Consider the following 288,358-nt stretch of genomic DNA (forward strand, 5'->3'; position numbering starts at 1 on the left):
AACCACTAAATCATTCAGATATGACCTAAATCAAATCCCCTATGACTATACAGTGGAAGTGAGAAATAGAATTAAAGGACTAGATCTGATAGACAGAGTGCCTGATGAACTATGGATGGAGGTTCATGACATTGTACAGGAGACAGAGATCAAGACCATCCCCAAGAAAAAGAAATGCAAAACAGCAAAATGGCTGTCTGAGGAGGCCTTACACATAGCTGTGAAAAGAAGACAAGTGAAAAGCAAAGGAGAAAAGGAAAGATATAAGCATCTGAATGCAAAGTTGTAAAGAATAGCAAGAGAGATAAGAAAGCCTTCCTCAGTGATCAATGCAAAGAAATAGAGGAAAACAATAGAATGGGAAAGACTAGAGATCTCTTCAAGAAAATTACAGATACCAAGGGAACATTTCATGCAAAGATGGGCTCAATAAAGGACAGAAATGTTATGGACCTAACAGAAGCAGAAGATATTAAGAAGAGGTGGCAAGAATACATAGAAGAACTGTACAAAAAATATCTTCATGACCCAGATAATCATGAAGGTGTGATCACTCCCAATCACCTAGAGGAGGACATCCTGGAATGTGAAGTCAGGTGGGCCTTAGGAAGCATCACTACGAACAAAGCTAGTGGAGGCGATGGAATTCCAGTTGAGCTATCTCAAAACCTAAAAGATGTAGGTGTGAAAGTGCTGCATGCAATATGCCAGCAAATTTGAAAAACTCAGCAGTGCTCACAGGACTGGAAAAGGTCAGTTTTCATTCCAATCCCAAAGAAAGGCAATGCCAAAGAATGCTCAAACTACTGCACAACTGCACTCATCTCACATGCTAGTAAAGCATTGCTCAAAATTCTCCAAGCTAGGCTTCAGCAATATGTGGACCATGAACTTCCAGATATTCACACTGGTTTTAGAAAAGGCAGAGGAACCAGAAGTCAAATTGCCAACATCCGCTGGATCATTGAAAAAATAAGAGTTCTAGAAAAACATTTATTTCTGCTTTATTGACTATGCCAAAGCCTTTGACTGTTTGGATCACAATAAACTGTAGAAAATTCTGAAAGAGATGGGAATACCAGACCACCTGACCTGCCTCTTGAGAAACCTGTATACAGGTCAGGAAACAACAGTTAGAAATGGACATGGAACAACAGACTGGTTACAAAAAAGAAAAGGAGTCAAGGCTGCATATTGTCACCCTGCTTATTTAACTTATATGCAGAGTACATCATGAGAAATACTGGGCTGGAAGAAGCACAAGCTGGAATGAAGATTGCCGGGAGAAATATCAATGACCTCAGATATGCAGATGACACCACACTTATGGCAGAAACTGAAGAAGAACTAAAGAGCCTCTTGATGAAAGTGAAAGAAGAGAGTGAAAAAGTTGGCTTAAAGCTCAACATTCAGAAAACTAAGATCATGGCATCCAGTCCTATCACTTCATGGCAAAGGGGAAACAGTGGAAACAGTGCTGACTTTATTTTTCTGAGCTCCAAAATCACTGCAGATGGAGATTGTAGTCATGAAATTAAAAGAAGCTTACTCCTTGGAAGGAAAGTTATAACCAACCTAGATAGCATATTCAAAAGCAGAGACATTACTTTTCCAACAAAGATCCGTCTATTCAAGGCTATGGTTTTTCCAGTAGTCATGTATGGATGTGAGAGTTGGACTATAAAGAAAGCTGAGCACTGAAGAATTGATGCTTTTGAACTGTGGTGTTGGAGAACTCTTTAGAGTCCCTTGGACTGCAAGGAGATCCAATCAGTCCATCCTAAAGGAGATCAGTCCTGGGTGTTCATTGGAAACACTGATATTCAAGCTGAAACTCCAATACTTTGGCCACCTCTTATGAAGAGTTGACTCATTTGAAAAGACCCTGATGCTGGGAAAGATTGAGGGCAGGAGGAGAAGGGGACAACAGAGGATAAGATGGTTGGATGGCATCACCGACACAATGAACATGGGTTTAGGTGGACTCTGGGATTTGGTGATGGACAGGGAGGCCTGGTGTACTGCGGTTCATGGGGTCACAAAGAGTCAGACATGACTGAGTGACTGAACTGAACTGAATATGTTTTCACTTCCCCCCCTCCAAACAACAAGACTGCACGATCAACATTTGTTAAGCTGTGTCAGATTCTTTCTTCTCTCTCTGATTCTTTATTCTGTGTATCTCTAAATGCATAAAGGAAAATATAGTAAATTTAAATGATTCTTCTTTAATTTCACCCATACATGAAAGATATGGAGAAGGATCAACTCATATCTACAACAGACACTTTATCAACTTCAAATAGTGAATCATCAAAGGCTGCCATCTATACTGAGGGGCCACCCAATACTCCACATTTGCCTGCACATTCCTGAGCGATCTTTGCCTTCCCAGAGTAACTTTTATCTCAGTGACTGGCTCAAGGAACTCTCAAAGGACATGTCTTGAGAATATAAATGAATATCATGTTGATAGTTTTTTAACTGACAGTTATATGAATATTTAATTATTCAAATTATGCTAATTACTATTAATAAATGTCATTTGGCTATTCAAAACGTGTAGTCTATTAAAAAATTATAGGGACCACATGTATTGGCAGTTAGGCCTAGAAGAATATAATTTTATTTTATGGCAGAAATTCACGCAATCTCTGGTGAATGTAGTCAATGGAGTCATCATTTCTTTATCTTTCCTTTTACCTCCATGTTTCATAATTTCTATTTTTCAACATTTGATAAACTTTCTATTTTGAACCATTTTTCTATACTTTGAATGTTTACTTTTATTTTCATGTCCATCTGTTGTTTGTAATATGAAATATGTATATACAAAATTTTAGGAATTCACCTATCCAATGAGAAAATGCATGTAATCACAAACCATGGATATGACATACCTGAGGAGAAAAATCTGTAATTCCTTTAGAAAAATAACTATCAGTTGCTTATACTGGTCCATTTCGTCACAGAGGGAATCACACTTTTATGGCTGTCACTGAAGCAGGCTATCATGTATAAGATACACAAGAACCTGCTACACAGGTTTTGGCTCAGTAGACAGTAGCATTGTGAATGGAATTACACTTTTTTCTTTTTGAAAGTAAAAATGTCAAGAATGTGCATTTTCAAATAAGTATTCATTGGTTGTTTCCAAAGTGTAGATCGAGGACCAGCAGCATCAGCATCACATGGGAACCATTGCAAATACAAATTATCGGACTCTATTCTAGACCTGCTGAATTAGAAACTCGGACAAAACTCATTAATCTGTGTTTCAATAAGCACTTGAGGTGCTTCTGATGCACACTAAGTCTGAGAACCACTGGTATAAAAACCAGCACCTGTATTTGGCTTAATAGGTAGGCAGATTTTTCCTTTGTTACCCTCAATTTTATATATTTAAAGATTTCATTTTTGACAAAGGAAGCACGAATATACAATGGAGAAAAGACAGTCTCATCAGCTAGTGGTATTGGGAAAGTTTGATAGTCACGTGTACATCAGTGAAGTTGATGTCCCTCACACCATACACAAAAATAAACTCAAAACATCTTAAGGACTTAAGTACAAGTCATGACACCATAAAGTTCTTAGAAGAGAACACAGGCAAAATATTCTCTGATATAAATCACACCAATGTTTTCTTTGGTAAATTTACCAAGGCAATAGAAATAAAAGCACAAATAAACAAATTGAACAACTCAAATCTATAAGCTTTTGCACATCAAAGAAAACATAGATAAAATGAAAGACAACCTATGGACTAGGAGAAAATAATGCAAATGATGTGGCCAACATGGTCTTAATTTCCAAAATATACAAACAATTCATACAACTTAATAACAACAACAACAAAAATCAAATAATTCAATCAAAAAATGACAGAAGACTTAAATAGACATTTCTCCAGATAAGACATGGATGGCCAGCAGACACATGAAAAGATGGTCAACATCATTATTAGAGAAATGCAAATCAAAACTACAATGAAGTTTCACCTCACATGAGTCAGAATGACCATCAATAAAAGACTACAATTAATAAATTCCAGAAAAGATGTGAAGAAAGAGAATGTTCCTATAATGTTGGTGAGAATGTAAAATGGTTTAGCCACTATACTTAACAGTATGAAAGTTCCTTAAAAATCTAAGAGTTAACATATGATCCAGCAATCCCACTCCTGGGCATAATATTTAGAGAAAACCATAATTTTAAGATATACATGCTCCCCAAATTTCATAACAGTACTGTTTACAATAGTTGAGACATAGAAGAAATCTAAATGTCACTCAACATGTATGGATAAAGAAAATATGGTATACATGAAAGTGAAAGTCACTGAGTCATGTCCAACTCTTTGCAAACCCATGGTCTATACCATCCAAGGAATTCTCCAAGCCAGAATACTGGAGTGGGTGGACTTTCCATTGACAGGGGATCTTCCCAACCTAGGGATCGAACCCAGGTCTCCTGCATTGCAGCAGATTCCTTACCAGCTGAGTCACTCTCTGTATACATGTTGTGTATGTATATGTCTGACACAAAGAGTCAGACATGACGACATGACTGAACAACTAAGCACAGCACAACATATTTCAGTCATGTCTCTTTGTCACCACATGTAATGTATATACATATATACATTACTGAATCACTTTATGTACACCGGAAACTAACACAATGTTGTAAATCAACAACAACAGTTCAATGAAAAAAATTTTTAATTTTTTTTAAAAGATCTTTTGTTGCCTATTAATTACTTTGTTGCTGTTTTTCAGTCCCTCAGTCATGTCCAACTCTTTGCAACCCCATGGACTGCAGCATACCAGGCTTCCCTGTCCTTCATCATCTTCCAGAGTTTGCTCAAACTCATGTCCATTGAGCTGGTGATGCCATCCAGCTTGTATATTCTTGCTTCCTTTGTCAAAATTAAAATCTTTAAATATATAAAATTGAAGATAACAAAGGAAAAATATGCCATCTCATCCTCTGTCATCCCCTTCTCCTCTTGCCTTCTATCTTTCCCAGCATGAAGGTATTTTCCAATAATTCTGTTCTTCACATCAGTGGCCAAGTATTGGAGTTTCAGCTTCAGCATCAGTCCTTCCAATGAATATTTAGGACTGATTTCATTTAGGCTTGACAGGTTGGATATCCCCATGGTCCAAGGGACTCTCAAGAGTCTTCTCTAACACCACAGTTCAAAAGCATCAGTTCTTCAGTCTCAGTCTTCTTTATGGTCCAGCTCTCACATCCATACATGACTACTGAAAAATACATAGCTTTGACTATACTGATCTTTGTTGGTGACATACTATCTCTGCTTTTTAATACACTGTCTAGGTTTGTCATAGCTTTTCTTCCAAGGAACAAGCATCTTTTCATTTCATGCTTCAGTCTTTATCCACAGTGATTTTGGAGCCCAAGAAAATAGTCTTTCAATGTTTCAATTGTTTCCCTATTTGCCATGAAATGATGGGACCAGATGCCATGATCTTTGTTTTTTGAATGTTGACTTTTAAGCCAGCTCTTTCACTCTCCTCTTTGACTTTCATCAAGAGTCACTTAAGTTCCTCTTCCTTTTCTGCCATAAGGGTGGTGTCATTTGTATATCTGAGGTTATTGATATTTGTCCCAGCAATCTTGATTCTAGCTTGTGATTCATGCAGCCTCACATTTCGGATGAAGTACTCTGCATAGAAATTAAATAATCAGGGTGATAATAAACAGCCTTGACCTTCTTCTTGCTCATGTTTTACCAGTCTGTTGTTCCATACCTAGTTCTAAGTGTTGTTTCTTGATTGTGTACAGGTTTCTCAGGAGGCAGGTAAGGTGGTCTGGTATTCCCATCTCTTTCAGAATTTTCCACAGTTTGCTGTGATCCACACAGTCAAAGACTTTAGTGTAGTCCATGAATCAGAAGTAGATATTTTTTTGGAATTTTATTGCTTGTTCTATGATCTAACTGATGTTGTCTATTTGATCTCTGTTTCTTCTACCTTTTCGAAACACAGCTTGCACATCTGGAAGTTCTCAGTTCACGTACTGTTGGCTTGGAGGATTTTGAGGATTACTTTGCTAGCATGTGAAATTAGTGAAAATGTGCAGTAGTTTCAGTAGTTTGAACATTCTTTTGCATTGCTGTTCTTTGGGATTGGAATGAAAACTGGTATTTTCCTTCTTGTGGCCACTGCTGAGTTTTCCAAATTTGCTGGCATATTGAGTACAGCACTTTAACAGCATCATCTTTTATGATCTGAAATAGCTTAGCTGGAATTCCATCACCTCCACTAACTTTGTTGTTGTGATATTTCCTAAGGCCCACTTGACTTCACATTCCAAGATATCTTGCTCTAGGTGAGTGATTACACCATCATGGCTTTCTGGGTCATTAATATCTTTTTTATATGGTTCTTCTGTGTGCTCTTGCCACCTCTTCTTAATATCTTCTGCATCTGATGGGTACTTTGTTGTACCCATCTTTGCATGAAATGTTCCCATGGTATCTCCCATTTTCTTAAAGAGATCTCTAGTCTTTCCCATTCTATTGTTTCCCTCTATGTCCTTTATTAATTGCTAGGTGTATTTTTAATTTTGAGGAAACACCATACTGTTTTCCATAAAAGCTATATCAATTAAAATTCTTACCAACAGTGTACAACATTTCCCTTTATATTCTTGTCAACACTTGATTCTTTTGTCTTCCTGATAATAACTATCCTAGAAGATGTGAGGTAATATCTTATTATATTTTTTAATTTGCTTTTCACTGATGATTAGTGATGTTGAGCACTTTTCATGTTAAGCACTTGTAAGTCTTTTTTTGAAAATAATGTGTTCTCAAGTCCTTTACTCATTTGTAACTGATTATTTGAGGTTTTTAGCTATTGGGTTTTATGAGTTCTTTATATATTTTGTATATTACCCTTTTATCAGATATATGGTTTGCAAATATTTATTTCCATTATGTAGATTACTTTTTCAATTTATTGTCATTACCTTCATTATGCAAAGTTGTCTTGTTTGATGTAGTCCCTTGTGCTTATTTTAGCTTATGATTCCTGTTCTTTGGTTGGTATCTTATCAAAGAGATCATTGATAAGACCAATGTCAAAGCGTTTTGACTCTATGTTTTCTTCTAAACGTTTTATGGTCACAGACTTTAAACTTAAATCTCTATTATTAATTTCAAGTTGATTTTGAGAGTGGTGTAAGAAGGCCAACTTCATTCTTTTGCTGATAGATATCCAGTTTTCCCATCACGATTTATTGAAAAGACTATCCTTTAATCATTATGTGTTCTTGGTGCTCTTATCAAAAATGTGTTGGTCTTATACTTGCAGTTTTCTTTCTGGAGTAGTCTAGTCCCCTGTTGTATGTGCTTGTTATTATTATAGTACCATACTTTTTGATTACTGGTGTTTTGTAATATAGTTTGAAATCAGGGAGTGTGATGCTTCCACTTTGTTCTTCTTTCTGAAGATTGCTTTGGATATTTGGGGCATGTTGTGGTTTTATAAAAAAAAATTCAGGGTTGTTTCTTTTATTTCTATTAGAAATATCACTGAAATTGTGATAAGGATTGCATTGAGTCTGTAGAACTCTAAATAGTATGGGTATTTAAAATGGTTAATTCTGTTCACCACAAATACTGTATATCTTTTCATTTATTCATGTCTTCTTCACTTTCTTTTATTAGTATCTTCTAGTTTACAGGTCTTTATCTCCTTAAAGCTATTCTTATGTCCTTTACTGATTTTAATGCTATTATCAATGGGATTTCATTCTTATTATTTCTTTCAGATAGTTTGTTATTAATGTATGAAAAAACCACTAATTTCCTACCTTACAAATAAGTTCATCAGTACCATTTTTCTAGATTCTATATGTGTGTTAACATAGGATATTTGTTTTTCTTTCTCTAACTTCATTCTGCATGACAGGAGAATAGCATTAACATATATACACTACCATGAGTAAAATAACTAGCTTAGCAGGGAGCTGGTGCATAGCACAGGGTGCTCAGCTCACTGCTCTATGATGACCTAGATGGGTGAAATGGGAGGGTGGGAGGGAGGCTTGAGAAGGAGGGAATATGTGTATAGATATGCCTGATTTATGATGTTGCACAGCAGATACTAAGACAACATTGTAAAACAATTATAATCCAATAGCTTAAAAAAAAGTGATTATTATATCTTAATTTTTGTATCCTGTAACTTTACAGAAGACATTTTTTAAGTCTAACAGTTTTTAGATAGAGTCTTTCAGGTTTTCTATATATCAGATCATATTCACAAATAGAGAAATTTTACTTTTTCTTTGTGATTTAAATGCCTTTTATTTATTTTTACCTTAGTGTTGTTGCTTGGACTTTCAGTACTATGTTGGCAAAAAGTGGTATTGAGTGGACAGCCTTATCTTGTTCCTGATATTAGAAGAAAAGTTTTAACGTTTTACCTTTGAGTTTCTCATATATGACCTTTATTCTGCTCTGGTACTTCGGGAGTATTCTTTATATATTGTTTATTAATCTGTCATCAAATATATGATTAGCAAATATTTTCTCTTATTCCACAGGATGCTCTTTTACTCTGTTAATTATGTTCTTTGATTTACAGAAGTTTTCAATTTTGATGTAATTCAATTACCTGCCTTTCCTTTTACTTTTTTCCTCCTGTGCTTTCAATGTCATATTTTAAAAATCTTTGTAAAATCCAGTGCCATGAATATTTTCCCCTATGTTTTTATTTAAAAGTCTTATAATTTGGGGTCTTATTTTTAGGTCTTAATCCATTTGGAGTTAAATTTGTATATATTAGGTAAGCTTCCAAATTCTTTCTTTTGCATGTGGCCATTCAGTTTCTCAACAAAGACTCCTGGAAACTCTTCTATCCTTTTCACATGGAACAGTTTTGGTGTCCTTGTCAAAGATAACTTGACCATATATGTGTGTTTTCATTTCTGCTTTCAACATTTTATTTCAGTGGTTTATATAGTATATTTTCTATGGATATATATGGAATAGTTATTTGATAATTATTGTTAAAACCTTAAGAATCATAGACTCTATATAACTTTGTTGTGTTAGTTAATAATTTTCTTGCAGTAAATACCTAGAATGGAAATGCTGCATGGAAAAGAATGTATGTCTATACATATTTTCAGATATTCTGAAATAATTACACTCAGGATTTAAGTTTATTATTTTTTTCTAAACTCCTGTTATCACTAGATATTAACTATACAACTTTTTAATCTTTGTCAAGTAGCTATGCTGTTTTCCTTTTGCCTAATATGTGTATAGCTATAAATGTTATACATTAATCTTATTACATTTAAATGTTTCTATATGTTTGAGATATGGAACATGTATTTTAAATGTTCTTTTAAGAAATATTCATGAAAATTAATGATGGGAAAAAAATCATACAAGCATTCATGCAAAAAAGACATACTAGCTATTAAGTGGGAAAAAAAAGAACCTAGTTGGACTCAAATATCTCTACATGAAGGAAAGTTATGAAAGTAGGATTTAGAATTTAATGTTAAAAGATTGTGACTAAAGAAATTTGAATCAGTTAAACCATGATTCTTTTACCATCACCTCACAAATTCATTGCCATGCAAAGACTCATTTAATATACCAACCACATAAAAATTCTGGAAAAGTATTTATGAATGTGAAATAAAATAACAATAAAAAGGATAACTGATTAAAAAAAGAAAGGACTATAAACAATGGTGTTAATAAAGCATGCTGTTGCTTAATCACATATTAAGGTATGGAAAAAAAATTGTAATGAGATGAAATATTTCACAGAAAGTAACCTCTGCCTGTGGAATATCAGATTATCATGATAAATATTTTGAAATTTTGTTTAAGCAGAGTTTACACAAGTTATCTCGTCTTCAAGAATGTCAGACAGCAAAAAGAAAACATAACTTCTAAATGATTTGAACCCAAGTGAAGATTTGAAATATGTGCTTAATCATGTCAGGGGAGTGTAATCTCCTCGGTTCTGTCTTGTCTTAACAAAAATTGGAAGCAATGGACATTAAAGCCTTCAGTGCATCACAGCTCTCGGACAGTGTTATAGTTCCCTTAGTTTTATCTAGAAAATAACAGGAAAATACATCCTCGAGGTGTGAGGGCATGCTGACCCAAAAGATGGGAAGAGAAGAGAGAGAGAGAGAAAGAGCGAGAGACCTTGAGCCCGGGGAGGAGAGAGAGCTCCGCCCTTTGGCTCCTCTTTTTATATGTTTTTTTCTCCTCCCCTGAGCCTGCCCTATTTATTAGGCTAGCCAGGAGTGCTGTTTGTTCTACCTGAGGTCCTCATTCTGGTCCTCTGACCTTTCTTTGTTCTATTTTCATGGGCTTTTCCCTTGTCTTTTCACCACCGCCATTCTGGACTCCTGTTTCCTATTCTAACTAACAATCAAAAAAAGAATAAGTATGGAAAACATAAAGTAAGGTAATCAAAGTCTCAAGGTCAGAAAAATCAATATGCTTTACTCTATCCCAAATTGTATGGAATATTGTGTAATTTAAGATAAACTTAAAGTTTAAACTTGAAGTTTTATTAGCATAATTATTTTATTAACACAACTTCATAAATATTATAGTAAATTAAAATATAATAGTGTGTAAACAAAAGAACAAAAGGTTTCTCATCATCCAGTTATAGAAAGAGTCATGTAGCAACCCGTAGCAGTCACACACAACATGTCTTGAGGGAAATTCAGGATGGTGAATAATAAGATGAAGCATTCTGTACTTTGGATAAATTTCCCTAGTCAAGATACAGATTTAAGGAAGAATTCCAGTGACCCCAGAATTCAGTTCAGTTCAGTCAGTTCAGTTCAGTTGCTCAGTCGTATCCAACTCTTTGCAACCTCATGGACTGCAGCACGACAGGACTCCCTATCCATCACCAGCTCCCGGAGTTTACTCAAACTCATGTCCATTGAGTAGGTGCTGCCATCCAACCATCTCATCTTCTGTCATCCCCTTCTCTTCCTGCCTTCAATCTTTCCCAGCATCAGGATCTTTTCCAAGGAGTCAGTTCTTTGCATCAGGAGGCCAAAGTATTAGAGTTTCAGCTTCAGCATCAGTCCTTCCAACGAATCTTCAGGGCTGATTTCCTTTAGAATGGGCTGGTTGGATCTCCTTCCAGTCCAAGGGACTCTCAAGATTCTTCTCCAACACCACAGTTCAAAAGTATCAATTCTTCAGTGCTCAACTTTCTTCGTAGTCCAGCTTTCACAATTAAACCCCAGAATTAGGAAACACTAAAATCATAAAATTGAGATATCTGTTTTCTGTGATTAGCAATCATCTTTTACTAAGACATATGCTTACCTACATATATTTCCCTGCAAAACAATTCATATATGTGCAAGTTCCTCCCTTACCTCTTTGGAGCAGTTCCTGTGAGCTACAGAGAGGCTGTCTCCTACGCTACAGTCATCAGTAAAGTGCATGAATAAAATCGAAACTCACTGCTCTTTCATTATGTGTTTTCTTTTTAATCACTATGATTTTTAAAATATCACTATCACTTTTGACAGCAAAAATTAGCAAGTCATTGTTGTTCAGTTGTTTAGTCATATCCAACTTTTTGCGACCCCATGGACTGCATCACACCAGCCTTCCCTGTCCTTCACTATTTCCCAAACCTTGCTCAAACTCATGTCCATTGAGTCAGTTTGTAAGTATAATAAAGGACAGGGCTTCCCAGGTGGCTCAGTGGCAAAGAAACTGCCTGCCAAGCAGGAGATGTGGGTTCAATTCCTTGGTGGGGAAGATCACCTGGAGGAGGAAATAGCAACCCACTCCAGTAGTTTTGCCTGAAGAATTGCACGAACAGAGGAGTCTGGCAGTCTATAGTCCATGGGGTCGAAAAGAGTCAGACACAACAGAATATACAGGCACTGCAGAGAGAGAGACATGATGAAGGACAGCATATTATAAAATGTTAATGTGATATACACATATGTGTGTGTATATATGTTTATATATATTTTTTATTTTTTGATAAAATAGTATGTCTTATATTTTATATATTAGAGGCCAAAGAAATCTCTAAACTGTTTCCTAAAGTTAAATATGTCCACAAGTTTTCATCATAATCAAAGAAAACTATCAAATAATAATAAAAGCAAATGTTAAATTTCTTGGGGAAAATTGAAATATAACAAGTAATGCCTTAGCAAGGAGGCAGTTTAAACTATAGTGATGTGTGTGTCAGTTACTCAGTCCTGTCTGACTCCTTGCAACACCATGGACTGCAGCCAGCCAGGATCCTCTGTTCATGGAATTCCCTACGAAAGAACACTGGAGTGGAGTGCCATTCCCTTCTCCAGGAGATCTTTCCATATCAGCAATAGAATTCAAGTCTCCTGCATTGCAGGTGGATTCTTTACCATCTGAGCCACCAAGGAAGACTTTATATTGACATAACTAAAACTAAAAAGGTAAAATAAAAAAATATTTAATTTCAAATAATTAAGATGTTTTAAGTTTATGTTATGAGGAAAATTGATTCTTTTAAATTTTTATTTAATAGAAAAAGAAAAACTTCAAAAAAGTACAAGAAAGAAAATAATAGATAAGCAACTTTAATAATATATGCCACAATTGAAGTGATCAATATGTTAAGAGACAACACAACATTCAATAGTATAGCTCATTCCACTGGTGTAAATATAGTTTAACATTTCATACCTATAAATATAATCCACTGTGTAAAATTTCATATAAGAAAAACATCATTTGACCATTTCTATTGAAGCAAAAAATAATTTAAAAATACCAATTCGCAGAAATTCTTTAGCAATGCATAAACAGTTCAATGACTAAACATTGTTAACTAAAGCTGTTAACGCTCCAAAGGTAAAGAATCCACCTGTAATGCAGGAGTCACAGGATACACTGGTTTGATCCCTGGGTCAGAAAGAGCCCCTGGAGAGGGAAATGGCAACCCACTCCAGTATTCTTGCTCGAAAATTCCCATGGACAGAGGAGCCTGGTGGTCTACAGTCCATAGGGTTGCAAAGTCAGACGCGATGGAGCAACTGAGCACACAACCAATATAAAAATTTACGCAGAGAGATAGATGCAGTTTTTGTATGCTTACTCACAATTGTTCTTATCATTCTTTAATTTTTGATTATTAAAGTGAAGAAAATCAGAGGTAGAATAGAGGTATTGGAAAGCATGATGTTTTCCCAAAACACAAAAATTTAAAGCTAGATGATTTAATTCATTTATATAGATTTTGCTATTTTATGTTAAAGAAACACTTCAGAAAAATACTTGTTGACTTTTATATGTATACATTTCTCAGTAAAATTATGCCATTGGGGCAAATTTATAATTTGGCATTTTTGAAAATTATATAGGCATGAGTATTTACTTAGGTTTAATCATAATATGATTTGGATTTCTACTAAAGACATGAACAGTAGTTATCTCTAGGAGAAAGTATTATACAAAATATATATTTAAAAACTTTTAAAGCCATATTTATTATCTATTACTCGAAATTAATTTAAATGCTGTAAAAATAAAAGAAGCAGTTTCATTAAAAGATGCAAAGAGAATTGATAATCACTCTAGAGAAAGGTGTCTGATTTAATAAGATTTATGGCACCCCACTCCAGTACTCTTGCCTGGAAAATCCCATGGACGGAGAAGCCTCGTGGGCTGCAGTCCATTGGGGTGTGAAGAGTCGGACACAACTGAGCGACTTCACTTTCACTTTTCACTTTCCTACATTGGAGAAGGAAATGGCAACCCACTCCAGTGTTCTTTCCTGGAGAATCCCAGGGACGGCGGAGCCTGGTGGGCTGCTGTCTATGGGGTCACACAGAGCCAGACACGACTGAAGTGACTTAGCAGCAGCAATATATAATATTGGCAAAACTTTGTAAATGAGCTTTAAATATAAAAACCACCACCATACAGAAACCAGCTCACCTCAGTAACTGAGAGTAACTTCCATCACAGTAGCTGTCCACTCTCCAAGTCCAGCCACCTACTCCCCTAAAGTCCTTGCCTCTGTTTTCCATTATCTGCAATAGTTGCTGAATGTCTTGAGCCTGAGACTTTGAGGACAATCTGAAAGTCTTACAAAAATAATTGTCAGAAAATGACAATCCCTATCAGGCCAGGTCCAAATACTCAGTTATTCAGTTTGAAATACTGCATGGGAAGTATCTGCAAAATGATCCAGGTTGATCTCTGCCTCTCTCTACATTTTACCCTTTAGAGTTGCTCTGTCAATGAGAAATTAAGATATTCTTCCTGGAGCCTCTAGACTCTGGATCAAATTCCCTCTGGTTAGCCACATGGAAGAGTTCCTCCCAAAACAAGTAATAATTTTCAGAAGTAGAGCAGTCCAAATCCAATATTGGTGAAAGAAACAGTATATGTATATATTTTAGCCATAACTACAACCATAATATTCACAAAGAAAAGGCTGATAGAGCCTCAATAGTAGTACTATTAGACACATTGGAGTTTTCCATTTTCCTAGAAACAACTTGTCTTTAAATCACTTGTACGTAGAATCTAGAACAAAGCTTTCAAGAACATAGAAAGCACGGATACAAAATGTTTTAGCAGGCAGCATTTTCCTGTAGAAATCTAGCCAACATATTATATTAATTATTTTCACCTGCCAATGTCAACTTGGGTTTGTCTATTTACAGGCAGCCTCAGGGTTAGTTTCACACAGAGTGAATGAGACAATTAGTCAGAGCCTCACAACTTCCCTGGTGGTAAAACAATCTGCCTGTAATGCAAGAGACCTGAGTTTGATCCCTGGGGCAGGAAGATCCCCTGGAGAAGGGAATGGCTACCCACATCAGTATTCTTACTTAGAGAATCCCATGGGCAAAGGAGTCTGGCAGGCTACATATAGTCCATGGGGTCACAAAGAGCTGGACATGGCTGAGTGACTAACACTTTCACAAAAGAAAACTCATCAGCTGTGTGTGAATAGTTTGTCTCTGAAATCCTTTGAATTGTTTGATGTGGTTGTAATATCCATTGTTTTTCAAAGTAGCTTTATTTACAGAAATTAAGGCACCACCACCGCAGGAAAACAGTGTGAAGCTTGCAAGAGGGTCTGTGATACATTACAGACACGTTTATTAATCTTGTCTTGATTTAAAAATTGAGACATCTTGGCTTGCAACAATGCCAGAAGTTTAATTTTCTAATCCAAAGTATAAATGAACACATGTTAATGTAGTCATTGAATATTGCATATCTGGTAAGTTTCTTTCTTAATAGCATTAAGAATGAGGACAGTGACTTCTTAGTCTGTTGAATTGTTCTGAGGCTGACACAAATTATAGACTCTAAATTTATTAAGAATTGCCAAGTTTGAATTATTTTTATGGCACCCCAGCACAATTAACTAACTCTAGGCTGATCTTTAATATAAATGATAATTTTTACTGTCTAAGGAAAGATTTGGAGCTGGTGCTAGTAAATTCAGGTCTTATTAATATCATTATTACTTGAGGATAATGTTAATTAAAAGGTATATTAACAAAACTACTATAATTATAATTTGTCATATTTGTGTTTTCCAAATATCAGGAAAAAAGGATAGACTGTTCTAACAACTTAGTGTCCACCCATCTTTTAAATTATATTTACACATATTTGAGATAGTCAAACAATGTCTCTCAAGATACATATTTTCCTTATTCTTATGTTTAAAATGATTAATAATAATTGGAGACTGTTATCATTGCTCAGGGCTTCCCTAGTGGCTTAGATGATAAAGAATCTGCCTGGATGCAGGATACCTCAGTATAGTCCCTGGGTTGGGAAGGTCATGTAAGAAATACCTCATTTTGAAAATGTCAGTCATTTTCAAAAATAAAATTAGTCTTCCACTTTGAAGATTCTAGAAGATAGACTTTTAAGGTCTAATATTTTCAGACCAAAAGAATCTGTCAAAGACTGCAGTGTCTTGGAACTTTCGTGGTCCAGTGGTTAAGACTCTGCACTTCCACAGCAGGGGGCCTGGGTTTGATCCCTGGTTGGGGATCTAAAATCCCACATGCCTCACAGTGCAGCCAAAAAAAATTGAAAAAGAGACAGCAGTGCCTTCAAATACTATATTTTCTTAAACTGGAAATTCAGATAATATTAAATGGAGTAGGTAGTATATTAATTTGGTCCTGAAGCTAATTGACTTTCAAAAATACATGCATTAATAATCAATTTATCTGTAATAATTTTAACATAAAATATATTGATTTTAATTCTTCAATTAAATTTATACTAAATCATGCTTTCTGTACCTCAAAGACCTTTCTAGAAAAATTCCTCTGCTTATATTCTGCCCTTGATTTGTGATCTCTGGATTGCCTTCACCTTTCTCTTCTACTTAAAAAGTATTTCTCAAAGGCAGAGAGAGTATATTTTGGTCCAGGGGCCATTTAGTAATATCTGATGACATTTGAGACCATAACAACTGAAGGTGGGAATTTGTTACTGAAATCTAATGAATAGAGAACAAGGATGTTGCTAACTACCGTACAATGCACAGAACAGCTCCCAGAAAAAGAATTATCCCATCCAAAACACCAAAAAAGCTGTCCTTGAAAAATCTTGTACAAAAATATTAATCACTATGCAAAAATCATACCCTTAAACACTGAACCAAGCATTTCCTTAGAAAGTAACTCCAGCACCATTGACATCATTGGTAAAGACTATTTCAAGAGAGTGTTTAAGTGTTGTATTTAGTCAAGTCACTTATTAAGTTAAGAAGTCAATCAACCACAAGTCACAAGTCAATAATAAAATAAGCTTCATTAGCTCCAACATTTTCTCCAAGGAACAGTTTGCTAAAGTTTGCAAGTAAAGAAATAATGCATGTATGTGCAAGTATTAAAAAGTAAAAACTGAATCCTGATAATATGCAATTTTGTGATGTAATGGACATATTGAACACAGTGTTTCTTTATTATTAAGAACTCCTTTATTCTAAAATTTATACATGGGTTTTACATGTTGGTTACATCTATGAAAAACAGCTATGACATTAAGACACCAAATATTGCTTAATTCATCAAGCTTCTCATAGTTGTGGAGTTTTGAAAATTACAGTCAGTGCATAGTATGAATTTTTAAATAACACTCATGCTTTTGTAGAGTTATAATGGTATACATCTCTTTTTGTATCATGTAATAAACAGTCACATATGACTATATATGTCTATACTGAAATGAAAAGCAGTGTGATGCAATAACCTCATAACTCAAATTACAGGTTATTATTGGATAAAAATTTAACAAAGCTCATAGATGTTCTCAGTGCCATGATGAACTCACAGACAGTTTGACCTAAAAGGATAGTATAAGTAAGGACTGAATTGTTATACAGCCTAAGAAGACTTGGATTACAAGAGTTTTTGCTGACACTCCTGTTAGCAGACAAATGGCTTCCAGCCTTACAAAATTGTTCTCTGTCAAAAGCTGCAAGAGTCATGGGAGTAATTCACCACATTCATATTCTACACTTCCAGTGCTTAGTTTTATCATACTTCTTTGTCATGTACTGTGTTAAAAAATAAACTGAGGTACATTAACATTTTCAGGAGTTTATTTGAACATATGTCAGTTCCAATCAGGCAACAGCAAACCAGGAGTGGTTAGGGGTACTCTGGGCTTCCCTTGTGGCTCAGCTGGTAAAGAATCCGCGTGCAATGCGGGAAACCTAGGTTTGATCCCTGGTTTGGGAAGATCCCCTGGAGAAGAGAAGGGCTACCCACTCCAGTGTTCTGGCCTGGAGATTTCCATAGACTGTATACTCCATGTGGTCGCAGAGTCAGACACAACTGAGCACTTTCACTCACTCAGTGGTACTCTACTTGCTGGAGCGAGGGGAGAGATTTTTACAGAGAAGACATGGAAGAAAAACAGGGAAATTATTTGATTGACTGAAGTCTAAGGCCACCTTACTTGGGAAAGCTGGCTCGCTGTTTGTGATTGGTTCTTCTTAAGTTTCATATTCTTGAATTTGACTGCATTTGATTCTGGCTTAGTTTCAGTTTGCTTTCCCAGGCTGCTAAGGCACCAGAGCCACCTCCTTGTCTAATTACTTTAACATCTATAAACTTTAAGCATTATTTAAGTATTCTTATAATCTATCTTTTAAAATATGAGCATTATTTCCTTTAGAAAGTCAGAAAATACCTTTAAATTGGATATATATCATATTTATTTGTACTCTAATTTCTAATACCACCAGGCTAAGCAAGTCATACTAAATAATGCATCATGGAATAACATATTATAATCAGTGAATTGCATTTATAAAATATGTGGCCTCAGAGGGAATTATAAAACTTGAGAACAACAACAACAAAAAAGCAATTTCTTCCAGGTGTTCTAATTTTTCCTTTAGGCTAATTGGTTGATTAAAAGTAAATGTATGATTCTAGTTGTCCTTACCCCATCAGCTTTCCATTAGTATGACCACCATCACTCAGTTCAGTTTGGGTATGTGAACAATACCATTCTCTGAATGACCTGGAAATGCAGTCAGCCATTCTTTGAAACAGTTCTGTGTTCTCCATCATCCACTTGTAGGAGATCTTAGCCCACACAAATGTGTTATCACAGGGGAGATGCCCAGAGGTTACAGCTCTCACACTTTTCTTAACTCAAAGTGAGTTTGTTGCCCAAGTTAGCTCTACAGATTAATCATTGTCCATACAAATTTAGAGTAAAACTCAGATCTGGTTACAACTAAGACTACCACCAGGACTGTGGGGATTTACAAGTCTTGATTTTGTTCCTGACATTCTCAGGAGCAATTGTCTAGAACAGCTTGCAGTGGGGCCAGCCCAGAGGCTGAGCATGTGGGTACAACTCCAAGCATTAAAGAGATATTAATTATTGTTATCATTATGATGATTGCTATAAACTCTGATATATGACTATGGAGTTTATCACAAGGAGTTGAAGGCTGCCCTTCTATATCCTTCCTCTGCCAGCCGCACTTCAACTGAGTCCTAGGGTCACATATCTGAATGGATGGAGCAAGGCATCTTTGGGGTTCCAGCATCTGTGTTGAGGTATAGAGCATGTTATGTCTCCCCAGTCCATTTGTCCTTTGAAACAAGCTCTTATATCTTACATGTCTCATTTCTCTTGTCTCATGCTGAAGTTCGGTACTTGTCTCCTTACAGTGGGCAGTCTACTTTGTTTCCACTATAATTAAGAAACACCATCACATGAAATAAAACCTCTCTTCTAAATTTAAATTCAGTTTATGATCCCCTGGAAATATGCTTTAGTTATCTTGTGGATGTTTTCAGGTCTACATTTTTAACCTATGAATACCTATTTATTGTTGCCATTATCTGTATTAAATATATTCAATTTTATAAGACTGTATACAGATATGAAAATTAAGGTCCTGAATTTTGAAATAACTAAGCCAAGTCATATTTTCATAACTAGTATCTGGATAACACTATAACCCTAGAGTCCTGCCAAACTGGCAGACTCTTGCATTTTCCTCTGTTAATTTCTAGTGACATTCAGTTTTCTTTGGGGTTTTTCATTACTGTAACTGCTGCCGCTGCTGCTAAGTCACTTCAATCATGTCCGACTCTGTGTGACCCCATAGACGGCAGCCCACCAGGCTCCGCCGTCCCTGGGATTCTCCAGGCAAGAACACTGGAGTGGGTTTCCATTTCCTTCTCCAATGCATGAAAGTGAAAAGTGAAAGTGAAGTCGCTCAATCATGTCTGACTCTTTGGGACCCCATGGACTGCAGCCTACCAAGCTCCTCCGTCCATGGGATTTTCCAAGCAAGAGTACTGGAGTGGGGTGCCATTGCCTTCTCCCATTACTGCAATGGCCAGTTATAAATTAGACATGAGAATTTTCTATTGGAAAATTGTTTTAAATACAACTATATCTTCATGAGAGGTAATTTAAAGGGAAAGCCATGCATAGAACAGTGTGTGTGTTCTCATATATATATATATATGAGCTATATATATGTCTGTGAAGTCGCTCAATCATGTCTGACTCTTTGTGACCCCACGGACTGTAGCCTGACAGTCTCCTCCATCCATGGGATTCTCCAGGCAAGAATTTTGGAGTGGGTTGTGATTTCCTTCTCCAGGGGATCTTCCTGACCCAGGGATCGAACCCGGATTTCCCACACTGCAGGCAGACTCTTTACGGTCTGAGCCATCAGGGGCTCCTGTATATATGTATATAAGAAATCAGTGTTCCTACTCAGAGTGTTTTCTGATGGATGTGTATTTCAGAGTACTATTTAGATACTTCTTAATTACATTCTAATTATACTCAGAGGGTATAGGAATTGCAATAATAAACATTTAAGTTCCTGTTGCCTCCTTACTTAGGCTCCTACAGAATGGAGTGAAATCTATTCTAAGTTGCTGAAGCATGTTCATTCTGTTCAATTGATATTGTCACTATTTTTCAAACCTCCTGCTTCAGATGTGAATGACTCAGGATCATTTGGGGTCCTTGAGCATAAACATGTATCTCACTTTCCTATATATATGCAATTCTAACTCTGAACTTGCTATAAACTGTTACATATAAACTAAACTTTTTGCATTTTCCCCCCAATTGGGCTCTCTACAGCTACAGATAAGGAGAGTTTAAGTGTATGAAATACTTCAGATATTTTTTTCAGTTACAAAATTTCCTATTTAGAAATGAAGGGCTTACTTGTGAAGTCAGAAATTGATTTATAGAAGACTTTAATCTGGGCAGGTGGCAGTTTAATGTCTTCTCACCCAATTCTAGGGCATTTTCTTCTTATTTTATATAATACATGATGTGGATGAAGGGAATGTTAGTGACTATAGAATAGTCCAGAATAGCTCTAATGTTAGGGTTTACAAACAAGCAAGATGATCAAATAGTGTCTTGTATGTTCTTCATATTTATAATTTACTGTTTGTTTGCTTTAATTCAGTTAGTATGAAATTAATCAGAGACTGTTAGCACCTGAAGCACTCTGATACTTTTCTTTAGAGATTATGGGGGAAAAGATTTAGCCAGATTGTAATAGTACTAAGGTTATTTTGCTGTTTTGTAGTTGAATCTATGCCAAAACACAAGCTCCCTTAGTGTTAGTGCAGTGCAGTCAAATATGTTTGAGTGAAGACTTGAGCAGTCTGTTAATGTACTGACAATGACAGCTAGTAAAAAACAATAGTTTAAAGCCTATTTTCTCTTTCAAGAGAAAAGTTGGTAGTGAAAAACACAAAATGCGTAGACAGGCTGAGCTGAATATTATTAAATCTATCTATGAAAACACCAAACATGCATTAATTAAATACAAATGTATTGCTATGCCTATCAATATATGGAGATTGATATAGATATGTGTATACTTAATGCCCAAAACATCCTTAGCAGTTATGTACTATTATCATATTATTTCCATTTGAAAGATAAGTAGCTAGAGTAGGAATGGTTAATTTATTAATTTATTAACTTACTTTTTCTCTTTAATCCAGTACATAGAGACAGAGTTCTCTTTTTGCTCACTGATACAGTGCATGCTCTACTTGATAAATGGAGAAACAGTTAATAGTGCTGCACTGGAATGCAAATCATTTTTACTTCAATAATCATGATCTTCCTAATGCAGTGTTTGCTTTCAATTGAAAAAAAAAAAATGTACCAGTGTGGCAGAAAGAAAAATAATGTTGACTGGTGGTATCATTTAAAGCTTCATGAAATAGTTGATACAAAATATGTGCATGCATGTTCAGTCACTTCAGTTGTGTCTGACTCTTTGCAACTTTATGCACTGTAGTCCACCAGGCTCCTCTATCCATGGGATTCTCCAGGCAAGGATACTGGAGTGGGTTGCGTACCCTCCTCCAGGGGATCTTCCTGACCCAGGGATCAAACCCGTGTCTCATGTCTTCTGCATTGGCAGATGGGTTCTTTACTACTATCACCTGGGAAGCCCCAATATAAAATATAGTTCAGGTCAGTTGCTCAATCGTGTCTGACTCTTTGTGACCCCATGGGATGCACCCTGCCAGGCTTCCCTGTCCATCATCAACTCTTGGAACTTGCTCAAACTCATGTACATTGGGTCAGTGATGCTATCCAACCATCTCATCCGCTGTTGTCTCCCTTTCCTGCCTTCAATCTTTCCTAGCATCATTGTCTTTACCAATGAATCAGTTCTTCATATCAGGTGGCCAAAGCCTTCTGATTGGAGCTTCAGCTTCAGCATCAGTTCTTCCAATGAATATTCAGTACTGAATTCCTTTAGGATTGACTGGTTTGATCTTCTTGCAGTCCAAGGGACTCTCAATAGTTTTCTCCAACACCACAATTCAAAAGCATCAATTCTTTGACACTCAGCTTTCTTTATGGTCCAACTCTCACATCCATACATAACTACTGAAAAAAACATAGCTTTGACTAGATGGACCTTTGTTGGAAAAGTAATGTCTCTGCTTTTTAATATACTGTCTAGGTCGTCATAGCTTTTCTTCCAAGAAGCAAGCATCTTTTAATTTCATGGCTTCAGTCACCATCTGTAGTGATTTTGGAGCCTAAGAAAATAAAGTCTGTCACTGTTTCCATTGTTTTCCCATCTATGTGCCATGAAGTGATAGAAGCAGATGCCATGATCTTAGTTTCTTGAATGCTGAGTTTTAAGCCAAATTTTTCATTCTCCTCTTTCACTCTCATCAAGAGGCTCTTTAGTTCTTCTTCACTCTCTGCTATAAGGGTGTTATCCTCTGTGTATCTGAAGTTATTGACATTTCTCCCAACAATCTTGATTCCAGCTGTTCTTCATCGAGCCGGGCATTTCACATGATATACTTTGCATATAAGTTAAATAAGCAGGGTGATACTATATATCCTTGATGTACTCCTTTCCCAATTTGGAATCAGTCCATTGTTTCATGACTGGTTCTAACTGTTGCTTCTTGACCTGCATATAGATTTCTCAGGAGGCAGCTAAGGTAGTCTGGTATTCCTATCTTTTTAAGAATTTTCTACAGTTTGTGGTTATCCATACAGTCAAAGGCTTTTGTGTAGTCAATAAAGCAGAAGTAGTTTTCTGGAACTCTCTTGCTTTTTCTATGATCCAACAACTCAGCAGCTCTATGGTGGGGCTAATGGTGACCTCCTCTAAGAGGGCTTATGCTACATGCTGCATGTCTGAAGTCTGCTGCAGCCAGAGCCCCATCCCTGTGGCAGGCCACTGCTGACTGTGCTTCTGCAGGAGACATTCAAACACTCAAAGGCAGGTCTGGCTCAGTCTCTGTGTGATCTCTGGGTCCTGGTGCACACAAAGTTTTGATTGAACCCTCCAAGCATCTCTGGCAGGTATGGGGTTTGATTCTAAAAGCAATTTTGCCCCCAATATCTTGTTGGGGCTTCTCCTTTGCCCTTGGATGTGAGGAATCTTTTTTTGGTGGGATCCAACATTCTCCTGTGGATGGTTGTTCAGCAGCAAGTTGCAATTTTGTTGTTCTCACAGGAGAAGATGAGTGCATGTCCTTCTAAACCCGGCCTGCACAGCACCAGAGTGCCGAGGACCAGCCCCGGCTGATCCAGGGTATTCGAAGGGGAGACGGTGTCGGCGACCTATTCAAATGGTAATTAGAGATATAAAGAGTAGTAGAATGAGGATAGCTCAGTAGGAAAATTCAGTGGAGAAAAGAGGCTGAGTAGCTTGGTTTACGTGGAAAATCAATATAACCCGTGACACCAGGTTAGCTCTGACCACGGAGGCCGCAGGCGCCCTCTCGAATAGCGGAAGGTGCCCCACCTTAGACACCTTCTCGAGTGGGTCTTAGAAGCCCAGGCAAATAAGTGGTCACAGAGGATATCCACGCTCCAGATGGAGACTTCAGCCAGAAGTTAAAGCAAAGAATGACATGGGGAGACCAAGCATTGGTGAGCAAGGCCCGTAGCTTTATTTTTAACAGGGGCTTTTATACCCTAAGTTACACATAGAGGATAATAGGGGATGCAAAGTCAGCAGTCTTTGATTCTTATCAAAAACCAGGGTTTCTTTCCTGCAAATTTATCGTATACAAATGGTTTAGGTGATTTACATCATCTTCTGGCCAGAAGGCCTACTAACATTTTATGACTCTTGACAAAGACTTATCAACAAAGACTTATTTTCTCTAAGAGTAATTATTTTAAGGTTTGGTGCCATCTTCCAAAGATAAAATTGCATTCCTATAGGGCGGATGTGTAATGGGTTTACAACAAAGGAAAGAATTTATTACCTTAAGGGTCTAAAGTTACTAACACCAAGGCCACTACTTATTTTTTCTACATACCCACTATTAATTAATACATATTCAAAGATACAATTCAGGGGATGTGAAAACTTGGCAACAAACATTGACTCATCAATGAAATCCTTTACTAGTTTATTCTGACAGTTTCTAACTCTCTGAGAGGCTCTAAGCTATTTGAATATCTTAAGCTTCCCATGCCTCTCGAGGCTGGGAGACTGTAAACAATCGTATGCATAGCTGCAGGAGTCCGGGTAAACTTGTCAGGCGAGTTAGAGAGCCATCAGAGGGGTTTGGATTTAAACACTCCTAATTGCCCAGGAACTTTATTAATTGGAGCTGTAAGTTAACTCTTTGACAGAGAGAGCGAGATGGTGGTAGGGGACAGCCCCCAGTAAAGTCAGAGGTGAGAGCACAAAGCAATAAAGTAGGCAGACTCTGGTTTTTGGGGGGGTAGATGCTCGAGAATATCCGGGCGGACTCCTGAGGCTCGATTCCGCCTTTGCGTATGCCGAGCCTCCTTCCTCATGACCTTTGTCACGAGTGGAATGCCTCACCGGCTCCCGGCACCAGAGTTTTCTCTATCTCCTGGAGTTTGCTTATGTCCATTTAGTTGGTGATGCCATCTGATGATCTCATTCTCTGTTGCCCTCTTCTGCCTTCAATCTTTCCTAGCATCAATTTATCCTAGGAAGGATAAATCACACTTTGTAGAAGGCTAAGACCATATCAACAACAGCAATACCATGACAAATACCAAAATATAATTGATAGATATGTCAGGACAATGGGCAGAAACAAATAAACACTGCTGCTACTGCTGCTGCTAAGTCTCTTCAGTCGTGTCCGACCCTGTGCGACCCCATAGACGGCAGCCCACCAGGCTCCAGCCGTCCCTGGGATTCTCTAGGCAAGAACACTGGAGTGGGTTGCCATTTCCTTCTCCAATGCATGAAAGTGAAAAGTGAAAGTGAAGTCGCTCAGTCATGTCCGACTCTTAGTGACCCCATGGACTGCAGCCCACCAGGCTCCTCCGTCCACAGGATTTTCCAGGCAAGAGTACTGGAGTGGGGTGCCATTGCCTTCTCTGAAATAAACACTAGTACTTGTAAATACAATTTTTACCATGCATATAGGAATGAATTCTACCTGCAATACTATAGCAGAACTAAACATTTTATAGGTATTTAAATGTTTTCTATCATCAGTTATTTAACTTTCAAAATACCTCTGCTTTCCAAATTTGTGTTATCATCCTCTTCCTTACAGAAGATAAACTCAAAATGCAAAGGGTGAAGAGATTTATCAGCATGGTTCAGATAGAAAGGTTATTACGGTGTAAAATACCTACTCTAATCAATCAATATCCTGTAATGGATGTCTGATTGCATGTGTTATTGTAGACAGGAAAGACAGAGCAAAATCATTTACAAAGTATCCCAGGTCTTTCAGTAATAAATTCAGAAACTTGACTGCTACCTGAAATTAATGTGGCATAGTTTAGGATGAATTCATCACATGTTTGAAATCATCTTCTATCTTTTGATTCATATGTATTGCAAAAAGAGAATTATAGGCATAAAGAAATTATCAAAAAGTTATATATTCATCAATTCATTCTTATCTGTATTACTTTCATTCTTTTCTGAGCATTAGTGTAGTTTTATGCATGACTGTTATCAATAAGATGAACACAGTTTCACTTTAATAATAAAAATTTCTTTCATACTTATTGAGTGCAAATATTTTATTGATTAATGTGACACATTCAGTAAAAATTATCTCTTTTATAAAGTTTATTTTCTGACTTTTTCCCCTTTTCTTTCTAAGAATATTACAATGTATATGTTTGACTACTGGGTTCTATTATCTAAAGACATCTTAGAATGGAAACACTAGTTAAAGGCTTAGAACATTTTTTTCTATATATCTTGATACTTACTGCTAAATACATAAAAATTATTTTAATTTATAGATCTACTATATGGGCTTCGCTGGTGATTCAGTTGTAAAGAATTCACCTGCCAATGCAGGAGACATGTATTTGATCTCTGGGTGGGGAAGATCCCCTGCAGAAAGAAATGGCAACACACTCCAGTATTCTTGCCTGGTAATACCATGGACAGAGGAGCCTATAGTCCATGGGGTCACAAAAGAGGCAGATGTGACACAATAACTAAACAACAACTATAGATACAGGTTTGACGATAAATATAAAATATGTACAAATATATTTAAAATATAATATCTGATAATATATTTGATGTGTGGTTTAATTTACATTTTTTTTCGTAGTAGGGCTATATATTTTACATTTTTTCATTTGATTTACTGAATTTCTGATATCATATTATATCATCTATAATATCAATTCAGTTGAGCTCAGTTCAGTCTTTCAGTCGTGTCTGACTCTTTGCGACCCCATGAATTGCACATGCCAGGCCTTCCTGTCCATCGCCAACTTCTGGAGTTCACTTAAACTCATGTCCGTTGAGTCGGTGATGCCAGCCAGCCATCTCATCCTCTGTCGTCCCCTTCTCTCCTTCCCCCAATCCCTCCCAGCATCAGAGTCTTTTCCAATAAGTCAACTCTTCACATGAGGTGGCCAAAGTATTGGAGTTTCAGCTTTAGCATCATTCCTTCCAAAGAACACCCAGGGCTGATCTCCTTCAGAATGGACTGGTTGGATCTCCTTGCAGTCCAAGGGACTCTCAAGAGTATTGTCCAACACCACAGTTCAAAAGCATTAATTCTTCAGCACTCAGCTTTTTTTCACAATCCAACTCTCATGTCCATACATGACCACTGGAAAAACCATAGCCTTGACTAGACGGACCTGTGTTGGCAAAGTAATGTCTCTGCTTTTGAATATGCTGTCTAGGTTGGTCATAACTTTCCTTCCAAGGAATAAGCATCTTTTAATTTCATGGCTGCAATCACCATCTGCAGTGATTTTTTGGAGCGCAAAATAAAATAAAGTCTGACACTGTTTCCTCATCTATTTCCCATGACGCGATGGAACCAGATGCTATGATCTTAGTTTTCTGAATGTTGAGCTTTAAGCCAACTTTTTCACTCTCCACTTTCACTCTCATTAAGAGGCTTTTTAGTTCCTCTTCACTTTCTGCCATAAGGGTGGTGTCATCTGCATATCTGAGGTCATTGATATTTTCCTAGCAATCTTCATTCCAGCCCAGCGTTTCTCATGATGTACTCTGCATATAAGTTAAATAAGCAGAGTGACAATATACAGCCTTGAGGAACTCCTTTTCCTATTTGGAACCAGTCTGTTGTTCCATGTCCAGTTCTAACTGTTGCTTCCTGACCTGCATACAGGTTTCTCAAGAGGCAGGTCAGGTGGTCTGGTATTCCCATCTCTTTCAGAGTTTTCCACAGTTTATTGTGATCCACACAGTCAAAGACTTAGGCATGGTCAATAATGTGAAGAGTTGACTCATTGGAAAAGACTCTGATGCTGGTAGGGATTGGGGGCAAGAGGAGAAGGGGATGACAGAGGATGAGATGGATGGATGGCATCACTGACTTAATGGGCGTGAGTCTTAGTGAACTCGGGGAGTTGGAGATGGACAGGGAGGCCTGGCGTGCTGCAATTCATGGGGTTGCAAAGAGTCAGACACGAATGAGTGACTGAACTGTACTGAACTGACTGATGGTCAATAAAGCAGAAATAGATGTTTTTCTGGAACTCTCTTTCTTTTTCGATGATTCAGCAGATGTTGGCAATTTGATCTCTGATTCCTCTGCCTTTCCTAAAACCAGCTTGAACATCAGGAGGTTCACAGTTCACGTATTGCTGAAGCCTGGCTTGGAGAATTTTGAGCATTACTAGCATGTGGGATGAGTGCAATTGTGCGGGAGTTTGAGCATTCTTTGGCATTGCCTTTCTTTGGGATTGGAATGAAAACTGACCTTTTCCAGTCTGTGGCCACTGCTGAGTTTTCCAAATTTACTGGCATACTGAGTGCAGCACTTTCACAGCATCATATAAGTAGTTTTAAATATCTTATGGGAAAAGTCTTGATGTATTGTGCCGGGAGCCGGCATATTGCATATTGAGTGCATATTGCATATTGCATATTGAGTGCAGCACTTTCCACAGCATCATCTTTCAGGATCTGGAATGGCTCAACTGGAATTCTTTCACTGCCGGGAGCCAGCGTGAGGAACTCCGCCCATGACAAAGGTCATGAGGAAGGAGGCTCAGCATATGCAAAGGCGGGATCGAGCCTCAGGAGTCCCCCTGGAAATTCTCGAGTATCTACCCCCAAAACCAGAGTCTGCCTACTTTCTGCTTTGTGCTTTCACCTACACCTCTGACTTTTCGGGGGGCTGTCCCCCACTACCTCTCTCTGAAAAAAGAGTTAGCTTACAGCTCCAGTTAATAATTCCTGGGTGTGACAGTGTTTAACCTACAAACTCCTTTGGAAATCCTCTAGCCTGCCTGAATAGGTTTTTCCGGCCACGTGTGATTGTTCAGAGCCTCCCAACTGTGAGAGGCAGGAGATGTTCTAAACTGTCTAAACAGATTCCTTTGAGCAGTTAAAAGATTGATTAGAAATTGTATTGGTGAAGGGATTTTCACTTGTTGGGCCAATGTTCGCTGCTAAGTTTCCATATCCCTTACCTGCTGTGTCCCTGGCAGTGTATTGATTAATATAATTGGTATAAGTAGTAGCTTTAATGTTTGTAACCTGGGACCCTTGAGTTAATTCTTTTTCTTGTTATAGCCCACCACACCTTTGCTCTGTAGGAATGCAACTTTATCTAAAGCTTTTGGAGGGTGGCTCCTGACCAATCACCTTTAGAGAAAAATAAGTTTTCTGAAGAAAAGGTCTTAAAATGTTAACAGGCCTCCGGGCCAGAAGATGATGCAAATCACCTAAGCTTTTGCATATGATAAGTTTGCAGGAAGAAAGCCTGGCTGGCTGCCTGACTCTACCCCTTCCCCCATTATCCTCTATGCATAACTTAAGGTATAAAAACTACTTTGAAAAATAAAGTGCGGGCCTTGTTCACCGAAACTTGGTCTCACCATGTCATTCTTTCTCTTACCTTCTGGCTGAATTATTCAGCTTCTTTTCTCCACTAAATTTCCTCACTGAGCTATCCTCATTCTATTACTCTTTATATCCTTAATTAACGTTTAATTAAGCAATTGTTTCCTGATCCTCCCTGACGCTGTCCCCGCTTCGAATTCCCTGGATCCACCGGGGCTGGACCCTGGCAGTATTGTTTATATTTTTTTCTTAAAATTATCACTGAAGCTAAAATTGTGAGTTGAGCCAGCAAATTTGGAAAACTCAGCAGTGGCCACAGGACTGGAAAAGGTCAGTTTTCATTTCAATTCCAAAGAAAGGCAATGCCAAAGAATGCTCAAACTACCACACAATTGCACTCATCTCACATGCTAGTAAAGTAATGCTCAAAATTCTCCAAGCCAGGCTTTAGCAATATGTGAACCGTGAACTTCCTGATGTTCAAGCTGGTTTTAGGAAAGGCAGAGGAATCAGAGATCAAATTGCCAACATCCGCTGGATCATGGAAAAAGCAACAGAGTTCCAAAAAAACATATATTTCTGCTTTATTGACTATGCCAAAGCCTTTGACTGTGTGGATCACAATAAACTGTGGAACATTCTGAAAGAGATGGAAATACCAGACCACTTGACCTGCCTCTTGAGAAATCTGTGTGCAGGTCAGGAAGCAACAGTTAGAACTGGACATGGAACAACAGACTGGTTCCAAATAAGAAAAGGAGTATGTCAAGGCTGTATATTGTCACCCTGCTTATTTAACTTATATGCAGAGTACATCATGAGAAACGCTGGACTGGAAGAAACACAAGCTGGAATCAAGATTGCCGGGAGAAATATCAATCACCTCAGATATGCAGATGACACCACCCTTATGGCAGAAAGTGAAGAGGAACTCAAATGCCTCTTGATGAAAGTGAGAGTGAAAAAGTTGGCTTAAAGCTCAACATTCAGAAAATGAAGATCATGGCATCTAGTCCCCTCACTTCATGGGAAATAGATGGGGAAACAGTGAAAACAGTGTCAGACTTTATTTTTCTGGGCTCCAAAATCACTGCAAATGGTGACTGCAGCCATGAAATTAAAAGACGCTTACTCCTTGGAAGGAAAGTTATGACCAACCTAGATAGCATATTCAAAAGCAGAGATATTACTTTGCCAACAAAGGTCCATCTAGTCAAAGCTATGGTTTTTCCTGTGGTCATGTATGGATGTGAGAGTTGGACTGTGAAGAAGGCTGAGCGCTGAAGAATTGATGCTTTTGAATTGTGGTGTTGGAGAAGACTCTTGAGAGTCCCTTGGACTGCAAGGAGATCCAACCAGTCCATTCTGAAGGAGATCAGCCCTGGGTGTTCTTTGGAAGGCATGATGCTAAAGCCGAAACTCCAGTACTTTGGCCACCTCATGCGAAGAGTTGACTCACTGGAAAAGACCCTGATGCTGGGAGGTATTGGGGGCAGGAGGAGAAGGGGACGACAGAGATTGAGATGGCTGGATGGCATCACTGACTCGATGGATGTGAGTCTGAGTGAACTCCAGGAGTTGGTGATGGACAGGGAGGCCTGGTGTGCTGCGATTTATGGGGTGGCAAAGAGTCGGACACGACTGAGCGACTGAACTGAACTGAAATAAGAATCTGTCAGCAATTTTTGTGTGATTTATTTTATCACCTCAAATTTTATTAAAAAAGCAGAACTTGGAGGCAAATTGAGCCATAGTTACAACTTTGAGGTGCAACTCCAATGAATTTTGCTGCTAATCCTATAACACTACTACTGTAACTGATGAAGTGCTCATGTTAGGTTAAAAAGAAAAAAAATGATGTTATTTCACTTGCATTGAGCTCTATTCAGAGCTCTAATGTTAACTATTTGTGAAATTTTGAAAAGGCTACAAAGCTTAACTTTAGTTTATATAGCAATAGATTCAAATTAGTGTTGTTTAAACTGTAAATGGAGAAGTCAATTAAGTACAGTATCATTATATTGTAGAACAAAATTTTTAAAAATCAGAAAAATTGTTTTATAAAAGGTATTTTTAATTCTGTAAAATGTATCATTTTCTATGGGTGATGGTGAAAAAAAAATTCATATATATTTGAAACTCCCTAAACTAAATATCCCATTCCATTGTTTAAAGTAGTTGTCTACCTAATCTTCCATTTTGCTCTGCACAATTTCCATTTAAATAGTTATTAATTTCAATTATTTTCAGATATTCTGTTTTTAGTTTTAAAATTTTTGATTTGAGTCTTATTTACAAATTTCATTTAGCTGCTGAAATCCTCCATCTTGTGATTTATTTTTTCAGATTGTAGCAACAATTATTTTTAAGTCTGTGTCTGATAACTACTATTGAATTATCCCTAGTCTGTTTCTGTTGTTTGCTTGTTTTTTCTTATTATTTATTCAAACAATGCAAAGCATTTCTCTCCCCAAACTATTTTCTTATTGTTTTCTCTGCTATCCTCAATTTTTTTACTTAGTTCAGTCCTCTCATTCGTTTAGTCCTACAAATCAATTTATCCTCTAAAATATATGAAAGTATTTTACTTGAAAGTCCATTAAAATTTTTAAAGATTCCTTTCCCAGTTTTTCCACTATTATGCTTCATAACTTCTTTTTTCATTTGTTGCTTAGTTGCTAAGTCATGTCTGACTCTTTTGTGACCCCAGGGACTGTAGTCTGTCAGGCTTTCCTGTCCATCAGGTTTCCCAGGCAAGAATATTGGAATGGTTGCCATTTCCTTCTCCAGGGGATCTTCCTGACCTGGGGATCGAACCAGCTTCTCTTGCATTGCAAGCAGATCCTTTACCACTTTTTTCATTTACTAACATGTATCATAATCTATAATCACCTAGGATTGAACCTGGGTCTCCTGCATTGCATGCAGATTCTTTACCATCTGAGCCACCAGGGAAGCCCATAAATTATATACTCACTTTAGCTTTTATTGACTTCAAATCCAATTTCCATGCACCTCAAACCTCATTTTATTGTTTATCATTATCTACCTAATCATATCCTATCGTAGATTATCAACTTATTTTTCTCTTTTAATAAGTTAGCTTACTGGTTAATAAAATAAGACATAGAAAGTAGTCTGTTTTATGTATCTATATTTTAGTACAATTTTTGCTGTGACTATATTAACAATGTGAACATTATCTTAATTTACACACTGAGATTAAAGGCTTTGAGTATGGACATTAAGATTCCCAAATTCAGCTAAACACATGTAATAAGATGTTATTTTTCTTAAAATTTTTAACAAGTAATTATCACTACTATTAAGAAAGAGATACTATTAAATTAGGATGAGTAAATTGAAAAAGGAGAAAAGGTCATTCAGTTTGAAAAAGATGACTCAAGGTTCTTCTTCAGGTTGAAATTGAATTATATACATAATAAAATTGTGACTTGACGAGTAAATTATTTCTAAATATTTTCAATATGTGTGTGCATTGTGTGTGTGTAAGAAATGTGTCCAACATGTATACTGTCTGATACATTAATGAGTAAGACAAAAGTGAAATAACATATATTGGAATTATTGGACATATATTGGAATTTCACTTGTCAATGGCATGAGTAATTTCTTTGCTCAAGTATTGGAAAAATGTGTCTCAATCTGTGTGCTATTTGTAATTAAATGGCTATAGATACAGTGTGCTTTTAAGTTTAACCTGTAATACTAATATTTTTTCCATTACTTTCTAGACATTCAACAAAACAGAAGATCATGCCTTAAATTTAGTTTTTGCTGATTTCCTTTGTGCAAATGTCAATTTCAAATTATAAAATGAAGTGACTAAATTCTCTACACAGTAACAAAATTTCCTATTATATGCTGAGTTCATAATGTCTCAATTCAGTAAATTAAAACATTGTCCATCATACTAATTAATACCTCATAGTTCACATAAAGCTTAAGCATTTTTTTTCCTGTTCCCCTGGAGGCCCACTTGCAGATGAGCCATCTGCTACCCAAAAGAAAAGAGGAAGTGAAGTCAGCTTCGCTCATTCTTGCTTACCTCTTTCCACTTCTGTCTTACTGCTGTTTCTACTCATCCCGGGGAACTTTCTAGTTGACTGGTACAATTGTGAAAAAGTTGTTTGATCTTTGGGCCTAGCAGAGGTCAAAAGTACTAATCTTTTTCATGGACACATTGATAGATCTTTAATAGCCTCATTAAGAATAATTGGTAAAATTTCCCATGATAAGGATGACATTTTTCTTCATGTGTTTGGTGCCTTTTCTAACTTGATTGATTTCTTTTCCTTTTTTATTTGCCTGTTATTTGGATAATGTGGGCTTCCCTGGTAGCTCAGCTGATAAAGAATCCCTGGCTGTTCTGGTAAAGAATCTGCCTGTAGTTCAGGAGACCTGGGTTCAATCCCTGAGTTGGAAAGATCACCTGGAGAATGGAACAGCTACCCACTTCAGTATTCTGGCCTGAAGAATTCCATGGACTATATAGTCCATGGGGTCGCAAGGAGTCTTGCACATGACTGAGTGACTTTCACTTTCACTTTTGGATAATGCACTTACACACTTTCATTCTGTTGGGGTTATTACCATGATTTAAAATGGCTTGTAATAGTCTTTCTCCTCTCTCTCATAACCCCTCTCTCTTCCATGGAAAGTATTTGTACACATTTTTATCCAAACTCTGAAAGTGAACGTCAATCCCAACACTAATTTAGCTCTTCTTTGCTTTGGAAAACCCGTTTCTTATCTTCTGGATTTCTCAGACCAGAGTGAGATTCCATTTTATAGTGCTGGATTCACTGAGAGAAAGACATATCAAGCTCTCCAAATAGCCTGGAGAAGTCCCTTGCCCTACAGTAAAGCTGAGGGCAACTGACAGCCCTCCCACCTTCTTTTGGGTGAGGGATGTGTGTTTGTATGTGTGTGTGTGTGTGTGTTTGTGTCTTGTGAACATGTAGAGGTGGTAATACAGAGAAGCTCTTTCCAAAGAAATCTTCTATGTAATATCCTTTCTTTACTCTCATCTCTCTCTGCCCTTTAATGTCCTCACAGTGTGTTCAAGAGAACTGCAACTGAATTTGATGACATTGTTTATAAATTCTGCCTATGGTCTAGTATCTCCTTTGGAAAATACACATCTTAGTACTTCAAACAAAACTTACATTTTGGTTGATTATTACATCATAAATGTGGGTAACATCGTGAGGTTTTTTCTGGTCTACTATCAAAACTGTTCTCATATCTTTCATTCAAACAAAGAAAAATTTATACACACATACACATATATACACATCTCAGGTAAAACATATTCATTATATTAAAAAAACAGAAAATACAAATAGATGAAAAATCATAAACAATAAAACAAAGTAAAAATTAGTTTCCCAGGAAAATCTGCTTTATTTTGTGCCTATGCAAATAAAAAATGGGTACAGAAATAAAATCCCTAACATTATCCTACAGTGCTTGTGGTCTCTGCCCCTCCTCTTCTTATTTCATACATTGTGGTCATCATTTCCTCTTAGCAAATACAAACTGTTTCAATTTCAATGGCAGCATGTGTTCTAATTCATGAATATGTTAACTTTTCTGAACTAATCCTCTATCATTGAGTATTTAGGTGAAATTTGGATTCCTATGTAAACCACACAAATTATATGTGCATCATCTATGTTGATTTTCTTAGAAACATATATAATTTTTATTAATCTCCCTTTCAGTGTTCATTTGCATTTTAATAAGTATTAAGCCTTAAACCAAAGGTATACCTTTCTAAAATAGGAATTTAAGTTTTAATTAATGAAAAAAGGATTTATTTGTTCCTTGAGAAATCTTTGTAATTAGGCAATGGCCTGATATTCCTTGCTCATAAATCTGAATTAAATAATATATACTATTCATATAATAAGCATCCCTTACTAATATTTTGGCAAACAACTTAAAATCAAAGACTATTTCTAAAGCTATCCATTTTCAATGATCTATAGCAATTCTAGATACTTATGTAAAATTCAGTTAAACCTCTCATACCTGCTAAATTAATTTAGCAATGTTATCTAGCAGTCTCTATTTTGTGTTGGGTCAATATTCTAGATTCTTCCTAAAATTATTATCTGCCATAAGATTTTGGAATAAACAAGAATAGAAACAAAATGGAAATGATGAGTTACACTATTTTTTTTTCAAAGTTTAGTATAAGTTAAGGAAAGTGTGTAGTTTAAAAAATACATATTTCAGGTATTATATTATTTATCCCCATAATTCTGAGAATATTCTGCAAATTTTAGAGAACTACACCAATGATCTCACATGGTTTGGTTTTTCTGGCATTGTCCATTATAACTGATTCTTAGGGAAACTTGCATTATAGATATAGATAAGTTTAAAAAAAAAAGTGATTGCAGTAACAATGTCAAACTGGAATTCTTCTCTTTTCTAAAATTTAGTCTCTCTTAGCTATCTGCACATTTGGTAATATAGTTTTTAAAAAAGACTGTTTTAAGGCTAAAAATTTACACTTTTGAAAGTAATGATCTAGCCCCTTTAATAAACGTGCAAAATTAAGAATATATTTTATTATCAAAAATTGGAAATTTAAAAGTTAGGTCTAATTTTTTTAATGTAACTATCTTTGAAAGTGATAGTTTTCCTTGAGTATGAATGATTCTTAAGGGAAAAGTCTCTATTAATTTCAGGCCTTATGCATTAGAATTCTACATATATGGCTGATGAGATTCAGTTTAGGCTGTTTTTTCTGTTGAACTCTTTGTCCATATGAACAATCAAGAAAGTGATGGATATATGGATAATGAACAACAGTCTGAATGAAGTTATTGAATAAAAATAAATGTAATTCAGCTAAAAAGAGACTATTTCTTTTTGTGTTTTGCTCAAAAAAGATGTGTATTTAAAACAAACCAACATCAACAAAAATAAAAAAATAAATTATTTCTACTGTTAAAAAATATATATCCCCTGTGATGCATACAGGAAAAATATCAGGTCAAAGTAACTAAAAACTACTAATTGTTTAATATTTACAGAGGCAGTATTTTACTTAATATTTGATATCACTGAATAAACTCTTTGGCATAAACCTTTCATAATATATATTATCAGAGGGGAAAAAAAAAGTGATCCTGTGCCTTTAATTTCCCTTTCTGAGAGAGGGAAGGCTGCACACCACTGACAGGCTCACTTGTTCCCGTCTTTAATGTGCAATCTGTTTTCTCCAGCGGAGGGCACTCAGTGTATCACAAACTCAAGCATTAGCACCAACAAGCTCTGAGCATCATCAGTCTCTGGAAAGCCTTCTGAATTAGACAAGGGCTGCCTCTCAGCACAGCTACAAAACACTTTAAACCTGACCAGCTAAATGGATAAACCTAGCCTGCATAGCTTTTAAACTGGGGTCTCATACAGCACAGGAGGCCTACTTGCTGGAAGAACTGAAAATCCAGAGGATGAATTGCTTTATCTGGGAATGGCAAAAGCCAGCACAATAAGGAATGCCAGGTATTCTGAAGATTTTCTTTTTTTTTTTTTTTCCTCCTCTCTTTTTACAGAGAAGTTGGTTACCTTCGAGATGGGCTGTAGCTCTTTTGCACAGATTGCCAGTTACTGCTGATGGATCTCTGGTGAATTACACAATGATGCTCAGAGCCTAGAGGCCCTCCCCCACCCCCCTACTGCTTCCACCTCCCTGCCCCCCATCCCACCCCATGCTGAATTTTTTTTCATGTACATATATATATATTTTTTTTGTCTGTCCTCTCCGGGGAAGTTTGTGTGGGGCTACTAGCTCACATGCGGGATCAGAATTGTGTGAATGACAGCCGCACTGTGTCATGAAGGTGGTGGTGGTTTCAGCACGAGAGACCAAATAAGAAGAACGCTGAGAGAGGGGGGATCCGTTTTGGATGACAAAGGATGGGTAAGTGAACTTTTGTTGTTTCCTTCTTAGCAAAGCTGATCCTCTTGGCTTCCTATTCTCAGTCGTGGCATTAGCTGATAAAAAAACATCAAAACAGGCAAAAAGCGGCAGCCTTGGAGTTTGCCAGTTGACTCACTATAGTTGCTATTATATTTTTAGATCATTTTCCTTTATTTTTTTAAACTGTAAATGCATAACACGGACTTAAACAGACTCTGGAGAAATATCTTTATGACTGTTTCTTCCGTATGCATATCCTTGCTTGGGAATTGAGCATGAGATAAATGATATATTTGCTTCTATTTCTTGATAATATTAACCACGCTTGTATTTCTGGTTGCTGTCAGGAAGATTGTCAACACTTTACTGCGTGTGTGTAGGGGTGGGGTCATTACTTTATCAGAGGTCGCACAAGGGCTTGTTTTATCTTTGAGGATGAATACTCAACACAGCTTCCAAATATCCAGCAGTCATTTGCCAGTCTTATTTTTTCAAGTGTGGCTGGCTTCCCCCGCCCCCCCACCCCTTTCTCCTGTCTGGGAGAGCTGGAATGTATTTCAATGAGTCTGTAGCTGGCAAGAGGACAGAGAGCAAGATGGGGTTTCAGATTAAAAAAAATAAATTAATTCGTTGAGTAAAAGAGTTTCTTTTCTTAAATTAAGAATTTGGCTGATTGCCTGTAGTTTAAAAACATGAATATTTAAGATTAATACTGCAGCACAAGGTACTTTTTTTTTCTCACCACTAAAAAATAATAAATCTACTGTTGACAGAGGAAAGAAGTCCCTTAACATGCTATGACTTGGAAATGCAGCATCAGTGCCAATAGATTTCAACTTTGCAGATTTTCTGAAGTTAATGAAGGTAGGGGAGAAAAAAAGTCAGTGAGAAATTTGAGCAGTTTGGGATGGGAGAGGTTAGTAGTCTGCTGTTCTCTCTTTTGGAAAAGCATCTGTGTTAAGCATATAATAAAAACAACAAGTACTTCACAAGATTATTTTGTATTTTGTGCAAATATTTAATAGAAATTTGATAATCATAACTTTGGAGCATTCTGTGCTATCAGTAGTTAGGACTCTCAGCTGGTGATCACTGGGTAGGAGAACCTTAATAGGAATCTCTTCCTGAATGTTGAGAGCTTATATGCTTATTAATACATTGACAGTACTCCCCACTGTTACTAGTCTGCATACCACACTTCATTGGTTGTGTATACTGGTCCCAGTCAGAGCTCCTATATGGTTACCTCATTATGCAATAGGGATGCAATTTCAAGCTGGGCAAACTTGGGTTACCTTGACAATTTACCGAAGCTCCTTTGCCAAAACACAGCCTCTTTGCTCAACTAAGAAAGATGTTCAAATATAGGGTTTAGTAAGTCACATTTTTCCCATTACCAGAAGACTTAATATTCTTCCTTTTGGTACTGGTGTTTAACAGAGTGACTAGCCAAACGTAGATGTCATTAAATGTTGTCATTATATGATAAGATAGGATGGATGTTTTCCAGTGTTGATGTGCATATGAACTCCTGAAACTCAGGAAGCTGTTCTTAGTTCTATGACACTGTGGCAATTTGGAAATCAAGGAAGAAAGAATGAAACCTAAATAGTAAGCATGCAATACTGAAGAAAATAAGGCTTTAAGTGTCAAATACATTGTTCTTAAATCAACTGTTCCATTACTACACTAGATGAGATGCCCCTGATATTGGTAAGCTGGTAGTGATTTACATTAATAGCTTTACAATGTGCATTTGTCTTCTTTTTAATATTGTAGGTTTCCATTTAATTACGCAGCTGAGAGGCATGCGTGTGGTGCTAGTGCTACTTCCTACACTGCTGCTTGTTATGCTCACGGGGGCTCAGAGAGCTTGCCCAAAGAACTGCAGATGTGATGGCAAAATTGTGTACTGTGAGTCTCATGCTTTTGCAGATATTCCTGAGAACATTTCTGGAGGGTCACAAGGCTTATCATTAAGGTTCAACAGCATTCAGAAACTCAAATCCAATCAGTTTGCCAGCCTTAACCAGCTTATATGGCTTTATCTTGACCATAATTACATTAGCTCAGTGGATGAAGATGCATTTCAAGGCATCCGTAGACTGAAAGAATTAATTCTAAGCTCCAACAAAATTACCTATCTGCACAATAAAACATTTCACCCGGTTCCCAATCTGCGCAGTCTGGACCTCTCCTACAATAAGCTTCAGTCATTGCAATCTGAACAATTTAAAGGCCTTCGGAAACTTATCATTTTGCACTTGAGATCTAACTCATTAAAGACTGTACCAATCAGAGTTTTTCAAGACTGTCGAAATCTTGACTTTTTGGATTTGGGCTATAATCGTCTTCGAAGCTTGTCGCGAAATGCTTTTGCTGGCCTTTTGAAGTTAAAAGAGCTCCACTTGGAGCACAATCAGTTTTCCAAGATCAACTTTGCTCATTTTCCACGTCTCTTCAACCTCCGTTCAATTTACTTACAATGGAACAGAATTCGCTCCATTAGCCAAGGCTTGACATGGACCTGGAGTTCCTTACACAACTTGGATTTATCAGGGAATGATATCCAAGGAATTGAGCCAGGCACATTTAAATGTTTGCCCAATTTGCAAAAATTGAATTTGGATTCCAACAAGCTTACCAACATCTCACAGGAAACTGTCAATGCATGGATATCATTAATATCCATCACTTTGTCTGGGAATATGTGGGAATGCAGTCGGAGCATTTGTCCTCTATTTTATTGGCTTAAGAATTTCAAAGGAAATAAGGAAAGCACCATGATATGTGCAGGACCTAAGCACATGCAAGGTGAAAAGGTTAGTGATGCAGTGGAAACATATAATATCTGCTCTGAAGTCCAAGTGGTCAACACAGAAAAATCACACGTGGTACCCCAAACTCCCCAGAAGCCTCTGATTATCCCTAAACCTACAACCTTGAAATCTGACCCTAGCCGGTCCACCCTTGAAACACCAAGCCCTTCCCCGGGGTTTCAGATTCCTGGCACAGAGCAAGAGTATGAGCATGTTTCATTCCACAAAATTATTGCAGGGAGCGTGGCTCTCTTTCTTTCAGTGGCTATGATCCTCTTGGTAATCTATGTGTCTTGGAAACGCTACCCAGCCAGCATGAAACAACTTCAGCAACACTCTCTTATGAAGAGGCGGCGGAAAAAGACCAGAGAGTCTGAGAGACAAATGAATTCCCCTTTACAGGAGTATTATGTGGACTACAAGCCTACGAACTCTGAGACCATGGATATATCGGTTAATGGATCTGGGCCCTGCACATATACCATCTCTGGCTCCAGGGAATGTGAGGTATGAACCATGATCCTCCTAAAAGCATTTCCACTGCGGGGAAGGAGAGGTAAATGTTTGAAGCTCTAGAGGTGTCTCTAATCACTAGAAAGATTAATGACCCTTTTGCTTTTGGGTTTTGCTCAGTGTGCAAGGTTACTTAATTAAATTACAACCACGAGGAAATTGACTGCTCTTTTTCTTTTTCCTTAAATGGTTGAAACTTGAAGGAAGTTCATTCAAGGATGAGATTAAGTTGGAATAAAGCACTATGTTAAAGCATCTGTTTTTTTTTTTTTTTTTAAACAGGTTGTGTATAGGGGTTGGACTTACAGACACACATACACACAAACAAAACTCTTTTCATCCTAAAATTTATGTCTGGTTTTTGTTGTTTGACTTTGTAATCTAGTAAAGGAGGGGCTGGCTTAATTTAAAAACAAAGTGATTTTACCAAAATTCCAGGAGGTAATGAAGATTTAAACCAAAGAGCAATTTACCCAAGGGTTGATTTTGTTGTATATTTTTTACTTTTAATTAAAGCATGCAACAGGGATCTCACAGGGATAACTGTTTCTATGTTACTTGCCACTTGTTTATTATACCAGCATAGAGAATGTCAGGCCTATTGTGTAATTGTATTAAGGCATTAAAAGATGTCTTTTTTCCCTTCTTTCCTTCCTTCCTGCCTTTCTTCCCTCCTTTCTCCTTTCCTTCCTTTCTTTTCTTCCTTACTTCCTCCTTTCCTTTCTTTTTTTTTTTTAATTACTGGACATAGATCATTTTCAAAGGTTTTTTAAGTGCTGGCTATATGTATGTAATCAGAATGAAACTTAAATTCCACGTTTTAGCTTTTCCCTGGTAACTAAAATCAGGTCATGATATTGTGGGTGATTTAGCAATAACATGATGACAAGCATAACAGAGACTGTTTGTCAGTGTTGTTGTCACCCCCAAAGACATAATGTGGATTCTTGTTACACTAATCCAAAACTAAGTGATGCAAATATTTATAAATAAAAAGAGGAGATTTGGGTTCTGAGAATTTTCCCTTTCTGTAACAATCATCTCAAATGAAGGTGTTTCGTGTTATACTATTTTCATGAGAGTAAGTTTGGAGTCAGTGTATTTTAAAGATCACAGATAGGAATGTATTTAGAGAAGAAAAATAGTCACAAATTTCCAACTTGTTAATAAGTAATGGTGGATGCCAATTATTCTTTATTTGGTAAAATTAATTAAAAAGTACAAAGATTGTGAGACTGCCAAAGCCTTGTTACTAGAATAAATTAGTAAAGAGAGGTAAAGTTCTGGCTCTGTGTCATCTTAATATCCAATTTTACATGATTACTTTCTCAAAAGAAAGTTTTAACAAGCATTTGAAGACTTTGCCCTTTTTACTACCAGTTATGAAGTGACTTAGCAGCAGCAGCATGAGTGTTGAAAAATATAATTTGCTCTTTTATGATATATATTCCAAATCTTTCCACAACCCAAACTTAAGAGCTAATGAAAATGTTTTCAGACAAAGTACTGAGTTTGAAATTATCTCCAACTCAGTGTAATTTGAAATATTGAGCTATTCTTCACAAAGTTTATTTTCTCCTCTTACATATGATTGTAAATAAGAAAAGTAATCCCTGATAATAAATCCCTAAGAGAAACCTGTACAAGAAATTGTCCTTAAAAATTAAAGAGAATACAACATTTTATATAAAAATCTAGCAAGTCTTGATGTTTTTATTGCAAGGTAGTATTTATACAATATTTGTGAATATTAGTAAAGAAAGTTCATTCTGTTTTATTCTAGATTTGGCTTGTATTTTGAGATCCTCCTAAAAGCTAGTAATGTAAAAAGAAAATTAAAATCCAGTTCCATTCTTTCATTTTCTCTTTGAGTTTGTATTAGCATGGTGATTTTTATTTAAAAGAATCACCAGGAAAGATTCTTAAAGAGCTAGCATTTCAAAACAGTGGTTCTAAAACTTTTCCAGAGGTCTTAAATCCCAGAGACCATCCTTTAAAGACCACAAGCATTACCATGATTGAAACGAAATAAAAACATATTTCACTCCGTAGAAATGTGTTTTAAAATGCATTTTGATATTATATATGTTCCGTAGAGTTGTGTTTATGGTCATGAAATCGCGGTGACATTGTTGGGGATGGGTGTGGTGTTACAGCAGTAAGTAATGAAAAATTTAACTAAACATTGTAATGAAGATGTTCAATTTAAATGGTAGCCCTACTGAAACAGATCAAACTCTTAAAGTAGAAAATGGTAAGCTATACATCTGAGATCATTAACTGCACTTTTGAGTGTATGGGGTTCAACAAAGCTACATTGAAATGAATATTAATTTATTTTGAAACACAAATACACAGAAACAAACAGAGCAACTGCCACTCCTCCTTGCCCAGTTTATTATAGTTACAGATGGAAATAAGAACTGAGGAAAAGTAGATTCTTAGAAAGTGTTATGAAAACAATAATTTTCAATGTACTTCTATATCAACCCAGAGTAAAATTTCTTTTGTTGAGAAAACTCTACAAAATGAAGCCAAGAGAGGGATGTGATTTGCCCAAGTTTATGGCATTTTAGGACAGTAGATGTACCTTGAGTTTAGGTCTGGTGGTGTTTTGACAAACCTCACATATCAATAACTTTGAAAAATAGAGAACCTTAACATTTATGGTATATTTTTTGAGGTAGGCTTTGTTATTCAAACATTAAATTACCTAATAAAGCCATAAATATTTAACTAGAGAACTTAGCACTAATGCTAATTTCTAAGATAGTGCCTTGAAAAAATTGCATTAAATTGAAAATTTTACTTACATAGTTGATGTTACCATCGATTATCATGGTCTAAATATGGTTAAAATATTCATTTTGTCTATTCTCTTTAAGAAGAAAATAAAAATATTAACATTCCTCCTTAGAATAATATCTATGACCCACCACACATATATGGCATATGATCTATAAAGTAGATAATTAAATAATTTTGGTTCTGTTCTTTATGAATTTTAAAGGTCCAAGTGCACATTACATGATAAGAATCTGAAGAATATTATAATAATTTAAACAGTTAAACTTTATTCTATCTATAAAAGAATAGAGTAGATAGAAATGAATAATTAAAGATACATGGCAAAACTCTGATAGATTCATCTCAATCATACCTTGAGTGGATCAGTGTGCTTGGTTGCACTGAATCATTCAACTTGTTCTCAACATGTGTTCAAAGAAGGGAACTTAAAACCAAAAGGATACAGCTTTGTCTAAAGATTAGTGTCTTTGACAGAGAAAATTGCAAATACTTACTTTTGAAAATAGCTTGTGAAACTTTGGATAGCTTTATTGCATAAAAAGATTACAAAATTATAAAGTTACTTCATTCCACATACCAAAATTTTACTTACAGGTTATACAAAACAAAATTTTGAATACCTGGTTCTTCCAAGATATGTTTTATCAACAGAAAATAGTAAAAACTTTTATACAATTAATCATCGTGAATATAAACCAAGAGAGTTTGTCTTTTGAATTAAAATAGCTGAAATTAGTAAAACCTTAACATGAATAAATGTGGTCTCTAGAGAGATCCTGCATTTTAGAATGTTTTAAAGGAGAAGTAATTGAAATATAAAGTTTAATGATCCCATAATGCTAACAGTGCTGCCATTAGAAAAGTGGCAATATAGATGACATTAGGTATATATTTTCCAAATATTTAATATTTTGGTTATACTCTTTAAAATAAAACTGTATTGACTGTCATTTGGGCTTATATTATTTCTTTCACTGCTGTGCAGTGGGTAGTGTAGACCATTTCTAATAATTTATATTTATTGAATGTATTAAGTCAGGTCCAAACTACTGATTTAAAAGGGCATATTAACTTCTTTCTTCACTGTAGAAATTGATCTTTTGAAGTATATTGAATGAATTTCCAGGAGCTAAAATTCATAATATATTCAAACAGGATTCTAAGTGAAGCAGGCTCAGAATCACTAAGTTTAATACCCTTTCCATGAAGCTATGGAAAACAAAGTTAATTTTGTTGGCTGACTACTGCTGTGTCATATTAAAAAGTTCCAATTGAAACTATACTTTGTATATTTAAAGAGTCTATTTATGCTTGTGTGTGTGCGTGTATGTATGTGTTTGTATTATGTAATTAAGTATATGTGCTTAGAGACAGAAAAAGTATATCTTGTCCATTCTGAACACGTGAAATACTAATAACAAAAATTTGGGTCATAATTACTGGAATTTGTTAGAAAAATACTTCTTAAGATAAATGTTTCATCCTCTCTAAAATTATACGTGTCTTATGTCCAGATATTCTAATGTTCTTTTTTGAAAAAGCAGAATTTAAACTATACACTATCAATTTTGCTGTGACTTTGGGCTAGTCATTTCATTTCTCTGTGAACCATCACTGAATGAGTGTATTCACCTAGTCGAGTATATCTCAATTCAGATTATTCCTAAGAATAGTCAACTTTGTAAAATCTTTGTGATCATTCCCAGGCTTACAAGAGCAAGATGGGATGTGGAAGAAAAACTGAGCTATTTGTAATCATCATCAATGAGAAAAGAGAGAACATCTTGAGTTAACTAAAAACTGGCATGCTCAGGTGAGCAGCCATACAATTTCTTTATGCTTGAAGCGAGCGTATATACATGTGAGCACACACACACAAATTTATATGTATTTTAATTTCTTCCAAGTAACCAGTTATTTTGAAAGCATTTAAATATGACTTTAAAAAATATACTCTCTAAATTTGATCCAACTAAATTTCATTCATGAATATGTTTTTTATTAAAGTCTGCAAATAGTACTGGTGAAGAGTGACAGCTGCCAGGAAGGCCTGATATGGCTAATTTAGGAATGATTTTTAAGCTGACAATAAAAGGTTCAATTCTTTTTGCTAGAATTAGCTTATATTAGCATCTCATGAACAAGGTTTTAGTAAATGGTTTCTCTTTAAGAATCCAAGTTGAGAAGTCTGACTCTGGTCTTAGGAATGTATAGCTTTTCATACACCCAAGTATTTATTAGATGACTCCAGACTTTTTCTTCTTGTGACTTTCCTATATCAGCAAAATCTCGTCATCCTAGTTCTCAAGAATTACATTTATAGATAGCTTTATGCTTTGGAAGTTGTTCAGAAATATTAGCATTGGGTACGTGGTGACTCATCAGAACTTGCATGTCTCTAGAGTTTCATGAATCACTAAATCAAAATGAGACCAGGCACTCACCAGTATATATCACCAGACACTGATATACACTTTTGAAAGTTTTGAAAAATCACTCTGTCTTTTGATCAGTGGAGAGCATAAAAGAGATGTTGAATATGTTTTAAAAATTAAAAGTGCTTTTTATAGTACCAAAAGAACCATTATTCATTGGGTCAGCTTAATAAAATCTCAATATTCTTAAAATGAAAGAGAAATTGTGAGGGTATTTTTCTCATGCACTCCATAAGCCAATTAAAATTTTAACAGTTAATGAAGATTGATAAAAAGCACAGTATTTCCTCGATATCAGAATCATTGACTTTTTAATAAACTGCTTTAATATACATGAAACTGCTCGATATGTACAAAGGATATGCTTTATACTCCTGAGTAGTTTAAAAGTAATGGTTAAACCACCAAGAGAAATTAAGGTCCTTTAAAAGTAAGATATTTGATTTTAAGACAGAGCTTACATATTTTAATACTTGTAAGGTTTGAAAATGAAATGATGGCAAAAATAATAAACATTAATAAAAGGTTTAAGTAAGAGTGAGAATATAAAAAATTCTGAAAAAAATCCATCTCCAAAAATTATGAACAAGCTTGACGAAAGGCAAAAGCTAAACAAAACTGATGCCTGGATATCAGATAATGAACATGTGTATAACTAAATAAGATTATGACATTTAGCATTATTGTTTGTATATGAAAATAATATATTTTAATATTATATACATAATCTTATTAAACATAAAGAAAAATAACTTTGAAGTATAATTGCTTTTAAACAACCATATGACATTAAAAACCCATATGTCCCACATACATATATTTTTAAAATACTGAAATGTATATTGCAAACAGATTGTAGATTAATTTATATTATACTTTTGAATGAGCCCTGTTCTTTACTAACATGTCCAGTATACCTGAATTGCCTCAAAAATAATTATTTGGAGGAGATATTAAAAAAATATAATGGCATCAAAATAATTTTGTTTCTTTTCTCATTGCCTTAATGCATCATGATGGTTTTCTGAATTTTTGGATATCCATAGAGCATGTCTCTCCTTTGCCTCAGTCATTTATATATTCATTGAATTCTCAGACTTTAGAATTAGGGATAAAGATGTAAAAACTGAACTTAGGGTAATTTCTTTGGTTTTCTTTTCTTTTTTTTTAAGTCTTCTAGTATATAAAAAGTAAGGTACAGTAAACATGTTTGAAACTTTGATTTTAAAAGAGCATTTTAAGATAAAGTATAGCTTCAAAATGAAACTTCCTAAACAAATTTATGATTACCATTTTACCTACTATTTTAGTGGTTAGGATCTTCAAATTTCATTGAATTATAAAAAATAAAAATTGTATTAGTTTTTTACAATATATTTGAATATTTGAAACAGACAAACTAAAATGAGTAGAGATGAATTTGTTTAAGAAAACTCACTCTTTTTCTAGAAAATTGGTAACCAAGCAGGGCTTCCCTGGTGGTTCAGCTGGTAAAGAATCTGCCTGCAATGTGGGAGACCTGGGGTTCGAGACCTGGGTTGGGAAGATCCCCTGGAGAAGGGAACAGCTACCCACTCCAGTATTCTGGTCTGGAGAATTCCTTGGACTATATAATCCATGGGGTTGTAAAGAGTCAGACACAACTGAGTGACTTTCACTTTCAGTAACCAAATGTATTCCAAAATAGAAATATATAATATTACGAATTGATGCCATTTTTGAGTTCACTTTTACAGTTAGAGCAAAACCATATAGACCTTAATCTTGGCACACCAAACGATTCCAGACAAATAGGGAAAATTCCTGAAATTGTTTTATTTTGGAAAATCAATGGTACTTAATTAATTTATTGTTGTTCAGTGGCCCAGGTGTGTCCAACTCTTTGCGACCCCATGGACTGCATCACACCAGGTTTCCTGATCCTTCACCATCTCCTGGAGTTTGCTTAATTCATATTCACTGTATATTTTCTTTTGAAAAGATGACAATTGCTGTTTTCTGCCTTCTTTTAAACATCATCAGATAAATCTTTGAAATTATATTGATTTTATTAAAATAAACAAGAAAACATCTTTGGATATAAATTATATGCTTGCTTTTCAATTTCTCCTTCTTCCCTTAAGTCATGTTTACTGAAACATTTCTTTTTTCATTTTCTGCTGGCTATCTAATATGCTGTTCTAGGAATTATTAAAAGTTGATTTCTTGTTTCCTTTAACTGACTCCTATTAAATACATTTACGTGCAAATGAAGCCCTGAAAATATTGCTTGTTTATTTCAGCATAAATTTGATCATGATGCATTTCACTATTATTAAGTATTGGATATTTATTATTTTAAATTAATGCCAACCATTGTTAAATATTCCTAATAAGACTAAAAAAAGAAAATACTAGAAATATAAAGTAATTATGTTTTTCTTTTTTGGTATGGTAGCTGTAGATGAAAAATTGTTATTTTCTTCTGTGTTTATAGTTCTGTAAAAGTAATAGCAGAGAGGTCAGGCTTAAATACTTTAGGTTGATGGTCAAACCACAACATGGACCAAAATTACATTGATTCAGTAGTTAGATAAAGGGGTGAAAAAGAGGTCTCAGAAATTTGGTTTACTTCTATAATATTGGACAATCAAATATATATCTGACCTTTCTGTGATATAATTTTTCCATCTATTGAATTGGGATGATAACTTTCCAACTAACTTGTTGAAGTGATTAATGACCTTCTATTCGAAAACCACTCTGAAGTATTCCATAAAAAATTTTTCAGTGTAAATATAAATGATTATTAGCCATAAGCCCTATTGTCTACTGAAAAATTTAAACTACAATGTGGCTATATTATTTTCATTGTTATTATTAATTATAATGATGGCTATAATATAGCCTTATGTAGAAACAAGTGTTGTGGTTTAATAAAGTGTGGTTTTAATAAAGTGAATAATAAACCTGAATTTTCAGTCCCTTGTCTAAGCTGTAATTTAGTTTGGGTACCAAACATGCTAATATTTAAATAATACTCAGGATTTGTAAATACTCTCTTGACTGAACGTTTTTTCACCTTTCAAAGAAAGCAGCATTCACAATTCACTTTTTAGTAATGGAGAAGTCAATGGCACCCCAACTCCAGTACTCTTGCCTGGAAAATCCCATGGACGGAGGAGCCTGATGGGCCACAGTCCATGGGGTCGCTAAGAGTCGGAAACGACTGAGCGACTTCACTTTCACTTTTCACTTTCATGCATTGGAGAAGGAAATGGCAACCCACTCCAGTGTTCTTGCCTGGAGAATCCCAGGGACGGGGGAGCCTGGTGGGCTTCCGTCTATGGGGTCGCACAGAGTCAGACATGACTGAAGCAACTTAGAAGCAGCAGCAGCTAAAGAAGAAATGGATTATAGAAACAACTTATAAATTTTCAATCTAATCAGCTATTGCCCGTCAATTAATTTTCATAACAGAGGTAAATTTAATTTCCCCAAAGTTTTTATCGATGACAAGTGAGACTCTTCAAATAATATGTAGGGTATTTCTTTTGAATAAGTTAATATGTGATTTTATGAACCATATATTTCTCTAGTTGTATACATGTATGTACATATACACACATACATGTTTAGTGCTTTGATGTGAATAGTAAGTCTTTATTTTGGTTGAATGAAGTATGAGCTCTTATTTTTGCATAAATATATGGTTACATATTTCCCATGATTTATGATATATTTTAAAATGAAAAACATTTAAGTTTTCACATGAAATATTATTGTGTGCTATAAAATAAAGGGTACCACTTAGCAAAAACTGGCAACCTGCAGACAAAAGAAAAATGCTAGCATTACTAGAAAAGACAATAAGTTGTTTTCTCTGTGATTGAGAAGGTGAAATTATTACAAGTTGGAGATTCTTCCAGTTAACGAATGTTTCTTCCAGTTATATATTCTAGAATGAGGGAAGTAACTACATAATGGGGTTGCAGACCCACTGATTCAATTCTGAAATGTCTTGAGCTACAAATCCGTTGCTTTCATGACCCCTACTTTGACTGGAGGACCACAGTGATGTTTGGGATCTCCAGGTTAGTGTCACTTTGGAGTTGACATTCCCAGTAATGACCAAAAGTCTGTTTACTTCACTTTCCCAAAAGTACCGTCACCTTGGTAAATAGCTGTATGTACACATATGTTGATTCACATTAGACTTCTGTTCACCGGACCTAGTATTCTTCTACTTATACAGATCAAGTAAGAATTTAGTAGACTGTTGGTGTACTGTTTTTTTTTTCTGAGGACATCATGATTAAATTGACAATATCATAAGTCTCTTTTGAATCAGACTATATTGATTACTTCTTTGACTCTACAGTTCCATATGGTACAGCTGCCCATCATGTCTTTGGCACTAGGCCTGTGCCAAATAAGGATCTCATTTTTCACATAGCATTTAAGAATGTCAGTTCAGTGGTAGCTGTCCCCACTGTAATTTCTGTCCTGGAGTGTAGAGTGACAACAGAGGCATTAATCCTGAATTACTTTCTCAATCTCTTTCCCCACTACAGTCACCAGATTGTCAATCAGTTTTATCATCCTGGAATATGGTCCACAGTATTCTAACCAGATTTTCTTTGTTTGAAGAATTACTGCTTAGACTCTAATCTATAAACTTAAAAGAAAGATGATATAAAATATAAATATAAAATTCTAGCTTTTTGCAGTTCATAATTATCTGAGCTTTCTATCTCCTCATAGTGTACCTTTTCTCAAATGATTAGAGGATAACTGATGACTTTAAATCAAGATTCCAACGGTTTTCCCTTTAATTTTGGCATAACACCTTCCTTCAGAATGTGCATAGGTTTCCTCCAAAACATGAAGATTGGCAAGGATGATTGGCCAAGAAAGAAGATAGCATCTACTCTCTTTCTCATTTCATTTCTTAATGAAAGTTTATTGCAATATAATGATCAAGTGTGTAAATAAATATACATTTTTATTAATGTTGTCCAACTATTGCTATTCTATTGATAGTGAACAAAGATAATCCTATTCTGAAATATGAACAAGTATAATTTTGTGGATTAACCTGAAGTATTTTTATTTTTTATTTTCTAATTATAAATGGATATTTTGTTTAGAAAATGTTGAAAATATGAGATTAGTTATAAAAATAAGCAGAAAGATGATAAAAAATACCACTATGCAGAGATTCTGCTACATTTATATCTAAAAATATACACAAATATGTGTATGTGAGTGTTTATAAAATTAATTTAGCATTGAAAACTGTTGTATAGATTTATATACATACTGTTACTTTAAAGTTAACTTTCTGTGATGAATAGAGTCACTTTTTAAAATACTAGTTTTTGAAGTTACATTAATAACATGTCATATTCTATTTGCTCCTTCCTTTTAGTTGAACTTTCATGATGCTTTGTTTTACTGTTACTAATATTTCTTCAGTGACTTCATTATCTAGATAGATTCCTAGAAGATAAAGCACATAGCCAAAACAATGAAAATGTTAAACTTAGCTCATGTGACCAAATTACTCTCAAAAATATGTACTTATTTGTATTACCAGATGAATTGCATGAGCTTTTTTCCCACATATATGCCAGCGTTATTTATCTTTTTTTTCCAACAAGTTGACAGTTTTCTGGTGTTTAATATACATGTTTTTGGCTTTAGGCTGTAGAATTATTTTTTTCTGTGCATTTTGTGTTATTGGATTTATTATTTTGAAATATGGTATATAAATAGTCCATGGTATCGACAGCAATACTAGTTTTTGCTATCTTTTGTACATTGCTTGTATTTTTAGAAAGGCCTTTCCATCTTGCAAGGAAACATTTGCTATGTTTTGATCACTCCCTCAATAATTTAATTTTTATATTTTTTCTTTAGTATAGCTAAAATATCCTTTGGTATATCATGTGAAACATGGACCTAATTTTTATTTTTTCACTAAAGAATTATATTTTTTTCAGTGTGTTTTACCATTTTAATGTAGAATTTTCATATTCCACACAAGTTTTTGTTTTATATACTTTTCCCATTGGTTTATTCTCTATTTTATATCAAAATAATATTTTTATAGTTTTTAAATATTTCTTTAATAAATGTGTCCTTATTTCTAATACTAAGTTCCACATATATTTTTTGCTTTGTTTATTCATCAATACCTTCATTTTAAATAAAATTTTGCATCTTTGTCTCTCTGTTTCTTTTTTTTTTCTAGAACACACACACACACTGTTTTCACTGAGATTTTGTGGCTCAATTAATTCATTTGTAAATAACTGAAATATCTAAAGCTGTCAAAAAGAAATGTTATGGAGTAAAAATGGCAGAGAGCTCCATTTATATTTTTTATTTCTTATATTCTCAATAAACACAAGATGACTTGTTTTTTATTATGATTTAAGTATGTGTATAAAAACATATATGTATATATATAATATTATTTTATTTTGACCAAATCCTTAATTTGTTAATTTTTTTGACATTTCTAGTTCAAAAATAATTTTGTAAAGAAAAAACATGTTATCTTTATAATAGTTACATTTCTCTGACTTATATTTCTATATTGTATTTCCTAAATTTCTAGAATAATGTTACATGATTATGGTTATCTGTAACAAAGTTCTTCTGTTTCTAATTTTAATACAGACTACCTCCTGTATTTTTATACATTTTATCATTCTATTTATTCATTTACTTATTTATTCAACAAAAATGTATTATATACCTTCATTGTGTCTGTTAACACTGGGTTCAGTGCTGTGTTTACAATAGTGGATAACATACTTTATTTTAGGTAAAATTTTATTTATCACATTTTTACACCTTAAGCTCCATTTATAAAATACACATTTATTAGAATGGACATTAAGTATTACTTAATGACATTTGAGAACATCATTTTTCTCTTTTTGTGAGTCCTGTATTTTTCCCACCTTTTAGTTATTGATTATATGAATTATATATTTTTATTTCTTAATGTTAAAATATATTTGCCTTTCTGGAATATATTATGATTGTTTTTCACAATATTTTTCCTAGATCAGCCCTCACTGTGTTTACTTTTATTTTGTCTGTGATTTTTAAACCTCTCTTAATAAGGGAACTCAAAATTATACTCTCTTTATCAGATGTTACATTTATTATTTATCTTTTTCTGTTTCTGAAATGGTAAAATAATATGGACATGATCTTTTCCTTTAAATTTACAAAATATTTATCATAAACTGCCTTTGTGGTGTCTTTTTTGGGCATAGTATTGACAAAATGGTTTAAATTTTATCCAGATATTTTTTGCCTTTTAGTGTCCTTGAATCACAATGTTGAAATAGATTTCCTAGAAAACACCCATTTCATTGAAAATGTAGCATATATAATGATTTATGTGATAATTACATTTTCTTAAACATCTTCTCTAGCCATGTAGTTGTTCATTCAATCTCTGTGGACCACTATACTAGAAATTGTAAATGAGGCAGATGAATTTCTTTGATCTATATTCTGATAATCCAGAATAAAAGTCATTAAAGTATTAGATGTACTTTTTCCTTAAGGTTTAAAATTCCTTCATGATGTATAAAATTTCTCTAGTTGTACTTTTTTTGCATTTTAGTTTTGTTAATTTATTCTTGTTCATAATTCCTGAAAATTTGCAGATTTATTATTTTTTGAAAGAATTTGAGAAGAATTACCTTCAAACTACAGGAAATTATATCAGTGTGCCACTTCCCATGGTATAATATCATCTATGTCTGAATGAATTCTTCCACCAATACTCTCAGACATTCTAAGTTATTTTATCTTACCGTTATCTTACATTTCACTGCCTTATATAGCCAAACTATTTCTTTGATCTATAAGAGATTGGCAAAATATTTCTGGAAAGGACCAGATAGTAAATATTTTAGACTTTATGAACTATATGGTGTGTTACAACTACCTAACCTTGCCATTATAGCATGAAAGCAACCATAGGAAATATGTAGAAGAAGAACACATCTGTGTCCCAGTAAAACCTTATTTGCAAAAGCAGGCAGTGGGTGGATTTGGTTCAGGTTTTATAGTTTGCTGACTCCTAACCTAGGTCATTTTAAACATGCGTTGGTCTTACCACTCAGGAGTGAACAACATAGAATTTTCTCCTAACCTGATACTTTCTTCTACTACTGTCCTATATTAGTCTTCCCCTTAATAGAGACTCTGGTTATAAGATTCTACCCCATAATTTCTACAATCTGTAATTAGAGCTTATTAAACCATCAAAAGAGGTCTTGCTAAATTTGCCCCTGACTTCATTGTCACTAAATGCTTTGCCCTTATTTAAAATTCTTTGCTTCACTGTGACATCTCCATAATATTCAAAACTGTCTTTTCCTCCTTCTTTAAATGTTTTCCTTTCCAGAATTCCATAGTCAAACTATTTCCTCTTCATTCCAACATATTTCTTTTTCATATCCTTTATAAGTTCAACTTTCTCTACTTGAATTGTATGTTTTCCTTAAGGGTCTTACCTTGCACCTCCTTGTATCACTATATTCTCCCTCCCTCTCTCTCAGTGGTAGCATTTACACACACAGCGTGCATTATCATTTATTTACTAACAGTAAATGTTAATTCTCTATTACTTGAACTCTTCCCTGAGTTCTCCATATGTATACCAATTTCCTATTCGACATCTCAATGCAAATATCCAAGAGTGCCTTAAGCCCATTTCCAAAGCAAATCACGGCCTTTCTTTCTAAGACTATTTTCCTCCTGGCAGTTCATGTCTTGTCAATGAAGCTATCCATTTCTGTAAGTCAGAATCAGGAATCTTCCTTGACTCTCTGTACACACTCTCACATCCCGTAAACAAATCACTTTTGGAGTATGTCTCAAATCCATCCGTTCTTCTCTATCTTTACTATTCTCACCTTTGTCCTATGTAGTTCTCCCAGGCTTAACTCTTGCTTCATTGGATTTATTCTCTGTATTTACACTGCATATAAAGTGAATCTTTCAACACAAGAGCTGATCATGATACCGTTCTCCTTTATTTAGGGAATTTAGTGGAGTCCTGTTGTTTTTGGATAAAAACTAAGACCCTTAGCATAACCTTAAAAACCCTGAATAATCTGATTCTTTCTTCACAGATCCTTCTCACCCATACTCCTCTTGCTCTCAAATCTCCAACCAAAGAAGCCTCTACATTCTGTACTGACTTCCTTTTCTTTTCCTCTTACTGGTCATGCTCTATCCTTTGACAACATTACTGTGTAAGCCAGCCTTAGAATGCTACTCACTCAATTTATTCCAGCTCATCATCTCCTCAGGAAGCCATTGTTAAAATTCTTATATTGTCAAGCCACAAGATTTAATTCTTCATCCCCACCAGTTCTTTTTAATTGTGATTTGATTAACATCTTCAAGTTCTATTTGAATCTCCCGTATCCATGCAAAGGTACCATATGACTGTTTCTGTTTGACCTTATATCTCAATGCCTTATTCCATACTTTGTATAGAAAAGGAATGTCATAAAAGTTTATTGCAAGAATAAATAAGTGCATTCCCAAATTTTACTACTATTTTCTGCCTTCAAAAATTGGCTCTCTTCTTCGAAAAGTCTCTATAAATTTTTGTCTAAAATTTAGTCAGTTTCTTTCATTATTTAAAGGTCAAACTATATAATATAGATCTGATGTAGCTCATTTGTAATAATTTTTCTGATTGACTTTTTATTAATATATCATCTTATTATGTCTATGTTCAAAATGACAAAATACATAAGGGCAAACAACAAGAAAAATACCTATGTATAACTTGGTTTACTATTTTCCTAGAATTTTTGTATATTTTTGTAACAAACATAAAGTTAATAAAAGCAAGGTGTTTATAATCTGCCAGTTTTATTTACTCTATTGTGAGCATATTAAACATCCACCTACAGCGTAGTTTTAGTTAGTACATAGTACTATATATTGATTTACTATATATGTGGGTTATAGTTTTATTCCAGTGGCTTTTTCAAAATGTTTGGAATAAACAAACTTAAGATGACCACTTTTGAACTTATATCTTTCTAAATATTTATAATTTTATATTAATATTCCAATCCATCTTATCCAAAATTAAAAAAAAATTGATGGTGATCTGTTACAATTTAAATCAAAGACATTTGATTGCTTTTTAAGACTCATCATTTACATTACTAATGATACACTGTAATACCTTACATTTGTTTGACATTTCTATATTTTACTTTCTGTATTTTCTGTTCACTTGCTTTGCCAATTTTTATTGACTTCTATAGGTTTTAAATTAATTTATTCATCTTGTAGCTTTTATAAATATCACAGATGTTTTCCTCAGCAATTTTTATTCATCTTTTAATTATTTTATGTGGGATTTTGGTTATATAATTAGACAATTAATTTCATATAATTAAGTTATTGTATGTTTTATTTTATGGTTTCTGCCTTTATTGTATGGTACAAAATTATCTCCAGAAATATTAAATAAATATTCATTTGTGATCCTCTAATTGTTTCATGGTTTTATTTTTTGCATGCAAATCATTAATTCAACTAACTTTTTGTTGTCAAAATTTTGCCTAGTTCCGCAGTCTTATTAGTTATTTACTCACAGTTATTAATATTTGATTTGTTAATCTCATAGCATTACTTACATATATTAAAGTATGCATATATGTTTATATGTTATATGTATGGATTATGTTTTCACATATATGTTTCTATATTATATAAATACATATTAATACACATGCTCTTCTATTAAACTTTTAATTTTCCTCCTACTTTTTATTTAATATAATCAGTAGAATTACATTTCATTGTTCATATTTATAAAATATTTTGGGTATAATTTTGAGTTTCTAACTTAATTATAAAAGGCACTATATATAGTATTTCATACATTTACATATATAATATACTTTATATATGCATATATATTATTTATAATATACATTATATTAAGTGTGTATGTAGTTCTTTCAACTATCTTGCTTTCTATTGCCTTTTAACCTCTCCAAAATCATATTCTAGAAATAAATCACTGTTAACATTTTACTCTGTAATTTTCTGGATATTTTCTGTGCATTTATAAATGAATATGTTTTCTTCTTATATAATATTATACTACCTGTACTGATCTAAATTCTATTTGTATGCTTTTGGTTTTGCATCTTGTAATATATCTTGGACTTATATCCATGATGGCAAATAAAGATCTACCTCTTTGTTTTCAGTTTACTAAAATGATTCTCTAGTGGTAGACAAGTGAGATGTTTGAAAATATAGAGACAAACTTTAGAATTATTATATCAATACCCTAATAAAATTTTTTGATACTTTTATTGGAATTGTGTTATTTTTAAAGAATAATTTGGAATGATTAATAACAAATTATAAATCTTTCATCTTAAATATGATAAAGCTCTACTTTTTAAACACTAAAATATTCTGCATGTGAGAAAAATTTATATTACATATGTTACAATTACAGTTGACCTTTGAAGGCAATTTGAACTGCTTGGGTCCACTTATACATGGATTTTTTCAATAGTAAATAATACATGTAATACAGTATTACATGGTCCATCATTGGTTGAATCTGAGGATACTGAGGAACTGCAAATACAGAAAGCCAACTATAAATTATAAGCAGATTAATCTCTGCATTGTTCAAAGTCAACTGTATTTTAACTTTGTTCCTAATATGTACATGATGAATTTTTCTTTTTTGGTATTTTCTACCTGTTTTTTGCTATCATCCACCTAATCTTTATTTGTGTGTGTATGTGGGAGTGGGGAAGTTATATTTTTATGTGCCTTTTGCAACTAAAAACAACACTATTTGAATTGTTAATTATAATTGTGTTTAAGTATATTTTCTTTGATTTAATAAATAGGACATTCTTCATTTATCCATTATCTCTTAACTCTCCCAGCTGTTAAAATTTGCATCTTTTATTTTAGTTAAATGTCTAAAATGATATTGGCCAATTAGGTTGGTCAACAACTTCCCTCTCTCTCATTTTCACAATAGTTTTGAGGAGGAAAATCATTACTGTGTATGATTTGGGACAAAGCCTACAATGTTCAAGTGATAGAGCAGTGTTTATAGTGGATATTAAAACTCTTCTGCATGAAAAGGATGCACTGGGTGGCCTGGAAGCAATTCTCAAATGGGAATGTTTCCACTTGGATGAAGTAGACTTAAACAGGTTGCTGAGTGATACCACTTTCTTTCTTAGTATCTTCTATTATGCTTCTTTTAGCACTTGTAGACTTTTGATTTGATTGTAGCTGCCATGGGAGCCAAAAGAAGCCTGCAAGTTTGGTCCAAAATATTAGGAATCTTCTCTGTTTAAATTTTCATTAAATGAGTTGCAGTTAATGAAACCTAGGCAAACTCCAATGTCTTCCACGGCAAGAGAGATGATATGAAGCAATAGTATAAAATATAAGAATTAAGAATCAGTGCAACTTTGGAAACTTACAGTGACATCAGCAGACCTTGCAGCCTATGTCAACTTCTTTTCTTATCTATAAAATAATGAAACACAGTTAACAACCAGGCAATTTCAGGTAAGTGTGCAGAGAACTAGAAATAGAAAAGCTTTCCTCAAGGCCTTGTATTTGCTGAAGTATGGATATTTTCATACTCCTACTCCAGAAAACTCCTAAAGTAGGAAATGATCTAGTAGAAGGTTTTCCAACCTCAGCACTATTGACATTTGGGATCACATATTTGGTGGTGGGGGATGTGGTTGATCTGACTTGGGCGTCATGGAAAATACGCCTGACCTGATCCATTAGAAACTAGCAACAATACCCACTCTTCCATTATGACAATTGACTGTGTTTCAAGATAGTGCTAAATGATCCCCTGGGAAAACGGAAGTAATATTGGCCGTGATTGAAAACCACTGAGGTAGCACATAGAATTTGATCTTGGAGAGATAAGAATACATGGCTATAGCCAAGAAAAGGTCACTAGTGATCCTCAGACTTCAAAATCTTGATGTCATATGTACGGAACAAGAGGTATTTGAAGCAGAGATGAATAGGTAACTCTAAACTCAGACTCACATCAAAATTTAGAGACTTCTATGTCAAGCTTTTAACATCAGGTTATTGTTGATGACAGGAATGAGATGCTTTGTTTTACTATAACTGTTATCCAAGGTTAAAGGACTTACAAGGGCGTACAGATAAAATGGTCAGTCCTGTTCCAGGAAAGAATAAGAAGAAATGAATGATTTTGCTGCCCCCATGGTAGTAGTGCAGGTCTAGAGAATTTTGCATAAAGAGAGGCAATGCTGGGAAAATCACGCACATGGTAGTTCAAATACGTCTTTCCACAAAGCTCCTGAATAATTGGGTTTGGGAAACATGAATAGCACCAATCAGGCCTAACAATATTTAATGCATTAATCAGTGAATTTAAAACTATGACTTCGTTTGACTATTATATATATAGAAAGGGGAAAAACCATAATGAAAGACTTCCTATTCTCACTTCAAAGTTGGAAGGCCTGCAAAGCAAGAATCAAGGGGGGAACTGAAAAGCAAATAAAAGATTTTGGAACACACCAAATGAAAATGTGTGGAAGAAACTGGCCTCAGGAAAAACCTGGGGCTGGCAGAGGCATTTCTGTAATTTTCTACAATCTCTAAGAAGATAGTTTTTCAGAAGACTTGCTGTATTAGAGGAAGCAATCTTCACGGATGGTAGAATTTCCCACTATTAAATGGGAGGGGTATGGTTAAACTCTTGATGAAAGGTTTCTTCCAGTTGAGTTTGAGGATCAGAAGTTTTGAAGTCTGAACACATGTCACAGACTTATTGGTACCATGGACAGGCTGAAATTAAAAAGACTGCTTTTTTTTTTTTTTCTCCTATAGGAGCACTTTGGAGTCAAAAGTACCTAGGATCTAACACTAACCCAGCCATGTTATTAGCTCTGGAATCATGGGCAGACTTTGAAGCCCATGTCAACCTGTTTTCTTATCTATAAAATACTGATGCCTTTTGTACTTTAAAGCTTATATAAAGATGTCATATAGTAAAAGACATAACATAGTCTGACACAGAGTATCCTTAACAAATGGTAGCTATTATGATATTAGTATTATGCATGCAATATCCTCTCTCTTTATTAAGATGTCATTAACTTTGGGTTATGTTTATTACTGTTATCAACTAGTTAAGCATATTAAGGAATATGTGATGGCACTTTGGAATAAGCCATTACATAAGACAAAATATTATATATATATATTTTCTCTATATTCATATTTATATAATTCCATGTAAATCCATATTTATACACATATACATGCATATATATATATATATATACACACATATGTATACACAGGGAGATAAACAGAGAGAGGAATAGAGTATGTGTGTGCGTGTGTGTGTGTGTGAGTACATTAATGTGGATATAGTTCTGGGATTAAAATATTTTGTCTTCCTGACTTTTTGAAGCTGTATGAAAGTGTGACATAAGGGATATTTGGAGGAAGATCCTGAGTATAGGCTCTGAAAAAAATTTTCAAAACTTCTGTCATTACTTATGGGAATCTGCAGTGATAAATGCCTATATTATAAAAGAAGAAAGGTCTCATGTGAATGTCCTCAACTTCTACTTTAATAAACTAGAAAAAAAGAGTAAATCAAACTTAAAGTAAACAGAAATAATAATTAGTGAAGATAGAAGTTGAAATCTATCAAATAAAAAATATAAAATAATAAGGGAAATTATTCTTTAAAAAAAACAATACAGTTGATTAAACTCTGATCTGCAAAAAAAAAAAAAAAACATGAATATCAGTATCAGGAATGAGAAAGGTTGGATCATACCAGTTTCCAAATATATTAAAAGCAAAGTAAAAAATATTACAAGCTTATTTTTGTAAATTAACTTGATATCTTAGACATAACTAAAAAATTCATCAAAAGACAAAAAGATACTAAGGTTTACTGAAGGAGATAACCTGAATATCCTTATGTCTATTAACTAAATAAAATAAGCACCACAAATGAAACTCCAGGGGTCAGTGGCATTACTGATAAATTCTATCATTAATTGAATAAAGAAATATACAAACTGAAGAGGATTGAAGAGAAAATTAAAGAGGAGGAAACATTCCAACTCATCAGTAAAATCGTCACTACACTGGTACCAGAAGCAGGCAAACAAATTACAAAAAAAGAAAACTACAGGCAAATGCACTTAATAAACATAAATCTAAAAGTTCTACACATACCTCAAAATTTATAATCGTGACCAAGCAGAGTTTATCCCAGGAATTCAGGAAAACTTTTGGTATAGTGCATGCATGCTCAGTTGCTCAATCACGTCTGATTCTTTGTGATCCCGTGAACTCTAGCCTGCCAGGCTCCTCTGTCCATGAAATTTTTCAAGCAAGAATACTACAGTGGGTTGACATTTCCTTCTCCAGCGGATCTTCCCGACTCAGAGATCGAACACATGCCTCCTGTGTCTCCTGATTTGGCAGGTGGATATTTACCACTGTGCCATCTGGTATAGTATTCTAATATCAATCATTATAATTTATGATGTGGTATAATTAGCATATACTTGGCTAAGTACATACGGATAAAGCATTTGACAATATGCAACATACATTTCTAGTAAAACTCAGCGAACTAGGAATAGAAGGGAACTTCCTCAACCAGATAAGGATCATTAGAAAATAATAATATGGCTTTCACCATAATATCAGGAACAAGACAAAAGTGTTTGTTTTCACTTTCTATTTTCATGATGTGAAAATTTTAGCCAATAGGCAGAAATTAGAGACCAAATCCATCCAGATGGGAGAGAAAGATATAAAACTATATTCAGAAAACAGACCATCTAAATAGAAAATCAAAGGGGATCTATTAAACAGCAACACAAAACTCACAGAATAAGTAAATTTATCATGATTACAGTATGCCATATTATTATATGAGATCAATTTCCATCCATATTAATAATAAATAAATATTTAAATAAAAACAATGCTATTTATGATAATATCAAAATATGAATTACTTAAGAAATAAATCTGAAATAAAATACCCAAGATTTGATCTGTACTCTGTAAACTACAAAATATTGATACATAAATAATACATAAATACATAATACATAAATACATAAATAATCAGTGAGGTAGATTTTTCTTCATGAATCAGAAGACTGTATACTATTATAATGTCAGTTGTCCCCAGACTGATCTAAAGATCCAATATAATTACAAACAATATCACAGCAGACTTATTTTTGTGGAAAATGCCATGTTAACATTGAAGCCTGGAGAATCCCATGGACAAAAGAGACTGGTGGGCCATAGTCTATGGAGTTGCAGAGTCAGATATGACTGAGCAACTAACTAAATTTCATGCTAAAATGTGAAAGACCTAAAATAATCAAATCAAATTTATAAAGGAAGAGCAAGTTGGAGGGAAAATTACTTTATTTTAGGACTTATAAAGCATTAATATTCAATACAGTGTGGACTGATATAAAGATAGACAGTCAATGCAACAGAATAAAATTCAGAAGGTAAACCCATACTTATATTGACAACTGATTTTTGGTAAAGATGCAAAGCCAGTACAAGGGAGAAAGCATTGTCTTTTCAACAAATGGTGTTTAATATCCATATGCAGAAAATAAAATAACAAAATGCATCATACCTCATATCAATTTAACAATATGGATCATAGACCTACATGTGAAACCTAAAACTATAAAATTCCTAAATAGTATAGTAGATAAAATTTTGTGTTTTTTTAAGATATGATAACAAAAGTATGATCCATAAAAGAACAAAATAAACTTTAAAAATTTGCTCTTGGAAAAATATGGTTAAAGGGATAAAAATATGAGCCACAGACTGAGAGAAATAGCTAAAATACAAATGATAGGTCATACCAAATGGTGACAAAGATTTAGAAGAACTAGAACATTCATTAAATTCTGGTGAGAATGTAAAATGGTAAAATCATTTGGGAAAACCATTTTAGCAGATTCTTAAAATGTTAAATATGATCATAGCCATGTGACCTAATACTTCTATTTCTGCATATTTAATCAGAGATATGAAAGCTCATGTTTATACAAAGACTTGTACATAAATAAACATAGCAGCTATATTTGTAATATCCAATCACTAGAAATCACCCTTATGCTCATCAACAGATTAACAGGTGAGCAGATTGTGTTTTATCCATACAAAGGGACACTATCCAGAAATAAAAATGGACACAGCAATGATATGCACCATAGAAGAATCTCAGTATTTATGGTGAGTGCTAGAAGCCAAGCAAAAGAGAGAATGTTATACATGATTCCATTTGTGTAGCTCTCCAGGGAACACAAACTAATGAATAGTGATAAAAGATCAATGGTTTCCTGGAGATGGAGAGAATTATTGGTAGGAAGGCTAAAAAAGGGCACACAGAAATTTCTGGAAGTGGTGGATACACTCATGGTCTTGAGCTGATGGTCTCACCAGTGTATACAAATTCCAAAACTCATTAAATTGTGTAGTCTATATATGTGCATTCTCTCTCTATATATATATGTATATATATATATATATGGCATGTTATATATATATGGCATGTTAATTTTACTTTGTATATATATATATATATATGGCATATATATATATATATATATGGCATGTTAATTTTACTTTGTAAAGCTGTTAAAAAAACAATGCAAACACTGTCTTGAAGGAGAATAGCCTGGACCATGCAAAATAAAAAGAAGTGGGAAAAAAACAGTGCACAGGTTTGGGGATTTTTCTATGAAAAATTCTTAAGAGTAGAGAAGCAGTAATGGGGAAAGGAAGCTTCACTTTTAACTATCTGCTGATCTCCTTCCCTGATGTTTCCTAGAACTTGGCCAAGAGCATAACTATAAGTATCTAAATGTTGGGAAACTGGGGATCTAGGGAACACTGTCACTGGGGATCTAGGGCACAAGTCACTGTTCATCACCTCCCACTGTGTAGAAGAACCACTGACAGCCATGAGAAAGATCAAGAAAGGTTTTGTAATAGAGATCTAGGGAGGGATTGCCTGGTGACAAATCAAAACCAAACCAAATTCAAACAAATAAATTTGTTAAATGAACTTCTGTCCCCAAATTTGTTGTTTATTTTTCCTTTTATAGATTCTCTACACTCATAGACAAAACTTGGCAGGTCTTTTGTAGTAGCACTTGCTTTTAGTTATAAATTCTTTAACATGTTAAGAAAATGTTATGCTTTCAGTTTATAATGGGTTTATAGGAAACGTATATTGAAGTTTAATATAGAAGTAAGCCATATCTATGGAAATAGTTGCTATTAACTTATTACTAAAGTTAATTTATGTTGTGAGACTTCGTAATTTTCAACCATCATCACTTTACTACTTGAAACTCTATCATAGAATAGCATGGTAATATATGGCTGAAATAAATTCATTATAAAATATTAAGTATTTGGTATCTATACCTGTAAAAATTTAATTAGTACTTTTTCCAATTTGACTTGTATTAGCAGAATTAAACTCAGTTTGTTAAAAAATTGTGAAGCTTTCAGTAGTTTCATAATTCTGCAGTAAAGTACATAAAAATGGATGTGTATTTCATTTATGTTATATTTTAAAGTCTTGGGATCCTGGATTCTGGGTCTTTTACAGAACATATATTTCTTAACTCATTTTTGTATATCTTTATTTTTAAGAATTTATTTAAAGTGTTCATGAAATAGCTTCAAAAATTTATACTTTTTAGAAGGTAATTTCTAAGAGATACTCAAGTTTGTTTGCAAAGTAATAGAAATAGATACTTTAAATATAAAATTTAAAAAGTCTCTCAATTTGTAGTTTTATAAGTGACTTATTGTTTTGGTCTTCACCCCTTTCTTAAATACACGTATTTAATGCATATATCTCTGATCTTGATTTCAAGATATTTGCATATATATTATTTTTCTTAAAAATGGTCCTCTGATTTTTATTATTGATACACTGAATATCTTTGTTTAATTGTTACTAATTTATACCTTTCCTTAAATACATTTTTATCATTTGTATTACTAAGTGTGGTTTAGTTTTTTAAATTTTGTTTTTTATTTCATAATGAAAGAATTTAACCCATGATATTTGATCAGAGTAGAGTTTTGGTTTCCTTCCATGAGCCATGATGGGCATGGTTCTGATTGTCCATAATTTTTAAACAGATGTTAATTACTTTTTTGTTGTCTATTTTCAACCTAGTTTAGTTTAAAAGAAGGTTTATATTTTGGGTTTTGAATTGCTTTTTTTTTTGAGACATTTGAATTAATTCTAATTTTTTTTTAACTTTATTGCATTACTTTTACTTTGTAAAACAAATTGAGATGTTTCCATGTTGACCAGTGCATACAATATTTTAAGTATTTTAGTCCCTGGGTACAAAAATATATTGTTTCTTTCTGTGGCATAACAGTAAATATATAAACTATCTTAATGATTTTAAGCTGTTTAATTTCTTGCCTATCTATTGATCTCTCAAAACTGAGAGCTACATGTAAATTTCATGAAGTTTTCCACACTGAGTTTTATAGTGGCTCCTTAAATCTCAATTATTTTATTTTTTAGTAGAAATAGGTTGGTGTTTATATATTGTTATTCTCTACTATTTCCACATAGAATGATTCAGGAGTTTTTATATCCTTTAGGAATAGTACAATTAGAAATATATACCAATGTTTTTGTTCAGAAAAATTATTTTCACCTAAGTTCTCTAAAATTTTGTATTAATTTTGTAATCTTGCATTTAAAATTTTTTTTCTATATACTTTTCTACATATTAATGTATAGGTTTTTTTTTTAAACTTTACAATATTTTATTGGTTTTGCCATATATTAAAATGAATCCACCACAAGTATACATGTTCCCCATCCTGAACCCTCCTCCCTCCTCCCTCCCGGTACCATCCCTCTGGGTCGTCCCAGTGCACCAGCCCCAAGCATCCAGTATCGTGCATCGAACCTGGAATGGCAACTCGTTTCATATATGATATTATACATGTTTCAATGCCATTCTTCCAAATCATGCCACCCTCTCCCTCTCCCACAGAGTCCAAAAGACCATTCTATACATCAGTGTCTCTTTTGCTGTCTCGTATACAGGGTTATTGTTACCATCTTTCTAAATTCCATATATATGCGTTAGATTACTGTATTGGTGTTTTTCTTTCTGGCTTACTTCATTCTGTATAATAGGCTCCAGTTTCATCCACCTCATTAGAACTGATTCAAATGTATTCTTTTTAATGGCTGAGTAATACTCCATTGTGTATAAGTACCACAGCTTTCTTATCCATTCATCTGCTGATGGACATCTAGGTTGCTTCCATGTCCTGACTATTATAAACAGTCCTGCGATGAACATTGGGGTACACGTGTCTCTTTCAATTCTGGTTTCCTCAGTGTGTAGCCCAGCAGTGGGATTGCTGGATCATAAGGTAGTTCTATTTCCAGTTTTTTAAGGAATCTCCACACTGTTCTCCATAGTGGCTGTACTAGTTTGCATTCCCACCAACAGTGTAAGAGGGTTCCCTTTTCTCCACACCCTCTCCAGCATTTATTGCTTGTAGACTTTTGGGTCATAGCCATTCTGACTGGCGTGAAATGGTACCTGATAGTGGTTTTGATTTGCATTTCTCTGATAATGAGTGATGTTGAGCATCTTTTCATGTGTGTGTTAGCCATCTTTATGTCTTCTTTGGAGAAATGTCTATTTAGTTCTTTGGCCCATTTTTTGATTGGGTCATTTATTTTTCTGGAATTGAGCTGTAGGAGTTGCTTGTGTATTTTTGAGATTAGTTGTTTGTCAGTTGCTTCATTTGCTATTATTTTCTCCCATTCTGAAGGCTGTCTTTTCACCTTACTTATAGTTTCCTTTGTTGTGCAGAGGCTTTTAAGTTTAATTAGGTCCCATTTATTTATTTTTGCTTTTATTTCCGATATTCTGGGAGGTGGGTCATCGAGGATCCTGCTGTGATTTATGTCAGAGAGTGTTTTGCCTATGTTCTCCTCTAGGAGTTTTATAGTTTCTGGTCTTCCATTTAGATCTTTAATCCATTTTGAGTTTATTTCTGTGTATGGTGTTAGAAAGTGTTCTAGTTTCATTCTTTTACAAGTGGTTGACCAGTTTTCCCAGCACCGCTTGTTAAAGAGATTGTTTTTAATTCATTGTATATTCTTGCTTCCTTTGTCAAAGATAAGGTTTTATACATGTCATATGTTATTTTTAACTATGAATTTTGTTTTTTCAACTTTGGAAATGACTCATAAAATAGTTTTAGATGAAATTTAAATTTTTCCTTAAGTCCACTTGAAATAATTCTTATGTGTAACAGACACATTCTTCACATTTTACAATATGATTGCACGCCTTTTAACTTTATACTTTCTTATCTTTATTATCTTCAAATGGTATGTACCTTTCTTCATAATTCAAATAGGTGTCTTCATTTTTTTCATTCTTTAAAGTTTTTAAATTTCTGGTTCCACTAATTATCTGAAAAATGAAGAAATGTATAAAATTTTATGCCTACTTCTGAGACAAAGAATTTAGCATTCTTTTTCTCTTTCCCTTTTCTTCAACAATATATTCTTATCATTATTTTAGATCTAACTTTATTACTATTATATAATATATAATTATAATATTACACAATTATAATCTATTATATAATTTACACATATATATTTGCATAAATACTTAATGTTTTAAAATTTATTTAGTTTGTATGCATTGAACAATGGTGTTTTGGATTTTTTCGACTTCTTTTTTATATCATTGGATCCTTATGTTGCAGCATTAAAACCTGCTTGGCAAGGTGGAACTTTGCACATTATTCTTGCATTTATCTAGAATGTACTAAGCTGTTGGAATGAAATTGTTTGAGATGTGATAAGCCATTTAAATATGTATATGGCATTTTTCATCTCAGCAACATTGCTAATTTCCATCCAATCATTTTTCTGTTTTACTTCCTTTATCTCTTGTTTACTTCTGTATTTATCAATAATTGGCTTCTCTTTCACTTTCCTCTTTATCTATTTTGTAATCTCTCAGTATTTCCTAGCTTTTTAATTCCCTTTCACATTCAGAGTATTATTTTCAAATATTTCTTCTGTAACTTTAATTTTCAACAAGCTATTTAGATCTTTATGTCCTGTAATCCAGAGTTTTTCTCTGAAATTTGCTCGTCTGCTTTTTTTTTCTCCCTTTCTTACATTCTCTCTTCTATTTTCTCATTCTGTTGCTTTTTCATACCAACACTCTTTCCAGTTTTAATACTCTATCCTCTTTGATGACTGTCAGATATCACTGTATCTTATCATGTCAAAGAAAAAGAACCATTTTGTGAACTGTTTCTCTTATCTTTTTCAAAGTTTTTAATGATATTGACTTTTCTTTCATTTCCTTTTGTTCTGTCATATATTGTTACCAATCTCATATTTTCTTCATGAATGAAAGACATATTGGTTCAGATACAGTATTGCAAAGACACAGTGGGGCAGGGCTGACTATAGTGTCCAAATGTGAGGTTGTGGAAAGTCCTTCTCAAATATACAGCAACACTAGAAGTCAACCTGAGATGCTTAAAAGCTTAATTTCAAATTCTAGCAAGTTTTTACCCAATTTTTTACTGTAATGTTACTATATTTCTCTAAGCTGCCTGATTTTAATATGTAGGTATAGTATCTTTTGTTGAGCTTTACAGATTGTGTATGTGTGTGTTTAAATTGAAGTATAGTTGATTTACTATCATTTTAGTTTTGAGTGTACAGCACAGTACATCAATATTTTTATAAATTAGGCTTCATTTAAAGCTATCATAAAATATTGATTATATTCCTTGTGCAATGCAGTATATACTTGCAGCATATTTATTTTACACATAGTACTCTATAGCTCTTAATCACCTACTCATATCTTGCCCCTTCCCTCATGCTCTCACCCCTAGTAATCACTACTTTTTCTCTATATCTGTGAGTCTATTTATGTTTTGTTATATTCATTTGTCTTAATGTTTATAGATTCCACAAGTAAGTGATAGCATACAGTATTTGTCTTTCCTGTCTGACTTATTTTACTAGAAATAATACCCTCCCGGTTCATCTATGATATTGATGCAAATGGCAATATTTCACTCTTTTTGTGGCTAAGTAACATCCCATTAAATATATACTGCTTCTTCTTTATCCATTAGTCTGTTGATGAACACTTAAGTTGCTTCCATATATTGGCTATTGTAAATAATGTTGCTATGAACATTGAAGTGAGTGTATCTTTTCAAACTAGATTTTTCATTTTCTCTGATTATGTACTCGGAGGTGGAATTGCTTGATCATATTATAGTTCTATAGTTTTTTTTCCAAGGAATCTCCACAATGTTTTCTAGTGCAGTGACTGCACCAATGTGCATTCCTACCCAAAATATGCCCTTTTCTCCACACACTCACCAAAATTTGTTGTTTGTGGTCTTTTTAATGATTGTAATTTTGATAGGTGTAAGGTGACATACCATTGTGATTTTGATTTGCAATTATCTGATGGTTAGCAATGTTGAGAATCCTTTCATGTGCCTGTTGGCCATCTGTATGTATTCTTTGCAAAATGTCTATCCAGATCTTCTATATATTTTAATCAAGTTGTTTTTTTGATATTGATTTGTATGTGCTGTTTATGTATTTTGGATCTTAACCTGTTTGTGTCATATTATTTGCAGATATTTTCTCCCATTCACTGAGGGGTCTTTTTATTTTACTAGTTGTCTCCTTTGCTATGTAAAAGTTTATAAGTTTAATTAGGTTCCATGCATTTATTCTTGCTTTCATTTCCTTTACAGTAGGAGACAGTAACAAAGAAAAATATCGCTGCACTATATGTCAAAGTATTATCTCTATGATTTCTTGCAGGAGTCTTATGGCTTATGGTCTTATATTTAGGTCTTTAACCCACTTTGAGTTTATTTTTCTGTGTGATATGAGAATATATTCTACCTTCATTCTCTTGCATGTAGCAGCAGTCCAGTTTTCCCAGCACCACTTATTGAAGAGACTGTCTTTTTCTGTTGTATATTCTTGTCATCTTTGACATAGAATAATAGACCATAAGTGTGTGAGCTTATTTCTGAGCTCTCTATTCTGTTCCATTGATCTATGTTTATGTTTTTGTGCAATACTGTTTTGATGACTGTAGCTTTGTAGTGCAGTTTGAAGTCAGGGAGTGTGATACCTCCAGTGTTTTTTTTTTCCCAAGATCACTTTGGATATTTGAGGTATTTTGTGTTTCAATATATATTTTAGGATTATTTGTTCTAGTTCAGTGAAAAAAATGGGCATTTTGGTAGGGATTGAATTAAATCAATATATTGATTTGTGTATTATGGGCATTTTAACAATATTAATTTATCCAGTCAATCAATGCTAGCTATCTTTAAATTATCTTTATTATTTCTTTGTATTATCTTCAATTTCCTTCATTATTGTTTTCTATTTTTCAGTGTATAGACCATTCACTTCCTTGTTGTTTATTCCTAGATATTTTATTCTTTCTGATGTGATTTTAAACAGGATTATTTTCTCTTTCTGATAGTTCAATATTAGTTTATATAAAAGCAACTGATTTCTGCATATTAATCTTATATCTTGCTACTTACTGAATTCATTTATTAGTATTCACAGATTTTTTTGTGGTGACTAGGGTTTCCTTAATATAGTGTCATGGCATGAAAATATTGTTTGTTTTAATTCTTTCTTTCCAATTTGGATGCCTTTTATTTTTGTCAGGTCTGACTCCTATGGTTAGGACTTCCAACACTATGTTATAGAATTGGCAAGAGTAGGGATTCTTGTCATATTCCTGATTTTAGAGGAAAAGCTTTCAGCTTTCCATTATTGATTATAAAGTAGGCTATGGGTTTGTCATAAATGACTTTTTTAATAAGAAGATGTGTTCCCTCTATACTCACTTCGATGAGGGTTTTTAACATGAATGAATGTTGAATTTTGTCAAGTACTTTTTCTGCATCTATTGAGATGATCATGTGATCTTTATCCTTCCTTTTGTTTCCTTTTATTTCCCTACTAGTGATAGGCCTGCTAATATTCCTATTCCCATGTAATTCAGTCTTGGAAGATTGGATGAGTCTAGAAATTTTCTGTAGGTTGTCTAATATGTTGGCATTTAACTTCATAATATTCTCTTATGATTTTTTCTATCTCTGATATCAGATGCTCCTCTTTCATTTTGTTTATTTATGGTCTCTCTCTCTCTTTTTCTTAATAATCTTGGTTAAAGGCTTATTAATTTTGTGCATCCTTTCAAAACACCAGTTCTTGGTTTTATTGATCTATTACTTTGTGTGTTTCTTTCTGTCTCTTTTATTCGTTTTCTGATATTTATGATTTTCTTTCTTCTGATGACTTTGGGCTTTGTTTATTCTTCTTTTTCAAATTTCCTTAGATAGGAGTTTCAGTTGTTCAGTTGATATTTTTCTTGCTTCTTAGGGTAGCCTTGTATTGCTTGTATTCCCTCTTGGATGTTTTCCTTTTGGTGAAATTGCGGCATCCCATAGATTTTTGGAAAATTGTGTTTTTGTTTTCGTTTGCCTCAGGGTAATTTATGATTTCCTTTTTGATTTCTTCATGATCTTCTGTGTTTCAGTGTCATGCTCTTTAGTCTACAAGTGTTTGCATTTGTCCCATTTTTATTCTTATTATTGAATTCTAGTTTCATGCTGTTGTGATTGCAAAAGATGCTTGATAGAATTTTTATCCTTCTAAATTCTTGAAACTTGTTTTGTGGCCTAGTGTGGAAAATATTTCACGTGCACTTGAAAAAAAAAAAAAGGTATATCACTGGTTTTGGATGGACTGTGCTGTGCTTAGTCATTCAATCATGTCTGACTCTTTGCGACCCCATGGACTGTAACCTGCTAGGCTCCTCTGTTCGTGGGGATTCTCCAGGCAAGAATACTGGAATGGATTGCCATGCCCTCCTCCAGGGGATCTTCCCAACCCAGGGATCAAACTCAGGTGTCCCGCATTCTAGGCATATTCTTTACACTCTGAGCCATCAGGGAAGCCCAGACTATCACATCTGTTAAATCCAACTGATCTAACCTGTCATATAAGAATATATCTCTCACTGATTTTCTGTCTGGATGATTTTTCTTTGATGTAAGCAGATTATTAAAATCCCCTGTTATTATTGTGTTATTGTCTATTTTTCCCTTTAAGTATGTTAACATTTGCTTTATATATTTAATTGCTACTATATTAGTTGCACATATTTTAGCAAGTGTTATATCTTTTACTTGTATGGAAATATACTCATATAAGAAGGCATACTTAATAAATGCAGTGTGTTCTGACTCCTTCACTGACTTTCCCTATCTCTCTTCCTGTGCCCTGGCACACAATAATGTTGAAATTTAGGACAATTAGTGACCTCTCAAGGGGCTCTAATTACCCAAATTAAAAAAAAAAAAAGAAAAAAAAAAGTTCCATGTCTCTACCTTTAAATCAAAGGTTAGTGAGGAAACCATCTTGAAGGTCAAGTTGGGACAAAACATAGGCCTCTTTAAATACAAAGAAAAAGTTCTTGAAGGAATTAAAAGTGCTACTCCTATAAACACACAAATGATAAGAAAAGAACGTGAAACAGCCTTATTGCTTATATGGAGAAAGTGATCTGCAGAGAAGATCAAATCAGCAACAATTACCGTTTAATCTAAAGCCTGTCTGTTCCAGAGAAAGACCCTGATTCTATTCAATTCTATGGAGGCTGAGGGAGGTAAGGAAGCTACAGTAAAAAGTCTGAAGTTAGCAGAGGTTGATTCACAAGGTTTAAGGAAAAAAGTCACCTCTATAACACGAAAGTGCAAGCGGAAGCAGTAAAGGCTGATGCAGAAACTGCAGCAAGTTTATACAGAAGATCTAGACAAAATGAAATAATAAAATTCCCCACTCTAGACAACAGATTTTCCAGCATGGATCAGACAACTTATATTGAAAGAAGATGCCATCTAGGTCTTTCAAACCTAGGGAGTAGAAGTTATTGCTTGACTTGAAAACTTCAAAGTATAGGTTGATTCTCTTATCAGGGGCTAATGCAGCTGGTGACTTTAAATTGAACCCAATGTTCACTTACCATTTCAAAAATTATAGAGCCTTTACAAAATATGCTAAATTTACTCAGCCTGTACTCTGTAAGTTAAACAACAAACTCTGGATGATAGCACATTTATTTACAACACAGTATACAAATATTTTAAACCCACTCTTCAGACCTGCTACTTAGAAAAAGATTCCTCCTGTCAAAATGTGACTATTGATTTATCAAACATCTGGGCACCTAAGACCTCTGATGGATATGTGCAATGAGAATGATGCTGTTTTTATGTCTGCTAACATAACATTCATTCTAGTTCATGGATCAAGGAGTAATTTTGACTTTCAAGTCTTTTTGTTAAATAATTATACATTTCTTAGCTGCCACAGATAAACTGAGCTGGGCTTCAGTTCAGTTCAGTTCAGTCACTTAGTCGGGTCTGAGTCTTTGCGACCCCATGGACTGCAGCACGCCAAGCTTCCCTGTCCATCACCACCTCCCAGCAGTTTGGCTTACATCTGTGCAAAGTCAGTCTACAAGCTTTTTGAAAGGATTCACTATTCTAGATGCCATGGAGACCATTTCTGATTCATGGATAGAGGTTAATATATCAACATTAAGTGAGGTTTGAAGTAGTTGATTCAAACCCCCATGAATGACGTTGAAGTGTTCACATTTTCAGTGGAGAAAGTAACTGCGGATATGATAGAAATAGTAAGAGAACTAAAATTAGAAATAGAACCTAAAAACGTAGCTGAATTGATGCAGTCTTGTGATAAAACATGAAAGGATGAGGATTTGTTTCTTATAGATGAGTAAAGAAAGTAGACTCTTGAGACAGAATCTACTGGTGAAAATGCTTTACAGATTAGTTAAATGGCAAGAAAGGACTTAGAATATGATAATAGCATAGTCAATAAAACCACAACAATTATCTTTTATTTTGAAAAGAAAAAATATGCTAGGTAAAAAATGCTACCTAAGGGCATTGCATGCTCAGATAAATCATTAGTGGAAAGAATGGTCAGTCATGTAGCAAACTTATTCCTTAATTTTAAGAAATTGCCATCATGTAGCAAACTCATTTCTTATTTTAAGAAATTACAGCAGTCACGCAGTCTTTAATGGGTAGTCTTTTACCCATTCTGTTCAGTAAGCAGCTATCAACATCCGGGGAAGATCTCCACCAGCAAAAGGATTTGTAAAACAATCATCCTCCAATTGAAAATAAATAAATTTAAGAAAATAAGAAAAAAAGAATTGCTGAAATTCCGCTGATGGTTAGCTTTGTTTAGCAAGAAAATGTTTTGCTTTTTTTTTTAATTATAGTTGTACCTTGTTTTTTTTTTTTTTCTAGATGTAATGCTATTGCACACTTAATAGGCTACTGTATAGTGTAAATATATCCTTTATATGTGCTGGAAAACCAAAGAATTTGTGTGACTCACTTTATTGCCATATTCACTTTATTAGAGTGATCTGGAACTGAATCCCCAATATCGTCTATGTTCAGTTCAGTTCAGTCACTCAGTTGTGTCTGACTCTTTGCAACCCCGTGAATCGCAGCACGCCAGGCCTCCCTGTCCATCACCAACTTGTGGAGTTCACCCAAACTCATGTCCATCGAGATGGTGATGCCATCCAGCCATCTCATCCTCTGTCATCCCCTTCTCCTCCTGTCCCCAATCCCTCCCAGCATCAGGGTCTTTTCCAGTGAGTCAACTCTTCACATGAGGAGGCCAAAGTATTGGAGTTTCAGCTTTAGCATCAGTCCTTCCAATGAACACCCAGGACTGATCTCCTTTAGGATGGACTGGTTGGATCTCCTGGCAGTCCAAGGGACTCTCAAGAGTCTTCTCCAACACCGCAGTTCAAAAGCATCAATTCTTCAGCACTCAGCTTTCTTCACAGTCCAACTCTCACATCCATACATGACCACTGGAAAAACCATAGCCTTGACTAGATGGACCTTTGTTGGCAAAGCAATGTCTCTGCTTTTCAATATGCTATCTAGGTTGGTCATAACTTTCCTTCCAAGGAATCTTTTAATTTCATGGCTGCAATCATCATCTAGGTATGCTTATATTAATACTTTGCAGCAAGACAGGATAGTAAAAGTTACAATGACAAAAATAGCCTCTTCTTGTAAGCACTTTTCTTCTGTGGACTACACCTCTCATAAACTACTTCTGCTTTTCTTACTACCAGATGTACCCTTATAATAGAGGAATATGAATCTCTGTGGAGATATTATATTTTCCCATATTAATTTTTTACACTGAGTTTTAACTTTATTCCAAATTTATGAAAAAATATACTTTAGTAATATATGTACTGTATTGTCAATATTCCCAGACATCTTTATAAGATAATCACTTTTTTTTTTTTCAGTTTGTTTTGCTTTGCTGTGCATGTGCGCTAAGTGACTTCAGTCATGTCCGATTCTGCTACCCTACAGGTTCTAGCCTACCAGGCTCCACTGTCTATTGGATTCTCCAGGCAAGAATACTGGAGAGGGTTTCCAGGCCTTCCTCCAGGGAATCTTCCTGACTCAGGGGTGGAAACTCCGCTTCTTATGTCTCCTGCAATGGTAGTTGGGTTCTTTACCACTAGCGCCACCTTGGAAGCCCTATTTTGCTTTATGTCTCATCAAATAGACTCAGTCTTCAAACAATTGCTTATAGGACAAACAGGTAAAAGTGGTATATATTCTGGGTCTTTCCATATATGGATGTGTCTTTCTGTTTTCTCCATACTTATAATCTAGCTAGCCTGAGCCTAAAGTTATTTTGGAGCACATGCTGCTATATTTCTGATATTTAGGATTAAATATAAGAAATATGTTTGGGAACTATAAATGAAACTTGGGTGGTCAATTCTCTGTGGTGCATACTGGAACCATAATGTTAAGGTCAGAGAATATGAATGAGAATCTACTGCCTGTATGTCATTTTATATTTATGAAAAAAAGTATGTGATTTTTGTATCTGAAAAATATAATAATTAACTATTATTAGTTCTCTTAAACTGAATAGGCTTAACCCACCAAATTTTAAAAGAAATTAATTAAATACATCTATTCTAATATGGGTTTCCTTGGTAGCTGAGATGGTAAAGAATCTGCCTGCAATGCAGGAGACAGGAGATGCAGGTTCAGCGCCACAGTTGGGAAGATTCTCTGGAGAAGGGAATGACTACCCACTCCAGTATTCTTGCTTGGAGAATTCCAAGGACAGAGGAACCTAGTGGGCTATAGTCCATGGGGTCCCAAAGAGTTGGACATGACTGAAGGACTAACTGTAATAGAGACAAAATATAATATATCTTTATATAGCAGTTGAGTAATTGTAATAGCAATTCTAAAAATATGAACACTTTTAGCACTCAAGGTAGTATGTCCTCTTGCAAGAGGCTTGTTACCTCCACTATACAAGTGTCTATCATACTTTAAATCTGCTTGGAGTATTATAGTGATAATAGTAAGGAAGGTAAATGATGAGAAGCATACATGAGAGTCATTAGCAGTTAGAAATCTAGTATAGGTTTTGCCATCTAGTGTAGTACAGCTACAACTCTTGCATGCTATAAGTGATAATAATTGTTTTTGTTTTGTTTTGTTTTAATACTAAATTGTTTAGGTATCTTCCAAGACTATGAAAATTATTCTTCAGGCTCTGTAGACCATGATTTTGAAATAATGAAAACTTGTAAAGATGTATGCTGTTATAAATGTTGAATGTTTCCTATAACAGGATTGTTTAAAATAGTTTATTTTTTTTATTTTTATTTTTTTAGTGGCCGGCATTATTATTCTTTTTTTTAAATTTTTTTAAATTTTATTTTATTTTTAAACTTTACATAATTGTATTAGTTTTGCCAAATATCTGTGAACTACCTATTCTTGTTTCTTTGACTTGTTGATTTGTGTAATCATAAATCAGAGTTTATGTTATAGATAGTTGCTTAAATATTTTGAGTATCATTCCCTAGTTCTCCAAATCATAGTAAAAGCAGACTTCTAAGAAAGACTGGTAAATTGTAGATTAATCTCAGTTCTGTGTAAATGTAAACCTGAAGGACCACCTGTGGCTATAACTCATGTGTTCTCTGCAGAAGGTAATATTTGCACAGGTTCAGACAGATTATAGTCTTCTGCAGTACAAGCAATTTGAAGAGATCAGAAGTAAACATCATATCAGATCAGATCAGTCGCTCAGTCGTGTCCGACTCTTTGCGACCCCATGAATTGAAGCACGCCAGGCCTCCCTGTCCATCACCAACTCCCGGAGTTCACTCAGACTCACGTCCATCGAGTCAGTGATGCCATCCAGCTGTCTCATCCTCTGTCATCCCCTTCTCTTGCCCCAATCCCTCCCAGCATCAGAGTCTTTTCTAATGAGTCAACTCTTTGCATGAGGTGGCCAAAGTACTGGAGTTTCAGCTTTAGCATCATTCCTTCCAAAGAAATCCCAGGGCTGATCTCCTTCAGAATGGACTGGTTGGATCTCCTTGCAGTCCAAGGGACTTTCAAGAGTCTTCTCCAACACCACAGTTCAAAAGCATCAATTCTTCGGCGCTCAGCCTTCTTCACAGTCCAACTATCACATCCATACATGACCACAGGAAATGACTATGCCAAAGCCTTTGACTGTGTGGATCACAATAAACTGTGGAAAACTCTGAAAGAGATGGGAATACCAGACCACCTGATATGCCTCTTGAGAAATTTGTATGCAGGTCAGGAAGCAACAGTTAGAATTGGACATGGAACAACAGACTGGTTCCAAATAGGAAAAGGAGTTCGTCAAGGCTGTATATTGTCACCCTGCTTTTTTAACTTATATGCAGAGTACATCATATGAAATGCTGGGCTGGATGAAGCACAAAGCTGGAATTAAGATTGCTGGAAGAAACATCAATAACCTCAGATATGCAGATGACACCACCCTTATGGCAGAAAGTGAAGAGGAACTAAAAGGCCTCTTGAGGAAAGTGAAAGTGGAGAGTGAAAAAGTTGGCTTAAAGCTCAACATTCAGAAAACGAAGATCATGGCATCCGGTCCCATCACTTCATGGGAAATAGATGGGGAAACAGTAGAAACAGTATCAGACTTTATTTTTCTGGGCTCCAAAATCACTACAGATGGTGACTGCAGCCATGAAATTAAAAGATGCTTACTCCTTGGAAGGAAAGTTATGACCAACCTAGATAGCATATTCAAAAGCAGAAACATCATATAGCAGTATTGAAAAATCAAGATATATAGAGACCATTTGGCCATCATTGCATTCCCTGGTGGCTCAAAGGGGAATGAGTCTGCCTGCAATGCAAGAGACTCAGACTCAGTCCTTGGGTTGGGAATACCCACTGGAGAAGGAAATGGCAACCCAGTACAATATTCTTGCCTGGAGAATTCCATGGACAGAGGAACTCAGTGGTCTACAGTCCATAGGGACTCGTAAAGAGTCGAACACAGTTGAGTGATTTTTCACTTCACTTCACATGTATTAATATTACTAATTTGTATACCTGCTATATATACCAGTATCCTTTGGGTAATATTTTATAACATTTTTTGGAGTCACAAATAGGTATGGATTATTAAAACCCTTTGTACATGTATCAAACATATAAGTGTGTTGTGTAAGACTCATTCCAGTTCAGGTTCAAACATGGCAAAGGCGATAAGTGATGGATAAGAAGAGAGGTTGCAAATAAGTTTATTAATTCCATAAATTGATTCATATTTGTTTTGTACTAAAGAGCAACTTGTTATTTTCCTTTATAGATCTGAAAATGTCATTTTAAGATTCCTTTAAATTTTCAACATTCTGCTCTTTCCACTTAATTTTTAAATTTTCATTATTTAAATGGTATTCACACAGTTCTTTGAATTGTTGTAAATTATTTGTGAGAACAGAAATATTTAGCTATTTAATTTTGCATTCTTACTGCATGCTATGTTATTTCTTATGTCTCTTTCCATTCAAATGAGAGCAGAACTTTCAGAATATAAATCTGTCATTTTTAGAGGTTTATCACAAGAGTTGGAAATAGGCATTATCATCTCTTTAGTGTTATTTATTTCTTCATCTCAGTGGACTAATTTAAAAGTATACATAGGCTAGTGATCAATCATGCCATATATCTAAACTTTAAAATAGTTTTTTAACTTGCTAAATAATATATCTTTTTTCATAAGAAGTATGCAATTGTATGTGATTATAGTGATTTTGTCCTTGTAACCTATAATATAAAGTATTACACCATGTCCTTTTTTAAGGTTAAATACAAAACAAATATAGTTTCTTACACAAATATCTGTAAAGGGTAATTTTATTGAGAGAAGATTTTATTAATTTTAAGAGAGGAAATATCCCCCCTCCTGTCCTCTTTCTCTTTCTCTAAAGAGGAAGAGAAAGGACACAATAATCAATTTTTCACTTGTTTCCAACATCCATTAGTTCATGCATTTTTAATTTCTATGAGAATAACTGGCATTACTATTTTTTAAGATGAACCTGTTCTGAGTTGGAAGGAAATGTATATTCCAATCAATGTGAAGCAATAGCTAATTAAAATAGTCTTCATGACTTAATTTTGGAAGTGGTAACTTTGTAACAGTCTCAGAATATTTATTGTGCTCCAATAAAGTGTAATAGAAGTTTAAAATTTATTTAAAAATGCAGCCTTTTCTTTGAGGAAGTACAAGGATGAATTTGACAATCCTAATTTTTGTTGAGTGCCTCCAGGGCTGTCTTCTCAAGAAATCTTGGGTCACACTCCTGCTATGAAAATCTCCTTGACTTTTTTTCTCTTCTTGATAACATCCAAATTCTTAACCTCTTTATAATCTTTATGATCTGATTTCAAACCTTCTATTTGAATTAAAATTCTGTTAATTCCCATTATACAGTTGTTTTTGTTTTTTCCCCCAGCAGAAGCACTTTGGTTCACAACTATAAAGAAACAACACGTTTTTCCTCTCGGTGTCAATTGTTATTTGCGCTATTTTATCTACTTGGAAAATCACCCTTATTTAAGATCCAGTTCAAATTTTATCTTCAACTCTCCAAGTGGCTTAGTGGTGCACTCTCAAGCTTTGCATACTCTCTCACAAATTTACATTATGTGACCCACTTTAAAAAAAACAAAGCAAAACTCCTTGTTTACATACCATACTCCACATATGAATTTGAGCTTATACATTGCATTTATCTTTAATATCTAGGAGTCTTATAAATTGTCTGACACATAAAATATTCTCAAAAATAAATTTTAAAAGTAAACATAGTCTGCAGAACACATTAAATATTGTAAATAACTGAATGAGCAGAAACCAATTGTGGAACTTATTATAATCCTACTTGAGATTCTGATTCACTGAAATTTTTTGTTTTTAACCTGAGTTTTCCTCATCTTTCTATAACAATTCCATGCCTAGATATTCCTCAGTGTTCTCCATTGATAAACATGTCATTGATTTCCATTTGTTCTTGGGTAAATTCAGGTTATAATAATGTAAACCAGTAATTTCAAGATTGATCTTAATTAACTATTAAAACACTAAAGGAAGAGTGAGTTTACCAATACAAAGAAAAAAACCCTGAGAATATGTTTTTTAACTGTGTGTGTGTGTGTTAGTCACTTAGTCATGTCTGACTCATTGCAGCCCCATGGACTATAGCTCTCCAGGCTCCTCTATCCATGGAATTCTCCAAGAAAGAATACTGGAGTGGGGCCATTCCCTTCTCCAGGGGATCTTCCCAACCCAGGGATCGAACCTGAGGCTTCTGCACTGAAGGTAGTTTCTTTACTATCTGAGCCACTAGGGAGGCCCACCATTTAACATTTTAGCATTTGCATTTAATCACTTAAACTAATTTTAAAATTAGAGTTATACTTTCTAGGATCAGGATTATTTTGAGGATGTTTAAAATGTGTTTCTACTTAGAATACTAAAATATATAAGTGTAAGAAAACTTTATTAAAATTCTAAAGTCTCTGTGCAGTGCTCTTGACCTTGAGATTATTAAAAGACAACTGTAAATTTAAGAAAAAGCCCTCATATTCTAGACCAGTCTTGAGTCCACGGCCCCTTTTCCATTTCATGTCAGATTTGAGAACAGAGACTTGAGAACAGACTTGAGAACAGGCCACCTAAATGTGCTAGAGAAAATAATATATATTGAAAATACCAGAAAAAAATTGTCATTGGACTATAAAAAATAACTCAATCTTTCTGCCCAAGGAATCTCCTGTTGGTAACTGAAGTGCTCGGTTACCCAGTAGCCAAAATACCTACCTTGGTGCCTCAGACATTGCCTACTGCCTACTTATGGATGCCACTATTTGCTTCTTAAAATGTTTGTGCCTAGGCACTTTTCAGTTACACTCAAACCAGTCAAATAAATGCAACCCAATTGTATTTCACTATGCTATGGTTTAATGGTAACATAACAACACATATTGTTTCTATTAGTATTAGACAAGCCTCCTAAGACTGACTTACAATGATGTAAAAACAAAGGAAAACCTTACTTTGAAGTATTTTTAAAAGGTCTATATAAAATAGATAAAATCTCTGACTTATAACAATCAATACATTCAAGCTATTGTTAAAGATACTTACCATCTCATCTATACAGATGGTCAGCTTGCTTCATCAACCAAAAATAATGTTACTAAAATTTTTTGGGTAGATAAACTTTTTTTTTTTTTTTTCACACCAATAACTTTCATGAGAAGAGCTGTCCCAGAAATCAACCCCCAAAGTTTTTTGCAGTTCACTCATTTAGATTTCAATTCACACTCAAGGTAATTTTTGTTCTCTAGCTGCATAGAGCTTTTCACCAAAGAGGAAATTTCACTCAAGTCTTCTTTCTCAGACTTTGACATCTCTGTTATTTATTCATCTATCACCCATTTGAATTAAAAAATATCCTTATGGAGTCTTCCAGATTTCACCCAAGACACAGAATTCACTTATCAAATATAAATGATTAGATGATAGATAGATGTGCACTATAACTTAGAATCTCATGTCATCTTAACCCAATAACTTGAAAATTTAGATTAGATAAAATATATCTTGAGAGGTGGAACAAACAGATTTTATTGTTCATGAGTTAATACTAATTCATTCTAGTAAATGAAATACATTCCAAATAAATAAATGAATAGTAAATTTTTAAAACCTGATTTTGAAAGTGATACATATAGTTACTAGCATTAAATTATAGAAGGATGAAAGATATTTTCCCATGTCATCTTACATCTAAAAATACACCAGTCAACATGTTATAAAATGATTTTAAATTTCTTTTGAATTTGTCATATAATTATTATCTTCGTCTGTGGATCAATACCTCTCTGGAATCTTTGTCAAGTTTTATTCTCTAACATTTTCAAATAGAATGAAAATTTAATGATATGTCCTATTTTGTCTTTCAGGACTATTTCTATAGGATTTTTATATTCAAAAATACATTGTTTTCCAGTAATTTATATTTCTTTTTTTTTTTTTTTTTTTTTTGCCTTTTCATTTACTTCATGAAGTCTCAAAAACCTCATGTAGGGTATTTGATTTAAAATCCAATGCCTTGTAGGACATTGAATGAAAAATAAAGGTTCCTCTCTTCCCTCACAGTTGGAATAAAGATTGGCCAAATTGTATTGGAAAAAAGCACCAGCAACTTCAAATTTGTGAAAATCAGCCATCATAGTTCATAACATGCTTCCCCCATCCATTATCATCTTTTTATTGAAGTCACTAATTCAAACTCAGGAAATGTTTAGCTACCTATTGCTTTGAAACACAATATTTCATTTGGTATTTTAGAACATTTATTCATTATTTTCATATACCTGGTTAGAAATTAGAGTTATACTCTAGTTTTATGTCCTAAAAATTGCAACCATTCAATCCAGGAATTTTGAGAGAAGCACTGTATTTCATGCTTATGGTCAGGTCCCAAAATAAATAGAAGAAATAAAATCAACCTCCACCCTCTTGTTTTGTTACACTGTAAGCTTGCTATGTGAAACAGGTTAACCTGGAGCAGTTGCCCTTATCCTTTGAATAATCATGCTGTTTTGGAAAAGGGGCTTTCAAATTTATGAATACATTTAAAGAATTTCTTACAAGTCATGCCTGAGACAAATAACACACACTTCCAAAACAAACGAAAAACAATCTTACAATCTTCAATTAAAAAGGAAAGAACATGGAGAGAGAAACTAAGGGTGACTCCTAGTGCATGAGAAGCTGGGTGGTGGGATCTCTACCCTTGACATTTGTCTCTCCCTTCATCTTGAACCTGCATGATCAATAGGCTCCACTAGCTGGAGAAACATGACTCTAGTTTAATTTCATCAGGCTTCTATAATGGGTCATCTAGGCAAAAGTGGACTCCACCTACTCTCGTCTGCCTGGTTCTCTAATGTGTAAAGAAGAGAAACCCTAATGCATTGCCTTGCTGAAGCCAGGTATTGTTCATAGTTAAGTAGGCAGGTTCAGGAACCAGATTGCTACATTTAAATCTCAGCTCTGCTTTATCCTAGGCAGGTTACTTTGCTTCTTTGAACCTCATTTTTTCTTCCGTAAAATGGAGAGAATACTAGACCCATGCACCACAGAGATGTAAACAGAATTAGGTGAGCTCACATACATATCAGTTTAAAGCAGGGCTGTCACAGAGAATGTGCTCAGTAATGTTAATTAACTTTCATGTTGCTTTTTCCTGAAGGGTGCCAGTAAGTAGGCAGTGAATTAATAGTCTTAGTGGTAAGAGTTGACATTCTCTAGTCAGAGACTGAATAGATAGATGGCTAATATTATGCTTTCATATAGATCATATCTGAAATACCAAACATCAACTCAAGGCCCTTTCAGATGTGACAGGGTGGGGTGTGTTTAGTGATTCAGTGACTCTGTGTTGCATTTGGATGTGGACTTGAACTGCGAAGAAAAAAAAAATGAGCGAAAAACCTGCACGAAGAACTCTTGCAGCCTGTCTGTTTGTCTCTGGCTCTCTCTCTTTCCCTGTGTCTCTGTCTTTCTGTCTCTGGATCTGCTCTGTCTCCACCCCCCCTTCCCCCCACACACCTAAAACAGCAAGTTTTGAGTTTCAGAATGTGGAGAGTGATGCTGAATGACTCATATGGGCTATTCTTTTTGTAAATTGTGAGCTTTTATGCCTGCACTTCCTTTTTACCCCCTGCTCCTGGCAGTGCTTAATTTGCCTGCTTTATTAATAGTGGCTGTATGGAGTAGGCAGTAAAAGATCTATCCAAGAATTGAAATGATACATTAGTTGATTTGCTTGGGCCTGTTTGCCTTCAAGTTGGTGAACTGTACAAATGTCCAGTGAGCAGTCAGACATTAACCCTGGGTGAGGTGACTATTCATTTTTCATGGCCTGTGTTCTTATTTCTTTGCATCTGCAGTTGCTAACATTAAAATATAAAGAACACACTATCTGTTGGAAAAATAGGGCAAGAATTAGCACAAGGCACCTCTAAGGAAGAGTGAGAACCTTCTGAATTATCTACTGCCAGGAAATAGGGTGGAGATCTTTTGCAAATGCTCTGCTTCCCTTCTCTTGTGTGGTTCTTTTCACTTGATAATTTCCTCTTGAAAGCAGAAATCCACTAACACAAACTTCATTAATCAGGTAAAATTTGCTAAGGTTAATATTCAGGCAATGCAGTGTAAATGAAAGAGCATGGGCCCAGGCAGACCCCATCTATCCTTTATACCATATTGCAACAATTTCTGCATGCACTCTAACTCTGGGAAGTTCGCTCTTCTTATCTGGATGGTGGTGAATCACCATTATAGGCCAAATTAAGCTAAGGGTAAAGGGTCCAATGAGATCCTAGACAAGAAAACTTTGTGTCATAAGCAAGGTATTATTTGAAATACTTTTTTTTTCCCCTAGACATTTAGCTTTTTTCTATTTCTGTATTATTTGAGTAACAGGTAGCTTACAGTCTTTATGAGAAGATGAAGTGTACACTGACTCTAAAGGGTCTGAGGATCTATGGGCATGAAAGAGAGGGGTCAGGAAATGGCATGAAGGAATGGCAAGATCCCTCCTCTAACCCTGAGACCCACTGTGCCTCCAAATGACTTATGGGGCAGTACTGCACTGTGTACTTCCTGCAGGTCACGTCACTTTCACAATCAAAGTCACCTCCTGTTACCGATCTTTGTTTATAAGTCTGGAGAGATTAGTATCCTGCTAAGGTGGCACTCTCCAGCAGCTCTGAGGACTTGCTTTTTGAAACCTTCAGTGCTTTTACAAAGTGTACTGCCTATTTGATCTTTTCTTTTTGTCAGATATGTTTTGTCATCAGAAAAATATTCATTTTGGGAGTATTTCACTTCCTCTACAGTTTTATGGTGGGTGATAGCAAGCCCATTAAAAGATTCTCACCCTCACTTTCATATTTTTAAAAATCAGACATTCACATTAATGAAAAGGTCAACAAGGAAACAAAATAGCTTAAGAGACAGAAAACTCCTTATGGAAAAATAAATGCTGAATTACATAAAAATCTTTCACCATAAGGGACCGATCAAGACTAGCTTTTTTTTTCCTTTAAGAAAATATAAAAACTGTAAACTCATATATGGCGATTATAGCAGACAGTGTCTTCACATCAAAGACTTACAGGCCTTTAGAAGTAAGTGCTTTTGAAATGACATAAACAAATACAAATGCATTTTATCTAATTGAATATCTTGAAACTCAGATTGTTTTCCAGGAAAATAATTAGTATATGCAATGAAGTATTACCTTACATCTGTCAAAATGGCCATCATTAAAAAATCTACAAACACTAAATGCTAGAGAAGCTGTGGAGAAAAGGGAACCCTCCTACACTGTTGGTGGGAATGTTAATTGCTATACCCAATGTGGGGAAGAATATGGAGGTTCCTTAAAAAACTAAAAAGAAAGGTATCATCATACCTATATGATCCAGAAATCTTAACTACTTGGCATATATCCAAAGAAAACCACAACTCAAAAAGACACATGTACCCCAGTGTTCTTTAGAACACTATTTACAATCACCAGGACAAGGAAAAACCTAAGTATCTTTTGACAGATGAATGGATAAAGATGTGCTACATATACACAATGGACTATTGCTTGCCAATAAAAAGGAACAAAATTAAGTCATTTGCAGAGATGTGGATAGACCTAGTCTTTCATGCAAAGTGAAGCAAGTCAGAAAGAATAAAATGAATATTGTATATTAACACATTTATGTGGAATCTAGAAAAAAGCTGTACAGATGAACCTATTTTCAAGGCAGAAATAAAGACACAGATGTAGAGAATGAACATGTGAACAGGGAGGTGGTGAAGAGGAGGGTGGGGTGAATTGAGAGAGTTGCATTGACAGTATACTATCAGTTCCGTTCAGTTGCTCAGTCGTGTCGGACTCTTTGCAACCCGGTGGACTGCAACACGCCAGGCATCCCTGTCCATCACCAACTCCTGAAGTTTACTCAAACTCATGTCCATTGAGTTGGTGATGCCATCCAGCCATCTCATCCTCTGTTGTCCCCTTCTCCTCATACCTTCAATCTTTCCCAGAATCAGAGTCTTCTCAAATGAGTCAGTACTTTGCATCAGGTGGCCAAAGTATTGGAGTTTCAGCTTTAGTATCAGTCCTTCCAATGAATATGCAGGACTGATTTCCTTTAGGATGGACTGGCTGGATCTCCTTGCAGTCAAGGGACTCTCAAGAGTCTTCTCCAACACCACAGTTCAAAAGCATCAATTCATCGGCACTCAGCTTTCTTTACAGTCCAACTCTCACATCCATATATGACTACTGGAAAAACAATAGCTTTAATTGCAAGTATCTTTGTTGTCATGTAATGTCAATAAACTGTCTATGTTGGTCATAGCTTTTCTTCCAATGAGCAAGTGTCTTTTAATTCCATGGGTTCAGTCACCATCTGCAGTCATTTTGAAGCCCCCCAAAATGAAGTCTGTCACTGTTTCTACCGTTTCCCCATCTATTTGCCATGAAGTAATGGGACCAAATGCCATGATCTTAATTTTCTGAATGTTGAGTTTTAAGCCAACTTTTTCACTCTCTTCTTTCACTTTCATCAAGAGGCTCTTTGGTTCTTCACTTTCTGTCATAAGCGGGGTGTCATCTGCATATCTGAGGTTATTCATATTTCTTCTGGCAATCTTGATTCTACCTTGTGCTTCAGGCAGTCCAAACTTTCTCATGATATTCTCTGCATGTAAGTTAAATAAGCAGGGTGACAATATACAGCCTTGACGTACTCCTTTCCCAATTTGGAACCAGTCTGTTGTTCCATGTCCAGTTCTAACTGTTGCTTCCTGACCTGCATACAGGTTTCTCAAGAGGCAGGTCAGGTGATTTGGTATTCCCATCTCTTTCAGAATTTTCCACAGTTTATTGTGGAATAAATAGGCTTTGGCATAGTCAATAAAGCAGAAATAGATGTTTTTTCTGGAACTCTCTTGCTTTTTCCATGATCCAACGGATATTGGCAATTTGATCTCTGGTTCTTCCGGCTTTTCTTATTCCAGCTTGAACATCTAGAAGTTCACGGTTCATGTTCTGTTGAAGCCTGGCTTGGAGAATTTTGAGCATTACCTTGCTAGCATGTGAGATGAGTGCAATTGTGCAGTAGCTGGGCATTCTTTGGCATTACCTTTCTTTGGGAGTGGAATGAAAACTTACCTTTTCCAGTCGTGTATCCCCTACTGAGTTTTCCAAATTTGCTGACGTACTGAGTGCAGCACTTCCACAGCATCATCTTTTAGGATTTGAAATAGCTCAACTGGAATTCCATCACCTCCACTAGCTTTGTTCATAGCAATGCTTCCTAAGGCCCGCTTGACTTCACATTCCAGGATGTCTGCTTCTAGGTGAATGATCATACCATCGTGATTATCTGGACCATGAAGGTCTTTTTTGAACAGTTCTTCTGTGTATTCTTGCCACCTCTTCTTAATATCTTCTGCTTCTGTTGGGTCCATACCATTTCTGTTCTTTATTGTGTCCATCTTTGCATGAAATATTCCCTTGGCAGCTCTAATTTTATTGAAGAGATCTCTGGTCTTTCCCATTCTATTGTATTCCTCTCTTTCTTTGCATTGATCACTGAGGAAGGCTTTCTTATCTCTCCTTGCTATTCTTTGAAATTCTACATTCAAATGGGTATATCTTTCCTTTTCTCCTTTGTCTTTCACTTCTCTTCTTTTCATAGCTATTTGTAAGGCATCCTCAAACAACCATTTTGCCTTTTTGCATTTCCTTTTCTTGAGATGGTCTTGATTACTGCCTTCTCTACAATGTCACAAACCTCTGTCCATAGTTCTTTAGGCACTCTATCAGATCTAATTCCGTAAATCTATTTGTCACTTCCACTGTATAATCCTAAGGGATTTGATTTAGGTCATACCTGAATGGGTTAGTGGCTTTTCCTACTTAAATTTAAGTCTGAATTTGGTAATAAGAAGTTCATGATCTGAGCCACAGTCAGCTCCTGGTCTTGTTTCTTCTGACTGTATAGAGCTTCTCCATCTTTGGCTGCAAAGAATATAATCAATCTGATTTCAGTGTTGACCATCTGGTGATGTCCATGTGTAGAGTCTTCTCCTGTGTTGTTGGAAGAGGGTGTTTGCTATGACCACTGCATTCTCTTGGCAAAACTCTATTAGCCGTTACCCTGATTCATTCTGTACTCCAAGGCCAAATTTGCCTGTATTCGAGGTATTTCTTGACTTCCTACTTTTGCATTCCAGTCCCCTATAATGAAAAGGACATCTTTCTTGGGTGTTAATTCTAGAAAGTTTTGTAGGTCTTCATAGAACTGTTCAACTTCAGCTTCTTTTGCATTATTGGTGAGGGCATAGACTTGGATTATTGTAATAGTGAATGGTTTGCCCTGGAACTAAACAGAGATCATTCTGTCATTTTTGAGATTGCATCCAAGTACTGCATTTTGGACTCTTTTGTTGAATATAATGGCTACTATATTTCTTCTAAGGGATCCTTGCCCACGTTAGTAGATACAATGGTCATCTCAGTTAAATTCACCCATTCCACTCCATTTTATTCACTGATTCCTAAAATGTTGATGTTCACTCTTGCCATCTCTTGTTTGACCACTTTCAATTTGCCTTGATTCATGGACCTAACATTCCATGTTCCTATGCAGTACTGCTCTTTACAGCATTGGACTTTACTTCCATCACCAGTCACATCAAGAGACTGACCCAGACTTGCCCTTGAGTGTTTAGGAGCCTCTGCCAGACTGCCGGAGGCGTGGGTCAGTGGTATCCTGCTGCAAACTGGGGGCACTAAGTGTGTACATGAGACCTTTTGAAGGAGGTTGCCATTATCTTCATTACCTCCACCATAGTTTGGCCTCAGGTCAAATAGCAGGGAGGGAACACAGCCCCACCCTTCAACAGAAAATTGGATTAAAGTTTTACTGAGCAAGGCCCCACCTATAAGAACAAGACTCAGTTTCCCCCTCACTCAGTCTATCCCATCAGGAAGCCTTCCATAAACCTCTTATCTTTCTCCATCGGAGGGCAGACATAATGAAAACAATAATCACAGAAAACTAACTAATCTGGTCACATGGACCACAGCCTTGTCTAACTCAATGAAACTATGAGCCATGCAGTGTAGCACCACCCAAGATGGACAGGTCATGGTGGAGAGTTCTGACAAAACGTGGTCCACTGAAGAAGAGAATGACAAACCACTTCAGTATTCTTGCCTTGAGAACCCCATGAACAATATGAAAAGGCAAAAAGATAGGACACTGAAAGATGAACTCCCCAGGTCAGTAGGTGCCCAATATACTACTGGAAATCAGTGGAGAAATAACTCCAGAAAGAATGAAGAGATGGAGTCAAAGAAAGAACAACACCCACTTGTGGATGTGACTGAATGATGGAAGTAAATTCTGACAATATACTTTCAGTTCAGTTGAGTTCAGTCGCTCAGTCGTGTCCGACTCTTTGCAACCCCATGAATCGCAGCACACCAGGCCTCCCTGTCCATCACCAACTCCCGGAGTTTACCCAAACTCATGTCTATCGAGTCAGTGATGCCATCCAGCCATCTCATCCTCTGTCGTCTCCTTCTCCTCCTGCCCCCAATCCCTCCCAGTATCAGAGTCTTTTCCAATGAGTCAACTCTTCTCACAAGGTGTCCAAAGTATTGGAGTTTCAGCTTTAGCATCAGCCCTTCCATTGAACACCCAGGACTGATCTCCCTTAGGATGGACTGGTTGGATCTCCTTGCAGTCCAAGGCGCTCTCAACACAGCTCAGTTTTCAAAATTTTCAAGATGAACTGTTATGGCTTTTATCCAGTCTTTTTTAAATTGCTAGGTATCTTAGAGGTTATTTAGAAAACTTTAGGTATGGAAATACAAAGTGTCCTATGTAAGTGGTTAGTGTTTTAAATATTTTTTTTCTGGATTCCTTAAGGAGAAGATTTTGCTTCTGCAAGCAATTAGTTCAGTACCGAGAAACTTTCACACTTTCCAAACCCCATTGATCAATAGGTATTTCTCTCTTATAAACACTGGTCACTAACTAGCTATTTTACCATGGTAAACTATGTTGGAGAAGACTCTTGAGGCCATAACAGTTCATCTTGAAAATTTTGAAAACTGAGCTGTGTTGAATGACAAAAAATATTTGCATGGATGTAAAGATAAAGTCTCACTTAAAAATAATACTTTCGTCTTTAATTACATTTTGAACTAACAATGACAAAGAGATTCCTTTCCATGAGCACCATTTGGGGTTGTATGCTTCCATTACCTTTACACAAGTCCTGATCAATTTTGTTAACATATAACATTGAAAAGAAAATACAATTTTAGAGAGGCAAGTACTAGTGGGGAGACCAGGGTTTTATAAGTCTGCTCAAAATAGATGTTAATGTAATTTATCTTGAAGTTTAGAATCTATGTTTCCTTGAAGAAGAAAATGAACATCTGTGAGCCTAATTCCCTCATTCTTAGTGTTAAAGTAACAGTACCTGCTTCATGTGTTTGTTGAACAAGCATGAAAACTATACATTTAAAACACTATATTGCATTGATATGCATCTCAAAATAAATCATTTTTTAAAAGGATGATAAAGGGAACATACTATTCCATTTGTACTTACGGAAAAGTTTGAAATAAAGTTTTAACTCTACAAAATAGGGCCATTATCATGTTAAATTCTTTCAGGGCTTCCTTTACTCAAGTTGAAAGGGGCTTCTTTTCTTTTTTTTTAGTATTTCTGTGTGTGTGTGTGTGTGTGTGTGTGTGTGTTTTCAGAAATTGTTTTTGTACTGAAGTGCCATCTATTATATCACAAGGATATTTCAGAGGTACCTGGCTAAATACTTTTATTTTCTTTAGTGCCTGCTGATTTCCTAAAGACTGTTTCCCTGAATTCTCAGTAGTCTTGAATTGTACATAATTTGGATTATTTTGGGGAAAAAATCTTCAGTCTTGTCTCGTAGAGAAAACATTTATTCCCCTATTTTTCTGGTAAAATACACTACTGTAAATTGTTTTCTTAGACTATTATTTTTTTAAAAGATCAAATTATTGATTTAAATAATGTTTGACACTGGCTTTAGTATGACAATCATTCCATACTGCTCTTTATCCTACAGTCTTTATGCTACTGCAACATTATTTTTAAATTGCACTATTTATCATTATAAAGATTTTCCAGAATAAATTTTTCTTTGAATATAGCCTTGACTACAATTCATCACTTCTACTCTTTTGATTATATTGTAAACATTTTCTTATTGGTGTAAGAGTTATTAAAAATAAAAATTGGTGCTGACTTTAATTCCTGAAATATTTTACTACTAAACTAATTTGTGGCTTTTGTTTCATTATAATCAAATAATCAGTTCAATATATTTACTGGTTTTGAATTTTTGTATTTAATTTTCATTTAGAATATGATTAAATTTTGAAAATGTCCTACAAGCACATAAGAATTGAATACCCTGTTTGATAGTTCAATTGTTGTTGCTTCCTTGCTAAGTGGTGTTTGAATCTGCAACCCATGGACTACAGCTTGCCAGATTCCTTTGTTCATGGGATTTCCTTCACAAGAATACTGGAGTGGGTTGCCATGTCCTTCTCCAGGAGATCTCAATATGTATTGATAGTTCGATACCTATGTCTAAAATAAATCCTATCAATTACATTATCCCTTTACTTGAAACCCTTATTTATGTTTTTATAAGTTTGCTATGTCAAGGACTGACTAAACTGTATTAAAAATTTCCCCCAAAATGGAAAAGTTAAAAAAAAAAAACTTTATGTATAAAAAGTAATACATTTATGAGTCTCACATATATCCATTAAGTATTTCTTATCAGTGAGAAATGGAAATTTAGTTTGATGGAGCTGGGATAACTGATTAACTATTTTAGGGGAAAAAAAGAGGGACTATAACATATAACAATAACTATAACAAGTATAACAATAAATTGACATATGTGAATAAATGGGAATATTTAAAAAACAATGACGTAACGGTGTATGTCTAGACAAGGATGACTGGGAGATGGGCATTGCAGATATGGCACAAAAAGGGCAATAAGAAAGATGGTGCTTCTTTTGTCACTAAAGGGCTCAGATAGTTCATGATTCTTTTTACATGTTTAAGCAAAGTTTTCTGTGTAATTTTTTCTCATGAGAAAAGATTCAATTGAACTCTTTATCCTGAGAAAAGCCTCCATTGTTTTCATTAAAATTTTTAGTGTGTCTGTGTTAGTAAAAGTCAGTATTGATCAACAGGGAAACACAAAAGATTATTTTTGTGTGTGTAATAAAACCTTAAATAAAATAGAAAAGAAACAAAACATATAGATTGCTATAATGGAAAATGTTATTTCATTAAATAGGAAGAATAGGTCTACAAATCAATTCATCAAAGATAAAATATCATAAACCTTAAATAAAAAAGGGAAAAGAATATGAACAGGAAACCTAGTAAAGAAAAAAATATAAAATGTCCAATACATGAGAAAAGTGAAAATTTCTCAGTTGTGTCTGACTCTTTGAGACTCCTAGGACTATAGTCCATGGAATTCTCCAGGCCAGAATACTGGAGTGGGTAGCCTTTCCCTTCTCCAGAGGATCTTCCCAACCCAGGGATTGAACCCAGGTCTCCTACGTTGCAGGCAGATCAGGCAGATTCTTTACCAGCTGAACCACAAGGGAATATCCCCAATTTACACATAAATAAAATATATACAAATTACACTAAAAGTAATTATCCTCTTTTGTTTGTCAGATTGACAATATTGTCAGTATATTTAAAAAATTACTAGATGCTAGTGTTGATGGAGAATGGGTAAAACTTTAAAGAAGATAATTTAGAAATATGTATCAAAGGGCTTTAAAAAATGCATATCAGTTAACTATAAAGCATATACTTGTGAAACTTGTCTAAAGAAATAGACATTCAAGATCTTTCTAGAAGATAATTTAGAAATACGTATCAACAAGCTTTAAAAATGCATCTTAGTTAACCTATAAACCATATACTTGAGAAACTTGCCTAAAGAAACAGACATTCATCTTTGCCTTGTCCACAGGAAAAAAAATATCTACAAAGTGAGAAAAAAATTTTTATAATTTACTGTATATTCCTTAAATAAAATACAATGTATTGTTGGTTCAAAATAGAAAATATATTTGTGAAAAGCAATTTAGCCATTGTTCACTATGATACTAACCTATGATATCTAGCAATATGCAATGGGCTATAAAAATAATGCAGGCTATCTCTTTAAAGCTTGAAGTTTTAATGGGATTAATGTGTTCCTCTGAGTTAAGCTAAATTAATTACTTATGAATGAACTGAATTATCAAACCAGTACTATCTGTGCTTCTTCATATGCATGGATTAGAGTTACTTCCTCTACAACATATAGCTGGTGTTTTAGGGAAACAATATTTTCTCTTCTTTTACATATTTTAGAAGAAAATTTTTTCTCATCAAATACATCTTCTCTCTTGGTCATAAATTTTTCTTAATGCTTATATGTCTGTCTTTCACACAGTTGTTGCAGCATAGTGACCTCTTCCTTTCCTCAGCTTACTCTCAACACAAAATGGAATTTGGGCTTTTGGATACCAGCAGATGAGTGCAGTGATGCTGCCTGCCAGTCAACAATGATGTTTTAAAAGCCTTAACTGCATTCATATTACAAAGATTTATGTTGATTATTTGAAGCCTTCATCATATTATAACCTTATTATTTTACAAAAAGTACAATATAAAAGGATTACTCATCATTACAAGTAACATAATTGAATGAAAGATGATCATCCCTATAACTGCAAAAAAAAAAAATCATTTTGACCCTTAATCATAAATATATTGGATTTAAATAAGTCAATATGGCTCAAATATCAAGTATAAGTAAGAAAACTAGTAGTTTATGATCTTCTGTTTTTTACAAATTTGGTTACCCATTTACTATAATCATTTAACCTTTAAATATTTGTTGTTGTTGCTGTTGTTGTTGTTCAGTTGCCCGGTTGTATGCTGCTCTTTGCAACCTCATGGACTGCAGCACACCACGCCTCTCTGTCCCTTACCAACTCCTGAAGTTTGCCCAAGTTCATGTCCATTGCATCGGTGATGCCATCAGCCATCTCATCCTCTGATGCCCTCTTCTCCTTTTGCCTTCAACCTTTCCCAGGGTCAGGGACTTTTCCAATGAGTCAGCTGTTTGCATCAGATGACCAAAATACTGGAGTTTCAGCATTAGTCCTTCCATTGACTATTCAGGGTGGATTTCCCTTAAAATTGACTGGCTTGATCTCCTTGCTGTCCAAGGGACTCTCAGGAGTCTTCTCCAGCACCGCATTTTGAAGGCATCAATTCTTCAGCACTCCACCTTCTTTCTGGTCTGGATCTCACTCTCCCTACCATGCATGAACACTGGGAAAACCATAACCTTGACTATATGGGCCTTTGTTGGCAGAGTAATGTCTCTGTTTTTCAACACACTGTCTAGGTTTGTCATAGCTTTCCTGCCAAGAAAAAAACGTCTTCTGATTTCATGGCTGCAGTCACCATCCACAGTGATTTTAGAGCCCAAGAAGAAAATCACTTATCACTATTTCCACCTTTTTCCCTCTCTATTTGCCATGAAGTAATGGGACCAAATGACATGATCTTAGTTTTTTGTTTTTGTCTTTTTAGTTTTAAGCTGGCTCTTTCACTCTCCTCCTTCATGCTCATTAAGAGGCTTTTTAGTTCCTCTTTAATTTCTGCCATTTAAAATATTTACTGTCTTGATTTAATTTTGACTTTTTTAGGGGGACATTTACCAAGTCTAACTGCCATATTAATTCTGTTCCAATCTTAGTTTTGACATTGTCATAGAAGTTCACCCCTACTGAGAAGTTTCCACTGATATAGGCTTCTGTGACTATTACATATACTATGAATCATGTAAGGGTTGTCAGTTAGGTTCTGTCAGAAAGGCATAAATATGATTAAGTTAACAAAGCAGAAGATGGGACTGTCAGTTTGTAAAAAACATCTTTCAGTTCAGTTCAGTCTCTCAGTCATGTCCGACTTCTTGCGACCCCATGGACTGCAGCATGCCAGGCTTCCTTGTCCATCGCCAACTCCTGAGCTTGCTCAAATGCATGTCCATTGAGTCGGTGATGCCATCCAACTGTCTCATCCACACTGGTCCCTTCTCCTCCCGCCTCCAATCTTTCCCAGCATCAGGGTCTTTTCCAATGAGTTAGTTCTTCACATCAGGTATCCAAAGTATTGGAGTTTCAGCCTATGTAAAAAAAACAGCTGCAGCCCCAGACAGATAACTCAGAATCTAGTCAGTATCTTTTACTTCTCTGTTTTTCAGGTGCTCCCTGATTCTTTTGCTCTCTCTTCTTCTCTCTTTCCATCCCTTCCTCTGTCAGCCTATCCATCCACACATGTTAATTTTTTGAAACAATTTAGCCACATGAGATTTATTTTTTTAATATAAATTTATTTAATTGGAGGTTAATTACTTTACGATATTGTATTGGTTTTGCCATAATTTAACAAAATGGTTTTTTCTCTGAAAATTAAAAAAAAAAATACATGCACACACTTTAAGTGTAAATTCCATGATTGATATTTTTTCTACATCACTGATCCAGAAATCACACACACACAAAAATTTGTTTCAATGTAGTACACACGAGGAATGATACAACCAGAACAAAACAGACAAATTCACTTGGTTTACATTCTAAGCAAAGGAAGTGACCATGAATACTTTAAATCATCAGGACTAATTGAGTAAGTGGTTATTTGTAGTAATGACATACAAGTAGACCTGGCCTGACTGTTGCAGTACTTAGAATTCTACCTGCCAAAGAAAGATGAGAAAATGCACAGTAGAAGGAAATCTCCTTTTCATTTCTTTATTAGTGTCACATACACTGACTCCAATAAAGCTGTCAGGCAGATGTGTTGGCTTAAATACCCCTGGCAGTGACTTTATTGAAAATCAACACAAATCATGGTCAACTATCAGTTTTTACTCCCCAAAGAAACAATTAAGTCAAAGTGACAGCTCAGAAGGCCTCATGAGGTGAAAACCAAAGCTCAAAGTCTATGAGGCGAAGGTGCTCTCTGTCACAGTTGTCAAGCTGCAATAGGGTCAATAGTCCTTTCTTTATTTGATTTTACTTGTACATCAGTCCCACTCATTTCTAGAAAGAAAAAAAAAAAAAAGACTAATAGAGTTATCAGGTGAGCACTGTGCATAAAATCAATACCATTAGCCTGAAGGGAAAGCAAAACTCTTATGTCTGAGTGATGTTAATTTGTGTATATGTGTTTGATTTTACATGTTTTTTTATAATAACAATAACTATATTTATTCTAAACTTCCTCTTTATGAATCCCTGGATAAATATTTGCTTCAAATCTTAGAAGAATAATTCATATTATAAAATGGTTATCTAGTATTTCATAACACTGAGCCATTTTAAAATTCCATTTACATTCATGATCCCTTGATTCTTTTAACAATTCAGAAAAGTGGGTAAGGAAGTAAGTTTATATGTAAATATCATTGCAAAATCAGTTTTGACTTGATAGAGAGGATAGATGGTAGGCGTATGGAAGTGTGTCTGTGTGTGTGTGTTTGTGTGTGTCTAAGGGGGAAAAAAACAGTAGCCTGATACAGTAGTAGAGTCCACATTGCTATTAATATATGATCAATTTGTTATCTACTCCAGGCTGTTTTCTATTTCAAATTAATCACTGCCTATGTCTATTTGGTATTTTTAATTAGAGATAATAACAAATTTTAATATCACCATTAGTTTGATATCAAGTGATATGGGCTTGTTTGTGATCAAAACAAGGTAAATTCAGTTTAGGATTAGATACACCTGAAATGCATGTGTTTTTAATTCATTCATTTATTCCTTCATTCATTTCATTCATCAACTTCATAATTTTCCACTAATGTCACCTTGAGGAATACGCAGGTGGTTAGGAATCTGAACACACTTCCTGCTTCACATCTTTACACTGAGTTATTTTGAGTAAGTGATTGACCTCCTTGTTATAAGCTTTTTTATTTGTCAAATGATTGTGATAGCTCTTATGACATTAAACTGTTGAGAGGATTACATGCTGTAATAATGTATCATTACTACTGAGCGCCATCTATATTCCTGGCATAGATTTAAGCACTGAAGAGTTAGGAAAATAAACAAAGCCCTACTTTTTTAGAAGCTCCTACATTATAGGGAAGAGTATGACAATAAAAAAGAACACATACAGCCAAATCACATTATTTACAATAGTTATGTTTTATAATGTTGCCAGGAACACTGAATTAACACATTCTAAACCATTGCTGTTAGGGGAAATACAGTGTAGGTTCCTGTGAGCCTCTGGCCACAAGAATTTGTAGACTGAACAATATATAACCTTGTTTTATATGTGTTTCTGCTTAAAGACACCTTGTTTAATAGATTCTGTTGATTCACTGACATTGAGCTTACAGCCAAAAGCATAGTAACTCATGCCTGAACAAGGCTCATCTAACACACATTTTCTCTGCAAGGCACAGCATAGTTTTCTTGCATTTAGGAACACTAGAAAGCACTTCAGCACTACACTTGGGACCATTTTAAACAGATAAATCACTACCAAAAACATGAAAAATGGGAAAAACATGGCACAATATATACTGCAAAAAGGATACTTGTTTACAATATGAGAGATGAACAAGAAGGAGAGAGTTCAACCTCACATGAGAATGTGCCTCTGGGTGCCAAATTTTTCACAACACTGCACATGCCTGTAAATGACTTTGAAAATACCACAAGTACAAGGCTTGAGGTTACAACTATATTTTAGTGAGTGGGTAAATTTGCAAATATAAAATTTGTGAAAAATGAAGAAAGACTATATGTATGTATGTGTCTAAAACATACCATATGGTAAAAAATGTGTTGGAGAAAAATCAAGGTAAAGGGTGCAGAGAATGCTGCTGCTGGTAATGGTGAGTGTGCACATATGTCTAAGGCTGCCTGTAAAGTCTTCTATGACAAGCTGGCATTTGCACAAAGATCTTAAGAAAGTTAGGGAGGATGCCATGTGGATATCTATCACAAATGTCTTCTAGGCAAAGAACAAGTGCAAAGACTTGAGGCAGCATCACTATCCTTTTGTTTGAGAATCAACATGAAAGCCTGGGAAAAATGGAGAGAGGTAGAGATTGGAGAGGAGATGAGATCATGGAGACTGTAAAGGGATAGGTCACATGAGGCGTTAGAGAGGGCAAAGCGAAGTCAAGGAGGATTTCAGAAGATGAGCAGTACAATCTGACATATTTAAAGTGTATTATTCTGACTTTTGTAGAGAGTGAATGGGAGTGAAGCAGGAATTAATTTTGGAAACTACTACAATTCCGGAGCTCATTACAGTAATTTGAGAGATAATGATACTTTGTACTGGGACAGTCAGGCATGGTTGAATTTTGGATCCATTAGAAAAATAGACTTGATAGGATTTTCTAATTTTGTATAAGGTATGGGAAAAGAAGAGTCTGTGGTAATTCCATAATGACTGTCTGAGCACCTGGGAGAATGGAATTGCTTTTGGCAAGTGGGGAAAAAACTATATGAAGTGTGGCGTAGGGAAAAGGGACAATTGGGCACCTGGTTTCGTATGCCAAGTTTCAGGCACAGATGTGTCAAATACAAGTGGAAGCATCGCATCCTCAGTTGTTGTGTGAGTTATGAGTTGCGTGACTTGCTGTGTGATTATAACTAGTATGTTGGGAATCATACACGTTCAGTTCAGTTCAGTCGCTCAGTAGTGTCCGACTACTTGCAGCACACCAGGCCTCCCTGTCCATCACCAACTCCTGGAGTTCACTCAGACTCACGTCCATTGAGTCAGTGATGCCATCCAGCCACCTCATCCTCTGTCATCCCCTTCTCCTCCTGCCCCCAATCCCTCCCAGCATCAGAGTCTTTTCCAATGAGTCAACTCTTTGCATGAGGTGGCCAAAGTACTGGAGTTTCAGCTTTAGCATCATTCCCTCCAAAGAAATCCCAGAGCTGATCTCCTTTAGAATGGACTGGTTGGATCTCCTTGCAGTCCAAGGGACTCTCAAGAGTCTTCAACACCACAGTTCAAAAGCATCAATTATTCAGTGCTCAGCTTTCTTCACAGTCCAACTCTCACATCCATACATGACCACTGGAAAAACCATAGCCTTGACTAGACGGACCTTTGTTGGCAAAGTAATGTCTCTGCTTTTGAATATGCTATCTAGGTTGGTCATAACTTTCCTTCCAAGGAGTAAGCGTCTTTTAATTTCATGGCTGCAGTCACCATCTGCAGTGATTTTGGAGCCCCCAAAATAAACTCTCTCACTGTTTTCAAGTTTCCCCATCTATTTCCCATGAAGTGAGGGGACCAGATGCCATGATCTTCGTTTTCTGAATGCTGAGCTTTAAGCCAACTTTTTCACTCTCCTCTTTCACTTTCATCAAGAGACGTTTTAGTTCCTCTTCACTTTCTGCCATAAGGGTGGTGTCAGCTGCATATCTGAGGTTATTGGTATTTCTCCTGGCAATCTTGATTCCAGCTTGTGCTTCTTCCAGGCCAGCATTTCTCATGATGTACTCTGCATGTAAGTTAAATAAGCAGGTGACAATATACAGCCTTGACGTACTCCTTTTCCTATTTGGAACCAGTCTGTTGTTCCATGTCCACTTCTAACTGTTGCTTCCAGCATTTAAAGCCAAGAGACTGAAAGGGATCCTTAAGGAAGAAGGAGACAAGGTGATGAAATGGAGTTCTGTACATTAAAATAACAAGTGATTTATGTTCTTTTGAGTGTTTATGTCTGATTTATCGGTACATTTGAATCCACAAAGTTTCCCATGACTTCAAAAACAATTGGCATGACCTTGTTGTGCCTTTATTCATCATTATAAGCAAAAAATAAAAGTTGTACATTTAAAAATACTGCTATATCTTAAAGACACAAGAATTCAATTTTGTGTTCTATATGTGTAAATGCAAAGTCTTAATACATTAAGTGTATCTATCATAAAATACCAAATGAATTATTGATTGATTGGTAAATCATTATTGTGCTGAGATACATTTTTATGGACTTGCAACAACCAAAGGTTATAATTGTGCCATAAACATTGTAAACTTACTTGACACAGCAGTCTTTATATTTACCTAATGCTGGTCAGCTGACTCACCTTTATGCTGCTCACAGCTTCATTGGACAGAAAAACAAATGTCTTTTGGTGGATTAGTATTTTAGTTACTCTGAAAGCACATCTTTTCTATCTTCCTTTTAAAATATATTTCATTTTTTCAAATACTTGCTTTGTATCACTTGGGCTCTGTTATATCTAATTTTCAACATATTCAGCATCAATTTGATGTGCCTTCCAAAATTCTTATGTCCACTCATCTGTTTCTTCACATGTCAAAAACCAAGATCTTAATCCTTAGTTCCTAAGGAAATAGTTGGACAACATGAAATATTCTACCTTGTTATATGATAGGTAATTGCAAATGATACATGCTCTCTTGTGTAATATTCAGTTCAGTTCAGTTCAGTCTCTTAGTCATGTCTGACTCTTTGTGACCCCATAAACTGCAGCACACCAAGCCTCCCTATCCATCACCAACTCCCGGAGTTTACCAAACTCATGTCCATTGAGTCAGTGATGCCATCCAATGATCTCATCCTCTGTCTTCCCCTTCTCCTCCTACTCTCAATCTTTTCCACCATTAGGGTCTTTTCAAATGAGTTAGCTCTTGGCATCAGGTGGCCAAAGTATTGGAGTTTCAGCTTCATCATCAGTCCTTCCAATGAACACCCAGGACTGATCTCCTTTAAGATGGACTGGTTGGATCTCTTGCAGTCCAAGGGAGTCTCAAGAGTCTTCTCCAACACCACAATTCAAAAGCATCAATTCATTGGCACTCAGCTTTCCTTATAGTCCAACTCTCACATCCATACATGACTACTGGAAAAACGATAGCCTTGACTAGATGGACCTTTGTTGGCAAAGTCATGTCTCTGTTTTTTGATATGCTCTCTAGTCACCATCGGCAGTGATTTTGAAGCCCAAGAAAATAAAATCACCCACTGTTTCCAGAGTTTCCCCATCTATTTGCCATTAAGTGATGGGACCAGATGCCATGATCTTACTTTTTAGGTCCACACCATTTCTGTCCTTTATTGAGCCCATCTTTGCATGAAATGTTCCCTTGGTAACTCTAATTTTCTTGAAGAGATCTCTAGTCATTCCCATTCTATTGTTTTCTATATTTCATTGAATTGATCACTGAGAAAGGCTTTCTTGTCTCTCCTTGCTATTCTTTGGAACTCTGCATTCAAGTAAGTATATATATCTTTCTTCTTCTTTGCTTTTCACTTCTCTTCTTTTCACAGCTCTTTGTAAGGCTTCCTCAGACAGTCAATTTGTTTTTTTGTACTTCTCTTTCTTAGGGATGGTCTTGATCCCTGTCCCCTGTACAATGTCACAAACCTCCGTCCATAGTTCATCAGGCACTCTATCTATCAGATCTAGTCCCTTAAATCTATTTCTCACTTCCATTATGTAATCATAAGGGATTTTATTTAGATCATACCTGAATGGTCTAGTGGTTTCCCTGCTTTCTTCAATTTACATATGAAGTTGGAAATGGGAGTTAATATTCTGAGGCACAGTCAGCTCCCAGTCTTGTTTTTGCTGACTGTATAGAGCTTCTCCATCTTTGGCTGCAAAGAATATAATCAATCTGATATTTGTGCTGGCCATCTGGTGATGTCCATGTGTAGACTCTTCTCTTATGTTGTTGGAAGAGGGTGTTTGCTATGACCAGTGAGTTCTCTTGACAAAACTCTATTAGCCTCTGCTCTGCTTCATTCTCTGCTTCAAAGACAAATTTGCCTGTTTCTCCAGGTGATTCTTGACTTCCTACTTTTGTATTCCAGTCCCCTATAATGAAAAAGACATCTTTTGGGGTGTTAGTTAAAAGTTCTTGTAGCTCTTCATAGAACTGTTAACTTCAGCTCCTTCAGTGTTACTGGACAGGGCATATACTTGGATTACCATGATATTGAATGGTTGAGAATGAACAGAAATCATTCTGTCATTTCAGGGATTGCATCCAAGTACTGCGTTTCAGACTCTTGTTGACTATGATAGCTCCTCCATTTCTTCTAAGGGATTCCTGCCCACAGTAGGAGATATAAGGGTCATCTGAGTTAAATTCACCCATTCCAGTCCATCTTAGTTCGCTGATTCCTAGAATGCTGATGTTCAATCTTGCCATCTCCTGTTTGACCACTTCAAATTTGCCTTGATTCATGGACATGGCATTCCCAGTTCCAATTGTTCTTTACAGCATCAGACCTTGCTTCTATCACCAGTCACATCCACAACTGGGTGTTGTTTTTGCTTTGACTCCATCTCTTCAGTCTTTCTGGAGTTATTTCTCCACTGATCTCCAGTAGCATATTGGACAGCTACTGACCTGGGGAGTTCCTCTTTCAGTGTCCTATCTTTTTGCCTTTTCATACTGTTCATGGGGTTCTCGAGGCAAGAATACTGAAGTGGTTTGCCATTCCTTTCTCCAGTGGACCACATTCTGTCAGACCTCTCCACCATGACCTAGCCATCTTGGGTGGTCCCACACGGTATGGCTTAGTTTCATTGAGTTAGACAAGGCTGTGGTCCATATGATCAGATTGGCTAGTTTTCTGTGATTGTGGTTTCAGTCTTTTTGCCTTCTGATGCCCTGTCTTTGAGCCCAACTTACTTGGGTTTCTCTTACCTTGGACGTGGTGTATCTCCTCACAGCCGCCACTCCTCACCTTTTAAATTCATTTGTCTACAACCTGAACATATGTCCTTGCTTTGCAGTAACAGTTTTAGTCAATCGTAAGAAACTCTGCTTATTAGAGCTAGAGTAAATTTATCCTCAGTGACTCATTTCTTACCTTATCTAACCCATCTATGTGTTTCATAGTAGTGTGTAGTAGTAATATTTCAGGAATATGTTTATTGTGATTAACTGTATCTTTATAAATAATGGAGGGCTCCCCTAGTAGCTCAAACAGTAAAGAATCTGCTTGCACTGCAGGAGACCCAAGTTCGATCCCTGGGTCAAGAAGATCCTCTTGATAAGGGTATGGCAAGCCACTCCAGTATTCTTACCTGGAGAATTCCATGGACAGAGGAGCCTAGCAGGCTACAGTCTGTGGAGTCGCCAAGAGTCAGACACAAATGAGCTAATCTCTGCCTTCTTATCTGTCTTATAAATAAGGAAACTTTAACTCTATTGTGATATTAAAATAATTCACTTAAAAATGAAGACAATTATATCAGTCTTATCAAGAGTTATGTAAAAATGTCAGATGTATAAGTGCTATAGAAAAAGTGCTATAGAAAAAGTTGCACTTGAATATGTAAAAATTATAATACTGAACATTTATAGCAATATATGAATTCATATACATGTTTAAAATATATGTGTGATATACATATATAGAAAAATTTAATCATCTTCCTTTTCCAGAGTGAGATTGATATCTTTAGTTTGCTGCAATTCATCATCTCACTTTCTTAAAAGCTTTTTATATATTCATCAAAATTAGGGCCTTTATTCTGGAATCATATGGAAATGAAATAAAGTCTCTAGCTTTATCATTTGCATAATTGCAAAATTTTGATTTATGTGTTAACCTGGCACTAATTCCCATCGATTTCTTGGCAATGTCTTTACTGTTAGCAGCAAGCTTATTTTTGCAGTACATTAGCTCTCTATTACTAAATTTCAGTTTGAATTCTTTGTAGGATTTTTTCTCTGCCCTCTGACACATTCTCTCTTTCTCCATCAAATAGGCTTCTGTTTGAGTAGTTTATTACTGGCCTTCTGTGAAATAAAGATGCTTCTGTGTGGGTTGTGGTTTCCCTGCTGCCCCAGCTTTCAGAGGCAAACCCTTGCTGCTGCCTTTGCCCAGGCAGAGTCTGTAGTTTTTAGAGATCAGCCTTGCAGTCACACTACATTCCTCAAATGTAAATGTTTAGCCAGGAATCAAACTAATCTCTTCCCCTCTTGTGTTTCCCTCCTCACTTCCTTTCTCTGCTTTTCCTTTTAAAAAAGCACTAAAGCTGGGTGTGAAAGCGCCATTTCTGTGTTTTCTAATCAAGGCACCTTATGCACTAATGGGGGTACAGTCCTGCCATCCTAAGTAAAAACTAGATTAGTTTTCAATTTCACAACAAATATGGCAAAAACAGGCAACACACTATACTAGGTACTTCTAAGGGATTAAAATTTCAGAATATGTCTGCTTAGTAGACATTTTCTATCAGTCTTTGGAGACTGAGAGTAGATATCTTGCGGTGCTCCAATGAGTGAAGGAAAGAGGATCAATTTGGGCCTTTAGGGATATCACTATGTGTGGTAGACATCACATCATGGAAGCGGGCGTGAAGAAATCCCTAAGAACACAAGACATAGAACCAGAAGAAGAACTAGAAAAGAGATAGGTGAGTGTGTGAAGACGTCCAGAGCCCTTCAATGAGAATCCATGTTCCCAAATCTTGGCAAAGATGGCCCCAGAGCACTGTACTGCTCTCACCTCTATGTGGCAATTGACCTTTGATGTGTCTGTCTTCCTTATGGACTCTAAGCCCAATGATAACTTAGTGCCTCTGAATAAAATAGCTTTTCCGTATTTGAAGAATGAATACAGATGGCTCCAAAAATACGTTAAGCATACTTTGATTTTATATGATAGCATGCTGTAACAGAATTATCAATTTGCCTGACTCTGGGCTTCCTATGGATGCAGAATGTGTAATAAGTATCTTTTCATTTGCAATTAATAATGATTCTTAATTTTTATGCTGGCTTTCCTGGTGGCTAAGATGGTAAAGAATCTGCCTGCAATACAGGAGACCTGGGTTGAATTTCTGGGTTGGAAAGATTCATTGGAGAAGGGGAATGACAACCCACTCCAGTATTCTTGCCTGGAGAATTCCATGGAAAAAGGAACCTGTGGGCTACAGTCCATGGGGTGTCAAAGAGTCAGAAACAACTGAGTGATTAACACTTTCACTTTCACCATCCCCATAGTAAGAACTAAATATTTGTCAAATGAGGCAATGAATAGAAAAAAAAAATCAAATCAATGATAGGCAAACATATAATTATTTAATGAGGTTGTAATGACTTTTTCCTTGATATTGTCTGTTCCTTTGGTTTTTATTCTCTGGAGAAGAAGCAGAAGAGGGCTATAAAAAAAATGCAACAGTTGCTGGCTGGAAATACTATAATAGACATCATAGACATTTTGGAAAGAAAAAGGAGAAGCCAATGAAATAAATGTACAACACAAAAGTAAATAAATAAATACCCATACAACATGGCATTTTGAATGTCCTGGTTAACATAGAGAACTACATAAGTGCTTCTGATTGCTATTCAAATATAAATAGAGAAAAAGACAAATCAACAAATAACCTCTGATTTATTCAAAATATTTTTTCAGTGTTGATGGCCATTGATTTTAAAGAGGACAGGGTGTGTTGCTTTTCTAAAGGTCTTGTCATGTTTTTTTACCATCCAAACTTAACATCACTTTGCTACTTTTTTCTTAAAAATATACAGCTTTTGGAATGAAATGTCAATTTACATTGTCTTTAAAACCACTGTTACATTATTTATATACTCAACCTCAGCCTAACTCAAAACCAAATTACTGTGCTTTTGGCCTGATTTATTTGACGTGTATTATTGTTAGAATATGTTCAAAAGATCCCCTTTGCTTTCCTGATGTTTAAGAATGCAAGCATAAAAGCCTACAGGTACCCATATGCAGTTACAAACATGTGTATGACTGTGAGTACATTCTTGGGCCATTTGAAGTGGAATTTTATCCACGCATTTAGACTCCTTAAAGGGAAATGTAAAATAACAGATGGCTGTCATGTAATCCCAGGTAGCCCAAGATATGGAAAGGTCATGTTGTAATTGTCCATGGAGGGGGCTGAGTTTTTCTGCTATGTGCCAGGATGGATATTCCAAACAGGGAAAACATAAATAAGTAAGGAAACAGTGTGCTGACCACCAGACTTTTTGGAAAACTCAGAACTCAAGAGCTTCCATGAGCTTCCATCTTTCAGCCCGACAAACTCCATCCCCTCTCCCCAACTCCACAAAGAGACCCTCAGTAAAAAGAAAGGCTCATTCTAAATAAAAATGTAGCATGTAAAATGTGATATTTAGTTTCAGTAGTGAACAGAAAGTGAAAGTTGCTATATGTAGTTTGGAAGCTTTTGTCACAGCACCAAATATTTTACTGGAGAAAGATGATTTCAGAAACAAAGAACTGGAAAAGGAACTTTCTTGTGTTGGCGTTTTACAGATCTGAATTGATTATTCACAAAGAAAAAGTGACTAAGAAACATGATATTATCATTTAATATAAAAAGAAGAGATGTTTTAAAACATGAAGTAGTTGAAAGATTGGATTGTTTAGTTAGTGACTCTAGGGCATCGCATCAGCAACCTCGGTTCCTTGCATTAAGGTGTCTCTCCCAGGCCATTAACCTCACCTTTGAGGTTATAAAACTCAAAATACTTACATTTAACTGCCAGATAGTCTCATTATTTTTCTTTTCCTGCTCAGTGGTAACCAAGACCAATTTAATTCTGACTTCTCTAAAGTAATTAATTTGGGGTGTTTTTAAAAAATCAGAATTCTGCAGAAGCAGGTTTCTTTTCTCTTCCATGCAATTAAATTCACAAGCCTTTCCTGTCCCCATATGCCCCCTTCTGATAAGCTTTGTTCGGAATGGAAGGTCTGTGGAGAACTGATCTGAATTTAATTCTATTGTTTCTAAGAAATGTATCCCATAGTTAAAGTCTTGTTGTTTTTCTCTAAAACAAAGATCTCCTCTTTACATAAAAAGAGTAATGGTTGCTTAGGGACTGCCTTAGACACCTTTTATGTTCTATGAATGAATTATATAATCTCTAAGCAAAATAATGGTGCAAGAAAAAACAGTCCATATTGCATTTGAGAAGTCTGCTGTTTTTTTCATTACCTTAGATGCCAGCTGCCTGTATGCATTGTTCTGTAATGCCAGCCTAATCAGTGTGCAGACCAGGAAGACAGTATCTGAGAAAACTAGAGAAATCTGGCTAAAAACAATAAATCAAAAGGGAAATCATAATATTGAAACTGTTGTGTTCTAAAAGAAAGTGCTTTCCAGCACAGTGAGTAGGTAAAATCTATGGCAGAAACAAATGCTTTTCCCTACTATAGTTGTTGAGTTCAACTAGGATTTAAACAGTGGGTGAATCTAAAGTGCCTATCTATATAATAAAATTATAAGAGATTTTCTTTGTCCCCCAGTGTGATCACAAGACAGAATAACAACTATTAGATCCATCTGTATGAATTGAAGTGAATCTCTTCAGATATGTGCTTTTAAAATGCAGATGTTCTTGGAGACAGAATGCAGGTTATTAACAACTGTGAGTTTATGAATTTATTCTTCTCCCTCAGAGGAAAGCTGTTTGGGAAAAGTTATGTTGATTGAAAACTCCATATGTAATAATCAATTTTCATTTCATATAATACTTAAAGATACATATTATCTTCAGTTTGTGGATGGACATATTTTTAACTAGTTAAGTAATTGGTTAAAGGAAGATTTCATTCATTCATTAATCAACTATTTGTTGGAAACCTACTATTTTGCCAGGGCATGTTTTAATAGAAATATACTATATATAATGTGGATAACATACATTGGTCCCAAACTTCATGAAGATTATATACTGGTGGTGGCAGAAAGACAATCAATAAGCTATATTACAGTGAGGGGCAGTGATAAATGCTATGAAGAAACATTAGGGGTTTGAGCTTCTGAGAATATAGTGATTACACATTTCATAATTTTTTAATTCTCTACCATGCAGCCTCTCAAGGTAAAAGGTGATTAGGATTGATTTGGTTCTAACATGTTAATGGTTTCATGTAGTATCACTCCTTGTTGTCATTTGCTTATTGGAGAAGTATTTTTTAAATCTGTGTTTTCAGGTATATAATTACATAAGAAATAGTCAAGTGCATGAAAAATGCTAATTCTTATCACCCAACCCAAAGGTCCTAATTTAGCAAACTTGGTAGAAGATTATTTTAATAAGCGTCTGAGGTGATTCTAAAGCCGGTCCCTCACTGGTCACCTTTTGAGACAAAATTGTCTGAAAGAATAGGTAGTTAACATAGTTAGCCACTGTAATATCACGCCCTAAACTGAGGTTTCAGAAAAACAGACTTACTCAAGACCAATTATTGTCTGAGAGTTGCATTGTCAATACATATGACTCTTAAGCTCTTGAAGGATGAATGGCCCAAATTGAGATGGGATAAAAATACAAAATACACACTGGATTTTGAAGACTTGGTTTAAAAAATTAATTTAATGTGATGCATAAGTAATTTTTATACAGATTACACGCTGAAATGATATGTTGGATGGAATACTCCAGGCAAGAATACTGGAGTGGGTAGCTATTCCCTTTTCCAGGGGATCTTCCCAACCCAGGGAACAAACCCAGGTCTCCCACATTGCAGGCAGACTCTTTGCCATCTGAGCTAACAGGGAAGCCCAAGAATATTGGAGTGGGTAGCCATTCCCTTCTCCAGGGGACATTCCTGACCTTGGGATTGAATCGGGATTCCCGCATTGTAGGCAGATTCTTTATCAGCTGAGCTACCAGGGAAACCCATATTAAGATAAACAATAAATATTGTTATATTAATTTTACCATCTTAAACATTTTTAATATGGCTACTATAAAATTTAAAACGATATATGAAGCTCACATTATAGTTCTATTGGACTACTGTCTTAGACAAAGTTTGAGCCATTGTTTATTTGAAAATCTATGAAAATAATTGTACTGATATCCCACACTTAATTCCAGGATCATGTTACTCTGGCACATATGGAGCTTTCTGATATTTCCCTAGTCTTATCCCATGCAATGCCACACTGACCCCATGCAGTCTCTTTGCTATGTTCTGTACCAGCCTGCATCCAGGTTATTTGCCTTGTCTGTCCTTCCAAACAATACTGCTGCTAAGTCACTTCAGTCATGTCCGACTCTGTGCGACCCCATAGACGGCAGCCAACCACGCTCCCCCGTCCCTGGGATTCTCCAGGCAAGAACACTGGAGTGGGCTGCCATTTCCTTCTCCAATGCATGTAAGTAAAAAGTGAAAGTGAAGTTGCTCAGTCGTGTCCGACTCTTAGCGACCCCATGGATTGCAGCCTACCAGGCTCCTCTGCCCATGGGATTTTCCAGGCAAGAGTACTGGAGTGGGGTGCCATTGCCTTCTCCATCCAAACAATACTATACAACCCTATATCATACATTCCTACTATTTCATCAAAATCATTTCAAATTCCATCTTTAAAAAGAATGTACCTATAATATTTATTGTGTAACTCTGTATTAATCAATTCATTGACTCACTCCTGAAGTTATTAAAATGTTGCAATGGTAATGTTTCTGATTATTGTGTACTTTAGAGCAACCAGTGATAAGGTGTAAAGAGAGGACATGCAATCACTGACTGCACTTATATTATAAAATATATTACTAGAAATGGTCCTGCAGTTCAATGATAAAATATGTAAGTTTACTTCATTATTCATTATTGCACATGTTAATAGGGATTGAAGTAGGGGGAAGATAAGAAGGTCTGTGAATGAGAAAATCTTAGTATCATTGTCACAACTGTAAAATATATACTGACCTTCCATTTATACAAAATATAATCACTCTTCTCTGGCAGAGAATAGTGATTTTCTTGGAGATCAATTACTATCACAAAATGCACTTAAAAACCGTAAACATTTTCCAGTGTTGTGTTGCAATATAGATATCTATAAGTTATTGTGAACTTCATAATTATAAACATATGAAAGATTTTGGTTTATTGGTTAACATATTATTTGTATTCATACATAATATTTCAGATTTGCAATATATAAGCTATTCATGAACATATTTTAACATAAAGGGAAGAGGATTTCTCACTTATTTACCAAGATGATCTGCTGCTGCTACTGCTACTGCTGCTAAGTCGCTTCAGTCGTGTCCGACTCTGTGCGACCCCATAAAGGGCAGCCCATCAGGCTCCCCCGCCCCTGGGATTCTCCAGGCAAGAACACTGGAGTGGGTTGCCATTTCCCAGATGATCTAATAGAATAATAATTAAATTTAGCACTGACAATTCAAACAATTCATCTCTCTTGCTTCCTACTCATTTCTTCTTTGAGACTTTAACAACCTTTGCCTAGATACTACTCTGTTAATTCACTGTTCGATTCCAAAACACACGTACATGCTCACACACACAAATATATGCAAATGAACCCTTCTAGAAAGCTCTGTTTAAACAAGAAGGACTGCTCTAGAATCAAAATTTCAAAAATCATATGTGATTTGATTTTTGCACAGGTAGGCGATTTGTGATTTTATTTTTTCTTATGCTGGTTGTTAATTAGGATGGATGCAAGACCCACTTTGTTTCCATTTAAAAGCCTTTTTTTGTGAGTATTTCACCATCTGTGAATCCAGCAACAGCATGAATATCAAAGAGAGCTGTTGGTAGATCTTCCTGCCACTTGTTTTTATTTTTTAAATTTTTTTCCTGGTGAGCCAGTTATGCTTTTCCACATGCTAGACCAATTTCCCTGTCAGGTTTTCTTGTGTCAAGAAAGGCAGCTTATTTTCCGATTGGTAGTGATCAGAAGTGAGGGTGAGGCTGGGCAAAGAAGAGTGAGAAGAAGGCTGGACTCTAATAGCCCTTGCTCCTGTTCTCCACTGAGCTCACTCCAATTTTACCAGGGAAGACTACTTCACCACAGTAATTCCTATATAAAGGGAGACTTTCCAAATGTCTGGACTGATTGCTTTCTCTCTGAAATGATAATCATTCCCTTGAGAGATTTGATTTTGATAATGACTTCTCTCTGTCAAATATTTTGCTGTGTACTAGGGATAAATACTCAGTGCTCACATCATGACTTTCACAATACTGTGAGAAACAGAGCAAACACACTGACCTTTGCAGAGAGCATAAGAGCTTTGGTAGTTATACATGGGGTACTGTGCGGACAGAGCATGTGGGGTGTTCAAGTCAGACTTCCCAAAGAAAGTGTCAATTGAACCACTTGTTTAGTGAGTAGACAGCAAGGGAAAAAAGAGAAAGAATGTGTTCAGTTGCTCTCAGTTTGTTTTCAGAGAAAAGTGGATTCAAGGCACTATTTTATTTTATTTTTTTAAGGATTATGACCTGACTGATATTAATGAATACGTACAGAAAGATGAAAGCAAGCAGTAGGTTTTTGCTAAAGGCAGGCAGATAAGCAAAACAAATAATCAGATAAAAGAATAGTAGTTCAACCAGCTATTTTGAGGCAACTGACTGAAAAGTCATTTTTTTGGTTGCTCAGTACAGTTCAATACTCCCAGGGTGAGAGAACAAAGTCAGCCACAAATCAGGGGATGCTGAGTGAAAAAGCAGTAATGCTCTTAAATCTTCAGAATAAATTGGATTAACTGTAGAGAGATTGCTCAGGTCCCCAATGAAGTATGTAATTTTTTAGCAAAATAGGTTTATATTTATTATTTCAAAATAATCATAAAAGCAGTCCTTATTAGTAAAATAGTACCCTTTATGATTGCTTTAAAATATTGTACTATTCTTAATTTTCATTGCATAAAAGTAATTAAGGAATGGAATATTTTGACATTTTCAGTTTGTATGGCCTCTGAAATTCATAATCCCTGCCATGACAGGAGGGCTTTCCAGGTGGCACTAGTGGTAAAGAACCAGGTTGCCAATGCAAAAGACATAAGAGATGCAGGTTGGATCCCTGGGTCAGGAAGGAAATGGCAACCTGCTCCAGTATTCTTGCCTGGAGAATCACATGGACATAAGAACCTGGCAGGATGCAGTACATGGGGTCACCTAGAGTTGGACACAGCTGAAGAGACTGAGCACCACACCATGGCAGGCAGGTATTTGCCTTCAGTTGTGAATCTACGGAGATATTTAAACAGTACTCAAATGAGCAGAGCCAAGGAAATCCAAATACCAAGGCTGCTGTCAAGTACTGACTCTGAATAAATTTCTTTGCATTTGAAGATGCATACAATAACCAAAAGATGCTGAGCACTGAAGAACCCATCCTTTCCAACTGTGGTGTTGGAGAAGACTCTTGAGAGTCTCTCGGACTACAAGGAGATCAAACCAGTCAATTCTAAAGGAAACCCACCTTGAATATTCATTGGAAGGACTGATGCTGAAGCTGAAGCTCCAATACTTTGGCCACCTGATGCAAAGAGCCAACTCACTGGAAAAGACCCTGATGCTGGGAAAGAATGAAGGCAGGAGAAGGGGATGACAGAGAATGAGATGATTGAATGGCATCACTGACTCAACAGACATGAGTTTGAGCAAGCTCTGGGATATGGTGAAGAACAGGGAAGCCTAGTGTGCTGTAGTCAATGGGGTCCAAAGAGTTGGACACAACTGAGTGACTGAACAATGGCAATAACCAAAGAACTTCCATGGTGGCTTAGTAGTAAAGAATCCACCTGCAGTGCAGAAGACTTCAGTTGGATTTCTGGGCTGGAAAGATCCCCTGGAGGAGGGCATGGCAACCCTCTCCAGTATTCTTGCCTGGAGAATCCCTGGTGGGCTATAGTGCACAGGATTGCAAAGAGTCAGACATGACTGAAGCAACTGAGCATGCACACATGCACAATAACCAAAAAACAAAATCCATGGTAACAGTTGATACCTCTGGGTCATTTATAATGTATTCTCATGTATTTCCATGTTTCCTGAAATAAGTATGAGTTCTAAGTCAGAGAAAAGAGACATCAAAATTAGCATATACAATTTGTTTGTGTATATATATATGTATATATATACATATATATAAATAAATTATATGTATTTGTATGTATATGTATGAATATACTTTGATGTTTTAAAAAATAAGAAAATTAAAGTGCACCAAAGTGAATTAGCCTGTGAATTAAAAATAATTGACTCTGGGTTGAAATTTTTTTCTATCAATTACTCCTTTGTAATTGTCCAATTCTTTAAAATTTAGTCTATATTCCATTTTAACATTAAATGGGAAAAACAATACTTTCACAAATGTCAGGTTTCCTAGAGGGTCAGGGAAATGAGTTGAAATTCCCAATGTCACAATAGATTACCAGAATACAGTTACTTTTTTGGAAGTGCTGTCCCAAATAGAGTTAGGTCAAAGTAACTACTTCCTGAGGGCTTTTCCTGGTGCTCAAAATTTGGACAAAGATAGTCAATCACTCTAGAAATGCAAAACTTGCTTTCTAATGACCAAATAAAATACTTAAACTAATTTTTATCTTTCTGACTATCATACATTATTTCAAAAGGAAAGTTTTTCTTGATCAATTATTCTATTACATGTGAATAATTACTTTGGTTAATGAACTATAAATTTAATCACTTAAAATTTATTTTTGTGGCTGTCAGGACTTAGAAAAATGATATCAAGAGATAAACTACCTTTTTTTTCCCCTTGCCTACAGTAAACAGGCATGTAAAAGAGATTTCTCATCATCATTTTCAGACTAGTGATTATGATGGCTTCTCTCTTACCAATAAAAGAAAGCTCAAAGTAGTTACGTAGTTTAACCAAAGTTTATAATGTTAACAAAGGTGCACATTTAGCTTTCTTTAAGTTCAGTACTCATACTGTTTCCCCTGGAGAAGGTAACGGCAACCCACTCTAGTATTCCTACATGGAGAATTCCAAAGACAGAGGAACCTAGCTGGCTACAGTCCCTGGGGTTGCACAGAGTTGGACACGACTGAACAGTTAACACAAACACTGACTACTTCTGATCAGTTCAGTTCAGTCCCTCAGTCGTGTCCAGCTCTTTATGACCCCATGGACTGCAGCACACTAAGCTTCCCTATCCATCACTAACTCCCAGAGCCTACTCAAACTCATGTCCATAGAGTCAGTGATGCCATCCAATCATCTCATCTTCTGTCATTTCCTTCTCCTCCTGCCTTCAATCTTTCCTACCATTAGGGTCTTTTCCAATGAGTCAGTTCTTTGCATCAGGTGGCCAAAGTATTGGAGTTTCAGCTTCAGCATCAGTCCTTCCAATGAGTACTCAGGACTGATTTCCTTTAGGATTGACTGGTTGGATCTCCTTGCAGTCCAAGGGACTCTCAAGAGTCTTATCCAACACCATAGGTCAAAAGCATTAATTCTTCAGCACTTGGCTTTCTTTATAGTCCAACTCTCTCATCCAGCATGACTACTGGAAAAACCATAGCTTTGACTAGATGGACCTCTGTTGGCAAAGTAATGCCTCTGCTTTTTAATATGCTATCTGGCTTCAGCAATATGTGAACTGTGAACTTCCTGATGTTCAAGCTGGTTTTAGAAAAGGCAGAGGAACCAGAGATCAAATTGCCAACATCCGCTGGATCATAGACAAAGCAAGAGAGTTCCAGAAAAACATTTATTTCTGCTTTCTTGACTATGCCAAAGCCTTTGACTGTGTGGATCACAATAAACTGTGGAAAATTCTGAAAGAGATGGGAATACCAGACCACCTGATCTACCTCTTGAGAAATTTGTATGCAGGTCAGGAAGCATCAGTTAGAACTGGACATGGAACAACAGACTGGTTCCAAATAGGAAAAGGAGTTTGTCAAGGCTGTATATTGTCACCCTGCTTATTTAATTTATATGCAGAGTACATCATGAGAAACGCTGGACTGGAAGAAACACAAACTGGAATCAAGATTGCCAGGAGAAATATCAATTACCTCAGATATGCAGATAACACCACCTTTATGGCAGAAAGTGAAGAGGAACTCAAAAGCCTCTTGATGAAAGTGAAAGAGGAGAGTGAAAAAGTTGGCTTAAAGCTCAACATTCAGAAAATGAAGATCATGGCATCCAGTCCCACCACTTCATGGGAAATAGATGGGGAAACAGTGGAAACAGTGTCAGACTTTATTTTTCTGGGCTCCAAAATCACTACAGATGGTGACTGCAGCCATGAAATTAAAAGACGCTTACTCCTTGGAAGGAAAGTTATGACCAACCTAGATAGCATATTCAAAAGCAGAGACATTACTTTGCCAACAAAGTTCGTCTAGTTAAGGCTATGGTTTTTCCTCTGGTCATGTATGGATGTGAGAGTTGGACTGTGAAGAAGGCTGAGGGCTAAAGAATTGATGCTTTTGAAGTGTGGTGTTGGAGAAGACTCTTGATAGTCCCTTGGACTGCAAGGAGATCCAACCAGTCCATTCTGAAGGAGATCAGCCCTGGGATTTCTTTGGAAGGAATGATGCTAAAGCTGAAATTCCAGTACTTTGGCCACCTCATGCAAAGAGCTGAATCATTGGAAAAGACTCTGATGCTGAGAGGGAGTGGGGGCAGGAGGAGAAGGGGAGGACAGAGGATGAGATGGCTGGATGGTGTCACTGACTTGATGGACGTGAGTCTCAGTGAACTCCGGGAGTTGGTGATGGACAGGGAGGCCTGGTGTGCTGCAGTTCATGGGGTCGCAGAGAGTCGGACATGACTGAGCGATTGATCTGATCTGATCTGAAGTTGACTTTGCTGGTGGCTCAGACGGTGAAGTGTTTGCCTACAATGCGGGAGACCCGAGTTCAATCCCTGGGTAGGGAAGAACTCCAGGAGAAGGAAATGGCAACCTGCTCCAGTATCCTTGCCTGGAATATCCCATGGACAGAGGAGCCTGGTAGGCTACAGTCTGTGGGGTCGAAAAGAGTCATACAAGACTGAGCGACTTCACTTTCACTTTCTAGGTTGGCCATAGCTTTCCTTCCAAGGAGCAAATGTCTCTTATTTCCATGGCTGCAGTTACCATCTACAGTGATTTTAGAGCCCCCCAAAATAGTCTCTCACTGTTTCCATTGTTTCCTCATTTATTTGCATAAGTGATGGGAACAGATGCCACGATCTTAATTTTCTGAATGTTGAGTTTTAAGCCAACTTTTTCATTCTCCTCTTTCACTTTCATCAAGAGGTTCTTTAGTTCTTCATTGCTCTGCTATAAGGGTGGTGTCCTCTGCATATCTGAGGTTATTTATATTTTTCATGGCAATCTTGATTCCAGCTTATGCTTCATCCAGTCCAGCATTTCTCATGATGTACTCTGCATGTAAGTTAAATAAGCAGGGTGACAGTATACAGCCTTGGCATACTCCTTTCCTGATTTGGAACCAGGCTATTGTTCCATGCCTAGTTCTAACTGTTGCTTCTTGACTGGCACACAGATTTCTCAGGAGGCAGGTCAGGTGGTCTTGTATTCCCATCTCTTGAAGAATTTTCCACAATTTGTTGTGACCCACAGTGTCAAAGGCATTGGTATAGTCAATAAAGCAGGAGTAGATGTTTTACTGGAACTCTTTCTTTTTCAATGATCCAGCGGATGTTGGCAATTTGATCTCTAGTTTCTCTGCCTTTTCTAATTCCAGCTTGAACACCTAGAAGTTCATGTTTCATGTACTGCTGAAGCCTGGTTGGAGAATTTTGAGCATTACTTTATTGGTGTGTGAGATGAGCGCAATTGTGCAGTAGTTTGAACATTCTTTGGCATTGCCTTTCTTTGGAATTGGAATGAAAACTGACCTTTTCCAGCCCTATGGCCACTGCTGAGCTTTCCAAATTTGCTGGCATATTGAGGGCAGAACTTTCACAGCATCATTGTTTAGGATTTGTAATAGCTCAACTGGAATTCCATCACCTCAACTAGCTTTGTTGGTAGTTATGCTTCCTAAGACCAACTTGACTTCACATTCAAGGATGTCTGGCTCTAAATGAGTGACCACATCATCATGGTTATCTGGATTGTGAAGGTCTTTTTGTGTAGTTCTGTGTTTTCTTGCTACCTCTTCTCAATATCTTCTGTTTCTGTTAGGTCCATACCATTTCTGTCCTTTATTGTGCCCATCTTTGCATGAAGTGTTTCCTTGGTATCTCTAATTTTCTTGAAGAGAGCTCTGGTCTTTCCCATTCTATTGTTTTCCTCTATTTTTTTTTGCATTGATCGCTGAGGAATGCTTTCTTATCTCTCCTTGCTATTTTTTGTATCTCTGCTCAAATGGGTGTATCCCTCCTTTTCTTCTTTGCCTTTTGCATCTTTTCTTTTTTTTGGGTATTTGTAAGGCTTCCTCAGATGACCATTTTTCCTTTTTACATTTCTCTTTTGGGGGATGGACTTGATCACTACACATCTGTACAATGTCACAAACCTCCAGCCATAGTTCCTCAGGCACTCTGTCTATCAGATCTAATCTCTTGAATCTATTGGTTATTTCCACTGAATAGTCATAAGGAATTTGATTTAGGTCATACCTGAATGGTCTAGTGGTTTTTCCTGCTTTCTTCAATTTACATCTGAAGTTCATGATAAGTAGGTTCATAGTAATAAGGAGTTCATGATCTGAGCCAGTCAGCTGCTAGTCTTGCTTTTGCTGATTGTATAGAGTTTCTCTATATTTGGCTGCAAAGAATATCATCAATCTGATTTTGGTATTGAACATCTGGTGATGTCCATGTGTAGAGTCTTCTCTTGTGCTGTTGGAAGAGGATGTTTGCTATGACCAATGTGTTCTTTTGGTAAAATTCTATTAGCCTTTGACCTGCTTCATTTTGTACTCCAAGGCCAAATTTGCCTGTTCCTGCAGGTATCTCTTGACTTCCTACTTTCGCATTCCAGTCCCCTATAATGAAAAGGACATCTTTTGGGGGTATTAGTTCTAGAAGGTCTTTTAGGTCTTCATAGAACCATTCAACTTCCAATATACAGAATTAAATACAATTAAGAATAGATTTGAAAAAGAAAGAAAGAAAAGAAAACCTTCTTAATTTTGTGTAGCAGCCTAGATTAGGTAGATTATGGGTGGAATATTTACAGATTGTAATATATGGAAATTTCATTTTGTTCAGGAGCTACATAGATGTTTAAGTATTCAGTCAGTTCTCCTTATATTTTCTTGTACTCCTCTCTGCATCCATGGAGGATGCAGATGTGGAATTATTGCAATTAGTTCACTCAAGTGGAAAGAGAAATGTAGTAATTTGAATATCATCATTTTTCATCATGATCATAGGCTAGATGGCGACTTGATGAACTGGTCATTGCAATAAGAAGAATTATGAACTAAACTTAACACAAGGAAAGAGGCTGTTGCTAAAAGACAAGATTAATTCAGAAGCATTTGAAATTCCATTATCATAAATGATTATTCAAGAGTCACATAGTTTCATGGCAAGCTTTTTTTTTTAATCAAAACCAATTTACACAAAGAGTATAAAGATTTAAGTGTGTCACGAAAAAGAATTTATTTCTAAGTCCCTTGTTTTACTTATTATATTTTATTGAAAGTTATTTCACTGAAGCATCAGCCAGGCATGACATTCAGTTCAGTTCACTTCACTTCAGTTGCTCAGTTTTGTCCGACTCTTTGTGACCCCATGGACTGCAGCATGCCAGGCCTTCCTGTCCATCACCAACTCCATGAGTTTACTCAAACTCATGTCCACTGAGTCAGTGATGCTATCCAATGATCTCATCCTCTGTCGACCCCTTCTCTTCCTGCCTTCAATCTTTCTCAACATCAGGGTCTTTTTCAATGAGTCAGTTCTTCCTATCATGTAGCCAAAGTATTGGAGCTTCAGCTTCAGCATCAGTCCTTTCAATGAATATTCAGGACTGATTTCCTTTAGGATTGACTGGTTGGATTTCCTTGCAGTCCAAGTGTCTCTCAAGAATCTTCTCCAACACCACAGGTCAAAAGCATCAATTCTTCTGCGCTCAACTTTCTTTATAGTCCAAGTCTTGTATCCAACATGACTACTGGAAAAACCATAGCCTTGACTAGATGGACCTTTGTTGGCAATGTAATGTCTTTTCTTTTTAATATGCTGTCTAGGATGGTCATAACTTTTCTTCCAAAGAGCAAGCTCTTTTAATCACTGCAGTCATATCTGCAGTGGTTTTGAAGCCACCAAAAATAAAGTCTCTCAGTGTATCCATTGTTTCCCCATCTATTCTACATAGCATATATACAGGGTTTCTTCTAGATAGCGTATATACAGGTCTTGTTTCTGCATCCATTCAGCCAGTTTATGTCTTTTGGTTGGAACATTTAATTAAGTTTAAGGTAATTATCAATGTGTTTGTTCCTATTGCCATTTTATTGATTGTTTTGGATTTATTTTTGTAGGTCTTTTTTTTTCCCTTCCCTTCCTTGGTTGTTCTCTTTTCTTATGGTTTGATTTTTAGTGTTGCATTTTGACTCCTTTCTCTTTGTGCATGTATGTATCTAGAGTAGATTTTCAGTTTGCAATTACCATGAAGTTTTTATACAGTAGCCTATATATTGGAGAAGGCAATGGCACCCTACTCCAGTACTCTTGCCTGGAAAATCCCATGGATGGAGGAGCCTGGTAGGCTGCAGTCCATGGGGTCACCAAGAGTCTGGCACAACTGAGCAACTTCACTTTCACTTTTGACTTCACTTTCGCTTTTCACTTCACTTTCACTTTTCACTTTCATGCATTGGAGAAGGAAATGGCAACCCACTCCAGTGTTCTTGCCTGGAGAATCCCAGGGAGAGAGGAGCCTAGTGGGCTGCCGTCTATGGGGTCGCACAGAGTTGGACATGACTGAAGCGACTTAGCAGCAGTAGCAGCAGCAGCCTTTATATAAAGATTGTTTTTTTTTTTATTTTTATTTTTAAACTTTACATGATTGCATTGTTTAAAGTTGTTTTTCTTTTAATTTCAAATGCATTTCCAATATCTTGTGTTTGTGTTCTCCCTTTCTCACAACTGGTTTTGATATCATATTTCTGTGTCAATGATTTCCTGCCTTTACTGGTAAGCTTTTCCATTTGCAATTTTCTTGTTTCTAGTTGTGGCCTTTTCTGCTCTGAGAAGTTCCTTTAGCATTTGTTGCAAAGCTAGTCTGGTGGTGCTGAATCCTTTTAGCTTTTATTTGTGTAAAGCTTTTGATTTCTCCATTGAGCCTGAATGAGAACCTTGCAGGGTAGGGTGTTCTAGGTTGTAGTTTCTTCCCTTTAACCACTTTAAATATACCATGCCACTTCTTTCCTTGTTTCTGCTGAGAAATCAGCTGATGACCTTATGGGAGTTCCCTTGTATGCTATTTGCTGGGTTTTTTTTTTTTTTTTGTCTTACTGCTTTTATTGAAGACCTAAATGTAAAACTGGATACCATAAAACTCTTAGAGGAAAACATAGGCAGTGCATTCTCTCACATAAGTCCCAGAAATATTCTTTTTGATCCATCCCTCAGAGTAATGGGAATAAAAACAGAAATAAACAAATGAGACCTAATTAAACTTCAAAGCTTTTCTCAAATTTATTTTTTGAAGGATAATTGCTTTACAGAATTTTGTTGTTTTCTGTCAAAACTCAACATCAATCAACCATAGGTATACATATATTCCCTCCCTAGCTTTTGCACAGTAAAAGAAACAATTAAAAATGTGCTAATCCACACAATGGGAGAAAATATTTGCAAATGATGTGACCAGAAAAAGGTTTGTCTGTAAAATATACTAACAGCTCATGCCATTATACCAAAGATCCAAAGTTCCCCTTGGTACTCCAAAGAAGACTTACAGATGACCAAGTGGCACATTAAAAAATAAAAATTTTCAATATTGCTAATTATTAGAAAAATGCAAATCAAAACTAAAATGAGGTATCATCATCACACATCGTCTCACAGCAGTCAGAATGACTGTCATCAAAAAATCTACAAAGAATAAATGCTGGAGAGGGTGTAGAGAAAAGGGCATTCTCCTATACTGCTGATGGTAATGTAAATTGGTACAACCACCATGGAGAACAGTATGGAGGTTCCTTTAAAAATTAAAAATAGAACTACCATATGATCCTGCAACCCCTCTCTTGGACATATACCTGGAGGAAACACATGGTGTGAAAAGATACGTTCACCCCAATGTTCATTGCAGAAATGTTTACAGTAGCCAAGACATGAGAGCAACCTAAATGTCCATCAACAGGGATATGGATAAAGTTGTGCTACATATGTACAATAGAATTTTACTCAGTCATATTTATTTAAAATAAGGAAATATTGCCACTTACAGCAACATGTATGGACCTGAGATTTTCATACCAAGTGAAGTAAGTCAGACAGAGAAAGACAAATATCAGATTATATCACTTATATGCAGACTCTTAAAAATTATATGAATAAACTTAGTAATGAAACAGGAAAAGACTCATAGACTTAGAGAATGCCCTTATGGTTACCAGAGGGGAAGGGGATTTGAGGGATGGATTGGGAGTCTGAGGTTGACATGCACACACTGCTATATTGAAAATAGATAACCAACAAGGACAAAGTGTAGAGCACAGGGAACCCTGCTCAATATTCCATAGTAACCAAAATGGTTAAAGAATTTGAAAAAGAATAGATGCATGTATACATATAATTGAATCATTTTGCTGTAGTGAAAATAACACAGCAATGTTAATCAACTAAATCCAACATAAAGTAAAACTTTAAAAAAGAATAAAATATAATGTATTTGTAAAGTGAAAAAAAAAAAAAAGAAAGAAAACTCCAATGACATTTCACAGAAATAGAACAAACAATCCTAAAGTTATGGAACCACAAAAGACCTCATTTGGCCAAAGCAATGTTGAGAAGAAAAGCTTGCTCCTTGGAAGAAAGGCTATAGCAAACTTGCTGCTGTTAAGTCGCTTCAGTCATGTCCAACTCTGTGCGACCCTATGGACAGCAGCCCACCAGGCTCCTCTGTCCACAGGATTCTGTAGGCAAGAATACTGGAATGGGTTGCCATTTCCTTTTCCAATGACAAACTTAGACAGCATATTAAAAAGCAGAGACATTACTTTGCCAACAAAGGTCCATCTAGTCAAAGCTATAGTTTTTCCAGTAGTCATGTATGGATGTGAGAGTTGGACTGTGAAGAAGGCTGAGCGCCGAAGACTTGATGCTTTTGACCTGTGGTGTTGTAGAAGACTCTTAAGAGTCCCTTGGACTTCAGGGAGATCCAACCAGTCCATCCTAAAGGAAATCAGTCCTTTCATTGGAAGGACTGATGCTGAAGCTGAAGCTCCAATACTTTGGCCACCTGATAGGAAGAACTGACTCATTGGAAAAGACCCTGATGCTCAGAAAGATTGAAGGCAGGAGGAGAAGGGGATGACAGAGGATGAGATGGCTGGATGGCATCACCAACTCAATGGACATGAGTTTGAGCAAGCTCTGGGAGTTGGTGATAGACAGGGAGCCTGGCATGCTGCAGTCCATAGGGTCACAAAGAGCTGGACATGACTGAGTGATTGAACTGAACTGAACTGAACCTTGAGAAAGAACAAAACTGGAGGTATCATGCTCCCAGACTTGAAACTGTACTATAAAGCTACAGTCATCGAAAGAGTGATACTGGCACAGAAACATATCCACAGGTCCAAGCAACAGAACTGAAGCCCAGAAATAAACCCAAACATATGTGGACAACTAATTTACAACAAAGGAGCAAAGAACATACAGTGAAGAAAGGATGGTTTCTTTAATAAGTGGTGTTGGGATAATTGGACTGCCACATACAAAAGAATGAAATATGATTAGTATGTTACATCAAGCACAGCAATTAACTCAAAATGGATAAAAGACTTGAATATGCATTTACACTGAAATGAGAAAAAAGTTAATGCAATTAAAGCAAAAATTCCTATTAATATTTAAATCCAGGAAGCCATTCAGATGTGAAAAATACTGAAGAATTTCTGTAAAATAAATAGCAAGAATGAACACTTAATAGAACAGTCAACCATCCAGTGAGTCTCTACCAAGATGGAAATGCCCATCTGGGTATAAGGGGTAGTAGCTGCACTGTTGAATCCCACTAACATTCTTTCATGTGCACCCGTGAAAGTTGGAGCTAAAGGCAACCTCTGTGCCTTTGATGAGAAGTACAAATTGATCCCATTATTCCCCAGATTTCTATCAAATCTGAAATAAAGTCCATGGGACAAGCCTACAGTGGTGCTTCTTCCCAGGTTACATTTGGCATGTATGACATTTCAAGTAAAGCAAGGCAGTGGTACAGCTGGCTCCAAAAGAAGGAAATGATGCCAGCTCTAAAGAATGCCACTGACCCAGCTAAAGCCTGCTGCTCTGAGAAATACAGAAAGAAACTATTTGGCAGAAAGGTGAAGCACTATATCTCTGCTCTTTCTGGTTATAGCTCTCTTGCTGCTCCATCCTGGCAAGTGAAAATAGAGCAACTCTAAACCTTTCCCTTTATTTGTGTGTCTGGTCTGGAAATATTTGAACAGAGATCAACATAATCTCTGATAGATTCCATTTTAAATCCCAAATCTGGAAAAGAATTATTGACTATATGCACTCTGCAGTGGTGGAAAAATATATTGAACATATGCAAGGACTAGGTTTTAAATAGAGAGTTAATCTAAGGATTTAAACCAATGCTACCTATGAGACAGATTTGGCATTTCTCTCACCTGGGTAATTTTAAATTTCAAGTTGGACTCACTGTTTCTAGCCTGACTTCCTTTCTCTAAATCCATGTCTGTACTATAGCCAGAGTGAACTCTAAAATAAAACTGTGTCAAGAGTGTAGGAAGGTATCTCTTAGAAATTGACCTTTGGGCTGAAGCATGATGAAGAGAAGAAGGTGCCAGGTGATGATATATGGGGAGACTTTTTTATACTATGGAACAAAAAAGATCAAGGAATTAATTCAAGAATAAAATGGGCCTTTTGGAGGGACAAAAACAGGTCCATTGCACTGGCTTCCATGCACTGATGGAAGATAAGAAAGACGAAAGAGACATCAGAGCATAAGAAAATGAACAGTAGAAAGATGACAGGTCTTTTGGTACATGATACAGCTTTAGAAACTTTTTAAAAAGAAATTGAAAGCTGTTTAAGTGACTTTAAGTAGGAAAGATATATGTATGATTTCTATTTTAAAATACCATTTTGGCTTCTTTATAGAAAAATGAACCAACTCAGGCAAGTTGCTGAGAAATGAAGGTGATTGGATTAGAAGTGGATCTTGTGTTATGATATAACAGAACTTGAAGAGTTTTTAGACTGTGTGCAAAGAGAATTGAACTGATGAAGGAAAGGAAGAAATCAATCATTAGATTTACTAACTATATCGTACTCACTGCGATACGAAAATCTAAGGAAGGAAAACTTTTGTGGTGAGAGAAAGGGAAATAAAATATACTTATATGGCTTTTTTAAGTGTAATCTATCACTAAACAGGTAGACTTTGAAATATCCGACTCTGGGGAATCTTCAGAGTCAGAGATAGAATTTAAAGTTAACTAGCATATTGTTGTTGTTTAGTCACTCAATCATGTCAGACTCTTTGCAACTCCATGGATCGCAGCATGCCAGGTTTCCCTGTCCTTCACTATCTCCTGGAGTTTGTTCAAACTCTTGTCCATTGAATTGGTGATGCCATCCAACCATCTCATCTTCTGTTGTCCCCTTCTCCTCCTGCCTTCAATCTTTCCCAGCATCAGGGTCTTTTCCCATGGGTTGGCTCTTTGCATCAGGTGACCAAAATATTGGAGTTTCAACTAGCACATAGATAGCATTTAAAAACCACTAATTAAAAGTAAATTATCAAAGGAAGAGAAACAAAGAAGTCTTACCAAAATACTCCATGGAAGATTAATAGAGTGGATAGAGAATAGAGTCAGCAAATAATAAGGAGGTATAGGAGATGATGAGTGTAAACTAAAGATGATGTTATAAGCAATTAGAGAAGAAAGTAGTTCTATATTAAACTTTCTCCCATATTATCAAAAATTATTTCCAAATATGCATAGAATATTTGTATAAAAGATCACTTACATTATCAGTAACTACACAAATGTGGTTGAAGCAGTAGGAGGCAGTTAGTGTTGTGCAAAAGTACATTGAATAAAGACTTGAAAAGTGGAAATGTAAATCTTAGTTCTTCCAAGTGGCCTATGGTATACTGGATTTAATAAAAAATTTTTTTGACTAAAAAAGCCATCATTTTAGGTACTGTTACCTCTTCTTTAATGTTATTTTCCACTTTTGAATGTGACTTTTTAGCTGGGCCAACTGCACCCATAATTTTCAGGACTCCAGCGCAAAAGGAAAACACAGGGCCTTTTGTTAAAAAATTATTAAGACAAGGACACCAGAACCTTAAGCTTTCTGAGCACCAAGTGGTCTCTGAGCTTGGGAGCCTATGTCACCGACCAGGTTGTGCATCTGATATCCTTTGATAGCACATTCCTCTGCCTCCTAACCAAATCCACTAAAACAGTTTTATTCTATGTCCATTGCTGCAATTTAGCCCTTGCTATCATATACTCTGCTTTTGTTACAAAGGTTGTTAAAATGAGTTAATAACACATTTATTCTCAAAACCTTCCAAGTTTTCTTATATCTCTTAGAATAATATTCAAAGTTCTTACTAAGTAGGAGGACCTCTGTTTTATTTTACCTTTTTTTGTTTCCTTTCCACATCCAATCCATCAACAAGTCCTGTTGGTCCAACTCTCACATCCATACATCACTACTGGTAAAACCATAGTTTTGACTATGTGGATGATTTCTGTTTATAGATAGATAGGTTCTGTTTTTCCAGCCCTAAAAATCCAGTACAGTCACAGTGATGATTACTGGCACTGAGGTGGAAAAAAATACTTTCATCTATCTTCATTTAGTCTTATCATCAGAAATTATTTTGTTAAAACAGAAAAAAAATGATCTCTCTTTCTATGGTGTTCATTTAAGTTAAAATTGGGATTTAAATCCTAGTCTGATAGATTTTCATTGAGGAGTATATTTTTTGGTTAATGAGAATGAAACAAGATAATTTTTACTATGTGCCCCATAACTTTGTACCTGATGAGATGTGTTTGTGTATATATGTGCAGCCTCAGTGGGAAGGGCAGAGTTAATAATATGTAACTCCTAAACTGTTGAATAATGTCTCTAAAGTAAATATAAAGTAGTGTTGTATCATCAAAATATATCAAATTTCTTTAAATAATCATTTTAATACTTCAATGACATTTTTTCTTGACTATTTTTTTAATCTGATATTTAACCCTGAAATAATAACAGCAAGCTTTTATCCAGTAAATGTTTATTTAGTGCCCACTATCTGCTAACCTCAGCTGGGTGCTGGAAATATAACACTTAACAAATTAAATATAATTACTCTTGGAGCTTATGTTCATTTATTTACCACAGATTTGGTACTGGTTAAGTGTTTAATATAGTGTATCGGTCAAGAGCAAGAGAAACGGGCTGGTTTAAGTTTCAGCAGAATTCATCAATAGTGGAGCTGGACAGCAGGATTTGAGGTGAGATAGCCAGTAACTGTGTCCAAATTTATGCCAAAGGAGATGATGCAGTGAAATTAGACTGTGGTCACACCAGGCACCAGAAGTTGCAGTTGGCAACACTGACCCCATCAGCACAGCACACTGGACCACAGAACTGCTGATTCTGGGAAACAGATGCAGCTGCTGCCAGAGCCTACCTCTTTTCATAGTGGATTCTGTGTAGTCTCTACTGCCTTCTATCACTAACCTCTGATTCAAAGTTCCTGGAGGGTATGTTTAATTGGCAGAGTCTGAGTCACCTGATTGCACCCTAGTAATAACGGAGGCTGGGGAATGAGCCTGACACTTTTAGCTTCCATCGATACCAGAGTACTTTATCTCATGAAGTGTGATATTCTCTGAAGAAAAGATACTGGTTCAAAATTCAGAAAAGCCAAGAAAAAAGATGACGAATATTCACTCCACTCTATATTATCTAATTTAAAACTTGCTACAATTCTGACATTATCATAATCATATAGAAAATGAAATAATTGACATGCAAAGCAAAGGTTCTAATTAACCCATTGAAAAGTCAACATTTTAACCAAACCATGTCAAATTCTAAAATCCAAGCCAACTACTCTTGTTCCAAACTCTGTTGGGATATTTTAATGTACTAACAAAATATAATTGCCTTAAACATATATTCATGTGCTTGAAATAGTTTCCATTAGATTTCAGATCACTTAATAATCTGAAATTGATAGCCAATGACAGAAAAGGAATACATAAACTTAAAGAATAATGTTTGGTTTTAGACTCAATGTTCTGTCCTTTCTTATATTAGGACTCACAGAGACACAGAAGAAACTGTCAAAGAATTCCTTATTTATCCATATTTATGATCATGGAATTTCAAAGATTCCAATGTCAGTTGCAATATATTAAAATGACTTAAACTTGCCACTTTTCAAAAATATGAGGTTCATTTCCTATTAACATGTTCAACTTAAAAAAATTACTAAAAATAAGAATCACCAGTCCAGGTTCGATACAGTATGCTTGGGGCTGGTGCACTGAGATGACTCGGAGGGATGGTATGGGGAGGGAGGTGGGAGGGGGGTTCAGGATGGGGAACACGCATACGCCCGTGGTGGACTAATGTTGATGTATGGCAGAACCAATACAATATTGTAAAGTAAAAAAAAAGAAAAAAATTTTTTTTAAAGTACATTTTTACCTTTGCTAGATTGCTGGTGTTCTTCAGTTGCTAAGTCATGTCTGACTCTTTCCAAACATACGGACTACAGCTTTACAGGCTTCCTTGTCCTGGATTTCTCTCAGACTTGTGTCAGTTGTGTCAATGATGCCAACCAAACATCTCATCTTCTGTCAGCCCCTTCTCCTCCTTCCCTCAATCATTCCCATCAGGATCTTTTCCCATGAGTTGGCTTTTCACATCAGGTGGCCAGAGTATTGGAGCTTCATTTTAGTTGTCAGTCCTTCCAATGAATATTCATTGTTGATTTCCTTTAGGATTGACTACTTTGATATCCTCAATGTCCAAGGGACTTTCAAGGGTGTTCTCCAACACCACAATTCAAAAGCATCAATTCTTTGGCGCTCAGCCTTCTTTATGGTCCAATTCATGACTATTTGAAAACCAGAGCTTTGACTAGATGGACCTTATTCGCTGAAGTGATGTCTCTGGTTTTTAATACACTATCTAGGTATGTCATAGCTTTCCTTCCAAGGAACAAGTGTTTTTTAATTTCATGGCTGCAGTCACCAACTGCATTAATTTTGGAGCTCAAGAAAATAAAATCTATCACTGTTTCCACAGGAAACAAAGTTACTAAAAACAGTAACTTTCCTAGGTACATTCAGAAATAATACACTGTTTTGACTCTTGATAAATAAAGTCCACTTATAGTAATGTCTTACAGAGGGATCACTACAAAACCTGACCGTTTTACGCCTAGAACTACTCCCAGAGTTCACTCAAACACGTACATCGAGTCAGTGATGCCATCCAGCCATCTCATCCTCTGTCATCCCCTTCTCCTCTTGCCCCCAATCCCTCCCAGCATCAGAGTCTTTTCCAATGAGTCAACTCTTCGCATGAGGTGGCCAAGGTACTGAAGTTTCAGCTTTAGCATCATGCCTTCCAAAGAAATCCCAGGGCTGATCTCCTTCAGAATGGACTGGTTGGATCTCCTTGCAGTCCAAGGACTCTCAAGAGTCTTCTCCAACACCACAGTTCAAAAGCATCAATTCTTTGTTGCTCAGCTTTGTTCACAGTCCAACTCTCACATCCATACATGACCACTGGAAAAACCATTGCCTTGACTGGACGGACCTTTGTTGGCAAAGTAATGTCTCTGCTTTTCAATATGCTATCTAGGTTGGTCATAACTTTTCTTTCAAGGAGTAAGCGTCTTTTAATTTCATGGCTGCAGTCACCATCTGCAGCCCCCCAAAATAAAGTCTGACACTGTTTCCACTGTTTCCCCATCTATTTCCCATGAAGTGGTGGGACCGGATGCCATGATCTTCGTTTTCTGAATGTTGAGCTTTAAGCCAACCTTTTCACTCTCCTCTTTCACTTTCATCAAGAGGCTTTTTGGTTCCTCTTCACTTTCTGCCATAAGGGTGGTGTCATCTTCATATCTGAGGTTATTGATATTTCTCCCGGCAATCTGGATTCCAGCTTGTGCTTCTTCCAGCCCAGTGTTTCTCATGATGTATTCTGCATATAAGTTAAATAAGCAGAGTGACAATATACAGCCTTGATGTACTCCTTTTCCTATTTGGACCCAGTCTCTTGTTCCATGTCCAGTTCTAGCTGTTGCTTCCTGACCTACATATAGGTTTCTCAAGAGCAAGTCAGGTGGTCTGGTATTCACATTTCTTTTAGAATTTTCCACAGTTTATTGTGATCCACACAGGCCAAGGCTTTGACATAGTCAATAAAGCAGAAATAGATGTTTTTCTGGAACTCTCTTGCTTTTTTGATGATCCAGCAGATGTTGGCAATTTACAGAAGTGAAAATAGACTAAGTACAACTACACACATCAAAATGAAAGAGTTTCAAGAGCATAATATTAAATGAAAGGAGTAAGTCCCAAAGATACATATACATTATGAGTTGATTTGTAGAAAGTTTAATACCAGGAGAAACCTATTTAATATATTATAAATAATAAAATAATGTAATATATGATAAAATAAGGTCATAAAATAATCTTATTTTGTAATGCTTTAATAGTGACATTTAAAAGTAAAACAAGGGAAAAACATATACAAGATTGAGTGCATTTTTTGGAAGTAAAAAGATGTGATCAGAAATTGGTACAGGAGAAGTCTCTAAGGAATTGAAAATGTTCACTTTTTTTAATCTGGATAGCGTGTTTTGTTTTATTAATCCTTTTTACACTGTGTGCAAATTTTATATGCTATTGATTATGTAATATAATCACATTTCAAGAAAAAGAGGCAGAGATGTAACATATATATGAATCCTTGTTGTTGTTTAGTTAATAAGTTTTGTCGGACTCTTTTGCAACCCTATGCACTATAGCCTGCCAGGCTCCTCTGTCTATGGGATATTCTAGGCAAGATTACTGGAGTGGGTTGCCGTTTCCTTCTCCAGGACATCTTCCTGACCCAGGGATCAAACCTGTGTCTCCTGTGTTGGCAGGCAGGTTCTTTACCACTGAGCCACCATGGAAATCCACATGAGTCGTTGTTGTTTAGTCACCCAGTTACGTCTAACTCTTTGTGACCCCATGTACCAGCACACCAGGCCTCTCTGTCCCTCACCATCTCCTGAAGTTTTGCCCAAGTTCATGTCCGTTGCATTGGTGATGCAATCCAGCCATCTCACCCTCTGATACCCTCTTCTCCTTCTGCCCTCAGTCTTTCCCAGCATCAGGGACTTTTCCAATGAGTCAGATGTTCACTCAGATGCCCAAAATACTGGAGTTTCAGCATCAGTCCTTCCAACAAATATTCAGAGGTAATTTCTCTTAAGTTTTATTGGTTTGTTCTCCTTACTGTCCAAGGGACTCTCAGGTGTCTTTTCCAGCACCATAGTTTGAAGGGATCAGTTTTTCAGTGTCCTGCCTTCTTTACAATCCAGCTTTAAAGGAGCATGAGATCTTACTTTGTGCCAAAATCTACAATCTTAAACCTGTGATTTGAAGTGATTGATTTTGTTGAAGTCCTTTAAAAACATGAATACAAATAGAGCTAATGCTATATGCTGAGCAGTTGAGAAGGATCTTTTAATTCTTCACAACTCCCTTTTCCACATTCAAGCTTTCCACCATTCTTTCATGCCCTGAAAGGATCTGTAACATCCAAAGATTTTTACCTCTCTTTCAGTCTGCAGAGGTATACATTTGTTTCCAGTGTGCTGATATCAAACCATTGCTTATTTTTTTAATCTTTCTTTCTTTTTCTATTTCTCACAAGATCTTGTACTTATGTCTTTCTCACTTTTAGGGTATAAGCAAATTAATTCAGGTAGAACACACATTTGTGCATATTAGCAACATATTAATTAACTAAAAGTGTAATTATTACATTAGTAATTGGATAACTATTTATAGGCATTTTTTAACAATGACAAAACAGTTTATTTTAGTGACATAATTAATTCTGGAAACAAAATACATTATTCATTTTTGACAAATTAGGTTAAAGTTATTTTAATTTGACTCTAGGAATGTTATATTAGTATCCCCATAATTACCTATCTTGATATTATTCTTCATGTTCATCATATAGTTACATTTAGACATAATTCAGCTGACTTCAATTCAGAAAAGACTCAGAGTGACAGTTACAACTGATGCAATATTGACTCTGTAGATGATCATTGAAAAACAAAGGTAATACAGCACAATCAAAGGGAGATAATTAGCTCTACTTTCACATTATTATGTTAATTAGGATTCCAAAAGCAAGATAACATAAGATAATTAACTCTACCTTTACATTATTATGGCTTCCCTCATGGCTCAGTTGGTAAAGAATCTGCCTGCAATGCAGGAGACACCAGTTCGATTCCTAGGTTGGGAAGATCCACTAGAGAAGGGATAGGCTACTCACTCCAGTATACTTGGGCTTCCCTGGTAGCTCAGCTGGTAAAGAATCTGCCCACAGTGCAGGAGATCTGGGTTCAATCCCTGGGTTGGGAAGATCCCCTGGTGAAGAGAAAGGCTACCCACTCCAGTAATCTGGCCTGGAGAATTGAATACCATGGACTACAGTCCATGGGTTGTGAAGAGTTTGACATGACTGAGTCACTTTCACTTTACATTATTTTGTTAGCTAGGACTCCAAAACCATGATAGTAGTTGACAAAAAACAAGCAATAAAGTTATTAAACTTCTAAATACACAATAAATTAGTTATAGACCCTTACCCTGCAAAACTTTTCTCTTTACACAGCTGAATCAGCATCAGCCACACCCACAGAGATGGTGCTGTTTGCCTCTTCCCCACAACTTTCTTCTTCAATAAGCAACCTAATAGTGCATACATAGCAGCACACAATTTGGACACATGCAAATGTTTTCAGATTAAAATGTTTAAAAGTGTTACCATTATTAGTGGAAAACAAAATTAGCATTCTTGTCCTACTCTGCCTCTAACGAACTGCATAATTTTGAACAGTTTATCACTTGGGGCCTATTTTCCTTCCCACTGAATCAGAAGGTGAATACTGCAGAGTATGGGCTATATACATCCAACAGATATCTTTTATTTGGTTAGTTATAGTGTTTTTAAATTCTTTGAGTTAGTTGTCAACATTTAAAAATTGGAGTTCTTCACTCAAATATCAGGCTATCCAATGTTCTATGCATCTCTGGGGATCTTTTGAACTTGATGTGTGTGTTCCTTCCTAAGCCTGAAGACACAGATGCCTTCTTCTGAATAACCTCCAAATCGAGCCATTGGCCAAATACCATCAACATTATCTTCTGAGTACATTTCCAAGCAACAACTCCCCCACCTCCTTCACTCCCAAAGCATTCTCACTCCCTTTGCCCTCATTATCACTTGCCCACATTATAGCAATATATTCCTATTAATTTTTTTGCCCTCAGTCTCTGATTATTCAAATAAAAGGATTGTATTCCTTCACACAACACTTTTTTAAAAATTGCTCTTGTATATTTTTGAGATTAGTTGTTTGTCAATTGCTTCATTTGCTATTATTTTCTCCCATTATGAAGGCTGTCTTTTCACCTTGCTTATGCTTTCTTTTGTTGTGCAGAAGCTTTTAATTTTAATTAGATCCCATTTGTTTATTTTTGCTTTTATTTCCAATATTCTGGGAGGTGGGTCATAGAGGATCCTGCTGTGATTTATGTCAGAGAGTGTTTTCCCTATGTTCTCCTCTAAGAGTTTTATAGTTTCTGGCCTTATGTTTATATCTTTAATCCATTTTGAGTTTATTTTTGTGTATGGTGTTAGAAAGTGTTCTAGTTTCATTCTTTTACAAGTGGTTGACCAGTTTTCCCAGCACCACTTGTTAAAGAGATTGTCTTTTCTCCATTGTATATTCTTGCCTCCTTTGTCAAAGATAAGGTGAAAAATACCTTGATAGGGATTGCACTGAATCTATAGATTGCTTTGGGTAGTATACTCATTTTCACTATATTGATTCTTCTGATCCATGAACATGGTACATTTCTCCATCTATTAGTGTCTTCTTTGATTTCTTTCACCAGTGTTTTATAGTTTTATATATATATGTCTTTAGTTTCTTTAGGTAGATATATTCCTAAGTACTTTATTCTTTTTGTTGCAATGGTGGGGATTGTTTCCTTAATTTCTCTTTCTATTTTCTCATTATTAGTGTATAGGAATGCAAGGGATTTCTGTTGTTGATTTTATATCCTGCAACTTTACTATATTCATTGATTAGCTCTAGTAATTTTCTGGTGGAGTCTTCAGGGTTTTCTATGTAGAGGATCATGTCATCTGCAAACAGTGAGAGTTTTACTTCTTCTTTTCCAATTTGGATTCCTTTTATTTCTTTTTCTGCTCTGATTGCTGTGGCCAAAACTTCCAAAACTATGTTGAATAGTAGTGGTGAAAGTGAGCACCCTTGTTTTGTTCCTGACTTTAGGGGAAATGCTTTCAATTTTTTACCATTGAGGATGTTTTCTGTGGGTTTGTCATATACAGCTTTTATTATGTTGAGGTATGTTCCTTCTATTCCTGCTTTCTGGAGAGTTTTTATCATAAATGGATGTTGAATTTTGTCAAAGGCTTTCTCTGCATCTATTGAGATAATCATATGTTGGGGAGGGAGGTGGGAGGGGTGTTCAGGATTGGGAACACATGTACACCCATGGCAGATTCATGTTGATGTATGGCAAAACCAATACAATATTGTAAAGTAATTAGCCTCTAATTAAAATAAATAAATTTAAATTAAAAAAATAAAACTAAATAAAAATTGCTCTTTATTAGATTTAGAACAAATCCTAGGTCACAGCACAGAAGAACAGTGACACTCATTGTGGGAACTACTTTATTCTAGAAATTCTCCTGCAGCCTCATTTTCCCTCATGCAACCTCATTCTTGAGCTAAGCAGTTTGTAATTCCTGATCTCGAGAGAAAGTCTTGCTGTGAATATCTTTGGATATTCTGCTGAATTTCTCTATCTGTACCACTATTTTGTTTTTCTGTTGTTTATCAGTAAGTCATATCCAACTTTTTGCAATCCCATGGACTGTAGCCCACCAGGGTCCACCACTCTTACTTCTGTCTTTTCCTAGTTACTTCTTACAAGAACTCTAGTTGCTGTGTCTCTAGCCTGAAGCCTGTGCTGCTGTTAGCATCCCCTTCCTCTGTGGTCCTTTAGTCCTGTGTACAGGCTTCTTTAATCACATGGATCATTGTTGTATTTGTTTATTAGCCTATTTACCTTAAAGTCTTGTTTCTGTTCATGAAATGCTCAATTTGAAAAGCAATTTTATTGACATCTTTTCAATCTTTAGTAAATTTAGAGACAAGTGTCTCTTAATCATGTTTATTTCTTTCCCAAGGATTCAATGAGTTCATTGCATTAAAAACACTAGGGATTTGATCCTACTCCAAACCTACTTAACAAAAATCTCTGGAGGTGGGGCCCTGAATTCTTCATATTTTAAAAAATATCTCAGGTTATTTTTATACCCATTGAGACTGAAAAAACATTGCCATGGTTTTTTTTGTTGGAATATTTGTTGAATGAATGTACTTGTTCCAGAACACGTAGATGTACACTTCAACTTATTTGATTCTGGTTCAACTTAACATTATCATAGATTTTTCCATCTGCTTGACTCCACAACCATTTTCTTGAAAATAACATTTCTCTCAACCTAAGTATTAGACATATTTCAATGGGCTCAAAGTGGGAATTAAAGGGAGCCCTACCTGAAAAGGAAGGTTATAATTGCAAAAGTAAGGCTGATAGCTTCTTAAGGAACTGATTTCATGAATAGCACTGAAAAATAAAATCTAAACACCTACAATAATTCCTTGACTAAGATTTCTTGAATTTATTTTGAGTTATTTAGTGCCAAGAAAGTAACATGTGTGATCAGTTTTGTGCAGGACCTCGTTTAAACAGCTTTGAATCAACTGCAAGCACTTTAGTTACATGAAATGGGACCTGCGTCAGTTCCTTCTGTAATATAATAGGGTCATTTTACTGCATTTATTTTTTTTTTCTCAGAATCCTTAAGAAAATTATAAAGCAAAATGAAGCTATTTGTGTCGATTGAAAAGTGAACTACACATTTCAGCATCTTCTAATCATTCCTCCCTATGCTCCCATCCCCCTTAAATATATATCAAATAATTTTCATAATTCTGTGGTATAATTTTATGATTGAAATTCAACATATTTCTTAATGGTGAAAAATTCAAAGCTTTACTTACTATATTAAAAGTTTTGGTAATCCTTAAGGATGTGTTTTTAATCCTGTTAAAGTAAATTATGACAAGATATGTATAAATGACTAATCTCTGGTCCTCATGCAATAGGGAATAGGGTGGGAGTCAGAGATGCCATTGACAAGCTTTGACTAAGATGCTGAGCTCTAGAAAATGCTAAGTTGGAGCAGAACATTTAAAGTTGAAGCCTCAAGTCTTTCATAAGTAATCTAGATTATTCTTTACTAATTTTAGAATACATGTACTCTGTTGCATCTGTGATGAGTTAGAGGTGACCATGTCTCAAGTTATGGGGCTTCCCAGGTGACACTAGTGTTAAAGAACTTGCCTACCAATGCAGCAATTGTGAGAGACACAGGTTTAATCTCTGGGTCAGGAAGATCTCCTGGAGGAGGAAATGGCAACCCACTCCAGGATTCTCACCTGGAGAATCCCATGGACAGAGGAGTCTGGAGAACAGTCCATAGGGTTGCACAGAGACAGAAACGACTGAAGCAAATTAGCACAGACACACTCATGTCCCAAGTCACATTTTTAACAAAATGGAACTAGGAAGAGAGAGAATGACTGTTTCTTGAGGGTATGGATAGGTGGTGTTGGGAGGCTGAATCAAGTTATCATTTCTATGTGTCCAGCCATGTAAATCCATACAGATAGATAGAAAGGAAGGTTAGTGAGTCCCATGCTGGAGGATGGGAATGGGAGAAGGCAGGATGAGTGGAAATATAAGGCAGGCATGGCTTCTGGTATTTTAAGGCACTGAGTAGTAATCATAGTTCAATCAATGCCTAATACTTTTAACTGTATTTTAGCATCTTGTCCTATCTTGAGGAAGAATAAACAAAGGCTGAGGTACCCATAGAATAAGAAATGAACTCATAACTCCCCCTAAACCTATATACCCTCTTCCTTCTCTGATTATTTAATTTTTTTCTCTTTATTTTTTGGATTCAGTGTTCAGGGCTACAGGCAAGATAAATAAGGTTCTCCCCTACTAAGAAAGAGAACAAAAGCTATAGGGAATCTGGCTTTCTTATACGAAGTGAAAGTGTCATTCATTCATTTGTGTTTGACCCTTTGCAACCCATGGACTGTAGCCCACCATGTTCCTCTGTCTATGGAATTCTCAGTGGGTAGAATACTGCAGTGGGCAGCCATTCCCTTATCCAGGGTATCTTCCCAACCTAGGGATCAAAACTCTATCTCCTGCATGGCAGGCAAATTCTTTACTATCTGAGGCACTAGGGAAGCCCTATTTCTTCTATATGGGACTGTTACTTAAATACTTATTACAGTTTCTTTATAGTCTTCTGAAACCCCTGAGAAAGCCAGATCTCTGTCCCCAAATCCTCCAGGTCAAAAAATTCACCTTGATTGTATTTCCCACCTCAACTCATGCATAGGCATAACTGTCCAATTTGACTCTAAAGATTATATGGTGAGCCCTTTATGGAAACATCATTCCAATAACAATGAATCATGCGTCACAGTCCTGGAGAAGGGCATGGCAACCCACTCCAGTGTTCTTGCTTGGAGAATCCCATGGACAGAGGAGCCTGGCAGGCTACAGTCGGTGGAGTTGCAAACAGTCAGACATGACTGAGCTACTGAGCATATGCATCACAGTTGAGCACGAAGGAGTCCTGCACAATTCAACAACTCAGATAGATACAAAATTCAGTCAAAAAAAAAAAACAAAAAACTTTTCTTTTCTTCTCTCTTATATAGCCAGGTGCCAAAATGAAAGTGCCTAGTTGTGGTTATAAGAAACTCAGCATCACTCCATTTCTATATGACACAGAACAGCAGCGTGGGGAATTGTAGGGGGTCTCTTTAGCAAGTTTCCCAAGCATTCTGTGCTACTGTTCTCCTTATAACACAAGAATAACACTGCAAATGAGGATATAATGACCTAATACATGTGAAGTGCTTAGAACAGTGCTTAGTATTTTTTAAGTGTTTGCTAGTATAGCTCCTGGGACTTCCCCCGTGGTTCAGACAGTAAAGTGTCTGTCTACAATGCGGGAGACCTGTGTTCCATCCCTGGCTCGGGAAGATCCCCTGGAGAAGGAAATGGCTAGCTATAAACAATCAGGTTAACAGATAGTGCAATTTTTCTGCCCTTTGAGGTACCAAAGGAGAACAAAGAAGGACAAAAGCCCAGCTTTGCAAGAGAGTGAAAGTTCTCTCTCCACACATGTGACATCATTTATTTTAAATCCCATGATTTTCTATTGTTAGTACAAAAGCAGTGCAATTAGTCATAACATATCCAATTGATAACGTTTACTTTGTAATATGTGAGCATGTATGTTTGTGTGTAAGAAAATATTTTATTCCCAGTTTTTTTTTTGGGAAAAATCCTTAAGAAGTAAAGAGAAGAGTAAGAATCATATTTATGAACTCCTTCTCTAGTTCTTTTTTTGTTAGAACACGAGATAATGGTTAACTTTAAAGTCCAAGCTGCAGTGGTGAAGTTACTTGAAAAATATTTTTATGTTTTTGATAATACAATTAGAATGATACAGACACATATTATAAACTGCTTTCCCCTAGGAGTGTAGTTATTGTTGAAGGCTAAAGAGCAATTTAAAGATGAGGTTATTAAAGGTACTATGTGAAAAATGAATAATAATTTCATCACTGAAGTAAAAGACTGACCTCAACCAGAAGATATGCTTAGGCCTTGCCAGTCATCTGAGGGTGTCTGTGGTTAAATCATAGTGCAGGATAGGAGGTCAGAGTATATTAGGCCATCTACACCACAACAGCTAATTCTTATGCAAAATCTTCATGATGGTAATACAGTAGATAATGCCACCCTCTGGTGTGATATGACACACATCCTTCCTTCTATCCCCTTGAGGGGGCATGAGAAGTTTATTATAAGATGATTAAGGAATGGGAACATTTTCATAATTTGTTTTCTCTCTTTTGCAGTTTGCTCCTGCTTCTCAATGGTTCACTCATCTAATCTGCTCAATAAATAAACAATGCCTTCTCTGCTTCTTAGGTAATAAGGAAAATGTTTAAGAAATATATTGTACTAACTTAATGCTGACATTTCCACATTTCAACATTAGTTACAAAAGCCTTTATAAAACAGCTAATTCCAACAACACTATCATTAAACTAAAGCTGATCTGCTTTAATTTGACATACGTGTTTCTGGAAACCACTGTGATATACAAAATTAAGCAATGAAAACTAAAGAGCTTGTGGGAAAATGGAGTTAGGAGTACAACACTCACAAGTTTAAATATGACATATTTCTTAAAAATTATAAGACTCTAATGAAAGTGTGGTAGCTTTATACATGTTGATTTGTTAAGATATAGAGATAGCACAATGATTATGGAACCTTGAAAAATACCTAAACTTTGATGATGGAAGTAGGCTTTAGAGTGATTCACATGTGTGCTCAGTCATGTCTGACTCTTTACGACCCCATGGACTGTAGCCCACCAAGCTCCCTCTATCCATGGGATTCTCCAGTAAGAGTATTGGAGTGGGTTTCCATTTCCTACTCCATTTAGAGTGATTGGAGCTCCTAAATTATAATACAGTGATAGAAGGAGAATTCTTGAATTTGGACACCAGATGTAGGTGGTCCTAGTTAATAGCACAGTGAATTAAGGTAGGTGGTAGACTTTGAAGTGTGTTTGCTCCCTCGCTGCCTTCAGCTGGGTGCAGTTTTTAGCATTCATCTAGTATTCCTAAAGCAATTTCAAATAAAAAATATAGTTTTATCTATATAGAGGCAAAGAAACCTATGCTATATACATATATTTGCTGTAGCATGTATATCATATATTTGACTATATATAGTATATAACTATATGACATATTACATCTATGTACATATCAATTGCCTTGAAACAAATTTGCGCTTTTAAATCAAGTGTTTTAATAGAATTATCTATAGCAAAATTAAGTGATACAGTGTAGCATAGTAGCATTTGGAGTTATTAAAATATTGCTGAATCTAATAAAAATTATTAATCTTCTTCCATAAATATACATTCATAAACAACACATATACGATAAGACTCCAATTCCTTTTGATTTCTATTGTTGGTATCATGTTTAAAAAGTTCTTTTACTTCACGAGATTATATACTTTCTTCACCTTGATTTTGTATTAGCTTGGCTTCATACTTTGGAAACTCTTTGATTCAACAAGGGAGTTATGAGTTCATTTCCAAATATGCTTTCATAATTTGGGGTACTTTTGTGAAACTTCAAAGCCTGACTTTTTATTTCCATTGTTTTCTGTACTGGTAAAAGGGAGTAGCATATTTCATCAAATCTGGGTTACAGAGATTGCCAGGGTATTTTTTACAGAGAAAAATTGCATTTGTTCAGGAAAGTTCAAAAAACTAGGGCATCAGTTTTACATATTTAAACTGTTATCTTGTTGTAGCTATGAGTTCAAACTCTGGCTTACCAATAACATGAAAGAAGGTAATGTGATTGATGTTAAACCTTAATGAAGCCCAAAGAGGTGTGAGTTTACATTGGAACTAGACCAAAATTTGGCCCCACAAAGAGCTAACTATTGAAGATTGTTAATGGTACTAAGTTAGTAAAAATAATCTATGTTGTTGTTGCTGTTGTTGCTCAGTTGCTAAATTGTCTGACTCTTTGCTACCCCATGGACTGCAGTACGGGCTGCAGTACACCAGGCCTCCTTGGCCCTCATCATCTCCCGGAGTTCGCCCAAGTTCATCTCCATTGAATCAGTGATGGACTCCAACCATCTCATCTTTTTATCCTCTTATTTTCCCCCCATAAGTTATACTTTGTGGTTGAGGATGAGCAACTAATACCACTGTCATATCTGCAGATCAAAGTAGTGCAGTAATTCTCAACCAGGCAGATATTTTTGCCTGCCAGGAACTATTTGGCAATGTCTGGAGATATTGTTACAACTGGGGCATGGGATGTGTAACTGATTTCTAGGGGGAAGAGACTAGAGATGTTGCTAAACAGATTACAATGTACAGGATGACCTCCCACAAAAGAAGTATTATACAATCAAATCAATGCAGTTTTTGAATCTATGAACTAAGACTATATAGTTTAGTCAGTTCAGTGGCTCAGTCTTGTCTGACTCTGTGACTCCATGAACTGCAGCAAGCCAGGCTTCTCTGTCCATCACTAAGCTCCTGGAGCTTACTCAAACTCATGTCCATGGAGTTGGTGATGCCATCCAACCATCTCATCCTCTCATCTCCTTCTCCTCCCACCTTGAATCTTTCCCTTTCCACTTTCAATCTTATATATTGAAATATAAGTATGTATGCTTATATATTATATAAGTATGTATGCTAAGTGACTTCAGTCATGTCCAACTCTTTGTGACCCCATTGACTGTAGCCCGCCAGTGCTCCTCTGTCCACGGGATTATCCAGGCAAGAATACTGGAGTGGGTTGCCACACCCTCCATATATATATATATATATATATGTATTAAAATCAAGGTGGAGAAGACATTTTGTAGAAGAAATATGACATTTTATTAAATAAATGAATAGATGGATTGTTACTTGCAGAGTATCGCATTTAGGAAAGTAATGATCTATGTTGTTTATAAAAATTGTATGATGATGATGCTGTTTTGAAAGTATTTACATTTTGCTGTACATCAGTCCTCAAAACTTGTCCCATAGGAATTTAGAACATGTCACATATTTTTTGCTTGATGATAAAATCTGATTTGGCAAAATAAAATGAATAGTAATACTGGTAACAGCAATAATTTACCTTTGCTGAATGCCTACCATATTTCAAAGAGTTTTAAAGGAAAATGACATGAAAGTGTGTGAGACATTTTTTCCTGATACTTTCCAACAGATAGAAAGCTGGAGGTTGATGTAACATATTGAAAAATGTCATTCAATAACCTGTGAATTTAATAGAAACTGCTATTTTGAGTCTAGTGATTATCATGATGGTTGAAATCAATGTTAAAAGAGTTTTACATTTTTAAAGTTTAATTTTTAACTTGATATTTTGTATGTCAAATCAGCAATATATGATCATTGTAATAAGTGAAATGGTAAATACAAAGAGATAATTATGCAAAGAATATCATGTGCTTTCATTATATCTCCTCCTACCTGCTAGCAACCCTAAGATAATAAATTTTACCAGCCTGTAATCTGTCCTTTAACACAGTTCTTTATTAAAAATAATATAATAAAAGGAAACACAATCTTAAGCATAAGCACTTGTATCACTGCTCTGAAATATTTAACTTCAGAAAACATGAATTTATTCTGGAAATGTAAAGGTTACTATTGATGAGTAAAATATTCTCCTGGAAACATTGTGACTGTGACTTGTTTCATGTGTATCCACAGTATCCACATCTCTTATTCATAGACAACAAGTTAAGTGTCTATCCATGAGCACTGATCCAAAGCATAAATGTTATTCAAATGATTGGGTGTTATAGTAATAAAAAAAGATATTAATATTTTTATGTTAGTATTTTTTCTCTTTTATTTCTACTTAAGTATAGTCAACATACAATATTATATTAGTTTCAGGTATATAACATCATGATTCAAAATATTTATATATTATAAATTGATCACTATAATAAGTCTAGTAATCATCCATCTCCATGCAATGTTATTACAATATTATTGACTGTATTTCTTATGCTGTACATTACATTCCTATGACCTATTTATTTTATAACTGGAAGTTTAGGCCTCTTCGTTCATTCATTTTTTTAGATTCTACATGTAAGTGAAATCATATGTCTTTTTCTGTCTGACTTATCTCACTTAACATATCCTCTAGATCCATCCATGTTGCAGCAATTTGAAAGAGTTCTTTTTTTTATGACTGAAAAATATTCCTTTGATATAAATCACATCTTTATCTATTCATTTACCAATAGACACTTAAGATGCTTCCATATCTTAGCTATTGTAAATAATTCTGCAGTGCATATATCTTTTAAAAATAATATTTTTGTTTTCTTCTGATAAATACCTAGGAGTGGAATTGCTGGATGGTTGTTTCACTCAATCCTTTGATGAACCTCCATATTCTTTTCAATGGTAGCTGAACAAATTTATTTTCCCACCAATGAGGCAAAAGGGCCCCTTTTTCTCCACATTCTCACCAAAACTTTTGATAATAGCCATTCTGACAGCTTAGAGGTGATGTCTTATGTTTTGATGTTTTGATTTGCACTTTTCATGTATCTGTTGGCAATTTTTTCATTGGAAAAACTATTCATAACTGCTAATTTTTTAATCAGATTGTTTTTATTGATATTGAGTTATTTGAAGTTTTCATATATTTTAGATATTAAACAATTATTACTGTATTTTTTGCAAATGTCTTCTCCATTAGTAGGTAGCATTTTCATTGTGTCAATAGTTTTCTTCACTGCGCAAAAACTTTTTAGTTTTATTGTTGTCCCATTTACTCATTTTTGCTTTTGCTGCCCTTGCCTGAGGAGAGATCAAAAATGATATCAGTAGGTCCGCATGCACTGCTATGTTTTCTTCTAGGAGTTTTATGGTTTCAGGTCTTACATTTAACTTTTACTCCATTTTGAGTTTATTTTTGCTTATGATGTAAGACTGTGCTCCAGGTTTATTTTTTACACACAATTCTCCAATTTTCCCAACATTATTTATTAAAGAGATTATTCTCATTGCATGCTCTTCATTCCTTTGTCATAAATTAATTGACCATATCCCTGTGGGTTTAATTCTGAGTTGTTGATTCTGTTCCATTAATCTGTCTTTTTGTGGCAATAGTATCCTGTTTCAATAACTATAGCTTGGTAGCATAGTGAAATAGAATTGATCTGCATTTATTTAACTGGTTTGAGGGTAGTTGAAAGACAAGTTAAGAAACAAGTAGTGTCATTTATAGGTGGGCAGCAGGTGATATCTGAGATATCAGTCAGGGTTTTTGGTTACTGGGCAACCAAGAACTTCAGTTAACAACAGGTGATATACTGAGTAGTTTTTATTATTTTTAACCCCAGTTCTAATATTTCAGATATTTTCAGTGCACTTTTTTATCTCTAGCACACTTAGGTGGCCTGCCTCTCTTTGGTGGCATGTATTGTATTGGATCATGAGTCATTCATAATATTTCCCAAGTCACTTGTCACTATCTGAAGGGATATCTGTGTTCTCAAGTCTGACATAAGACTGCAAGGTGAATCCAACACTATGTTGAATAAAAGTGGTATAAGTGGGCATCTTTGTTTTGTTCCTGAAAAAAGAAGTAACCTTAATTTCTTAATTACCATCTTACTAAGAGTCCCTGAATTCTATTACACTGATCATTTGTAGATGTATCCAATTAGTTCTGATTTATCTCTTTGACAAATATCCCCCAAGTTAATTTCTTTAAACTCTTATATTGTGACTAAGATCTGATCATCTTCTTGTCCATGTGTCTTTGTTCATCTTCTTCTTTCCCTCTACTAATTACTATTTTAAAATGTTTTTCATAATATTCAACCCAAGTAAGAGTCTTATTGCTGCTGATGGTGGTTGTCTGATACTACTGTAGCTATTGGAGAAGGTATTTAATTTAGAAATGAGTCAATTAACAATTTCATTTTGAATGTCTATATTAGGAATACAATAACACTTTATGTTATTAACCCAAAATGTTATGAGACACTGCTATGCTATGAAAAATGCTTATATTTATATTACTTATTTTTCTTCCATGGAACTCAGAATGCTTCACATGTTATATATTCTATCACCCCAGGATTTCATTTCAATAATTATAGTAGATATTATAATAATAATAAATAGCTATAGTACCCCACTTTAACAAAATAACTATATGTGCTGCTCTCCTACCTGTCTGTATTTTCAAGATATGCAAATAATAAAATACTTATTGAATACAAAATAAATGTTATATCCTCCATGGCACAACTTTTTATTCTGGACAACTACCAAGATATCTGACTGATGGACGTGCATCCAGTCGGACCCTTGCCAATCTCTGTGGCTCAACAGAGGAAGAATCATTTTGGATAAGCTCAAATATAATCAGTTTATATTCACTCTTCCCTCTTTCCTTTTGAAATCTTAATTAGAACTTAATAAAAGCAGCTCAGCATACAATGGCTTCCCTGGTGGCTCAGATGGTAAAGAATCTGCCTGTAATGAAGGAAGCCCCGGATAAATTCCTGGGTCTGGCAGTTCCCCGGGAGAAGGAAATGGCAACACACTCCAGTATTCTTGACTGGAGAATTTCATGGACAGAGGAGCCTGGTGGGCTATATAGTTCATGGATTCACAAAGAATTGGACAGGACTGCATGACTAACACTTTCACTTTCAGTATACAAAGCTGTGGCTAGATTGACTCTCTCCCTCTCTAGCCCACCTTACACAATTATTTTTTTTCTCTTTCCACTGGAACCACACTATCTTTTCTGGAGACCATTTTTAATAGCTATACTGTCACATGACACAAGGCTTCTGAGTATATTATTCTTTATGCCTATAATGATAATTAGAAGAAGAAGGGGGACTTGGGAACAGAAAGAAAAAGAACAAAGAGAATGTATTTAGCTAGTATACTAAGTGAGCTCTACTATGTTCCAGGAGCTGATCAAAATTGGTCACATATAGATAGATAGGTATATTGATATATATGTATATATATAAATGTATATGTAATTCAATTCACACAATGGTGATAATAAGAACATATCAATGTGAACACACAGAATAATTTCCCATATCATCTCCATGAAATTAAAATATTTTGGCTCAATCAGACCTTTACCAAAGAGTCACTTCTTCAGAAATATCCTCTTTGACCTCCTTTACTTAGCTAAATTCATCTAACATACATCCCCTCGGCTGAAAAGAATATAATCAATCGCCTGATTGGTATTGATCTCTGAATGAATGTCTCAATCAATGTCCTGTTGTTGGTATCCATCTGTTATGTCCATGTTTGGAAAAGGCTGTTTTGCCTGCACCATGTGTCTCTCGGAAACCGTTTGCTTGACCTGCCTGTTACTCCATTACCTTTGCCTGCTACTCAGCCAAATTTGCCTGTTACTCCAGATGTTTCTTGACTCCCTACTTTTGCATTCCAGTCTGCTAAAATGAAAAGGACATCTTTTTTGGGTGTTAGTTCTAGAAAGTCTTGTAGGTCTTCATAGAACTGTTCAACTTCAATTTCTTCACCATTACTGGTTGGGGCATAGACTTGGATTACTATGATATTGAGTGGTTTGCCTTGGAAATGTGGCTTTGACTGTGTGGACCACAACAAACTCTGGAAAATTCTGAAAGAGATGGGAATACCAGATCACCTGACCTGCCTCTTGAGAAATCTGTATGCAGGTCAGGAAGTAACAGTTAGAACTGGACATGGAACAACAGACTGTTTACAAACACAGAAAGGAGTACGTCAAGGCTGTACATTGTCACCCTGCTTATTTAATTTATATGCAGAGTACATAATGAGAAACATTGGGCTGGCTGAAGCACAAGCTGGACTCAAGACTGCCAGGAGAAGTATCAATAACCTCAGATATGCAGATGACACCACCCTTATAGCAGAAAGTGAAGAAGAACTAAAGATCCTCTTGATGAAAGTGAAAGAGGAGAGTGAAAATGTTGGCTTAAAACTCAACATTCAGAAAACTAAGATCATGACATCTGGTCCCATCACTACATGGCAAATAGATGGGGAAACAGTGGAAACAGTGACAGACTTTATTTTGGGGGGCTCCCAAATCACTGCAGATAGTGATTGCAGCCATGAAATTAAAAAACAATTGCTCTTTGGAAGAAAAGTTATGACCAACCTAGACAGATTATTAAAAAGCAGAGACATTATTTGCCAACAAACTTCCATCTAGTCAAAGCTATGGTTTTTCCAGTAGTCATGTATGGATGTGAGAGTTGGACCATTAAGAAAGTTGAGGGCTGAAAAATTGATGCTTTTGAACTGTGATATTGGAGACGACTCTTGAGAGTCCCTTGGACTGCAAGAGATCCAACCAGTCCATCTTAAAGGAAATCAGTCCTGAATGTTCATTGGAAGGACTGATGCTGAACCTGAAACTCCAATACTTTGGCCACCTGAAGGGAAAAACGGACTCATCTGAAAAGACCCCGATGCTGGGGAAGATTGAAGGCAGGAGGAAGAGGGGATGACAGGATGAGATCGTTGGATGATATCACTGACTCAATGGACATGAGTTTAGTAAACTCCAGGAGTTGGTGATGGACAGGGAGGCTTAGAGTGCTGCGGTCCATGAGGTCACAAAGAGTTGGACACGACTGAGAGACTGAACTGAACTGAATTGAGCTGAACCAAACATGCATCTCTATATACTCTGTTCTCCACATAGCATTGAGTACCAAAATGAAATGAGGGGGCAAACTGTCTTTTGTCGCTCACCACTGAGTTCTTATAGTTTCTCACAGGGCTTAGAACATGCATAATATTCACAAATATTTGCTCTAGCAATAATGCATATTTGATATGTGGAATTCTAAGAACTTTAACAGATACTTAAACATTTTTATGTCTTCAAGCAATATTGATAACAAAAGAGCTTGACACACATTCATCTTTGAGAGAGGTTATGCTGACGGCACTAATGTAATCAGCATGCTGCTTTGTGGGTATCAGTCAAATTTTTGTGCCTGGAAGGAAGAACAGTTTTGACTTGTGGAGTATAAAATTTCTTCTTACTTCCATCGAAATGCATGAACTACTGAGTCAAGAAACCTGAAACGCCATCAATTATAAGAGTCATGATTTTACAGTCTTAGAAAGAAAATAAAAATATGACATGATGCTTTCCTGTCAGTCAGAATATTGTATATTTTAATTATTGAGATAATGCTTGTAGACTATTTATACAATGGTATGTACATCGATGGACTTCCCCGGTGGCTCAGATGGTAAAGCATCTGTCTACAATGTGGGAGACTGTGGTTTGATCCCTGGGTTGGGAAGATCCCCTGGAGAAGGAAATGGCAATCCACTTCAGGACTATTGCCTGGAAAATCCCACGGACAGAGGAGCCTCGTAGGCTACAGTCCATGGGGTCGCAAAAAGTCGGACATGACTGAGCGATGTACGTTGATAAAAGGGAAATATACATAAAATAAAATGTTATGGTATTTAAAAAACCTCTTCACATTTGTTCTTCTGTATCCAATCTTAACCCAGAGTTCTCTGTGCTTGTGGCTCAGAAGGTAAAGCATCTACCTGCAATGCGGGAGACCTGGGTTTGATTCCTGGGTCAGGAAGATCCTCTGGAAAAGGGAATGGCAACCCACTCCAGTATTCTTGCCTGGAAAATTCCATGGACTGAGAAGCCTGGTAGGCTATAGCCCATGGGGTCACAAAGAGTGGGACACAGCTGAGTGCTTCACTTCACTTCACTTCTCTGTGCCCATGTTTTTCCATATTACATTGCTCTCAGAAACATTCAGAATGTTGGCAGGGCAGAATTTCTGGAAATAACATCCACTACTGTCTATACTTCTTTCTGGTGACTGCAGCCATGAAATTAAAAGACACTTGCTCCTTGGAAGAAAAGCTATAACAAACCTAGATAGCCTGTTAAATATCAGAGATATTACTTTGCCAACAAAGGTCTGTCTAGTCAAAGTTATGTTTTTTCCAGTAGTTATGTATGGATGTGAGACTTGGACTATAAAGAACGCTGAGCACCAAAGAATTGATAGTTTTGAATTGTGGTATTGGAGAAGACTCTTGAGAGTCCCTTGCACTGCAAGGAGATCCAACCAGTCAATCCTAAAAGAAATCCGTCCTGAATATTCATTGGAAGGACTGATGCTGAAGCTAAAGTTCCAGCACTTTGTCCGCCTGATGCAAAGAACTGACTCATTGGAAAAGATGCTGATGCCGGGAAAGACTAAAGGCAAGAGGAGAAGGGGATGACAGAGGATGAGATGGTTGGATGGCATCATCGACTCAATGGACATGAGTTGAGCAAGCTCCAGGAGCTAGTGATGGACAGGGGAGCCTGGTGTGCTGCAGTCCATGGGGTCACAAAGAGTCAGACATGGCTGAGTGACTGAACTGAACTGCACTCATGTAGTGTAGCTATAATCACAGTACACTGTTAATTCTTTATAACTGATTAATGATCTCAACATAGTTTCTATTCTGTTCTTATTTAGAGGTAATTGGTATAGTACAAATGTTCAATAAATATGTGGTTATTTCATTATTACATTCAGAAGAAAAATATTCCGAAAAGGAATGAGATAATGTTAAATGGTCTACAGAAACAAAAAAAAAATCTAAAATAGATATTCATTAAATATTCTAACCTTATATTTTCTATCAACTTTTGTAATGCATTTTTGTTATTTTTAACCACTTCAATAACTTTACAAGAACAATGATGATGTTTCACATGTATCTAGTGAGTTAAATGTCCCTAATAGAAATATTCTTTTTCCCAATTCAATGTTTTCATTTTTTTAATATGAAAAGGTTGTGCCCCAATTTCCGCAAAACAACTTGATTATGTTTTAATATGTTTCTTTGCAAGTACTGAATGTAATAGCTCTAACACCACAGCTCAAAAGTCAGAAAGGTTGAGATAATACAATTACCTTGTTTTCTTGCATGAATCAACAAATGGAGTTCATTAGAGGGTTGAGTCTGTATAATATGAAGTTGCTGTGAAAGGCAAAGCTTATTTTAAATTTCTCACATTTGCCTGCTCAGAAGGGCATATTTAATAAGCTTTACTTTTCATGTTTACAAATACTATCAATATATCTACTTCTTTATCCTAAGCATTTTCTTGGTCAAAAAATTCATAGAAATCATTTAGGCAAGTAGAAATGTAACAAGCCAATATTGTTGAAAGATCATAATTAAAAGGTATTCTTAGCAAATTTATTATACTCTGGGTTGTTTTTAACCAGATCATTGTTGAAACAGTTAAGCATAACTGTCTTTGGAATCATACAACAAGACCCATAGGAGTTATAGCTCAATTATTAATATCAATGTTGAAGTTGTTATACTTTGTGTGTATTCTCAGCTGATAAAAATATACCTGTTTCAGTATTGAACCAAGCACAGATTGCATATTACTTTTTAAGTAAAAGTCCTTAAACTTAGTTCAATTGCTATTTCAAGAATTTAGAGAAAAAGTTGGCAGAATTCTATGTCCGTGCATATAAAATATTATCTTGACAACTAGTATGTTACATACAGAAAATAGTTGATTACTGTGATTATAGCACTAACAGCGAAAATACAATATTTGTAAAGATCGAAGATGTAACATTTTTTGCTTTTTACTTTTTCACTATATTTCATAATCTAAAGATTGTGTATTGTGACTTACCCATTTTAATCTATCTAAAATGTTCTAGAATCTTTAGTTTGCTATGTGCATGTCATTTCTCGAAGTGACGATTTCTACAGTAAATGAATCTTTCTTTCATTGGTCCTACATTTACTTCTTCCTAATATAAAGATATGACTCCTAAGTTTAATTTTACTTTCTAGGGAATTATATAATTATGTAAAATCAATTATATTAAGTATATAATGCCATAAGTGACAATATATAATTGATTTTATATAATTATCTAACCACCTTAACATTGATCCTCCAAGACAGATGATCCTCTTATTTTTAGTAATCTAGTTATCATTGCACTAAAATCAGTGACATCACCTGGAGGCCAGGGTATATGATCACTATAACTTTAGCACATTGCAACATATTTGGCTTTATTAAATTGTTTATAGACTATTAAAAATTTTGTTCCTGCTCTGATCATTCTTTCTCGTAGTAGCCCATAAAAATATAGGCATGTTTTCTTCACTGTAAAGAACAATTCAATAATTTTAATATTCCTTTTAATAACTTTCTTATAACACTTTATCTTATTTGAAATAAGCACACACATGGAGAGTCAAAACTCTCTAAGGAAAGATGTGCTTGTGGAAGACATAAAAGAATTAGAACTGAGTAAGGGCATGAGTCAAGTATCTCTCTGAGAGTTCCATTGATCCTTGATTTACTTTCCCCTTGTGCTTATGGTCAGGTGAACATGGTTTTAATCTCCTGGCATTACAGTTAAACAAGTTTCGTGTTTATTGTTTCATTTTATTCCCTAAAAATATTATACAAAGTTGATATTATGACTTTTATTTTAGAAATGAGAGGCTATATATAATTGACCTGTTTAATAATTTTCAGTTGAGCAACTGATTCTTTACCATCTCAGCCACTAGGGAAGTCCGTGCTGAGATAAGAAGTAAACATAAAACCTTGAATTCAGTTTCAATGTATATACTCACTCACCAGTATCACCCTACTTGCTTATGAATGGCTTGGTTACTTCTTCTTATGGTATGGTTTTTAGAAGCAGAATTATTATGAATATACATACTTGGGTTTAATTCTTGATTTTACTATTTATTTGCTTCCTAACGGCAACCCACTCCAGTGTTCTTGCCTGGAGAATCCCAGGGATGGGGGAGCCTGGTGGGCTGCCGTCTATGGGGTCACACAGAGTCGGACACGACTGAAGCGACTTTGCAGCAGCAACCTTAGTCAACTCATTAAACTTTATTTACCTTTAAAATAGTAATGCTATAGCAATGATGTCTAAGTTTTGAGAGTTTTGTGAAGGTAAAGTAATGCAGGCAAAAAGTAAGCACTCAATAAATGGCAACTATTAAGTTAATTTTGTGTAAGGATGGTTGTGAAGATATATCAGTTTTGGTGTGCAAATAATTTAACTTTTTGCATGACTTATTTCTGTCACCAGATATTTTTAGCCTGGTGGTGAAACAAAATTAAGCAATTGTCAATAAACTCAAATAATTCATTAATTTTTTAGTAAATTATGGTTTACTGTGTTCTCCCTTTATCTCTAAAGTTGCATGTAAGTTTCTGAGCTCATGAAAGGTGTCTGAGTTCTTGGTGACTACTGACCCATTTTGGTATCACTTGCAGCCTTTTGTTTTCCTTATCCTCATTCAGCAAGCAAAATACCTCTCTGGCATTTAGAAGTCATTTTTAAAAAACTGGGCTCTGATAATGTGTTCATATACATAGCTTGTTCAACATCCTGACCAAGGTGTAATTCTGTGTTCTCTTTAGAGAACTTTTGGATGTTATCCTATGCCATTTTGACTCCAGTGGGAAGCTCAGTAGGGCAATCTTACATCTAAACACAGTAGATGATTATATGCAATTTTATTGATACAGCAACATATTCATGTCAAGGGAAATCTGGAACCTGATGCCCTGCAGGCCCATGAAACCAGCCTTAAAGGTATTCTCTGCTTTAGAATCCCAAAATTTGCCTAAAGATTCTATTGTTTTACTTCTCATGAAGTTCATACAAGGGTGGAAAAACAAGTTCAGTTCACTCACTCAGTCATGTCCAACTCTTCCCTGTCCATCACCAACTCCTGGATCTTGATCAAACTCATGTCCATCAAGTTAATGATGCCATCCAATCATCTCATCTCATCCTCTGTCATCCCCTTCTCCTCCTTTCTTCAATCTTTCCCAGCTTCAGGGTCTTTGCTATTGAATCTGCTCTTTGCATCAGCTGGCCAAAGCATTAAAGCTTCAGTTTCAGCATCAGTCTTTCCAATGAATATTCAGGACTGATTTCCTTTAGGATTGAATGGTTGGATCTCCTTGCAGTCCACGGGGCTCTCAAGAGTCTTCTCCAACACCACAGTTCAAAAGCATCAATTCTTCGGCACTCAGCCTTCTTTATGGATAACTCTCACATCCATACATGACTGCTGGAAAAACCATAGCTTTGACCATTTGCAAAGTAATGCCTCTGCTTTTTAATATGCTCTCTAGGTTTCTTAAAGGTTTTCTTTCAAGGAGCAAGTGTCTTAATTTCATGGCTGCAGTCACCATCTGCAGTGATTTTGGAGCCCAAGAAAATAGTCTTTCTCTGTTTCATTGAGGAAGGCTATTTCTCAGAAAGATTTCTCAAAGTTCAGTCAATTATTTTGTTCTGCTTGCTGATGCTTCCCACATTTCAGCTCAAACTGGATAAAATGAGGTTTATCTACTCATTCTCTAAGCATCACGATGGCTTAAAAAATTTCCTTCCATTCCTACTGGTTTTGTTGGGACTTGAGCCCTTGAAAATCTAGACGCCAAGGATTCTTCTTTTTCTAATGTCTGCTATATATTTCCTTAATTTATGGAAATATGGCTGAAGATCTTATGGCAATGAGGAAATAAAAATGGATAAATAAGCTTACTATATATAAAATAGATAACCAACAGGGACCTACTGTATAGCATGGGGTATAATACTTTATGTTTTGTAATAACCTATAAGGGAAAAGAGAACTTTAATGGATAGGTAGTTATAAAAGGGGTTTCCTAGGTGACTCAGTGGTAAAGAATCTTCCTGCCAATGCAGGAGATGTGAGTTTTATCCCTGTGTCAAGAAGTTTCCCTGGAAGAGAAAATGGTGACTTATTTCAATATTTTTGCCTTGAAAATCCCATGGACAGAGGAACTTGGTGGGTTATAGTCCACAGGGTCCCAAAAGAATTTCAGATACAACTTAGAAACTAAATACGAACAAAACTTATCAAAGTCATATGTAATATGTATAATCTTTCATTACACACAGACACACTATAGTGAGAATACTTTATATGCATAGTGTTTGACTTTTAGAAATGTAGGCATTCTTAGACTTGTGAACGGCAGTGCAAGTTTGAAATTAAGGTAATCATCCTCTTGGCTCCCCAGTCTGTTTTTATTTCATGATGTCATTAATGATTCTGTTTGATCTTTCTTATTATTTTCTCAGAATTTGACATCATAACTTCCAGCACATTCTGCTTTTTCTCATACTGCAGTCATAAGGAAGCAGTCATCTACTTAAGGAAGTAGATGGGGAGGCCTGCCTGAGTCCTTCTACAGGGCAGCCATCTTCAAATGATTGAATGCTTTTTCTCATGGTACAAGAAGAAGGCTCAGGGTTTCCACAGGAATGAGTAGGTTTAGGAATTTAATTTCATGATCCATATACACTATTTCCTAAAGTTGACCTACCTAAGAACTATCTACTGACTGCAGATTTTCTTTTCTCACCACCCTCATCTTAATTAAGACTTACCCATTTAACAGAGGAAAAAAACAACTTCCATTCAGCTACCGTCTTTCCACTGAAAAGAGCTATTAAAAATCTCCAGGGCACCAAGCACAGAAGCAATTGGAGAATGCTTTGTTTCTGAAGGATAATCCCAGAAGTAAAGCAAAGAAAATGTTAATTAGTATTGAAAGGAACAGAATCTGATTTCGTCCTAGTCATATGCTTCTTGCTTATCTCTAGAATGAAATAAGTATCGACTTTTTTCAATACTTCATACCAATACTTTCAATATTGTCTTGGTATGTGTATGTGTGTAAACACACATACACAAAGATATATGAAATGTGTATGTATCTCTTAATTTCTCTACCTATGCAAGAATTAGAATTTATAGTAAGAAGGTTATTACAAGGACCTGAGTCATATCTTTGTTTTCATTTTTAATATTTGTCTAATTTTGATGAATGACTTTACAATGATAGGATTTTTACCAATGCAGGCATTTCCCCTAAATTGAATGAGATAAATCTGTCCCTTGAAAGTTTAATAAAAATATTTTTAAAGGATATACCAAGTATAATTTTCCAAAAAAAATACATCTTTCACAATGATTTTAATATAAAATAATCCTAGACATGAATTTATAAAGTACAAGAAGATCTCTGATTTTCAAAGCCTTACATGGAGCATATGACTAAAATGTTTGAAGTCTAATGCTTTACAGAGCTTGAAAATATCACTAGAATGAAATGAAATTATTAAATGGTTAAAGTAGTTTTTGCAAGGCATTCTTTTTGTGACAAATTGCAAGTTGACCTTACCTTGTAACAACAATTAAACAAAAAGCCTTGCCTTGAGGTAACTTATCATCATTGAATGTATGTGGAATTTTCACTGGCAAATTGCAAAATTCATCTGCACTTGGAATTTTGTAGTGGTAGTCTGAAGAAAGGTATACAAAAGATAATATATCCTCTATCTAAAATAAATTAATTAATTAAAAAAGATAACATGTGGCAGAATTTTCAAAATGAAAATAAGTATTAAACTGTTAGTAGGTCCGTTGCATCTGACTTTTTACGACCCCATGGACTGTAGGTCCCCAGGCTCCCCTGTCCATGGAATTCTCCAGGCAAGAATACTGGAGTTGGTAGCCATTCCCTTCTCCAAAGGATCTTTTCAACCCAGGGATGGAACCCAGGTCTCCTGCATTGCAGGCAGATGCTTTACCATCTAAGCCACCAAGGCAGCTCAGAAATGAGTATGTTGCATTACTAATTAAATTACTTTTTACTTGATATAGCTTCCAAAATAATGTTTGTTTTAAAATTGAAAATGTGAATAAATATACAGATAGATACATACATACATAGTAAATAGAGACTATGAACTAGAAAAAGCAGAACGTAAACCAAATATTTCAAGACATCAGAATTGCTTTGAATTCTAGATAAAAATTATTAAGTATATTTTTTAAAAATAAAATGAATAATTCCTCCTCTGCATCAAATACAAATTTAATGATTACCTAAAAATATTTCCTTTGGAATTCTAGAATACTTAGTATTTTGTACATAACTTCATTAGTCTTCTTTGTCTCTATTTTCAGAGGCAGATGGGTACTATATAGCTGAAAAAGCAAGTATTTGGGTATTTGTTTTCCCATGCGATCCTATATTTCAAGTTAAAGTAAAAATCATAGTTGAAATGTTTAATATAACAGTGATAAGAGTAGCTGGAAAAGGCAAGGTACATTCATTTATTCATCCATGTACTAATCTTGCGCCATTGCACACACCTTATATTGTTGTTGTTCACTTGCTAAATTGTGTCTGACTCTTTGCAACCCAATGGACTGCAGCAAGGCAGCCTTCCTTGTCCTTCACTATCTCTTGGAGTTTGCTCAAATCCATGTCCATTGAGTTGGTGATGCTGTTTAACGATCTCATTCTCTGCCTGCCACTTCTCCTTTTAACTTCAATCTTTCCTAGCATCGGGGTCTTTTCCAATGAGTCTGCTCTTTGCATCAGATGATGATACTGGAACTTCAGTTTCAGCATCTCTCCTTCCAATGGATATTCAGAACTCCTGAATTCCTTAAGAATTGACTGGTTGGATCTCCTTGCAGTCCAAAGGACTCTCAAGGGTCTTCTCCAACACCACAGTTCAAAAGTATCAATTTTTCGGCACTGAGTTTTCTTTATGGTCCAACTCTCACATCCATACATGACTATTGGAAAAACCATAGCTTTGACTAGATGGACCTTTGTTGGCAAAGTACTGTCTCTGCTTTTTAATATGCTGTCTGTTTTAATATTTTGTGTTTGTCATAGCTTTCCTTCCAAGTGGTGTCTTTTAATTTCATGTCTGCAGTGATTTTGGAACCCACAAAAATAAAATATGTCACTTTTTCCCCTTCTGTCTGTCATGAAGTGGTGGGACTAGATGTCATGATCTTAGTTTTTTAGAATGTTGAGTTTTAAGCCAGCTTTTTCACTCTCTTCTTTCACCCTCATCAACAGAATCTTTAGTTTCTCTTCACTTTCTGCCATTAGCATGGTATCATCTATATTTCTGAGGTTGTTGATATTTCTTCTGGCAATCTTAATTCCAGTTGATGATTCATTCAGCTTGGCACTTAGAATGATGTATGCTGCATATAAGTTAAATAAACAGGGTGACAATATATAAAATGAAGGAGATAACGATTTATGTGTTACTGAAATTATACAAAAACAAAAAACAAAAAAAAAAAACCTCAATCACTGCCCCATAGTATTGTACAACCAGAGCAGTTTTATAAAATAGGAGAATCTAAGAGCATCACAAATCCAAAAAAAGGAGTCCATGCAAAACTCCAGTAAATCTGAGTTCTGCTTGGTAAAATGCTTATGAATAGTGGGAATGCAGCACATTCCAGGTAGACCAAACAAAATTTTTAAATGTAAAATTACATTGTACAGGAAAGCTTGATTTGTTTGAGTAACTCCAGGCAGTTCAGTGCTCCCAAGGAGCATGATGCATAGGAATGTGGCCAAAGACTTGAACAGAACAGGGAAGGATTCAAGATAAAGTTCCTAAGGATTTAGATAAAACAATTATAATTAATTTCAAAAATCCAGGAAAACCATCGAAATATTTCAAATAGGGAAGTGGTAATAGAGCATTTTATTGTCAAAATCACAATAATTAATATTGGAAGGGATGGGTCTGCATTATGTAAAGCATGGTCAATTGGGAGAGGTAAGAAATATTAATAGCTGAAATAAAGTAATGATAATAAGAAGGAATGAAAGCTATCAGATCAGATCAGTCACTCAGTCGTGTCCGACTCTTTGCGACCCCATGAATCGCAGCACACCAGGCCTCCCTGTCCATCACCAACTCCCGGAGTTCACTCAGACTCACGTCCATCGAGTCAGTGATGCCATCCAGCCATCTCATCCTCTGCCATCCCCTTCTCCTCCTGCCCCCAATCCCTCCCAGCATCAGGGTCTTTTCCAGTGAGTCAACTCTTCGCATGAGGTGGCCAAAGTACTGGAGTTTCAGCTTTAGCATCATTCCTTCCAAAGAAATCCCAGGGCTGATCTCCTTCAGAATGGACTGGTTGGATCTCCTTGCAGTGCAAGGGACTCTCAAGAGTCTTCTCCAACACCACACTTCAAAAGCATCAATTCTTTGGTGCTCAGCCTTCGTCACAGTCCAACTCTCACATCCATACACGACCACTGGAAAAACCATAGCCTTGACTAGACGGACCTTTGTTGGCAAAGTAAGGTTTCTGCTTTTGAATATGCTATCTAGGTTGGTCATAACTTTCCTTCCAAGGAGTAAGCGTCTTTTAATTTCATGGCTGCAGTCACCATCTGCAGTGATTTTGGAGCCCAAAAGAATAAAGTCTGCCACTGTTTCCACTGTTTCCCCATCTATTTCCCATGAAGTGGTGGGACCGGACGCCATGATCTCCGTTTTCTGAATGTTAAGCTTTAAGCCAACTTTTTCACTCTCCTCTTTCACTTTTAACAACAGGTTCTTTAGTTCCTCTTCACTTTCTGCCATAAGGGTGGTGTCATCTGCATATCTGAGGTGATTGATATTTCTCCTGGAAATCTTGATTCCAGCTTGTGTTTCTTCCAGTCCAGCGTTTCTCATGATGTACTCTGCATATAAGTTAAATAAGCAGGGTGTCAATATACAGCCTTGACGTACTCCTTTTCCTATTTGGAACCAGTCTGTTGTTCCATGTCCAGTTCTAACTGATGCTTCCTGACCTGCATACAAATTTCTCAAGAGGCAGATCAGGTGGTCTGGTATTCCCATCTCTCTCAGAATTTTCCACAGTTCATTGTGATCCACACAGTCAAAGGCTTTGGCATAGTCAATAAAGCAGAAATACATGTTTTTCTGGAACTCTCTTGCTTTTTCCATGATCCAGCGGATGTTGGAAATTTGATCTTTGGTTCCTCTGCCTTTTCTAAAACCAGCTTGAACATCAGGAAGTTCATGGTTCACATATTGCTGAAGCCTGGTTTGGAGAATTTTGAGCATTACTTTACTAGCGTGTGAGATGAATGCAATTGTGCGGTAGTTTGAGCATTCTTGGCATTGCCTTTTGGAATTGGAATGAAAACTGACATTTTTCCAGTCCTGTGGCCACTGCTGAGTTTTCCAAATTTGCTGGCATATTGAGTGCAGCACTTTCACAGCATCATCTTTCAGGATTTGGAATAGGTCAACTGGAATTCCATCACCTCCACTAGCTTTGTTCATAGTGATGCTTTCTAAGGCCCACTTGACTTCACATTCCAGGATGTCTGGCTCTAGGTGAGAGATCACACCATCGTGATTATCTGGGTCATGAAGATCTTTTTGTACAGTTCTTCTGTGTATTCTTGCCATCTCTTCTTAATATCTTCTGCTTCTGTTAGGTCTATACCATTTCTGTCCTTTATCGAACCCAGCTTTGCATGAAATGTTCCTTTGGTATCTCTGATTTTCTTGAAAGCTATACAAGTTGTAATTATTAAAGTCTTCTAATTTGATAATTCATTAAATGTCAGGTGGTTTGGTATGCCCATCTCTTTAAGACCTTTCCACAGTTTGCTATGATCCACATAGTCAAAGGCTTTAGTATAAGTCAATGAATTAGATGTTTTTCTGCAATTTTCTTATTTTTTCTCTGATCCAGCAGATGTTGGCAACTGACTTCTGGTTCCTCTACTTTTCTAAATCCAGCTTGAACATCTGGAAGTTCTTGATTCACATCCTGTTGAAGCCTAGCTTGGAGAATTTTGAGAATTACTTTGCTCGCATGTAAGATGAGTGAAATTGTGCAGTAGTTGGAATATTCTTTGGCATTGTCTTTCTTAGGGGTTGGAATGAAAACTGAAACTGACCTATTCCAGTCCTGTGGCCACTGCTGAGTTTTCCAAATTTGCTGGCATATTAAGTGCAGCACTTTCACAGCATCACCTTTGAGGATTTGAAATAGCTCAGCTGAAATTCCATCACCTCCACTTGCTTTGTTCATAGTGGTGCTTTCTAAGGCCCACTTGTCTTCATACTCCAGGATATATGGCTCTAGGTGATTGATCACACTATCATTGTTATCTGGATCATTAAGATCTTTTTGGTATAGTTCTTAGTATTCTTGCCACCTCTTCTTAATATCTTCTGCTTCTGTTAGGTCCATACCATTTCTGTCCTTTACTGTGCCCATCTTTTCATAAAATGTTCCCTCGGCGTCTTTAATTTTCTTGAAGATATCTCTAATCTTTCCCATTCTATTGTTTTCCTCTATTTAATTGCATTTATCTTAATGTCATTAAGATTGAACATTAATATCTTAATTTTACCTTCCACAAATACAAAATATAAGACAAATGACACACTTTGGAGGACAAAATAGAGAGATCAATTTTCAATATGTAATTTATAACATTGCTATGAAATACTCAAATAAACAGTTGAACATGACTGAAGTGACTGAGCACACACACATGCACTCAAATAAACATATACATTCAATTGGAATTATGGCTGGATTTCAGAAGCTGCAGTTGGCACTTCAAATAACCTACCAGTGTACAACAGTATTTATTTAACTTATATGGAGAGTACATCATGAGAAACGCTGGGCTGGAAGAAGCACAAGCTAGAATCAAGAGTGCTGGGAGAAATATCAATAACCTCAGATATGCAGATGACACCACCCTTATGGTGGAAAGTGAAGAAGAACTAAAGAGCCCCTTGATGAAATTGAAAAAGGAGAGTGAAAAAGTTGGCTTAAAACTCGTAATTCAGAAAACTAAGATCATGGCATCCAGTCCCATCATTTCATGGCAAATAGGTGGGAAAACAGTGGAAACAGTGACAGACTTTATTTTCTTGGGCTCCAAAATCATGCAGATAGTGACTGAACCCATGAAATTAAAAGACGCTTGCTCCTTGGAAGAAAAGCTATGACCAACATAGACAGCTTATTAAAAGGCAGAGACACTGCTTTGCCAACATAGTTCCGTCTAGTCAAAGCTATCGTTTTTTCAGTAGTCATGTATGGATGTGAGAGTTGGACTGTAAAGAAAGCTGAGTGGTGAAGAATTGATGCTTTTGAACTTGATGCTTTTGGTGTTGGAGAAGACTCTTGATAGTTCTTTGGACTGCAAGGACATCCAAGCAGTCCATCCTAAAGGAAATCAGTCCTGAATATTCCTTGGAAGGAATGATGCTGAATCTGAAACTCCAATACTTTGGCCACCTGATGTGAAGTACTGACTTATTTGAAAAGACCCTGATGCTGGGAAAGACTGAATGCAGGAGGAAAAGGAGATGACAGAGGATGAGATGGTTGGATGACATCACCGACTTAATGGAAAATGAGTTTGAGTGAACTCCAGGAGTTGGTGATGGACAGGGAGGCCTGGCGTGCTGCAGTCCATGGGGTTGCAAAGAGTCAGACACGACTGAGTGACTGAAGTGACTGACTGTACAACAGTATAAGTACTGTAAGCATATGTACTATATTGATCAACATTTATTTACATTGAAAGTGACAGAAAACCAATTCAAAAATAGAGAAAATATAATTTTTCACTGATATATTGCTCTTTTCTGCTAAAAATCAATATGGGGTCCAAATATGTAAATTTTCTGTATTTCTTTTGGCTTAATCTCATTTTCAGGATACATTTGAAGACTGCTATCAGCCTCAGGTTTTTCTCAACAATTGTTAGCTAGAATCCATATTTTCATGTGACCACAACCTAGAAAATGTAGCATACTTTTCTTCTCCTAAAGCTCCACCAATCATCTCATATCTCTTTTACTGAAACAAGATTACTTCTCTTCCCTGAACCAATAGGCATGGACAAGGTACAGGATGATAATGTACTGATCTTGCATCTTTGGAGACATGTAGCTTCAAATCATCTGAAAACATTTAGGTAAAGGACACAGAGAATTCTCTCCAAAGAAAGCTGGATTATCTTCCCAAGAAGGGAAATAGAAAGACAGCCAGGCAAAACAAGAATGCAATAGTGGGAAAAAAAAAAAAAAAGATTGAGAAATACTCATTATGTATTTTGGATCAAAACAAGATTTGGAAGCAGATTACCTTGGATACGAAGATACAGATGTAGACTTGTGGTATTCTAAGGAATTCCCACATTTAAGGAGTCCACTGGTAGCTTCCGTGGTAGCTCAGCTGGTAAAGAATGCACCTACAATGACTGAAACCTGGGTTTCATCCCTAGGTTGGGAAGATCCCCTGGAGAAGGGAACATTTACTCACTCCAGTATTCTTGCTGGGAGAATTCCATGGACAGAGGAGCTGGCAGGCCCCAGTCCATGGGGTCACAAAGACTCAGACACAATTGAGGGAGTTACACTTTCAACTTCAAGAAGTCTACAGTGAGTGAATATTTTACAAAACATTTTTGAATGAAATAACATATTGTAATTCTTAGATCATCTTCCTGAATCATAAATGGTATCTCATAATCTATTATTCCATATCTGGAACAGTTCCTTAAATGTTTTACTTCACACTTACCCACATTGAAGCTCAGTTGCCATTTACATTATCCCACACAGCTTCATGAGCACTTTACTCCCACTGACTCAGCATTCCTTTGCTGAAGAAAGCTTGGATAATTTGCTGTGTACTCCCACTTTTAGGTTATTTATAAAAATCTTTAAATAAAATTACTGTCAAACCTGGGGAATGACATTGTTAGCTTTTACCACCCAGCAGAGCACTAATTTAGCTTTGTTCTTTCTCTCCTAACTGTGTTTACTCCTTATTCATGGCAATCAAAATGTATTTGTTAAGCATCACACTATGTGCTTAAAAATATATCAGAGTCTTGAGGCACAATGTTGAGTTTGAAGACATTCAGAGGATTCTATTAATCATTGAGCAATTCAGCTTTATTGCTTACTTAAGAGTCTCAATGAAGAAACTTTGCTTAAAACCATGCCTTAGCTCTGTCCACTGTTCACTGGCCTCTTTATATCATTAATAAAGACTTTGAAAGGGAAAGTGAAAGTCACTCAGTAGTGTCTGACTCTTTGTGACCCATGGACTATACAATCCATGGAATTCTCTAGGCCAGAATACAGGAGTGGGTAGCCTTTCCCTTCTCCAGGAGATCTTCCCAACCCTGGAATCAAACCAGGGTCTCCTGCATTGTAGTGGATTCTTTACCAGGTGAACCACACGGGAACCCCAAGAATACTGGAGTGGGTAGCCTATCCCTTCTCTAGTGGATCTTCCTGACCCAGGAATCAAACCAAGGTCTCCTGCATTGCAGGTGGATTCTTTACCAACTGAGCTATCAGGGAAGCCCATGAAAGACTTTACCTGTTGATAATACACAGGCCGACTTCAACATTTTTTCTCAGTTTTATCACTTATTCAGTATATAACTGAAGTTATTTTGAATCTATTACTCAAAAATGAAAAACATTTCTTAGAATTATTCATAAGAATGGGAAAAATAAATGTTTTACTCATTTACATTACGTGAATGATTTCCATACATCAAAATATGAGCTGCGGCCAAGCTGCTCTTGGCAATTTTAAAAGGTCAAGGTGAAATGATAAAAATAAAGATACACTATAGTTTCTCAGGAAGCTCAGTGGTAAAGAATCCACCTGCCAATGCAGGAGACATAAGTTCGATAACTGGATCTGAAAGATCCCCTGGAGTAGGAAATGGCAACCCACCACAGTATCTTTGCCTAAAAAAATTCCATGGACAGAGGAACCTAGTGGGTGTACAGTCCACAGGGTCACAAAGAGTCAAACATGACTGAGTGACTGAGCATGAACACAGGATTTAGCAAAACATTGTTTTTATTTAATTGTAAAGTTTGTCCTTTTTTACTTTACTTATGACACAGTTATTGAACAAGTAATGTGGGCATCGTTAATTTCCATAGTTCCAAGTGAAAAATCTGATAGATATATGTTAGTCTTCAGCACTTGTTAAAATACTTTACGGCATATAAGATGCTAAATATTAATAACATCATTTTATATGTCAATAGTCAAAGAATTCCATCCATTCAGCTAAGTTTTTGTTTTAGGATCTAAGCAAAAATTGCATATTCAAAAATATAGAGTGTTCTCTCCCCGTAGCAGGCCATATCATATAATCTAAGGTGAAATATATTCTAAATCAACAAATCAACTACATAACTAGCTTGATTATCTCATGATGCTGTGAAAATTTTAACTTCAAATAACCAATAAAACAGAATTTTCTCTATATTCTAAGTTGATAGAGCATTGGTGCATGAATTAAAGTATGCATAAAAGTGTGTACTTTTTCTTCACTTTAGCAAGAGTATTCCAAAGAGAAAAATATTTAACTTGTTAAATGTCTTAGTTTAAGAAAAAGGAAAATATATATGAAGGTAGAATTAGATAGGAATATATGACATGAATGTATTTATGTATTACTTTTCAACAAATCCCTCTTACATAATAACAAGGTTCCAAGCAGTTTGCTAGGTGATAGGAGTAAATTAAACAAGACATGGTTCCTGCTCTTATGGAGCTCAAAGAATAATGGGGAACACAAACATTCAATGGTTTTATGACAAAATACAGAATTATAACTTTGAAAAGAGAGTAGATACATTAATCAGATCAGAAGAATAAATAAAAATTAATAAATAGGATAATTCAAAGTAGAGGCCCTGAGACTGCAGGGAAACAGATAACTACGAAGGGCTAGGAGATAACCTCAGTGAAGGATTGGTAGGGGCTTCCTGGTGGCTCAAGTGGTAAAGAATCTGCCTGCAATGCAGGAGTTGCAGGAGAAACAGATTTGATCCCTAGCTGAGGGAGATCCCCTCCCTGGAGGAGGAATTGGCAAGCCACTCCTGTATTCATGCCTGGAGAATCCCACAGACAGAGGAGTCTGATGGGCTACACAGTCCATGGGGTCACAAAGAGCTCGACACAACTAAAGTGACTTAGCCCACCCACAGGAGTAATTCAACCAGCCTTTCTAGGAGAAAAGGGAACTGACAAGCATTTTACTTGAAAACTATTATCAGATTACTGTGATGAAAGTATTGCTCTGGCAGAAAGCTGAGTGTAGGGCAGTGGGGGTGAGGGGATACATGTGGGTAGACGAATTAGGTCTCTACTATAGACATGAAATAGAGATAATGGTAACTTGGGGGGGAAATGGTATTGACATAAGATATATACAGAGGTAAATGAGTTTGGATAACATTTAATGTGTATTTGAGATTTTTGATGAATTTGATAGAGATCAAGGAATGGATGTAATGGTTGACTCAATTACTGACTTGAGTAACTAGATGCATAGGGATTTTATTATATGAGAAGACAGATTTTGAAAGGCAATATGGTGGGGGGCTTTGCTCATAGCTCAATCAGTAAAGAATCTGTTTGCAATGCAGGAGACCTGGATTCAATTCCTGGGTCAGGAAGATCCCCTGGAGAAAGAAATGGCAACCCACTCCAGTATTCTTGCCTGGAGAATCCCATAGACAGAGGAGACTGGCAGACCACAGTCCATGGGGTTGCAAGAGTCGGACATGACTTAGTGACTAAACCACCACCACCATGGTGGCTCAGTGTGAGAGCGTCAATTCCTAGGCAGGTTGATAAGAAATCCAAGGGTCCCCGAGGAGGAGGAGAAAGGGGTCTGGGGCTCTCAAGGAGGAGAAAGGGGTCTGGAATTCTCAAGGAGGAGGAAAGGACAAACATTTTTTTCCTACATTCCTTAGTAAGGATTATAACAATGTAACAATACATTGTAATGTAGCAATAACAACGTATCCTTCTTAAAAACCTTTTGACTAATCTTGTTATCTTAAAATGTATATTATGGGAGTGGGTCTGGTAAAATTTTAATTGTTAAGTTCTAATTCAGTTATCTTAAAATGTAGCTTGTGGGGGTGGGTCTGGCAAAATTTCTATAATCTTGAGACATTCTTTTGATTTATTGTAATAACCAATTTAAAAAGTATATAATTCCCTTGCTAAGACTAGCGATGGGAACACTCTTCATCCCCCTTCTGATGTCTATGTCAGAAGATTTCTCTGTCCCTTTTCACTTTAATAAAACTCTGCTACACAAAAGCTCTTGAGTGACTAAGCCTGGTCCCTGGTCCCAAAGCTAAATTTTCTTCTTCGGAAATCGGAGAATCTTCAGAGAATCCGACATTGTAAGTGGTAAAGAATTCATCTGCCAATGCAGGAGATGCAGGTTCCATCCCTGGTTGGGAAGATCCCCTGGAAAAGGAAGTGGCAACCCACTCCAGTATTCTTGCCTGAGAAATTCCATGGAAAGTGGAGCCTGGTGGGCTACTATCCATGGGGTCCCAAAAGAGTTGGACATGACTTAGCTACTAAACTACAACTAGAATAGATATAGAATGTTGAGGGATCACAATACCTTTGAAACATCCAAGAGAAGTTGTTAAGGAGACAATATATTAGATGTCTAGAGTTAACAGTGACATCTGGTCTAAACATATAAATCTATATGTCCCCATTTATAGGTATCAATTGGTATGTAAATGATTACTGTGATTACCTAAGGAAATATTATAGAGTACAAAGAAGAAAGACTTTAGACAGAGTCTTCAGAAATCCCAATCAGTAGAGAAGTTAAATCTCCAGAAAGAGGCACAGAATGGGTAATCTAACATAAGAAAAGAAAAACAAATAAGAAATGACCAGGAAGCCAAGGGAAAATATGTCAACAAGAGTGAATGCTGCTTAGAAGACAAGTAGTATGATGGTTGATAAATAGCCAATATATTTTAAACAGAGGAGTTTGATGGGTGACTACCATGAACAACTTAGAGTGATACTCTAAACTAATGACTAAGATAAGAATTGTATAAAAGGACAGGAAATTAAAAGACCCAATATGGACAGCTCTTGTAAGTATTTGGTCTATGAAACTGAAAGATTTTTAACTTAGTCCCTAACTCTCAAACACTGTGTTATTTTGAACAACTAAAAGCAGGAAGATATTTCAAGAAATAAAAATATTTGAAGATTATTAAATGCTAAATTTCTCACTGCATGAGTGCAGTTTTATTTAGCACAGATCTTTTTGTAATTCACATAGTTTTTTAATAGACACCATGCTTAATCATCCTCAAGAATCTGCCACTGTGATTCAAAGATGCTTCATATTCCATTTAAAATATCAGGCATCTAAAATAAAAAGGAATATATTAGTTCACCTCCTGGAGCTTTGTGGTATTTTAATAAAAATAACACTAATAATGGACTCATTAACACTTAGCTTTGTCATCTATAGTCATTCCTAGGTCTATAGTTAAATACAGTATAAATTTTACCCAGAGGGTGTATATGATTAAAGTTGGAATTTCCTCAAGTTTATAGCTAAATGCCCCTCATCCCCTCAAATATTCTGTTCTGATGTATTTTCTTGTTAAACAATCTCAAAAAATTCATTTTAACAGTGATGGTAATTTATACAATCATCTTTAAGGTGTTATTTGATAGTTTCTGGAAATTTGCCTTTTTATATAATATTTTATTCATCAAAAAGTTGCTAACAGAGACATCACACATGGTAAAATATATATTCTATTGGAATAAGGACTGGTCCTTGTTTAAGATTAAAATATTCTATAAGAGAATGATTAACATGTCTATTATTAATACTTTAGTACTAAGAAGCTTATCTGATATTTTCTAAAGTGACAGTGAGCTGATATCAGCTTATTAGACTGTGAGATGTATTATGAAGTACTTTTGAAAGCACAGGAACAAAATAAAATGTCCCAGAGCTAAAGCACTATTCATAGAGGGTGAATGAAAAACATTGTTTCAAAGATATTTTCCTTGAATTCAACTTTCCACTGGTCTCTTATTTTAGTAACAACAACAGACTAAAACTTAGAATGCTTGCTCTGTGCCTAGAAACATGCCAAGTTTGCATGATAACTAAGGGCTGGGGTATTACACTAAACTAGGCTATTTAACTTTGGATTCTAATTTTTCAATTCCTTCAAACACTATAACGTCTGCTTATCCAAAAATTGTTGACATGTGCTGTTTAATAAATATACAGATAACTATTTAGGTAGCTTAGGGAAGATATAACAAAACTAATAAAATTGACCTCATTAACAGTTCAATAAACGCAACTTAAAAACAGCATCTTATAGGTAAAATTATTAAGAAATGAAATGCAAATGACTGTACCAGAAATTGGATGTCATTTAACACTTTGGTATTATTGAACCATGTGGCGCTCATCTACCATGAGTTGACTTACTCAGCAGCCATTCATAACTACCTTGTCCTTTTCTAATGGAAGTTATAAAAATAAACACTCTCTTTTCCTACACAAGTTCTAGTCAATTCTCACCAATGAGAAGTCAGAAGAAGTCTACAAGGAATTACTTGCCTGTCTGTATGCAAAGACAAAGCTTTGAAAGGAAATTTTGTATCTTCAACCCTATTCCAGTCTGGTGCCTAGGTACATGGCAACAGAAGAGGAATCATAACCATGAGATAGCACTAAAGATGGCATAACAGAAGAACAGAAAGAACTTGTGTTACTGATGACATCATTGTGCCACTGTACTAGCCCTGAACTTCATATTCTGTGAGACAAACAAAACACTTATTTAAGTAATTATTATAGGACGTTCAATTACTGGCTGCCAAATGCTCTCTTAATCTCTGCAGAGTGATTTGTCTTTATGTTTCAATAATCTTTAGAATGATGAGAATTTATATTATGTTATTTAAATTCTGGGAATTATTCCAAAGAGATTGATTTATACAAGGCCTGTATGCCCCAAAATGAATGAGTTTAAATAAGAAATTATATTATATGCAAAACTGTTTATTTCAGCACTATTTATAATACTGAAAAGTAGAAAAAAATTAAATGGTAAGTAGGGGTTGGAAAGTAAATTAAACAAGTGATGTTTATTTAATAAGCCATTATCTAACAATAAAATGACTCTTGAAAATGAATAGAGCTTAGAGATAATTTAATATAAATAGAAAGTTAAAATTAATATTCAAAGTTGTATACAATAAGATTAAATGCTATATTAAAGAATATATAATGTTTTATTTCAAGTTGATATGCATTATGGAATATTTTATTGCAATTTCATCACCTGATTTTTCCCTTTAATTATGGCTACATTAATACAAAACTTTCATGTGACTTTTAAAAAATGATGCAAAATTTCAGAAAAATGTAAAAGTAGACAAAATGGTATAAACTCACAACTTCAAACTGGTTCCTGTATATTCCTACACGTATCCTCTTTTTCCATCCTAGATTATTTTGAGTTAACTACCAACTAGCATCGTATAATTTTTCTATAACAATATCTTGAAACATCTTTCAAACAATATCTTGAAAAGTTAAGAATGCTTTTTAAAAATATGACCACCATATCTTTGTCACACCCTTATAAAAAATTAAATAAGTTCTTAACATTATAATCAGCTATTCACTTTCTTTTCAAAACTTCATAACGGTCTTATAAATGTTTTCTGGTTTTGGGAATCCAAAAAGCTTCCATTACCTGAAATGGTTGATATATCTACTTTTGCTGGCTGTTTCTTTGCAATTCACTTGATAAAGAAGTTGAGACATCAGTTCAGTAGAATTTCTCAAAGTATGGATTTAGCTAATTACATCTAGGTGGTACAATTTATGGGAGAAGGCAATGGCACCCCACTCCAGCACTCTTGCCTGGAAAATCCCATGGACGGAGGAGCCTGGTGGGCTGCAGTCCATGGGGTCGCTGAGAGTAGGACACGACTCAGCGACTTCACTTTCACTTTTCACTTTCATGCATTAGAGAAGGAAATGGCAACCCACTCCAGTGTTCTTGCCTGGAGAATCCCAGGAACGGTGGAGCCTGGTGGGCTCCCATCTATGGGGTCACACAGAGTCGGACACGACTGAAGCAACTTAGCAGCAGCAGCAGGTCCAATTTATAATGTTCCCCTGTCAAACATGAATTTAGTTCTCTGTCAATAACACTGTGAATGGTCCTGCTCTTTCATGTTTAAGTGATATTATGAGTCACTGATGATCATCAATGCTCAACACCACCTTTATTAGAGTTTGCAGAAAGTATTTTATTTTAAACATCAACAAGAATACTTCTAAAAAGAAAATTTCTATTTCTTCAGCTACTTGAATTAAATTAAGCTTTCTCAACGCAGGTACTATGTTTAGACTGGATAATTCTGTGTGAAAGGTTCTTCTGTGCACTGCAGAAGGCTTAGTAACATCCCTGGCCTCTTCTTACTAGATACTGTTAGCACCCTTCCCTCAGTCCCTAGAGAAAAAAAAACAAAAGGCCCCCACATCATTGCCAAATTATCCTGGAGGCAAAACTGTCCCCAGTTGAGAACTACCAGCTTATCCTAAAGGTTACATATGAAGAACAGAATGTATGTTTTTCCTTTATTTCTCAATTTTCAAGTACTTCCCTGGTGGCTCAGACAGTAAAGCGTCTTGCTTACAATGTGGGAGACCTGGATTTGATCCCTGGGTCGGGAAGATACTCTGGAGAAGGAAATGGCACCCCACTCCAGTACTCTTGCCTGGAAAATCCCATGGATGGAGAAGCCTGGTAGGCTACAGTCCATGGGGTCGCAAAGAGTCAGACACAACTGAACGATTTCACTCACTCAGTTTTCAAAATGGTTAGTTCTCAAGCTTTTGTTGAGAAGATATATGAGATTTTTTTCCAGTATCATTATAAATTCATGATTTAAAATGTATTTTATGTCTTTCATATAATGTACTTCTCCAACTTATGCTCATGTTTTCCTATTTTTGGTTGGTTTGAGCCTTCCTAAATTCCTTTAATACATCTAGTGGCCTTGCTGTCTACTGTAACAAGTTAATTCAAACAAATTTTGTACATTTCCTGATCAGGTCTGGAATCCACTATTTCTCCAAGGAGTTCTGTTTTTTTGTTTGTTTGTTTTTAAGAAAACAGAATTTAGAGAGTACAATCTGGGTGAATGTTTAGCAATTTTCCTCTTCTCTAACCAATAGATGCCAGAAGCACCTCCCCACCCAGTTTTGACAACCAAACATGTTTCCAAAATTACCAAAGTTTCCCTGGAAAACAATATCAATCTATTTTGAGCATCACTATCTTAAATACAAAATATATTTGTGTGCATAGACAATGAAATGTTGTAGTAAAATTATAGAGTTGCACAACCATCATCAAAACCTAAGTTTAAAACATTTTTATCACTCCAAAAATATCTCTGTTACTATTTGCCAACACTCTCCATTCCCATCTCCAGCCCCAGGAAATCACTAATCAATCTCCTGTCTTTAGAAATTTGCCACTTCTGGAAATTTTATATAAGTAAACCTGACTTCTTTCACTAAACATAATGTTTTCAGATTTATATATTTTGTAGCATGTATCAGTACTTCATTCTTTTGTATTGTCAAATGATATTCCATTTTATGGATACACAACATTTTAAATCTTATTATTAGATTACAAGGGCTTCCCTTGTAGCTCAGCTGGTAAAGAATACACCTCCAATGCAGGAGACCAGGGTTCAATAGCTGGATTGAGAAGATCCCCGGAAGAAGGATATTATTAGATTACAGATATTTGAATTGTATTCACTTTTTGCCTACTGAAAATAATGCTGCTGTGAACATCCACACATGTGTATTGATGGGAACAATATACATTTTATTTCTCTTGAGTATCTATCTAGTGGCAGAATTGCTAAATCATATAGTAAATCTGTGTTTAACTTCTTAAAACACTCACAATTTTTTCCACATTTTGTATTCTTTAACTTTGGTCTATGTGTCCAAGTCACACTAATTTAATTTAGAAATATATATTTTAATATCCAAAAGGCTTGATCCCTCCCCTTCAATAAGATATTTCCTGACTATTCTAACTCTATTTGTTTTGTTTAATTTCAGTTTTAAAATTAGTAACAATTAAGTAATATATCAAATTTATAAAGTGGGGAAGTCGTTCATTTTTATGATGTTAATGTCTTGTATTCAGGAGTAAAGTACCTCTTTCCATTTGCACCAAGTATTGGAATTAAACTTGTACTAAGTCAATTTCTCATTTCTTGGAAGTATAGGGTTTGGAGTTCTTTTTTAATCTTTGCCTGAATGTCTTCTGTTTTGAGAATTATACTAAATGTAGTTTCTTTTCTTCCATTACATCTTGTAACAAGCTATTTTGTTATAAAAGCTATTAATTTTGTGTTGATTTTATAAATTTCTACTTTGCCCAATTATCTCATTAAAGTACATTTTTTATTGACTCCAGTTTTCTTAATCCACAATAATACCTTCTGAAAAAAAAATAGGTTTATTTATCTCTGTCTTTCCAGTTCTTATGGTTCTTATTGCTTTCTAATTGGATTTGATAATACCTCCAATAATATCTAGGTAGTAGTGTAGATGGGACTTCCCTGGTGGCTCAGCAATTAAGAACCCTCCTGCCACTGCAGGAGATGTAAGAGACGCAGTTTTGATCCCTGGATCAGGAAGATGCCCGGGAGGAGGGCAAGGCAACACACTCCAGTATTCTTGCCTGGAGAATCCCTTGGACAGAAGAGCCTGGCAGGCTGTAGTCCACAGAGTCGCACAGAGACAGACACGACCGAAGCAACCTAGCATGCACACGTAGTGTAGTGAGTATCCTTGCTTTGGTGTGTGTGTGTATGTGACCAAGAAAGCCTCTATAATTTTCCATTCCAGAAGATTGTGTTTTGGAGACAAGCTATCCATCAGTTCTTTTGTCAGGAGGAACAATTTTCTATAGAACTAACTGAACCTAGGTTTTTGTTAGGTTTGGTTTTGTGTTCTTTAACAACTTTATTTCTTCGGTAACTGGCCTTTTTAGACTTCTCTCTTTATTGGGGATAATTTTGTCTAGTTGTTTTAATTTTTCTAAAAATGTATGCATTTCATATTGATTTTCAAAGGAATTTATTTTTTTTTCCCAATTCAATGGTTACTTTACCATGGTCAATTAAAAAAAGAAAAAAGAACTCTGAGACTTCTTCACCCAAAAATTAACACACCTTTTTTTCCTTTCTTTATTTGTTCCATTAAAGGGTTGCTTATTTTTATTATTTTTAAAAATGGCTTTATTTATTACTTTTACTGTTTTATTATATTTTATTTTGCCACTGCAATATATTTACAGATAAATTCACTAAGCAGACAAAATACTAAAGTTCTATATTCATAGTGATTCCATAAGAGAGAGACCAGCAGAATCACTGCACCTGAGATATAAGTCAAGGGAACTTCAAATTTTGACTGCATTAAATGCAAATTATTAATAGGAAACAGTATGAGCCCTTGCCACATGTGTTACTTAAGACTAAAATTAATCAGTTCTCATTCTATTTAAATATGAATGTTAGAGTATTTCAAAGGTGAAAGTCTTATATGCCTAATGTACTTGGTTAGTTTTTGCCAAATTCACATTGAAAAGATACGTTTGTAAAAAATCAACCCAGGAGTTCTGTTACTTTCTGTGTAGCATTCGTAAATGGAAGTGAAAGAATTATGTTTTAGAAATCTTTATATTCTGAACATAATCCCTGGACCATCCTGTCTCTGGTAAAAGTCCCAGCCTTGGCTCTAGGCGCTGACAGTGAATAAAAGCAAACTTGTCATGAGCAACTTCATTCAAGAACCCATGCTATATATAAAAGCAGCCAGCTGTCCCTACAGCTAAGAAGAGAGTTGCTGAGTGGGACAAACTGCTTTTACCATTTTTTAATTAAAACTTAAATGTAAGCAAAGAATCCATATCTTTACCCTCAGGCACATAAATGTGGAAAGTAACAATTTAATAAAATTATTTTAAAGATTAATCAAAATCTGAAGCAAACCTACTGTGGACTAACATTTTGGAAACCAAGAGAAGTGGAGTAACAATTCCAGGAACCCAAACCTGAGGAGGAACACACAAGTGAGAGTAGCTGTGCATGTGGAGCACCAAGCACCTCTGATGTCGCCATGCATCTTCCCTGAGTGGCCCAGTTCATTTGAAGGTGTCTCTGTTAATGTTTGATGCTTGTTGAAAAATTGCTGATTTGAGCTCTACTGTAAGATTCATATGTGCGGCTGTCCTATAATATGGAACTACCTTCATTCTGTCATACAAGGGCATCTCATACCAAGTACTATTGACTTCTTGGTTCATGTAATTCTTCGTTGTGTGTTTTGTGCACTGAATGCTGTTTAACAGCAGCCCTAGCATCTACCCATTGTTGTTATGTGTTAGTCTCTAAGTTGTGTCCGACTCTGTGACTGCATGGACTGTAGCCCACCAGGCTCCTCTATCCATGGAATTCTCCAGGCAAGAATATTGGGATGGGTTGCCATTCCCTTCTCCAGGGGATCTTCCCAACCCACGGATCTAACCTGGGTCTTCTGCATTGCAGGCATATTCAACGCCAGTAACACCTCTCCCTCATTTGTGACAACCAAAAATGTTTCCAGACATTACCAAATGTTCCCTTATAGGAAACAGGGCAACAGTACAAACTACTGCATGATAGTTTACTGACCACGTTCCTTCTGTAACTGATCATATTTTCCTTTTATTTTACTGTACATGTATGGGGGAAAGAAGCTGGATAAGTGTGATTCATCCTTGCTTTCCTGTTTTGGTTTTTAATTTCATTTTTTAAACTTACATGCTTTTTTAATTTTTAAGCTCACCAGTATTTGTTCTATAAAGTTCATAATGGACATTGGGGAAAATTTGGATATTCATAAATTAGTAATAGATCCCAAACAAAATGTAACATATGTCAAAATATGGGATTTTTTGTCAATGAGGCATTATTAATTTTGGGCTCAGATGTTTCTAATCACAGCATAGACAGTAAGTTCATGCAACAAAAAAATTTTTTTTGCTTCCTGTACACAAAGTATGCTAAGTACTCAGTAAATAAAGCAAACTAAAAACAGAAAATATGTCATGCCTTCATGGAACTTACTATATAACTGGAAGAGATAAATAATAAACATGAAAAGTAAGTGAACATCAGAATGCTGGGATCCTAGGAGCCATTTTAAGAGTCTATTGGCCTAGTAAGTAAATTAAATGGTATAATGGAAGCTGGTACAAATAAAGCAGGGCAGGAGATAAAGAGTACATCTATGGAGATGTGTCTAAACTGAAACAGGATAGTACAGACATATCTAACAATCTGATTGTGTGCAGAGTCATGTGTATGACTTAGAGAATAACGTCTGTGCTCTGGAAGAGCCAGTTCAAAGGCTTGAGGCAGGCACATACCTGTCATGGGATAGGAGTCATGTGGTTGAGACAGATGGAAAGAAAAGATAAAGTCAAAGACACCTTGAGCGGGGCACTGGCTTGTGCAGGGCCGAGGAGTCATAGAAGGACTTTGTATCTTTCTCTGCACATGACTAGCAATCATCGGAAATTTTTGAGCAGAGAATACTTAGTAATGTTAGGATAACAAGGGTCTTACTTCAACTTCTTTTTATCAAAATAAGCTAAAAACATATGCTACAGTGATCAAACAGAAATTTTCTTAGATATGAATAATAATCATCATCTAACCTGATCAAAACTTTCTGAGTGTTTTAATATTTAAACATAGCATTTTTCTTATTTTAATGTACAAACTCATCAAAAGGTTGAACAAAAATATTTCAATCAACCAGATTAAGTCACATATTTAAATGTGATTTAAAAGATTTAAAACAAAAATCATTAGGTATACTATATCCAACAATGCTATTGCCCCTACCTCACAAAAGCAGTTTGGAGAACTCCATAAATCCACATTGCTTACCTTTTTAATAAACAGCAAACATTTCTTAGAGCCTAAACTAAGAGACTTTTGACACAGGAATAGCTGGAATGGGGGTGCTATGTACCTCTTCTTAATGCCTAAGGGCTTCTCCACTGCAAGTCCGTGTTTGCTATGCCATTAAACTAATTTGTGGGGATGAGCCGTCTAACTGAGATCGTGTTCTTCATTTGGTCCTCTCTCTCCTTCTGGACAGAGAAGGCAATGGCACCCCACTCCAGTACTCTTGCCTGGAAAATCCCATGGGCGGAGGAGCCTGGTAGGCTGCAGTCCGTGTGGTCGCTAAGAGTCGGACATGACTGAGCAATTTCACTTTCACTTTTCACTTTCATGCACTGGAGAAGGAAATGGTAACCCATTCCAGTGTTCTTGCCTGGAGAATCCCAGGGACGGGGGAGCGTGGTGGGCTGCCGTCTATGGGGTCACACAGAGTCGGACACAACTGAAGTGACTTAGCAGCAGCAGCAGCAGCTCCTTCTGGAAGTTTTATAATCCAAAAAGTAGAGTGATATATTTTCTTTCTTTTATAAGCTTTCAGTTTTACTTTACAGTTTTTAAAAAAACTTGCTCAGTTGTCTTAGATTAAGCCTCCATAACAAAATACCATACACTGGGTGGCTTAAACAACAGAAATTAATATTCTTACGGTTCTGGAGATTAGACATCCAAGATCAGGATACCAGCATGATTCAGCTCCATCAGGGATCGATATCAGGTGAGGGCTCTCGTCTTGTGTTATAGATGGCAATCATGATGGAAAGAGAGATCTTTTATTCTTCTTGTAAGGCTACTAATTATTGTATTTGGAGCCCATTTAACGTTAGTGACCTCTTTGAAAAGCTCTATTTCTGAATTCAGTCTCAGTGAGGGTTAAAGCATAAATATACCAATTTGGGGTCAGCACAGTTCAGTCCATCGCAGTAATGTTAAGTAATTATCCTTATTGGTATTCTAGACCATTACTTTATTTCAAAACTATCTATTCTGCTATCATTCTCCTTTGGTTTTTCAAATTATATATTGTGTTATACATGTGTGTACAGATGATATATATGGGAAATCTCATGGCAAGAGTACTGGAGTGGGTTGCCATTTCCTTCTCCAACTGTACACAGTACATACATGTACATTGTAGAAATGATATGTATGTGTGTACACAGAGAAATGACAGCAACTAAACAATTGTGCACAATATATCTACATGTATATATACATATAGATATGTGTATATATTTCCCAGATAATTCTTTTGTAATAAACTTCTTGCATTCTCTTAAAAATTTGAAATATAAATTTTTTTTTCCCTTTGGGGCTAAAATTCTCTCCTATTAAACCTCCTTCAGAGAAAATAACCTATGGCAATTTGTCAGGTTGATCTCTATTTTTCAAATAAATGAGTCCCTTAAATAAGGAGTTAATTCCTTTTGTCTATTTATACTATCCCATTCATATTAGAGGGGGCTTCCCAGGTGATTCAGTGGTAAAGTATCCATCTGCCAGTGCAGGAGACGTAAGAGATGCCAGTTCAATCCCTGGGTCAGGAAGATCCCCATGGAGTAGGAAATGGCAACCCACTCCAGTATTCTTGCCTGGAGAATCCAATGGACAGAGGAGCCTTGCGGGCTACATTTCATGGGGTTGTAAAGAGTCAAACAGAACTGAGTGTGTGCGTGCATACACACATACCTTCACAACAGACCATTCCTCAGCATGAGTGGGTGTTTATTATTAACTTCTGAGAATAGGGACTAAGAAGTTGTCATTCATGCAGGAATACACAGAAGACTTTCTGTGGGCTTTCTTTCTTGCGGGCTGAAAGTAAATGGGCTTCAGAACTGTCTTCTCTTGAGAAATAACGGGAGGCTCCTGGTTCTTAGTCTTTGCCAAGAAAAAGTAGGTCTTTTTCAGATGCATGATAGAGAAATAACTATACTTTTTATGTATAGCTCTATCAGGTTTCCCTGAAAGCTCAGTTGGTAAAAAATTCACCGGCAATGCTGGAGACCCTGATTCCATTCCTGGGTTGGGAAGATCCGCTGTGAAGGGATAGGCTACCCACTCCAGTATTCTTGGGCTTCCCTTGTGGGTCAGCTGGTAAAGAATGTGCCTGCAGTGCGGGAGACCTGGGTTCGATCCCTAGGTTGGGAAGATCCCCTGGAGAAGGGAAAGAATACCCACTCCAGTATTGCACTCTGGAGAATTCCATGGACAATCCATAGGGTCACAAAGAGTTGGACATGACTGAGTGACTTTCACTTAAAAGGGTAGCCAGGAAGGCAAGATCAGCAATAGTTCCCCATATGTTAGCACAACATCTGCTGCTGCTGCTGCTGCTAAGTCACTTCAGTCGTGTCTGACTCTATGCGATCCCATAGACAGCAGCCCACCAGGCTCCCCCGTCCCCGGGATTCTCCAGGCAAGAACACTGGAGTGGGTTGCCATTTCCTTCTCCAATGCATGACAGTGAAAGTCAAAGTGAAGTCGCTCAGTCATGTCTGACTCTTAGTGACCCCATAGACTGCAGCCCACCAGGCTCCTCCTTCCATGGAATTTTCCAGGCAAGAGTACTGGAGTGGGGTGCCATCGCCTTCTCTGAGCACAACATCTAGATAGGTGCAATTCACCCCCTAATGTTGAAGGGGCACTTGGCCCACCAAACTGGGCCAGTTGGTGCTCAGCAGATACACTCTACTGGCTCACACAAACAAGGACACCTCAGTGCCAAGAATTCATGTGTATAGTAATCCATCAGACCCCATTCCTCCACATCTCTGATCCCTCCTATCAGTATGGGCTATTTGTATTAGTAAAGTCAGCTTATCAGGATATAGCAGAGTAGATACTGTGTCCTCCTAGGCCTGTTTTTCTCAGAAGAAGTCAGAGTCCCTAACCCCTCTTTGACTTTACTTCCCTGATTCTGTTCTGGGGGTCAGAGTCTAACTCAATTTTTAAAAATATGTTTCACACATCTTGTGTTCTTGTTTCATTATCTTAAAAAGAGAGAGTTTAACAATTTAATGTATGTTAATTGAGTAGTTATTTGCTGTCTTGTTGGTGTTTATACAATTCTGTTCAAAGTATAATTGGATAAATAATGGAATTGAAAGAGACTTCCTGACCTTCATGAGTCTATTATATACTTAGAAGTTCAGACATGATTATATAAACAGAGATAATTAAAATAAGCTTGGGATAACCTCTTTCTGACTTTGATATAAAGTTCTGTGGAAATACAAAATAGCAGTGGTCAGAATGAATTTAGATTTCAACAGGAGATTTATTGGAAAAGATGCCTTGAAGCAGTTTTAAAGGAAGTCAGGGGTGTGAGTGGGTGGAAATTGCTATGTAGCTTATGTCAAGAATAGGCAAAAGTGAAAATAAATGAAAGGGCAAGGATGATTAGAACATTTTCAAGAGCCAAAATCACATATAGCTTGGTTTATATGATTGAAAAAATGTTCAATTTGTTTTAGCATATAATTTTTTTTCTTTTAGTAAACGTAATTTTCCTTTAACTAAATACATTTCAAACTTCATAACTGTTAAATGATTGACTTAATGATAATCATCAGGTATCTTTAATATAATTAGTATTATGGGAAAATGGTATATCCATGCATCTTTTTCTCTGATTTCACCAGTTGTCAGAAGAGATAAGGTATAAGAATAAGAATGTTTACCTCTTCCTCTGGAGTGAATTCAGATAAAATCTGAATGGGTCTTAGGGAGGAAGGATTCCTTAGCAATTTACCATAGAATCATGACAGTAAATACTCTAAAACAAGAAGTCATGCAAAGGATATCTTTTGAAAGAGTGGCAGCCAAGGGTTTCAACGGATGCTTGATGGCAATTGCTACTGTTACTGTTCAGTGGATAATTTGTGTCTGACTTCTCAACCAGATGGATTGCAGTTCGCCAGGCTTCCCTGTCCTTCACCATCTCCCAGAGCTTGCTCAAACTTATGTCTAATCAGTCGGTGAGGTCATCCAAACATCTCATCCTCTGTTGTCCCTTCTCCACTTGCCTTCAATCTTTCCCAGCATCAGGATCTTTTCCAATGAGTTGGCTCTTCACATCAGGTGGCCAAAGTATTGGAGCTTCAGCGTCAGCATCAGTCTTTCCAATGAATATACAAGACTGATTTCCTTTAGGACTGACTGGATTGAATTCCTTGCAGTCAAGGGACTCTCAGGAATCTTCTCCAACACAGTTCAAAAGCATCAGTTCTTTGGGGCACAGCCATCTGTGTTCTCCAACTCTCACATTCATACATGACTACTGGAAAAATCATAGCTTTGACTGTATGGACTTTTGTTGGCAAAATAATGACCCTAATTTTTAATATGCTGTCAAGGTTTGTCATAGCTTTTCTTCCAAGGAGCAAGCGTCTTTTAATTTCATGACTGCAGTCACCATCCACAGTGATTTTGGAGCCCAAAAAATAAAAGTCTGTCACTGTTTCCATTGTTTCTCCATCTTCTTGCAATGAAGTGATGAGACAAGATGCCATTTTCTTTGTTTTATTGAGTGTTGAGTTTTAAGCCAGCTTTTTAACTCTCCTCTTTTACCTTCTTCAAGAGGCTCTTTAGTTCCTCTTCAATTTCTGCTGTAACGGTGGTGTCTTCTGCATATCTGAGGTTATTGATATTTCTCCCTTCAGTCTTAATTCCCACTTGTGCTTCATCAGGCTTGGCATTTCTCATGATTTACTCTGCATATAAGTTAAATAAGCAGGGTGACAATATACAGCCTTGATGTACTCCTTTCCCAATTTGGACCAAGTTTGTTGTTCCATGTCCAGCTCTAACTGTTGCTTCTTGACCTGCATAAGGTGTCACTTATGCAGGCACTTATGGAGGCAGGTAAGGTGGTTTGGTATTCCCATTTCAAGAAGAATTTTCCACACTTTGCTGTGATCCACACTCAAAAGCTGTAGCGCAGTCAATGAAGCAGAATTAGATGCTTTTTTCTGAAACTCTCTTGCTTTTTCGATGATCCAGTGGATGTTGTCAATTTGATCTCTGGTTCCTCTGCCTTTTCTAAACCCAGCTTGAATATCTGGAAGTTCTCAGTTCATGTACTGTTGAAGCCTAACTTGGAGAATTTTGAGCACTATTATGCTAGTGCATGAAATGAGTGCAATTGTGAGTTAGTTTGAACATTGTTTGCCTTTGCCCTTCTTTGGGATTGGGATGAAAACTGACCCTTTCCAGTCCTGTGGCTTCTGCTGAGTTTTCCAAATTTGCAGGCATATTGAGTACAGCACTTTCACAGCATCACATTTTAGGATATGAAATAGCTCAGCTGGAGTTCCATCACCTCTACTAGCTTTGATCCCAGTTATGCTTCCTAAGACCCTCTTGACTTCACACTCCAGGATGTCTAACTCTAGGTGAGTGATCACACCATCATGGTTATCTGGGTCATTAAAATCTCTTGTGTATAGTTCTTCTGTTTTCTTGTCACCTCTTCCTAATATATTCTGCTTCTTTTATGTCCTACTGGTTCTGTCCTTTATTGTGCTCATCTTTGCGTGAAATTTTCACTTGGCATCTCTGATTTTCTTGAAGATTTCTCTAGCCTTTCCCATTCTATAGTTTTCCTGTGTTTCTTTGCATTGATCACTGAGGAAGGCTTTCTTATCTCTCCTTGCTGTTCTCTGGAACTCTGTATTCAGATGGACATATCTTTCCCCTCCTTGGTCTTTTGTTTCTCTTTAATCAGCTATTTGTAAGGCTTCCTCAGACAACCATTTTGCCTATTTGTTTCTTTTTCTTGGGGATGGTTTTGATCACCAGCTCCTGTACAATGTTGTGAACCTCTGACCATAGTTCTTCAGGCATCTGTATATCAGATCTAATCCCTTGTATCTATTTGTCACTTCCACTGTATAATTGTAAGAGATTTGATTTAGGTCATACCTGAATGGCCTAGTTTTTTCCCCTACTTTAATCAATTTAAGTCAGAATTATGCAATAAGGAGTTCATGATCTGAGTCACAGGCAGTTCCCAGTCTTGTTTTTGCTGACTGTATAAAGTTTCTCCATCTTTGGCTGCAAAGAACATAATCAGTCTGGTTTCAGTATTGGCCATCTTGTGATGTCCATGTGTAGAGTCATCTTTTGTGTTGTTGGAAGAGGGTGTTTGCTATGACCAGTGCTTTCTCTTCATTTTGTACCTGGTACTCCAGGTATCTCTTGACTTTCTACTTTTCTATTCCAATCCCCTATGATGAAAAGGACATTTTTTTCAGTGTTAAGGCAAGAAGGTCATGTAGATCTTCATAGAACTGTTCAGCTTCAGCTTCTTTGGCATTAGTGGTTGGGGCATATAATTGGATTACTATGATACTGAATGGTTTGCCTTGGAAACTAACCACAATCATTCTTCACTATTAAGACTGCACCCAAGTACTGCATTTTGGATGCAACAACTCCTTTGTTGACTATGAGGGTTACTCAATTTCACTGAAGTGATTCTTGCCCACAGTAGTAGACACAGTGGTCACCTGAATTAAATTCACCTATTCCTGTCCATTACCTAAAATGTCAATGTTCACTCTTGCCCTCTCCTATTTGACCACTTTCAATTTACCTTGATTCGTGGACCTAACATTCCAGGTTCCTATACAATATTGTTCTTTATAGCACTGGACTTTACTTTTAACCAGCAGACACATCCACACCTAGGAGTTGTTTACACTTTGGCTCAGCCTCTTCATTCCTTCTGGAGCTATTTGTCCTCTCTCCAGTAGCATATTGGGCACATATTGACCTGGGGACTTCTTCTAACGTCATATCTTTTTGCCTTTTAATACTATTCATGGGCTTCTCAAGGCAATTATGCTGAAGTGGGTTTCCATTTCCTTCTCCAGTGGACCATGTTTTTTCAGAACTGTCCACCATGACCCGTCTGTCTTGGGTGGCCCTACAGGAAATGTGAGAGTTGGACTATAAAGAAAGCTGAGCACAGAAGAATTGATGCTTTTGAACTGTGGTGTTGGAGAAGACTCTTGAGAGTCCCTTGGACTGCAAGGAGATCCAACCAGTCCATCCTAAAGGAAATCAGTCCTGAATATTTATTGGACAAACTGATGCTGAAGCTGAAACTACAATACCTTGCACCTGATGGGAAGAGCTGACTCGTTTGAAAAGACCCTGAGGCTGGGAAAGACTGAAGGTGAGAGGAGAAAGGGATGACAAAGGATGAGAAGGGGATGACAAAGGATGAGATGGTTGGATGGCATCACCGACTCAATGGACATGAGTTTGAGTAATCTCTGGGAGTTGGTGATGGACAGGGAGGCCTGGCGTGCTGCAGTCCATGGGGTTGCAAAGACTCAGACATGACTGAGTGACTGAAGTGAACTGAACTGAATGGGGCATGGCTCATAGTTTCATTGAGTCAGACAGAGCTGTGATCTATACGAGCAGTTTGGCTAGTTTCCTGTGATTGTGGTTTTCTTTCTGTCTTCCCTCTGATGGATGAGGATAAGCTGCTTGTGGAAGCTTCCTGATGGGAGGGACTGGCTGTGGGGTAAACAAGGGCTTGCTCTGGTGAGCAGGGCCATGCTCACTAAATCTTTATTTCAATTATCTGCTGATGGGTGGGGCTGTGTTCCCTCTTGTTGTTTGTCCGGAGGCCAATCTGTGGTAGGAGTAATCCCAGCACACCACTGCTCCCAGGACTGTTGTATTCAACACCCCTGACTATAGACCCATGCCTCTGCTGGAAACTCCCGGACACTCCCGAGCAAGTCTGGCTCAAACTCTTTTGGGGTCACTTCTCCTTTCTCCTTGGTCCTGGTGTGCACAAGGTTTTGTTTGTGCCCTGCAAGAGTCAGTTTCCCCAGTCCTGTGGAAGTTCTGTAATCAAGTCCTTTGGCCTCCAAAGTCAAATTCCCTGCGGGTTCTCAGTTCCTTTGGCATATCCTCAGGTTGGGAAATCTGTTGTGGGCCCTAGAACTTTTGCAAAATTGCAAGAACTTCTTTGCTGTAATTGTTCTCCCATTTGTGGGTCATCTGCTCAGCCTATGGTCGGGTTAATGGCATCCTCCTCCAAGAAGACTTATACCACACACTGCACCTCCCAGGTCTGGTGCATCCAGAGCCCCTGTCCTCATGGCAGGTGATTGATGGCCCATGCCTCTACAGGAGACACTCAGGCACTCAAAGGCAGGTCTGGTTCAGTCTCTTTTGTGAGTCACTGCTCCTTTCCCTGGGTCCTGGTGCCCACAGGGTTTTGGGGGGCCCTCTGTGCATCTTTGACAGGTATAAGGTTTGAGTCTAAACAGGATTTCACCCATCGTACCATCTTGCTGGGGCTTCTCCTTTACCCTTGGATTCGGGGTATCATTTTTTGGTGGGATCGGACATTCTCCTATTGATGGTTGTTCAGCAGTTAGTCGCAAATTTGTGTTCCCACAGGAGCTGAGTTCACATTCTTCTACTCCGCCGTCTTGGGTGCTGTCTCCTAGTTTGTGTGTGTGTGTTCAGTCACGTCCGACTCTTTGTGACCCCTTAGACTTTAGTCCACTAGGCTCCTCTGTCCATGGAATTTTCCAGGCAAGTGGGTCACCATTTCCTACTCCAGGGAATCTTTCCAACTCAGAGACCAAACCTGTGACTCTTTCTTCTCCTGTGTTGGCAAGTTGATTCTTTTCCATTGTGCCACCTAGGAAGCCCCCCTATCTTCTAGAGTTTCCTCAAATTCATGTCCTTTAAGTCAGTGAGGCTACCTAACATCTCATCCTCTGCTGCCCCCTTGTCCTTTTGCTTTTAATCTTTCTCAGCAACAGGGTGTCTCCAATAATTTGGCTCTTCACATCAAGTGGCCAAAGTATTAGAGCTTCAGCCTCAGCAGCAGTCCTTCCAATGAATATTCAGGGTTTATTTCCTTTAGGATCAATTGATGGAAATTAGTTTTGTCTAATACATTTGGACTGTTGGTGACTTTTTCCAGTAAAAACCAGGGAAAAACCTAATGATATGATAGTATGATAGATTTCCATGATCCTCATTGGTACTGACTTGAAAACTGTGTTCTTAGAATTTCTTGTTCCTCAAAGTTGTGAAACTGAAAAAAGTGAGTAAGCCATAGATATGCAGTTTTTAAAACTGAGGTCTGAAGGTGGTTCTATTTAGGATATAGACTTTTACTTGATCCTCTCATCTACTTTTAATAAAATGTGAGCCACAAAGTGAGCATGTGAAATGCACATAAAGGACTCTGAATAAGAATATCCAAACTTTCAATCATATTATTTCAAAGAGATATATTATTTGTGTTTCATTCTAAAATGAAAACTTAAGAAAATACTTTAAAATACTGATTTCTTGGTTAAACAAACAACAGTATAGTAATTCTGGCACTCAAATATTTATAAGGCAAAAGTGAAGTTGCTCAGTCACGTCTGACTCTTTGCGACCCCATGGACTATAGCCTACCAGGCTTCTCCATCCATGGGATTTTCCAGGCAAGAGTACTAGAGTGGGTTGCCATTTCCTTCTCCAGGGGATCTTCCCGACCCAGGGATAGAATCCAGGTCTTCCACAATACAAGCAGATGCTTTACCCTCTGAGCTACCAGGGGTGTGTATAAGGCAAAAATTTTATTAAATTAAAATATGCCAGAAATAAGTTACAGAAAGACAAATAATGTATATTATTGTTTATATGTGGAATTAAAAAGAAAACAAATATATATAACAAAACAGACTCATAGATTTAGAGAATAAACTAGTAGTTACCATTGACAACAGAGAAGGGAGAAGGGCAAAATAGAGGCAGGGGAGTAAAAGGACAAACTACTACATATGTACTATGCATAAAATAAATAATTTATACCATGTATAAAATAAATAATCTACAAGCTTTCCAGATGGTGCTAGTGGTAAAGAACGTGTCTGTCAATGCTGAAGACATAAGAAACACGGGTTTGATCCCTGGGCTGGGAAGATCCCTTAGAGGAGGGCATGGCAACCCACTCCACTATTCTTGTCTAGAGAATCCCATGGACAGAGGATTCTGGTAGGCTACAGTTCATAGGGTTGCAAAGAGTCAGACACAACTGAAGTGACTTGACACACAAGTATGCACAAGAATACATTGTATAGCACAGGGAACATAGCTTATATTTTATAGTAATTTTAAATAAAGTATAATCTACAAAAATGGAATTACTACATTGTATACCTGAAATTAATATAATATTATAAATCAGATACAATTCAATTAAAAATGTAAAGTAAATGCAAAAGCATATACTGTAAGAGTAAGTTATCGCTATGTGATTTCTCAAAATAGTTAATTTCTTAACATGTTTTCAAATTCTTTGCTCACTGATTAAAAGACATCTGTTTATAGAGACATCTTAGAGAGCAAAAACATATTTAGCAGGCTATTTGCAAAGGGAAATTTAATATAAATACTTTTTTTAAGAAAAGTAAAATTTTATGAAATACTGAAAATTTAAAAATTAATTTGCATTGATTTTAGAAAATATTTTTGATTCTGCCTTTCAAGAAATGTAAAACATTAAGTTTGGCAGGGAAGGGCTTTTATTTTTTTTTTAACCACACATTTACTATAATTTATTAGGCAAAAGAAAGCACATCTGATGTTAGTTACTATCATGCTTTCCTGAAAGCTCTGAATTCTGTTTTGAAAATAATAAAATATAATAATTAGTGTGTGGTGCTCCCCTTCCCCTCATAAAACATTACCATAGCATAAAAATAATCAGGAATGCATTTTCATTGTGTTTGCATTGTGTTGACTCTATGTAAAATAAATATTACAGGTTTCTCACTTTAAAAATTTCTTTTATTGTGGCAAAATCGCATAATATGAAACATACTGTTTTAACATATTTAACTGTGCAGTTCAGTGGCACTAAGTACATTCACATTGTTGTGCAACTCTCACTATCATCCATATACTGAATTTTCCACCTTCTTAAACAGAAACTCTGTTCCCAGTAAACACCAACTCCCTACTCCTCCCCACCTCCTCCATTCTTAGGCCCCTGGCATCTACCGATGTACTTTCTGAGTCTATGAATCCGACTATTCTAGGTGACTCATACAAGTGAAATCAAACAGTATTTGTTGCACCTAATGGATATTGGAAAGCCATTTTAAGGTTAAGTTTAATTTAACATATGTCCTATAAACAGATTGCATCCTTTAAAAAGAGAAGGCTATTTTTAATGTAAAAGTGTAAGAAAATCTATATACAAAATAAATGTCTGATAAATGCTATGACTAAAGGGAAAAAGTAGATATTGTAGGTTTGCTATTTTTGTTCACTGATCTGTCTCTAGCATCTTCATTACCAGAGAAGGTACTCAAAAATTACATGCTGAACGAACACATGACTGAGAATACCATGATAATTTCTGCTTATTATTAAATTATTAAATAAAGAGGTCTAATAGTTTAATAAAAAAACCTCATATGTTAAGGTTTTTGATGTTTTTAAATAACTAGATCTAATGAAAATAAAATAGTATAGTATTTTAATATCTCATTATTTCAAAGTTTAATTTATTTAGTTATCTTTATATCTCATTTTTTTTCTTTAACTCAGTTCCTTTAGTTTTCCTTACAGAAAGGAGTTCTTTTTACTAAACCCAGGGAGTCTAGTTCTAAGCTATAGAAGTGGTATGTTTTTACTAAGATTCCATTAATAAATGTCCATAGTAAGAAAAATCTTTTGATGATAGTAATTTTTTGTGTGTTCATTTTAACAGAAGTTCAGAAAATATGAATTTTTTTATTTTTGAGAATCAAGTTGTAGCCATTTCTGTGTTTTTACAATGATAAGCCTTTGTAAAATGTGAGCTATATTTGTGAACATAACAAAGGCATTCATTCAGTAGCAACCCATAAAAACAAATCTTTGTGTGCATACCCTGCATATATTTACTTCAGAAAAAAAAATGTAGATGGGCTGAATAATCTGTAAGAGACCACAGGATAATATTTGTTACTAAAATACAAAAAGTGTGATAACATCACACTTGCTCTTTTGTAGGACCATCATAGGCTTACAAATTTTATGAAGGTGAATTATTTATCAGCTGTTAACTATTAGTCATGAATTTTGCAGTCATGATTTGAAAGTTCTCAAGATTTAGAGAACAAAATGAAGGAAATATTATCCTTCTGTACTATTGCATGTTGGAAAAATGGACTCAATGCACAAAGGGAAAAGCACAAACCATATTTAATTTTAAAGAAAAAATAAATGTGATATGGACTATGGAGAGAAAATATTTGTACATTCTCATAATATGCCTTGATTCTAAAGTATAAATTAAGAGAAATATTAGGAAATTATATATTTTTCCTATAGAGGATTTTAAGCTTCCCTAGACGGCTCTGTGGAAAAGAATCTGCCTGCCAATGCAAGAGACTCAGAAGACACAAGTTAGATCCCCAGATCAGGAAGATCCCCTGGAGGAAAAAATGGAAACCCATTCCAGTATTCTTGCCTGGAAAATCAAGATGACTGAGGTGCCTCACTGGCTACAGTCCATAGGGTCACAAAAAGTCTGACATGACTGGGCATGCACACACACATAGAGAATTTCAATCATAATCTACTAATCAAGAATAAATCAATCATGTTTGGGTGTGCTGGGTTAACTAGCATTTAGTCAATGACATTCATTTATTTATATATATCACAAATACCCAGCAAGTACCTATCATGTACCAAGCACTGTGCTGAAGTCTGTGAGACAGACACCGTGTTTGATCTCATGGAATCAGATTTCAGGCCAAGAAGGTACATACAAATAAATAGATAATCACAATACAAAATGTTGAGAGAAAAGCAAGGTACTATGGAAAGTTCCTAAGAGACATCTGTATTAATAAAAGGGATTCTATGGGAGAATCCTGGAAGAAGTAGTACTTTTCAGTAGCAGTAGTACTTATGATGACTCTCAATGTTGAAAAGAAATTTAAGCAGCAAATAAGTGGGGAGATAGAATGTTTTATGCAGACAGAGTAGTATGTACAAAAGTTGTTCTCAGAGGGAGACAAGGGGACGTGGTATTTTGGAAGAAGTAAATGTGAGTCCAAATGGTTAACACTTGGAATTTAAGAGGGTCATAAGGATAAATCTCAAACCATCGAAAAATCTTGATGACTGTACAACTGAGAAAGAGTAAATTTAAGGAAGAATACATTAGTATTCTTGCAACTCATAAAAAGGAAAATACATTTTCAACAGGCATGTACATTAAAGAGGGTAATCTTTAATTCAGTAAAAGTGAATAAGTATTCACATGAAGAAATACATTTCTCTAAGCAAAGTCTATTAACTATAGCTAAAATATGGCAATTATTCCATTATAAGTATTGTGTACAGGAATATGATTAGGAAATACAATACTTTTTTAGAGAAAAAAAAGTATTTCCTCAGAAAGAAAACATGTATCAAACATTTGAATAAAACGGGCAAACTTATTTATGTCTTCTTTAGTGATTTTACACTGACTCTGATTTGCAGTATACTGGAACGCAAACAGGTCAGTACAATTTAGAACCATGATCAATATTCACTCCTTCCTAAATTGCTACCATTAAATCTTTCTAAACCTCGTATAGAATGATTAGATTTCAATAGGGCTTTAGAGATTATTTTATCTAACTCCATATTGTATGTGAAAAAAGAAAGCCATTGAAAATAGTCAAACTCCATCTTGTTTTCCTCAGCTTTTTTTGAAGTAAAACTGACAAATAGAATTGCTTATTTTAAAGCATAGAATTTGATATTTAATATATGTATACATTGTGAAAAGATCACCACAGTTATGTAATTAACGTATTCACCATCTCAAACAGTTACCTCTTGATTTGTTTTATGGTGATACAATTGGTAGCTACCCTCTCAGCAATTTTCTCATCTTTGATTTTAGGTTTGATGTTTTGATGTTTGACTTTCTAGCCAGGTAGCTCATGTATTAGAAATGAATTACTGGTACTGTGTATGTGTGAAGGGGAGAAATGTATAAAGTGTGTGCATGGAGGGCTAGTGTTTTGTTCACAAATCATCAGTCAATGACCATAAATTTGGGGGCATGAATGCTAGACTGCTCACTTCACACTTGTTCCTCCCCTAATAATAGTCTGTCTTCTGAGAAAGCATGATTGGATCAGAACAATCCCTAATTACTATGAGAAATTTTAGAAAAATATGCATCCTTTACTGATGTCAAATTATGCTTGGGAATCTGTCCTTATGGAGTTCATGGTCTCTAATTGGTTTTAGTCCTGATAGGGCTACCATTGGCCAAGAAAAGGAGAAAATTAAAACACACTGAGATAAAGTGAAGAATGATCAGGGCTCTTTGGGAACACAGAAAGAACACTGATCAGACAAAGATAGGAAAACAAACAAGAGAAGGCTTCCTTGCGTAGGTCAGTCGGAGATAGCAGAGAGGCTGTCCATATAATACTCACCATCTCTTTTCATAGTATTTATCTGACTAAATTTTAATTATCTGTGCATTTGTTTGTTTGCCCTTAAAGGTAAAGTTCTGACTCTATCTTTGTTTTCTCAGCTGTGCTATAGTACAGTTCCTCACACCTAGAAAACCTTCAATATCTGTTTGTTTGATGGAAGGATGACAGGAAAAGACTTTAAAAAAAAGAAGAGGAAGATGAGAAAAAAGGAAAGAAGGTGAAAGAAAGAAACAGACATAATCAGATGGAATTAGAAAATTTAAAAATTTTATTTCAGATAGCAATCTAATCTTCTCCCAACATTTAAGAATCTTGTCACTCAGAAGTATTGCAAATATATCCTCTTTTTTATTTTATAATTAAACATATAATTGAACATATAATTAAACATTGTGGTAAACTTGCTTGGAGGAAAGTCTCACTGACTTTTGGTGAACAAGTTAGGGTAAAGAACTCCCAGCCATCCACATAATTGGGGATGTTTCTGAGGGAACTAACAGCATAACTAGACAAGAGATGTTATTGATGTTTGCCTGGTGTTTAAAACATGGATTCACATAAATGCATGATTTCGTTCCAGGAGGTAATAGTTGACATTGTCTGCGGGAGGAAGGTTAGATGACGGAGAACCCTACAGAAGGATTTTCCTTCTCAACATCAATTCTCTCACACTGGAAACAATTTCCTGAACTTCCTGTGACAAATCATGCCTCTAGTTCTCATCTGTGAATAGAATTTTATCCAACAGATGTATTGGTTTAAACCAATTGGATTATCCATCTCACACTCTGCAATAATTGGGTTCAGTAACACAGAACAGAATTGATCAAAGAATACATTTGCTGGGACTTCTGAAAAGGAAAACTTTTCATTGTCTTTGGAATGAGTAGTGCCAGTTTAGGAGACTGGAACTGCTCAAGTCAATTTGTTATCCTGAAGAAAATCAACTTGATGATGAAACAGAGGAAAGGGTCGTAAGATAGGGATCTCCATTACCTGGTTTAAGCTACTGCAGGTAAAGCCAGAATTAACCATATTCTTTTCAGGTCTATTTAACCAAGCAATTTCACTTCAGTTTATTATAGTTTGGGTCAAGATTTCCTCTAATGACAAGCAAGATAATCATTAATGGTGCAAATAGTGAATTAAGAAGTATAAAACCAATATTTGAGTCAATAATCTTGCCACTAAGCAACTGCACTTTGTTGGTTAGTCACCTTTGCAGTTGAGAAACTGACTACCCAAAAAAAGAAAAAGGACAAATCTCCCCTGTTTGGTTAAAAAATGCAGTTGTGAGTTTCAATAGACACAATGTATGTTAAAATACTTATTAAGTAGTACATTAATAAGCAAATGTAAGAGGATATCTTTCATAGCTCAAAAAGGAGCATTACTTATTTTATTCTTACTGACAATGAAATTGAGGTACAGAAATTAGATGGCAAAAAGTTAAATCAAGATATTTTAACATTTTATATAAATATATCTCTGCCATACTGTGATGTTGATAAAATGTAGAACAATTTGCAAAATTGTATATAATTAATGATGGCAGTTTCTGATTAATTATTACCCACATCTCCCCTGATAGTCCTGCTGCCTAAGATACCCTTATGGGCTTTCTTTGCATAGATATGACCTTGAGTTTCAACAATGTCATGTCTTCAACTACAGACAGACATGATTTGAAGTAGCCATATTTTCTTTTTACAACCATAATTCACATTTAGTCTGTTCAAAATACTCTTGGGGTTAGCACATCGAGAAGGCATTATCCCAAAATTAAACACTCATAGCTGCTTGCAAAATGCTTGCAAATATAGAGCATTTGCAGTGTAGGTAAACAGATACAACTGTAGTATACTGTAGAGATTTGGGGAAAATTCAGGAGTGGAACATATTAAGAGAGATACTTTTCTTCCACTGTCTTCTAGCCTTTGTTCAGAGATAAACTAATTTCTTCCAAATGACATCCTGCTAGAATCTTGGCTATACCGCAAACTAAAATGTTGCCTTCAGATACTCTAGACGTCTGTGATCCTTGTCTACTCCACTGATCCACCTGTATTTATTCACACTGAGGAGATATTTGCATGGGGAGTACTTAGAGGTCTCTATAAATAATGCCAAAGTGAAACAGAACTGTAGCCAGTAAAATTTAGGAATAAATGATTAGTCCTTAAAGAATCTACTCCAAGGCCCACAGTTATGCCTGTGGGAAGACTAAGATTGGGACAGGTGACTGGGCTGATGTCACAGAAGTTCACTCTTAAAGTGAGACAAGCAAGGGGACAGTATGAACTCAGAATCTAAAACCTATATCCCATTATCAGTAGGTCATGCGTTTCCCAAGGATAAGGATGGGGTTTTATACATTCCTGTTTTTCAGAGCCCAGCATACTGCTTTCCACCATAGGGAGCCTTCTGTAAGTTGGCTAAGTAAACACACTGGTGTAGGGTGTAAGTGCTGCAGTAGAAACTCAAGATCTGATCGGTACCAAGAGGAAACAGAAGTGAAGACGGCATATCCTGGCTGCCTCTTAGCATCGTGAGAGAGTCATATGACACAAGCAGCTGACTCAGGTTTAGAAAGACTCAGTGGTTGGGTTGTTGCAGCCACGGTTACCCAGCCAGGGACCCAAGCCAGCCCTCCTCAGAATGTCAGGCAAAGACTGAACTGAAATCTTTCCCTCTTGAGTGGCACAGACCATCATGAAGGCTCTGTTAAAAGGAGCACAGATAGGTGGAAACTTCATGAAGAAAGAAGAAATCTAATGCCTTAACTCTTTCGACAGATCCTTAAGAAGATAATAATAGAGACTAAAATGTAGATGGGTGAAGTGATGAGAGAAGCTGCCTTTTCACTTTCTGAGGCCAAGTTCACAGTGAGGGACTTAAGCACCCCAGTTATCCAAAATGTAAATGGAGCCCAAGTGAAGATTAGAACGAAGAAAGATAATGTAACAGGTGTTCCTTTGCCAGTGTTTGAATATTACCATGAAGGAACTGACAGTTACGAACTGACTGGTTTAGCCTGAGGTGGGAAACAGTTTGACTAAACTGAAGAGGAATTATGCCAAAGCAGTGGAATTACTGGTGGAACTGGCTTCGCTGCAGACTTCCTTTGTTACTTTGGATAAAGCTATTAAGATAATCAACAGGCGTGTAAATGCCATTGAACATGTCATCATTCCCTGGATTGAAACTACCCTTTTCTATATCAGCACAGAGCTGAACGAGAGAGAGTGAGAAGAGTTCTACAGGTTAAAAAAAATACAGGAGAATAAAAAGATTCTCAAGGAAAAATCTGATAAGGACTTAGAGCAAAGGAGGGCAGCTGGAGAAGTGACAGAGCCTGCTAATCTCCTGGCTCAAGAGAAAGACGAAGATCTTCTGTTTGAATAACATTTCCTGCTCTGGTTCTTCCAGACGGCCTAACATGGCACCATTTTAATTCATGGTGTGTAGGTTTGGTATGTGTGGCTATTTATTTTTTTGGCTTAAGAATTTCACCGGTTGTTAAATGTCCCTGGATGTCTGTTTATGGGATCTGCCTTTGAAGAGTCATAATTAAACAACTATTAATCACCAATGAAATTTGTAAAACCTGCCCAGGAACTTGTAGAATTTATTCTACACAACTGTCACCCTACCTCACTTATATGTCTGTTACAAGTGATCCCCTTATCAAACATACTAAGAAATCCCTTTTAGGAAGCAGCAGTGTTCTCAGGCCAACATACGTAGACCAGCTGCTGCTGGCGCACCCTTTGTTCCTATCTGTTCACACACCTTGGCACCATTGTCTGAGATTGCTACAGCCATTCTTGTGTTAGTTATTGTGGAATTTCTCTCCTCAAGCTTTATGAAAACCTTCATCTATTTTTCTTTAAATAATAGGTCTCTGGTCTGTCATGGGAACAATTCTGCCAATTCAAATATGAATATGGTATAAACAATAAAATGATTTAAAAAAGAAAAAAAAAATCCAAGATCCTGGATCAAATGCTTGTGTACCCTATCCCACAAAAAAGTATAAAGGAAAACGACTAGAATCTAGGGTCACATCCCACCCCAAGATTTTGCTGAGGATACATGTGATGTTAAGCCAAACACAAAGGAGACACAAAGGAGACTGAGGCTATGGTTTAGATCACTGTGAGAGTCCTTTGTGAGAGATCAGGGAAAGGTAAGGGAAATCAGGAAGAGAGCTGGACGTGTGTTCCAGGAAGCTTTTACTGAATGTCCTCTACAAAAGTAATGCATTTCCTCCACATTGCAAAAATTTTATATTTAATAGATAATGGGGAATGGAAACCAAAAGTAGGGAGTCAAGAACTATCTAGAGTAGCAAGCAAATTTCGCCAAGGAGTATAGAATGAAGAAGGGCAAAGGTTAACACAGTTTTGCCAAGAGAAAACACTGGTCATAGCAAATATCCTCTTCCAATAACACAAGAGAAGACACTACACATAGACATCACCAAATGCTCAATACCAAAATCAGATTGATTACATTCTTTGCAGCCAAATATGGAGAAGCTCTACACAGTCAGCAAAAACAAGACCAGGAGCTGACTGTGTCTCAGACCATGAACTTCTTATTGACAAATTCAGACTTAAATTGAAGAAAGTGGGGAAAACCACTAGACCATTTAGGTAGAACATAAATCAAATCCCTTACAATTATACATTGGAAGTGACAAATAAATTCAAGGGATTAGATCTGATAGAGTGCCTGAAGAACTATGGACAGAAGTTCCTGACACTGTATGGAGGCAGGGATCAAGACTATCCCCAATAAAAAGAAATGCAAAAAGGCAAAATGGTTGTCTGAGGAGGCCTTACAAATAGCTGTGAAAAGAAGAGAAGCAAAAGGCAATAGAGAAAAGGAAAGATAAACCCATTTGAATGCAGAGTTCCAAAGAATAGCAAGGAGAGATAAGAAAGTCTTTCTCAGTGATCAATGCAAAGAAATAGAGGAGAACAATAAAATGGGAAAGACTAGAGAGCTCTTCAAGAAAATTAGAGATACCAAGGGAACTTTTCATACAAAGATGGGTACAATAAAGGACAGAAATGGTATGGACCTAACAGAAGCAGAAGATATTAAGAAGAGGTAGCAAGAATACACAGAAGGACTATAAAAAAAAAAAAAAAAAAAAGGTGTTCACACCCAGATAATCACACTGGTGTGATCTCTCATCTAGAGCCAGACATCCTGGAATGTGAAGTCTTGTGGGCCTCAGGAAGCATCACTACGAACAAAGCTAGTAGAAGTGATGGAATTCCAGTTGAATTTCAAATCCTAAAAGATGATGTTGTGAAAGTGCTGCACACAATACGCCAGCACATTTGGAAAACTCAGCCGTGGCCACAGGACTGGAAAAGGTCAATTTTCATTTCAATCCCAAAGAAAGGCAGTGCCAAAGAATGCTCAAACTACCACACAATTGCGCTCATCTCACAAGCTAGCAAAGTACTGTTCAAAATTCTCCAAGCCAGGCTTCAGCAATACGTGAACCATGAACTTTCAGATGTTCAACCTGGTTTTAGAAAAGGCAGAGGAACCAGATATCAGATTGCCAACATCCGTTGGATTATGAAAAAAAGGAAGAGAGTTCCAGAAAAACATCTATTTCTGCTTTATTGACTATGCCAAAGCCTTTGACTATGTGGATCACAACAAACTGTGGAAAATTCTGAAAGAGATGGGAATACCAGACCACCTGACCTGCCTCCTGAGAAATCTATGTGCAGGTCAAGATGCAACAGATAGATTTGGACATGGAACAACAGACTGGTTACAAATAGGGAAAGGAGTACATCAAGGCTGTATATTGTCACTCTGCTTATTTAATGTATGTTCATAGTGAATCATGAGAAATGCTGGACTGAATGAAACACAAGCTGGAATCAAGATTGCCAGGAGAAATATCAATAACCTCAGATATGCAGATGACACCACCCTTATGGCAGAAAACAATGAAGAATTAAAGAGTCTCTTGATGAAAGTGAAAGAGGAGAGTGAAAAAGTTGGCATAAAACTCAACATTCAGAAAAGATCATAGCATCTGGGCCCATTACTTCATGGCAAATAGATGGAGAAACAGTGGAAACAGTGACAGATTTTATTTTATTTTATTTTTTGGCTCCAAAATCACTGCAGATGGTGACTTCAGCCTTGAAATTAAAAAATGCTTGCTCCTTGTAAGAAAAGTTATGACCAACTTAGACAGCATATTAAACAGCAGAAGACATTACTTTGTCAACAAAGGTCCATCTAGTCAAAGCTCTGGTTTTTCCAGTAGTCATGTATGGATGTGAGAGTTGGACCATGAAGAAAGCTGAGGGCTGAAAAATTGATGCTTTTGAACTGTGGTGTTGGAGAAGACTTTTGAGAGTCCCTTGGACTGCAAGGAGATCCAGCCAGTCCATCCTAAAGAAAATTAGTCCTGAATATTCATTGGAAGGAGTGATGCTGAAGCTGAAACTCCAATACTCATTGAGTTTCAAATTCTCTGACTCATTTGAAAAGACCCTTATGCTGGGAAAGATTGAAGGTGGGAGGAGAAGGGGAAAACAGAGGATGAGATGGTTGGATGGCTTCACTGACTCAATGGACATGAGTTTGAGTAAACTCCAGGAGTTGGTGGTGGACAGAGAAGGCTGTCATGCTGCAGTACATGGGATTGCAAAGTGTCAGACACGACTGAGCAACTGAACTGAGCTAAATTATGCCTTGCATGTCTAATGCTCATTATTTATTATTCCTGATAGATTATGATCTCCTTAAAAATAAAACTCATATTTTTTACCAGTTACATTCATATTACCTCAACATTGTTTCTTCTATGTGTAAATTTCCAATGAATGTTTGTTGAATGAAACTGTGCCCAAAGTTGTTACCTTGCTGACTTCTTATGGCAATGGTGTATATAACAGAATGATCTGGAGTGATTTTGAATATGCAGACCTGGACAGTCCAGTTTTATCCACCATAGATTCTGATGCATTCAACTAACTGGCTGAATTAAAACATTGTTTAATACCCCCAGATCGTTCTGATGTATGTCCCTGACTAAATATCAGTACTTCAGTGAGTGAGAAAGAAAATTCTGTTGATTTCCAATATATGTATCCCCCACTCCAGTACTCTTGCCTGGAAAATCCCATGGACAGAGGAGCCTGGTAGGCTGCAGTCCATGGGATCGCGAAGAGTCAGACACGACTGAGCGCCTTCACTTTCACTTTTCACTTTCACGCATTGGAGAAGGAAATGGCAACCCACTCCAGTGTTCTTGCCTGGAGAATCCCAGGGACGGGGGAGCCCGGTGGGCTGCCGTCTGTGGGGTCGCACAGAGTCGGACATGACTGAAGTGACTTAGCAGTAGCAGTAGCAGAGTAAATTTCAATTTCCCCAAATTTTCTTTAGCTTCCTTCTTCTCAGTTAGTATTCTTCTACTCCTTATGGCACCCTATTTTCAATATACTTTCCCATAGGGACTATCTCACTTAATTAGCTGTGTGCCAGATTGGAAAGCAATTTCTGATCAGGTGTTAGCTGATGCTTCCTATGGTGTTACATCTTGTAAAGCAATTTCAATTTAATAGGAAAATGTGAGGACCAAAATCTTTAGGGCTTAAGATATCTAATAGGGGTTTCAAGTACCAGCATGGGAGCTATTTCAGGACAGGGAGGTCTTTAAAATAGACCTCTAAAATCACAACAAAACTGGTTCCCCACTTATGAGGTTGGCCCCATTTCTCCAAACCTAAAACCCCAGTTATATCTGACATGAAAATTTTCTGGTGATTTCTATTCTATTGAATATAGTCCTGAATTTTAGAAAATATTTATTTGTAAATTGTTCTTTATAGTATCTTTTAAAATCTATGATGTTTGTTTATATACTTTATATATATACACATATGTTTGTTTATATATATATATATATATTATATAATGATTTGTGGGACAAGTTTAGCATTGACAGGTAAATTAATCCAAGCAGTTTTCTTTCAAAGCTAAGCCAAGGTTTCTTTGTTAATGAACATTTTCTGCTTTCCTTATCAAAAGTTTAAGTGGGACAAAGAGGGGCAAGATGGCCACCAGAGAAGTGCTCCAGTAGGAGGTTACAACTGCCTTTCATTTTCTCTGTGGGTTTGATTAGCATTGTTCCTTTAACTTTCCAGTCAATTTTAATATCAACTTAGGGCAGATAAGTTAAAACTAAAGATAAGACTCTTCTACTTTAAAAAAAAAATGGTTTTTATTTTTTAAAAGAAAAAGGCTGAGAACTGACATTCCTTATTAAAAAAAATCTGTCAATTATTTATCTTTTTTGTTTTACACCTCTTCTAAAAGAAGTAAAAACATGCATGCACATGCTCATACACACACACACACACACACACACAAATATACAACCTAAAAGACAAATAAACAAAAAAGTCTCCAAATGTTTAAATGCTACTTTGTATCAGATACTCTTATGTATATACTATATTTAATTTTCAATGTAATCCTGTGAGGATAAAATATTATTGTGTTCATTTTTTTCTACCATTAACTAACTTGAAGAAATTCCACAAGGCAGGAGTCAATGTTCTTTAAAAAAACACACAAACACACTCTCAGTGGAAGAATGTTATTTGTATGATTAGATGAAAACAGCTATATTTTCCCCCATAAAATTGGTTAAATTATAATATTTTCTCATAAAATGTGAATCATTAGTATCAGAAAACAGTAGAACATGCACATGCGATTCATTACATATTTTCCTAATTTCCTAATTGACTTTAATTGATACTAATTTTTTTCATGAAAGCATTTATTAAACAGAAACTGTAACACTTGTATCAGACACTTGGGATTTAACAGGCATAATTTCTTCTTTTGAACAGCATTAGTCTAATGGGGGATACAGAGAAGTAAAAAAGCAATTATAATTTAGAGTGACAAGGACCACATGGGGAATAAGATTGACAGAAGAGGAACACCTAACCCTGACAAGAGGATTGGGAGGCTTCTGGAGACACTCAGGGCTCACAGGTAATTTAATGAACAAAGCAGTCAGTGGCTCAGTTGCTGCAATTACTTATTTTTATGAGAAAACACACAATGAGAAATATTTGTGAACATAATTTCAGCAAATTGAATATTGATTTTATATTATATCTCTTAGGGATTTGAATTCTAAACTTAACAGATGAAAGAAAGTCCTAATTAGTAGCAGCATCTTTTAATAACATATTTCAAATTGGGATTTATGACTGATATAATTTGGTCTATGAAAAATTATGTCTGGAAAATAGTTCAAACCATGATAGATATTGAGCTATTAACAAAGAAATGCTAAATTAAAAGATAAATTTCAGTAGCAGATGTAACGGCAAATATTCTACTTCTGTGAGATTAGAATCCATCATGAAGAGATATCATGAGTATGGCAGAGGACATAATCTTATTAAACATGGATAAGAAAAAATCATTTTCACTAGGAAGTGAGATTAAAGGATGAGAATAGAAAACATCAATGCTGAAAACTGATTTTTAAAATGGAAAGATTTATGGGAAATATATTTCCTGATTGGAGTTGATAATTTTTTGAATGTGGAGAAATAGACACTCATATATGTGAGCCTACAGACTTTGATTTATTAACACAAGTTTCCTTCTGAAACACACCAAGGGTGAAAGGACAAGCTATAAGTTTGACCAAAAAAAAATTAGCTAAGCATTTGTGATTTTTTTTTCTCCTGTTGCCAGGTTATTTGGCACAATCATTATATCTTCAAAAAATATACCCAGATCAAAGACTTGCAAACAGTTTGGAAAAGGGCTTGAGTTAGTATCTAGAGACAACTTTGGAGGCATTGAAATAACCCTGAGAGTAATACGAAGCTATTTTCAGTCTTTTAAATGTATACCTGTGATTTTTCCCAAGACTGTTGTTGTCAAATCGATGACCTTTAACTACCAAAACAAACAAAAACACAAACTAACAATAAACGCAAACTTAAAACATGAGCTCAAAAATAGTACAAAAGTAGTTTTTGTCTAAAACTGTAGTTTCACTCTTCAGACTTAGTCTGAAATAGACACATCAAGATTACAGCTCTCAAAATTTCATGCAGTGATTACATCTCATACATATAAAAGCATTTCAAAATGAAAGTCACTCAGTGGTGTTCAACTCTTTGCTACCCCATGGACCTGGAATTCTCCAGGCCAGAATACTGGAGTGGGTAGCCATTAATTTCTCCAGGGGATCTTCCCAACCCAGGGATCAAATCCAGGTCTCCTGCATTGCAGGCAAATTCTTTACCAGCTGAGCTATCAGGGAACCTCAGGCACTTTCTGAACAGAATATGAAGTGTTTTTTGTTGTTTTTTTCTTTATACAATTTGTGTTTTCTTTTAATCAAATATTTTCTTTTCACTGTCTCAAATTGTTCTCAAATGGAGGCATGTAAGATTGGTGTATATGTATAAATTCCTCAGCCCTGATAAATAGTAGAAAGCAACCAAGCAGATACCAATTCTTTGTGAGGTTTTCTTGCTAAGATTTACTTTTAATTACAAGTGAGTTCAATAATCCAGGTCTAAGGAATAAATACTTCCTCTACAATTAGAAATTATCTATTTAAAAGATTGGCTTTATTGATCAACTTTACAGTAGTTAATTTTGTGGGATATGCATCACCAGCCTGCTGAAGGAAAATTTATTTCTCCCAGAGCGTTGGGTACTATATTTCCTCAGTTGTTTCCCATTAGAATGGAAATACCTATTTTTTGCTGGTCATATATTTTTTAAGATACAAGATCACTGTGTTCCAGTCTTTCCTTGTTATTTGTGGATTTAGAGCAAAAAAGTTTTCTTTTTCTGTATTTCTTTGTATGAAATGGAGATAACCTATCACACTGAAGGAAGAATCCATGGACAATGCAAAGTGGTCTGATGACCATCAGGTTTCATAGTAAAAATTATATTATCTTTTTAAAACAAAAAGAATTCTTTTTACTAGGCTAAACTAATATTAGCAAAATAGAAGTCCCTATCATAAAACCTAATACATATTAATCAGTTGCTTACTTTAGCAATTGATTAGCAGTCTCAATTTGAATTTTGGTCCAAATTCTAGTGACCAGTTTCCAGGTATAGCCTTTTTTTCTTACTTCCCCACTTTTGTTTCCTCCTCCCAACTACTAAAGAAAGGTTACTTTTGGCAAATATTGGTTGGCCAAATATTTTTGGTTTGCAAGAAAGTTCATTCACCTTATTTAAGTAAAAATAAAAGACACTTTCATTTTCACTAAAAACTTTATTGAACAGCATATTTACCATTTTGTTCCACTACCTTCTGCCATTTTTTAAGGCAACTACATAATTCTGTCTTCCCTTTTTATCTTTTCAAGCAAAAAACTGTTCCAAGTGCCTTTTAAGTCTTCCAGGGAATTGACAATTTTTCCATGAGCAGAATTTTGTAAAGATGAAAATAAATGGAAATTTGAAGATGCAATGTCTGGTGAATATGGCAGATGAATCAGAGCTTCCCAGTCAAGCTATAACAGTTTTGCTTGGTCATCAAAGAATCATGCAGTCTTGTGTTATCCTGATAGAAGATTATACATTTTTCCATTGCTAATTCCAGATGATTTTCATCAAGTGTTGCTTTCAGTTGATCTAACTGGGAGGAGTACTTGTTGGAATTAACTGTTTGGCTTTTCAAAAGAATCTCATAACAGAGGACTCCTTTTCAATCCAACCATATACATGACATCACCTTCTTTGGATGAAGAATGGCCTTTGGTGTGGTTAGTGATGGTCATTTCATTTGTCCTATGATGTCTTCCATTCTACATTATTGTACAGTATCCACTCTTCATCCCCTGTCACAACTTGTTTTAAAAACAGAACGTTTTTGTTACATTTCAATAGAGAATTGATTTGTCAAAAAGGTGCTTTTTTTTTTTTTTCTTAATTTATATGGAAAAGGAAATGGCAACCCACTCCAGGATTCTTGTCTGGAAAATTCCATGGACAGAGGATCCTGGCAGGCTACAGTCCATGGGGTCGCAAGAGTCAGACACAACTGAGCAACTGAACACACGTGGAACTCAAACATCAAAAAAAAAAAAGAATATAACCAACCTGGTGCAAATGATTTTCAGCACTTGATTTGGATATTTTAAGTATGTCATTTATCTCCTACATGATAAAACATTGATTCTTCTCAATTAGTGTCTCGATTCAATCTCTGTTAACTTCAACTGGTCAATCCAAACATGGAACATTTTTCAGTGAGATATCTCCCACACAAAACTTCACAAACCACTTTTTACATGTTCAATCAGTCACAGCATATTTTCCATACACTGTGCAAATATTTTTTGTGTGTTTCAGTTGCATTTTTACCTTTCTTGAAACAATAAAGCATAATATGCTACTGCTTTTTTCCTTCCATTTTCAATATTAAAATGGTTTCACAAAAATTCACAAATTTTGTTAAGTTCTCAAAAAATGTATACTGATATGACAGTTACCATGATGCAATCTAACAAAATTTCTTCAAATGAAGTTAAAGACAACTAAGAACTGCCAGAGCCATCCTACAGTAAAAATGGGACAAACCTTTTGAACGACCCAACATTATTCTATTAAAATGTGAGTGAAGCTATTAGTTTGTTAATATTTCTGTTCATTTATTTTTTAGGTTACTTATACAATATCTACTGATTATGTACATAGTGTTAGGTTTTGTTACAAGGATAAAGAAAAGGAAGTTCATTGTCTAGTGTGAAAGTCAGATGATGTACCCACAAAGAAGATGACAGTGTTAGTCGTTCAGTCATGTGCCGCTCTTTGTGACCCCATGGACTGCAGTCTGACAGGCTCCTCTGTTCATGGAGTTCTCCAGGCAAAAATACTGGAGTGGGTTGCCATTCCCTTCTCCAGGGGATTTTCCTGTCCCAAGATTGAACCTGGGTCTCCTACATTGCAGGCAGAGTCTTTACCATTTGAGCCACCAGGGAAGCACTAATTTTTTTTCTTTTTTTTTTTTTAAGTTTTGGCCACATCACATAACATGTGGTATCTTAGTTCCATGACCAGGGATAAAACCTACATTCCCAGCAGTGGAAGCACAGAGCCTTAACCACTAGACCACTGGGGAAGTCAAAGATGATAGAAATAAAAGCTATGGAAACTGGTAGATGAGACATACTATACTGAGGAGAGTAAGAAGAAACTGCTTCCTTTTCCTCAGCATGGTAAAACAGAGATAATCCAAGAGATTCAATACAAAAAGACTCTGGGTAGATGCAGGATAGCTGGACTTGGAGGTTTGTTTCTTGGCTTTCAAATTCCTTCACTTTCAAGGTCACTTACCAATTATAATTGTCAATATCACTTTTGTTTCAGGAGTAGCTCCGTTGCTAAATTAATTTCAGAGGATTAAAAAAGAATTTCTGAAAGGGTATATCTTTGAATCAAATACTGAACAAAAATCAGTATCATACAAGCAAAGTTTGAAAAGGAGTGAAAGAAAAGTCACTGGCTAAGAAGAGTAGTATAATGATTTAATGGTATAAGATCCAGCAATACAATGAAACTATGTTCAAAACTTAAGAAATATATCACATTCAGGTTCATGCATGTTGTTCAGCAGGATAGAAACAAGATTTTAAAGGTTTAGAGCTGTTAACAGCAGCCCATTTTATGAATATCAGCTTTCTACCATGTCCAGGATCTTCCTCCACCCCCATCCCAGTTTTGAGGTGAGAGTGAAAATGAAGTCATTCAGTCGTGTCTGACTCTTTGTGACCCCATGGACTGTAGCCTACCAGGCTTCTCCATTCATGGGATTTTCCAGGCAAGGGTACTGGAGTGGGTTGCCATTTCTTTCTCCAGGGGATCTTCCTGATCCAGGAATTGAACCTGGATTTACCTACATTGCGGGCTGATGCTTTACCCTCTAAGCCACCAGGGAAGTTTTGAGGTAAAGTAGTGAAAATGCTATACTTCCCAGGTGGCTCAGTGGTAAAGAATCTACCTGTCAATGCATGAGATGTGGGTTTGATCCCTGGAGAATGAAATGACAACCCACTCCACTATTATTGCCGGGAAAATCCCATAGACAGAGAAGGCTGGTGGGCTATAGTCCATGGGGTTGCAGGGTCTGGCACAACTGAGCACACATACAGTAAAAATATTGGTGTGATTTTTATCATTCCCAGAGGGGCAGCCAATTCATAATGAACATGGGCCTCATAAGTCAAATTGTGGTAATTTTGTTGCAATTAAAGTGAGACTGATAAGTGGAAGCTTTCAACTCAAACATCTGTGAAAGCTGAGTTTTTATGTTAGACTTTTAAAATTGCACTGTAAGAGTAATTTAAGCCATGGCTTACACCTGCTATTTAGTAATATTGATTTCAGAGTGTTTAACAAGTTTATAAATTTATCTTAAAAAGTGGCATCACCTTTACCAACAATATGAAAGTTCAATAATTTGAAAAGGAGGAAGGGGAGAGTTTTTTTTAATTAATTTTATTTTTTTAATTTAATTTTATTTTTTAACTTTACAATATTGTATTGGTTTAGCCATATATCAACATGAATCTGCCACAGGTATACACGTGTTCCCCATCCTGAACCCTCCTCCCTCCTCCCTCCCTGTACCATCCCTCTGGGTCGTCCCAGTGCACCAGCCCCAAGCATCCAGTATTGCGCATCGAACCTGGACTGGTGACTAGTTTCATATGTGATATTATACATGTTTCAATGCCATTCTCCTAAATCATCCCACCCTCTCCCTCTCCCACAGAGTCCAGAAGACTGTTCTATACACCAGTGTCTCTTTTGCTGTCTCGTATATAGGGTTATTGTTACCATCTTTCTAAATTCCATATATATGCGTTAGTATACTGTATTGGTGTTCTTCTTTCTGGCTTACTTCACTCTGTATAATAAGCTTCAGTTTCATCCACCTCATTAAAATTGATTAAAATGTATTCTTTTTAATGGCTGAGTAATACTCCATTGTGTATATGTACCACTGCTTTCTTATATGTACCATCTGCTGATGGACATCTGGGTTGCTTCCATGTCCTGGCTATTATAAACAGTGCTGCAGTGAACATTGGGGTACACATGTCTCTTTCCCTTCTGGTTTCCTCAGTGTGTATGCCCAGCAGTGGGATTGCTGGATCATAAGGCAGTTCTATTTCCAGTTTTTTAAGGACTCTGCACACTGTTCTCCATAGTGGCTGTACTAGTTTGCATTCCCACCAACAGTGTAAGAGGGTTCCCTTTTCTCCACACGCTCTCCAGCATTTATAGCTTATAGACTTTTGGATTGCAGCCATTCTGACTGGCGTGAAATGGTACCTCATAGTGGTTTTGATTTGCATTTCTCTGATAACGAGTGATGTTGAGCATCTTTTCATGTGTGTGTTAGCCATCTGTATGTCTTCTTTGGAGAAATGTCTGTTTAGTTCTTTGGCCCATTTTTTGATTGGGTCATTTATTTTTCTGGAATTGAGCTGTAGGAGTTGCTTGTATATTTTTGAGATTAGTTGTTTGTCAGTTGCTTCATTTGCTATTATTTTCTCCCATTCTGAAGGCTGTCTTTTACCTTGCTTATAGTTTCCTTTGTTGTGCAGAAGCTTTTAAGTTTTATGAAAAAGATCAGAAGTAATTCAAGATACGTAATGATTCCTGTTACTAACTAAAAATGTTATTTTTTTTTTTTTACTTTTATTTCATTCAGCTACTTATTTATAAGTTCCCTGTGGTCGTTTTAATTATTTCCCACCACTCCTGTGAGATAGGCAGATAACATAATGGGTTGAGTTTGATGAATCTGGCTGTGGCTTAACTATCTTTTATAGAAAGTTGGAGGTTTCAATGGTGTTGAAAGAAAATTCTAAATTTCTTTAGCCCATTTGACAATTCACTATGCTTAAACAATCAGAGCTCAAACTGTTCTTAGAATATATATATATATATATATATATATATATATATTTGCATGATGATATTCTGGTTTCTGATTTACCAATTCACTCTACTTTAAAATATTGCCATATATATATAAAATATATATATGTATATGTGTGTGTGTGTATATATATATATGTTAAGCAGTGTATTTAGCTACTATATATGTATTCTCAGCATTTCCTATTATTCTGAGGGCCTCTTTTACCCTTAAGTTTGCTTAAGGGAAAATGTTTTTCTTGCTCTTATTAGATAACTGAGTTATTTTCTGAAATGTAGTGTCCAATAGAGAAAGTGTTAATAGTAGCAAGCATTTTTGCTAATTACAGTATAATTATAGGCATACCTCAGAGATACTCCATATTTAGTTTCAGACCACTGGAATAAAGTAAATATCACAATAAAATGAGTCAAATAATTTTTTTCCAGTGCATATACAAGCTGTGCTTACACTATATTATAGTCTATTAACTGCACAATAGCATTATATCTAAAAAATAATGTATATATAATTTTTTTAATGTATTGCTAAAAAGTACAGTGAGCTGAGCCTTCAATGAGTAATCTTTTTGAAATTGTAACATCAAAAATCATTGATAACAGATCACCTTAACAATATAATAATGAAAAAGTGTGAAATACTGAGAATTACCAAAATGTGACACAAAGACATAAAGTGAGCAAATGCTGCTGGAAAAATGACACCAACTGACTGGCCTGAGGCAGAGTTACCACAAACCTTCAATCTGTAAAAAACATGATATTTGCAAAATGTGATAAACTGAAGCACAGTAGAAGGTGGTGTGCCTATATTATAAAAAGCTGACACATCAAATTGAATAAAATTGTTTTCCAGTATTAAGTAGCAGTCATCTGAAAAAAGATCATGGGGAAATTAAAAATAGTGACAACTGAAGAGCATACTTTTTCACCAGCACACAATTACATAAATCTTGTATTTGCTTTTTATTTCTATAAATTATTTATATGGCAATATTTTAAAGTAGAGTGAATTGGTAAATCAGAAACCAGAATATCATCATGCAAAATTCCTGTAATAAGAACTGATCCAAGGACAGTTCTATATGAAACAATAAATTAGAATAGAAGTGGTATTGACTCATTTTTCCAAGCAAGACAACTTATAATTCCAATTTATGCTGAAGGCAAAGATGGATCCTTTAGAACTGTAACAATAAATTACTTATATTTATCTATAAGACATTTTATTAAATGATTTTTAAAGTATAATAAACATTTTTCTTCTTAGTAAAAAAGAAAATCTCTCAACCAAGTTTCCTTTGCTAAAATATATGTCTCTTTCTTGTATAAACAGGAAAAAAGATACACTTACTCATTCAACAACACCAAAAAAAAAAATCAGTTTTGTTAAATGTTGGCTACTGCATGATATAGTCAGGGTTAGGGTAGGATGAAGCTTCAAGATGATAATGACAAAATATGACACATAAACCCCAGTAGACAGAGATTTAAAGGGAGAAATTATCTAAGACCCACCCTAATTATCTAAGGACTGACAACTGTCTTAGAATTATCTAGGGCCTAGCAAGTCCTAATCCCATTACTGAACAGTTAGAAATCATTGATTAAATACTTATTAAGTAGAGCAAAATTATAAAGAAGGAATGCTGCTGCTGTTGCTAAGTCTCTTCAGTCCTGTACAACTCTGTGTGACCCCATGGACTACAGCTTACCAGGCTCCTCTCTCCATGGGAGTTTCCAGGCAAGAGTACTAGAGTGGGTTGCCATTGCCATCTCCAAAAGAAGGAATAAAGTTCAATATATTTGATGGTAAATTGTTTTTTAATATATATATTTATATAATATACACATTAATATGTTATATATAGCTAATATATTATATATATATTTCTATTATGTACATAAAGTCTTACCAATTTCCATTATTTCTCATTCATCACTCATTCATTTACTTATCTCCCTTTTTGTATAAATATAAAATACTTGCTCTAATCCAAGTACTAGAAATCTACTTGAAGCAACATATACTTTCTGGCCTCAAGGGATTTGCAATAATATGACAATCAGTACACAGTATTGGCAGTAAGTGATTTCTGGGAGAGTGACCAGGGTACCATGAATACACACTAGAGAGTAAATCTGTAAGTTTATGGGGATTGCAACAGCCTTTATGTTGCTATGGAATTCTGAGAAGAGATCTTAAAACAGGAGTTATCAGGATACAAAAGCAAAAAAGGGAATAGGAAAGATTTTGGATAGAGAAAAACACAATTATCAATATATGTCTATAGTACCAGAAATAATAACCAAATGACTGAAATTAGTTAAGGAGGATTAGAGCCCTGAAATCAAGATGGCATTTTTTATTCTTCCCCACCCTTTTTTTTTTTCTTGCTTGTTTGTTTGTTTAGGGGATGACTGTGGAGAAATTGTATTAAAAGTTCAGAATAAAAAGGCAAACTGATTATTAAGAGCTTGAATTGATCAGATTAGGAACTTTCAAACTTATCTGAGGTTAGCAAGCAGTCACCATTAGGTTTTCAGCACAAAATGGTATGATTGGTATGATGAGATTTGTTCTCAAGCTAGATTAGGCTTAGTGTGGAGAGTGGTATAAAAAGAATGAAACATGAAAATGTTCTCACAGGAATCTAAGCATTAATATTGATCTATATTTGAAGAATAACTGCTAAGAAATAGAAAAGTGTGTACATCTTTTATGAACAAAAGGACTATCTTTTTTTTTTTTTTTAATCTACCACCATTGTATGGACTTCCCTGATAGCTCAGTTGGTAAAGAATCCACCTGCAATGCAGGAGACCCTAGTTCAATTCCTGGGTTGGGATATCCGCTGGAGAATAGATAGGCTACCCACCCACTCCAGTATTCTGGCCTGGAGAATTCCATAGACTGTACATCCATGGGGTCTCCAAGAGTTGGACATGACTGAGCGACTTTCACTTTCACTTTTCAGCAGAAAAATGGCATTATCAAAGTCCCTCTCTGCCTGCTGTATATAAACATGAGACAAAAGTTTGAGAAAGTAAAGCAAGAAAAGGATGGAGAGACTTGTCAGAAACTTCCCTCAATTATTCAGGTGAATATCTTGGCCATGAACTAGGCAATGATATACAAGGGGAAGAGAGTGTTTTTTTGTTTTTTTGTTTTTTTTTTTTAGATATAAAGCAACCACACATACTGATGGATGAGCTGTGAGATGAAAAAGAAATAAAGAAGTCAATGACAGTTTAAAGCACTTCAGTCTGGGAAGCCAGCTGAATTGTAGGGCTGATGCCTCAGCTGCAATCTTTAGAGCAAACCGAAGGGTCAATTATTCACCTGTAGGCAATAGAGAAAAATAAATAATAAAAATTGTGAAAAGGCAGAATAGGCATTAGACAGGATGAAGGAAAAAAAGAATAAAGCATTAGTCACCAAGTAAAGAAAGTGTTTCAAGAAGAATGGGCTCATAATGATCAAATACAGTGAGGAAAGGTAAAGAGGAAGTTGAAGAATTGACCACAGGCATAACACTGACAGTTTCTTTTAAATTGTGACACTAAATTGTAAAATTGTGTATGAAGTTCAAGAGAGAATGGGAAAAAAAGTAGTAGACACAGTGTTTACAGATTGTTCTTGAAAATCTGTGCTAATGCATGGAACAGACAATGAAGACGTGACTGGAAAGGTATAGAAATAAGTAGCTTTCCTCTCCTTTGTGGTAAAAACTAGAAATATTACAGAATATACACATGAATTATCCAGCTAAGAGGAAAACTTTGATAAAAGGGAAAAGATTGAGAAAAATTGCTGGTTGAGGTTTTTGAGTTTGTTAGAAGAGATGGCATCTTGTTCATGATTAGAGGATTGTTATCATAGACACAAGAGAGAACTAAGACTAATATTGATATTTTTGTTGTTTAGTTGGTTAGTCATGTCTGACTCTTTTTTGTGACCCCATGAACTTTAGCCTACCAGGCTCCTCTGTCATGGGACTTCCTAGGCAACAATATTGGAGTGAGTTGCCATTTCCTTCTCCAGGGATCCTCCCAACCCAGGGATTAAACCCACATCTTCTGCATTGACAGGTGTATTCCTTACCACTGAGCCACCAGAGAAGCTCAATATTGATATACAAAGGTGAAAATACAGAATATGTATAAAGAGGATATACTTATTTCTATCTGACTACTTATATTTTTTGTAACCTGGGAATAACAAGGAAAACTGCTTACCTCCAGGATTTCTATGAATTGGCATAAGAGAAAATAGACAAAAGAAAGACATCTGCATCATGAAAAGATTTCCAAGGAATCTATTTTATCCAAGGGCAGCCTGATTTAATGAATCAGATATGCACAGAAATAATTGGGTAGTCTGTGGATGAGGAGATATGCTAAAGAGCAGAGGGAGGAATGGGACTCAAATTAGGCTGTATATAGCATATAATGGGGCTTCCTTGGTGGCTCAGCAGTAAAGAATCTCCCTGCAATGCAGGAGATGTGAGTTCAGTCCCTGAGTTGGGAAGATCCCCTGGCAACCCATTCCAGTATTCTTGCCTGGAAAATCCCATAGAGAGAGGAAGCTAGTGGGATACAGTCCATAACATTGCAAAGAGTTGGACATGACTGAAGCTACTGAGCCTAGCACATAATGGAGGGAGTATGTGTTCAAGTTCAAGTTATTGCATTTTCTTGAAACTGAGTAGTATCATCCTTGATGATATGGGAATATTGAGAAAGAATGATGTTCTCACCAGGAGAAACAAGACTTTCATAGCTCTACATCTAGTCTTTTGGGGTCAGTGATGAGGCCTAGAGTGAAGACAGTGAGTTGTCTGAGTCCTGTGGGCATCTTCATTCCTGCAAGGGCAGTGCTGAAGCAACTGATGGTGCTTTGTGAATGTGCCATGTCAGATGATGTTATCTCATTTAATCATCTTAACAACATTATATTATAGGAACAATTAGTTGACCATTTCATAAATTAGCATGTTTTCTGAGATAGTTTTCAACTCCAAGTTGTCTGTATTTATGGTCTATAATTTTAGCCACTTTGAAATAGATAAAATGAAAAGGGAACTATTAGGTTGGTGGAAAAATAATTGTGGTTTTGCATTGCTGTTTGATATTGGAATGCATTCTTAAATAAATGTGCTTATGTTACACATTGTTTTAATGCACATTTCTTGCTTTATTATTTTTTGCTAATGATTTATTACTTGCTATTTATTTTATATGAATTTTAGACTAGGGAACTGGTGTTAAACAAAAAGAAAATTGAGTGATTTTTTTTTTTTTTTTAATTTGAGTTCAAAATAGGTCATAAAGCTACAGGGTCAACTTGCAACATCAACACACTTGGCCCAGGAACTGCTAATGAATGTAAAGGGCAGTGGTGGTTCAAGAAGTTTTAGAAAGGAGATGAGATCCTTGAAGATAAGGAGTACAGTGGCCAGCCATGGGAAGTTGACAATGACTAACTGAGAGCAATCATCAAAGCTGATCCTCTTAAAACTATGTGAGAATTTGCTGAAGAATTCAACATCAACTGAATTCTACAGTCACTCAACATTTGAAGCAAATTGGAAAGGTGATAAAGCTCAATAAGTTGGTACCTGAAAATTAAAAAATCATCAATTTGGAGTATTGTCTTCTCTTATTCTACTCAACAAAGAACATTTCTCGATCAGACTGTGACATGCGACAAAAAGTGGATTTTATACAACTGGCAATGACCAGCTCAGTGAGTTGGACCACGAAGAAATTCCAAAGCATTTCCCAAAGGCAAACTTGTAGCAAAAAAAAAAAAAAAAACTCGCCAGCCAACTACCACTTCAACTGCAACTTTTGCAGGGAAAATGATTCTACAACAAGCAGGAGGCAAAAAGTGCTTTCTAGGATTTCATCAAATCCTGAAGCACATTCATGCTATAGAAATACACTTATTTCTCACTGGGAAAAATGTTTTGATTATAATGGCTCCTATTTTTATTAATAAAGATGTGTTTGAGCCTAATTATAATGATTTTAAATTCATGGCCCAAAATCATAATTACTTTTGTTGAAATACAAGATTTAATGTCACATGTTTTCCAAATTCCATTTTTGTGTAAGTTTATGCACATTTAAGGGCAAGGACACTGATTTTTGTTATGTCTTCAGCAAGTGTTTGATTACTCCTTATTGATCTATAGACAGTAAGGAACAACCTATATAATGCAAAGTGACCTTATAGGCAAGGGGTGTAGTGTAGAAAGCCAAATTATACTCAAAGTGTCAGTTTAAAAATGTACTGATAAGAGGATAGCACATAAGGACCAGTGCATAGGAAGACAATGGTATTCATCATTCTGCTTGATTATCATAGAAGGTCTTTTTAAATAGGAGATAATGGTGTGAGTTTAAATATTTAATGGCATATGCATGAGATAAACTGAGGATAGTGTATGCAAATAATTTTAGTAGAAAAAGAAAAAGTAAATCAAATTCTTGGCCCTAGGTACCTCAAGGCTTAGCACAACTCTGGAATGAGCTTCGAAAGGGTTCTTTATGTCTCTCCTTTGTATTCTATGCCCTGCAAGCAGCCATACCACTTTAGAGAGATGCAATATTTCTTAGAGATGATAACTAATTTGATCAGGTAATAATCACATCCTACTGGCCTGTGGGCTATCAAATTTTTTTAAATGGCTTTTCTTATCTTTTCTCTGATTCATTATCTGCTGATGTCAGCATTTAATTAGCAGAAATCAGTCTTAGAGGTCTTCCTTCCATAAAGGAAGATACTGAGCTTTAGCACATTGTAATAAGGAAGATGGAAATTATAAGCATAGCTGTGAAATATAGAAGCAGAGGACCTAAGCTCCAGTCTTGATTGTATAACTTATTGAAAGACAGGAGTTATTACACCTGTTACACATTAACTATATGAATGGAAATATTTTGGTATAGCCTCACATATTTATTTTGATAATCAATTAAACAACACATATAAAAAGGAACTTGATAAATACAAAAATCTGTTTGAATTGCATTTGTTCAGTGCCCAGCATGTATTGCACAATCTCTACACTTAGTAAGAGTTTGCTGAATGTATCAGTAAATCAAAGACTCAGTCAATCTTTGTGTATTGCTGTATTGGAAGCCACAGATCAGAGGTTCCTGTTATGTACAACTTTCCCATGGGTAAAGTGAAGAGGAAAAATAAAAGACAGTAGCAATGTACTATCTTCTGTGCATAAATAACCTTCTGTTATGAAACTTATATTCAGACATTGATCTCAATTGAGCTTGCTGTTCAACCCTCCAGCAGTAACAATACCACTTAATCACTTTTCTGTTCTATGTGTTGTTCAGGAACGTGTACAGGATGTTTTGTCTCACTAGTAAATAACTTGCTGTCAGCTATGCTACTGAAACATAAAACTGACACTTGTTTTCCTTAAACTCTCATAATATAGCATGAATCATTTTGGCCTATCATGAAAAAGATATTTGTAGTAATGTTTCTTGGATTTTAAGAGGATTTGCTGAAGACTAATGCTAAAGCTGAAACTCCAACAATTTGGCCACTTGATGCGAAGAACTGACTCATTTGAAAAGACCCTGATGCTGGGAACTGAGTGACTGAACTGAAGGGGATTTGAGATTATTCTTTATTAACCAGAGAAAGACTATATCATGTGTATGTGTGATTTATTCAGGAAAGCTTTAATGAAATATAGACCCTCAGTTCAGTTCAGTTCAGTTGCTCAAACTGAAAATAAGGGTAGATAGTGTTGACTCAAAACAATGCACAGCCTTCAAATTGAGAATTTTATATGGTGGACAAAACTGGGGACTTAAAGAGGCAGCCTCTCAGATAGCTCTAAAGAACGGCTAGAAAGAGAGAAGGGAGGAGCCAGGATTCATAGGATTTTTTGCAATGAAGACCAGATGTCAAAAAATAAAAAAAATTACTGTTAATTAAAAAAAACACACATCTCGAAGTAAAGAATTTAGTGCATTTGTATGCATAAGAATATGCAAGAGTCTGGGCTCACTGAAATCATTCCTTTGATCTGCAACTCAACTATCTGGGACCAGTATCCTGTGTTTCCACATCCTGAGTTTCCTCAGGGCTCACCATAGAGCATAGTTGCAGATCTGCTGCTGCTGCTAAGTCACTTCAGTCGTGTCCGACTGTGCGACATGGCAGCCCACCGGGCTCTACCATCCCTGGGATTCTCCAGGCAAGAACACTGGAGTGGGTTGTCATTTCCTTCTCCAATGCATCAAAGTGAAAAGTGAAAGTAAAGTCGCTTAGTTGTGTCCGACTCTGCAACATCATGGACTGCATCCCACCATGCTCTTCCATCCATGGGATTTTCCAGGCAAGAGTACTGGAGTGGGTTGCCATTGCCTTCTCCAGTTGCAGATCTAGATGACTGCTAGATATGAGAATCCTGTTCCATCCTGTGTTCCTTCAGTATTCATTGGAGGGGTAGTTGTAATGTGATGGCTTGATGGCTGCAACATCTTTTGCTTACTGATACGGCAGCATTGTTCCATTGACAGTGGCACAATTGTGGTGTGACCTGCATGATCATTGTGGTGATCTGCGTCCTTTGAGTAACACTAGAGAACTTCAGAACGACCAAGGGTAATGCCTCCTTGTCTAGAATATCCCAAGAGATCACTCACTGTAGATACTTTTTAAAAATCCCTGGATCTATACAGTTGAGTGAATATTGAGTAAGTGAGGCTCTCTGAAGCAATAGTTATCTGCAAACGGACAATGAAAAAATAAAGTGTTAAAGAGGAAACTAATATTTTTAAAAAATATGAAACTACCAATTAAAATCAGATGACACATGTAATGACCTCAGTACATAACAGTTGCTCAATAAATGCTGTTATTTATTTTTTATGTTAACTTCAAAAATGTTTTTATTATAACATTTTTGTCAATGGGTAAATGTTATTTAAGAAAAAATATGATTGTGGATATTTTCCTTAATAAGTCTATTGGGGGAAGGAGGAGAAGGGGATGACAGAGGATGAGATGGCTGGATGGCATCACTGACTCGATGGACGTGAGTCTGAGTGAACTCCGGGAGTTGGTGATGGACAGGGAGGCCTGGCGTGCTGCAATTCATGGGGTTGCAAAGAGTAGGACACAACTGAGTGACTGAACTGATATATATTATAAAAAAGACCATTTTACAGAAGTGAAAGCTAAGACATAATTTTAGTAACTTGCTCAAGATCTCAGTCAGTCAGTGTGAGAATCAGGATACAAAAGAGTCAGAATCAGCTGACTGAGATTGCAGCGAGAGGTGAAGTTCAAAAACTTACACATATACAACTCCAAAGTAAGTTTTTTGCTTTTGTAAAAACATGTACTATGGATAAACTGTCAGCAGTAGGATCTTTTTTTTTTTTTTTTTAACCAATAGTGGTCAATTGTATCTGTACTTTGCAACATTATCCCCCCCTTACAAAGAAACTTGTGTGTTTTTAAAAGAGTAAGAAGTTAAATTACTTCTAAAGGACTGGATTCATGTTATATTTTAATCTGATTAAGTGGTTGAAAAGAATTGAGAAACTATATTCCCAGGTCAGCTCTGTGAATGGGAAGTGCCTCTAAATTTAGGAGATTCTAAACTTTTAAATTTTCCCATGAATCTATGTGCTAAAATTTGGCTTGAAATGCCTTGATTTCTGAAAATTAGAGTAGTTATTTGTGAAAGAAATATCCACTCTATTTTGGTACTCATTAGCTACTTACATCTTTTTGAGAAAGAGGAAAAATAACAAATATTCGATATAAACAGGTAATTCAGTTGCTTTTGAATGTTTCAAAAAGTTGAGTTTACCACATAGAATATCCTGTGGTAAGAATTTCCTCATCTTGTAATAATTTAATGATATTCAAGGGGCATCAAAAGATAAACACTTTTACATTCTCACTGGCAAGAAAGGGATTTTCTGTGTCATGCTTTCCCTTTAAGGTACATTTTAAATCACCACTGATATTTTTGCCCTGGACACCAAAATGACTCTCTTCACTTATGATCGGGACAAACTGTGTCTTGAGAATTTTAAACACTCAGGTATTAAAAGGTCTTTTTGGTTAAGTTGATCCCAACCTTCTAGTCAGATGACTCTCATTCCTATGACTTTTGACAGAAACCATGCCATATTTTATCTGGTAAGGAGTAAGTTCAATTGTGAGGCTTCCTTGTTTTGCTGACAATCCAAACACAAGTATAATCTAGCCAAGATTGTTAATAAAAGATAAGAAAATCAATTTTAATATATTTTTTTCTAGCTTCAGTGCAAGGAGAAGCAGCTATGTTTGCACTTTTGTATGCCACAATCTTTGTAAAACTCTTTTTAAACAAACAGATCACATATTTCAAAAATTTTAATGAAAGTCAAGCTTTTATAAACGTTCTGTAGTATATCTTTATATTGTATACCATTCTTTTAACTCATAAGCATCTCGATTTTCTTTTTTGTTAAAGGAAGGTCATGGTTTCATTTATTATTCTTTTGTTTTTTTGGCTTAAGCAACAGAAGTTTATTAATGTCTCTCACAGTTCTAGAGGCTTGGTATTTTTATTATTATTGAAGAAAGAAAATGAAGTTTATAATTTTATTTTTACTTCAAAATAATGTAAATAGACTTTTAGATCTCTATTCTTAATGCATCTATTGATAGGATATTCCTTCTGGAGATTCAGGTGTGGAAAGGGCAGAAAAGTGACTGATACAAGTTTATTTAATTGGATTGCTGCTAAGTCACTTCAGTCGTGTCCAACTCTCTGTGACCCCATAGATGGCTGCTCACCAGGCTCCCCCGTCCCTGGGATTCTCCAGGCAAGAACATTGAAGTGGGTTGCCATTTCCTTCTCCAATGCATGAAAGTGAAAAGTGAAAGTGAAGTCACTCAGTCATGTCTGACTCTTAGCAACCCCATGGACTGCAGCCCACCAGGCTCCTCCGTCCATGGGATTTTCCAGGCAAGAGTACTGGAGTGGGGTGCCATTGCCTTCTCCTTAATTGGATTAGTGATCTAGAAACCAAAAAGTTAAGGATTGACATGGGTGATCCCACAAGGGGTATATTGAAACATGACTTTTTTCTCTATATTGTTTAACTCTGCCCTTATAGAGATCAGCTTTTTGTTCTACTCATCTGTACTTTGCAAACAGAGTGGTGTGCCCAGCCACCTGTGTTGGTACTCATCATAAGAAAGGAGTCTATTGGGAGAAACCTTTACCAAATAGAAAGTTAACTGACTTCAATTTAGTGTGCCCACAATGATGCTTGCTCGTGAACTTTGCTGCAAATCCACTAACTTGAAAATATATATATTTTTTAATATACGATGGCCAAAGAAATTCCTAGCAGAATAGTTCCATTGTTTTCCTTCAGTTCTCATCTTTCTAAATTAAGACTTGTTTGTGGGATTCTTCACAACCCACCCCACACTCCTGCCCCCGCCCCCTCCACCAATGTATTTAGCAGCAGCTTGTATTGCTATTTAAGGAAGTAAATGGTTGTCCTTCAATTAGGTTCTATCCAATTTAATTAAGAGGAAATCCCTTGAGGATTCCAAAATGTAGATCTCTTCCTTCTCTGTTAACAGCACTGATACAAATTTTCTCTACTTTTATAATTTGGGTTGAACAAAAATTCATTTGGATTTTTCCATAAGATGTTATGGGAAACCCCACAAAAACATTCTGACAAACCCAATACCTTTGTTCAGTCAACTTCTGATATCGAAGAGGGGAATTTTGGTTGCCAGTTCTGAAGTCATCACTATTCTCTGAAGACCCTCTATGGAATAAGCTTTTGGTCTTTGGGGAAAGTGAAAGTGACAGTTGCTTAGTCTACTCTGACTAAGTCTACTCTGACTCGTCTACTCTGACTTAGTCTGACTCTGCGATTCCATGGACTGCAGCCTGCCAGGCTCCTTTCTCTCCATGGAATTTTCCAGGCAAGAATACTGGAGTAGGTAGCCATTACCTTCTCCAGGGGATCTTCCTGACCCCAGCAACAAACCTGGGTCTCCTGCATCACAGGCAGATCCTTTATCATCCAGGCCACTGGGATAAGCTTTTGGTATTTGGTATTCGTAGACTATTCAGTTAAGACGCCGTATCAGGTACTGTATTGTTTTGCTTCAGTGGACAATATAGAAGGATTATATAATCGAAAAGCAAGATAACAAATCTCAAGTGTGTCCTCTGTTCACCTTAAATCCCTTTTCTAACCTCACATCTGCAATAGAAGATGGTACTTACTGACAAAAATAATTTAAAGATTGAGAAATAAAATACATCAGTAAGAAATAAAAGAAAGGTCTGGGGTAAATCTTTTATAGGGATTAGATTTACTGCATTTTAATAAAGTATTTCTAGACAGAGGGGTCAAATAAACTAAATTTTCATTTTTTTCTGTCATTCATTTAACAAACATTTAACAAGTGCTCACAGTATGCAAAGCTGTATGTAGGTACTGTGGGAGAAAAAAAAGATGAATTAAAAGATGAAAATCTTAGAGGAGACAAGAAATATGCATGAATAGCTTGAATTCAAGCTCCAAAAATGATGAAAGCCATAGGAGTAGCATAAACAAAGTCTATTGAATCCAGCAGCTTGTGGAGATTACTTTTCTGCTGAAGTGCTAAAGGTAAACGTAGAATGCATATGAATAGATGCATGTACATATGTGCACAGGTCCACACATATGTATACACAATTTGGGGGCTTTTTTCTGTGTTAATTTTCCTTTAAAATGTTAAAATGGATAAATTATTTTGGTAGGTATAATAAATAAATCAACAAAATTAAGCATTCCTTGATAATAGAATCTAAGTGATTCCAAATATAAACCTGATTTTAATAATGTTTAAAGAAATGTTTCAATAAAAATATCAATTCCAAGACATGAAAGATATGAAATAATTAACAATGAACAAAATTAACTCCTTGTCTCTTAGCTAATGTCATAGAAACATATCCATTTGTATCTAATTATTTTAAATGTAGCAAAATTAGGAGGAAACTTGGGTCATTTAAGAAAAAAATCTAAGGACAACAACTGAGGTGGTACTAAAATGGATATTAAGAGAACACTAAAGCATCAAAATACTTTTTGAGTGTCTAAATAATTTGAAACAAGTCCTTTCCCAGTAGACTAAAAATATAAATGAAGTTTTGAAAACATCACTGATTAGCTAGTCTCATTTGTCTCTAAGCATAAGCAAAGAGTAAATACATCTTATTTTTACCAAGACAATGTTTCTGTTAGATGTGTATATATATATATATATATATATTTTTTTTTTTTTTTCAAACACAGCAACCTGACTAGGATAGAAGTGAGAAGTGAAAGTTGCTCAGTCAAGTCCAACTCTTTGCAACCCCGTGGACTGTAGCTTGCTAGCTTCCTCTGTCCATGGAATTATCCAGGTAAGTATACTGGAGTGGGTTATCGTTACCTTCTCCAGGGGATCTTCCTGACCAAAAGATTGAACCTGGGTCTCCTGAATTGCAGACAGATTCTTTACCATCTGAGCCACGAGGGAAGCTCCAACTAGGATAGAAGCATAAGAGAAAATTATTAAGGCTTGCCAGCTTATAAAATCCTATGTTACCCAAAACAACATGAGGAAAGTTGTAGATGAGAGTCTCTACAAAGGAATTAGTATTGTGTCATAATCAAAACTATCTAAATTTAAGCACTGGCTTATTTGGGTCTAGCTATGCGCTTTCAAGTAAATGTTTAACTTTTTGAGTCTTATTTAGTAAGTAGATATCTTAAAGTTAGAATAACATTAATATCTACATTAATTGTTTAAAAATTAAATGAGTTTACACATGCCAAATTTTAGGCTAGTATTTTCTCAGATATTAATTCTGAGTAATAACCCTTCCCCACAACACAAAAACAAAAATCAGCAAGGAAGAGAAAAAGAAAACCCTGAAATCGGCAAATTTATTGTCACATATATGTTGATAATACTTTGGCTTCCTGCATGAAAATCTGGAAGGAAGCCAGGGGCACTATAACAATAAAAATGAGTTCCTTGAATTTTTTTTCAAATCTCTTTTATTTTTACACAGTTGGCTTTTCTCCAGTCTTTTCTGGTCATAGATTTGCTTTTTCTGGTATCCTTGACTTAAAATTATGAATTGTATTACATGAAATATAAACCTGTATATGCTTTAGAAATTAGAGGAAGTCCTGAATATTGCAAAAATGCATGCTTTATATCTAATATGGTTCCACAATGTAGTTGTCAGATTAAATGCATGACACTGGTTTGAATTTGAATTTCAGATAAAAGAGGAACAATTCTTTAGAGAAATGCCCCAAATTTACATGGGCATATTTATATATTATAAATTGTGTGCTTATCTAAAATTCACATTTAGCTGAGCATTTTATATTCTTATTTGATGAATCTGGCAACCCGGACTGTAGGAAGGCTGTGAATTACCAATGTGTCAACCTAAAAGCAAATTAATCAACAAGAAAATTTGTACATTCATCTAGGTCCCTGTGGGGCTTCCCCAGTGGCTCAGCGATAATCAGCCTGCAATGCAGAAGTCACAGGAGACAAGGGTTCAACAACTGGGTGGGGAAGATCCACTGGAGGAGGGCAACCCACTTCAGTATTCTTGCCTGGAGAATGCCAAGACAGAGGAGCCTGGCAGGCTATAGTCCATAGGGTCACAAAGAGTCAGACAACTAAAGCGACTTAGCACCTATGCAAGCACACTAGGTCCCTACTTCGATTTCCTTAATTTAGGCCATAATCATTTTGACTCTGCTAATTCCAGCATCCTTCTAATTGTATCTGGCTTTATTCTATCCTTCTTCCAATTTATTCTTTACCTTGTAGCAAAGTGATTGTTCTAAAACACAAATCTAATTACAGTAACTTGCCTGCTAAAAATTTGTCAGTGGTTCCCCAAAACCCTCTGGATAAAATTTAAACTCTAGTAAATGTAATTGTGCAGTAGTTTGAACATTCTTTGGCATTGTGTTTCTTTGGGATTGGAATGAAAACTGACCTTTTCCAGTCCTGTGGCCACTGCTGGTTTTACAAATTTTCTGGCATATTGAGTGCAGCACTTCACAGCATCATCTTTTAAGATTTGAAATAGCTCAACTGGAATTCCATCACCTTCACTAGCTCTGTTCCTAGTGATACTTCCTATGGCCCACTTGATTTCACATTCCAGGATATCTGGCTCTAGTTGAGTGATCACACCATCGTGATTATCTGTGTCATGAAAATCTTTTTAGTAGAGCTCTTCTGTGTATTCTTGCCACCCCTTCTTAATATTTTTTACTTCTTTTGGGTCCATACTTTTTCTCTCCTTTATTGTGCTCATCTTTAAATGAAATGTCCCCTTGGTATCTCTAATTTTCTTGAAGAGGTCTCTAGTCTTTCCCATTCTATGGTTCTCTTCTATTTCTTTGCATTGATCACTGAGGAAGGCTTTCTTATCTCTCCTTGCTATTCTTTGGAACTCTGCATTCAGATGGATATACCTTTCTTTTTCTCCATTGCTTTTATCTTCTTTTCTTTCTTCAACTATTTGTAAGGCCTCCTCAGACAACCTTTTTGCATTTCTTTTTTTTTGGGGATGGTCTTGATCATTGCCTCCTGTACAATCTCAGGAACCTCCATCCATAGATCTTCAGGCACTCTATCAGATCTACTCCCTTGAAGCTATTTGTCACTTCCACTGTATAATGGTGAGGGATTTGATTTAGGTCATACCTGAACGCTGGATCATCAAAAAAGCAAGGGAGTTCCGGAAAAATATCTATTTCTGCTTTACTGACTATGCCAAAGACTTTGACTGTGTGGATCACAACAAACTGTAGAAAATTCTTGAAGATTTGGGAATACCAGAGCACCTGACCTGCCTCCTGAGAAACCTGTATGCAGGTCAAGAAGCAAACAGTTATAACTGAGCATGGAACAACAGACTGGTTCCAAATCATAAAAGGAGTACATCAAGGCTGTATATTGTCACCCTACTTATTTAACTTATATGCAGAGTACATCATGAGAAATGCTGGATTGGATGAAGCACAAGCTGGAATCAAGAGTGCTGGGAGATATATCAATAACCTCAGATATGCAGATGACACCACCCTTATGGTGGAAAGTGAAGAACTAAAAAGCCTCTTGATGAAAGTGAAAGAGGAGAGTGAAAAACTTGGCTTGAAATTCAACATTTAGAAAACTAAGATCATAGAATACAGTCCCATCCCTTCATGGAAAATAGATGGGGAAACAATGGAAACAGTGAGAGACTTCATTTTGGAGGGCCCCAAAATCACTACAGTTGGTGACTGCATCCATGAAATTAAAAGACACTTGCTCCTTGGAAGAAAAGTTATGACCAACCTAGACAGCATATTAAAAACCAGAGACATTACTTTGCCAACAAAGGTCCATTTAGTCATAGCTATGGTTTTTCCAGTTGTCATGTATGAATGTGAGAGTTGGACTATAAAGAGAGTCAAGTGCTGAAGAATTTATGCTTTTGAACTGTGGTGTTGGAGAAGACTCTTTTTTTAATATAAATTTATTTATTTTAATTGGAGGCTAATTACTTTACAATATTGTATTGGTTTTGCCATACATCAACTTGAATCTGCCACGGGTGTACATGTGTTCCCCATCCTGAACCCCCTCCCACCTTCCTCCCTGTACCATCCCTCTGGGTCATTCCAGTGCACCAGCCACAAGCATCCTGTATCCTATGTTGAACCTGGACTGGCGATTTGTTTCTTATATGATATTATACATATTTCAATGCCATTCTCCCAGATCATCCCACCCTCTCCCTCTCCCACAGAGTCCAAAAGGCTGTTCTATACATCTGTGTCTCTTTTGTTGTCTCACATATAGGGTTATTGCTACCATCTTTCTAAATTCCATATATATGCATTAGTATACAGAAAGGCAATGCCAAAGAACGCTCAAACTACCACACAATTGCACTCATCTCACACGCTAGTAAAGTAATGCTCAAAATTCTCCAAGCCAGGCTTCAGCAATACTTGAACAGTGAACTCCCAGATGTTCAAGCTGGTTTTAGAAAAGGCAGAGGAATCAGAGATCAAATTGCCAACATCCACTGGATCATCAAAAAAGCAAGAGAGTTCCAGAAAAACATCTATTTCTGCTTTATTGACTATCCCAAAGCCTTTGACTGTGTGGATCACAATAAACTGTGGAAAATTCTAAAAGAGATGGGAATACCAGACGACCTGACCTGCCTCTTGAGAAACCTATATGCAGGTCAGGAAGCACTAGTTAGCAACAGTTAGAACTGGACATGGAACAAGAGACTGGTTCCAAATAGGAAAAGGAGTACGTCAAGGCTGTAATTGTCACCCTGCTTATTTAACTTATATGCAGAGTACATCATGAGAAATGCTGGGCTGGAAGAAACGCAAGCTGGAATCAAGATTGCCGGGAGAAATATCAATAACCTCAGATATGCAAATGACACCACCCTTATGGCAGGAAGTGAAGAGGAACTAAAAAGCCTCTTGATGAGAGTGAAAAAGGAGAGTGAAAAAGTTGGCTTAAAGTTCAACATTCAGAAAACGAAGATCATGGCATCTGGTCCCATCATTTCATGGGAAATAGATGGGAAAACAGTGGAAACAGTGTCAGACTTTATTTTTGGGGGGATCCAAAATCACGGCAGATGGTGACTGCAGCCATGAAATTAAAAGACACTTACTCCTTGGAAGGAAAGTTATGACCAACCTAGATAGCATATTCAAAAGTATAGACCTTACTTCGCCAACAAAGGTCTGTCTAGTCAAGGCTATGGTTTTTCCAGTGGCAGTGTATGGATGCAAGGGTTGGACTGTGAAGAAAGCTGAGCACCGAAGAATTGATGCTTTAGAACTGTGGTGTTGGAGAAGATTCTTGAGAGTCCCTTGGACTGCAAGGAGATCCAACCAGTCCATTCTAAAGGAGATCAACCCTGGGTGTTCTTTGGAAGGCATGATGCTAAAGCTGAAACTCCAGTACTTTGGCCACCTCGTGCGAAGAGTTGACTCATTGGAGAAGATTCTGTTGCTGGGAGGGATTGTGGGCAGGAGGAGAAGGGGACGACAGAGGATGAGATGGCTGGATGGCATCACTGACTCGAGGCACATGAGTTTGAGTGAACTCCGGGAGATGGTGATGGACAGGGAGGCCTGATGTGCTGCGATTCATGGGGTTGCAAAGAGCCAGACACGAATGAGTAACTAAACTGAACTGAACTTATACTGTATTGCTGTTTTTCTTTCTGGCTTACTTCAGTCTTTATAATAGGCTCCAGTTTCATCCACCTCATTAGAACTGATTCAAATGTATTCTTTTTAATGGCTGAGTAATACTCCATTGTGTATATGTACCACAGCTTTCTTTATCCATTCATCTGCTGATGGACATCTAGGTTGCTTCCATGTCCTGGCTATTATAAATAACACTGCGATGAACATTGGGATACATATGTCTCTTTCAATTCTGGTTTCCTCAGTGTGTATGCCCAGTAGTGGGATTGCTGGGTCATAAGGCAGTTCTATTTCCAGTTTTTTTAAGGACTCTGCACACTGTTCTCCATAGTGGCTGTACTAGTTTGCATTCCCACCAACAGTGTAAGAGGGTTCCCTTTTCTCCACACCCTCTCCAGCATTTATTGCCTGTAGACTTTTGAATAGCAGCCATTCTGACTGGCATGAAATGGTACCTCATTGTGATTTTGATTTACATTTTTCTGATAATGAGTGATGTTGAGCATCGTTTGTTAGCCATCTGTATGTCTTCTTTGGAGAAATGTCTGTTTAGTTCTTTGGCCCATTTTTTGATTGGGTCGTTTATTTTTCTGGTATTGAGCAGCAGGAGTTGCTTGTATATTTTTGAGATTAGTTCTTTGTCAGTTGCTTCATTGCTATTATTTTCTCCCATTCTGAAGGCTGTCTTTTCACCTTGCTTATAGTTTCCTTTGTTGTGCAGAAGCTTTTAAGTTTAATTAGGTCCCATTTGTTTATTTTTGCTTTTATTTCCAATATTCTGGGAGGTGGGTCATAGAGGATCCTGCTGTGGTTTATGTCAGAGAGTGTTTTGCCTATGTTCTCCTCTAGGAGTCTTATAGTTTCTGGTCTTATGTTTAGATCTTTAATCCATTTTGAGTTTATTTTTGTGTATGGTGTTAGAAAGTGTTCTAGTTTCATTCTTTTACAAGTGGTTGACCAGTTTTCCAAGCACCACTTGTTAAAGAGATTGTCTTTTCTCCGTTGTATATTCTTTTCTCCTTTGTAAAAGATAAGGCATCTGGAGAAGACTCTTGAGAGTCCCTTGGACTGCAAGGAGATCAACGAGTCACTCCTAAAGGAAATCAGTCCTGAATATTCATTGGAAGGACTGATGCTGAAACTGAAGCTCCAATGCTTTGGCCACCTGATGTGAAGAGCTGATTCAATAGAAAAGACCCTGATGCTGGGAAAGATTGAAAGAAGGAGGAGAAGGGGATGGCAGAGAATGAGATGAGTGGATGGTGTCATTATCTCCATGGACATGAGTTTAAGCAAGCTCAGGGAGTTGGTGATGGATAGGGAAGCCTGTCATGCTGCAATCCCTGGAGTTACAAATAGTCTAACATGACTGAGCAACTGAACTGAACTGAACTGAACTGAAGTAATTTAAGGTAAAGCCCTAGGTGATCTAGATCTTTTGTTCATTTCCAGTTTATCCATTTTAAACTAAACTCCAGCTATAGTGAGCCTCCTATGTCTTGATTCCTCTGCCTTAAAAGATCTCTTACATTCCCCTCCACCTGTCTTAATTAACTCCATGCTTGCCAGTCTGGTTTGTTTCTTTACCTTTATGTTTTCCTTTTCTAGGTAAATGATATTCAGTTATTTGTTCAATACTCTATAGAAGTATTGGCTATAATATCTTCTTTTTTTGTGTATTGAATACAGAAAGGAACTGACTAATGTGAGCTGTGAAAGAATTTCCCTATTTTCAACCAAGATCTCTTTAAAGATGTTTGAATTAAAAACTATTTTTAATAGGTAACATATGCACAATGTTCAAAGAGTAGAGAAAGCATATTGCTCCACCCAGCCTATACTTCCCTTCCCAGAGATAACCAGAGTTAGAGTTTCCCCAAATGTCCTTTCAGAGACATTTTATGCTTGCTCAAGAAAATACATGTAAATAGAAACACACACATTTCTAATGTTTCTATGGGTAATTATATTTTCAACTAGTAAATGATATAAAGTTATAAAGCTTTCATCTGACCTATTCATGCTGTGGATTTCATAAGAATAATTTTTTTTTTGGTTTCACTGTTTCAATCAGTAATTGAGTAATTAAACATTTATCAATAAAGAATTTATAAAGTCCTGATTGAAAATTTTAAGTGGGTCATGCCCTACAAAATTATGCTCCATTTCACTGTCTCAAGTTTTTAAAAATTTAAGCAGACAACCTCTCTAAAGTTTACATACTTCCTTTTGTTTTCACTTTTTTCTTGTTATATTTATAAATTTCCTGCTTCACCAAGAATCTTTCTACTCATTCTCAATGCTCAAAGAAGTTAAAAATTAAAGCATGATTTACTCAAAGAATAGGAGGGAGGAGGGTTCAGTATGGGGAACACATGTATACCTGTGGCAGATTCATGTTGATATATGGCAAAACCAATACAATATTGTAAAGTTAAAAAAAAAAAAGAATATAGAATTAGATATGTTTAATAAAAATATAAACTAAACCAACCAAAATATTAACTTATTAAAGCAACATACTTATTTTCTCTAAATTATTTAAAATTATATAATGTGTTTTGCCTCTATTTTAATGTAACTTAAAATTCTAAATTATATTTATATAAAGGTCATTTTATTTAGCTTTTTGAAAAAAGTTGAATTTATACATATGTATTTGTATAGTAAAAACACAATTTGCAATTATAGCTTTAGAGTATATAAAGAATATTCTGGTTCACCAATGTGAAGAACAGAGATCATGCTTCAGATGAATGATGTCTAAACCTATACATATACTAATTTATGGTGATATGATTATTTCATATTGCAAAATGATTCTAAAATGCTATGTGCACCCTATAGGAAAATTGTAGTAATGTGTGAGTACCTCTAGAAGCACAAAATGGTATGCATAAAATATATATTACAAAGTACATATATTTATATTAAAAATATCCATACGTTATTTTGGGCTTCCTAAGTGGCGCCAGTTGTAAAAAATCCATCTGCCAAAGCAGGAGACACAAGAGATGTGGGTTCAGTCCCTGGATTGCGAAGATCCCCTGGAGAGGGAAATGGCAACCCGCTTCAGTATTCTTGCCTGGAGAATCCCATGGACAGAGGAGCTTGGCAGGCTACAGTCCATAGGGTCACAAAGATTTGGACACAACAAAAGGAAATCAGCCCTGGGATTTCTTTGGAAGGAATGATGCTAAAGCTGAAACTCCAGGACTTTGGCCACCTCATGCGAAGAGTTGACTCATTGGAAAAGACTCTGATGCTGGGAGGGATTGTGGGCAGAAGGAAAAGGGGACAGCAGAGGATGAGATGGCTGGATGGCATCACTGACTCGATGGACGTGAGTCTGGGTGAACTCCAGGAGTTGGTGATGGACAGGGAGGCCTGGCGTGCTGCGATTCATGGGGTCACAAAGAGTCGGACACGACTGAGCGACTGAACTGAACTGAGCACATATGCTATTTTACATATTCATTTACACATTCATATTTTTACTTGTTTTATTAATTCACTGAAATAAATTAGTGACATAAGGAATTCATGACACAAAACACATTTACTAAAATACCTGCCTTGGAAAATGTTGACAAAAAGTCTTAAAGAAAACAACCAGCTAAGTACAAAATTTGAAATACAATTGACACCATACTGATTCACTGCTGTTCATAAATATTACTGTTGCATATACACTATACTTTTGTATATAAAATTTTTGAAATAGAGAGATTTTATAAATTTGCCTAGGTGATAAACAATATAAATCTCACAAAACAAAAAAAATTTACTTGTGACTGTAATACAATTGCATGAAAGAAAAATAACATCCACACTAAAGTGAAGGAAAGAAACAATGAATGAAAAAGAGAAACTCTCTAACATTTATCTCGTCCAAATCAGGGGCTTCTGCCTCCTTTTGTATTGCTGTCACAGTTTTCAGTGTCTGATATAGAGAAATAATATTCTTACCTTGTAGTTATGAGATCTGTGTGCCACCAACTACACAGTGTGACCTTGGAGAAGGAACCCAACCTCTCTCGACTGAGACTAGATGATATTTATGGTCTGATCCAGCTTTAACATTCTATATCTAATCTAATCTTTTCTGTGAAGATTCATTTCATATACTTCTCTACACAGAGGGCCTGAATGACTGCTCATTTCAGAAATCCTCACATTTTCTATTTTTGAAGACTGAAGTTAATAATCTGTCTTTTCCTTTCTTGTCAAGATGGTCATGTCTCTTAGTCTTCCATTACATTGTCAGGTAAATCAATTCACCACAAGACACAACAAAGGCCTTCATCCAGTCAGGGAAAAAAATCTGCATCAAAAGAGTGATGTGAGCAGAAAAAGAACAAGAAACTGATCTTATCCTAGTTCTGTGGAAATATGAAGTAAAGAATCCATTTAAATTTCTTCTATCATATTTTTGTTTCACTATCAGTGAAGTGGTATATGATAATAGCTTGAGGACATTTTAATATAATCTCTATTCAAACAAGTAGAGGTAATGGTGAAGTAATTTTATTAGCTATTAGGCTTATGCTTTCCAACTCACTGCCATGTCCCTAGTTTATACATAATTTTTCTCATCAGGTGGAATGACTTCCATTTAGGTAAGCTAGCCCTTGTCAAGAACTGTGAAGGGCCCAAGATGCTACCATGCTTGCACGCTAACAGGTTCAGTCAGTCTGTCAGTTCAGTCGCTCAGTCCTGTCTGACTCTTTGCGACCCCATGAATCACAGCACGCCAGGCCTCCCTGTCCCTCACCAACTCCCGGAGTTTACTCAAACTCATGTCCATCGGGTCGGTGATACCATCCAGCAAACTCATCCTCTGTCGTCCCCTTCTCCTCTTGCCCCCAAGCTAACAGGTTAGTCAGCCACATTTTCATAGAAGCGGGGAGAAGGTGCATGAGAACTCAAAGCAGAACGCAGAAGCTTCCTTCCCCAGTGCTGCTGGGTGACATGGAGTTGTCCAGATTGGTAATGAGCAACTTTGAGTTCAGGAAACCCCAATCTTTTAAAGAGAACCAAAAGTGCTCAACTTTATTCCAAATGGTTAAATCCCAAAGAGCAAAGAAACATATCCTTTGCTTAGAAGAAACATGCAGGATCAATGAAAACTTGTCTTTCAAAAGTGCTCATAAACAAAGAAAAAAATTAATGTAGAAAATTCACCTTTATATATAAATCAAAGTGCTTATAAAATTAGAATATCCCCTTTTCTTTTTCCTTTTTTGGGTGTTTTTATTTTCATAATTTATTTTTAATTGGGAGAAAATTGCTTTAAAATATTGTTGGCTTCTCCTATACAGCAATGTGAATCAGCTATAAGTATGTATATATCCCCTTGCTCTTGAGCCTCCCTCCCACACCCCCATCCCACCTCTCTAGGTCATCACAGAAGACTGAGGTGAGCTCTCTGTGCTATACAGTAGCTCCCCACTAGCTGTCTATTTTACATATGGTAGTGTATATATGTCAATACTATTTACTCTATCAATTGGATCCCCTCTTCCCTCCTCTGTGTCCACAGATTTGTTCTCTACACCTGTCTCTATTCCTGCCCTACAAATAGGTTCATCAGTACTATTCTTCTAGGTTCCTGCATTAATATACAGTATTTTTTTTCACTTTCTGAATTACCTCAATCTGTGCAACAAGTTCTAGGTTCATCCACATCACCACAATTGACTGAAACTCCATTGTACATATGTACCACACTTCTTTATCCTTTCATCTACCCATGGACATCTAAATTACTTCCATGTCCTAGCTAATGTAAATGGTGTTGATATTGTGTGTCTTCTTTCCTAAGGATATTAGGAAACTAGATATTCAAATCAACCAAATCTAGTTATATTTAATATCTATTAAATGACTTATATTCTAGGCATTTTCTTTTTTTTTAAGCATTTGCATCCTTTATTTTATTTTATTTATTTTTTTAATTTTATTTTATTTTTAAACTTTACATAATTGTATTAGTTTTGCCAAATATCAAAATGAATCCACCACAGGTATACATGTGTTCCCCATATACTTTTACTCTAATTTCTAAACCTTGTCTGTGAAGAATATTATATAATTCTCAGTTAAGTAGGTAAGGAAATTAATATTCTCACAAGAAATATTACCTGACTCTTGGTCATAAAATCATTCCATAGAAGCAGTGGGATCTAAATCTGGTATAATACACTGATGAAAGTGAAAGAGGAGAGTGAAAAAACTAGCTTAAAGCTCACATTCAAAAAACTAAGATCATGGCATCCGGTCCCCTCACTTCATGGCAAATACATAAGGAAACAAAAGAAACAGTGAAAGATTTTATTTTCTTGGGCTCCAAAATCACTGCAGATTGTGACTAAAAACATGAAGTTAAAAGATGTTTGCTCCTTGAAAGAAAAACTATGATAAACCTAGACAGCTTATTAAAAAGCATAGACATTACTTTGCCACTAAGATCCATCTAGTCAAAGCAATGATTTTTCCAGTAGTCATGTATGGATCTGAGAATTGGACCATGAAGAAAGCTGAGGGCTGAAAAATTGATGCTTTTGAACTGTGGTGCTGAAGAAGACTCTTGAGAGTCCCTTGGACTGCAAGGAGATCCAACCAGTCCATCCTAAAGGAAATCAGTCCTGAATATTCTCTGGAAGGACTGATGCTGAAGCTGAAGCTCCAATATTTTGGCCACCTGATGAGAACTGACTCCTTAGAAAAGACCCTGATGCTCGGAAAGATTGAGTGCAGGAGGAGAAGGGGATGACAGAGGATGAGATGGTTGGATGGCATCACCGACTCAATGGACGTGAGTTTGAGCAAACTCCAGGAGTTGGTGATGGACAGGGAAGCCTGGCATGCTGCAGTCCATGGGGTTGCAAAGAGTCAGATACAACTGAGTGATTGAAATGAACTGGTAACACATTGAAAAATAACTTGTATGAGTCTCATAAGGATGAGGAGTGAGGCTAATAATCAACTTTTGATTTAAAAATTTCTCTTTGCTTTATTGACTTAGTAGATGCACAAATTGTATTTAACCTTGTTAAGACGGAACAACATCCTTATATAGATGTACTAATAGAGGATCAAGTAGATTTATAGATAAATGAAATCTGTCACTTTTGTTCATGTTAGAAAGTTTATTGATCTAACATCTCCAGCATTACTTTCTTTCTTTTTTCTTTTTTTTATAGCTTTCAAATTCAGTTATTTTTAAGAACAATGTGATCAGGAGTTAGGCTCAATAAAGTGAAAGTGAATGTCACTCAGTCATGTCCCACTGTTTCTGACCCCATGGACTATAGTCCACCAGGCTCCTGTGTCCCTGGAGTTCTCCAGGCAGGAGCAATGGATCCCTTCTCCAGGGGTTCTTCCTGACCCAGGTATTGAACCTGGGTCTCCTGCATTGCAGGCAGACTCTTTACCATCTAAGCCACCAGGAAAGCCCCTAAAAATACTTTCTCTTAGAAGCAATCTATCTTCTACATCAGAACTTCTAAAACTGTACCATGTAACATGCCTTATTAGTATGTGTAATCTAGATCTTTGTTCAAAAAGAAAAAAAATTAAAAATAAGAACATCTACCTATTGGCTTAGAACATCTGGCATTATTGATGGAGTGAGACATTCTGAGGTCCATACAATTTCAAAAGCATGTTTTAAAGTTAACTTGATTATCTTCAGAATATCATAAGTTTTTGCTAGAAATCTACTATCTTAAAGCTTATGGTTATCTTAGGATAGCTGCCTAATTAGCCAGTGAGTGGGTTAACTGAGGGGCAAAGAATTTCTACTACACAAACATTTTCAAAGCCAACAATAGCTAAGGGGATTTTTTTTTTTAAACCAGTGAATCTTCTTCAGAAATCTCTTTGGAACCACAGTAAACACAATTCTATTCTCTTGTCTATTGTTAATGTTATTGCTAGTTGACTTAATTTTGGCTAAGCCCTAAGGATAAAAGGTTGAGAAATGTACAGTTAGAATTATTGATGGAATTTATAAAATCAAATGGGTCATTAGAGTGCAATCTACTCTGATCCCTTTGGAAGAATTCCATTTTCCATTATCTCTTGTTCTATTTTTCAGCCTTCAGAGATTCTACTGTGATTGTTACCTCTTAAAATGCTTTACCTACCAATATTATTTTTTCCCTTTCTTATGGTGTTATTTTTTTACTTTGTTTTTCTTCCTAAGCATTTTCCATTGGGAATTCCAAGGATTAAAAAATGCTATAGCTGGAAGATTATTATATTTTTGTAAATGCTATTACTAGTGTTATAATTTTCATAGTTTTGCTATAGCACTTATTATCTATATAACATGTGAAATTTCTTTAAGAGATGAATTTTAATTTACAGCAAGAAAGTGCCCATATATACTAACTTTAAATCTAAACTTACTATCTTCACCTACTTTCATGTATAAATCTGTTGTATCAAAACTGATTTATTATTTTCCCAGAAATATTCTTTTGAATTTCTCTTTTTACCAAATCCTTTTCCTTTTCACTAGAGAAAGATAAAGACATTTTTATGCTCATCTTTCTTTAAACCCTTCCTTTAATACCCCAATCCTCAGTGATTTTCAATTTAATCAACTGATAATTAATCTCTTAATCATTTTAGTATAGATAGCAAACTTCTAGTAGTACTACTACTAGTAGTAATAGTAGCAAGAGATGTAGTGATAAGTAACTAACATTTATTGGAAGTGATAAGTAATTAACACTTATTGGAAGCTTAATATGTTAGACATTGTCCAAAATGCACACATTCTGACTTAATGTTCTTAATAACCTAGTATTTTGAGATCTTTTAATAAAAATTTAGAAACCAAGAATTTAAACAAATAACATAAAGTTACATAGTTAATCACAAATAACATAAAGTTACACAGTTAATCATATTAGAATAAAGATTCAAACCCAGTTTTTCCAATGCGAGACCTAACACTCTAAATTAAACCATCAAACTATATATAGAATTTTTAATTATATTTTTTAAATTCTTATCTTCCTAATTATATTAAAAGCTCTTTGAGAGAAATGATAATGTCTTATATATTTCTTGATCCATTGTAGAACCTAATTTCATGTACACCAAAAGCTCTCGATGAATATGAAGTCATTAATTGAACAATTGATACAATGAATTGTAAAATATGCTGTTTAACAAAATATAAATATTAGGAGTAATTATATAGCAACCAATAGTTCAGTTCAGTTTAGGTCAATTACTCAGTTGCATTTTACTCTTTGTGACCCCGTGGAATGCAGTATGCCAGGCTTTCCTGTCCTTCACCATCTCCTAGAGTTTGCTCAAACTCATGTCCATTGAGTCAGTGATGCCATAAAACCATCTCATCTGTCAACCCCTTCTCCTTCTGTCTTCAGTCTTTCCCAGCATCAGGGTCCATTCCACTGAGTCAGCTCTTTACACCAGGTGGCCAAAGTATTGGAGCTCCAGCTTCAACATCAGTCCTCCCAATGAATATTCAGGGTTGATTTCCATTAAGATTGACTGGTTTGATCTCCTTGCAACCCAAGGGACTATTAAGAGTCTTCTCCAAGACCACAGTTGAAAGCATCAATTTTTTGATGCTCAGCCTTCTTTAAGATCCAACTTTCACATCCACACATGACTACTGGGAAAACAATAGTTTTGACTTCATTGACCTTTGTTGGCAAAGTAATGTCTCTGCTTTTTAGTATGCTAAGTTTGCCATAGCTCTTCTTCAAAGGAGCAAGTGCCTTTTAATAGAATAAAGACAGTGAAAATCTGAAGCAGGTACATGAAAATAGGAACTACTCAGTGTGACTGACTCTTTGTGACTCCGTAAACTGTATGTAGCCCACCAGGTTCCTCTGTCTATGGGGTTGTCTGGGCAACAATACTGGAGTGGGTTGCCATCTCCTCCTCCAGGGGATGTTCCCTACCCAGGGGTTGAATCCCCGTCTCATGTCTGGCAGAGGGGATCTTCACCACTAGCACCACCTGGAAAGGCCAACTTTCACATCCATACATGACTGCTGGATAAACCATAGCTTTGACTAGACGGACCTTTGTTGACAAAGTAACGTCTCTGCTTTTTAATATGCTGTCTAGGTTGGTCATAGCTTTTCTTCCAAGGAGCAAGTGTCTTTTAATTTCATGGCTGCAGTCACCATCTGCAGTGATTTTGGAGCCCAAAAAATAAAGTCTGCCATTGTTTCCATTGTTTCCCTATCTACTTGCCATGAAGTGATGGGACCAGATGCCATGGTCTTAGTTTTTTGAATGTTGAGTTTTAAGCCATCTTTTTCACTCTCCTTTTTCACCTTCTTCAAGAGGTTCATTAGTTCCTCTTCACTTTCTGTCTTAAGAGTGCTGTCATCTGCATACTTGAGGTTATTGATATTTTCCCCAGCAATCTTGATTCCTGCTTGAGCTTCACCGAGTAAGGCATTTCACATGATGTAGTCTGCATATAAGTTAAAGAGCAGGGTGACAATTTACATCCTTGACATACTCATTTCTCAATTTTGAACCAATCTGTTGTTCCATGTCCAGTTCTAACTGCTGCTTCTTGACCTGCATATAGGTTTTGCAGGAGGCAGGTCAGGTGGTCTGGTATTCCCATCTCTTTAAGAATTTTCCACAGTTTGTTGTGATCCACACAGTCAAAGGTTTTAGTGCAGTCAATGAAGCAGAGGTAGATGTTCTTCTGGAATTCTCTTGCTTTTTCTATGATCCCATGGATGTTGGCAATTTGATCTCTGGTTCCTCTGCCTTTTTTAAATCTGGCTTGAGCATCTGAATGCTTTAAGTTCACATTCTGTTGAAGCCTAGCTTGGAGGATTTTGAGCGTTACCTGCTAGCATGTGAAATGAGTGCAATTGTGCAATAGTTTGAACATTGTTTAGTATTGCCCTTCTTTGGGACTGGAATGAAAACGGACCGTTTCCAGTCCTGTGACCACTGATGAGTTTTCCACATTTGCTGGAATACTGAGTGCAGCACTTTAACAGCATCATATTTTAGGATTTGAAGTAGCTCATCTGATATTCCATCACCTCCACTAGCTTTGCTCATAGTGATGCTTCCTAAGGCCAACTTGACTTCACATTCCAGGATGTCTGGCTCTAAGAGAGTGATCACATCATTGTGGTTATCCAGGTCATTAAGATCTTTTTGTACAGTTCTTCTGTGTATTCTTTCCACCTCTTCTTAGTCTCTTCCATTTCTGTAAAGTCCATACAATTTCTGTCCTTTTTTGCATTCAACTTTGAATTAAATCTCCCCATAGTACCTCTAAATTTCTTGAAGAGATCTCTATTCTTTCACATTCTATTGTGTTCCTCTTTTTTTTTTTTTTTTTGCATTGTTCACCAATAGCAGCCTAATTTATTGCAGCATCTCCATCTGTTAACCCACTTATAAAATTAAACACAACCACAGAACAATGTGGTTGTTCTCATATTTAAGCTTGTATTTGAATTCCTTGAAGGGGTTATCATAGCACAGATTGCTGGACCGTCAGAGTTTATGATTCTTGCTCTGGTGGGCAAGGCCATGCTCAGTAAATCTTTAATCCAATTTTCTGTTGATCAGTGGGCCTGTGTTTCCTCCTTGTAGTTTGGTCTGTGGCCAAACTATGCTAGGAGTAATGGCAGTAATGTAGACTTCCTTCAAAAGGACTTATGCCAGCACACCATGGCTCCCTGTGCTGTTGTAGTTGATGCCCCTGACCCCACAGCAGGCCACTGCTGACCCATGTCTTCACCAGAGACTCCTGAAAACTCACAGGCAAGTCAGGTTCAGTCTCTTGTGGGGTCACTGCTCCTTTCTCCTGGCTCCTGGTCCACACAAAGCTTTGTTTGCGCCCTCCAAGAGCCTCTTTCCCCATTCCTGTGGAAGTTTTGTAATCAATTTCCACTGGCCTTCAAAGTCAAATTCCCTGGGGATTCTCAGGTCCCTTGCAGGATTCCCAGGTGGGGAAATATGTTGTGGGACCTAGAACTTTTGCAATACTGCAAGAACTTCTTTGGCATAATTGTTCTCCAGTTTGTGGGTCATCTGCTCAGCAGCTCTATAGTGAAGCTAACGGCAACCTCCTCCAAGAGGATTTATGCCTTATGCCACACTTCCCAGCTCTGCTGCAGCCAGACTCCCTGTCCCCATGGCAGGTTACTGCTGATCTATGCCTCCACAGGGGACACTCATACATTCAAAGTCAGGTCTGGCTCAGTCTCCTATGGAGGTCACTGCCACGTTCCTTGGGTTTGGTGTGCACAAGGTTTTGTTTGCACCCTCTGAGGATATCTGGAGGGTCTAAGATTTGCTTTTAAAGGCAATTGCACCTCTCCTACCATCTTGTTGGGGCTTATCCTTTGCTCTTGGACATGGAGTATCTTTTTTTGGTGGGATCCAATATTCTCCCATCGATGGTTGTTCAGCAACTAGTTGTAATTTTGGTGTTCTCACAGGAGAAGGTGGGTGCATGTCTTTCTACTCCACCATCTTAGGTTGGGATCTTCCCAACCCAGGGATCGAATCCACCAACAGGAAGCCCATGAATACTGGAGTGGATAGCCTATCCCTTCTCCAGGAGATCTTCTTGACTCAGGAATCATACTGGGGTTTCCTACCTTGCAGGTGGATTCTTTACCAGCTGAACTACCAGGGAAGCCCCATCAATATTTTACATCTTTTAAAAAGAAGGAAATGGCAACTCACTCCAGTATTCTTACCTGGAGAATTCCATGGACAGAGGAGCCTGGAGGGCTACAGTCCATGGCTTCACAAGGAGTAGGACACAACTGAGAGATTAAGAATTTTACTTTCAAATATAGTTTTGTTCTACAAAAGTTAATTTTGTTGATATTTTCAGATTTATTTGTTTATAATTATTCATGATATTCATTTATAATTTTAAAATTATGTATCTGCAATTATATTACCTATTTCATTTAAATGTTATTTTATTGAAATTATCCACTGCGATTCATGGGGTCGCAAAGAGTCGGACATGACTGAGCAACTGAAATGAACTGAACTGAACTGAATCTTTTTTTCCTCCATTTGAAACCTTGTCATGTCTATTTTCCTTTATTTTTCAAATAACAGTATCTAAAGATATTAATTATTCTCTATGCTGTATTTCAATTCATTTTCTACTTTATCAAATGTGCTTGTATAATTTTCTCTTACTTTGGGGGATGATTTGCCCTCCTTTCCTACTAATAAATAAAATTAATTGATATTATATCTATATTCCAATACATTTAAGAGTATAATTTTTATTTCAAAGGTGTCCTTAAATTCATTCCCCATGTTTAGAAAACTGGTGTTCCATTGTTTAAATATATATTATTTTTATTATGATTTCTTTTTCTTTTAACTAACTTATTTTTTATTGAAGGATAATTTCTTTACAGAATTTTGCTGTTTTCTGTCTTTTTATTGCAATTCTTTATTTGTGTGTGCATTTTTAAAAAATTTCTCCCTTTAATATGTTTTGGGAGCTATCATATCCTTATCTGAATAAGTAACTAAGTGCTTTGAGAACATGCTCCATATATTTTCATCTGTTAGGTATTTCTGAGACCTTTTCTTTGTAACCTGATCAAGTTTGTTAAAAGTTCCACACATGCTTGGATTCAGTTTGCATTCTTTTATATGTGAGGCAAAGGTAACTGTGGTAGCTTCTTATGGCCTGCACCAGCTTATGCTTTGCAGCCAAGTTTACTGTGTACATTTGACTTTATCCATGTTTAGATGTATGAATTCGGGCTGGGCACTTAACCTTTCACCTGCTTCAGTCACCTTGTGTGTACAGTGGACCCTCCTGTTTGGTTGTGATACATAGTGAGCAACCTGAAGAGGCTGGGCTGGAATATATTATGTGACATATGTTTGCCATTTCATGTTTCAAAATCTCAGAAATTTATCTTCCTGTTGCCATTCATAATAACTCTTTGTGATGAAAAATGATCATTTTTTTTTCTCATTTTGTCTAATGTTCCTATCGTTTGTGACTCCATAGTGTACTTTCTCATTTTTTGCCTTTAATCTTATAGCTTTCAGAGGTGTCTATATTTAAGATGTATATATTTCCATTGAGTATTATTTCAGTATTTTAAGAGTAAATTTCACTTGTACTGTTGATTACTAATATTTTGAATTTAATTTTTTTGCTATATTTTGTGATTATACTGTCAGTGTTTATTATTTCTCCCTCATCTCCTTTCTGAACATCTATTCATTGATAGGATTTTCTGTATTAACTTTTATTTCCTTTCTTTATCTTCACTGGTTTGGAAGCAATACCTTATATTTATGGAAGTAATACCTTGTATTTATGTAGTTTTAATGTTTGTGTATATTTTTGTAGTTTTAATGTTTGTGTGTATATCTGTAGTATGAGTATTTGGCATGGCAGCATCTAAAGAATTATACACCCCATTATCTTTCCAATAACATCTGTCACTTAGATTAGTTAACTCCATGGTCTCTTCTTACACATGGTATATTATTGTTGCCCTTTATTTTACCTCTATGTTAAATTTAATCTCCTCTACTAGTTCCCACTATTAATATTGATACTTACTGTTAATTATATATAGATTTCCCTACATAACTATCAATTTATTTGCTTATAATTGGTATTTGCCTGTGTTTTCCCCAGAGTTAAACTTCTTGAATTATACCTTTGTGGTAGTTCTTTAGAAAAGCCTTATAAATAAACTATATCTAGTTTTATCTTTTATTTTGCCAACTTATATCAGTGTTAGTTAATCTGGTGATTTGAATGCCATTTTTCTCAAAAAGTTATACATTTGATGTCATTGTTTTCTGACAGTTATGTTGAAGTTGGGAATTTTGCTCTAAATCTCATTGTTATTGATTTGTAGTTAATCTATTTTTATTTCTAGTCTTTGAAAATTTTCATTTAGTGTTTGATAATCTACAGTTTTATAATAGTGTATTTATATGCAGATGGTAAGCAACAAAAAGGCATATGTGGATCTCTTTAGGTAATTTTTTTTCAGACTATGAAGTTAGAATTCTTAGCAATTATCTCAAACAGCATAGATCTTTAAACATAGCTGATTAGGTTAAGACAAAACAATAGCAATTATTTCATGAAAACATATAATTAGTTTAAAAAATCTTTTGTATATTAAATTTTCAAAGACTTTCATTTTTATAGATGGACTTTAAGAAACATTATCAAACATTGCCAAGGTTTCAGTTAAAGAAAAAATGTCATATATAACTCAGGGAGTAACAGTCAGTAACATATCTCTTTAGAGCAAAACATCAACTTTTGAGAAAAGCTGAAAATGTATTCATATAGATTGACTCAGGAGTTTAACGTCTAAGAATTGTTCATAATGATAATTTTATTCAGAGGACTATGAAAAAAATACTTAACACAATTTTAAATAAAATAGCAAAAAAAGAAAAAAAATCCTTCAATTAGCCTGCTTAAAACTTGCTGTATATCTAGATACTGAAGTGTTTATCTGGCTATTAAAGTAAGTTTCTGAGGAACTTTGGGGAAACGACTTGTGGCTAAGCAGTAAAGACTCTGCCTGCCAAGCAGGAGACATGGGTTTGATTGCTGGGTCAGGAAGATCCCCTAGAAGAGGAAATGGCAGTCCACTCCAGTATTCTTATTATCCCAGGATAATCCCATGCAGAGGAGCCTGGTAGGCTACAGTCCATTGGTTCTCAAAAAATCAAACACGATTGAAGTGACTGAGCACATATTAAAAATTAGTTTATAAAACAATACACCCCATGGACTGTAGCCTGACAGGTTCCACTGTCCAAGGAAATTTCCAAGCAAAAATACTGAGGTGGGTTGCCATTTCCTCCTCCAGGGGATCTTCCTGACCCAGCAGTCGAATCCACAGCTCCTCAGTTTCCAGCAGTGGTAGACGGATTCTTTACAACTGTCACCTGTGAAGTCCAAAACAATATACACAATGAGATAAAAATTTGGTCAAATTAATTGATTAACACATTGATAAATAAGACACAAGAAAATGAATGAATAACATATATCAACTAGTGCTAGTTTCAGTATTTAGGTAATATGGCTCAGTGGTAAATAATCCACCTGTCAATGCTGGAGACACAGGAGATGTGGGTTCGATCCCTGGGTCAGGAAGATCCATTGGAGAAGGAAATGGCAACTCACTCCAGTATTCTTGCCTGGGAAATCCCATGGACAGAGGAACCTGGTGGGATACAGTCCATGGGGCTGCAAAGAGTCAGACATGACTGAGCAACTGAGCACATGATGAATTCTTTTAATTTTCTTCCTGCTTTCTGAACTTTCTAAGTTATTTGCATGAATCACCCTTGTGAGCTGGTGACGCAATTACTTTGAATGGGAGGAACAAAATACATAGTAAAGTGAAGTGAAAGTCGCTCAGCCGTGTCCAATCCTTTGTGATCCCATAGACTGTAGCCCACAAGGTGCTTCTGTTCATGGGATTCTCCAGGCAAGAACACTGTAGTACATAGCCATTCCCTTCTCCAGAGGATTTTCCTGATCCAAGGATTGAACCTGGATATTCTGCATTGCAAGCAGATTCTTTACTGTCTGAGTCACCAGAGAAGCCTCATAAACCTAGTAAAAGTAAATATAAATAAGGTGTTTGTAATATAGCATATAATTAGCTATTATTATTAATTTATGAGAGCACTGAAAAATGGAGATTGAAAAGTTAGAGATTTCAGACCTAGAAAATCATTGAACAATTTCTAAGTGTGACACATAAATGAAAGGCAGAAAAGAAAATATCAATGAATTTGATTACATAAAATTTTAAAGTTCTTGTATTGATGATATAATAAACCAAACTGAAGACAAATAACAAACCAGAAAAAAAAATACTGGCAGCTATATGACATTAAAAAGCAGAGACAATACTTTGCTGACAGAGGTCTGTATAATCAAAGCTAGGTTTTTCCAGTAGTCAGGTATGGATGTGAGAGTTAGACTATAAAGAAAGCTGTACTCCAAAGAATTGATGCTTTTCATCTGTGGTGTTGGAGAAGACTCTTTTGAGAGTCTCTTGGACTACAAGAAGATCAAATCAGTCAATCCTAAAGGAAATCAGTCCTGAATATTCATTGGAAGGACTAATGCTGAAGCTGAAACTCCAATATTTTGGCCACCTGATACGGAGAACTGACTCATTGGAAAAGACCCTGATGCTGGGAAAGATTAAAGGCAGGAAGAGAAGGGGATGGCAGAGAATAAGATGATTGGATGCCATCACCAACTAGATGGACATGAATTTGAGCAAACCCCAGGAGTTGGTGATAGACAGAAAAGTCTGGCATGCTGCAGTCCATGGGGTTGCAAAGAGTAGGACACGACTGAGTGACTGAACTGAACTGATATGACAGCAAGAAGGCAAAGTGTTTTACATAAAATACCTCTTAAAAACCAATAAGAGAAAGTGAAACAGACCAGTAGAAAATTAGTCAATAAATGCATAAATAGCCAATAAGCATACCAATGTACAAATAATTGCAAATTATAATAAAGATATATCATTTCTATTTATATGTAAGGTAAAAATGGAAAAGTTTATTAACAGTCAATGTGACTGGGAATTTGGGAAAAGAGTTGATTGTTTTAATGTTTTGATGAGCGTGCAAGTTATAATAGCTTTTTTAGTTATTTAGTGGCATTTTGAAAAAGAATATCCAGTAAACTCACTTCTAGGTACTTACCATATAGTCACACATACACATTTTTGTACAGAAAAAGAATGTTTGAGATGTTTTATTTTCTTATGACAGCATGATGGACTTTAGGAGAAAATTTTATATAATTTATAAATGTAATACATAATAAATATATAAGATAGTTCAGTTCCTCAACTAGAATAATATATATAAACAAGCCATAGAATATTTCTTGTATTGTTATCATGCAATATGAATTCCTTTTTAGATATATTCAAGTTAAAGATATTTGTATAAGGAGAATAATTTTGTATAAATTTTCTACTGTTTTTCAAATCATGGTTAAGACTCAAGTATTCAGATTTATTAATTCTTTGAAGGTTTTTCTATGTTAAATCTGGCATACATGAAAATGACAGTGCTTTTCAAGCTAAATATGAAGTAAATATTTATTAATGCGTGTTTTGTTCTTTCTGCAAGTGTTTTATCACTGATTGGCAAGCTTAATTTATTTTCACAGTTTCTAACCTACAGGAAGAAAATGCATTTTATTTTTAACTACGCAGTTTCTCTCAGGAAGTCTGCACTTATAAGCATCAGGGAGTTACAGGTTCAGGAGAAAAGTGCTTGCTATATATCTAAGATAATTGACTCATGAGTTGAACTCCCAGAGGTTATGAGTCAGTGGTCCTGGAAAATGCCTAGAGACCTGAATTTTTCACCAACATCCTGTGTGATTCTGGGGCAGGCACCCACACACCACAGTTTGAAACACTAGCAAAGGTATTTGTCCTTTATGTAGACCTTAGCAATGTTAATTTGACTTTATTATGTTGCCCTACTATACTATACTATACCCTACTACATACCACTACTATATTTTTTCCTCATATCATTTTAGATTAGAATAAAGTGATGCTGTTAAAAACATAAAGGACTATTTTCTTTAAATTGAAATCTAATTATACAGGGGATCTAAGCTGAAAATGTGCCAATTGGTAGAGTATTAGTCATACCAAAACCACTTCCTTTGTATCTTTAGATATTATCCTGTTATGTGGTTACTTTTGCTGTTTAAAAATCTGATTCAAATGAAACTCTGGTACAGCACAGCCTGTTCCTAAAAAAAAAAAAAAAAAAGCAGATTCTCCATGTGGAATCAGTTCAGTTCAGTTCAGTTCAGTCACTCAGTCGTGTCTTTGTGACCCCATGAACTGCAGCACACCAGGCCTCCCTGTCCATCACCAACTTCCGGAGTACACCCAAACCCATGTCCATTGAGTAGGTGATGCCATCCAAGCATCTCATCCTCTGTCGTCCCCTTCTCCTCCTGCCCTCAATCTTTCCCAACATCAGGGTCTTTTCAAATGAGTCAGTGCTTCACATCAGGTGGCCAAAGTACTGGAGTTTCAGCTTCAACATCAGTCCTTCCAATAAACCATGTGGAATAATAAAAATGAGAATTTCCTCAGTTTCAATTTTATTGCTAGCATGTTCACAAAGAACAAGGAAAATACTTTTATATGTTTTGTACCTCAAATTAAATTCTGGAAATTATGTCAATTTCATATTCTAAAAATGAAAGTAAAATGACTGAGAAAACGATGGATCATGTTAACTACCAATAAAGTAGTGATAATTTTATGCTTAAAAACATTCATCATGAATTTTGTACATTTCAGATCCAGTGCCATGTTTATTAAAAATTACCTGACTTTCTGACTTCTACCCTGCCACTTTAAAAATCATCCTTGTTTACTTCCACTTCTCACAGAAAACTTTTTTTTTTTAATGAGGCTCTTTGTATTCATTGTACAATTGTTTGAATCTTCTACTAAGGCTTTGCTCATAATTTTCTTATACCTCATGAGCTTCTTCTCAGCTATTCTGAGAATCACAGTTCAGATTCTATTTCTCAGTGCTTTGCCTTTCTGAATCACAACACACACATACACACAAATAGTTTAAAAAAGAGTTGGATGTATTAATGTTTGCAACTAAATATTTGTTGTTGTTGCTTAATCATAAAGTTGTGTCTGACTCTTTGTGACCCCATGGACTGTAACCAGCTAGGCTTCTCTGTCCATGGGATTTCCCAGGCAAAAATACTGGAGTGGGTTGCCATTTCCCTTTCCAGGGGATCTGCCAAGCCCAGGGATGGAGCCTGTGTCTCCTGCATTGGCAGGAAGATTCTTTACCATTGAACCACCAGAGAATATAAAAATCAATACAGTTAATAATTACTGAGCACTTAACATATGTATCAGGCACTATTCTAAGCAATTTACATATGCTGCTACTGCTGCTGCTAAGTCACTTCAGTTGTGTCTGACTCTGCGACCCCATAGACAGCAGCCCACCAGGCTCCCCCATCCCTGGGATTCTCCAGGCAAGAACACTGGAGTGGGTTGCCATTACATATGCTATCTTACACAAAAATTCTACCATTTCCTTTACATAGATGAAGAAACTGAGGCCCAGAGATATTAATCATTGTCTAAACATCACATAACTTAAAGATGACAGAATTAGAGATCAGGCTCCACCCTTCTAGTTCTAGAATCACTAACCAGTGGTTCTCAAGACTTGTTTCTGAAGTAACAGCAATAACATCACCTGGGAACTTGCTGGAAATTCAAAGTACTGCAACTACCCTAGATTTTCCAAACAGCCAGTCCATCCCATCAGAAAGCTTCCATGAGCCTGTTATCCAAATCCATCAGATGGCAGACAGAATGAAAACCACAGTCACAGAAAACTAACCAAACTGATCACAGCCTTGTCTAATTCAATGAAACTGTGATGCACGCTGTGTACGGGCACCCAAGATGGACAGGTCATGGTGGAGAATTCTGACAAAACATGGTCTACTGGAGAAGGGATTGGCAAACCACCTCAGCATTTTTGCCTTGAGAAATCCATCAACAGTATGAAAAGGCAAAAAGATATGACACTGAGAGTTGAACTTCCCAGGTTGATAGGTGCCCAATATGCTACTGGAGAAGAGTAGAGAAATAGCTCCAGAAGGAATGAATGAGGCTGAGCCAAAGCGGAAACAATGCCCAGGTGTGGACGTGTCTGGTGGTGAAAGTAAAGTCTAATGATGTAAAGAACAATATCGCTTAGGAACTGGAATGCTAGGTCCATGAATCTAGGTGAATTGGAAATGTTCAAACAAGAGATGGCAAGAGTGAGCATTGACATTTAAGGAATCAGTGAACTAAAATGGACCAGAATGGGCCAATTTAATTCAGATGACCACTATATGTACTACTGTGGGCAAGAATCACTTAGACAAAATTGAGCAGCCCTCATAGTCAACAAAAGAATCTGAAATGCAGCACTTGGGTGCAATCTCAAAAACGACAGAAGGATCTCTTCATTTCCAAGGCAAAGCATTCAGTATCACCATAATCCAAGTCTATGCCCCAATCACTGATGTTGAAGAAGCTGAAATTAAATGGTTCTGTGAAGACCTATAAGACCTTCTAGAACTAATACCAAAAAAAAAAAAAAAAGATGTCCTTTTCATTATGGGGGACTGGAATGCAAAAGTAGGAGCTCAAGAGATACCTGGAGTAACAGACAAATTTGCCCTGGGAGTATAACATGAAGCAGGGCAAGGGCTAACACAGTTTTACCAAGAGAACACACTGGTCATAGTGAACACTCTTTTACAAAAATACAAGAGATGACTACACACATGGACATCACCAGATGGTTAATTCTGAAATCAGATTGATTATATTCTTTGCAGCCAGAGATGGAGAGAAGCTCTACACAGTCAGGGGAAAAAAAAAAGGAGCTGACTGTGGCTCAGATCATGAACTCCTTATTTCCAAATTCAGCCTTCAAATTAAGGAGGAAGGAAAAACCACTATGACCTAAATCATATCATTTATGATTATACAGTGGAAGTGACAAACAGATTCAAAGGATTAGATTTGATAGACAGAGTGACTGAAGAACTATGGACATGGTTCTTAACATTGTACAGGAGGCAGTGGTCAAAACCATAACCAAGAAAATGAAATGCAAAAAGACACAATGGTTATCTGAGCAGTCCTTAAAAATAGCAGAGGAAAAAAAGAGAAGTGAAAGGCAAAGGAGAAAAAGAAAGATGTATCAACCTGAATGCAGAGTTCCAGAGAAAACCAAAGAGGCTTCCTAAGTGATCAATGAAAAGAAACAGAGGAAAACAATAGAATGAGAAAGACTAGAGATCTCTTCAAGAAAATTAGCAATACCAAGGGAACATTTCATGCAAAGATGGGCACAGTAAAGGACAGAAACTGTATGGATCTGGAAGAAGCAGAAGATAAGAAGAAGTGGCACAAATACACAGAAGAACTATACAAAAGAGATCTTAATGACCCAGATAACCACAACAGTATGATCGCTTACCTAGAGGCAGACATCTTGGAGTGTGAACTCAAGTGGGACTTAGGAAGCATCACTACAAACTAAGCTAGTGGCGGTGATGGAATTCCAGTGGAGCTAATTCAAATTGTAAAAGATGATGCTGTGAAAGTGATGCACTCAGTATGTCAGCAAATTTGAAAAACTCAGCAGTGGCCACAGGACTGGAAAAGATCAGTTTTTATTCCAAACCCAAAGAAAAGCAATGCCAAAGAATGCTCAAACTACCACACAGGTGCACTAATTTCAAATGCTAGCAAAATAATGCTCAAAATTCTCCAAGCTAGGCTTCAACAGTATGTGAACTGAGAACTCCCAGATGTTCAAGCTGGATTTAGAAAAGGCAGATTAACCAGATATCAAATTACCAACATTCATTGGATCATAGTAAACAAGAGAATTCCAGGAAAATGTCTACTTCTGCTTCATTGACTATGCTAAAGGCTTTGACTGTGTGGATCACAACAAACTGCAGATAATTCTTAAAGTGATAAGAATACCAGGCCAACCTACCTACCTCCTGCAAAACTTGTATGCAGGTCAAGAAGCAACAGTAAGAACTGGAAGTGGAACAATGGACTGACTCAAAATTGGGAAAGGAGTGTGTCAAGGCTGTAAATTTTCATCAGGCTTATTTAACTTATATGCAGAGTACATCATGCTAAATGCCAGGCTGGATGAAGCAGAAGTTGGGATCAAGATTACTGAGAGAAATATCAATAACCTCAGATATGAAGATGACACCATGCTTATGGCAGAAAGCAAAGAGGAACTAAAGAGCCTCTTGATGAAGGTGAAAGAAGAAAGTGAAAAAGCTGGCTTAAAACTCAACTTTGATAAAACTAAGATCATGGCAGCCAATCCCATCATTTCATCACAAATAGATGGGAAACAATGGAAGCAGTGACAGACTTTATTTTCTTAGGCTTCAAAATCACTGCAGATGGTGACTGCAGTCATGAGATTAAAAGACACTTGCTCCTTGGAAGAAAATCTATACAAAATTTGACAACATATTAAAAAGTAGAGATATTACTTTGCCAACAAAGGTTCATCTGGTCAAAGCCATGGTTTTTCCAGTAGGCATATATGGATGTGAGAGTTGGATGATAAAGAAAGCTGAGCACCAAAGAATTGATGCTTTTGAACTGTGGTGTTGGAGAAGATTCTTGAGAGTCCCTTGGACTGTAAGAAGATCAAAGCAGTCAGTGCTGAAGGAAATTAACCTTGAATTCCCCTGCAAGGACTGATACTGAAGTTGAAGCTTTAATACTTTGGCCATCTGATGTGAAGAGCCAACTTATTAGGAAAGATCCTGATGCTAGGAAAGATGGAAGGTGAAGGGCAGGAGGAGAAGGGGACAACAGAGGATGAGATGGTTGGATGGCATCTCTGACTCAATAGACATGAGTTTGAGCAAGGTCCAGCAGATGGTGAAGGACAGGGAAGCCTATGTGCTGCAGACCATATTGTCACAAAGAGTCAGACATGACTGAGCAACTGAACAACAAAAGTTTGATAGGAAAACAGATATTAAAGAGATCAAATTAATTTTAAAAGGTTAATAGACTGATTTTACCTTAAGATGATAGATACAAAAATATAAAATCAAGTATTAGCATGTCTTTCAAAGCAATGAAAGGATAAATATACCCTGACTGAAGAAAATTTGATCTCAAACAGTGAAGGAAATCTAATTATAAAATATGTTCATGTAATTCACCACATAAACTGATTTTTTTTAAAGTGATATTCTCTTGTGATTCAGAAAAGCATGTGATAATATTGAGCCCCCCATTTAAGAGATATTTATTTTTCTTAGCAAGTTGTAGGTAGAAGATTACTTCCTTAACCTGATAAGTAGTGTTATTAAAAACTTGCACAGAACATTTCACTTTCCCAGAAGCAATAGAACATTCATTTATACTTAGAGTTCATGACAAAAGTTGCTGCAATTTTACATTGTTCTAGAGATACTATCTGAATCAGTAAGACTAAAAATATAGAAGAATCTGTATTGTAAAATTAATTAATTAATTTTTACATAAATTAATATAATTAATCTTTATATAGGGTCAGAAAGCTATACCTCTTCAGCCAAATCCAGCTTATGGCCTTTTTTCTACTGCCTCATGAGATGAAGGTTAGTAGCTTGCTATTGTTGCATATTAATTATCAGGCAATTTTCTAAGGACTTCATTTGTTTCATTTTTTTCCTCTCACAGACATTCCATGAAGCAACAGTCATATTTTCCCATTTCACAGAAAAAGAAATGAAGACACACAGTCAGATATTTTACTTGCCCAACATCACAGAGCTAGGAAACAGTTGAGCACAGATTCCAACTCAAGCTGCTTCCCTCTAGTGTTCACACATTTGTAAGCACTGAGTGAAATGATCAGCCCAACTTCCTGGGTTTGGAGGCTAGAAGTCTAGCAATAAATACGATGTGCTTTTTGTTTCTTTTCTGTTAAGGTTTTTTGTTTGTTTGTTTATTTTTCCCTAATTTTGTTGTGTCCTTTTTCCTAGAAAAAGTGAAAATAACTGCAGCAAATTACAAGCAAATTCTGTTTCCTAATAACAGCTACATTTATTTTTTTTAATCAAGAGAGTCCTCTTGATTGTATAAAGTGGTGATTTTAAACTTGTAAAATTTGAGTCTTCATTCAGTGATGAGGTTCACAGAGAGAAAGAGTAGAAAGAAAAAGAATGACTGGATTAATAACTTGTAAACTTTGCTAAAAATAAGATTTTAACTAATATTCATAAGAAATTTAGGAAGCAAGGAATCTAGGAAACTAAGTAAATTAGAAGAAACTGAGGAAAGTGACTGAAATATTAGTAGAATTATCCAATACTCTCTGAAAAAAGTTCTAGAATATAAAGCTTATACTAGGGAAAAAAATAATACTTTTCTTCCATTTCACTAAAGAAAACTAGGAAGTTCTCTACAAAATGACCTTGGAACTTAAAATTTATAGTAAGCGACTAGATCAAGGAGTGCTACCACCACAGAATGCTTGATATTGCATTTGTAAGCTAGTTACAGATAAATCTTGAGACCAGATGGTCTCTAGTCAAGAGCTTTGAAAGCAATTAAGACTGGCACTAAAGTGTCATAGTAAAAATAAACAGTCATTGAGAGTAGTCACTCTATTGGAACCAAAATTGACTGTCACCCAAAAGAAAAGTCCCACTATACACCTTAGAATTACCATCTAGTGAGTTTCACTTCCACATTAGAGAAGATGACAAAATCTGTGCAAAGCTATTATTAGTCTTATTCACATTTAAATGAACACTTTTAAGAAGAGAAATAGTGGAGGAGAGGGATGTTGTTTATATGTTTATTTGAGAAAATCATGTCTGTTTATACGAAAACCATAGGGGAAATGGGTACTAAATTTTAGTACTTGGATTATTCTTTTTAAATACCTTTGAAAATTATGGAAAGAAGAATTACACTGCTTAATTCCTTGCAAGTCAGTTTCTTCTTCTGTCTTTACTATATTTACTCCCATTTGCTTTGAAATACTTTCTTAGCTCCTCCATCTCACATTTCATAGCAGCTCATTTGCTTCTAATTTCAGGTTTTTCTTCCCTATAGCTATTTCCTTCAGCCTCACATCTTCATGTAATCTTTTGAGTGTGCCAAACTTCCTAATGTTTTATATTTTAATTCAGCAGTGTCAACTTTGGCTAGGCAGGATGTGAACATGAATTGCCCTCTAGTTTCAGAGGCAAGAAATTAAGAGGTCATGTTGAAAGCTCCCTGTCCAGTTTCTCATTTCCATTGAGGCTTTGACTTTTTTACTCTATCTGAGCATTCTGAACTCCATTTTCTACCACAGAGTGGACTTTTCATTGTAAGAGGTCTAGGTTGCTTCCATTGCTGCCTAAACTTTTCTGACTTTATGTTAACAGCTAGGTCCCCAGAAAGGGGCACCTCCACTTCCACTTCTGTCCGATTCCCACTACATACTTCCTGGTCAGTTCTCTTCTATGAGTTGTCTTCTATGAGCCTTGAAAATGAAGGGGAGGAAAAGAAACATTATCCAAAAAAAATCCAAAAAAGGTTGATAGCTTAGTTACCAGTATGGTAACAGTCTAATTCCTGGTTTGATGTTATATACTTTGAGATGTTTTCATTGAAGGAGGTTAAGTGCAAGGTACCTGGGAACTCTGCACTGTTGTTACACCTTTCTATTAATCTAATATTTTTCAAAATAAAAAATTAAAAAAGGAAAATGGTGGGGGACAGGAAGCAGTGAATGTTTTATATACCTCAAAACACATTACCAATCTTGTTGAAGAACAGTGCCTCCATTTTATATTTGGTATAAGCCTTGGATTTCTGAGTCTGGAGACAGACAGAAATTGAAGACAGATTCTTTTCTAACATTTTCCCCCAAATGAGCTTTCTTTTCTGGCTGATAATATTGAAAACATTCAATATATTAACTGTTTATTTCTTCCATAATCTCTTTTCTACCCTTTTCAAAAATCCTCATTATAGGTTATCCATCAATCTAAGTTTAGAAATTTTGAGTGACTATTATATTGTCATAGTTTTTTCTCTTTTTTTATTTTTATTTTTATCTTGTCTTTCAAGACTGGGAAAAGATGCATATGGGTTTAACACCATTTAGGTCAAAAGTGTCCCCAGTTTGGTTGCTATTTCTTATGGCTCTTTTTAGTAAGCCTTTCTGTCCCACAGAAATCATTAAGTTTATTTCTGTGAGCAAGTAAATTGTGTTTGACCAGCTGTTCTATTGCACTTATTTCCAGCAAGAATTGCATTTGCTTCTGAACTTTGAACTCACAATGGCTAAACTTGGCAAAATATGTTTTCTCATCCCTACCCCAAAAGACCAAGCACACACAGTTATTTAATATAATGTAATTTTGACTGTTGGCTTAAAACAACATGGAGGCTTATAGCAACTATAACAATTTTTCATGAAGTACAATTTGTGCCTTCTGGAGTGAAGAAAGGACTGTGAATGCTGAAATATTATTTGTAATTTATTCTTGTTTATTGAATCAATACTAATACATGTGGAGATTGATCTGAATGACTAGTAACCTTTTAGCAGTTTATAATGAAATGACTATATGTAATTTATGATTTATAATTAAGAATGTTTAAAAATTACCATTATTTTTAAAATGTGCAGAGGTTCATTGTGTCTATTAAGAATTCAGTTCTTCAAATCTAGTACTGCACTATGTTCTGCATCTCTGTAACTCCCCATGTAGCAAAATAGCTACAATATAGAAAATATTCAGTAGCTTTTTTTAAATTCATAAAAATGTAAATTTTAAAAGGCAACCTTTTGAAGTCAATTCTCCATGGCATTTCTACATGGTTCAGGACAGTTTTTGTCCCAGATTATATTTCCAAGAATATTTGTACAACAGAAAGCCTTGAAAAATAGAGATAGATTCTTCTTCTTGGGCAGAGGGCAAGTTTGTTTCTGATCAGAAGAGCAAAGATAAAGTCTTCTGGCACAAAGTTGGATGAATCTGCCAGCAGCTTGCTATAATACATCGAAGTATGTTTGGTTCCTTAGCTATAAGATAAGCCCAATGTATACACAGTACCCCCTTGGCAAAATGCATCTTTGCTGTGGGCCCTGGTGGCCTGGGCAATCAAAGCAAACATAAAGCCCATGCCTCTTGCTGTACCGTGAGTAATAGAGCCCTTTTTATCTCCACATAAAAGTTTTATGTCTCCTGCCACTATGCATAAAACTGTGGCAGACTGAGTTGCTGGTTTTCAAGTGGAGTAAAATCCCATTCCCTTCAAGTTTCTTGGAATAATGATTTAGCTTAGAGCACCTTATGACTTTGTGAGTAGCTAGGGAGACTTTGAGGCCAAAAGGCAGTCTATCAGATTTGGAGGATTAGGCTCAGAGGGAGGAGCAAAAAGGAGAGATTGAATGTATTGTGAAAGAGATATGACTGATGTAGTCAGTTCCTAGAGCAAAATTGACAAGATAATTTTAAGGCTCAAGAGTAAAAGATGGCTTAGAGCAAGAGGAAGGCTATTTTATCCTGTGAGAATGGAGGAAAGAAAGAAAGAAAGAATGGCTGTGGCAACAGATTAATAAAGATGTGGAAAGATGAGAAAAATCAAGTCTGTTGGCCATAATTTTCTAGGTTGTCAGGCCGTCTGCTGAAGGAGGGGGTAAGAATTCAGTGCAGAGCAAGCCTGAGGTAAAGAATAGTTCTGAAATTGTCAGTAAGAAAATGGAAGAGGTAACTGACGAAAAACAGACAGGTAATGGGATTGAGAGGTGGTGTTGAGGGCCAGTTGAGTTTTGCATGTCTGTAGAGTTCTTAAAACTTTGTCATATAATGGTCTCTGGCAGAATCAAGTTGTTCTGAAGTAGGAGAGAAGTCCCATCTTAGAATTTTAGTTTTCCTGGTTAAGACAGAGAATAATATCTGTTGCCAATTATTCTGGGATGAGCCTTAAAGTTATATGCCCATCCCACGTCCTAGTTAATTGTACATCTAGGGATGTAGCTGACCATTGAGGTGATGGATGAGTAACATCCTTTAAATAGAACATTCACTGTTTTTGATTCTCCAGTAAAAGTGGAAACTGACATACATATTCTAAAACCTTTTCACTATGTGATATAGTCCTCTCCCATCCAACTAATAATATTATAGATTAAATCCAACTTGTCTTGAAATCATGTATTAATGAGGGGCCTTGGGCATAAAACTAAAGTTAATTTGCATGGATGTCTCTGTTCTCTTTTTTATTGAAGTCTAGCCAGACCATGTCACCGAGGAACTGTGAGTGATGGGGAACCTCAATAAAGCACTTGGCAAATGCGTGTCAGAGAAATTCTAAATAATAATAAATCTTTTGACAAGACAAGAGCACTTAAGTTTGATGGTGACAGTTCAGTTTACAGAAATAAAGCCTATGTTCCCTGCTCCATTTTCAGGGTCTGAATGATTTTAATCATGCTGTTTGACAGATAGCTGTATCAGTACATTTCATCATATCTAAACTCTGCCATCTCTGACTAGTCATCCATAGACATATTTTTAAATTTCAAAAACAACAAAAAAAGTCTTTGTATTTTTTTCATATTTGCTTGGTAGTCATAGAAGCATTATCTCACTTACAGTTTGGAAATGAATAAACCTCCTGCTATTTCCCCAAAATTAGAAAATACAGATTACTGTCAAATCAACCTTATGCAAAAGTTGATGTTTCATAAAGTATCATTTCTCTGGGCAGTAGTTATTATTCTTAGAAACTTGATTGTCTATATATGGATGGTCTTAGGTCAGATTTGTCCCCATTTTCTGACCTCTGCCCCTTTGCTTTCTTAAGCCAGACTCAATATTTTCCCTTGTTTCTTTCCAGGCCTGAGATTAGATTAGCTTTAGTGAAGAGAGTCTCTCTCTAGAAATTCCATGTACACTATTCATTTTTAAATCATTGTTGGATTTAATGCTTGACTACAGTCTTTGTGGATATTTCAACTCCAATCTTTTCACGTGTTATTGGTAACTGTCCTATGTTGATAAGAAAGGTTTGAGGATGATGTCCGTCTTTGTCTTTCCTTGAGATTTTCCTATATTATGCACACAATCCTGCATCAATATCATTACTCCCTGTTTCTTTCCTATATACCTTGACTCACAATTGATTAAAAATATAATTAACCAAGGACAATGACTTATTTATTCTTTAATCCCAACTTCTAGCATAGATTTATACCTTGCAAGTATAGTAGCATAAAAATAAGACATGTTTTCAATTCACATAAATCAAACAAATTTGAATTGGGGCTCTATTATTTTTATTGAACTTTTTACACCAAAATCTCTTCATCTGTAAATAGAAATATTGATATACCTCATGATTTATTATGAGGATTAAATAAATGTTATACAAGCTAGCTTATATTTATTAAGAGGTGACATTGTACAGGAGACAGGGATCAAGACCATTCCCATAGAAAAGAAATGCAAAAAAGCAAAATGGCTGTCTGAGGAGGCCTTATAAATAGCTGTGAAAAGAAGAGAAGTGAAAAGCAAGGGAAAAAAGGAAAGATATAAACATCTGAATGCAGAGTTCCAAAGAATAACAAGAAGAGATAAGAAAGCCTTCTTCAGTGATCAATGCAAAGAAATAGAGGAAAACAACAGAATGGAAAAGACTAGGGATTTCTTCAAGAAAATCAGACATACCAAAGGAACATTTCATGCAAAGATGAGCTCGATAAAGGACAGAAATGATATGGACTTACCAGAAGCAGAAGATATTAAGAAGAAATGGCAAGAATACACAGAAGAACTGTACAAAAAAGATCTTCATGACCCAGATAATCATAATGGTGTGATCACTGACCTAGAGCCAGACATCCTGGAATGTGAAGTCAAGTGGGCTTTAGAAAGCATCACTACGAACAAAGCTAGTGGAGCTGATGGAATTCCAGTTGAGCTATTTCAAATCCTGAAAGATGATGCTGTGAAAATGCTGCACTCAATATGCCAGCAAATTTGGGAAACTCAGCAGTGGCCACAGGATTGGAAAAGGTCAGTTTTGATTCCAATCCCAAAGAAAGGCAATGCCAAAGAATGCTCAAACTACCACACAATTGCACTCATCTCACACGCTAGTAAAGTAATGCTCAAAATTCTCCAAGTCAGGCTTTAGCAATATGTGAACCGTAAACTTCCTGATGTTCAAGCTGGTTTTAGAAAAGGCAGAAGAACCAGAGATCAAATTGCCAACATCTGCTGGATCATGGAAAAAGCAAGAGAGTTCCAGGAAAACATCTATTTCTGCTTTATTGACTATGTCAAAGCCTTTGACTGTGTGGATCACAATAAACTGTGGAAAGTTCTGAAAGAGATGGGAATACGAGAACACCTGATCTGCCTCTTGAGAAATTTGTATGCAGGTCAGGAAGCAACAGTTAGAACTGGACATGGAACAACAGACTGGTTCCAAATAGGAAAAGGAGTTCGTCAAGGCTGTATATTGTCACCATGTTTTTTTAACTTATATGCAGAGTACATCATGAGAAATGCTGGACTGGAAGAAACACAAGCTGGAATTAAGATTGCCGGGAGAAGTATCAATAACCTCAGATATACAGATGACACCACCCTTATGGCAGAAAGTGAAGAGGAACTCAAAAGCCTCTTGATGAAAGTGAAAGAGGAGAGTGAAAAAGTTGGCTTAAAGCCCAGCATTCAGAAAACGAAGATCATGGCATCTGGTCCCACCACTTCATGGCAAATAGATGGGGAAACAGTGGAAACAGTGTCAGACTTTATTTTTCTGGGCTCCAAAATCACTACAGATGGTGACTGCAGCCATGAAATTAAAAGACGCTTACTCCTTGGAAGGAAAGTTATGACCAACCTAGATAGCATATTGAAAAGCAGAGACATTACTTTGCCAACAAAGGTTCATCTAGTCAAGGCTATGGTTTTTCCTGTGGTCATGTATGGACGTGAGAGTTGGACTGTGAAGAAGACTAAGCGCCGAAGAATTGATGCTTTTGAAGTGTGGTGTTGAAGAAGACTCTTGAGAGTCCCTTGGACTGCAAGGAGATCCAAGGAGTCCATTCTGAAGGAGATCAGCCCTGGGATTTCTTTGGAAGGAATGATGCTAAAGCTGAAACTCCAATACTTTGGCCACCTCATGCGAAGAGCTGACTCACTGGAAAAGAACCTGATGCTGGGAGGGATTGCGGGCAGGAGGAGAAGGGGATGGCAGAGGATGAGATGGCTGGATGGCATCACTGACTCGATGGACGTGAGTCTGAATGAACTCTGGGAGTTGGTGATGGACAGGGAGGCCTGGCGTGCTGCGATTCATGGGGTCACAAAGAGTCAGACACGACTGAGAGACTGATCTGATATGATCTGAACATGTTTAAGGATTCAAAGGTAGTTCATAATACCCTGAGGGCAAGGATAAAGAAAGGATTCAGAACAAGACTGAATGTGAATACAATCATGACTTTCATTTTCCTCCTCATAACTGGTTGATGGCAACCTGCTATCTTCTTTATTTCTTGAATTCAATTACTCTTCCTCCCCAAAAATACATGGTAGAAACAGGTGAGTTACCTGGAGATAAATTGATCTTTCTCTTCTTCAGCCCAAATTCCAAATTATCTGAGAAGAGAGAGGTTGCCCTAGTTTGAGAATCTGTTCCTGGGTGAAGAGGATAGTGAACACTGGAGAGGTAATATAGTAGAAAGCTGGATCTCTAAGCCACTTCTGCTAGTTCAGGTGACACTTCTGGTGGTTTGAATCAGGAGATAAGTCTAGGTTCTGACAGAGGAAGCAATGTTTTCCTACTAGAGAATTTTGTTTTAGTTAAAACAAAAATTACAGAACAGTGTTTTCTAATTGAGCTTTATATTATGAGGGACAACATCACCTAAAGTGTTTCCTTGCAAACAAGGATATAATATTTTGTTTTAATTAACTTAAATTTAAATAATTATAAGTGGTTAGTGACCAGTGTAGCTACAAAATTTTACTATCAACAAATGGAAGCTGTTACTATTAATGGATGTGTAAGTGAATGTTTTCCCTAGACAGAGCACAGTTCCTAGTTATTTCTTATTATTCAATCCCTAGTTGTTTTTAAACTTTGCATAATTTCTCTATTTCTTTAGATACTGGGAAACAGAAGTATTCTGGGAGAGGTGTGTTACAATTGTTTAGTAAGAGTAACTGAAGCCTGCTATAGAGGTCACTGAGCTTCTAAAGATGAGGAATTGCCGGAAATTGGGAGGGAGCAGGAAAAAAGGAGAAGAGAACAGAGGTATCAGTGGTTTTTGCTTACTTCACAAGTTTACAAGAGGTGTGCCCTATTCAGAAGTCCTTTACCCAAGTTATTCAATTCCATACAGGTTACTACCTCAAGTAGAAAATGAGATATGTACTCACAATCAACCATGGTCTCACATACATATTCTCATGACAGTAGCTGAAATTGTAGTCAAGAGAAACATAGGCTCCTTCTTTCATGTAGTTTGTTATCTAGTAAGTGATACTAAAAAAAATAATAATAATGATACCAACAAATGCAAATGCTATGGAAACTTACGTGGAAGTGTGGAAGGGCATCAGCCTAGTTTGGGAGGAAAGAAAGGCTTCTCTGTGGAAGTGTCTTGTTAGTTGAGAGCTTCAAAAAGATTTTGTCTTCATGTAAGATCAATTGAAATCTATTAATAATAAGAAGGAGGAAGAGTGAGATATAGAGGTGCGACTAGACTTGTAATTTTTTTTAAATGTTGCTTTGATTGTAGTTTGGAAAGACAGATGGGAGAGGAAGAAGTTAAGTGGATAATGCAGTGTCTGGAACAGAGATGATAATAACTTGACCAAGGATGTTGATTGAGATAGACATAAAAATGCACACAAATTAAAATAGTAAATATAATACTTTAGACTGAAGAGAGTATAGTATAGTATAGTGTATGACTATGAAATAAGCATCCTTGATGACTTTCTATGTTTTGCTTATACTGCTGCATGGATGCTGGTACATTTCATTGAGATAAGGGAAGTTGATAACTGGAAGTTGGCAGGGTTTGAGAGAGGAAAGAGGAATTATAGATCGAATTTTTATGAGATTGGCCTTTGAGACACCCAATGGAGATGTCAGATAAAAAGTTAATAAGTTGCTGGGAGATTTTAGGAATGGCCAGAGCTAGAGATATAAATTTGGCTTGGGGTGGAAATGAGACAATTCAAAGGAGAATATAAACTAAAAAAAAAAAAAAAAAAAGCCATCTAAGAATAAGCCTAGATGATTGTGAATAGTGAAATATTGGATGAATGGCAATAAAGGTTAAAAGGTGGAGAAGAAGTAATTAAAGAAAGAGGAAAGGATATATCTTAGAAGTCAAGGAAAAACAGTTTCAAGAAAGAGAAAATGGTGAAGTGAAATGAATTCAACTAGGAAATTAAGTAAGTTAGTACCATTAGGCAAATGACCATTAGATCTGGGAACCTTGGTGAGAAAAGCTGTGGAAGAAGACAGTACAAAACACCAGATTAGACTGGGGGAATGTGTGAGAAAGAGTTAAAACAATAAATGTAAAAATTATGGACAATGCTTCTAACAAAGTTGTCTTTGAAAAGAAAGTTCATTATATTTATTTTTTGACTTAACTTTCAAAGTGATACATGAAGCAATCTTGCACATTTCCTTTCATACATATGTTATATACATATATATGTATGGTATATGTATCTATATGGGCTTCCCAGGTGGCACTAATGGCAAAGAACCAGCCTTCCAATGCAGAAGACGTAAGAGGTAAGAGACATGAGTTTGACCCCTAGGTCAGGGAGACCCCCCTGGAGGAGGACATCACAGTCCACTCCGGTATTCTTGCCTGGAGACTCCCATGGACAGAGGAGCCTGGCAGGCTACAGTCCATGGGTTCTCAAAGAGTCAGACATGGCTGAAGCAGCTCAGCATACATGCTTGCACCCATGTATTTGTTCCATCAACAAGAAGGGATTTATTATTTAGATTTTCAAAAAATAGTACACAGAGAAGATAAAGTTGAAAACAAAAGCATCCACAATCCTAACACTTCTACATGTTTTATTTGCACATACTGATAGGTGATATTTATATTAATAAGTATTAATAAAGTCACTCAGGCAAAGTAATAAGCAACAAGCAAATCTTATTATTTACCTCTCCTTTACTTAGGCAGAGTTCTAATAGTTTATTTTGGAAACATGCCAAAACCTATCTACCTCTATGAAAAAAAAAACTGGGTCAAGAGAAAAATCATGAAAGCTTTTCTGATTGCTTGATCACTGAATGCCTCCTTAGTTTATTCATAATTCTTTTGTGTATTAAAATAAATACAGTGCTTCCACAGAGCCTGGAACACAGGCTGAAAAGATATAATTAAATATTATGTTTTGGGGTTGAAATGAACTTTGTAGTATTTGGAAATTAACTAGGTGATAACATGGCTTTTATCATTTCTCTAAGAACATCAATATTCAGTAAAGCTGTTCTTGATAAATGTTTTTCTACTTACGGCTATTTTTAACATGTAAGAGTAAATATGTAGATCTAGACTGTACATGCATAAGGAAAATATATTTCTCTCTTTTTCTCTTTTAAAGATTATTAGTTCTTACAACTCATAAGTATTCAACTTCTACTCTGAAAATACAAGTAGAGGTTTGGGCCTTGAAAGACTTGATAGAATCTATAAAAGTGAGCCCTTTCTCACTGAAAGGATCAATGTTGGTTTCAAAGTTTGATTTAAATAAGTGTCGTTTGTTTATCTGCTAAGAGGTAGGATTATGTGATTACTGGGGATTTGTTCTACCCTGGTGAATCTAAAAGCAGTGATTTTCCCACATAGAAATTACTGCCGCAATGAAAACAGCAAAAATAATATAGGTGAATCTGGTTATTATGATGGTTCTATGATATCTAGGCTCATTTTATGTGCCCGCCTTACTGTTAAGATAGCTACTTACTGAATGGATTTAGTTGGACTGCTGTCTTCTTCCTTCAGGAACTAGAGGCTGCATTAGAGGCTACTGACTCACTGAGGGTAAGGCAAACTTCCAGGAGATGAAGGATGTAGCGAAAGGAAAGGGTGAAAGGACATGCTGGGGATTACAGAGGGCACAACAGGAATTCAAATAGCTTTGTAAGCTCAAAGAACAGTCTTTGATTTTTGTTATGGTTGCTAGACTCTTAGGATTGTACCTTTAAAATATCCTGGTAGAGGTTTTTGTCTGTAAGTTAACACTTGGTCCTCTGCTGGTTAACTCCTCTTTTCTTGTTTTGACTTGAATCCACAGTTTCCTTTAAATCCTTTAAAGTGAAATCAGTTGTAGCTTTCTCCAAATACGTCTTCTATATATGGCAGTTAGTCAGAAGATTCAATTTTTAGCGAAATTTTAAACAAATGTGTGCTTAGGAGCAGAGGTTCACATTCCTGTGCTCAGAAACAGCTCATCCTGCTGCAACATGGCAGGTGTGCTGATGCTGAATGCAAATATGTTCATGCAAACACAGGGAAGTAAATAAGATGGTTTTTTTTTTTCCCCCCGCTTGTTGTCCATGACCTTCTCTGCTTCTGAATGCACAATGTATGAGAAAGATGTTACCTACTAAATTTGCTTTTTGAGATTCTAATTTAGGTATGTTTAGAGGGAACATGTAGCTCATTATCTTTAGTAATTTTGTAACTGTGGTAAATTTGTCAATCATATGTGAATTATGTATACACTTGCGATTGAAAATTTCCATTATACCAAGAAGCACCCTAATTCAACTATTTTAAAGAGTTTCTTTTCATTTGAGAATTCAAAGAGTTATATAATAGGTTTAGTTAAAATTCCAAAGCATTCCTCTTAATACCTTCTTGTAAAGGAGAAGATAAATCATATACACATACTTTGTGTTCAGTTAGAGCTGTGGTCTATATAGGGAATGCAATTATGTGTGTTAAATTCTCACCCTTTTATTAAGGGCCTAATGTTAATGAGACAGAATTTTGAAGAACACTTTTATTAGTAATTTCTATTTGTGTCACAGTTTTGGGCTGGATGCAAAGCTCGGTAAACCATTTCAGGATGACAGGACACAGAATTCATGAAATGATGAATGGCCCTGATCCCTTAAAGGACATAAGGGGAATTACCACCACTACTTCTATTCAGTGGGATGACAGTAAGGATGCCAGGCTTTGCTAGTCTCCATCTCACTTCTGTCATTAGGGACAATGCTGGAGTCCATGTCAGTTGAGGACTATATGCTATATATTTAGGTGCACATTTTTCTTCTTCTGATTTCCTGCATTTTTCAGTTTCATTATTTTTCTTCCTTGCCTCCCACTTTTTTTTTTCTTTTCAATATTCGGTGCAAAGTACTAAAGCTATGTGATAGCCCAAGAGAACCACATAACATGAAATTTGGAGGCACGATGTAATTTTTTATTACTAACCCTGGTGATATTTATTGTAGATTTTAATGATGGATATTGTATAACTTGTAAACAGACAAGACAGCATTGTAGTTAAGAACATGGATTTGGGGGACATATTGCTAAATTTCCAATGTCCTCTTTGCACGTGTTACTTATTTACTTTTTGCTTAACATCTTATCACCTCAATCTTCTCATCTGTTGGGTTTTCCTGGTGGCTCAGATGAAGAATCTGCCTGCAATGCAGGAGATGCAGGTTCAATCCCTAGGTCAGGAAGATCCCCTGGAAGAGGAAATGGCAAACAGCTCCAGTATTCTTGCCTGGAGAATTCCATGGATGGAGGAGCCTGGTAGGCTACAGTCCATGGCGTCGCAAAGAGTCAGACATGACTGAGTGACTAACCCACACTTTCTCATCTGTGGACAATAATAGTACCTTTATGGATTCTTATGAATATCCTTTGTTAAATACATAAAATCATACATTGAAATTAAGCTAAATTTTCTTATTGTATAAATCAAGAAATGAGCTAATGTTGAAGTACCGTTTGTTTACAAACTGTTCTAGTTTTCCTAATGACTTGATTTGTCTTAAGAAATGTATAAAGTAAACATTTAAATGTAGGAATCATTTATATGATCATTATAGGGAAAATTTTTTTAAAAATAGAAGGTATACTTATGATACCTTCTATCTTATGGCCCAGGTGGACAAGGCAGAATCAGTCAGATTCTCAACATCTCATCATTGGTTAGATTTTACTTGCCATAATATGGGCAATTCTAGAATGGTAGCTAAATTAGGCCAGTCCTCATATTGCCTTTCACAGAGAAGAATAGTATCAGCATTATCATACTGTCTGTCCTCAACTCTTGTCTTTCAAACCACTTAGTTTCTCCCTCAAAGTTGATCTACATTAGAAGTATTGGTTTGATCTCCAACTGCTTTAGGTTTTCCCAAACAGAGCGGTATGAACTTAAGTTCTATTTATGTTTACCTTACTTAGGGACACCAGTCTTACATTCTAGAATCTTCATCTGACCAGAAAATACTGAGCTTGGGTATAAAACGGATAAGTTTAATAGTTAAAATGATGACCTCTGAAGACAGATTGCCTGGAATGAAATCTAGGAATATGCCCCTTTCAGCAACTTAACTAAACTTTCTGGCCTCAGTTTTCTTAACTGTGAAATATCACTGGCTATAGCGATAGAAATGGAGAAAGAGGGGTGGGTTTAAGAAATACAGGAGGTAAAATATTTGATGTTGACATGGAATGATCCTAAAATGACATCCAGATTTCAACTTGTGTCATCCATATTAAGCTTACAAAGCTTTTGCCAGTTTTGTTTGTGTTTATCTTGTAAATTTAGATTCATGGACTATTTAAAAGTATATCAGGTACTGAAAAGATAAATGGTATGCCTTCTAGACTATATTTTCAAGTAGTTTAGCTTTGAAGAGAATACTGTATGTAGAACCATAGTTACCAGAAGATGTGAATTTGAGGTAACATTTTCATTTAAGATGAGATGAAATTGAGTGTTATAATTTAGCTAAGGTAATAAGTCACAAAAAGCTTGAGTGAGGATGGAGAGGATGAAGGTGTTTAAAATAGCACAATATCTCAAAATGTCACAGAAGAATAAAGCTTAAGAAAGGCATACATTTTCACTTAGAGAAAGAAACCTCTTCAACTAACCAGGATGAAAGGATGGAAGAATGGAGAGAGTTTCGTTTACACGCAAGTGGCAAAAGAAGGAAAAGTTTAGAAAGTTCTTGCCTGATTGTCTTTCTTTTTTTTTTAAGGAGGGAAGATCATTTGCTGTGAGGAGGAAGGGGATGAGGCATATAGGACTGCAGGAAATAAGGCAATATTTAGAAGAATTCTTGAAGGAGTTCGTAGATAACTTACTAGGAACACATTGAGGAGGATCTCTCAGAGTTTACTGGGTGAAATTGGATATTTTATGAAGCTGAAACAAGATTGTGAAATTTTCTCATTCATTTAGTCAGCTGCCCAAGATCAGACCAGAAAATCTAAATGATTGGATTTATCCCAGCCTGGGACAAAAGGTGAATAACTAAGAAAGTAAGTCCAGTGATATGATACTGATAGAAATGGTGGCAGATGTGACAGCCTCTGAGTGAAATACTGGAGGGAAAATAATGAATAAGAAAGAAGATTGTCATAAGGAAGCTGCGATAAAGGAGAAATACATAATGAAATAAGAGTAACCTGGAGGAATCAACGGTTACTAACTAATTAAAGCTAACATTCCCAATGTATTTGTTGAATTTCATTTAAATTTATTAAGTTGTATCACAGTACTTTTGGACTACTGAAAATATTCTAGAATCCCAAATCCCAGTTCTTCTCTGTTTCTCTCTAGCAAAAGTGCTTTAAACTCATTTAAATTCACTGGGCTAATTTATTTTATCTAGAAATTATTGCAGTATGTATTTTTAGTAGACATTCAATTTATATCAGGTGAATAAATTAGTAAATAAAAGCACTGAAGTTTAAAGAAAAGTTGATATTAGCAATTATAACACATTTATACAGTACTACATTTGCATTTCTCAGATAAACATATATCCTTTTGTTTTTTAAAGAATATAAAGCAGAAAAATTCAAGTTCAAAAGTCACTATCAGTAATGTCTCCTTTAACTAACTTAAATTGGCCATAATGTATTTAAATTTAATTTACTCTGTTGAGCAGAAGTTCAGGGGAAAGTATACAGCAAATGTTATGTATTAGGTAACTTGCAGAACTTATCTCTCTCTCTCAATTTGTGCAAGCATCATTTGAAGGAAGTATAACTGCTCAGCTTCCCAGGTAGCACTAATGGTTAAGAACCCACCTGCCAAAGCAGGAGATGCTAGAGACATGTCTTCTTTCCCTTGGTTGAGAAGATTTCCTGGAGGAGAGCATGGCAACCCACCAGTATTCTTGCCTGTAGGATCCCACTGACAGAGGAGCCTGGCAGGCTGCGACCATAGGGTCACAGAGTTCAGTTAGTTCAGTCACTCAGTCGTATCCAACTCTTTGTGACCCCAGGGACTGCAGCATGAGTTAGACATGACTGAAGCGACTTCACACCACACACACACACACACACACACACATACACCTGTTCACATTTTACAGTTGAAAATAATTTGACTTAATGCAATTGTATATAGTGACGGATCCAGAATTCAAAACTAAGTCATGCATGATGCAAAATCTTAGTTTTCCCAGTTTTTACACTGCTCTTAGTAGGGAGTTGGTGATGGACAAGGAGGCCTGGCATGCTGTGATTCAAGGGGTCGCAGAGTCAGACATGACTGAGCGACTGAACTGAGCTGAACTAGTTTACAGAGAGATTGAAGAGTCTTAGAATTTACAGCAATGTATTTAAGATTTGCACATACTATGTCATAAACATAATCACATTTTTCTCTAATTAGAAAAATTCTCAGAACAATAAAGCAATGAAAGAAGAGAATAAGGGATATATAAGATGGGAATTTTTTTAACTACAGGAGTTAAGATAATTTATTATTGGTAAAAAATATAATGGAAAACTCAAAGAGACCCCAAAACTTGCAAGAATTTTACATGAGATAATTGATTATATAAAAAATCTAATTTAAATAATTTGATTGGATATGAGGAAAAAACTAGAAGATCCTTGCCTAACAGTAACAGAAATCAATTTAATTTAAATTAAAATATTAAAATTGAAAACAGGAATACAATATAATTACAAACTAGAGTAATTATCTGATTTTAGGCTGAGAAAGGTTTATGACTAAGGTCAAATGCAAAAAAAATGAAATTTGGTACATTACATAATATTTTAAAAATTTATTAATCTAAAGCATTAAAAAAGAAAATTTCTGTAATTAAAAGAAAAATAAGTGACAATTAATACACTTAATGAAATATTTTCATCAATCAGTAAGAAAAAGCTGAATCACCTAATGGGGAAAGGGACAAAGTATCAAGAGAGGAAATTAAAAAATAAAAGGTTTTGCATTAGCTAAAGTATATATTAAATACTTGTACCCTATTAATAATGAGCATCATTTTTAAATTAAATTGGAAAAATTTTAACATTGTAAAAATATTACCAAAGTCATAAGGCAATCTCATTTACTGGTGTTGGATTTAGACATTAGAAAAATTTCTCAAGAATATAGTGTGTTAGTGTACATTTCTTTGAGCTTCATATTTTTTAACAGAGTAATTCAACATCTTAGTAATTATCTCATTGAAAATTTCAAAGTGTGGAAAAATGTGTAAGAAAAGGAATACTATTAAAACCTGAAAATAACCACAAAATGGAAATTTTTTCCTGACATAAAATCATATGTTTTAGAGGAAAGGTTAAGAATATTAATTCAGTATATATTAGGTGGGGAAAATATCTGATTTCAAAGCAGTCTATAAAGTATGACCTTGTATGTGTGTGCTCAGTAGCTCAGTTGTGTCACATTCTTTGTTATCCATGGACTGTAGCCCTCCAGACTCTCCTGTCATGGAATTTCACTGCCCAAGAAAACTGGAATTTCTGACTTCAGGGGATCTTTCCGACACAGGGATCGAACTTGCATATCTTGCGTCTCTTGCATCAGCAAGGGGATTCTTTGCCACTGTGCCACCTGGGAAGCTCAAGTGACCCTAACTTTTTCTAAAATATTATATATTCCTGGTACTAGTCATGAACAGAGAAAAAACTGTGAAGGAAATACATTACTTAAATAATAAAATCAATGTAACCATTCTGAAGGTAGGAAAAAGGAATGTGAATATAATTCTACCATATAATAAAATATGTCAAGTAAAACACAATTTAATCTGATTCTAGTTCATAGCCATGAAACAGAAGAGATCATAAAGTACAGTATCCAAGTAATAATTTGTCACTAATAACTAAAAAATGTCACTGTAAACTTCTTCAAAATAAAAGGAAAAAGACATGGTGAATTAGGTGTTTCATAATCATGATAGTCAAATGTCATGTAATACTCATTAAAAAAAATTCAAATGTATTAAGTAATTTGACCTTTCATAGCAATTATAATACCTAGAATATAGCACATATCCTCATTTTACAGATAGAAAAACTGACACATAAAAATGATAAGAATCTAAAATCCCACAATCAATTAGACCTAGCAGTAAGAATTGGATTTCAAGCTTTTGGCTTTATAATTATTTCAAGTAGGCTTTTGAAATAGGCTTTTGACATAGGCTTTTTCATTTAGCCTTGCCTACTAGCCCCTGGGGAATTATACATGTTTATGTAACTGTTCTAAAATGATTGCAGAGTGCCACGGCATGGCAAGCATATAGATGCCTTGTCTTACTGATTCCTTTGTATAGGCATTTCTCAAAACAAATTTATCTTTGTTCTCATTCTAATAAAATAAGCTGAAGACACTTTTGCCTTTGATGTGATCTTTTATACTGCTCTAGTTTATAGAAATTCATTTCTTCCAGTTTCTGAGCTTCAGCATATTAGAATTTTGAAGCTCCCTTCCCTTAAGTTCTTTCATCTTTAAATGTTTTCTGTTATTATTTTCCTTGGAGTTATCAGTGCCTTTAAATGAAAGGAATTCTCTGGTGGCTTAGATGCTAAAGACTACACCCGCAGTGCAGGACACCTGGGTTTGATCCCTGGGTTGGAAGATCCCCTGGAAAAGGGAATGGCAACACACTCAGTATTTTTGGCTGGAGAATTCCATGGACAGAGGAGTCTGGTGGGCTATAGTCCATGAGGTCACAAAGAATTAGACATGACTGAGTGACTAACACTTTCACACTTAGATGAATCCTACTGTCATCACACTAGTAGAGATTTTTTCAAACCTGAAATACTTTAGGAACCTTCATAATTGGTCTAATGTCTTTTAGAAGATCTTTCAGACCACTATCATAAAGGCTGCTGCTGCTGCTACTGCTAAGTTGCTTCAGTCGTGTCCAACTCTGTGCGACCCCATGGACCACAGTCCACCAGGCTTCTCCGTCCATGGGATTCTCCAGTCAAGAACACTGGAATGGGTTGCTATTTCCTTCTCAAATGCATGAAAGTGGAAAGTGAAAGTGAAGTCGCTCAGTCGTGTTTGACTCTTAGCGATCCCATGGACTGCAGCCTACCAGGCTCCTCCATCCATGGGATTTTCCAGGCAACAGTACTGGAGTGGGGTGCTGCTGCTGCTGCTGCTGCTAAGTCACTTCAGTCGTGTCCGACTCTGTGCGATCCCATAGACGGCAGCCCATCAGGCTCCCCTGTCCCTGGGATTCTCCAGGCAAGAACACTGGAGTGGGTTGCCATTTCCTTCTCCAATGCATGAAAGTGAAAAGTGAAAGTGAAGTCGCTCAGTCGTGTCCGACTCTTAGCGACCCCATGGACTGCAGCCTACCAGGCTCCTCCGTCCATAGGATTTTCCAGGCAAGAGTACTGGAGTGGGGTGCCATTGCCTTCTCCGGGAGTGGGGTGCTAAATATCTACTAAATACTAAATATCTACTAAATACTAAATATCTACTAAATACTCAAAATGTTGCCATGGTTATGTTATGTTACTCCTCTGAGGGAAATATTTAATGTTTCAATTATTGTGTGATCTGCCTTTAAAACAAAAGGAAAATAACTTTATCCTGGCATTCAAAGCCCACCTATAATTTAATTCCAACATAAACTTCAACAGGGTTGACTCTAGTGCATTTCATTGAACCAGAAGCAATCAAACCAACTGTCAGTCCTCAGCAGGCATCACCTTACAGGCCCTTTATCTTTGTTCTTTCAACTGCTTTTCTTCCTGACAGGTGTCTGTGGTATTTTTTGTTTTTAATTTATGTTTTATCTTTGATCTTTTTGATATTGAGAAAAGTTATCAGAATCTGCCTTTTCTTTGTCCTTTCTCTGAATATGCATGTTCTCCATTGATAAGCTTATTGTTACAACAACTTATGGCCATGCAAGTGATCAGGAAAACTTGAGACAGATCATTTTGGCATAGCAACTTTTTCAACATTGATACTTTATTTTGAGTAGTAAGAAATTCTCAAAGAGATCTTTCGGAAGATTCTGGAAACAGAAGGAAAGATATTCAAATTTATTCTTTGTTTACCAGCATAAATTGCATAGGAAGGGAAGGTTGACTCTATAATGCTATGCTGTGTATAGTTGCTCAGTTGTGTGCGACTCTGTATGATGCCATGGATTATAGCCTGCCAGGCTCCTCAGTCCTTGGGGATTCTCCAGGCAAGAATAATGGAATGAGTTGCTATGCATTCTCCAAGGGATCTTCCCAGCCCACAGATTGAACCCAGGTATCCCTCATTGTGGTCAGATTCTTTGCCATCTGAGCCACCAGGGGAGCCCTGACTCTATAATATTCATCCTTTATTTTAAAAACACCATCTCAGTTGTTATTTTCACATGAAATGGAATTATTTAGAATTCCCAAATATGTCATCCAACACTTTTTACCTATAAGTACATATGATATAATAAATGGTGCTTACAGTCATTAGACCATAGCATAACAAATATTAGAAGCAAGTTATTGGGCATTTGAGTGCTTTTAATACAGAATTCATGCATGACATGATCATATTCTTTTTCATATTCAAGAATACATTTCAATAAAATAGGGCATTCTATGGAGTGGGGAGAGATTATGTAATCATTTACTTGGTTTCTATTCATTTCATTTTTATCATTATTGTAAGTGTATTTAAAACCCAACTGAGGAAATAGCAACTCCTGGCTACCGAGAGAGACAGAGAACTGGGCTTTGTGATCCATTCTGTGGATTCTGTTCTGAGCTCTATCATTTTTCTGATAGGTGAAGACAGGTAGAAGGGCTGGGAGTATGTTGAGTCTCTTTCTAAGAGGTCCTTAGCCAGTGGCTGACTCGTGAAAGTGCAATTCCGCTGCCTACAGCTAAGAAGAAGTGCTGAGCTCTCTCAGAAAGCACCTGTACCTTGGAGACCTCTTGTGGTATATCTGGCTAAACTTTAGACTCGGCCTAAAATCACAGCTTTGCAGGTCTTTTACTCCATTTCTTGTCCTGTTTCCCCCATTTGCTTTCCAATGTCTCTTGGAAGAACTTCCTTTATTAAAACACTAGCCCAAGATTTCTGGTTGCAAATTTATTTCTGGGAAATTCACTGAGTTATATGGTTGATTAGCAAAAACAAAGTTTGGAACATGCTATCCAAAGTGTAGTCCTCAAATCAACAACAGTAGCAGCATCTGGAAGGCTATTAGAAATGCAAATTCTGTGGCCTCACCCCAGATGTAGTGAGTAAAATTTCTAGGAGGTATGTCAGAGAAATTTGTGTTTTAAGAAGTTCTCCAGATGGTTTTTATGCTTGCTAAAGTTTAAGAACCACTTGTCTGGAAATTCATCTCCTAACTCACAGGCCACAGCTTTTTAATATCTTTGTTTCTTCCCTCTACCTCTGTCTGTTCCTCTGACATTCTCCTCTCATTTTTTTAACCTATCTTTTCTTCCATCTTTCCTTTCTTCCTTCCTTCTCTCTCTGTCTGTTCCTTCCTTCCTGTTACCTATTTGCAGACAAATTTATCATTTATTATTTATTTATTTATTATTAAATTTATCATTTATTATTTATCATCATCTTGTTAATAGAACAAATAAATACATGTGTCTGTAAATAAAGACAGTTTTATTTATTTGTTTGCCTTTTCCTCTACCCATGTTATAGGATTGCCAACAACTTTAAAGAGTTTTCTTACCTTCTTCCAGGGAAAGAAGATTGATCAGATTTTTCACTCTGGTACTCCTAAACAAATGATGAGCAGTTAGATCATAAGTAACTGTTAGTTACTTGCTTTCTCTCACTTTTTTTCTTTTAAGAATAAAAACAAATAAATCAGATATTCTTTTAAGAATAAAAACAATAATAAATAGAATAATTAAATTTATTTCATGTGAGAGAAGACTTTATACATGGAGATCACCAGATGATCAATCTGAAATCAGATTGATTATATTCTTTGCAGCCAAAGATGGAGAAGTTCTATACAGTCAGAATAAAATAAGACCGGAAGTTGACTGTGGCTCGGATCATGAACTTCTTATTGCCAAATTCAAACTTAAATTGAAGAAAGTAGAGAAAACCACTAGATAATACAGGTAGGACCTAAATCAAATCCCTTGCAATTATACAGTGGAAGTGACAAATAGATTCAAGGGATTAAATCTGATAGACAGAGTACCTGAAGAACTATGGACGGATGATCATGACATTGTACAGGAGGCAGGGATAAATACCATCCCCAAGAAAAAGAAATGCAAAAAGGCAAAATGGTTGTCTGAGGAGGCCTTAAAAATAGCTATGAGAAGGAGAGAAGCTAAAAGCAAAGGAGAAAAGGAAAGGTATACCCATTTGAATGCAGAGTTCCAAAGAGTAACAAGGAGAGATTAAAAACCTTCCTCAGGGATCAATGCAAAAAAAAAAAAAAATAGAGGAAAATAATAGATTGGGAAAGACTATAGATCTCTTCAAGAAAATTAAAGGCACCAAGAGACTATTTCATGCAAAGATGGGCACAATGAAGGACAGAACTGGTATGGACCTAATAGAAGCTAAAGAAATTAAGAAGACGTGGCAAGAATATACAGAACTATACAAAAAAGATCTTCATGACCCAGATAAACAGGATGATGTGGTCACTCACCTAGAGCCAGACATCCTTGAATGAAAAGTCAAGTGGGCCTTAGGAAGCATCACTACAAACAAAGCTAGTGGAGCTGATGGAATTCCAGCTGAGCTATTTCAAATCCTAAAGGATGATGCTGTTAAAGAGCTGTAATCAATATGCCAGCAAATTTGCAAAACTCAGCAGCAGCAACAGGACTGGAAAAGGTCAGTTTTCATTCCAATTCCAAAGAAAGGCAATGACAAATAATGTTCAAAGTACTTCACAGTTGTACTCATCTCACATGCTAGCAAAGTGATGCTCAAAATTCTTAAAGCCAGGCTTCAACAGTACATGAACCATGAAACTCCAGATGTTCAAGGTGGGTTTAGAAAAGGCAGAGGAACCAGAGATCAAATTGCCAACATGCATCAAATCATCGAAAAAACAAGAGAGTTCCAGAAAAACATCTACTTCTGCTTTCCTGACTACACCAAAGCCTTTGACTGTGTGGACCACAACAGACTTGGAAATTCTGAAAGAGATGGGAATACTAGACCACCTGACCTGCTTCCTGAGAAATCTATATGCAGGTCAAGAAGCAACAGTTAGAACTGGTTATGGAACAACAGACTAGTTCCAAATTGGGAAAGGAGTACATCAAGGCTGTGTATATTCTCACCCTGCTTAGTTAACTTACATGCAAAGTACATTACTTGAAATGCTGGGCTGGATGAAGCACAAGCTGGAATCATGATTGCCAAGAGAAATATCAATAACCTCAGATATGAAGATGACACCACTTATGGCAGAAAGTGAAGAAGAACTAAAGAGCCTCTTGATGAAAGTGAAAAAGAAGAGTGAAAAAGTAGGCTTAAAACTCAACATTCAGAAAACCGAGATCATGGCATCTGGTCCCATCACTTCATGACAAATAGATGGGGAAATAATAGAAACAGTGACAGACTATTCTGGGGGGCTCCAAAATCACTGCAGATGGTGATTACAGCCATGAAATTAAAAGGTGCTTGATCCTTGGAATAAAAACCATTACGAACCTAGACAGCATATTAAAAAGCAGAGACATTACTTTGCCAACAAAGGTCTGTCTATTCGAAGCTATGTTTGTTTTTTTTTTAAAGCCATCAAGTATGGATGTGAGAGTTGGACTATAAAGAAAGCTGAGTACCAAAAAATTGATGCTTTTGAACTGTGGTGTTGGAGAAGACTCTTGAGAGTCCCTTGGACTGCAAGGAGATCCAACCAGTCCATCCTAAAGGAGATCAGTCCTGGGTGTTCATTGGAAAGACTGATGCTAAATTGAAGCTCCAATACCTTGGCCACCTGATGAAAAGTACTGACTCCTTGGAAAAGACCCTGATGCTGGGAAAGATAAAAGGCAGGAGAAGGGGACAACAGAGGATGAAATGGTTGGTTGGCATCACTGACTCAACAGACATGAGTTTGAGCAAGCCCTGGGAGTTGATGATGTACAGGGAAGCCTGCCATGCTCCAGTCCATGGGGTTGCAGAGCTGAACACAACTGAGTGACTGATCTGAACTGAACCAAAATTTATTTTGATATAAAATTTTTGGGGAAAATATTGTTTCACCAAGTGATGAATTATTTAACTGTCAACTGGTATTAGATTGCTCATATTCAGTTATTCAGCTTTCATTTATAATAAATATAATATCTTGAGAACTTACTTGTGCTAGATACTGTTTTGTATCACACAAATTACCTCAATTAATCTTTGTAGCAATCTTATGTATATGAATTATTATCATACTCACTTACCAAAAAAAAAAAGGATACTCAAGTTGAGAGGAATTAAGAAAGTTTCCCATATTGTTTACTTTTATGCAAATTTCTTCTGGCTTGCACAATCTTAGAGGATTCAGATATGGCCAACTTGTGTATTCTTTAGAAATGTGTTTATAAGTTTAAAGAACTTAAAACTACAAAGAGATTTTAAAGACAGAGAATAGTTTAAACAACAATTGGCAGAATAAATTGGCAAGAATATCTTAGATTTTTAAAGAAACAAGAATGAGACTTGACTTGCTCTGTCTGATATCCAGTATACTCCAAGTCTATGCTGCTGTTAAGTCACTTCAGTCGTGTCCGACTCTGTGTGACCCCATAGACGGCAGCCACCAGGCTCCCCCATCCCTGGGATTCTCCAGGCAAGAACAGTGGAGTGGGTTGCCATTTCCTTCTCCAATGCATGAAAGTGAAAAGTGAAGTGAAGTCGCTCAGTCGTGTCTGACTCTTCGCGACCCCATGGACTGCAGCCTACCAGGCTCCTCCATCCATGGGATTTTCCAGGCAAGAGTACTGGAGTGGGATGCCATTCCTTCTCCGCCTCCAAGTCTATAATAAGTTTCAAAAATCAAAATTTAATCAGAATATCACAGTGAATGGATAGGCCAATGGCATATACCTACATATATAAGAATATATGTATGCATGTACACATAATACATATTTACATATATGTAAACACAAATGTTACAAATATAAGTGCACCAATATAGGGACAAAAGTATAGACACAGAAAGAAGTATATGTAGTACTTTTTAAAAATGAAGTATAGTTGACTTACAATATTATATTTGTTCAAGTGTATAGGATAGCAACTTAAATTTTTCTAGATTACCCTTCATACAAAATTATTCTAATATATTGACAATATGATGTGTTTTGTACATTATGCCATTTTGACCTGTTTATTTTATAACTGGTTTGTACCTCTTAATCCCTTTCATCTATTTTCCCTTCCTTATATATATATCCATTTTTTATTCATTCATCTGTCAATGAACAACTCTTTGGTTGCTTCTAAATCTTGGCTACTGTATAGAATTCCACCACTCAGAAGTGGAATTCCTGGACTATTTGTTACTTATATTTTTAGTTTTTTGAGAAACCTCTGTAACATATTCCACAGTTCAGTTCAGTTCAGTTCAGTCGCTCAGTCGTGTCCGACTCTTTGCGACCCCATGAATCGCAGCACACCAGGCCTCCTTGTCCATCACCAACTCCTGGAGTTCACTCAGACTCACATCCATCGAGTCAGTGATGCTGTCCAACCATCTCATCCTCTGTCGTCCTCTTCTCCTCCTGCCCCCAATACCTCCCAGCACCAGAGTCTTTTCCAATGAGTCAACTCTTCTCATGAGGTGGCCAAAGTACTGGAGTTTCAGCTTTAGCATCATTCCTTCCAAAGAAATCCCAGGGCTGATCTCCTTCAGAATGGCCTGGTTGGATCTCCTTGCAGTCCAAGGGACTCTCAAGAGTCTTCTCCAACACCACAGTTAAAAAGCATCAATTCGGTGCTCAGCTTTCTTCACAGTCCAACTCTCATATCCATACATGACCACTGGAAAAACCATAGCCTTGATTAGATGGACATTTGTTGGTAAAGTAATATATCTGCTTTTGAATATCCTATCTAGGTTGGTCATAACTTTCCTTCCAAGGAGTAAGCGTCTTTTCATTTCATGGCTGCAGTCACCATCTGCAGTGATTTTGGAGCCCAGAAAAATAAAGTCTGACACCGTTTCCACTGTTTCCCCATCTATTTCCCATGAAGTGATGGGACCAGATGCCGTGATCTTCGTTTTCTGAATGTTGAGCTTTAAGCCCACTTTTTCACTCTCCTCTTTCACTTTCATCAAGAGGCTTTTTAGTTCCTCTTCATTTTCTGCCATAAAGGTGGTGTCATCTGCATATCTGAGGTGATTGATATTTCTCCTGGCAATCTTGATTCCAGCTTGTGTTTCTTCCAGCCCAGCGTTTCTCATGATGTACCCTGCATAGAAGTTAAATAAGCAGAGTGACAATATACAGCCTGGACGTACTCCTTTTCCTATTGGAACCAGTCTGTTGTTTCATGTCCAGTTCTAACTGTTGCTTCCTGACCTGCATACAAATTTATCAAGAGGCAGATCAAGTGGTCTGGTATTCCCATCTCTTTCAGAATTTTCCACAGTTCATTGTGATCCACACAGTCAAAGGCTTTGACATAGTCAATAAAGCAGAAATAGATATTTTTCTGGAACTCTCTTGCTTTTTCAATGATCCAGCGGATGTTGGCAATTTGATCTCTGGTTCCTCTGCCTTTTCTAAAACCAGCTTGAACATCAGGAAGTTCACGGTTCATGTATTGCTGAAGCCTGGCTTGGAGAATTTTGAGCATTACTTTACTAGCATGTGAGATGAGTGCAATTGTGCGGTAGTTTGAGCATTCTTTGGCATTGCCTTTCTTTGGGATTGGAATTAAAACTGACCTTTTCCAATCCCGTGGCCTCTGCTGAGTTTCCCAAATTTGCTTGCATATTGAGTGCAGCACTTTCACAGCATCATCTTTCAGGATTTGAAATAGCTCAACTGGAATTCCATCACCTCCACTAGCTTTGTTCATAGTGATGCTTTCTAAGGCCCACTTGACTTCACATTCCAGGATGTCTGGCTCTAGGTCAGTGATTACAGCATCGTGATTTTCTGGGTCATGAAGATCTTTTTTGTACAGTTCTTCTGTGTATTCTTGCCACCTCTTCTTAATATCTTCTGCTTCTGTTAGGTCCATACCATTTCTGTCCTTTATTGAGCCCATCTTTGCTTGAAATGTTCCCTTGGTATCTCTAAGTTTCTTGAAGAGATCTCTAGTCTTTCCCATTCTGTTGTTTTCCTCTATTTCTTTGCATTGATTGCTGAGGAAGGCTTTCTTATCTCTTCTTGTTATTCTTTGGAACTCTGCATTCAGATGCTTATATCTTTCCTTTTCTCCTTTGCTTTTTGCTTCTCTTCTTTTCACAGCTATTTATAAGGCCTCCCCAGACAGCCATTTTGCTTTTTTGCATTTCTTTTCCATGGAGATGGTCTTGATCCCTGTCTCCTGTACAATGTCACGAATCTCATTCCATAGTTAATCAGGCACTCTATCTATCAGATCTAGGCCCTTAAATCTATTTCTCACTTCCACTGCATAATCATAAGGGATTTGATTTAGGTCATACCTGAATGGTCTAGTGGTTTTCCCTACTTTCTTCAATTTCAGTCTGAATTTGGCAATAAGGGGTTCATGATCTGAGCCACAGTCAGCTCCTGGTCTTGTTTTTGCTGACTGTATAGAGCTTCTCCATCTTTGGCTGCAAAGAACATAATCAATTTGATTTCAGTGTTGAACACAGTAGTTGCACCAATTTACATTCCCATCATCAGTGCACAAAGATTCCCTTCTCTCCACATCTTCACTATTGAAGAGTTGCTATTGCTTGCCTTTTTTATGATAACCATTCTGACACAGTATAAGATAATATTTCACTGTGGTTTTGATTTGCATTTCTCTGATGACTTGTGATTTGACTATATTTTCATGTGTCTACTAGTCATCTGTATTTCTTCATTGGGAAAATGGCTAGTCAGGTCCTCTGTCCATTTTTAAAATCAAAGTTTATTTTATTGATATTGAGTTGTTTGAGTTCCTTTATATATTTTAGATACTATCAATCATTTGCCAACTTGTCCTCCCATTCAACTTTGCCATTTCCTTTGGTCAGTAGTTTCTTTTGCTGTGCAAAAGATCTTTACTTTGATGTGGTTCCATTTTGCTGATTTTTGCTTTTGGTGCCCTAAAATAATCTTAAAAATGTGCTAATATTGCATAGACCTTACTCAGAGAACACACCACCTACTTTTACTTTCTTCCAAGAGTTTTATGGCTTCAGGTCTTCTATTTAAGAGCTTGAGGGTTTTTTTGGGGGGAGGAAGAAAGTGGTCCCGTTTAGTTCTTTTTCATGTTGCTGTCCAAAACTATTTATTGATGGGACTATCTTTTCTGCACTATATATTACTATTTCTTTGTCATAAATTAATTGTACGTTCATAGTGTTTCTTTCTGGGCTCTCTATTTACTTCCATTGACATATACATCCGTTTATTTGTGTCAGGTCCCTACAGTTTTGATTACTAGAGTTTTTTGTAGTATAGTTTAAAATGAGTGAGCATGATACCTCCATTTTGTTCTTTTGTCTCTAGATTGCTTTGGCTACTTGTATCTTTTGTGAGTCCATACAAGTTCTTGAATGCTTTGTTTAGTTCTGTGGAAAATATCATTGGTGTTTTAATAAAGATTACATTGAAACTTTGGATTGTTTTGGACAGTATGGACACTTTAAAAATATTACTTCTTCCAATCCATTAAAAAAGCATAACTTTCCATATATTATTTAAATTTCTTTCTTTAATGTCTTATCATTTTCACAGTACAGGTATTTCATCTCCTCAGTTAAATTTGTTCCTGGTACTTGATTCTTTTTAGTAAAATTGTAAATATGATTATTTTAAATTCTTTTTTTGATAGTTTGTTATTAGCATATAAAGTGCAGCAGGTTTTCTGTATATTAATTGTATGTCCTACAACTTTGCTGAATTTATTTCTTAGTTCTATTGCTTTGTGGTGGAGTCTTTAGGGTTTTCTGTATAAAACTCAAGTCATCTGCAAATACTGAGAGTTTTACAAACTTAGTTCCAGTGTGGTTGCCTTTTATTTCTTTTTTTGATCTGACTACTGGTCTAGGACTTCCAATACTGTGTTAACTCAATTTTCACCAGAGACATATGAAAACATCTTTTGCTACCCAAAAATTATAAACCAGAGACATTTAAATAGACATAAAAATCAATAGCAACAGGCATTAGTTTCTGTAAAAACCCCTGGTCAACAATGTGTTGAATAAAAGTGGCGCCAGTGGGCCACACGGTCCTGTGGAAATGCTTTCAACTTTTCACCTTGGAATCTGATATTACCTGCGAGTTTGTCATAAGTGACCTTTATTGTGTTCTCTTTATGCCAGCTTTTCTGAGACTTTTTTGTGAATGGATATTGACTTTTGTTAAATGCTTTTTTACATTTGTTGAAGCCATGATATCATTCTTATCTTTCATGTTGCTAATGTGGTGTATCATATTGATTACCTTGTGGATATCGAAACATTCTTGCTTCCTTGAAGTAAACCCCACTTCATCATGTTGTATGATTCTTGTATAATTCACACAAGAATATAAATCATACATATGATGCATGATTTTTGATTTTATTATTTTATTTTCTTGGGCTCCAAAATCACTGTGGACAGTGACTGCAGTCATGAAATTAAAAGATGCTTTCTAATTGGGAGGAAAGCTATGATGAACCTAGACAGTGTATTAAAAAGCTAAGACATCACTTTGCCAACAAATGTACATATAGTCAAAATTATGGTTTTTCCAGCAGCTAAGTACAGATGTGAGATGTGGACCATAAAAAGCCTGAGCACCAAAGAATTGATACTTTTGAATTGTGCTGCTGAAGACTCTTGAGAGTCCCTTGGGCTTCAGGGAGGTCAAACCAGTCAATCCTAAAGGAAATCAACACTGGATATTCATTGGAAGAACTGATGCTAAAGTTCCAACATTTGGCTAGCAGTCATGAAGAGCCAACTCACTGGAAAAGACCCTGATGCTGGAAAAGTTTGAAGGCAAAAAGATAAGAGGGTGGCAGAGGATGAGATGGTTAGAAAGCATCACCAATTCAATGGACATGAATTTGAGCAAACTCCAGGAGATAGTGAAGGATGGGGAAGCCTGGCATGGTATAGTCTATGGGGTCACAAAGAATCAGACATGACTTAGTGACTGAACAAGAAATGATTCTTGTAATGTCTTATTGAATTTGATTTGCTAATATTTTGTACAGGATTTTTGCATCTAACTAAAGGTTTATCAATTTATCAAGTTTGTTTATCTTTCTTTTTTTTAAATGTATTTGGTTACACTGTGCTTTGTTTGTATCACGCAGGATTTTTGTTGCCATGTGTGAGATCTAGTTCTCCAATCAGAGACTGAATCTCAGGCCCCCTGTAGTGGGAGTACAGAGTCTTAAACACTGGACCATGAGGAGAGTCCCTGTTGATCCTTTCAAACAAACAACTTTTAGTTTGATTGATTTTTAATTTTTTTGTCTTTATTTTTTGAGCTTGATATTATTTCCTTCCTTCTCATATTTGTGTTTTGTTTATTCTTCAATTTCTAGTTTCTGTAGGGCTTCCCTCATTGTTTGTAAAGAATCCACCTTCAATGTAGGAGACCCCGGTTTGATTCCTGGGTTGGGAAGATCTGCTAGAGATGGGATAGGCTACCCACTCCAGAATTCTTCGGCTTCCCTTGTGGTTCAGCTGGTAAAGAAACTGCCTACAATGCAGGAGACCTGGGTTCAATCCCTGGGTTGGAAAGATTCCCTAAAGAAGGGAAAGGCTACCCACTCCAGTATCCCGGCCTGGAGAATTTCATGGGCAGTTCCATGAGAAGTCCAAAATCACTGCAGATGGTGATTAGAGCCATGAAATTAAAAGACGCTTACTCCTTGGAAGAAAAGTTATGACCAACCTAGATAGCATATTGAAAAGCAGAGACGTTACTTTGCCAACAAAGGTCCATCTAGTCAAGGCTATGGTTTTTCCAGTGGTCATGTATGGATGTGAGAGTTGGGCTGTGAAGAAAGCTGAGTGCTGAAGAATTGATGCTTTTGAAGTGTGGTGTTGGAGAAGACTCTTGAGAGTCCCTTGGACTGCAAGGAGATCCAAGGAGTCCATTCTGAAGGAGATCAGCCCTGGGATTTCTTTGGAAGGAATGATGCTAAAGCTGAAACTCCTGTACTTTGGCCTCCTCATGTGAAGAGTTGACTCACTGGAAAAGACTCTGATGCTGTGAGGGATTGGGGGCAGGAGGAGAAGGGGACGACAGATGAGATGGCTGGATGGCATCACTGACTCGATGGATGTCAGTCTGAGTGAACTCTGGGAGATGGTGATGTACAGGGAGGCCTGGTGTGCTGTGATTCATGGGGTCGCAAAGAGTCGGACAGGACTGAGCGACTGAACTGAACTGAACTGAAAGTCCATTGGGTTGCAAAAAGTCGGACACAACTGAGTGACTTTCACTTTCACTAACTCTAGGTGTAAAGTTAGATTATTTTTTCTTGTTCCTAAGGTAGGCCTGTATTTCTATAAACTCTCTCTTAGAACTGCTTTTGCTGTATCCCATAGATTTGGAAAGTTGTGTTTCCAATTTCAGTCACCTCAAGCTATTTTTCAATTTTCTCTTTGGTTTCTTCATTGACTTACTGTTTTTGTTTTTGTTTTTTTTTTTTAAGTAGTATAATGTTTACTTTCCACTTATTTGTGTTTTTCTTTAATTAATTTCTATCCTTGTGATCCCAAAAAATGTTTGATATGATTACAGTCTTTTTAAATTCATTGAGACTTGTTTTGTGGTCTAGTATGCTATATATCCTGAAAAAGTTCCATGTATACTTGAAACAAGTACTATTTTGGGATAGAATGTTCTGTGGATATCTTTCTAAGTGGTAGATCCACTGCTTTCACTATATATTTGCTTTTACCAATGGGATTATTTCCTTCACTTATATTTTGAATTTTTTCTTACGGATTTTTTTTGTTGTTGTTGCAAAATGAAAAATTTTTAAATGTCTTATGAGGCTGGTTTAGCAGTGATGAACTCTTCTAGCTTTTGCTTATATGGAAAACACTACCTATCTTTCAATTCTAAATAACTTGCTGGGATATATATTCTTGATTTTTTGTTTTTGTTTTTCCTTTTAGTACTTTAAATATCATATATATTTAAATATTAAATATTTAAATATATATATTTAAATATCATATATCATACTGATACCTTCTGGTTTACAGTTTCTGCTGAAAAATCAGTTGATAGTTTTATGGGGATTTCCTTGTAAGTGATTCATTTCTTCTTTGATTGCCTTTAAAAATATCTCATTATTTTCAATTTTTGCTATTTTTTTATTGTATGTTTTGATGTGCATCACTCTTAAGTTCATCTTGTTTGGGACTCTGTGATTTCTGGACCTGAATATCTGTTATCTTTCCCAAGTTACCCTGTAGGATAGCATGCCAACCCACTTCAGTATTCTTGCCTGGAGAATTCCATGGATAGAGGAGCACGGTTTAGGAAAGTTTTACACCATTATTTAATCAAATATATTTTTACCCTTTTTTCTTTAATCTCTCTTCTTATTTTAGGACCCTTATAAATGTTAGTGCCTAGATGTTATTTCAAAGTTACCTTGAACTACCCTAATTTTTTTTTTCAATTATTTTCCTTTTTCACTTATGTTTGGGTGATTTCCATTATTTTGTCTTCCAGATAACTTGCATTATTTGGTATCACCTAATTTACTATTAATTCCTTCTAATTTTTTAAATTTTTATTGTATTCCTCAGCTCTGATAAGTTTTCTTTTTATATCTTATAACTCTTATTTTAAGTTCTAATTGTGTTCCACTATTCTCTCAAGTTTGGTGAGCATTTATGGCTGCTGCTTTAAATTCTGTATCACTTAAAATTATTTATCTCCATTTCATTAGTTTTTTTTTTTTTCAGGAGATTTGTCTTGTTTTTTCATATGGGACATATTCCCCTATCTTCTCATTTTTTTTGACTTTCTGTGCTTGTCTCTATGAATTAGACATAGCAGTTACCTTTACCAGTGTTAAGATGCACCCTTGTGCGGGACATCCCTAAGAAGACTGCATATGCTTAGTGGCTTTGACAGGCGCACTAGGGTTGAATAGGTCACAGGCCGATATGATTTTTGGAGGCACTCCATGGTTGCCACCTTGGTAGTGACATTTAGAATCAAAGAGGCTAGAGTACAGGCCATCCTATTACCATGATGCATATGGGTTGTCACCTTGACATGACGTTTGGAGCTGGATCTGAGTGCATGCTTGAGTGCATATTGAGACTGCCTTTGCTTGCTAGCTAAAGCACCAGGTGCTTTTTAATCTGCTGCCTCTGTGTTGGTACTTGGAGAGTATGAGTTTGTGCACACACTCTTTAGTGTATAATATTGGTTTCCTACAGCCCTCTAGTGCTCCTGCTTGTAAACCCCAGTGGTTTCCAAAACCATTTAAGGGGAGATACACAGATGACACCACCCTCATGGCAGAAAGTGAAGAAGAACTAAAGTGCCTCTTGATAAAAGTGAAAGAGGAGAGTGAAAAACTTGGCTTGAAACTCAACATTCAGAAAACTAAGATCATGGAATCCAGTCCCATCACATCATGGAAAATAGATAGGGAAACAATGGAAAAAGTGACAGAGATTATTTTTTTGGTCTTCAAAATCACAGCAGATGGTGACTGCAGCCATGAAATTAAAAGATGCTTGTTCCTTGGAAGAAAAGCTCTGACCAACCTAGACAGCATATTAAAAAGCAGAGACATTACTTTACCAACAAAGGTCTGTGTAGTCAAAGCTATGGTTTTCCCGGTACTCATGTATGGATGTGAGAGTTGGACTCTAAAGAAAGCTGAGCACTGAAGAACTGATGCCTTTGAACCGTGGTGTTGGAGAAGACTCTTGAAAGTCCCTTGGATGGCAAGGAGATCCAACCAGTCAATCCTACAAGAAATCTGTCCTGAATGTTTGTTGGAAGGACTGGTACTAAAACTGAAACTCCAATACTTTGGCCACCTGATGTGAAGAATAACTCATTGGAAAAGACCCTGATGCTGGGAAAGATAAAAGGTAGGAGAAGAAGGGGATGATGGAGGATGAAATGATTGGTTGGCATCACCGTCTCAATGGACATAATTTTGAGTAAGCTCAGGGAGTTGGTGATGGACAGGGAAGCCTGCCATGCTGCAGTTCCTTGGGTCACAAAAAGTTAGACACAACTGAGCAACTGAACTGAACTGAACTGATCTTATTTCCAGTGACCAAATCTGGGCTACCCAGTGTGGGATTTACTCCTTAGGAAGAACCTGAGTTTGTTATTTAACCTTTCTTTTTCTAGTCACCCACTGGGTTTATAATCTTGACTGGATAGCCTCTCTTACTCCCCTACCCTTCTAAGTGTGATTTTGCTCTTTATAACCTTGGCTGTAGAAGAACCATTCTGCTAGCCTTCAGGGTATTCTCAGAGACAGTTGCTTTATATATAGGTGTAGTTTTCTTTGTCTGTGAAAGGAATTGAGCTCAGGGTTTTTCTACTTCACTATCTCAATCCTACCTCTGAAGTCATACTTAATATCAGTGGGTAAGAATTACTCAATGTTATACTGGTATATTTTAAATAAATTTGGTTTAAGAATTAAGGTATATTTTGATACCAAAATAAACCTCAAAGGGCAAAAATAAATAATAGAACAATAAAATAATTGGATGAGAATATAAATGTTTTTACTACCTCATGCAAGTGTGCATGCTCAGTTGTGTCCAACTTTTCACAACCCCATGAACTGTAACCCACCAGACCCCTCTGCCCACGGAATTTCTCCAACAACAATACTGGAGTGGGTTGCCTTTTCCTCCTCCAGGGGATCCTTCCAACCCAGGGATCTAACCCATGTTTCCTGCAGCTCCTGCACTGTCCACTGAGCCACCTGGGAATCCTGCAAGGTGTCATTATCTCTATGTACACAATTCAAAAAAGATATATGTATATGGATGTTTGGGTTTTCCAGTTAGCACTAGTGTTAAAGAACCAGCCTGCCAGTGTAGGAGATGTAAGAGACAATGGTTCAATCCCCGGGTAGGGAAGATACCATGGAGGAGGGCATGGCAACCCACTCCAGTATTCATGTCTGGAGAATCCCATTGAAGGAGGAGCCTGGCAGGTTACAGTCCATAGAGCCACAAAGAGTTGAACACGACTGAAGCAACAGCACATATGCACACCTATGGATAGTTTATTACAGTTTATATCGAAATAATGAAAAAGTTGAAACAACTTGAATATCTAAGAACAGGAAATGCACTGTATGTATTATGACTTAGCCATACAGAAGAAAACTACTTAGTCCTCAGCAATCTAGAAATTTTAAACATTAAAAAATGCTTAAAAATATACAGTGAGCAGCAAAGTATATACACATTTTTATTTGTTCAGAGGAAAAAAGAAAATAAATCTTTGAAAAATATGGATTAAAAGTTAATATCTATTAACTGAGGATGATACAGTGATTCTTTCTTTCATCTTTAAGTTTTCTAGTTTTAATTTTTGCATTTTCTAATGTAACCGTGGCTTCCCTTGTGGCTCAGTGGTAAAGAATATGCCTGCAATGCAGGAGATAAATGTTCCATCCCTTTTTTGGGAAGATCCCCTGGAGAAGGAAGCAGCAACACATTCCAGAATTCTTTACTTGGAAATCCCATGGATAGAAGAGCCTGGCAGTCTACAGTCCATGGGGCTGCAAAAGAGTTGTACATGATTTAGTGACTAAACAACAAAAACAGCAATGCTTTAAGCTTTTACTATGATACTTTTACAATGTTACTACAATGCTTTTACAATGTTACTATACCTAATATACTGTAATATAAATAAAAGCATTTTAAAGAAAAGGTTTTAATTCCTTTTTTAACATCTGTGTAAAGCCAGTACTTAAAATTTTTAAAGCATTTTATATTGCTTACCTTAAATGTTGTAAAATTCAATTTCACAGAATAAAATTAGTTATAAAATTTAATCACTTAAATCTGTTAATAAGAATGGGCTTCCCTGGTAGCTCAGCTGGTAAAGAATTGGCCTGCAATGCAGGAGACCTGGGTTCAATCCCTGGGTTGGGAAGACCCCGTGGAGAAGGGAATGGCTACCTACTCCAGTATTCTGGCCTGGAGAATTCCGTGGACTGTATAGTCCATGGGGGTCACAAAGAGTTGGAGATGACTGAGTGACTTTCACTTTTACTTTTTCATTAATAAGAATATGTATAAAAATTAGTTACAGCTATTTATTTTGAGTGCTTAATGCTACCAATTAGCCTCTTTGCTAAAAAGTGTGCAATTGGCCTCCTAATCTTTATGTTCCTATTTCTCTGTCAATCAACTTTCACTGAAAAGGCACTTGTAATATCTTGCACTAGGGAACAATGATAACAACAACAAAAAAAAACTGGGGGTTTTTTGTTTGGTTTTCTCTTCCTTAACTCCTTGAAGTTTCCTTTTATAGACAGGTTGCTATAAAATCTTATCCTGGTTTGGAAAATGTAATTGTTGCAAGGCTTAAGGGATCTCTGTATTGTCACTTTTAGATCAATAACTCATGTTAAAATATAACTCTTTATTAAGCAGGGAGAAATCTGGCCTCTTCTCAAATGTAAACACGTAGAACAATCAGAACTTCTGATTACATCTAGCTTCAAGCAATTTCTTGGGAAAGTGTTCTAAATAAGGTGGGTCATGCATAACATTAATTGAAATTCCTGGAGTTTCCAAAATGATTCAAGGGTACCTCAGATCACTTAATAATTACCAGAATACATTGTCTTCAGTCTGTTAGGTCACTGAAAGAGAGCTTGAATTACTCTTCATAGCAGTCAAATGTAGGAAACTGATACATTTTCTACTGACCATCTGGTGAACTCTGCATCAGATCAGCAATATGAGTTCACTCTTTAAATTTAATTATTATTCAAACATTGATAAAGAAAACTAAATGAATAGCTTTAAACTGTTATTTCATAAAGGAAGGTCAGGCTCAGCAACAAAAGGAAAGTGAACAGCTTCTTATGAATGTTAAACAGAGGACAAGAAAAGTTGTTCTATAATAATAGAATCTTCCCTCATTCCCAACTGATGTTCATGTGATTGACTAAGAATTATGACATGCACCTCGATCCTTCATTTCTCATTTTAATTTACACTGTCACATATTTTAAATATGTAATAAAGGTGACTTTGTTAATAAAATTATGCAAAATGAAACAAAGAGGATACTTAGAGGAATATAGGCAAGAAATAGCAACTGTTCTTAAATGCACTTTATAGTAATTCTTATTTTGTATTTTTGCAAATGCAAACTACACACACTACAGGAATTCTATTGTTTTATTTATATTTTTTCACATTTATCTTTCTTGTTGCTATTTTGTGGTAGTACAATCCTCTTTTTGTTCTAGTTTTTTTGTTTGTTTGTTTCTGCCTCTTCACTGCTCACATTAAACACCAAGTACTGTGGTCTGAATTAATAACTCAATATGAATCCTTCTATATTTTTCTTTGTATAGTCTTCATGTGTATATGTGTGTGTGAGTGCAAACCCATAACATGAATGCACATGTATGAGTTTGTCATTCATTCATAAAAGTATATTTTTTATCTTGCTTTTATCATTCAAATATGTCCCATAGAAATGCTTGCAAGTCATTTGGTGTATTTCTACTTATCCTTAAATATTCCATGATACAGATGTAGCACAAGGTCATTAACCATCCGACTACAGAGGAGAATTCAATTTAATTCTTTCACAATTATACTGCAATAAATACTTCAATAAATATAATTCCACTGTATAATTAAATATAATTGATATTTCCAAGAAATAGAATATTGGATTTGTAATATCTTGTCAAAGAAAATATGTATTTCTGAATTTTATAGATTTTGACCACTTGATATCAAAAAGCACTGTAACAATTTATATTTTCACCAGCAAAGATTTTTGTTTGCTTGTTCACTTTTACTCTTTTAGTGAAAATCTCAAAATGAAACTTTACTGTAATGAGATAGGTTTATACACTGCATATTCTTGAGTACTGCTGAGTCTGAACATTGTCACATGTGCTTTTGGATATTTTGTAGTCATTCTCTGCTTGCTGGTAGAATTAACTCTTTCCAACTCTATCCTTTGTACCTTTAATTCATCTGTGGTATTTCCACAAACTATCTTAATCTTTTTATAGTTAAATATATCTCAATTTTTTCATAGTTTTAGATTTCAAGTCTTTGTCTTCCCTTAAAAATGCATTATGCATATAATTTCAGAGAAATCTTAAAGAAGTTTTTACATTTAAATATTTATTTAGTCCAAATTATTTTATTTTCTCAAATTCATTCTTTGAAACCTTAGCACTTAGAACTTGATAAGGTTTCTTTGAAACCTTATCAAGTTCTCTGTAAGAAAATTTTAGGAGGGGAAAAAAAATTGAAGCTTCTGAGGTTAAGGTCTCCATTCTTGAAGAGTCTGAATCTAGTTCTAGGGGAATAATTGGCAATTTATTATTGTATGTGGTGTAACACAGGAGAATAGTTTTATATTTTTTTAGATATCCAGCTATCATTCTTGACAACAGTAAACACCTTGTTTACCTACTGATTTGGAATACTATGCTATCATATACATTGGAATTTTATTTTTGTGAATTTCTTATTTTACTCTATTGACTTTTTTTTTTTACAGTTTCCATATAAATTTGCAGTAAATTTATAGATTTTCTAACATCTGGTAAAACATATCCCCTTTTGCCGTTATTATGTAGCAAAAAATGTCATTCTTTTTCATGCATTTATTCTTTATTTTAAACTTTAATGTCTTATCTCCACACCATCTCCCACCCCAAAACAACAAAAAGCACATCAACAACGAAAATGCCACAAGTCTTCTGCTTCCATAATTATTTTAAATGTACAGTAAATCTTGAGAAAATAAGCCTCTGATTGAAAGCATAGCATAACTTTGATTTGTTGAAATCTTTTTTATGTCCTTTATGATTAGAGTTTCCTTCACCCTTTCTTCTGGACTATTCTTACAAAATACACTCATGAGCACTTTCTAGGTGATATTGCAGTTATGAATAGAAAAACTTTTTTTTTTAATTTCTATCTGATTTTTCAGGTAATTGCTGATGGGATAGAGAAGAACTAGAGTTTTATTTTCTAATGTATTTACCTTGTATGGAGCCAACATACAAAAGTCGATTATTAACTTTAATGGCTTTTCACTAGTCTTTCATATTATAAACATAAATAGGGTATTGTCTCTACTTTTATGACGTTATTTCATTTTCTTATTGCATTCACTAGATCCTCTAAAACATTATTGATTTTAAAAAGGGAGTTAGTTAGTATCCCTGTCCACTTCCTCATATTACTGAAAATGCTTTTAAGTGGTTTGGCATTTATAGGCATGTTTGCTGTCAGTTTTAATGGTCTTCTATTTTTGTAATTTTCAGAGTTTTTATTTTAAGCGGCTGCTC

The 288,358-nt window shown here is 36.0% G+C and overlaps 1 protein-coding gene and 1 pseudogene across 1 annotated transcript; both read left to right on the forward strand.

Moving 5' to 3' along the window:
• Positions 1-36,532: 36,532 nt before the first annotated feature.
• LRRTM4 (leucine rich repeat transmembrane neuronal 4) lies at positions 36,533-41,649 on the forward strand. The gene is made up of 2 exons (XM_061432733.1): positions 36,533-37,299; positions 39,079-41,649. Exons 1-2 carry the CDS (start codon positions 37,296-37,298, stop codon positions 40,629-40,631), a joined length of 1,557 nt encoding a protein of 518 aa, XP_061288717.1. The 5' UTR covers positions 36,533-37,295; the 3' UTR covers positions 40,632-41,649.
• A 151,182-nt stretch (positions 41,650-192,831) lies between these two features.
• LOC133256536 (V-type proton ATPase subunit D-like) lies at positions 192,832-193,578 on the forward strand (annotated as a pseudogene).
• Positions 193,579-288,358: the final 94,780 nt, after the last annotated feature.

This window comes from Bos javanicus, chromosome 11, assembly GCF_032452875.1.
Source record: "Bos javanicus breed banteng chromosome 11, ARS-OSU_banteng_1.0, whole genome shotgun sequence".
Taxonomy (NCBI): domain Eukaryota; kingdom Metazoa; phylum Chordata; class Mammalia; order Artiodactyla; family Bovidae; genus Bos; species Bos javanicus.